This window comes from Eurytemora carolleeae, unplaced genomic scaffold (assembly GCF_000591075.1).
Source record: "Eurytemora carolleeae unplaced genomic scaffold, Eaff_2.0 scaffold190, whole genome shotgun sequence".
Lineage (NCBI taxonomy): Eukaryota > Metazoa > Arthropoda > Copepoda > Calanoida > Temoridae > Eurytemora > Eurytemora carolleeae.
Genome location: NW_019396577.1, coordinates 153,131 through 369,295, shown reverse-complemented (window position 1 = coordinate 369,295; position 216,165 = coordinate 153,131). Strand labels below are relative to the sequence as shown.

Genomic DNA, 216,165 nt, shown 5'->3' with positions numbered 1-216,165 from the left:
AGCACCACCCCTCTTCCCCCCCTCTCGGTTGTTTAACTGGTTCATCGCAGAGAAAATAAAAACTATGCAAATTTTACAGGTAAAAAAGTTATTCAGTTTTTTAAGCCAGGACATTTTCGCCGCTATTGGGTTTAAAAGTAAATGAAACATAATGTTAAATGCCATGCTGCTGCGATTTTTATAACTTGTATAAATTACATTTTTTGTTTATAATGACACAACATCCAAATTCCATGCTTTCGCGGTAATTCTATTCAAAACCAACGAGAATAAACACGGTGAACATTTTCTTTGTATTGATTATATTTGTTATTTTTGTTGATAAATCAGGAAAAAAGATTTTGTTCTCCAGAAAATGTTGCAGGATTGGATGTTATCGAATCGGAAAAGAAAAAATTGCAATTATTAATATAGAAATATAATTGCACAGTTCACATCTTTTTTTTACCTGGAAAAATAGAAAAAATAGAGAAAATGTTGAAAAAACTTTTATCAGCTCGGATATTCATTATTCATTCATTTAAATAAATTAATATATATATATGACGAAATAAAAAAGATCGCTTAAATTCAACAATTTGCAGCAATGTTTAGAGAGATCAAAATTTTGAACTTCGTATCTTGACAGTTCTGAGATCATTTAAAATTATTATAAATATTGTTAGATCTGATATAAAGACATTTAACTGTAGGAAATCTATATATAAATATAATAATACTAGCCTTAGAGGGCGCTTCGCGCCCATCTTCTAAATTAATTGTGAACATGTTCTCTTTGTGTACATCGTAAAACAAAACATAATTATTTCGCGGATTTTCACAAAAAAGTTCGTGGATTTTCAAAATCTATATATAAATTTGGCTTGTCTGTCTGCTTGTCTCTTAGGCGGGGGGTAAGTAACCCCAATAACCCCCTTTATTTACGCCACTGCCGGGTGGTAATATGATTTGGGGTGTAGGGTGCGGGGCGGTATAAGATTAAACAAGTATGCAAAATCTTAGGAAAATTATAGAACAAATAACAGTAGACAAATAGAAATACAAATAAAGATAAAACTATTTGTTTATGAACAGTAGATTCGTAAAACATAAAACCCTCCAAATTTAAACCTTCTGTGTTTCCATCTAATTTTTTATTAGAATATAGACATGTTTAAATTATCGTAACGTTAACTGATTTTTTAGAAGAATACAAATAGATACATTTTAGAATAATAAGAAGAGAAGGAGAAGAAAGGAAGCAGAAAGGAAGAAGATAGATAATAGAAAGGAAGCAGAAACGAGAAGAAAGGAAAAAGAAAGAAAGATGAACGGAAAAAAATAGATGAGGAATGAAAGAAAAAAAAGAAGAAAAAAAAAGAAGAAAATAAGATGGAAGAAGAAAAGAAGAAGAAAAGAAGAAGAAAAGAAGAAGAAAGAATGAAGAAAGGCAGGAGAAAGAATTAAGAAAGGAAGGAGAAAGAATGGAGACAGGAAGGAGAAAGAATGAAGAAAGGAAGGAGAAAGAAAGAAGAAAGAAAGAAGAAAGAAAGAAGAAAGAATGAAGAAAGGAAGGAGAAAGAAAGAAGAATGGAAGAACAAGTAAACATGAAATAAAGTAGAAAGGAAGTTGTGTGGACGTGACATCCTTTATTCATTTTAATTTCCAACTCAAAAATACTTCAACTTTTAAAAACAAGATAATAAAAGAAATTTTATCAGAATGAAGGAGGATTTAGGAATAAGAATAATCACTTAAAAATGCAGACACATCCATCTATCCATCTATATATGCACATCTATGCATCTATCCATCTATCCACCTATCCACCTATCCATCTATCCATCTATCCATCTATCCATTGCGGGGGGGTAAGGATCGTAAATAACCCTTTGATAGTTCACAGATAGGTTTAATTGTAGACTCCCTGTATTTTTATAATTAGATAGATAGACAGATAGATCTTACCCTAATTACAAGTATTCAGGATAGATAGATAGATAGATAGAAAGAAAGATAGATAAAGAAATAAGTTGTTTTTAAACAGGTTTCCCATGGATTGAAAAGAGTCGCAAAAAAAAGAGTAAAATAGATATGGCACAGTTTTTAAACGTTTACATAAAAAATATAGATAGATAGATAATTCGTTAGGTAGATATATTGAAAGAAAGTTGGAAAGATAGAAGATAAAAATAAGATTGGATGTAATTAAAGGAATAAATCTAAACTTGAAGCGTAAACTTTAATTATTGCGAGGTGGATGAATTGATAGATAATTACATAGATATAAAAAGATGGAAGGATAGGTTAGATTATATTTACTGTGCTCCGCAACCCGTTTCCTCCCAGCAACGCAAAATTATAACTTTAATATTTTAGATTTAAATTTGAAAATTTATCATCAGCCACATTTAATTTGAACAACAGGCTTGACTTCGCGATCTCGTGAATCGCTATTCTAATTTTTCTCTGAATTTTAAGAATGATTAAACTATTTTTTGGTTAAAGAGAGTGACCGGCAATGTATGGTAGTTAAACTGAGAACGTAGTATTATTGAGAATTTTTTTAGGATTCATTTGAGACCTATCAGACGTTTTTACGGTGAATATTTCTCGAGCAAGAGCGCAAATGCAATCTTTAAAATCCTCATAGATTGTCCATTTTGGAAGGGATTATTAACAAAGAGAAGCGGGCTGAAATTGTTTGGTTTGGTTTCTCGTCTCCGAGAGGAGCTTTAGGTTGAAGACGACATTACATGGAGGGGGGGGGTCTTAGTGTTAATGGTTAACAATTGTCCATTTTGGAAGGGATTATTTTGAGAATCGTTTTTTTACATTAACCAATGACGACCACGAAAAATGTAATAAGAAATTCTACAGTAAACTAATTAGATGTTCAGAAACAGGTTGAAAAAAATAAAAATTAACTCTTATCATCATTTGAAGAATTTGAAGAAATCTGGGAGCAAAAGAAATAATTGATTCTAACATTGATTTGTTGACTTTCTAATGAGAAATATGTTCTTAAACATCTAATTACACTGTAAACAGAGATGGATTCCTGGTGGATCTTCCTTGCTAAGTCTCGTATCTCCTTTGTATGAAGAAAGTTGTATAAGCTGCAGTTTATGAACAGTATACGTCAAATATATCAGGACTTTTCTAATATACTTCCTACACTATACAGTGGGGGTACTTCTTTGTTTATCTATCTTTCTATCTACTTTACTTTTTACTCTCTGTCTATTTATCTCTTGAACAAGGAAAGTAAGATTGTCCAGGAAGACTAATGAATTCTGTTTGACCAAATTGTAAAAATCTCCCAAGAATTTGTTGTAAAATCTCCCCAAATCTCATTTATACTTAAAGTCATTCCCCTTCCGAATAATATATAAACACTTAATCCTATTTGTTAAATCCTCTAAGCCCCCCCTTCTCTTTGACCCAATTTTAGATTTTTATGACAGAGTTCTATATTCTTGTTCGTGTTCTAAATTCTACATTCTACATTCTACAAATTCTACATTTTATATTCTTTAGGAACTAGACCCAATGTAAATTCCATTTCAGGCTATCAATATCAAGTCTACCTCTGCATTAGAAGCTTAAACTATTAAGTCTGCATTCAATACATTTTAAGTTTCAAATACTGCATCTTAAATTCTTCTTTTCACATTTAAAAATAATTTCTACACTCAAAACATCAACATTTATTTATTTATTATTGCGAACTATATCTATCTATCTATCTATCTATCTATCTATCTATCTATCTTTCTATCTATCTATCTATCTATCTATCTATTTATCTATCTATCTATCTATTTATCTATCTATCTATCTATTTATCTATCTATCTATATATCTTCTATCTATTTATCTATCTATCTAACTATCTATCTATCTGTCTACCTATCTACCTAAATGAGAACGGTTTGTTATAGAAATGATGAATTACTGCCTGCTGCCTACTGCATGAAGATTATAAAAAAGAATGCTTTTTTCCAGAGTAACTCAGATTTTTTTGATCTTTTAAAACTTAAAAAAATGATCGTTAAAATAATTTTGAACTTAAATCGTTTCATCCTAACTGTGTATATAAAGAATATTTGTCCCTGTCTAACTAATTGTCCCTAGGCCTGTGATGTAGGATGGATGAAGGGCTCCTAAAACCCTCCAATCCTTCCAATTAAGAGTGAATATCAAACGGTTAAACATGAGGGAGGGCGGGGGTTGTTGTAAGATCTTTGAAAAAAAGCCAGAAATAATTTAGAATGCTTTTAGTTGATGTCTATATATATCTAGTTTTAAGGATTAGGAAATATAGATAATAGATATATTCTAAATATATAGATAAACAAACAGTTTACAGGCGTGTAAATAGAGAATAAGAAATTAAGAAATAGAATTAATATTACCAAAAATATATATTCATGTCAAGTACCATTTGTTATTTTTTAAATGAGAAAAAATCTATTGTTATGATTATAAAGCAAAAAGTTTTAATTCTTCAAAAATTATTTGGAATTGATTTTTTCAGCAAAAAAAATGTAGATTTAAAAATATATACAACCCTGGATTTGTGTATAAAGAGCAATACAGATTTTTTTTTACGGCATTAAAACAATTAATTTGCAGATACATATACTGTCAGTAAAAAAATTATAAATATCTTCCAGGCAATGCAGATATAAAGGGTCAGATTATGGAGACTTAGTTATAAACATAATTTATGATAAATTTAGATTTGACGTAGTTGCTTATAGTAGTTTAAAACAATGTGTAAACATTTAATGGAATGCACACTTTGACATTCTTTTTGACTATAATTAAGCAAAACACATTTAATGATAATGATTGATGCCAGAATCTACATCATAACAGTTTTCTCACTATTTACCCACTGAGGGAAAATATACATTTTCCATTGTTTCTTGGGTTTTTAGATTATGATCTATGTATGATCCTAGAAGATCATTCTTCCATTCTTGTTAACTCTTGTTTTCCCTGTATAGGGGTTTTAATTTTAAAATTCAGTGATGGTGATGGACCAAACCTCTGTAGAGTAAAAAAGTAGATGTTAGTTCCACATTTATTGAAAATATATTTCGGTCTGGGTTGACCCTCGTCAGTTCTAACGATATAATAACCATCAAAATCGATAAAAAAAAAAAATTTAAAAAATGTAAAAATCACAAGAATATAAACAAACAAAAAGATTATTCAAAATAAAAATTTGGGCTGTCTTTGGGAATTATTTCCTCACTTGGCAGAAAATTGTTCCTTTATTCTCCAGATCCTGAATGTGCAATATCAGGATAATAGTGACCTCATACATCTTATCAGCCGAGGAACATTAGTCTACCAGCTCCATTATCCTTCCTCCTCTGTCTTCCACCGGACCTCTGCCTCTGATCTCCAGCTGTTGACCAGCCGAGCTATGCTGTCTCCCTTCCTGACCTGAACAAAGATATCATTATTATTAAAAATATAAATTTAATGCTCAAACCTGGAGTGACTGAGAACTTGGATATCATTAGATTGCGTTCAATGATTGAATTAAATACTACAGGATATAAAAATCATTGTTTTTTTTCATTTAAACAACAATTGATTGGTATCTATTCTAGCCCATCCTTGGTTGGAGCATTACAGTATTTTTGACTTTGGCAAAAATGAAATTTTTTTCCTTGGTGAAATTGATTTCCCCTTCTTTACCCTTTTATATTGTCATTGTTGTCTTCATTGTCAGTCCTACTCTCTGACCTACTTCTCCCCCTCTCCCCCCTTTCTACTCTATATCCTGATTTACTAATCATTTCGACAATTGTTTATGTTTCTGAGATGTTTGCTTGCAAATGTAGTAATTAGAATAAAGATTACAGCACAAGGGCTACCAACAGCATGAAGGAGATCATTTGGATTACTTTATTTGCATAAAATTATGATATAAAAAATTAAAATGCAAATAGAATGTACATTATATTCTTGAAATAAAACAATACAACTAGAAAGCAAAATTTAATCAAAACGTGCCATTATGAACAAAAGTGAAAATATCAATAGTGACGTTTATAGTACAAATAGCTAACCCACAAAATAAATGACTATGTGGATAGATCTAAAATGCAGTTTTTCAGCCTGTCCTCGGCATTTTTTTAAGAGATTCTGCTCTGGTCCTGCGGGTTGAGGTTCTGCTTTCACTCCTTGGACGTCTGGGAGGTCCTACTCCTATATAGGTCTCGATTTGCCCATGCTTTATTGAGAACTGGTCGTACTGTTTGGGTTTATATAGAACAACATATTTCCCGAGATCATGGTTTCCGTATTCCTGACGGCTGACGGTAAATTGTGCGAGATTTTTTCTTGGGTGTTCTCGGTGCTATTGTCAAGGAAATGGGTCAAATTTGTTTAACCCTATTCCTGCTGAGGGGTTAGGTTAGGTTTTCAACAGCCTCAGACCAATACTTTTTTTTACATAACTCAAAAAGTATTGGTCTGAGGCTGTTGAAATTTTCTGACTTTTCCTACATACCCAAAGTCCTCCCTTTATGCCTAAAACCGGGCTTTAATACTAACTGCCTGAGTCCTCAGGCACACTGCCTGAATGACTGCTTTTTCTGTAACAAACTAAATCTTTGTTTTGACCCACTTCCAACTTGTCAGATTTTGATAAAATTTAGCTTTTTGAAAAGCCTTTGACACAAGGAAACGAATTGCATAAGTTTTGCGAAAAAAATGCAAATATTTGGCAAACAGCCTTTCAAAGGAAATTTGCACATTTTTAGTTTTTCTTGATTAAAAATCAGGTTATTTAAAATTTTGCAAAAATTTTTGCATATTTTAAATGGCATGGTCAAGGGCTTTTTAAAAATGTATAATTTTTAATTTTTGGACAAATTTTTTTTTGCAAACATTTCTACTACATAACTGGATTTTGCGATAAAAAATTCAATTTTGCAAATTTACTAATTTTTTTGCAGATTCTAAAAGTAGAGCACAAGAGCTTTCCAATGATGTATCATTTGTCATATTTGGACATCAAACATGGGATTTAGAGTAGGGGGGGGGGGTCAATTTGACCCCCCCCCAGCATATCCTGGTTTTCAAGTACCCCAGCAGAGATAGGGTAAATGGTTTAGAGATTCTTCTTGACCTTTGTTCTCCTGAACCTAATGAATTCCTGATGCATCTTGTTGTTGACGTTGCTTTAGGTACTGCACTAGGTTCCGTAAATTATAATTCTCCTGTTTTACTTTAAACACGTTTCTTTTCAGGTTCATGGTTTCCGAACTGTGTTCCAGTTCAGCCTCTATTTCCTGTATAGATTTTAATAAACTTTAATAATAATAATAATTTGTATGGAATTTACGAAAGCTTTTTTTGTTAATTCTTTGGTTATCGTAAAAGTCGATTTTTAGATTTTTTTGTTATTATTAAAGTATCTTTTTTGTAAGTCTATGCATCCTATGCAGCCATATATAAACCTGTATATATTTCTTATACAAGTCTATGCATCCTATGCATCCTATGCAGCCGTATATAAACTTGTATATAGTTCTTATACAAGTCTATGCATCCTATGCAGCCGTATATAAACTATGTATTTTCTTATACAAGTCTATGCATCTATGCATCCTATGCTTCATGGTATATATGAATATATGACTTTAACGATATATAAAATGTATATAAACTATATGCATCATGCATCCTATGCATTTAAAAAAGGGTATTATTATTCCTATGGTCTCATATTAGACCTCTAATGTTCCTAATGACCTACTGCAACACTGACCTATACGTACGAAAAATGCCCATCCGACCTACGAAAAGTGCCCATCCGACCTACGAAAAATGCCCATCAGACCTACTAATTTGTGTCCAAGCGACCAAGCTTAAGGAGGTCGGATGCACCAATTAACGTGCCCATCCGACCTAAATGTGCATCGGACCTACCACAGCTGTTAAAACCACGTGCTTGCAGGTCGGATATGGGCAGCAGTAGAGGGGATGCGGCGTAGGTCCAAAAATACACTATCCAATTATCCATATATCTATAATTAAATGAGCCGAATTCTGCTAGAATTAAAAAATAGTTCACGCGTTCAAATAATCTTCCACGCAGATTTTTGTTTGATTAAGCAATTAGTCCGAATGAACGTTAGTCCGAATAAACGTTAGCACGAATGTACGTTAGTCCGATCGAGTGCAATCGATATTTCATCCTTCGTAAATCTTTTATTCAAGACGACATTTTATAAACAACCAATGCGCAATTCTAAAAAATGCCGTAAACTTAGTTTTATCTTTTAAATAAGCCGACTTCGGAATTTACTTTAAATAGCATTATTCATTTTTACATGATTTCCATTATTATTTTACCTATTTCAATGAAATTCTGGATATGCAACCGCTATAAAAAAGTCCTGGTAATTTCCTAGAGAACGATTTTTGGACCCCACTTCCCTATAAGTTATGTTATAGATCTCATGTGTAACACATGGATATAATTGATCATGTGGCCGCAGTGCCCGGCGCCCCCCTAGCCTGTACTAGCGGCGGCGCTCGGCCCCCTAGCCTGTCCTAGCCGCACAGTTTGACCCCCAAGCCTGTCCAGCCGCAGCGCTCGGCCCAGAAATAGTCGTAACCTAACCTAACACTAAAATATTAAAAATTAAATAATAATAATTTTGCTGAAATCATCTACAAAAATGATCCATAAATGGTTCACTAGGACAGACCCAAAAAGTGCTTAGAAACAATTACTAAAGGCAGCGCAAACACTGCTCTAAAGATGTAGGTTTATAGTTTATAGATCATAAAAAGTTTGATAACAAAAAGATAAAGGTTGCTTTGTTTCTATGACAGTTCATTTAAAGCTGTTAGCCATGATTCTATTATTTATTTCAGCTTTCTACCCTTTTCCATCAGGACTTTTCCTGTTGAACTGTCTCAGCCAATGTAAGTCGTTTAAATCCATACATTAGCTATTGTACATGGACATGATATGTAACACATGGATACGATTGGTCATGTGGCCGCAGAGCCCGGCTCCATAGCCTGTCCTAGCTGGGGTGATCGGCCCGTAGTGTGTCCTAGCCGCAACGCCCGGCATTCTGGTCTAGAAATGGTCGTATCCTAACTTGACCCTAAATTAATACAAGAAAGTAATTAAAATTTTGCTAAAAATTAGTTGGTCCTGTTCAAAAATTATAGGGGGGAGGGGTGTTATAAAATCTTATACTAACACGGACACTAATATTTTTATTGGTGTCTGCAGTGCGCTATTAACTGGGGACAGGCCCGTAACCAGATTTTTTCCATGGGGGGTGCAAAGAAGCGCGCCGCAGGAAAATTTTTTATTTTGGTTTTTTTAAAAGCAATGCTTGGTTTGTTTTTACGGTGGTATATGGTTTTCTTTATTACATTGTCAATGTACGCTATAGATTAACCTTTTTAACAAGTGTATTTAAGCTTTTAAGGGTTACATTTTAGTGTCTGAAACTTTTCAGTTTACATATACAATATACATAAAAAATAAACGAATGGTACTTTTGCTTAAGGAAAAAATTCATTATTTAAAGTTAATGCTTCTTGTCCCTTGGCCTCATCATGATATTATGAAGATGAATAAAAAATAAAATTTCTAATATTTTGTTTAAAAGAGTCTATTTATTGACATTGAGACATTGAGACATTCTTAGTGAATTTTTGAGTACTCAAAAAAACCCTTCTACTTTGACTAAAAATGACAAATATCCTCGCTTAAAATAATGTTTTTGAAACTCCCAAAAATGGCTATTATATTCCAAATTAAATGGATGAACTGGACTCAGGATGTCCAGGATGAGTTGACTTGACAGAGTACACACAGAAACACACACACCCACTTTTAATGAGTAACACACAATAAGATTATAATTTGGTTTGGAAAGTGAATCAACTCTTGCTTGAGCTATATTATTGGTAACTAGATTTTAGAAAATTATGAGAAACAATTTCTTTTATATGGGACTGGGGGGGGGGGGGGGGCAAATTCGTCATTGCAGCCCCCTTTCAAAAAGGGGGTGCACCTGCACTCTTGCACACCCCCCCTGGTTACGGGCCTGACTGGGGATGCACTAATGGTAACTTCCTAGAAAATGTTTTTTTGGACCCTCCCCCCCGGTCTTCTACCTAATAACATTAAAATTGACTCTTATTTATGTTTATTAAGGCCGCAGCATCCGACTCCCTATTCTGTTTTAGCCTCACTGGTCGGCCCCAAGCCATGTCCAAGTATAGCGGCAGTGCTTGGCCCATATCTAGCCTGTACTAGCCACAACCCTTGGGTCAGACATCTTTTACTCTAACCTAACCATTTAATTGATTAAAAGATATTAACCTCATAGTGAAATTAGATTAAATCGCATGGAAGTGGGGAGGGTTACAAAAAGCATTCTCGAAAACAGACCCGCAAGAATTAAAATTTATTTTACAGAACCTTAGCAGCCTGCTAGTGTCCAAGAATTAAAATGGGAAAGCGTAAGAAGGACGGATCTAAAGCCGAAGATCAGATTGAAACGGACTCCCCCAGGCGACACAAGAAAACTAAAGAAGTTATTATTAGGGAAACAGATCATTTAACAACTAGATTAAATGTCAGTTTATCCCATGTGGATGTTTCTCTTAAATGTTCGTAATCATAACCATTTCTTACTTATTCTGAAATCTGAAAACTTATATTTAAATGAATAACTTTCCACCCATCAAGTGTTTTAAACAAATCACAAAGTATCCGTTTTGACATCTCTATACAATACATATGTATGTAGAAGGTTTGGTTGTCCGATTGACGTGTGCCATATTTTAATTTGGGAACTGGATAAACCACGGGAATTTTCTTGGTTTAAAAATTTTAAGTTGAGTGGGTTGACTTTTATAGATAAAGATTATTTTCATGGCAAAGCTGGATCACCAGGCTAGTTTGTATTGTATTGGTCATTTTCTCGCGGGTATTCTTTAAAACAAGGCATAGGGTCGTAAAAAATCACTGTCACTATTACCTGACAAAAAAAGTTCCCTTATAATTTTTAATTGATCTATATTAGTGAGGTATCGACCTGTAAGAATGGAAAAATGTTCCTTTAATTTTTAATTGATCTATATTAGTGAGGTATCGACCTGTAAGAATGGAAAAAAGTTTCCCCCGGTTTTCCTCAGCTTTACACACGCTAAATGCAATCCAGAGCAGTTAAATAAATCACAGGTAAAAGTATTTAAAATGATTTCAACATAAAATTTGTAAAATATTAAGACATTTCGGATGAATAAACAGACATTTATAGTGATAAAAATAAGGAGGGGTTAATACGACATACCAGACGGTGGGTATTACTCCCCAGCCAGTCCCCCCATCCCCTTAAAAAAATACCCATACATTTCTCTGATCGTTGAAAAATATACTTATTTTAGCCCTCCGTCGATGTGAAAATGAACGGTTGTATCGAAGGGAAAGTGCAGGTTGGTGAATTATTCCATTAATTAAAAACACTTTTTTAACGAAGTAATATAAATATTATTATTAAGATTGGGATAACCTTGAAGACTAATCATATTGCGTACACGAATACAGGTAATTCTAAACATATTAAAATCCACATCTTAGTTGTTGTCGTTTCCCCCCCCNCCCCTTTAAATTCCTCAAGCCGTAGTTTCATGCCTTTTGTTCGAAATTTTCACGTGAATTACTCAACTTTATTGTGAAAACGAGTAAGATAAATCTAAAATGTTATTTAATGAATTTAAATATATATTTGTATAGATGATGATCAGGACTCACATTATACAACATATCTTGCAATCAGGAATAAGCATTTTTTAAATCGTTGAAGAGAAGTATGTTTCTTTTTCTGAACGCCTAATATCCATCTACCAATCATTAACTTCTTAATTAATCAAAGACATTTTAGAGGAATATTAAGAGACGCCAAAAAATGTCAACTGTTACTTTGAATGACCACCGCCAGTATAATTAATGACATTAAATGTGGCGTTGCTTCATCAAGATTGTTTGCAACCTTTGTTTGACCTAAAATGCCCTGTAGAGACAAATCGACCGGAAAGACAAGGCTGATTGAATCCCTGAATGTTATGATGAGACCAGAGGTAAATTATTCAGGTACCGGTCAGCCCCTTCCGTCTCCCCCTGATACTACAGGTACCGGTCAACCCCCCCCCCCACTCCCGTCTCCCCCTGATCCTCAACGGTTTACAACGTTTTCTTATACACAGGGCCGGGTGCATATTTTAAGAAATAAAAAGAATATAAAATTGGATTTAAAAGCAAATCTTTTTACCCAAAAATTCTTAGAGTTTTCCTTAAAAATCATTTATTTGCCCTAATTCAGCGAATAAACCCCTAAAAATCGCAAGCATATAGAACTTTAGGGGAAAAAAGTATTTTCAAAAGAGAGAGAGAGGGCGTAGAAAAATGATTTTTTCGAGAGAATATACACCCCTGCTTATTCTTCAAGTTGATCAACATGCAAGACAGACCCAAATCAGTAAGCGCTTATTTTTTTAAAAATATTGAACTTAGAATTTTTATTTTTATTCTGAAAATCAGATCTTCGTCAATATAAAATTCAAGGTATTAAATTCGTGATATCACAATGTTAATATGTCATACGAAATGATATAAGTTGCAAAAAGAAAATCTAGGAGATAGGTAGATAGATAGATAAACAATAAAAAACACGAAAATTCATAGGCGAACCACTGCTAAAAAAAAGAATTTTTCAGTTTTTACTGACTTTGTGCATTGTAGTTGTATAGAGAAATCTGCATAATAGAATTCCTTTTGTGTTCTTAGGCAGTAGGATTATACCTTGCTAACTCTGAAGTACATAGTTCATGTACGACGAACATGAACTATGTAAATTTAGTACATACATACACTCATACATACATAACATAAATTTGTTATAGGTTGTTGCTCCGAGGTCGACGAACCCCCTTCTCTTGAAGACCGAGGTCAAAGAGGTTAACTCGGAGGATAGGATAGAGACTAATAAACAACTTATCAAATCATTCGGTCAAAGGTACAGTTTGGACCATCACCATATCTTATCGGATTGCGCTTAGTTATATTAAAGGGACTGTAAGCGTAATTTCAAGTGACCCTCCAGTCTAAGAGGGCAATGCCCGATTTACAACGGTACCCTTTAAATAATTTGACTGATCATCGAGGGTAGAGAGCTCAGTGTATTTATCTCTGGAAATGTTTTTAAATTGCAGTAAACCTGGAGTGTATGCTAGCGGACAGTGGGAACTTAACACTTAGTATTCATAAATCCAGAATATTCTCTTTCTAATGCGGTTTTTAACAATTTGGATAAAATTATTTTGAATATATACCGTGACTCTGATAACGCCATTCCTTAAGGCTGTACCCCTCATAACAGATATGTGGCCGGGCTGGTTCAGGATTGATCTTATCGGTACTGATCGGACGCTACCTGTAGGCGTCCTGGGTTGCCCAAGCTGGGGATTCTTGCAGATCTCATCTCTATTAGATAACAGCTCATAAACCAAGTGTTCAACATTTATGACCGTTTCTGTAGATAAAAAGAGCAAGTCCGATATCATTGACCAGTCAAATGTTTAAACTGTTGTGAAACGGACACGACGCTCTACAAAGAAAGGGCCACTTGAAATTACGCTTACTGTCCTTTAAATAGAGATTATAATGATATTTAAAATAGTTTTTAGCAATAAGTTAATATTTTTTCCCGACAGATATTTATTGTATTTTGTACTCTTTCCAACGAAATCATGTTTTGAAATTATGTAGACTAGAAATTCACATTGGAGGGATTTATTTTGTTAAAAAGTAGTCTTGACTTATCATATATGAATCGGCCTTTTTTTAGACATCAAGATGTTCGATAAAAAACATGCCGTGTTTATTGGTAGTTGCTAAATACGGCTTAACCAAATAATCAATCCTTTTGACCGTGATTTGGAAAAATTATTATGAAGAAATACAAATATAATTTTTAAAATAATGATAAATGGTAAAATTATATAAAAGGGAAAGGTGTAAATATTTAGGAGCTCACTTTCATATTTTAATGCAATATGTAATAATTTTAGACTTGTTGATAATAAATTCTTATCTAGGAAGGGTCAGCGATATTACGAGTTGAAGGAGCTCAACACGGAAAGATTTCATTTCATCACAAAATTATAAAAATCAAACCAAAAAAACCATATTGTAATAATTCCATCGGAAAAATATTTATATCATATTACACTCTCACTTAAACTCAACTCTAATCGTTTCAACAAAAATTTATACAAACAAAGTATACTTGTGTCCTCAATAATTCCATTGCAAAACAATTCAAACCAAAAGCACATTTTCTTCTAACACAATACACATGTAATAGGAAAAAAAATGCCCGATCACATTATTTTCGCGCAAAATTTTTTACAGGAACTAACCGTATGCGGTATTTTAAACGACCCTCACTGCAAAGATGGCATTGTCCGATTCACAACGGTACCCTTGAAACCTTTACTTTATCATTAACATAGAAATAAATGTCGTTTTTCTAGTTTTAACATGATTTAATTTTTATTGTTCCTATACAATTTCCTGCAGTTGAAATGCGCAAGTCACTTCTGTAGAGAAACCTCACTTAGTTAATTTACATATAACTAGCTGAAAGGCCCGGCGTTATCTATGAAAAAAAAATTGAAGAAAAAAGTTTTTAGCCTATGTCACCCCCAGGCTACCTATGAGTGTCCAGAAAAAATTTCAGTCCATTCGGTCCAGCCGTTTGGCCAGAGGGAACATATATATGAATGTCTTGATTTATTATATAGATTGATATTTAATTCACACTTGAAAAGACAAAAATTTTTAGGGTACCGTTGTGAATCGGGCATTACCATATTTGCATGGAGGGTCACTTTAAGTTACGCTTACAGCCCCTTTAAACCCAAAGTATACTCCATACATCAAAATACTAAAAAATATTTGAAATGAATTGAACTGATGAAGGTTGATGCAGAGGATACTGAAGCTAGGGTACTCAAAGCTGCAGGTACTGATCAATTTAATGATTGATTTATTGATTACTTGATTACTTGATTGATTGCTTATAAGATAGAATTTGATTTGATTGATTGATGGATTGATTGATTGCTAAAACAAAAGAATTTGATTGATTGATAATAAGAAAAAAAATCGTCCCAGTTTTAAATTATATGAACCGCATTATAAAGTATGATTGAACTGATAACTGGTTTTATAAGTCAAATGTCAAAAATACTATGTATATTTTGATATTAGGTGTCGTTGATGCTGGTGCTGTTACAACACCTGTTATCGAAGCAAAGACGACATTAAGTCTCGTCCCTCCTAGAGACGAAGATGCTGGCAGAGCAGATATGATTTACAGGTTAAGCAAATTATAATTTACATCTTCAGTACAGGATCGATCTTTAATTTCCATGTTGTTCTATAATCAGTTTAATCTAAAGTAAAGTGTAAAGAAGTGAAGCAAAAAATAGGAAATTTTGATTTCTCAATGAATGTGTTGGAGGAGGGGGAAGACGACCCGCGCCCGTTTAACCTCCGACCCGCAGATGAAGTCACAAAACGGGATTTGCGGCGTGCGCTTACCTTTATGCCGTCCGACCCTCACCCGTTTTGCCCTACGTCAATATTTCTTAATTTGTATATACTAATTATAGACGAATGCAGCATTAATTTAATTTTATAAAGACGTCATGGCATCTATCATATAATAAACTTAATCATCATATTTTTGTTTGTTTGTAACAGTAGCACATACGATAGTTTTAAAATCAAACAACATTTTGTGTAATCACTCGAGGTTGCTTATTTGTAGAAGGAGTGGACGGATCAGATAGACCAATGTATTTGTTTAGGGTTGAACACATACTTACTGAGAGAGAGGTACAGGAGTTGATAACAGCATGTGGTAAAATAGTAGAGAAGTACAGTAGCGATAAGGTAACATAAACACAGTTACACGTTCACGTTATTGTGTACAATATACAGCAAGTCTAAACTTTGTGTACAATGTACATTGTACAATAGTTGCATTTTAATGAAATAACTATTGAATGGAAAGTTTAAAAAAAATATTTCAGGCTTTTGATAAAGGTGTTGAAGAAAAGATTTTTTCTCCCATAGGTGCTATCTTTTTGAAAAAGCTGCTCAAGAATCCTGGTAAATATTTATTTTATATAAAAATATTTCTTACTTCAATTAAAGTTCAAAATTTGAAATTAAGACAATAATAATAATTTGTTTTAGGTGAATTTGATCACACTTCCGCACTTTCGCTTTATCTTGATGCTATAGTCAAGTTCACCAAGATGAAGCCTGCAGATCTTAAAAAGGTTTTTTTTTAAATTTCATTAGTTAAGGTGAAAAACTTTCTGTCATCAGGGTTAAATATTATCCAGCATCAGGGTTGAATATTCTCCATTTTCAGGGTTAGATATTCTCCACTATCAGGGTTAGATTTTTTCCATTATCAGGTTTAAAATTCTCCATCATCAGGGTTAGATATTTCCATTATCAGGGTTATATATTCTCCATTATCAGGGTTAAGTATTCTCCATTAATTGTGAATCAGGATCGAATGAATCAGGATCGAATATTCTCCGTATTTAGGGATTTATATTTGTCATAATTTAGGGCTTAATATTCTTCGTTATCACAGTTAAATGTTCTTTTTAATCAGGGTCTAATAGTCTACATAGTACATAATCTAGGGATAATATGTAAAAAATATCAGATGAGCTTGGGTTTTACTTTCGATAAATGAGTGTTCAAGATGTCTTAGATTTCCAGTGAGGGACTCAATGATAAAAAATGGACTGAGATAAAATAGAATTTAAATTGATTTCTCGTGAGAAAACTAATGTGTAATGAAGAACTGGTGCGTTAAATAATAAAAGAATTGATATTAACAAAAAACCTACAATTAGGGGTTGCACAGTTTACCACCTCATCTTCCTTTGATGATAAAGAAGAAGATATTTGACCAGTTTAGTACTGGACCAGAGAAGAAAAGGTATATTTTAACAAATTAAACCATTAAAAAAAATTTGTTTTGATGATTTTTAATAAGCCAAAATATTTTGGATCCGAATCCTTAGCACTGCTTGTTTGTTAAAAAGATATAACATGTTCTACATATTTAACGTTGATAGAATTCGCAGTACTTAGGCTCCATATCTTTTTGATGCAGAATTGGAATCTGGATCCGGGATGAAAAAATGGATCCGGATGCAGCTTTTAAATATTTATTCAAGTTTTACAACAAAAGAATTATGTTCGAAATGATATTTTTCTCTCTTTGATATTTTTTAATAAACTTTATTTCCGATTGAGATGTCATGGGATGATTACAAATTTTTCATTCAAACAGTTGAGTTATTTTTTAAATACTTTGGTTGATTTTGTCCCTAGGATCGGCTCAGTAACATTAGATATAATTACAAAAGTTATAATTATAAAATATATATTAATAAAACATATAATTACAAAACATATAACTTACAAAATATTTATAAAGTTACAAATGATATAAGTTTCAAAAGATGTAATTACAAAAACTATAAAAGGAGAAAATTACCAACAGTTTGTTCATTTGAAAATTTTAGTTTGACTATTTTTAGGTCCTTTGAACTATTTTTATGTTCATTTTAACAAGAAATTATATTATAACAGGGTTAGGTTAGGTTAGGACAGTTTCTGGGCCGAGCTCTGCTGCTAGGACAGGCTAGGGGGCCGAGCACTGTGGCTAGGAGTTCAAATGAACATAAAAATAGTTCAACTGAACCACAATTGAACTATTTTCTGGTTCATTTGAACTATTTTTGTGTTTAAATACAATGGAATATGAGCTAATTAGATCATTTTGTATAATTTGTAACATTTGCCTTTCTACAGATTGAGTAATTATATCTTTTGTAACTTATATCTTTATGTTACTTATATAATATGTAATTGAATGTTTTGTTATTATATATTTTGTAATTATATCTTATGTTACTGAGCCCTTGGATCCGCATTTCTCCGAATCCATTTTGATACCCTGGATAACCATTTGTTCGTTAGATTTATTAGACCTGAACTGAAGGATAAGACAGTGTACTACAGTATATATGTTTAGATTTATTAGTCCTGAACTGAAGGATAAGGCAGTATACTACAGTATTGATGTTTAGATTTATTAATCCTGAACTGACGGATAAGTCAGTACACTACAGTATAGATGTTTAGGTTTATTAGTCCTGCACTGAAGGATAAGGCAGTATACTACAGTATAGATGTTTAGGTTTATTAGTCCTGAACTGAAGGATAAGGCAGTATACTACAGTATAGATGTTTAGGTTTATTAGTCCTGAACTGAAGGATAAGGTATTATGCTACAGTATAGATGTTTAGGTTTATTAGTCCTGAACTGAAGGATAAGGCAGTATGCTACAGTATAGTAATTGCTCTAATGCTCAATAACTGCAAGATAGAGGTTTCCCACATCACTGAGTCGGTGAGTAAACTGAGCAGGGTACTTTTAAATGAACAGAATGAGTTTAACGATGGGCGGATTATTGGTAACTAATATTTTGGTAACCTAACAATTTGGTAACTTGACAATTTGGTAACCAACAATTTGGTAACCAACAATTTGGTAATTTGACAATTTGGTAATTTGACAATTTGGTAACCTGACAATTTGGTAACCAACAGTTTGGTAACTTGACAATTTGGTAACCTGACAATTTGGTAACTTGACAATTTGTTAACTTGACAATTTGTTAACTAACAATTTGTATAATTGAAACATTGTTTGCATATTTATTTGTTGAATACATTGAGAAAAAAAAACAATATACAGGATTTCTTAAAAGTTTAGTATGACAAATCTGCTAAAACTGTTTGTAAACCTCGCAATCTCTTATCTCAAAATGGCAGGGTACGAGTTTCTGCGAACATCGAGGGGAGGTGTAATTCTGCAGGATTCTCAACAATTTCAGTATTACATGAAAAAAAAAATACACCGGACTATAGTCTTTTCGTTTGTAAGAGATATAAAAAGGAGGACGAAGGAAGTCCTGCTATAGTTCATCACTTAAAGGTTCCTTGTTCCTTTGAACAAACTGGTATTCATAATCATAATAATGTAGCGGACAGCACTAAAACCTGGTGAATCATAAAACTTTTAATAGTCTTGCTTAATTGTGAAGTTACCAAATTGTTGAATACCAAATTATCAAGTTACCAAATAAATTGTTAGGTTACCAAATTGTCAAGTTACCAAATTATTAGTTACCCAATCATTAGTTACCAAATTGTCAAGTTACCAAATTGTCAAGTTACCAAATTGTCAAGTTACCAAATTGTCAAGTTACCAAATTGTTAGTTACAAAATTGTCAAGTTACCAAAATATTAGTTACCAAATTGTTAGTTACCAAAATGTAAGTTACCAAATTATTAGTTACCAATAATCCGCCCATCGAGTTTAACTCGATCTGAATTTTTTGGAAAACCATACTATATCCCCACGAAATTCTAAGATTTTTTTCTAAAATTATTACACATTGAATCCGTTTACTTATGAATAAACATCCGAAAGCGGTTCAGAGTCTGTTAAATTGTGTGGGGGGGGGGGGGTTCTTGAAAAATTATTCCCCCATCCCCATTTTGGAAATCACTTAATTCCCCATAAGCAATGAATGTTCGCAACAAAAAATCGCTGAAGTGAAAAAATAAATCAATTTTTGGGTATCGGAAATGAGATGGAACCTGTATTTTGATGCACCATTTTTCCTTTTTTCCTTAAGTCTTCAAAAATCAGTTTTCTTTATAATATACAGTCTAGACCCCTGAAGTAAAGTTACGATGAATGTTGTATTATAGCTCCGGATAGAGACTAGGAACTTAAAGAAGCTGGTTCTACTGACCGGAGCTAGTCTTGAGCTAGACTCAGATTCTCACCAGCAGAAGATTATTCTTAGGTTACAAACTTTCTATTAATCAAACCCAGTAGGATCAGATCAAGTAATTAAGTTTTTGTGGAAAATTGCTATTTTGGGGAGAAAGTGAGAATTCAAGGGTTAAAAATTATGCAAGTCGAATGTTGATAAAACTTATCTTTTGAAACCTTTCTAAAGGACTTCTCTTAAATATATGGGGGGGGGGGGAATAAAATATGCACGGATTAGAATAAGTTAAATGTAAAAAATTCAAAAAGTATTAAATATGATGGGTTTGTGAATATAATATATTGAACTAAAGAAAATATATGAATGAAAATTGACATAAAACTCCATTTTTATTTTAGGAAAACCTTGACCTCCTTCGATGTGAACTATGTAGCCAAGAAGAGAAAATAATGAGGTTTAATTTATAGAAATTTTTTTATCTCCCTTTTCATTCAGAGGATGTTTCAGACAATATGGAGGACATAGTAGAGGACTGTAGAGGAGCATTTAACCTCGGTATCACAAGGCCGCTGCAATGGAGGTTCTTTTTGTGGGGGTTAAATAAGTTTTGGCAAAAAAAAGGGGGAAATTATTTAGCTCTTTATGGGAATATTGTTGTGTTAGTGAAATTTCAAGTGACCCACCATTAAAACAGGACCAATTCCGATTTACAACGGTACACTTTAAACCTTAATTGCGGAAGATATTGTTTAGAAAAGTGTTTAATTCTCACGATTTCCTCCGCTGTTTCCGTAGATATAAATTCATAAATCACTTTTTTAAAGAAAAAATTAAAAATAACCAAAAGAAATAATTAATATTTCATTCATTCTTGGATCAGACGGAGCTTTTAAGCTTACGCTGTGAATGGGACATGCATCTTTGTAAATTCGGGGTCACTTGAAATTACATCTACAATCTCTTCAACTCTTTTTACCAACTTCTCAAATTTTTTTTCTTTCGAAAAATCGCATATTGCATAAGCTTTTATCTATTTATTTTATCCAGGATGATTCAACTGAAAAATCTGCTGCGAATGTTGGATGAAAAGAGTTCCATCTTTGCTGCTGCTCTAGCCAAGGTATCAAAAATAATATCTAGGAAAATAATTTGAACTTTAATATTTTGACATATTACATATCCTCTTCAATTCTATAGAAAATACAAAAAAATGAGAATGAACCTCATGGAAAATAATTTAAATATAAATAGAATTTCAAGGATTTTTCTTAGAAAAAATTTATTGTCTGCAATAAACGTAATAATGATAATACAGAATTATCGAATCGATTTAAGGAGTAATTTCTGTTTTGTTTTTATGAAGGATCTTCGGAAACCGAATCAAGAAGCACTGTGTCTAGAAGTTGATTATTTGAAGAATGATGTCAGGAATAAATTCAAGATTTATGCAATACTATTTTTTTACATTATGATTTGTAGATATTGGATTTTATCCAGATCTTGAGCTTTTTAAAGTTGTAGAAGATCTTGAATTCTTAATTTCAGAGGGTGTATCAACAATATTGGGGACTGGACACAGGCACGGAATCCAGAATATTTATATATATAATTATATGTAATACATATACTTAATATCTTTCTTAATAAGAAAAAGATGATTTTATAGACATTAGAAAATAACTAAGGAAAAAAAAAATAGAAAAAACGTATCACTTGAAATGTGAAAATCATTTAAAAAGAGGAATGCAGATCAAAAACATGGAAATTAAAAATGTTTTGTAAATTTCTGGATTTATGTCAGGATAACTACGTTGAGAAGAATATTTTGACTCTGTTGGATCAAACATTAGTCCATTATGATCCTCTTGGAGTAGTTCTTATCATGGGAGCTTGGAACTATCCTTTACAGCTCTCCCTAGCTCCACTAGCAGGTAGATACAGCTCTCCCTAGCTCCACTAGTAGGTAGATACAGCTCTCCCTAGCTTCACTAGCAGGTAGATACAGCTCTCCCCAGCTCCACTAGTAGGTAGATACAGCTCTCCCTAGCTCCACTAGTAGGTAGATCAGCTCGCCCTTGCTCCACTAGCAGGTAGATACATCTCTCCCTAGCTCCACTAGTAGGTAGATACAGCTCTTCCTAGCTCCACTAGCAGGTAGATACAGCTCACCCCAGCTCCACTAGCAGGTAGATACAGCTCTTCCTAGCTCCACTAGTAGGTAGACACAGCTCTCCCCAGCTCCACTAGTAGGTAGATACATCTCTCCCTAGCTCCACTAGTAGGTAAATACAGCTCTCCCTAGTTCTACTAGTAGTTAGATACAGCTCTCCCTGGCTCCACTAGTAGGTAGATACAGCTCTCCCTAGCTCTACTAGTAGGTAGATATAGCTCTCCCTAGCTCCACTAGTAGGTAGATACAGCTCTTTCTAGCTCCACTAGCAGGTAGATACAGCTCTCCCTAGCTCCACTAGTAGGTAGATACAGCTCTCCCTATCTCTACTAGTAGGTAGATACAGCTCTCCCTAGCTCCATTAGTAGGTAGATACATCTCTCCCTAGCTCCATTAGTAGGTAGATACAGCTCTCCCTAGCTCCATTAGTAGGTAGATACATCTCTCCCTAGCTCTATTAGTAGGTAGATACAGCTCTCCCTAGCTCTACTAGTAGGTAGATATAGCTCTCCCTAGCTCCTAGTAGGTAGATACAGCTCTCCCTAGCTCTACTAGTAGGTAGATATAGCTCTCCCTAGCTCCATTAGAGGGTCATCCAAGTTTAATTAGCAGTAAAATTTTAAGTAAATGAAATAGAAAAGGACACTAAAAAAAAGCTGATGGTATGATGGAATGTTTCCATACCAACTCACAATTTTTTTGGTTATGGATGGAAAAATCATTTTGAAAACTGTCTAGGTGCGATATCTGCCGGAAACTGTGTCATCATAAAACCATCAGAGGTACAAAAAAATCAAATTTTTACTTTTTATTTCAAACATTTCAAACTTATTTTTTTCCAATATCAGAGTCTTTGAAGCCAGCTCGTGATACACATTTTTTTTAAATTTATTTCTTTTTGCTTATTTACTACTTTATCTGCAATATCCGCCAATTAAGCCCTTATACCCGGCATAAATCGGGTAGGTGTGGAAGTTACCTGAATGCGTAACTAGCACAACTAAATTACTATTACTATTGTATATTTTATTTTAAATGATAAAAACATTGCCGAATGTAAAGTGTATGAAGGGGAGGAAGGCCAACCACTACAATTCCTAGTCCGAGCCACATTCTCCTTATTTTCTCGTCTGAGCCACCTCGAAATTCTCGTCCTTTCAAAAATATTTTTTATAAGTGTCCAATCTTTGAAGATAATAATATTTTTTGAAAATCTGTCCAGTCCACGTTAAGGAATAAATGAAATATTTTCTCTAACAAATTTTAAATTTGTGAAAATATGTATATGCTCCAAAACGATGTTCTACAAATAAGCATCTGTCTGCAGAAGCCCTTTTCCGCGTAGAATCCCGCAAATTATTATTAAATTCAATCAAAACAACTATTTCTATTCTTACACTTAATTTTCGCCCCCATTTCCTTAATGATTTAAATACTGTTTGAATTGTGACGGATAAATTGTAGCAAATGATTTAGATTATTTAAATTAAACATTACTGTCAGAAGTGATCTTGTAAATATATCAGAAATCAATGGTTTTTTTCATATGGGTTGAAATGGAAAGATTAAAGACCATGTTTAAGTTAATACTTTGATATAATTATTGAATTATGAAAGTTAGTCATTTTGGAGGCAGAAGAGGTTTAAGTTTGAACCTAAATAAAGTTTATAGACATCCTTCTCGTGGATTTAAAGATTCTAATATTTTAAAATCATTAAATAACTTTAGTCGAACCATGTTTTATGCCCTAATCTTCCGGGTTAAAACTTAGTTCCTGCTTCAGTACGCACTTTATTGAACTTGGTTCATACATCCTACAGGATCTGTATTATTGATAAATAGACAACAGATTAATGATGTTATTTTTCAAGCTTCCTTTTGTTTTAGTTGGCCCCAGAGACAGCTAAGGCTATTGCAGACTTAATTCCTCAATACCTGGACCCTCATTGTTTCAAGGTCAGATTATTGGCATGAGAGGTCACAGGGCATATTCGTAGAGGGCATGACTTACACAACACACTTAGAGCTTATGTCCTTGTGACATTCTTGGAACTTGTTGACAGTTTTGAAGGTTATGTTCTTGGTTATAATTTTTCTTCAACAACATATTTTGAACATTACATTTGAAGTTATAGTTTTTGACTCTTGTCTTACACGTTTGAATTTTAGTCATATTCTTAGATCTCTTAATCTTGATATTCCTTTTCTTGGTTACAACTTCTTTATTTTTTTATTCTTGAAAATGTTTACTTCAATGAATTATTCTTTGGTCGTAATCTTGAATTGCTTGCTCTTGGCTATATCCTTAAGTCACTTGCTATCAGTATTTTTTTTGTCGCATTTTCCCGAGATTCTAAGATAATTTACTGAAGGTAGTAACTGGAGGAATACCAGAAACAACGGAACTATTGGAGCTAAGATTCGACTACATATTCTTCACTGGCAGTTCGACAGTAGGTAAGTCATTGATAGTAATTTATTTTTTCATTGGATTTCTGGATCCACGGATCCAGATCCTGTGACACTAGTTCAACCTCAATATCAAAAAAAACTTTTTGCTTTCAAACCACACTTTTTAGTGTCACCCTACAGGATATTGTTAAAACCTTCCGGATAATCGAAGTGTAAATCGAGTTTCTGAGCTTAAACAAAGAGATAACAATATTCATGAGCTGGATCAAGATCTATTTTTTACAATATTGATCCAGGATCAGGATTCTTATCAAAATGGAATGAATTTAAACCAATGTATTAAATAATGAAAAAATGTTTCAGGGAAGATTGTCCGTGAAGCGGCAAATAAACATCTAACACCGGTTACTCTAGAACTTGGTAATTATTCCTTTAGTTAATGGAAAGGACAATGCACGGTTAAGAAAAGAGATTAAAAAAATATAAATCGTGTTTTCATACAAATGACAAAAATTGATTATGTTTTTTTTTAATTTCTCGTTTAAATTTCTTGAATTTCTAGATTTTTTATTACAAAATGTGTTAAGGTGGAAAGAGTCCTGTTTATATCTGCGATAGTGCTGATGTGGAGAAAACTGCTAAAAGGAAGGAACCCCGGGATCAACAATAATTGAAAAAAATAAAAACCATTGAAATTCTGACGATCGTCATCATTTTAATTATTTATTTACTCTTACAATTGAACCTCTTGGTCCTGTTAGGTTAGTTTGGGCAAAGTTGATAAATCTCGGGCAAACCTGTATTGCTCCTGATTACGTTCTTTGCTCTAAAGCTATGGAGCAAAAATTTATTTCAAAGGTATACATTTTCTCTTGCTTATCTCCTTAAAGACTTATATTTTCAATTTTTAGTATCTCTTCCTTTGGAGCAAAATTAGAGATTTTAGGCAATTTACTCTAATCTTTTAATTAACATCTAAGAAACGATCGTAGAGATATGCTTGTGACTGGTTTCTATTTTAGAATTGCTAGTTTTAGTCCTTTTTCAATTTGGGCTTTACTTTAGAATTCCACTTTTCAAAGTGACTTTAAGCTAAAGCTGCTGTATGAAGTGTTCAATTTTCATGCAAAAAACAAGAACCGAAAAACCATTACATTTTCTTTATTGATAAAAATCGAAAACAAAGCAGTTCCAGAAATGGAACTGCTTCGGGGAGACCGACTGGTATCGAGATAGTTTCCCAAATTCACCTGGTTAAGTTTCGGCGGCTAGGAGCGCCGACCCTTATTTCACCGAATGCAGGGTTGTCCGTTAATAATAATAATAATAATGTAGATTTTTTTATTGTTCGCGGCACTTTAAAAATGAAGCACCTGTACCTAATAATTAGGTTTTTGCTTTTTTCAAAGGCAGCAGAAATTCCTAACGTTACAAAAATATTTGTTTGCCCAGGCACAGGAACTGGTGAAAGAATGGTATGGTGAGGACCCACAGAAAAGTTCCAACCTTTGCAGAATTGTCAACAGGAGCATAAACATTAACAATATTAAAATCCACCCAAGTTGCCTTTCTTCATTCCATACTTTTAAAATGAATTGTTCTTTTTGTTCCATTCGGTTGAGTCGTTTGACTAGAATCGGTTCTAAAATAATTTCTGTAAATTGTTTTTGTGTGTAGGCGTAATTTTGATCGATTGGCTGATATTCTAAAGAACACCAAGTAGGAATTTTGTATTATTTTAATAAATATCTTTGGTCATCTAGGTCATCTCAAAACTGCTGGCATCTGTCCTGTAAAATTTGTCGGAGCCATGGATAAATGACTATCTGTTCATTCGCCGACGTTCTGGTTCTTCAAGAGGGGGGGGGGTGCTTTCTAATCTTGTCTAGTATACAGTGATAACCAGAAAACAATGGAATAGGAAGACGACATAACAATACTGAAGTGTAATTGAGGGTGTTAGAAAGCAAATAGTTTTACCAAACATTTATAAAAAATTACTTTTTTGTGAAATGGGTCTGTCTACATTGCACAATTGTTGTGTTTCATGGTTAATGAACTTTTAAAACTTGATTCTCAAAGTCGTCATACTATTCCAGAGTTTTCTGGTTGTCACTGTAATTTGTACTGAACCATCTATTATTACAGAGGAACTGTAATAGGAGGAAGGATGGATAAAGATGATTTATTTATTAAACCAACTATTATTACAAGGGAACTGTACTAGGAGGAAGGATAGATAAAGATGATCTACTTTTAAACCATCTATTATTACAGGGGAACTGTAATAGGAGGAAGGATGGATAAAGATGATCTATTTATCGAACCAACCATGATAACAGGGATTGACGCCCAGGTAGAATACGCTGTCTGTCTTATCCTTTCCTTCTATTTCCCATTCTATCCATCATTTGACTCTGTCCAAACACAATATGTATCGTCTTCTTCGCTGTGTTCGTCCTTATCCTGCTCCATTTTCTTCCTTCTCTTTTCATTTTTAACCCGCTCCAACCTCCTTTTTCATGATATCCATTAATACTTCCTCCCTCATTCCTTCCTTTACCGCCTTTCTCATAACCCCTCATCATTTTCTTATCATATGTTCCATTCCATATTGCTCTAACTTGCACTCCTCTCTTTACCACTATTTGTCTTGCTACCTATTCTTTTATACAATGTTCTTAACTTCTCATCGTGTTAAATGATAGTTTTAGCTTTGATTTCAATCACTGAGATAGATAATTTAGTACAGAAACGTGATAGAAAAAGAGGAATTTTCCTGAACAAAAACGCAAGCACTAAACATGTAAAAAAATGTGTTCAGGATTCGACAATGCAAGTTGAACTGTTCGGGCCTATTATGCCTTTCATAACGGTCAAAAACAAGGTAAAGTAGACTTTGATATTAGTTTACGGGTTCATTGATGGATTGTGGAGATCTATTATGAATTAAATTAATTTTTTTCAATATTTTTATTTTGAATTTTGATTATGTTTTAGTTTTACTTTTTTCCATTTGATCAATTAATTAGATAGCTTTTCATTTTTTAGAAAAAGAATTTGATTGATTAATTGATTAATTGATTGATTATGTTCAGGAGGAAGCTGTTGAGTTTATAAATGCTCGGGATAAACCTCTGAGTCTCTACGTGTTCACAAACAACAAGGAACCTAGATTAGCCTTCAAAACTTTTTTATTAAAACTGCAACAAACATTTTTCAATTATGTTTTTTTTCAAATAATGATAAAAATATATAACTTTTTGAAAAACTTCCAAAGTATATTAAGTTTGTTTGAAAAAAATTATATTTTTGACGATCTGTTAAACGGAAACTTTAGATTTTTTATCCATTTTGTGTTTGCGCCCTGCGTGTAGGATTGAAACTTTAAAATAAGAACGCGGCAAAAAAATGAGAATTTGATAAGTTGATTGCTTACTCTGAATCACCAGGATGTATCTGCTCTGTTTAAAGAGAAAACGAGTAGTGGAAGTATGGTGATTAACGATGCCATAGTTCATCTCTCTGTAGATACCCTACCGTTCGGGGGTGTGGGACCTAGGAATGTTCAAGAAAGAGTAAAGAATAAGTTGAATCTTCTTTCATAAGTTGAAATTATACCAATTGATTGACATGGGAAGTGATAGAGTGTCGTTGTTAAAGTTAACACCCCCCCCCCATATTTTCCTTTGAGCTTCTTTCTTTTCAAATAGTTTGTTTTGTTCATCTCTGTACTGTAATAATTTTCTCCTAGATTTTCTGAAGATTGTGTTTAAAAGATAAACCCTAGCCTATGTAGCAAGTTCTGAATATAATCCCTAGTATTTCTTGAATTGGATTGAACTCTAGTGGGATGGGATCCTACCACGGGAAGTTCACTTTCCTCACCTTCTCCCACCAGAAATCAGTTTTAGTCAGAGATTTCAGCGGATTTGGTAATTTTTGATTTTTCGAAATTTTCAAAATTATTTTATTCAATATTCTCTATTAGTTTTCTGTTTTCCAATTTGGTTTCTGATTCGTGTCATTATTTGATCTTTTCTAATTTTCTACTTAACCAAGGTGAGATGCTTGGAGCTAGTAGGTATCCACCATACTCCGACAACAAGATCAAAACCCTCGGGTTTCTTGTCAAGAACAGGTTAGTGCTCATTTATAATCTTGGTGTTATATATAATTAAAGGATTATCGACGAAATGTCGAGTAATCCTAAAAGGAAAAAGGCTAATGTCCATTCAACGGTACCCCTGACTTCCTTTAGTCATATTCAATGCATACGCGCAAGCGCGATGGGGGTGGGGGGGGGGGGTAAGTTGTAGCGACTCAACACCTTGTTCAAATGGAAATGATAAATTTTTTATCAAATTATATATTTAACCTACGCTAAATGTCAATTTTTATTTTAATTGTTTATTTGCAGGAAGATTCCTGGTTTTGTGAAATGGGTTCCCTATCTCTCCTGTTTTCTAGCTGGTGGGGCAGCCGCAGTAATGTACAAGTACATGGCGAACATGTACAATTTGGATATGCCGGATTGGTTCTAGTTCATCGAAATGAACAATGAACATTAGACTAAACATCATTGGACTGTACTTTGTTGTACTGTGCGATGTAATTAATCAAAACTGAATTATGGGTTATAATAGCAACATTAATGTATACGTAAATACCAAATATGTTTAATGTTATATAATAACAATTTTTGCCATTCTTCTGATAATGATTATGCCACATTTTAAATCAAAATCCTACTGACACAGATATATTTTTTACCAAATCATATATATTTTTTAAAGGAAATTTTTTAGATTTCTGCCAAATACTGTCAGCTTTAGTTATTTCTAATCTATATTAACCACTCGTTTTTGCATGTGTTGTACCAAAAATGCAGGTTCTGAGACTGCAGCTTTTGTAATGACTGAACTAATCTTTTCGAATAAAGTTCAACTCTTCAATTTTGACAGTTAATATAATTTGAATCGATCTAGTTTAAACAGTTTCTTCCATTCAACAGTTGCCAGCTGAGGACAAAAACTAGTTGACTCAACTCAATTTGTTGAAATTTGACATTTCTGAAAATCAACAATTTCTCATTAAAGATCTGTTTTTATCCATCTTGAAGATCATGAACATAAACCATGAATTTGTAAAAATTAAATTTTTTTTAAGTGGAAAATTTATTCTAAACACCTGGTAGTAGATCTTCTGTTATTAATTGATTTATAAATCTGTACTTTATATTATTTTACTAAAAGTATCCTGCCTTATATTTTAATCACATTTATACGTTTGACCGAGTTTATAAATTTGTATAATACGAATTGCTAAAAAAATCCTCATTTATATTCTATATATCTGCATATAAATTTTATGAAAGAGTTTTTATATTCAACATTTTTCAGATCTAGATTTATGTAAATTTGAAACATTAAAAAAAAAAATCACTTCTGCCGCAAAAGTTTTGCAAGTTTTCAACTCATTTTATTTTATTTTCTCTAAGCAAAATGATTGAAACAGACAGTAGTAAAAAGAAGAGCTCCTTGTGCAAACACTGGGCGGCAAAAGGTAAGAAATATATATTAAAATTAGAATTATTCCATGTTTTTACCGGGATAAACCTATCTTGCATGAGTAAATTTTTAAGTTTTGACCAACGATAGAAGAAGAACTAGGTAACCTTTTTTTTCATCTGTTGGTCACTTACACATTGATAAATGTTTTAATTTATTGATGAATTGATTGATTGATGGAGGGATTGATTATTGTTGAATTGGATGATTGGTGAATTGTTTGATTGATGAAATGATAAATTGATTGTTTGGTGAGTTGATTGACGAGTAGATTGGTTGGTTGATTAATTGATTGTATGATTTATTTCTGTGTTCAGGTCGATGTGACCGAGGTGATGCTTGTGAGTTTGCCCACGGTAAAGCTAACCTGGCGAACCCTGGGCAATCGAATTCGAAAACTATGATGTGTAGATATGTTCAATCCGGACAGTGTAAGGTAGGTTTAAATCTAAACTAGGAGCCAAGTATTGCTTCAAGGTTAAAATTCACACTCTCCGAAACACCGGTCTTTTGAATAACTAATATTAAAATGTTTTTAGAGTGGTGACGCCTGCAAGTTTGCTCATGATCCCAGTGAGATCAGGAAGAGTGTATTGGTCGGAGACAACTTTAAATCTGATATATACAAGGAAGGATTTCAGTCTAATTATTTTAGAATAAATAAATAATCATGATTTGGACATTACACACAATACACGTAGAGTTGGGCATCGTTTTTTCCCCTTTTTCAAACATTCCAAGATTTTGAGGCTTTCAGAAGACTTCACAAAATTTAGAAGTTTACTATATTTCAAAACTGTATTCTGGTTTACAATAACACTGAACGATTTTTTCGATCTCTTGTTAACGAACGATTGATTTTTACTTGTTTACTTGATGGATTATTCCCAGAGCTCCAGGTAGGAACATGAGGGGAATTTCGGTAGTAGGTTCATGTTGAATCTTGATATCTCTTTCCGAGCCCAAATTTTTGCATAATTTGATGAAAGAGAATGATTACGATTTCACAGTTTACGGGGATATTGATTAAAGAAGATATGTTGTAAAAGGGTAATTAAAGATTCTAATTATATCTGAACCCCCGAACAGATCACTCTGTGCAAAAACTTCGAGGCGAACGGATTCTGTAGTGTTGGGTTCAACTGCCTTTTTGCCCACGGAGAGGGGGAGCTGAGGTAAATAATAATATATAATTGACCTTCCAGTTTTAGACACTTATTATATAATTTTTTATAATCAAATAATTTCTGAATTTTAGAGTGATTTAAATCTCAATGTTTAAACTAAAAATTCCAACTATAAGAGTATTCTATCCTTGTTTATACTTATATACTTTTTAAACTCAAACTGTTCCATAAGATTGTCTGATTAAAGACTATAGCTACGTAATGTTTAAAAAACCAACACGAAGAGTTTAACTGAAACTTAAATATTTTAATTTACGCTAATATCTCTTGGAATTGTTTAGAGATATTTGATTTAAAATAATTCAACATTCTTTTTTTCATTACTCGAAAAACCAGAAACTCTTTGATTATAGACTCTACACTGTCTACAAAGACACGTTTTATTTGAATTTCCCTTTTCAAATTTGTTTTTAGTAAGTAAATGTTTGGTTATTTTTGCTTTAGTTCAGCTCCGAATTGAATTTTGATTTTTAATATTTTTGCGCTTAAGTTCATTAAGTCTTTCATACTTACATCCATCATTTCTATCATTCATTCATTGGTTCTCAGATTTTGTTGATTCATTACTTTATCCATGGATTAATAATTTTGAATTTCTCGACTAGGAGAAGCTTAGTGTCTAAGAAAGATCAGATGTGCAAGAACTGGGAGGATGGAAGCTGCAAGTTTGGAGACAAGTCAGTTTTATTTATTCATACAGGGGTGTATATTTTTCAGAATTACAGCTGCCATNGGGGTGCAAATGTCACTTCAAAAAGCAAGTTTTTTCATTCTTTTTGATAGTATTTACCCTAAAAATCATTTATTTTCCCCAATTGAGCGAAAAACCCCGCGCAGGGGGAAAATTATTTTTTAGGAAAATTTACACTCCTGTATTCATATTTAGTCGTTTAACATTTACAAAAATAAATATTGCTGGATATATTCTGTTCCTACGCCCATCAGCACTTCCCATGCCAATACAAACAACAGACACGATAGTAGCAGTACATTACACTGAACAGGGGTAAATCTGTCCGTCAAAACCAGGTCTCCGGAACTGAACCGGAGTTCTCATCAAGTTAACCATTCTGTCACTCCGTCTGAAAGCCTAAACATCAATTAGTCCGACTGGGGTTTGTTCTATCGATGAAAACGTATATACATTATTAATAACGAATAACCAATCAGAAAATGATTTTGATTAGATGTCTGTTTGCCCATGGAGAAGCAGAACTACAGAAGGTCACTGCGGACCAGGTTTAGATATTTTCCCAATCAACCTTTTCTTAAATGTCAATTCTATATTCAAATAATATTTAAAAATAGCTCTGTCAACTTTTTACCCCACCCCCCCTCCCCCCCTCTAAAAATTACAAATGTTGCGCTCCTGTTTAAAAAGACCTAAGCATATTCCTACATTTTATATTATAAATTTCATATTTCAGCTGAAGGAAACCAATCCATTGTACAAAACCAAACTCTGTGCCAAATTCAAAGGAAATTGATTATTCAGTTAGATAAAAAACAATCCAATTAAATACATTTTCTTAAACATTTTGCAGATACTATTGTTGTATTGTTGAGTTTTTGTTAAATAATCGATTAATTAAACAGAAGACTCAATGTGCGAGCATGGAGACAAGGAAAGCCAGACAAATTTATTTTTATATAATTTCTAAAATGTATTTTTTATATTTTAGATAACGGCACTGACAAATTAGTTTTATTGGATTCGGAAGTTACAGTGTGCCATCAACGATTTATAACAGTAACCTTAAATCCTTAAAATTTCTGTAGAAATCCACGTCTAAATACTGAAAGTGAACGATTGGCGAATTATTGATGGCACTCCTGAAATGGATGTTGAATGTTCATTTTATTTGTTTCCATCTGTGGTCTGATACAGTAATCTTAAACCAAATCTTTTAAATTTCAAATAAGTTGTTCGCCCTCTCCCTCTCCTTTCAGTGTAGGATTGATTAACTGGCTGTTTGACCAGTGTATGTTTGCACATGGAGAAGATGAACTGATCAAGTTGGATGAAAATGCTACAGCTAAATTTAAGGTAGAAGACACCTTTTCAATTTACTTACGCAAAGATTGAGATAAAACGTTTTTGGATCTATTAAAAAATAAGTTTTCAAATCTTTATGTTGTCATCTGCATAATGAGTTGAACGGACATCTCTTTTGACTACAACATGCATTTATTAACTTTGAATCCAAATTATATAATTTTCTAGAAAATGAACTGTAAGAATATGGTGCGTGACGGACACTGCCAATTTGGAGACAATTGCTTCTACAACCACGGTAATAGTGGGTCCAGCAGCAGCAACAACAGCGGTCAGTTGACCGGCACCTTTAACCATGGAAACTATGGATATGGGTATGATGAGAATGGATATGATCCCAGTGGATACAACGCTAGCGGATACAATGCTAGTGGGGCCTATGCAGGAGCAGGACAGGGGTATGGAGGAGCAGGACAGGGGTATGGAGGAGCAGGACAAGGAGGATACGGAGGTTCAGTACAAGGAGGATACGGAGGTGCAGGACAAGGAGGATACGGAGGTTCAGTACAAGGAGGATACGGAGGTGCAGGACAAGGAGGATATGGAGGTTCAGGACAAGGAGGATATGGAGGAGCGGGAGGAACAAATAGTTACCAAGGGTAATATATCTTTTTTTCTCCATTTAAATATTTTCTTTTGTTTATGGACTAAAGGACCAAAACTGTATACCCCTTCTAAGAAAGAACATCTTTCCTTTAAAAAAAAATAATTTAAAATAATTAAGCCTTTTTTATTTCAATTCACTGAATAAAAATATAATTTGATTATTTCTCTTTTTAGTAAATAAGATTTTTTTTTAATGGTTACTATTAAAGGCTATTTTTACAAGACAAATTTTCCACTAAATATTATATTTTTTTTATTATTACAATTGAAAAATATTTAAATATTTTATTTATTTTGTTCAGAGGGAACCAGTGGCAGCCCCCTTTACCATCAGCACCCCGTCCAGAAACTACCAACAGGTATATTTAAAGAATAGGCAACAAATCCAGACTCTTAATTTGTCAAATAAAAATGTCACAGAATGTCGTCTTTTCTAAAATTCAAAAGGATGTTAGGACGCTTATCTTACACCAAACTTGCTCACTTAAACGGCCTGAAGTTCTTTGTTAAAATACAAGAAACTATACTTAATGACGTCTAAAAACTTCTATTTAAAAATATTTTTTTTTCAATCAAATGATTTGCGGCACAAAATCATTATCTTTATCTGTACTTTGCTTGTCTGTCTGTTTGTTGGAACCAATCGGGCTTAATGTTTTGTGGGACTTCACATGTTCCCAGGGAAGGTTTATAGAAGATCAAAATTTCAAAAATTTGCCTCCATCAACATTCGATTTTCATTAAATTTTGAAAAATCCACGAAATTGTTTTTATAATCCGCGAACTTTTCTTTGTTTTTGTTTAACAATGTAATCAAAGAGAAAAAGTTCACAATTGAAATAGAAGATGGTTCGTGTCCTAAAATCCTAGTTTTAGATATATATTATATTTTAGCTTGGGATTCTCTTTTCCTATTTAACAATGAAACAAATTTAGACGTTTTTAAACAGTATTCTTTATTTCCTTTAAATTAGTAAGACTTACCTGAGGAACGAGGAAATCTCTTGTTAAACCAGAATACATCAGGGAATTGAACCTTCAGCCTGTATAGTTTATATCCCTGCATCTCTGAATTAGCTTGGGATGGGATGGGATGGGATGGGATGGGATGGGATGGGATGGGACGGGATGNCGGGACGGGACGGGATCTAATCTATTTTTATCCCTATAGCACTGCGAAGACTCCTTCCAATTACAAGACAATGATCTGTAAAAGTTGGCTTGAAGTGAAGAACTGCAAGGTAAATTATTTTTAATTAATAAACGGAATTTAAGTTGATTCATTGTTTGTTTCATCACTATACGGGTTGATGAATCGTTGTTTTTGTATGTACAAATCGAAAAGGTTTAGTATATTCAATCATAAAAGGTTTTATTTGAATTCTTAACATTTTTAGAATCTCGTACCATCAAGTTTTAAAGAAAACCTAATACCTATATTTTGTGTTATCAATTGTAAATATTGTCAAACTATTTTAATGGGTTTAATTTCATCGATTTTATTTTTATAGTCATAATTTTTTGTTACTTTTTATTGCATTTTGATTTCTTTTTTTTGAGTTTGCATGACACATGAATTTTTCTTATTAGTTATGAACATAATTAATGTTTAGTTTGAGAATAGTTGCTTACATGCTCATGGAGAGATAGAACAGAGACCTTTCCCACAGAAGGAAGCAGGGTTTAAGGTAGGGTTATTTTCAAAAAAAAAAATTCCTAATGAAATTAAATCTTTTTTATTATAAATATTTGTCTAGTTTAAGAAAAAATTTGTTATAACAAAATGAAGTTTAGTTTAAGGCAGGATATCACAGTTTAAGATAAAAAATGACAGCGTTAATGTTAATTTAACATCAGTTATCCAGGGGATATTTGTTCCAAAACTAACACTTGGCCCATTTCTAACACTAAGTGTTAGAAATAGGCCAAATCTTCTAAGTTTTCTCTTTCAAGTGTATATATCCTTAAATCCAAGCCGAGTTAAACAAAATTACACAATATATTTTTTTTAAATGGCTAAAACTATATATTGAAACAATAAATGTCAATTTTAAACTAATAATAAGGTGTGATGATACTTGATTTTATTTTCGAACATATACCTATTTTAAAACAAATACCGCATTTCAGCTCATGTCGCGTTTTCGGAACATATTCTTAATTTGAGACAATTACCTAAATTCATATCAATGTCAATTTTTAAGCATTTATGTATACTTACGTTACGAAACAAAAAAATGATAGGGTAAAATATAAACAAAATAGAAAATAAAAAAAGCTCTTCTATAAGTTGAAAATCATTACAGCTTTGAGAAATCAAAATACTAATATCATTTTGTTCTTTTCATTTAGATTAAACTATAAATGCGGGAAATTGATTGTTTAAAATGCTTGAAAATAAATCATCGGTAATTTCTAATTTAACAGATACAACGTGATGACTTAGATTCTAGAAATAATTTAGAAGTTAATTTAGTCTTCATGAGATAAATTTTGTTTTCAGTGATATATTTTGTAAGTTATGAAAGTGATTTTAGTTTGGAACTGCGGATTATACTCAAAAACGGGAAAGTGGGGTTTGGCTCGAAAACGCGACAATGTTGCAAATTCAGGATATGTTCGAAAATGGAAAAAGCTGACATTTTGGTCTTGAAAACGGTCAAGAGCTTTAATATAAAAAGAATTTGTGTATTTGTTCAGGAGTATCTGTGATGAATTTATTTGTTCAGGAGAATCTGTAATGAATGTATTTGTTCAGGAGAATCTGTAATGAATGTATTTGTTTCAGAGAATCTATGATGAATGTATTTGTTCAAGAGAATCTGTAATGAATGTATTTGTTAAGGAGAATCTGTAATGAATGTATTTGTTCAGGAGAATATGTAATGAATGTATTTGTTAAAGAGAATCTGTGATGAATGTATTTGTTCAAGAGAATCTGTGATGAATGTATTTGTTCAGGAGAATCTGTAATGAATGTATTTGTTCAGGAGAATCTGTAATGAATGTATTTGTTCAGGAGAATATGTAATGAATGTATTTGTTAAAGAGAATCTGTGATGAATGTATTTGTTCAGGAGAATCTGTGATGAATGTATTTGTTCAGGAGAATCTGTGATGAATGTATTTGTTCAGGAGAATCTGTAATGAATGTATTTGTTCAGGAGAATCTGTAATGAATGTTATTGTTCAGGAGAATCTGTGCAAGTATTTCGAGGAGACAGGGCAGTGTAAATGGAACAATGAATGCAAGTTTGCACACGGGGAGAAGGAACTGCAAAAACGTTAGTTTTAAGAATTTTAGATCTAACATGTTTATTATTTTAATGCGCTATGGTCGGAAGTTTTGGTATCTTCGACGCTTGAGCGCGATATCCGCAATGGCAACTCTTGATTTTAAACAGCTTAGTGTGTTTAAGCCATGAAAATGAGTTGACCCGTATTTTCGCAATTTCTTATTGGCTGAGATCAAAATTTTTGCGGCATCTGATTAGTCTTTGTTTTCAGCAATCTCTTATTTCTTGCTCATTTAGGGATATCTAAAAGGAATCAGCCATGGTCTATGAAAACTAAAAATATGCGGATTAGTGCTTTCTTAATTGATTTACTATTCATAGGTTCCGACCTAAAATCTATAGCTTAAATGGACCTAATAAAGATATTTTCTATTTTATAGCACAGCTGCAGCCTGGACACTACCCTGCCATTTGCAAAAGGTAAAAAAAATTAAGAATGAAGATTTCTCTTAATTTCGCAATATCCTTCGTGTTTCTTTTCTTCTTTTTGGAAAAATATGTTGGAAAGATCTCATTCATTTGTTCCAACTAATGTAATTCGCTTGGTGCAAAATAAATTGTAATTTTTGTTCGTTCTTCGTTCTTCGTTCTTCAATTGACTGAAATCCCGAAAAAATCCGGTTTTTGTGGATTTATTTGAACCCTGTTTAATGTTAGGTGGATAAACCGTGAATGTTTGTACGGAATCAACTGTAGTTTCCAGCATGCTATACCGAAACAGAACACAGAATGGAAGATTACCAAGTGTAAATCTATGGGAGGTAAGTGGAGTTACACCAATTATAATTAAACTAAAGGATTGATTGAAAGGTGTGTAAACAAAATGTCCAATAAACCTATCGTTTAATATTTACAAAAATCTCGGAATGTATTGAGGTCAGAAATCTTGTACAGGGTGTCCCACATCATATTAGACCGAGAACGGGTCTAAATTACGATTTTCGGGACTAATTAGAAAATTTTATTAGAATGAATCATTTTGAAAAATAACATAAGGCTTATATAAGAATTTTCTTGTGGAAAATGATGAGTTTTTAGAGTATTAAGGGTTTATTTTGGTGTTAAAGATTGGAGATAATCTAATATGATATGGGACGCTCTGTATCATCTGTTCATGTCTCTACTGAAGAAATCCAGAGTTGCTCTCTAGAAAAGATGCGGCCGATATTAATGATTTTCAGGCGTAAAAAAAATAAGATGCTACAAATTCTGAACAATTTATTAATGTTTAGAAGAAGAGCCCTGTAAATATGGAGACAAGTGTAACTTTGCTCACAGGTATTTTTTAGCATTGTAATGTTTTCTGATACCAAATTCAATAAAAAGCGAGTGTTTGAAAAAGTTTGAACTGGTACACTAGAAAAGGGGTGGTTCTCGCTATTCAAGAAATATGGTCCCGGAGCTTGTTTTTGGTCTCACCATAAAGAATATGCTATTTCTCAAATTAAATCTGTTCGCTTTTTGCTATCTATTTTCTTTAAGTGAGGCCCAGCTCCGTACTAAGGAAGATAATGTCGCCTTCCTCTCCATTTGTCATCAAATTCAAGGTAGAAACAAAACTATGAATAGGTTTACATCCCGGCGCTTTGCACGCATTGAATAATTTGAGCTTTTTGTCAATGATCTTTCTGCAACCCTTGTTTACGGTTTTAAAATTATAACATTCAAACCTTCGCAGATATTCCTGTTTTAATTGGCGGACTTACAAATTTGTCGACAACAAAAAAACCAGTAAATCTCGAAGAAATGTTTGGGACCTGGATCTGGATCCGGAGTGGCATCAAAATGAAATGGATCCTAAGAATTGTTTATGATGGGTGTCTGTCAATAACTAAGATAATAAAAGAAGTATAAATCTGTAGATTTGCAAAAACCCCGGAAATTAATGATTTATTTGATAAATGTTTAAAAGTTTATTTTATATTAGTTTTGTATTTATTTTTATGATGTTTCTTCTTCAGCAATGAGAACGATGGGTATGAGTAGTCTGCTTCAAATGAGCCAGCAGATGGGACAAGGGCTTGTCGGAACCGGTTCTTCTTCCGGATACAACAACACCGGAAGTGGATACAACATGGGAGGAAACGGTTACAATATGAGCGGAAATGGATTCAACATGGCGGGAAATGGTTATAATATGGGAGGCGGCGGCCAAAATATGGGCGGGGGTGGTCAAAGTATGGTCGGAGCAGTTCAAAACAACCTTAATCGGGGTATAAATGGCCCAAATATGGGAAACCAGGGAATGATGGGAGGAGGATTAGCGCAGATGGGAGGAAACGGGCCGAATATGAATAATCAAAATGGAGGTATGAGTGATTGGACTAAAAACTATTTAGGTAAGATGAAAATATACTTATTATTTTAAATTAATATTAAACTTCTTATTATGATAAATTTATTCATTTAAATTTATCATAATGTTAGTCTTAAAATTAATTTTAAAGTATGTGGACATTTTGCCTTCAAGATTTAACTTAAACAATGAACACCCTTTTTTATTAATATTATGCTAAACATTTTATTTTATTTTTCATTTGTTCAAGATTTAACTTAAACAATGAACACCCTTTTTTATTAATATTATGCTAAACATTTTATTTTATTTTTCATTTGTTCAAGATTTAACTTAAACAATGAACACCACACTTTTTTATTAATATTATGGTAAACATTTTATTTTATTTTTCATTTGTTCAAGATTTAACTTCAACAATGAACACCCTTTTTTATGAATATTATGGTAAACATTTTATTTTATTTTGCATTTGTTCAAGATTTAACTTAAACAATGAACACCCTTTTTTATTAATATTATGGTAAACATTTTATTTTATTTTTCATTTGTTCAAGATTTAACTTAAACAATGAACAACACACTTTTTTATTAATATTATGGTAAACATTTTATTTTATTTTAGCCGCTCAACAAACACAGAACAGCTATAACTTTGGAAATAACAGGTAATTATATTTTATAAAGACGGTGCCTAGGATCCGGATCCAAGAGACAAAATATCAACCAAAACCAACTTTGCTCTTGGATCACAATTGTTAATTAATAAGAAATTTCGAAAATTTCCTTAACTCTGAATGGTTTATTAATTTTGAGCCTTAAAATAAGTGAAAAGAAGACAAAGAAATTACAAAAAATTTCCATTTCTAAAAATAAATCAGGGCCTGGATCCGGATTTTTTTTCATGTTAGTTCCAGGATCTGAATCCGCATCGATATGAAATGTTTCCTAAGCACTGCATAAAGTGAATGTTCTAATTTCCCCCCCCCCCCCTCTCTCCTAAATATCTGATACATTTTTGAGAATTGTGCTTGAATTCTACCCTATTTCATGCGAAAACTCAAGGATTTTATTAGTTTACTTCTAAAAGCCCACAACGTTATATTTTCTAGATCTCAAGATGGGTTCAAAACATCTCCTTGCAGTGCCTATGCGAGTACAGGTGATAACTCCTATAAAATTTCTTTAATTTTAGCTCACCCCACCCCCCTCTGCCCCCCTACACGTACCCTCTATTTCACCTACTGAACGTCTATTCAAGAATCTACTGCTACCGCTAGATGGTTTTTAAATTCGAAACCGTAATATTAGTAGAGTTTTTACAATGATAAAAATGATATTTTTGCCCCTTGGATAACATAAAATAGATTTCAGCGTTTACATTTTATACAACATACTTTAATGATGTATAATACTAGCCTGGGAACCCAGCTTTGTCTGATAACTAAACTTTCTCTAAAAATCAACCAGAGTTGTGTTCAGGGGGGGGCTTCCCCCCTGAAACAATTAAATTTTTTGATTTTAGGGGATTTTAAGGACCCAATGTGTTCTGAGCTGAAAGAAAAATTGTAAGCCCCCCTCCCGGGCAAAATCCTGAATACGCCCCTGAAATCACCCCATTCAAGATTATTCCCGTGGTTCTATTGAGTTCCCAAATCAAAATTTGAGACAAATCGGTCTGAAGGGTTAATGATGGGACATACAAACAAACGACCTGGCAAACAAACAGAGAGATAACTACTCTATGTTTATAGATATATTATCTATATTATAAACTTATTAAGGAGTATGTCCTAACGGAATGAATTGTCGGTTTGCACACTCAGCTCAGGAGTTAAGGACTCCTAATGGGGGAGCAGCTAAGGTACTTTATTTAAAAAATTGATAATAGATTAATGTTATTTTTATCAACGATAAAATAGATTACAGAGAGAAAACAATCATTAAAAGTGAAAAAATTGTGAGAAAAATGACTAAATCAATTTTGATGCATTTCGTGTTCTATAATATATATATAATGTGATGAATGAAAATTTACTAATTATGTTTTTCATAAATTCCTGCAAACATATATTTGTTTAAAAGTTCTGTATGTTCTAATAAAAGTCCAGATTCTGGTGAAGAAACTTTTTTTAAGGTTGTTTTTGTGGGTGTGTGGATACGGATGAATTATTTATAAAATATTGTTGTAAAACATCAGTTTAACCAAAATAACCATGTATATTAACTGAAGAGGAGTAATCCGAAACAATTTGTATTCAAAAATATAAAAACTGAGAAGCTGCTCTCATTATTGCTTTATAGTTATATGTTGATGATTTGATTTGATGTATACAATAAAACTTCAAATCATATTTTGTAAACTTTTTTTCTTACATATATAGATATATATAAGATACGCATATATATATATATATATATATATATGCGTATCTTAATACTATTTAAGGCTGTCCTGTGTAAGACCTGGTTAGAAGAAGGATCATGTGCTAGACAAGGCCAAGGATGTCAGTTTGCACATGGACAGAAGGAACTAGGTTCACAAACAGGTGAACACAAGAGATATTTCAAGTGCCTTTCAATCTCAGGGAGACAACGGTTTTAAGGGTACCGATTTAAATCGGACATGCCTTTTTTGAAATGAAAATTGAAAATTACACTCTTTTAAATTTGGTAGTATGTAGGGAACCTATTACATAGCAGATCGATTTGAACCCTAAATTTGTATGTTATTTTTTTCTACTCAAATTAGCTTTTCAACCCTACTGTTTAGATGGTTCCTATATTCTGAAGATGGAACCGTGTAGGAACATGAAGGAGAAAGGAGTATGTCCGTACGGAGACGTTTGTCAGTTTTCACATGACATGAAAAAACGGAGTTTCCAGGTAGTATCCTTAGCTTTTTATATTCAAAGGAGTGTAGAATGTAGATTGACCATGATCATTAAAAAGGTTGGAAATTAGTGACTATCATTGTATTGTTTACGTAACACTCCGTTTAAAGCCTCCATCCCCGATTCAGAAAAGTACTCTTTAAACCTTTATCTCATTTGTAAGTTAGAAGATATCTTCATTTTTGTAGCTTGATAAGTGTTTTATTATGATTTTTTCCTCCATTTTTTTGTAGCAGAAACGTGCAAGTGACTTTTCGAGAAACCGCAACTGAAAAAATTGGATTTTAAAGAGACAAATATAGATATCTTATTCATTTTTGATGTGACAAAGTGTTGAAGGGTTCCTTTGTGTATCGAACATGCCACTCTTGTTTACATGTATTCACTTGAAATTGCTACTTCAGTCCCTTTAATTAAGGAAACTATAAAATCAGAGTTTCACTTTTAGCTGTTTGTATTTTCGAGATAAAGATTTTAATTATTAAATATTTTGTGCTCAGGATATGCAGGGTGACCCGGATAAAGATTTTAATTATTAAATATTTTGTGTTCAGGATATGCAGGCTGACCCGGATAAAGATTTTAATTATTAAATGTTTTGTGTTCAGGATATGCAGGGTGACCCGGATAAAGATTTTAATTACTAAATATTTTGTGTTCAGGATATGCAGGGTGAACCGGATAAAAGATTGGACGGAAAGTTCAAGGTAAGGAAAATATGTATAATGTATATCCCCCTTTCCATCCTTTTTGTCAAATAACGAAAAGAAGAGACGATAAATTAAATCAAAGAATTAATATGACTTTTGAACGTTCTATAATATCTTGCTTTCAGGTTGTTCTGTGCGACAAGCATCCTAGCTGCCCAATGGTAAAATGACATTTAAAAATTTTATAGATTATAGGAAGGGCTTTAGCATTTTTTTATTACAAATACAGTTTTAATTATCAGATGAATTATATATTTGGTTGAATGGATGGACAGACTCAATTAGTTGGTTGGTTGGTTGACGGACTGATAGATTAGTTGCATTCAACTAACTTGCTTGTTGGTTGATCGCCTTGGTTGGTTTATTGACTGTTTGGTTTCATGGTGGGTTGGGTTGGGTTGGGTCATGTTCACAAGAGATGACATTTATTATGGGGTTAAATCACCGAAAATTTAGTATATCAAAACAAGACAGGACTTAAAATATACTAATTTTTGTACCAGAGAAAGTTTAAATAGGGTTAAATCACCAGAAAATTTTTTATATTTTTATACTTGATCTTCATTTTTAATATTACTAGACTTGGTCTTTATTATCATAATTTCCCGATTCAACTATTCTTACTTCTAGACTGGACTTGTTACTCTTCTTACTAGAACATACATTTAATTCACTAGCTAATCAAATAATGTTTAAACTAGTTTCAATGACTTACATTAATTGCAAATTTAATCAAACTAACAAGTTTTAAACAATTTGCTCCTACGTTTTATCTAATTCAAAATATACATTTGAAACAAAATACTCGCTGGGGAGACCTCTGTCATGGAATTTTTGCCCGGTTACAGGGTAAATTTTGTATGACGTTGGTCCAAAAGTGAGGCATGGCTCAAATTTGGTCGTGTGGCAAGGAACTTCGCAATTTACAAACAACTGTTGATGGGATGTTTTAAAAACCAGGACACGGAAAGGACTTGAACCTCCAATCCATTACTGGAGTCCATTGTCATCCCCGCCCCTTGTGATTTGATTTNTGGTTGGGTTGGGTTGGCTGATTTTTTGTTGGATTTCGATATAAATTGTTGATTTGAAATGAATTATTGATTAAAATGAATTGTTTATTTGAAATGAATTGTTGATTTAAAATGAATTGTTGATTTAAAATGAATTGTCGATTCAAAATGAATTGTCGATTTTAAATGAATCGTCGATTTTAAATGAATTGTTGATATAAAATGAATTTTCGATTTGAAATGAATTGTTTATTTGAAATGAATTGTTGATTAGCAATGAATTGTTGATAAAATGAATTGTTGATTTGAAATTAATTGTTGACTAAAAATTAATTGTTGATTTAAAATGAATTGTTGATTAAAATGAATTGTTTATTTGAAATGAATTGTTGATATAAATTGAATTGTAGATTTGAAATGAATTGTCGATTTAAAATGAATTGTTGATTTTAAATGAAATGTTGAATTAAAATGAATTGTTGATTTGAAATAAATTGTTGATTTGAAATGAATTGTTGATTTAAAATGAATTGTTGATTTAAAATGAATTGTCGATTCAAAATGAATTGTCGATTTTAAATGAATCGTCGATTTAAAATGAATTGTTGATTTAAAATGAATTTTCGATTTAAAATGAATTGTCGATTTGTTTATTTGAAATGAATTGTTGATATTAAATGAATTGTAGATTTGAAATAAATTGTATAAATAGGGTGAGATGTGCAACTATGCTCATGGATACGAAGAGCTGTACACATACAGAGCAAAACAGGTGCAGTACATGTTAACATTACGTAATTACATACTCTCCCATCCCTAGCGTAATCCCAATTATAAGAAAAGAACTTAATTTTTTAAATTGGAATAATAACCCCAACCCTATCCTAGGTTCCCAAATATAAATAAACAAATTTTTTCCATCTGATATTATTTAAAAATTTAAAAATATTGTAAAATTTAATTAAAATAATTTATTCAAGTTAAAATAAATAATTAACTATCCCAGACCCTATTTGTATGTTCCCAACTTTAAATAAATAATCCCAACCCTATCCTAGGTTCCCAACTATAAGAAAAGTATTTGAATAATCCCATCCATATCCTAGGTTCCCAACTATAAGAAAAGTATTTGAATAATCCCAACCCTGTCCTAGGTTCCCAACTATAAGAAAAGTATCTGTAAGACCTGGGAGGAAACTGGAAACTGTCAATGGGAGAAAACTTGTATGTTTGCACATGGAGCAGAAGAACTCAGGTATAGTACAGTACATAACATAATATGCACAGTACAGTACATAACAAAATATGCACAGTACAGTACATAACAAAATATGTACAGAACATAACATAATATGCACAGTATGACACTACACTACACTACACTACACTACACTACACTACACTACACTACACTTGTTCAAGATCAGTATGGGTATATCGTTAAAAGACGAAGTTTCAGAGCAGTGTATGGGTTATGGCCGTATGGGTATTACACTACACTACACTATTTAATAATATTTGTTTGTATGTTTATCTCATCCCTGACATTATTTAAAGAAAGAAAAAGCGACAAATCAAATTAGTTTATACTTTTTTATATCTTCGTCTTAATTTACTTCAAGTTTTTAAGCTTTATATCCTTGTCTTGATTGACTTCAAGTTTTTAAGCTTTTTATCCTTGTCTTAATTTACTTCAAGTTTTTAAGCTTTATATCCTTGTCTCCTTGTCTTATTTGACTTCAAGGTTTTAAGCAACACATTGGTATACTTTGTTTAAGACTGTTAATAATATTTTCTATGAAAAGCTATCAATTTTTTCATCGCTAATGTTTTTTATTCAAGATAAATTCCTCCCCCTATTAATATCATCTATTTCAAGTAATATGTTAATTATTATCATATATTATGTTATTAATAATATGTTAATATTAAAGATAAATATAAAATAATGCGGATAAAAGATCTACGAGCAGGTATTTATTTTATGATAAATTTGATTAAAAAATGTAATTAAATTTGTTGTCAGTAAACAATTAAACCTATCCAATTTCTATTGGATAGATTAAAAGAAAATAAGGATTAAACTTTCACTAGTTTTTATTCTGTTTAACTTAGTTTACAAACTAATCAAAAAATGAATAAATTTATGAATTTGATAAAAAAAAAATATAGAAATAATAAAGAAAGTTCTTAATTTTTACATCTCTCATTCTAAAGGCTTTCTCTTGCTTCAGAAGTTTTAGTTCTAAAGTGTCTGATTTCCTATATTATCTATTTACTACTTAATGTACAAGTATAACTCGACAACCGAGCTTAAAATAGCAGGGACTGAATTCAATGAATGAAGGGGTCGTTCAAATGCCAGTATGCATCCGAAAGTCTTAGAACTTTGATATTTCAAACTATAAATTCTGGTATATCAATTAATATAAGAATTATCTAAGGTTCACACCACTAGGTTGCAAAAATATAGCGATCAGAAAATTTGAGTTTGTGGTAAAGACTCAATTCCTTTGAATTGCCGATTTTAATTCTTCCAGAGCCGATAACTTTTGAACTGTGGATATTAAGAGCAATGCTTGATCTCCTCTTTATGTTAATCTGCAGATTAATATAATTTTATTTTTATATCTAGATAAATGTAAAAAAAAAAAATCAAAGAGTGTCAGCCAATCAGAAGCCGGGAAATTTTGTGTACATGAGAGAACTCTTAAGAGGTCGGAACCCAACTTAGTTAAAGCTGAAGGAATTAAGGGTATCAAACACACAAGTTTTCAGCTGTAAATCTTAAAACTTTGAATCGGTGGTTCAAATTTGAACCGGCAGTATGAAGTGCAGCGACGTAGCTTAAATAGATTAGATTTGGTCCCAGAAACTAGGACGTTAGACATTTAGCTGGGCTATCAAAGATACATTAATGTAAAATTTGTTATTTATTTTTATTTTTTCCTTTTCTATTTTGGACATTTAATTTAAGCAATTTTAAATTTGAATATTTCTAACATGAACACGGATTTGCCGGTTTGGCATGATGGGGTTGTAAAGAAAGTGATAAATTTTATACTAATTCATTTACATGCACGCAGGAAATTGAAAAATGGCGTTGTTAATGTCTGAGGGACGATTTAGATATTGTATTTTATGATTTGATTTAGTTTAAAGTTGGTAACGGTGGGGTTTTCTTCTTGCCTGGCTAGAGTTCTGCTTTGGTTGTTTATGTTTTGATCGCATACTGTTGAACTTTTTTTGTACACAGACAGAAATGTAGAAACATGACGCACACAATGCAGCCATTTACCGTTTTCATAAAATATTCTCAATCTACGGTCGAATTTAAAGAATTTGAGCGGCGGTTTAAATTTAAGCCGCGGGTTAAATATGGTTGGTTCCACTTAAAATTGTATCAAATGTTTCAAGATTTAAAACAGCGCTTAATTTAAACCTGGTTTTGGCAGATTTAAACCGCGGCTCAAATTCTTTAAATTCCATCTCAGACTTTATCATAAATATATGATGTTAGCATAAATCATAGCTTAATTAAACCTATAAATTGTTCTGCAGTCTGAGCTGGGAACTTTAATGTTTGATACACATAATCCAATCGCTTGATATCGATATCAACTGTGGACACTTTTAATTTTAGGATCTATAATACACTTTACCTACCATATCTTCATTTTAGTTTACGAATAAAGATTAAATATCTGCAAATTAACAAAATATTGGATCAAGAATTGATCTCGGTCTCCACAATACAAAAGATCCCACCTCCTCGTGGTTGAAATCTCTGGTTATCAATCTTCTAATGATATTCCAAATTACGCTTTTACTAATGTTGAACTGTTTTTGAATATGGAAATGATTTTGCTAAGTTGGTAATTAAAAGCTGAATACTTATATAATCTCCCTAATTATCAATTCACTAATTGATGAAACTAGATGGATGTGATATAATTATAGATTAAATGAGATCCACATATATTTACAGAAATACCTTGTATAGCTAAACTATTTTATATATCACTTCGTATTCTTTTTGCACGTTAGGGATCAGTATTCAGTATGCATGATACATAATGGATGTTACGTATTCATTTCTTTCGATAAGTAAAGGACTTTTTTGTTAAAAAAAAATTGTCGTTAAATATTTTATCACTTCAAACAAAAATTGAAATTATTATTTATTAAATTTAAGATCAAAACGATCTGATTCCATTTTGATGTGCTTTTGAGTCGTTAAACGAAACGCAATCGCTTAGATTTATTTGTACATTTAATTATGTCTACTTTAATGATTATCATATTATGTTAGTATTTTTGGTACTTAGAAGAACTTTCTGAATTTTATTTAAGATTACTAATTTACGGTAGAAACCAAGAAACCATGTTTACTTCTACAAGCTGATCATATTGTGTGAAAATTTTCCATCCACTTTTACTCTTATGTTACTCCCAGCGTTTCGGATCCGGATCCGTATCATTTGGTCGGATCCGGATCCGTATCAGGAAACGTTGATATGGATCCGGGTAGCGCCAAAAATTAACCAAAACCATGGAATAAATAAATCAAAATGATTCGTAAATGTATTATTTACATGACGAAAATTTTTCAAAATTATCTTTAATAATTTAATGTTTACATTTATATAATAGTAATGACGACATTTTTAACTTTAGGATTACTATAGTTTATAAATTATAACCTTGCATAACATTTAATAGGGAAAATCCGATTCACAGAATCAAAAGTTACCTCGGATCCGGATCCGTATCAGAGTCAGGATCCGGATCCATCATCACGGATGCGGATCCGCGGATCCGGATCCGAATCAAAATGATATGGATCCGAAACACTGGCTTACTCCTTTAAAATTCCTTGACTAGAATGTTACTCCCTATATATTTCTTGACTAGAATGTTACTCCTTTTATATTCCTTGACTCTAATGTTACTATCTTTATTATCCTTGACTCAAATGCAATGTTTAGGATCCATTTAATTTTGATGCGGATCCGCACTGGAAAATAATGGATCCGGTTCCTAATCAGGATCAAGGTTATTTCCAAAAATTAACTGAATCTTTGTTAACTAAGCCAAATTTTTGGGTTTCTTTTCGCTTAGTTTTATGCTAAACCATGATGAACAATTCAGAAATCAGGAAATTTTTTATTATTTTACTTTCTTAATCTTCCTTGACTCTTATGTTACTATCTTACTCTTATGTTACTATCTTAATATTCCTGGACTCTAATGTTACTCCCTTAATATCCCTTGACCTAACGTTACTCTTTTGAAATTTCAGACTTGAAAGTCACTCCCTTCTTCCTGCCTTAATGTTATCTCTTAATATTTATGACTTAAAAGTTACTCCCTTAATCTGCTTGACATAAATGTTACTCCCTCGTCTTCTTTAGACTAAGAAGTTACCCCCTTAATCCCTGAAATTACTTTGCATAAATTCAGGAATTCTAATCGCCCGGATATCTTACTTTCCATCAACAACGTGTAACTTCACTTTATTCCTCCCCTGTACACATCCTACTTGCATGCAGGGTGTAACGAAACAAATGACACTTATTGGTTGAAAATTTGGGGGTTTTTCAGTTAAAGGGTTGGGAAATTCCATTGTTTTCGGGAAAAGTCATGCATAGCCCTGAAAAAAAAAACACGTTTCTGAGGAATGACCATTTTGTTTTTCTCCCCCTGTGTCTACATTCCCCCTGTATCTTCCTATCTCACTACCCATCTTTCACTGTGGGCAGCTGAGAAAAAACAAGTTTCAGATTTAATCCTTCTTTACAGAAATCACATGATTTTGTATTTGTTAAATCAGTTCTTTATATTGTGCTTTAGAATGTAGTTTATTTATAAATACTTGATCCCTGGTTAGAGAGATGTTAGTTGTTGAGTTAGATAAACGTTAATTCCAGTTATGCAACAGGGATTTGAAGGAGTAGACTCGTGTGTGATTTTTCTAAAATTTTGTTTTAAAATCAAGAATACTCAAAAGTTGCAACGAGTAAGAAAGCATGTAAAGGACAAGATTGAGTTATTTAAAATTTTCGGATGAAAAATATCTTGCTAGGTAAACTGGGCCATGGGAAACCACCTCAAAATATAAGGACTGCATACAAACAAAATTTCAGTGAAATTTGAACTGCCTACGTCGGTTAAAATTTGAATCACCGATTCAAATCCTTCTTTAATCTTAAACTTTGAATTGGTCGACCAAAAAAAATCGAGCCTTTGCCACAAACTCTGATTTAAAATACCTATATCTATGGAGCCCAATGTAGTAGACTTTAAATATTTAAAGCTATGAAGTTGTCGGTTCTAATTTAAACTAAGTTTGCAATATCGAAGGTTTATACTAATAGTTTGCAAAGATATAGAGATTAGAAAATTTGAGTTTGTTGCACCGGCAATTTAGTCGTCATTATAATAAATGCATGTATTATGTAAATCTGTTAATAATTAAATCTTTATACTCATCAAAGATAGAATGACTTGAACGTATCCATTATTTATTTTTGGCGTGGATATTTATCTAAATATATATATGTACATTCGAAAGTTGATATTTTTTGCATCATATTTGTAAACAGTGCACAGTGTTCTCTTGCACTTTTTCTGATGTGCAGGGAGGCATGTGGTGGAGTGGGGACTGGATATAAATCTCTGTAAACTAGAGTAACTTAAGAGTTTATTTGAGAACAAAATAGTTAATTATAAAGTGACAAAATGTGCCTTGTACGGTGTGTACGTGAAAGTATAGGTTAAACATGTCTAGTATTTATCAGGGCGCGCCAAGCCGGTCACATGCTCATCTCATAGGACTAAAGCTTTCACAGCTTTAGTGAAACATGAAATACAACACTAGAGATTCAACATCGTAGACTTGAATTTAGGATCAGTGTCGATTATTTTTGGAGAATTTGTGACATGCTGAAGTTATACAGGGTTACCCACAAAGGATGAGACTTCATAGGCGGTTGTTCAGTCCGTTATCTTGCCTACAGGGTTCCTTAAGGCCAAATCTTGCTTATTTCTGTGCTTAATCATTTAGTAAACCATCAAAATACTTAATTGAATGCAAAAACCTAAAATCATGCTCTTCTGTCCGATCCAATTATTTTTAGCATTTAATATACCATATTCTTATCAGATTTACTTCATAGACAAATCAGCAATAATTCTTATTATTATTATTCTCACCCAGTTCGTGTAATAATTATGATTATTCCACGAAATGGGTGAGAATAATAAGAATTATTCACCGGGAACTTTATAGATCGATAGATCAGCTATTTAATTCTAGAAACTAAAACAAATGTTTATTCATTTTCACAATCATAGACTAATAAATTACTTATTTAAACCATTTGAACCATTTTAAAATGCTTATTTTTTGTTCTTTCATCAGGGGCGTAGAAAGGGAACGGGGGCTAAAACGTATTCATATAAATATTTCTTGATGTCAATATATCATAATTATTTTAAGACTTTAGGTCTGTCAGAATAATACGCCATGAAAAAGATGCCCAACAAGGATAGATTCAGCAAGCAAAATTAGCCCGATATGGTTCAAAATTAGCCCGATATGGTTCAAAATTAGCCCGATATGGTTCAAAATTAGCCCGATATGGTTCAAAATTTGCCCGATATGGTTCAAAATTAGCCTGATATGGTTCAAAATTACCCCGATATGGTTCAAAATAAGCTCTATATGGTTCAAAATTAGCCCGATATGGTTCAAAATTAGCCCGATATGGTTCAAAATTAGCCCTGTATGGTTCAAAATTAACCCGATATGGTTCAAAATTAGCCCGATATGGTTCAAAAAAGCCAACTGTCAGGGGAACTGTTTGATCTACATCAGACTTCAGTAAATAAATAAGAATAAGCGCCTCAACTCAATTTCAGCAAAAGCAAGTAGAAATTATATATAATATATAATATTTTTATAAAATTACCTACAAACACGGGTTTTCAGGGGCGTCAAAGGGAAAATATCAGATTTTAATTTACAATATCATAGAAATTAGTAAATGTTGGCAATTTAAACCCGACCATCTTGTAGGAAGAGTCTTCAAGGGCTGAAAGATTCAAAATGCACAATTTTCATCAAAAGGAGATCCTAGAGATTCAATATCAGTAAACACCCCCCTCTTTGATTTTATTCTATAACTTAAAGTAATTTTTAAATGAATTAAATTTTGTAAAATGAACCATTTTTCATAGAAAGGAGCGCCTATAAATTCAATATCACTTAACACTGTAAACTCATTTAACAAACGCAAAGAAATAAAAGCTTTCAGTTATTGAAGAAACTCCATAAAGAATGGTATGGTCTGACTAAATTAGACATCTACATTTTCTTTGATTTTAACAAATGAAATATAAGAGGTGTTACGCGAGCTACGCTGCGTTCATAAAGTCTATGTGATACCCCTGTGATTCTCTGAGTTCCCCCTGAGGATCTGTACAGAACGTATTGTAAAGAACTAGTTTTAGAAGCTGTTTACAGTCCGACTACGCATGCGCAAGTTCCCTGCGTAGGAGCGAGCAGTTTCTACTTCAGTATACAGTTGTATTTCATGTAATGTTCGTCGATTATTAAAACCGTGTGAAAATTCTAGGACCACTGCGGTAATTATGATTATATTTATATGAATATTGTTTATGTTCGGTTATGGTTGATATTGTATGATGTAATGTATGGGTTCCTTGCCACAGTTTTTTAATGCCTGAGTGGATTTATTGCTGTATTTGTATGATTTATCACTCAATGCTTTTTCTGTTGGCTTATAAAAAATTATTTAGATTGAAGGCTTAGAGAAATAAACGTTCGGAACCTTATTATCATCCTTTTGTTATGGAGAGCGTTGAGAGAAGGAAGCCTTACAATCCTATCCAGAGAAATACCACTCGGTACTTATAGATTTCATTAGGTCTTTAGGGAATTCGCTAAGTAGCGAAACAAGAGGGAAATGTTCATTGATATTGAAGTCGATAAAAATGCAGCATTTTATTCCTTTATAAACACTCCCTACAGGATGATATGGTGTTACATAGTGAAAAATTATTTTTCTTTGACTTTTCCAAATGAAATCCAAGTGAGGGGTGTTCAGTGATATTAAATTTCTAGGCGACCCTTTTTAATTATAATTCCCTGAGGCATTAAAAATCACGTTCTTAGTTTTAAGGGAAAATTATAGAAGACTAGAGTATTCTATGTGTATTTGTGTATTTTGATATTTAGGGGTCATCACATTTAATATGTAGCCCAACATGTGACATAGCATTTTTATCTACTTTTAAACTGTTGTCTATATCGAAGACAAGAGTATTCTATGTGTATTTGTGTATTTTGATAATTAGGAGTTATCCATTTAATATGGGATCCAACATGTGACATTGCATTTTTATCTACTTTTAAACTGTAGAAGACTAGAGTATTCTATGTGTATTTGTGTATTTTGATAATTAGGAGTTATCCATTTAATATGTGGCCCAACATGTGACATAGCATTTTTATCTACTTTTAAACTGTTGTCTATATTGAAGACTAAAGTATTCTATGTGTATTTGTGTATTTTGATATTTAGGGGTTATCCATTTACTATGTGGCCCAACATGTGACATAGCATTTTTATCTACTTTTAAACTGTCTATATTGAAGGTTGAGAAAGGTTAGATTCTGCGTAGTAAGTTTATATTCTGAGATTGCGTAGAATCTGTGTACAGTGCAAACTTTCTGCAAGCCTGGAATCAGATGTTTTTAACACTTGACAGGTTTATATTGTAAACACAGTTTTCAGAGGTCTTAAATAATTCAGACAATTTTCCAATGTAATTTTTAATGGCTACTTTATATTGTGCAGTACGGTTTGTACTGCAACATTGCTGGGACTAACACTAAAAGCAAGGAATATATATCAGGAACCCCCATAGTTCCTTTGTACTACAAAATCAAAAAAGTTGCGGATTTAAAAAAAAATCTTGGATTTTCAAAATTTAATAGAAATAGAATCTTGTTAGAGGCAAATTATTGACATTTTGATCATTTATAAACCTTCCCTGGGGACATGTGAAGTCGAACAAAAAATTTGGGCCAGATCGGTTCAGACGTTTTGACGTTTATTGGATACCAAATAGAGTCTAGTACAATAGATGGCAACGTAGAATTTGTACACTCTCAGTACAGTTGTATTCTTACGTCACAAGTTTCCGACAATATTATCAATAATAGTGATAATTTTGTAATAAAGTGCTTTTCTTACAGTAAAATAAGTGCAATTTTATGCGTTCTTTAGTTTCTGTTTTTACACTTTTTTATTTAATCTTGGAATAAATGTCAACTAATGTGAGACAATTTCGTTTTTCTTGTTATATTTGACACTTATGACGTGTATAATTAGTTCATTTCTCTGTTGCCACCTATTGTACTTGATAATCTATTAATTGGATACAAACAAACAGACTGACAAGCAAAGTATATATATAGTTCAGGAGTTTCTGCGCTAATCAATAGTATAATAATTTACATAAGTAAAGCTTTCAAGTTCCAAACAAAACAAAATAGCCACGCTGAATGAACTCATCCTTACTCAGATTTTCAAAATTCCGATTATTTTTGTATTATCCCTTCAGGATATTTGTCTGTAAATATGCAGTACACTTATCAAAAAGGGGACATTTGTCCGAAAAATATGACGTCATATTAGTAAAAGGGGACATTTGTCCGAATCTGAGAAACCTGAAAAAAACTTGTATTCAATAATAACTAAACAAAAGAGAAAAATTAAACAGAAAAATATGAAGGAAATAAACATGGGTAACGCTGGACACTCAAGCTAGTAAAACAAACAATAAGAAAAATAAAATGATGATAATCATCCGGACACAAAAACGTAATACAGTATGAAAACCTTTCCTGAACCCCCTTTTCTGTTTTATAACGGAGACCCTGCACGTTGTACTGCCAGGAAACAGGTTTGGTTGTTTGTCTACACAACGGATTCATGTGTACAGTACTGCAGCAGTGTTGTTAATTAGATGTCCTCGAATAGACATATGTTGTTATGGTTAATGGTTATATTTGTTACTCCCTTTTTAGTTTTTAAGTTAGCACGCCTTGCGCTAGAGCGCTCAGACTTACTACTTCTGCATTATAATTAAAGTAAACAAAAATACTTGTTTTCCTGAGCCGCTGCAGATCTAAATTCACATTTTATAAGCTGTTGAAAAATGAATGTGAACACATATCCCATGATAATATTGTGTAATAAGATTGAATTTTTTTCGTGTTTTTTAATTTTAATTTTTCTGAAGTTCTTTTAACCTCATCAGAACCAAAACTTTAAAGGGTTTCGAATTTTCAAAAATAAATGTGCACTGAGAAGTTTCCCTTCTGATATTCATCACACCCTTTATTTCAACTCTACGGACAAAATCATGGAGAGGAGGCTGGGTGGTCGAGAATTCCCCCTCCATCAAATACAAACCTTGCATAGTTAAAAAATGGTTTTTCTGGGACAGGGTTTAAGTTAAAAAGATATAACATAGTTATGATATTTTAGTCGGATATACATAAATTTTAATTAAGGGTTGTAACAGATCGAAATGAAGGAATTCGAGTTTTTTAATTATATACATTTTTATAATTTAGATAAAAATGGAGGCCTGGGTAACCCTTGCCACTAATGACAGTTACAGTGCTGGTGCACTTGCATTAGCTTCTAGCCTACGTAGAGTTGGAACCACAAGGTACATAGATTCTTCTGTAAGGCACTGTTGGAACCACAAGGTAGATAGATCCTTCTGTAAGAAACTGTTGGAACCACAAGGTAGATAGATCCTTCTGTAAGGAACTGTTGGAACCACTAGGTAGATAGATCCTTCTGTAAGGAACTGTTGGAACCACTAGGTAGATAGATCCTTCTGTAAGGAACTGTTGGAACCACAAGGTAAATAGATCCTTCTGTAAGGAACTGTTGGAACCACAAGGTAGATAGATCCTTCTGTAAGGAACTGTTGGAACCACAAGGTAGATAGATCCTTCTGTAAGGAACTGTTGGAACCACAAGGTAGATAGATTCTTCTGTAAGGAACTGTTGGAACCACAAGGTACATAGATTCTTCTGTAAGGAACTGTTGGAACCACAAGGTAGATATTCTGTAAGGAACTGTTGGAACCACTAGGTAGATAGATCCTTCTGTAAGGAACTGTCGACGTAATTTCAAGTTATATCAATAAAAAGAGTAAAATGTCCGATTCACATTGGTACTTTTAAAAATTCTATACTGAAAAGCAACCATGAATATTTATTTTATGTTTCTGATGCATGAATCTGCATCTATGGAAAATTATGATTTTTAGTGGGAAGAACAAGAATATTTCCATCTTTTATGCTTTGGCAAACGTTTCCAGGTTACCGTTGTGAATCGAACATGTATCTTTAAATTGAGGGTCTTTAACAATTAAATTGACAGTCCAATTGCATGTAAGTTTCTTTATTCGTACAAAAAATTAATATTTTTTCGTTTGAAGGCAGCTAGTGTGCATGGTTACTCAGGGAGTTGGTGCTAAAATGTTAACAGCGCTCAAGAAGAAATTTGATCAGGTAGATTGTAGGATAATTGTATTCAGGTTTATTCATGTATCTCTAGGTTGTGTATCCTTTTATCTCTAGGTTGTGTATCCCTGTATATCTAGGTTGTGTTTCCTTGTATCTCTAGTTATCTATCCTTGTATCTTTAAGTTATCTATCCTTATGTCTCTAGGTTGTGTATCCTTGTATATCTAAGTTATGTATCCTGTTATGTATCCTTGTATATCTGAGTTGTGTTTCCTTTTATATCTAGGTTTTGTATCCTTGTATCTCTTAAGTTGTCTATCCTTGTATCTCTAAGTTATCTATCCTTGTGTCTTTAGGTTGTGTATCCTTGTATATCTAGGTTGTGTATCCTTGTATATCTAGGTTGTGTAGCCATGTAATCTTAGTTGAGTATCCTTTTATATCTAGGTTGTGTATCCTTGAATATCTAGGTTGTATACCTGATCTTTAGGTTGTATATTCCTCTATATCTAGATTTTATCCCTNTTTATCCCTTCATCTTAAGGTTGTGTACCCCTGCATCTAATCTCTGTATCTCTAGTCGGCTTTACCACCCAGATTCAATTCACTTTGCATATCTGGGTCCATTGCTCTAACAATTTGCTTTCTATTGTTCGATGTCATCCATCCACATTATTCGATGATGGGTTCTATGGTGGGGTTCTGGTTTGAAATATTTTTAACTCATGAAATAACTCTTTCCATAACAGGTTTGTTAGACAAAGGCTTTTTTAACTTTTCAAACCAATCAAACACTTCCTTTAGATTACCCCAGGATTACCCCCAGGATTACCCCAGGATTACCCCAGGATTACCCCAGGATTACCCCAGGATTACCCCAGGATTACCCCAGGATTACCCCCATATTCCGGACCTTTTTCTACAAAAGCTACTTTTCTATCCAGCTCATACTTGCCCAGTTTTTCATAATTATATCTGCATTTGCTATTCCTGTGCATCCAGGTATTCTTTTGACTTATCTTATACATCTGGAATATTGGCTTCCTGTAGCATCCCTATAGCTCTTGTAATGTGGTCTTGGCTCTCTTGTGTCGCGGTATTTTCCCATGTATCTTAATACAACTGCTTTTCCTCTTGTATTCTGGCCTGTTGCATACCTCTTTGCATTTCTGCTATTTACTGCATCTCTTGCTTTGCTGTTCGCTCCATTCTTTGCAGCAATTGCTGTTCTCCGCCTTGAGGATTCATCATGTTCATTTCTGTTTCTGACTTGTCTTCACTAGGCAGACTAGGGTATAATAATTATACAGTGTCTAGTGTTGCTGTTGTTTCTTCTGATGCAATATCTCCTCGTTTTATTTCTCTTCTTACGTTGTAGAACCAAGGACTTTTATGGCTTATCTTCCTTGGATTAATTGGCATTCACTCAGGGTTCTTCTAACTCTTGCCGTTACTATCATTTATAGAAATGCTGTACTCTTCAAAGTTCGTCCCCCCCAACTGTATCAGTCCAGGCACAACCAGTACGCGATCCCTTTCAATCAGGAAACAACTCAGCTGGTTCTAAATGCCACACAAGGACATACAAACATAGGCTACTTATCCAGCCCTTCTCATAACTCTAAATGCCACAAAAGGACACAAGCATAGCCTACTTATCCAGCCCTGAATCGATCTTTAGCCTATAACAAGGTATGATCTCAATTAGTATGTTTTAACGAAACTGAATTACTCTACACTGTAATCAAAGCGGAGTTCTGATTATAACTATTTTTTAAAATCTCTGTTACATGTAAGTTCCAATACGTATTCACAATATTGCGCAGGTATATAATCTAATCACAATACATGGCTATTAGAATCGTATTACAAGTTTTACGTAGTTTACGTATTACAAAGATTAACGCAGTTAGATTCTAGACATTGAAGAACGCATTTTATATATTTATGTTTGTTCAAACAGCATTTATTACATGTATCCGTGTTTCTATAGGTTGTATCCCTTTCTATCGTTGTAGTAACTCTGGAGTGTATCCCTGTATCTATAGGTTGTATCGCTTTATCTCTAGATTGTATCCCTTTATCTCTAGGTTGTTTCCCTGTATCTATAGGGTTGTATAATTGTATCTCTAGGTTGTGTCTGTGGAAGAGATGGATAGTGGCGATGCTGAGAATTTAAGATTGTTGGATCGACATGATCTTGGAATTACTTTTACTAAGGTAAAATTTTTTAAAAAAGAACAAGTTAAAGGTCAAAACTTTTAGTTTGCGATTCGTGAGATCTAGCAGATCTCCATATCTAGTCAGTCTCCATATCTAGCCATGCGGATCACGATTCTCCGGAAATCTCTTGATTGTACGACCTGAGCTGAAAACTTCAGATTGGGATATCCTTAATCCCGATCGGTTAATTAATCTGGAGATTAAAAATAAGAAGAGAACAAGAATTATTTAATCTCGAGATTAAGAAAAAGAGTGGATCAAGCATTAATCCCGATATCTACCATTCAAAAGTTTCCAGCTCTGGAAGGATTGACTAAAGAATCAAGCACTTATCTTTCAAACTTAAAAGTTTTGACCTCTGGTTCTATTTCTAATAATTTAAGTCCTCAAAAATAAAAATCTTCACTTACAAACATTTTTTACAGATTAGATGTTGGACTCTCACCCAGTACTCTAAAGTAAGCAAAATATTTAGTTTAAAATTCCAAATTGTTTGATATATTTTAAACATTTTTATCAAGATGTTGAAATGCATAATATTCTTGATGGGGGCATGTTTCTCTCTGTAAAAGCTATAAATGTGAAAAAGTCAAATTTCTGCGAATATATCTCGTAATTATAAGAAAAACAACAATGTTTTGGTTGCACATTAGAAATTCAAAACTAGCTCGTTCTTCTTATTAGCTCTTGAAAAATATCGACTAAATATCGACGTGCTCTAGTGTGTGTTTCTGGACGCTGACACAATGCTGATCTCGAATGCTGATGAACTATTTGACCGGGAGGAGTTCTCAGCTGCTCCAGATGCAGGTCAACCTTATGCCTTGACCGTGCCAAGTGGTGGAAAGGGGGGGGGGTTGCAGGATGGACAGACTGATTTCTATCTATAAACTTAACGTATATTTGTTTTCGTCGTTTTTTAATCTTTTCAAAGATGAAAATTGAAAATATTTGGATTTTACATTGAGCCTGGTATTTTTACTTAATCATAATTTCTTGCTTTGATTTCTTAAAAGGAGTGATCGGCAATGTATGGTAGTTGAACTGAGAATGTAGTTATGTGAAGAAATTTTTTAGTATTCATTTGAGACATATAAAACGTTTTATGTATATTATATATGATGTATATTTACCGAGTTTGAGTGTAAAGTCGACGTTCAGAATCATCCATTTAAAATTCAGTGATGGTGATGGACCAAACCTCTGTAGAGTAAAAAAGTAGATGTTAGTTCCACATTTATTGAAAATATATTTCGGTCTGGGTTGACCCTCGTCAGTTCTAACGATATAATAACCATCAAATCGATAAAAAAATAAGAAATGTAAAAATCACAAGAAGATAAACAAACAAAAAGATTATTCAAAATAAAAATTTGGGCTGTCAAATGGACATAAGGGAAATTAACTCGGATTATGAGATGGGAAAAAGATAATTTGCAAATATTCACTTTCTAAAAAAATGTTTAAGACAATTATTATTCCTTGAGATTGTTTCTTCACAAAGATTAAAAACAAACTGTGTAGATGTGTGAATATAGAGTTGGGTGGTTACGCTTTGAGACTCGATTTAAGAAAAAAAAATTAAATAATGACGACAAAAAATGTAAAAAAAATGTACAGTGAACTAATTAGATGTTTAGGAACATGTTTCTCAATTGAAATTTTCTCAATAAATCAATGTTAAAAAGAATTATTTCTTTTTCATCATTATAATTTCTTATTCTTTTAATCTTTATTCATTTGTTCACGGATTTCTTCAAATTCTTCAAATGTCGTCTTTTCAATAAAAATTCCAGGAAATCTTCAGAAATGTTTGAACAATGAGACATTACAGAAACCAATAACTTAATGTTCCTAAACAACTAAAAAGATTACTGTTGAATTTTTACTACTTTTTTCATCGTCTTTATTGAATAATTTGTTGAAAACCGATTCTCAAAATCATCTTTCAAAAAGAAAAATCTACGAGGATTTCATAGAATGAATTTGCACTCCTGATGAACAAATATGCACCGTAAAAACGTCTGATAGGTCTCAAATGATTTCTAAACGATTACTCCAATACTGCATTCTCAGTTTAACTACCATACATTGCCGGTCACTCCCTTATAAAAAATAGTTATTAGGCATATACATATACAATATACATGGTTTAAATCCCAATGATTAAATCTGTGCCCTATTTTTGTAATCCTTTTTATTCTCGCAACTTTTTAGCAGTCCATACACAATAGTGTTACAAGATATACAATTTTATGCATAAAATATCTAACAATTATTCCATATTTATTCTAATTTTCAATATTTAAATTCATTTATTTATTGAGTAGGATGGCCAGACTGTTTCAACAGTGGAGTTTTTGTATTAAAACCAAGTTTAGAAACATACTCCGCCATTCTCAAACATGCGGCAGATACTGGATCATTTGACGGCGGAGATCAGGTATTCTTAAATACGCGGCAGATACTGGATCATTTGACGGCGGAGATCGGGTATTCTCAAACACGGTGAACTTATTAGTTGTTCAGGAACAGGTTTAGAAAATAAAAATTAACTCTTCTCATCGAAATAAGTTATCTTATTTAGTTATAAGTGTCTGTAATGTCTCATTGTTCACAAACATTTGCTTTAGATTTTATTGAATTTTTATTGAAAAGACATTTAAAGAATTTGCAGAAATCTGCGAATTAATTACAGAGATGAAATATAACAATTCTTTTTATTAGGGTTTATTGAACACCTATTTCTCTGACTGGGCAACTAAGGATATATCAAAACATCTTCCTTTTATCTACAATATGGTGGCTAGTGCTTCATACTCCTACCTTCCCGCTTACAAGAAGTAGGTTTAAATCTGATATTTACCAAGATATTGACCTCCCATACATCCCCTGTTGACTTCTCCTTCCCTCTTCCTGTCCATACTATTCTGCTAACATCCCTGACATCCCTGACATCCCGCTCAGGACCTGCAGTTTTCTCTTTCTGACCAACCCCTGACTGTGGACCAACCAACCCCCTGACTGTGGACCAACCAACCCCTGACTGTGGACCAACCAACCCCNNNNCTGTTGACCAACCTACCCTGACTGTTGACCAACCCACCCCTGACTGTTGACCAACCCACCCCTGACTGTTGACCAACCTACCCCTAACTGTCGGCCAACCAACCCCAGACTGTTGACCAACCAACCCCTGACTGTCGGCCAACCAACCACTGACTGTTGACCAACCTACCCCTGACTGTTGACTAACCAATCCCTGACTGTTAACTAACCAATCTCTGACTGTTCAACAACCAAACATCGACTGTTAACCAACCAACCCATGACTGTTAACCAACCAACCCCTGGGGTTGTTGACCATAATGACAAAACAAAGTTTTTGTTAAGGTTTGGACAGAATGTTAAAATTATACATTTTATTGGTGCAACTAAACCGTGGTTGGTTGGATTTGACTCTAGAGGAGAACCTCTTGTTGGTAAGATGTCTTTTTTCTCTCCCACGGCCCACGGGCAGCCGTAGTACATTTGAATTTCCGAGCCGGGTCAACCTCTCCGGTCCCAGTTTGTACTGTATCGCCCAGACATTGGGTAAATAAAGCAGACACTCAATAGGACTAGCCGGTGCAACATGGTTGACGCGGTCAGACTTTAGGTTGAATTTACTTTTACTGAAGGGTCAGAAGTGCGTGCTCAAAAAATGACAAAGGTTTAAAATTTACTCTTTTTTCAGGAAATACCGAATCTCACACCAAAAGTCATCTTCAACTCTGGTGGCAGATATTTTCAACTGAGGTAAATCATTCAAGTTTTTGAGAATTTTTACCGAAATTAATTTTTAATTCTTCTACGATTAGGTTAAGCCACTGCTTGTGGAGCACTGCGAAGGCGGCCAAACGGTGAGCATTTTGTGATTTAAGAATATTTATTTTTAATAATTTTACGTGTTGACTTTTGAAAAAAAATTGTTGCTTAGCAGAGTCAATTTAAAGTAAAACTTCTGGCTATGGCTTAAAATTAAAATGTGGGGGAATTTTTTTTTCCTATTTTGGCCAGGAACTTAATTCCATATATGTGCTTGCCGAACAATTTTACAGAATAAGTAATTACACTAGCCGTATCTAGTTCTGCTACTATCACTAACTTGATTGTCGTCTTATTTCTTTAATCCTTTTCAAAAATATCGTTGATAATCCTATATTTAGTTAAAGAAAGAAATATATTTTAAATTATAAGTTTAAAAATAGAAAATGTATAGAAGATATTTTGGAAAATAACATTACAACTATTTTCTTTTGCTGAAAACAAGCTAATAATTAGATTAGACAACTTTTCAAAACAAAAACCTAAAATTTTCAAACCTGGATAATAGAACTAAAATGCCAAAATGATCATTTCACTCGTTTTTAGTTCATTTTTTTACTTGAACTTCTCTTTCACAATCCCATATCTCTATTTTTCATTTATTGTCAATAAGTGATTTTAAGCGAGCTGAGAACTCTTTGAAACGCGCCAATTTTTTACTTTTTTGTGGAATTTGACAGTTTACAAACTCTTCGGTGGTCGAATGCTAACAGCGCCACGGAGTAACTTTCGTTCGTTTCTTGCACAGCTCCATACTTTAAATTATGTTATTAAAAATCTAATATTTTGAAGGATTATCCCTTCTTGAGAGTTGAGGTTGGATCTAACTACTCCTCAAATCCTCCAGCTCCAGCTGCCCCTCCAGCAGATAGTAGAGGAGATTGGGAGAAGGTGACATTTTCTTTAACATCATAATAAGTTGTAGTTTGTGTTCGGTATAGTTTTTAATTCGTTTTTTAGAAAGGACTTCTAAGAAATATGAGCAGTTATGTATTATATGTTCTAAAAATATGAGTAGTTATATGTGTTCTAGAAATATGAGTAGTTATATATGTTCTAAAAATATGAGTAGTTGTATGTGTTCTTAAAATATGAGTAGTAATGTATGTTCTAAAAATATGAGTGGTTATATATGTTCTAAAAATATGAGTACTTATATGTGTTCTAAAAATATGAGTAGTTATATGTGTTCTAAAAATATGAGTAGTTATGTGTTCTAAAAATATGAGCACTTATATGTGTTCTAAAAATATGAGTAGTTATACATGTTCTAAAAATATGAGTAGTTATATGTGTTCTAAAAATATGAGTAGTTATATGTGTTCTAAAAATATGAGTAGTTATATAGGGTCTTAAAATATAAATAGTTATATATGTTCTAAAAACTTTTGAATTCCTAAAATATAACCTGAAATATGCTTTTCTCATTTGGCGTAGAATCGAAACTTGAAGCTACGAATATACCAGTTATGTTTCATACATGTTTTAATCTAATTAATTAAAAGCAAACTTTTAAAGAACACGAAAGGCCAAATTTGCCAAACCTCGTGAATTTTTTGGAGCCTGCATTAAAGCCAGATAGTTGAATTTTTAGAAATGGATAAAAAATGATGCCTCTAAGGAGTAATTACAACTTAACTAGGTTGTCGTTAATAAAAGTGAGAGTTTTTGTAATTTACCCAACCTGACTCTTTAAAACTTATTCCATCTGTTTTGTAGCAATCAGTTATTTGAACAAGTTTTTCCCGTTAAAGAACCATATTTTGAGTTAATTGCTATTTTTCATTCCTATCAGATGTTTCTGTACTCAACCCAATTAATTATGACTTGTCTTAAATTCTGAGATGAACCCGGGGGAGGTTTACTTGAAGTACGAGAATCTAAATACATTAGAGATTTTATGACTGAACTCAGAGGAATGAACATAAAAAAATAGTTTTTATTTCATTGTGAACTGTAATTTAGTATCTTTTTAAAAAAAGAGTATTGTTTATGTCACTCTTTAAAAGGTTTAAATACCCCACCTTAAACAAGCCGCCCCCCCCCCCTCCCCCTGATTTACGTAAATGTTCGTTAATTAGATCGACCCCCACCCCACTTTATACACATACATCTAAACAGTTTGTTTTAATCTTTGTGACAAAAACAATCTCAAGGAATAATAATTGTCTAAAACATTTTTTTTAAGTGAATATTCGCAAATTATCTTTTTTCCATCTCATAATCTGAGTTCGTTTCCCTTATGTCCATTTGACAGCCAAATTTTTGTTTTTAAATCTTTTTCGTTTGTTTATTTTCTTGTGGTTTTTAACAATTTAAAAAAAAAGTTTGTTATCGATTTTAATGGTTATTTTCGTTAGAACTGACGAGGGTCAACCCAGACCGAAATATATTTTCAATTAATGTGGAATTAACATCTACTTTTTTTTACTCTACAGAGGTTTGGTCCATCACCATCACCGAATTTTGAACCCGGGGTTCTCTCCTGTTTTCTGTAACCGGCGAACATACGACAACTTTTCCACAGAAATTTCCTTCAGGATTTTTTCCCTTTCATTCATTTGAATCTTTTTCTACATTTTTATCTTAATCTTTTCCAGGGGTCTCCCGATTTTACTGGAACTGCCGCTTTCAACAATATTTTGAAGAAAATGGATGAAACCCTGTCCGCGGAAAAATAAACAGAAACCCTGTCTGCATGGATAAATGAACGGAAACCCTGTTTGCTGATAAAAAACGGAAACCCTGTTCTTAGAATCTGAAAGTGAAAGCTCCGGAATCTCTTGTACTCTGGCGCAGTAAATTCCAAATTTGCCATTTTATTTTATAAAACTTTATTTCGTGAAACTTAAAGTTAGCATCTTTTATGTAAATTTTGTTCATAATGTTTTATTGTTAATAAAATATTCATTTGGATTATTTTGGACGAATTCAATATTTTTATCTTATGTTACTTGAAGTGTTATACAATCGGGATAGAGGGAAAGTATTTGAAGATATTATAAATCTGAACTAGCCTAATTTTTATTATCAAAATTCGAATTTTTTTCTTAAATTCTTTTTTGAAAATGATTATAATGTATGGAGTGCTATTGTACGTTAATCCTTTGCTAATGTATAGGGTAGGAACTACATACACAGAGCATACTGCAGCATATATTAAAGGGTAGGTCATAATTTTCGCTCAGTTGTTAAACAGTACATTCCTTCCATATGGGCGGAAATATAGCACCCTGGTTTAAACTCCCTGACTTACATGGTACACAAACTTTAAAATAATGATGGAATTTTGATTGTCATAAATCCACGAAGCCAAGGTTTTAATAAATATTTGAGACTGTCATTCATAACTTTTTATTTTAAAAAATCGGGTAATAAAGAAGTTCTTGTTCTAAAGTCATTTTGCCCTTGCCCTGCAGATATTGTCATTTTTCTATGTTTGAAAGTGTTGATTCTGATATTTCCTGCAAGCCATTTTTGTAGAGAAACCACAGTTTAAAAAAATCAGTTTTCAAAATTATAAACATTTATATCTTCTTTGCTCAGACCCTCCTCTCACATCAGACAAAGCTGTTAAAGGTTTCGGTGTGTATCAGGCATTGCCTTTTTTGCTTAAAGGTTCTCTTAGATAATTTATAATGATGAAATAAGGACATTTTTTTACTCTTAACTTTTTCACTCATATGTTTAACTTATTATTTATTACATATAATTTATAACCGATTTCAATCCTTCCCTGCAAAGTTTTAGGCATAAAAACTCATTTTGTGGTGAACTATTCTAGAGTTAAAAATAAATAAATCAAAGTTAAACATCATTTATTCATATTTTTAGCTGAATTAAATAAAAAACATAACAAATATTTCATAGAAATTACATTAAATTAAGTATCCACATGGATCACAATGGGTCAATGGGGTTTTAACCAAGAAGTGGGGCTTGGGGAGCGCCATAGGAGTCAACATTATCAAAGGAGACAGGGGCACTGTAGGACACCTGAGGGGCGGTATCATATGACACAACCTGGGCAGGGGCGCTATAGGACACCTGAGGGGCGGTATTGTATGACACAACCTGGGCAGGGGAGCTGTAAGTGACCTGAGGAGCGGCATCGTAAGATACAGGGGAGCTGTATGTAATAGGAGAGGAATATACATCAGAGCTAACAACAGAGTAGGGGGGATCAACAACATAAACTCCTGAACAAATTAGAAATTTAAAGATCAAAATTTGTCTGAACCTTTGCCTTTGCGTTCGAGGTTCAGAGGTTTAGAATTAAAACTTCAATAATTATGAGAGCGTGTTAAAAAGATCATGAACCGAAATTTAGCAAAATTATCGGAGTTAGGAAAAATTTAAATTTTGGGAAAGAGGGAAAACTCACCGTCATCAGATCCACCGAATCCAAAACCTGCAGATGCTCCAGCATTTACTAAAATAAAGAACATCAGTGCTTAAGTCAATATTCCTATACCGTTATCCACAAAATGATTTTTGAATGAAGACTGGACAAATCCGTACAATCGGCAGTACAGTCTCATCCTGCACACAGTTTATTCTTTCTGGAAAAACTGGAAAAATCCCTCCCTGTCCCACTTTCAGAATTGGTTTGAAAGGCCAAATTTGCATAAATAGGGGGGGGGGGGGGGGGTTAAAAATTGATTTAAAATTTCAACAAGCAACATATGGTAAAATGAAGAACTCCAGCATTTCACAAATATGTGCTTATTGGAAAGAAGAACCATGCAAGATTGGTCATTAAAAATAAATTCCTTTTTTTTTTGTTTTTCTGTAGATTAGAAAATATATGATTAGTCCTCACCTTCAGGTAGACCGAAGGGAAGGTTGGCACCTACTCCACCAGATACTCCAACATGTACTCCATCATCACGGGTCAGATACTTGTACAGTAGATCTAAACAGATACATGTACAGGAGATCTACGCAGATACAGATTTATGTAAAGTAAACCTAAACATATACAGATACATATGTACAGTAGATCTAAGCATTAGATCTACTCAAGAAAATGTGTAAACAGATTACAGATGCATGTAATTGTACATTGTACATTCGGTTAAAGTGTAGGAATATGCAGAATACAGACACTTGAAGGGTTACCAAAACTATCAAGAAAATTATAATTTCTCTAGAAAACGGCTTGTGAATTTCGAAAGAAAAGATAAGTAACAAAATGGCCGAAATGTATATTCTAACTTATGACTTTTCGGAGACCTGTTTTTAATCCGTTCAATAAATACTATACGTTGTCTGTCCTTTTAAGTATGTATTTTATTATTCTTGCAACAGACAAGAGATAAAACGGCCTAAATTTTTGCTTTTGCATTTTCAGGTAACGATAAAGTTACACACTTTTATGTTTGATGGCGTTATTCATTTGATAATCTTGAAAATCTAAAAATGATCAAATGTAATTTAATTCTTTCTAAATCAAAATGTTGAATCTTTTAAATAAAAATTATGCAATTCTTACATTTTCCCCCGAGTCCTAAAGCGACGGCCTTAGCTCCAACCAGCGCTGTCCCAATCTAGAAAAAAGATATAAAACTCAAATTTTGTCAACAAGGTCGATTGCAAACAATTCGTTTTATTTTTTCATGTACTCAAAGTAGAAAAAAATAGTTATTTTAGGAAGGAAAAGGTGAATATTTTGCTGAGAAAAAAAAAATGAACAAAAATATTTATTTTTACTTATTTGAGGGGTTTATTGACATATCTAAAGCTAAAAAGAAAAATTGCATTTTAAAGTTTTTAAGAATTACCCCTGCAGCTGTACCGAAACCAGACAGGACCGGTGCCACAGCATCTTAAATAGAATATTTTTATATGTCAGATAAATCGATCAGAAACATCCTAACATTGAATTTTGAATTCTTCTTAAAAAGATGTTTTTTAACATCCTCCCCCCCCCCAAAAAAAAACTCCTTGAAACACAAAATCAACATTGTATTTCTGGTTTTAACAAAAGAGTTAGTTAATCGCTATAAACTTTGTAAAGCTCCTGGTAGTGTTATTTTACAATCAACTTCCAGAGATAGCGGCATTATATTGTACCAGCTTGGGAAGCCAGCTTTACATAGAACCTAAACTTTCTCCATCAATGTCAACCTACGATCAATCCTTGAACCAAGCTTAATTAATATTCCCGTGGTTCTACCGAGTTCCCCAATAAAAATTTGAAGCAAATCGGTCCAGGTGTTCCCGAACTATACTCGGACATCCAAACAGACAAATAAACAAACGCCCAAACAGAGATTACTAATTTATACATATAGATATATTCTGAAAAATATTTTTTTTAAACAGTTGTTGTATATGAAGACGACTTTCGATTTTTTATTTATACCAAGCTTTTTGACATCTTGGATCACATAAACATGGAAACAAAGAGAAGCTGCCAATTAACAGCTTCTCTCTGTTTACTTGTAAACTTGTAATTTGAAAAAAGCTTGTTAAAAATCAAAACTTGGAATAAAATGTCGTCTTCAATTACTTGATATGAACACCAACCACTGTATAAACATTACACCTGCAGCAGTTGAAAGAACTCCTAGAGTTCTCTTCTGTCTCTTGAGAGTGTTGATAGTTGCTCCTTGAGCACAGATAGCTCCAACAGCAACCAGGAATACGACCTAGCAACAAACAGAGGGTAAAGAAGGAGAAAGTAAAGTAAAATAACCTATCCCACCCAACCAACAAACTATTAATTCACTATCTCTCACTCATTTTACCCAACCCTTTGTTACATGTAGATTGACCCTCACCACGGAATTTTCTGACTTTAATTAGGCTCTATTTAGCTTTTCATAGAATAAAGGAAAGGAAAGGCCAACCATGTTGAGTTGCAAAGATATAGGAATTAGAAAATCAGAGTTTGTGGCAAAAACGCAATTCTTTTCTGAGTCACAAAACCAAGCAACGTGTTTTAGAATTCATTGACTTTAACCCTAAAAGAAAGGGAAAATATTTTTCAAAAGTTTACTAATATCCTGAACTTTTTTCTAGAGTTTAGGGTTGTTACCTTTGGGTTCATAGTTATTGTTGTAGTGAAGATCTGAATAAAAACATTGCCATGTTTTGTAGTTAAACACAAACAAAAGCTGTATACAAAGTGTAAACAATGAAGAAGTTTTATTATTTGCTAAAATTAGTTCATGGAACTGATAACTCGACTAAAACTTTTAAAATGCACCGCTGTTAGAAATAAATTCTTTTTAAGATTCCATTTCTATTTTAAAACTGTTCGTATATTTACAAAATCAAAACAAAAACAAATTTAAACGGAAAAAGTGCCAATATACCAATAAGAATGTTGGTAACAATTTGGAAAGGAACAAATATTTAGATATATTTTACTGTTGGCTTTAACTTTAAACAAAATAAAAGTTGAAAGTTTAACCCTAGTAGGACAGGGCAATGCCTGAAGATGTTTCCTGACGAAGGGTTAACCTGAGAATGAATTTGAAGCTGCAAATCTGGGTTTCTATACCCTTACTTGACATTGAGAAGGGGGGGGGGGGCACAGCGAGCGTCAGGCCATGGCTTAGAAGGGTTAACGGTAAGCTTGCGCGTGCGCGTTAGGAGAACAAGGCACAGGTTTGGTTAAAAAAAATATTTTTCCACATAAATTGTTGCCAACTCATAGAATTTGCTTGAAAAAATGTTTTAAAATGTTTTAGAAACGCCGGATCCCCCTCCCCCATCCCGCCCATCCTTTACAATCTTTTAAATATATACTTAAAAGTTAAGAGAAAGTTGGGATTTCCAATTTCCAGGTAGGACAGGGTTAAATGAGGGGGGGGGTATCTCCTCTATGCAGTTTATCAGTTTATGTATGTGGGTTACATTGAGATCACTGTGTACAATCTAAAGTTCACGCAGCTTTCAGAAGTGGTTTNGGGGGGGGTATTGGGTTAAAGGGAGGGTCAGTGTAGTTTAGCTGGAAAAGAAATCGAGAGTATCTTATTATAATTATAATTTTATAAGTATATTATTGGTCACCATTTCTTTTTATTTTATTAAATAATTCACTTTAAAATTACGCTTACTGTCCCTTTAAATGGTGAAAGCTTTTGGAAGTTGGACCGGGATTTTTCACTACATTTTTTTTCTTGATCATATGACAATGTCATAATTCCTTTGACATAGAAACGCAAACTTAAAGGGAGTGTTCGCGAAAAATGAAAGGGGGTATAGGGTTAATGCGATAAAAAAGCGCTTTTGATCGCTACTAATCTTACTTCTATCTGTTGCGTCTATAAGGTGAAAATTGTTAAAAACGACTCACACCATACAAATTCGGAAAGATGCAACATTCAACTAGGATCGTAAACAAATCAATTTAATTCCTAACAAATCATTCAGATATTACAAACAGTTGTCATCGATTATTTTTCGATGCATTCGTATATAGTTAATATTTCATAATATTTTTGATTTTTTTTTTTAAAATAATTTTCGCTGGTGTTGGATTTTCGAACATTCCTGGAAAATATGAAAATGTCGTCTTCATTAACAAAACTCCTCGAAACAGAAATAAATGTTTTAATAGTAACTCTCAGATCATGAAAAATACTAAATATTTTGAAATATTTACGAATGCATCAAAAAATAATCGATGACTATTGTTTGTAATATCTGAATGATTTGTTTGGAATTAAATTGATTTGTTTACGATCCGAGTTGCATCTTTCTGAATTACTTTCTAAAATAAAATAAATGCGCGCATAATGCATAATGTTTAAAGAATAAACATGTCTTTAAAAGTATTTTCAAAGTATTTTTAAATCACTATAAAGAAATACAAACATAAAGATTTAAACTTTTTAAACAACTTTCCAAGGGTATGGAGAAATGTCATGTAGCTTGAAAAAAAATTTCGTCCTCCAAGTTATGCTTTTCTGCACTTTTTCTGAGACACCCTGTGCAATTGAAAATTGACCTAAATCATTAGGATAAAAAGCTTATATATATATATATATATATATATATTACATATTTTCCCTTCTTTAATTAAATTAAAAACAAAATTTTTAGATCATACAATAAATAAACGGATTATAACGAGGCCCAACACTACTCTATCAGAAAAAGGTACACAAGGTATCACTGTGAATCAGGCAGGTAGCTCTTAACATGGAGGGTCACATGAAATTACGTCAATAGTCCCTTTATAAGGATTGATTTTATCCTGATTTACAGAATTCTTGCCAAAATAAAGGAAAGTGAAAATTTGTAAATTTATTTGTGATGGGTGGTGGGGGGGGGGGGTTGTCTTTAAATGTCTATTGTATACATTCAAATGAAGGGTAAGGGATTTGTATTGCGTATAGAGGGATTTTGCGGGGGGGTAGATTGGCATGTTCGTACAACCTAATAACATCCTGGAGATTTGAAATTAAAGGTCGGTTACAGATCAGTAGGTCACTAGGCGGCGGACGGGAAAAGTTTAATAATTATCTTAATTTGAAAATAATAATTTTAATAATGATAGAGAAAACATGGCCAATGAAAAAGATTCTAATGTAGGAGATAATGATTAAGTTTGTATTAGTGAAAATATACTTGATAAAGTTTAGAAATATGTACGCCAAAGTTTTGAATCCGCTCTGGTGGGATTCAATATCCATGATGGATTCAGGAACCAGGACTTAAGATTTCTAAGAAATTCCATATTCAATTTCAAGATTGCAATTTCTTAATAATACTAAGCCGTCAATCCTCTCTCCCCCATCCCCCCCTTATCCCCTCAACCTGTCAACCCATCAACCTTCATCCCTTCTACCTGTCAACCCATCAACCTTCAATCTGATATTTGCAGAATAATTTCACTTTTATGTCTAAAATTTTCTTATTTGCGTTTACTCTTCTCTTACTTTTCCAGAATTCCTATCCTTCTCCCTCTTCTTCCTATCATATTTCCGCATTCAACCTTCCCACAATCCTATCATTCTCCCTCTTCTTCCTATCATATTTCCGTATTTTACCCTTACCACAGGCCACAATCCTATCCAACTTTCTTTCCTTCCTATTATGGTATTCCTACATTACTAGTTAATTTTCCCATCCTGAAATGCCTTTCCTGCCTTCCTATTTTACCTTTCATTCATCCTTCTTTCTTTCCTATTATGCTTCTCCTACCTTCTTATTCTCACTTCTATATATCTATTCTCCCTATTTTGTTCAATTTTAAAGAAATATTTAATATCCAGTTTGTCATTTTTATGTAAATGAAAAATATCTATTGAATAAAAAAATTCAATTTTAAAAAATACTTACCAACATTTTCAACTCAATAAAAAGACGACAAAAAAAGAAAAAAAATCCGGTAAGTCTTTGCAGCAAAAAAAAACTATAACTCGCACTGAAGTTTCACTATTATTATCATTATCATTTAAAATTTTTGTTAACATTTTTCGAGGATTAAAACACAACAGGTACATACATGGTATGTATTAAGGTCACAAAATATATAATACATGTAAAATGTAATTGTACAGAATGCAGAAATTTGTTGTGAACTAGTCGTCGGTCATCAATTTTTTTTCTTCCTCAAGAAATAATATTAATATTGTAATGTAGGAGTTTGTCTAATGTGGGGGGGGGGGGCTCAGTCCACGTTGGGGACTAAATCCCCCTAAAAATCATGGTTTTCACTGCAATAGGATTTAGCATCTCTTTGAGCAAGATAATTTGCAAGCTTGAGTTACTCTAGTTCCAAGATTTCCCGGGCAGCCAGTTTCACATGCTCCCTTCGATCCCCCTAAACACATTAAAAATTAAAATTCATTGACTCATATTTTTCAACTCCATTACCTGGACATCCTTTGGCATTTTTCCCTGCACCATTCTCCGTACTTTTTGTCTGATTACCCCCTTTTCCTCCTGTACTTCCGCTTCTATTGTTTACTTGATTTTGTCCAGCACCATTATTCTTTGTATTGCCTCCTCTTCGAGAAGATGAGCTTGTATTTTTCTGAGGCTTTTTTCCTTTTATGGAACTGTTCTGGTTAGATGATCGGCTGTTGACGCCATTTTTAACAGCATTCTGTGATCTTAGAGCAGAATTTCTATTCCCTTTCTTAGAATTTTGATTGATTCGTTGAGCCTGGCTACCTTGTGTTAATTGACCACCACGTGTTGTTTGACCATGACCACCTCCTTGAGTTTGACCAGCACTTGGTGCTTGGACGTCATGTTGAGATGACTCATCGTTATAATCATAATCTGAGCTTGTCCCTTTGTCTTGCGGGCAGGCAGGGCTGCAGTTAAGTCCACTGCTCCCATCCGCGGCATTCTGCGCAACATGAATCTGGTTTTTTGTTTCATCTCCAGCCATATTCCAGGTAAGAGGACTACTGCGGGGTACAGCCTTTACAAATTCAAATAAAAAAGGAAGAACATTAGAAACTCTATCAAATTTATATAGCTAATAGTTTTATCAACTAAAATATTATCTAAAAAATTATTGAATATTTATAAACTTCTACCTGGCTGATGTGGATCTGTGAGTTAACGGGCTTCTTCATCATAACCTCCATAGGACTGTTGGTTGGGATATTTTGGCTGACATGGAGGAAGCTTACTCTTGCATTATCCATAATCACCTAAACATCTACTCTAGTAGAATACAATTATCCATAATCACCTAAACATCAACTATAGTAGAATACAATTATCCATAATCACCTAAACATTTACTCTAGTAGAAACAATTATCCATAATCACCTAAACATCTACTCTAGTAGAATACAATTATCCATAATCACCTAAACATCTACTCTAGTAGAATACAATTATCTATAATCACCTAAACATCTACTATAGTAGAATACAATTATCTCTATAGTCAACTAAACATCTACTCTAGTAGAATACAATTATCCATAATCACCTAAACATCTACTCTAGTAGAATACAATTATCTATAATCACCTAAACATCTACTATAGTAGAATACAATTATCTATAATCACCTAAACATCTACTCTAGTAGAATACAATTATCTATAATCATCTAAACATCGACTCTAGTAGAATACAATTATCCATAATCACCTAAACATCTACTATAGTAGAATACAATTATCTATAATCACCTAAACATCTACTCTAGTAGAATACAATTATCTATAATCATCTAAACATCGACTCTAGTAGAATACAATTATCCATAATCACCTAAACATCGACTCTAGTAGAATACAATTATCCATAATCACCTAAACATCTACTCTAGTAGAATACAATTATCTATAATCACCTAAACATCTACTCTAGTAGAATACAGTTATCCATAATCATCTAAACATCTACAATAGTAGAATACAATTATCTATAATCACCTAAACATTTACAGGGTCACCCACAATGGATGAGACTGTAAAGACGACCTGAAAATCTTAAATTGTTGTTAAATCTTTGCCATGAATTTAGTCTTAATTAATAGTCATAATAAATGATTTGGGGAAAAAAGAAACAATTTAAAAGTTTCCAGGATTCATAAATATAAGGAAACATAGAGTATACATTTCGTACAGTCTTCTCTGAAGTCTCATCCTTTGTGGTTAACCCTGTACTATAGTAGAAATTTTTTAAACAATTCAAAATTGCAGGAACAATTTAATTACTTCTCAACTTTCATCCTAATTTTTTTCTCCTAAAACTTAAAGAAATAAAAGATTAACCTTGACTGGCGTATTTACAGGATTTTGGAAGGAAACATGTACAGTTGTGTTGTACGTTCCATCTATCATAACCTGTGTACAATCGACTCAATTTATGTTTCATACAAAGTTGTACAATTACTGTACATTTTTGTCTGCAGTCGAGAAAATAAAACCAATTTTAGATCATTTTATTTTCTAATCTTGTAACATAAAGAGATTGTAAACATAATTTTAGATTATTTTATTTTCTAATTTTGTAACATAAAGAGATTGTAAACGTAATTTTAGATTATTTTATTTTCTAATTTTGTAACATAAAGAGATTGTAAACGTAATTTTAGATTATTTTATTTTCTAATTTTGTAACATAAAGGGATTGTAAACGTAATTTTAGATTATTTTGTTTTCTAATTTTGTAACTTAAAGAGATTGTAAACGTAATTTTAAATGAAATTTACAACAGTCCCAATTAAAAGCTTTGTATGGTCAAGAATGGGTTCTCTCTAACTTCAATTTTCAAGCTTATGATATGAATATATATACTCCCCAATATTAATCATATAAAGGTTTAAATGGTTCCGGGCATTGCCTTCTTTATATGGAAGGTAACTTGAAATGGGGACGGGAGTCAGATTTAAGATGTACTTTTATAAACAAAAGGAATTGAGTTTTGCCACAAACTGAAATCTTCTAATCCCAATATCTTTGCAACCTGATGGTGCAAACCTTTTATATTTCAAACTCAAATTATTTTATCTATAAGTATTTATAGTTTGAAAAGGTCTACGACATTGGGTTACAAAGATATAGAGATTAGAAAATCATAGTTTGTGGCTAAAACTCAACTCATTTTTTAAAAAAAATCTTAAAATGATCCGTTCCTCGCATTCACTGTTGGTCATCCCGTTGAAGCTGAAAAAATAATAGTTTTAACACATACAAACGATTTAGACAATTGTGTTCAGGTATTAATCACTTTTTTTAAAGGGTTTATCAGCAAAGGATGAGACTTTAAAGGGTTTATCAGCAAAGGATGAGACTTTAAAGGGTTTATCAGCAAAGGATGAGACTTTAAAGGGTTTATCAGCAAAGGATGAGGCTTTAACGACGACCAAAACTCTTTAAAAATGGCGATCCTACTTAGTCTTCTGCCTTTGATAAATAAAGATTATTTACTAAATGATTTTTAAAGGATACAAATTTAGTTTTAATCTATAAATGTAAAAAAATGGACTGAATAAATTCTCTACAATGGTTTCTGAAGTCTCATCTCTTGTGGATAGGAAAAACTGCAGAATTTTAACGAACTTTAAGGAGATTACCCAGTACGGTAAACTGTACAGTTTAAGGTAAACTGTACAGTATACGGCATACTGTACAGTTTACATTATACTGTACAGTGTACATTATACTGTCCAGTGTACATTATACTGTCCAGTGTACATTATACTGTACAGTGTACGGCATACTGTACAGTGTACATTTTACTGTACAGTGTACATTATACTGTCCAGTGTACATTATACTGTACAGTGTACATTAGACCTGAGTCTGAAGGAGGAATATCTCCGGTATTCATTGTTTAAACTTGAAAAATATCACTGAGATGAGATGGCTGTGTTTTTATTTTTACCACAGTTGTTTCTTGAATTTATAGGATAAATTCTCACGTCAGGGTCACCAGTATAGAAGTCTCAATAACTCAGAATGATAACACATTTTCACAAGTTTATTTATTCATATAATACTCGTTTAACATACTAAGAATGACTAGTGTAAAATTATTCTGTCCAGTGTACATTACACTGTACAGTGTATATTATACTGTACAGTGTACATTATACTGTACAGTATACATTATACTGTACAGTGTACATTATACTGTACAGTGTACATTATACTGTACATTGTGCACTGTACTATACAGTGAACATTATACTACCCAGTGTACACTGTACATTCATGGTTAAAAAGTTGTCAGTGTAGATATCGAGATCAAGCCTTGTAGGTCAAGTTTTGACCTCAGTTTAGTTTTTATAAAAAGAAAAATTTACCTGATATGAAGTTGAAGATTAACTGCATCAGTCATCTTTACCTTTACCTACCATTTATTTAGTTTAACCATAGGAATTCTTCTTTTGTTTTTTTATTTCCATCTTTTGTAATACAATTTACAAAAATTATCAAATTAGAGGGTTTAAGGGCAGCAATTTATTTTTAAATATTTTTATTAAATCTCTAAAAACATGTTGTTTAAAATAATCATTAACTCGGTTACCTCGATTGTTTGAAAAATTTACAGTGATAACCAGAAAACTCTGGAATAGGAAGACGACTTTTAGCCTCAATTTTTGAATTTAAATAGTCCAATATGAATGGGATACTGTAACTGTGTAGTGTAAACAGACCCATTTCACTTAATTTGTGATTTAATAAGTGTCTAGTAAAACTATTTGCTTTGAAACAATATCAAATACACTTAAGTAGTGCTATATAGATGTCTTCCTATTTTAGAGTTTTCTGGTTATCACTGTATAAGAATGTTACTACCTTCGAATCTTTGCCTACATTAAGGCTGATGTGAACTGAAGTATTGTATGGTTTGGTTTGGGTTATAGAAATATCACTTCCGTCGGGGTTGTTATGGGCAACATGTATTGAGTTGCTGTTTGGATTGCTCTGAGATATTGACACCTAAAACAATATCTTTATTTTCAGCACCCATTGTGAATCGACCTATAAGTCCTACTACCCGACTTAGTACGGGGTGTGCCATCAAACATGAAGATTAAAGACGACCTTGAGATCATCTTAGATCTTTGATACCTGGATATCAAGTGCGTCTTGAATCAAGTATCAGAAAAAAAGCTTTTTTCTAGTGTATTAAAAAGGCATGGTCAGATTTTTTGTTCTTTCAGAGCCGGAAATGTAAATAATTTTGTTCATATGTTTAACTTGAATTTAAAAAAAACCTCACAAACATTAAATATCTTCGATAAAGGAGAAAGTTTATATTCTGGAATCTTATATGTCGTGCAGCTTGTTTTTTTATATGACATTAATATATTAAAGACGATCTTAAAGTTGTCTCTAAATTGGGATGTTTAGTGGGAAACCCTGTGTATCTGTAATTATTTTATTTATTAGAGAGTCAGAATTCAATTGGACTGAGCAGTCATATACAGGGATACCCACGAAGAATAAGACTCCAAAGACGATTTATTGTACGGAATTCATAATGACTCGGTTCTTATATATATGATTCTCTGCAACTGTAAACTTATTTCTTCTCTTGCCAAATCATTTTTCAGGACAGAAGACTTATTTTAACCCCAGGATTGTCACATTTGAAGGATTTTAGGTCGTCTTTGCATTCTTATATTTTGTGGGTAACCCCGTTCATAAACGCAAGCAGTACAAGTTAATCCATCATTAAAAATATTTCTGCTGAATTGTGTGAGAAATAATTCGATTAACAATTAAATTTGCCAGTTAAAAAAATAAACGTAACTTTAAAAATGTAACAAATTAGAAAATTTGCTTCAAAGAATAAAAGTGCCCTCATAATATATATATAGATATGGAATTCAATCGAGGTGTACGCGAAACTAAAACTTCAGGGTCTAGGCTGCATGGGGCACTGCACCCTTGCCCTCATAACCTCTTCAATATGATAAAACCATACCCCCTACCCCCCCTTCCCCCCACCACTCTCCCTCAATCCACACTTTACTGTGTTAATGCCAAGTTTATTTCTTATCGTTCTTGCACGAGGTTTAGAGGAGTGCCGGCTAAACTTTACAAGCTCTCTATATTACATAAACAGGGTTAACCACTAAGTATCAAATTTTTAGGAAGACGACCTTTTTTCCATTGAGTTCAATGTTTTTGAATATTTTTGTTTTTCTGCTTAATCTCATGTTTGAAAGCTGTACAATCTTATGTTTGAAAGCTGTACAGTCTACAGGTTTAATCCTTTTTAACGCAGAACTAGCTAGAGCAAGTGTTTCCCAGAAAAATGAAGAAAAAAAAATCAGTAACGCTTTGCTCAGTCATAAAATTGGGTAGCAGAGGCGTACACAGGGACACTGTAGTTTCAGTAGAAGTAAATATTTCCCTTTAGTGTCTAGCCGATTTCAGGATTCATCTCTAATTGGATAATGAGCTAGATAGAAAGATAGATGATACTGCAGTGTAATTTCTATTGGTTCAGAATAGACAACGAACACATGACTGAACCCTGATTGGATCAGGCGCTAATGGGAGAGTGAAACTTGTTTTTTTCCAGGGGTTTTAAGGCCCAAACGGGTATTGAACCCCCCCCCCCCGGAAAAAAAATGTAAACCCTTGGCAAAATTCCTGTCCTGTATGTCCCTTTAAAGTTACAATAGCAGTTACCTTTTCCCCCTTTGGTTGATCTTTGCTCATCTCAATATCTTCATAATTTTGAGGCAAACAGTCCGCTAAACCAACTACCAAAACCTTTATATTAAAGATTCTTTTTGTTTAATGTTTCGCTAAATACATCAAGATAACACTTAATTATAAAGAAAAATCAACATCAAAAAGTTTAGAAATGTGCTTTAATTTGTAAAAAAAAATAATTAAGTTTGCAAATAGCAATATCCAATAAATGCAGTCGTCCTTTTATACCAATAAACTAAATGGAGAAATAAGTAAAAAAAAGACAATCTCCTTATGATATTTTCACAACAACTAAAAATGATTTGGTTTAAGCAATCAAACTATTGTAAAGATTGAAATTTTTAATTTTCTAATCATTAAATATAATTTTGCAATTTGATGCTGCAGATTATTTCAAACTACTATAGACATATGCCATATCAAATAGAATAGTTTAAAATATCAAATGGAATAGTTTAAAATATCATATAGAATAGTTTAAAATATCAAATATTTACAACACCAAATTTCAAGATAAGGGTATTAGAAAAATAAAGATTATGTTGAGTGTTCTGCTCCTCTATGATATGAATTTACAAATGTAAAATTATTTTTTTTAAACAAAGGAATTGAGTCTTTGACACAAACTCAAATTTTCTAATCCCTATATCTTTGCAACTTGATGGTGTTCACTTTTGAAATATCAAATTTGGATAATTTGATCTAACAGAATACATATAGTTTGAAATTTCTAAGGTCTACGACATCGGATTGCAAAGAAATAAGGATTAGAAAGGTAGAATTTTTGGCAAAGACATCTCTAATAAAGACAAATTACGCCATAAATGGAATGAGCATTAGAAAAAATCAGTTTTTAAACTTTCCAAAAAGAAAAATGAGACAAACATTGGTTTATCTCAGGAATTTAACATAATCATTTAACATAATCATTTAACATAATCATTTAACATAATCATTTAACATAATCATTTAACATAATCATTTCAGATTTCATTCATTTTTTTATTCTAATGTAAAAATATTCTTGGGTTTATATATGTTTTCTTCAAATAAAATTATTGCACTTTTAAATACAATAATTCTATCTCAATAAAACTTGTAAAATTAAAATTTTACAAACTATTCTACACTACTGTACAGTGTACAACTGTACATACCAAGATTGCTAATTTTATCTGTACTGCTCTCATGGTGGTTTATTAAACACTGCGTAAAACTGTTTGGTTTAAATTTGATTCAAGATGTTCCATGATTGGCTGAATACCAATATATTTAAACTAGTATATATATAGGTGTGTCAACAAAGAGAACAAGGGACTTATCGTGAAATCTAGACCCTATGCTTTCTATTTTTGTTTTAGGGGAGAGGGACGAGGGGAGGCTAGAGTTACAAAATAAAAATTATAATTTGTTTTTCTTTTTAGAAAATACTATGATTACTCCTGACTTTAAATTATAAGAATTCATGAATAGTCCGTTTAATGATTAAATGACATTTTGATCCCATCCATTTCTTAAATTCAGGGCACCCCGGCTCTTTCTAATAATTTACAGCCTTTTGTTACTGATCTTAGACCATAGATATCTATAGTCAGAGTTGATGATATATCTACAAGCCTTTTCTTTATACTTTGTAAGGTGATAATAAAACATTTCGCGGTTTTATTGGTGAATTATTTTAGAATCAAAATATTTTGGAAGCAATTTTCATTTCGACCGGCAATAATAACCATTTCCTAAGGTTAACAACAAATTTGGGCCTGATTGCAGTTTTTCCGTTTTTAACAAGAATTGCGACAAATGATGCATTAATAAGTCTATATAGCAATCATGGAAATTAATTTCTTTAGAATTTTAAGGCTATACTGATTTCTCCTCAATGCATTCAACTTATTGAGTTAAAAAAGCTTTAACACATAGCAAAGAGCTGAGTGAGGGTTGGGTTGGGCGGATACTGCAGATAGAGGAGGTTTAGGAGATTCTCTCCGTCTCAGTTTTCAGAGATTAGTCTCTCCGGTCTTACAGGAGGAAGAACAGTTCTTCTTCTTCTTCTTCTTCTTCTTCCTCTTCTTCTTCTTCTTCTTCTTCTTCTTCTTCTTCTTCTTCTTCTTCTTCTTACACCTAGTTTATATATAATCTACAGAGTACACAGTGCACCTAGTTTATATATAATCTACAGAGTACACAGTGCACGTAGATTATATGTAAGCTACAGAGTACACAGTGCACCTAGATTATATATAAGCTACAGAGTACACAGTGCACATAGTTTATATACAATCTACAGAGTACACAGTGCACCTAGATTAAATATGATATACAGAGTACACAGTACACCTAGATTATACATAATCTACAGAGTAAACAGTGCACCTAGTTTATATATAATCTACAGAGTACACAGTGCAACTAGTTTATATATAATCTACGGAGTACACAGTACACCTAGTTTATATATAATCTACAGAGCACACAGTGCACCTAGATTATATATAATCTACAGAGTACACAGTGCACCTAGATTATATATAATCTACAGAGTACACTGTACACCTAGTTTATATATAATCTACAGAGTACACAGTGCACCTAGATTATATATAATCTACAGAGTACACAGTGCACCTAGTTTATATATAATCTGCAGAGTACACAGTGCACCTAGATTATATGTAATCTACAGAGTACACAGTACAACTAGTTTATATATAATCTACAGAGTACACAGTGCACCTAGTTTATATATAATCTACAGAGTACACAGTATACATAGTTTATATATAATCTACAGAGTACACAGTACAATAGTTCATATATAATCTACAGAGTACCCAGTTTAAAAATAATATACAGAAGAATGCAAATTGTACTTAGATTTTAAAATCTACATAAAGGTCCTAAGTAGAGGTTCTAGAGCATATGGTTTTTATTCTCAATATTTTCAGAAATTACTGAAATGTGAATAATGGATGAATTGGTGAAATAAATAATGATAATGGAGTATACTTCTACTTTTCTTGTTCTAGCTCAGCTGGTCAACTCAGGTTAGTACAAGTATATTCATCTCGTTCATCATCCACAAGTAATTATTTCTCTGATTCACAACGGTACCCTTGAAAGCTTTGTCTGGTACAGAATGTTATTTCTTAGATAAATTTTAGTTGCAGTTTAGTTTCTTTATAAGTGTCACTTACGGACTTCTGCTGCAGAAACCACCATATTCTCTAAATTACTGAAGGTTGAAAATTTACTGTTGTGAATCTGAGGAAGAGATTCACTTGAAACTACAACAATAGATCCTTGTTGAATCTAAAACATGCTTTAAATAATTTTATGTTATTCTATGTTTAATATTGTCTCCTGCCTTTATAAATGTCTTGGCATAGGAAGAAGAAATAAACAACTTTACAGTTTTTTTTGTGTTTAGATATTTTATGGAAGTAAAGACATTTCATATATATCATACCAACCACTCTCAAACTTTACATCTTCATATCTTATCCATCATTCATATTTCATTCTACTCTCTTCATTTTTCATCAACTTTACATTACCTTTTCATTCATTCTTTATCTTTAATATCACATCCTTCATCCCTTCCATTCATCCTTTCCTCTCCTATTCTTGATCTTTTCATACTTTCCCCTCTTATTCTTGATCTTTCCATCCTTTCCCCTCTTACTCTTGATCTATCCATACTTTCCCCTCTTATTCTTGATCTATCCATCCTTTCCCCTCTTATTCTTAATCTTTCAATACTTTCCCCTCTTATTCTTGATCTTTCCATACTTTCCCCTCTTATTCTTGATCTATCCATCCTTTCCCCTCTTATTCTTGATCTATCCATCCTTCCCCCTCTTATTCTTGATCTTTCCATACTTTCCCTCTTATTCTTGATCTATCCATCCTTTCCCCTCTTATTCTTGATCTATCCATCCTTCCCCCTCTTATTCTTGATCTATCCATAATTTCCCCTCTTATTCTTGATCTATCCATACTTTCTCCTCTTATTCTTGATCTTTTCATCCTTTCCCCTCTTATTCTTGATCTTTTCATCCCTCTTATTCTTTATCTATCCATACTTTCTCCTATTATTCTTGATCTTTTCATCCTTTCCCCTCTTATTCTTGATCTTTTCATACTTTCCCCTCCTATTCTTGATCTATCCATACTTTCCCCTCTTATTCTTGATCTATCCATCCTTTCCCCTCTTATTCTTGATCTATCCATACTTTCCCCTCTTATTCTTGATCTATCCATACTTTCTCCTCTTATTCTTGATCTTTTCATCCTTTCCCCTCCTATTCTTGATCTATCCATCCTTTCCCCTCTTATTCCTGATCTATCCATCCTTTCCTTTCCTATTCTTGATCTATCCATCCTTTCCCCTCTTATTCCTGATCTATCCATCCATTCCTCTCCTATTCTTGATCTATCCATCCTTTCCCCTCTTATTCTTGATCTATCCATGCTTTCCCCTCTTATTCTTGATCTATCCATACTTTCCCCTCTTATTCTTGATCTATCCATACTTTCCCCTCTTATTCTTGATCTATCCATCCTTTCCCCTCTTATTCTTGATCTATCCATCCTTCCCCCTCTTATTCTTGATCTATCCATAATTTCCCCTCTTATTCTTGATCTATCCATACTTTCTCCTCTTATTCTTGATCTTTTCATCCTTTCCCCTCTTATTCTTGATCTTTTCATTTTTTCCTCTCCTATTCTTGATCTATCCATCCTTTCCCCTCTTATTCTTGATCTATCCATGCTTTCCCCTCTTATTCTTGATCTATCCATACTTTCCCCTCTTATTCTTGATCTATCCATACTTTCCCCTCTTATTCTTGATCTATCCATCCTTTCCCCTCTTATTCTTGATCTTTTCATACTTTCCCCTCTTATTCTTGATCTATCCATCCTTCTCCTTCTTACTGAATATATTATCCATCTATTTCAAGAATATGTTTAAATTCTATCAAATTCTGAATTTCCGGAAGTCTCTCATAAAATCCTCGTAAAAAAGAACTCAACTACAGAACCACTCTAGTCCGTACATCGTACAATGTGTACATAACTTTTATGTTTTTAAATGCTGTCTGTATGTCTGTTAGCCGAACAATCTTTTCCATACTTCGCTTAAGTAGCCTAAGATTTTGAATAGAAATCAGTGTTCTTCAGGATCTTTTAGGCAAATATGAATGAATGAAGGATTTAATGAACAGAGCAATTTTATTTCACAGAGCAATTTTATTTTTCACAAAGCAATTTTATTCTAACTATGTAAATTGCTACAATATTGTAGCCCATATATCCTTACGAAAATAAAAAAATATTTCGTTTAAAAAAATGAATTAATGAACGAAGTAAAATGTTTATTGTTGATTATGCAAAGTTTTTGAATATTGAAATTTTTGAAGTTTTGAAATATTTTAAATATTAAATCATCCTCCACAGTAAACTGTTAATAATTATTTGATGCTAGAGGTTTAGCGGTCCAACGTTGAGCTCTCATAAAACGACTAGTATAATCTTACATCCAACAGTTATGAAAACTGAGTTGTTTGATTTTAAAATAGAATTCCAGTAATGTACTTGGGAATGGAGAACCCAGCACACAAAGTTTATAATTTTGTATGTTTTATTATGTTATGTTATAATAATAGAGGGAAGGGGATAGAATCAAGATTTACCAAGAAAAGCATTTTTTATTTATACAATGAAAATGACAATATTCTTCAAGAATTTTTTTTAAAAACTTGTTAGGGAGCATAGAGATTTTATTTCCAATGGAATAGAGATCTAGGTCCATGGAAGAAAAATCGTATGAAAACTTTGTAGATACTAATTGTAAACTAATTTTAACTTATAACTTTTTGTTCTATTTGGTTCTTCGCTGAAGCTATGAACCTGCCATAGAAGATAATGATAGCTTTCCATTCATATATTTAAACATATAAATAGAAGTGTTAAATTTGATCATGTGTTTTATATTTAGAATCTCAAGTTTCAGAAAAAGCGGATTTTTGTCACGTGTGTGCAACATGAAATCTGCTAGAACTCGTAGAGCTTTTCTTCTGAAGAGTAGATATAATTTACCTGATTTACTATTTACTGACGGACCCCAAGATAAAATACCATACTCTAGTTTACTTTTAATAATATTAATTTATTAATTTATTATTTATTTTATTAATATCGCACTTCAAATTTCAGCACATATGTGGTCTAATTAAAAAAATTCCATTTTAGAAACAATCTTTAATTTGTATTGTTGATAAAAAAGTCATCTATTTTTAGAAACATTAAGAGTAAGTTTGCTTGAAATTCTCCTAAACATACATATTGCGTTCATACATAAACATACATAAACATACATAAACATACATAAACATACATATTGCGTTCTATTTGTTAAATAATTTCGAAACCGTTCGTTGGTGATACCTATAAAACCATAATGTTCGTGGATCATCCATCATGTTCGTGGATCATCCATCATGTTCATGGATCATCCATCATGTTCGTGGATCATCCATCATGTTCGTGGATCATCCATCATGTTCGTGGATCATCCTTCATGTTCGTGGATCATCCATCATGTTCGGCTAATTTAGAAAAGAAAAGAAAACATTTTTTGAGACGTCATTATTATTGCCGAGTTTTTGCAAATTCGAACCCTACTCCAAATATACACAAATAGTTTAAAGGAATTGATTCTTTGCCGTGCAAACTGAAAAATTCTAATCCCTACATCTTTGCAACCTGATGGGTTAAACCTTTGATATTTCAAAATTAAATCATTTGAACTATCAGAATTCATAGTTTGAAATATCTAAGGTCTACAACATTGGGTAGCAAAGATATTGGGTTTAAAAAACTCACAGTTGGCGACAAAGACTCAATTCTTTTGTTCATTTTTGTGCCTAAAATCAAAACTAGAAGTGATTCGAGATAACAAAGTCAAACAATAATGTTGCATGAATATGACCTTCTCATTCTGTCCTGCTAGCAAAGACTGCATGTCAACCAGAAGATGGTTACATAAAAACAAATTTTGGTCGTCATTTAAGCCTCATCTTTTGTGGGTAACCCAGTAGAGATTCTAGTTTTTATGAAAGGTAGTTTGTGAATTATTGGTCTAAACTGTTCATTATAAAATAAAATTAAGCCTTTATGGAAGCCATTAATTAGTAACTTCAGAAACTAAAGGGTTTACATTATACGGTACTAAATAGGGTGTAGAGAATAGAAAAAATTATAAATATCTATAACAAAACCATCTGGAAATTGTCATACCTTGTTTTCACTTCATGATTAACCCCCTGTCCCCTCTATATATTTAACCCCATGTCCCCTCTATATAACTAACCCCCTGGCTCCTCTATATAATTAACCCTCTGTCCCCTCTATATAATTAACCCCCTGTTTTCTCTATATAATTAACCCCCTGGCTCCTCTATATAATTAACCCTCTGTCCACTCTATATATTTAACCCTCTCTCCACTCTATATAATTAACCCTCTGTTCACTCAATATAATTAACCCTCAGTCCACTCTATATAATTAACCCTCTGTCCACTCTATATAATTAACCCTCTGTCCACTCTATATATTTAACCCTCTGTCCACTCTCATTAATTAACCCCCTGTTCCCTCTATATAATTAACACTCTGTCTTCTCTATAAAATCAACCCCCTGTCCCCTCTATATAATTACTCTCCTGTCCCCTCTATATAATTACCCTCCTGTCCCCTCTATATAATTAACCATCTGTTCCCTCTATATAATAAACTATCTGTCCCCTCTATATGATTACACCTCTGTCCCCTCTATATGATTACCCCTCTGCCCCCTCTATATAATAAACTATCTGTGTTGTTGAAGGGCTTGAGAAATCTTTCATCTAAGAAACTCTATTCTTTATATCCTAACAATAGACCAAATCAAGAATAAGGGTTTCTAAAACATTTTTTAGATTAAAGAAATTTCTGTCAGATTTAACATATGTTGATGTAAACTTTGGGAATTTTAACCCTTGAAACCTGATATCCTTGGCTTTTGATTGTTTAATCTATGAATTTTGCTAGATCAAAGTTGAAAGTATCAAATGTTTACATTATTAGGTTTGAAAACTGTAGGGATTAGAAAATTTGAAGATGAGGCGAGTGATCATTTTTTTAAATATCTTATTTTAGTGAGAGCTTTGAGTTGTGTTCAGTGCAACACAGATGTCTCTGCAGTCTGTTCTTTAAACCCTCCACCTCCCAGGTATAAACTGCGTTTAATAAACTAAAAATTTGTTTTAAAAATTATTATGATAATACGTTTAACAGAAATATTGTAGTGGAAAGTCTTTGTTTTTTTCTATTAAATATTTGTGATTTTTTTTAGTTTAACCTTTTTTTAAAAAATTTGCTCTGAAGTCAGAACTTGTGTGTGCACTTTGGGATCAAGCTCTGATCTGCATCTTATGTAGATCTACAGATTAATTTGACTCATCTTCGATATCCCGTGATGGCTATACCCTGCAGGGATAACTTTAATTATGGAAGCAAGTATTAATCCTCAAAGTGCTCACATGGATATAGAGATCAAACGTTCAAGATAAATGATAATAATATCCGCACTAAAGTCTTGATCTCTGAACATTGTAAGATTACAAGGAATCTGAGTATTTACCTAAAACTAAAATTATCTAAGGCACATCTCTGGATATGTGTAGACCTTTAGTATTTCAAACTAGGAGTTCTGTTAGATCAAATACTTCTAAGTTTAAAATATCAAAGGTTTACATAAGGTTGGAAAGTAAATATGTGGTTGTGGTAAAAACTTGATTCCTTACAACACTCTTAGATAAATATCATGGTTTGAAGAAAAAAGTACGAAGATAACAAATAATTTCCACAGCTATCTCAAAAGGATTAATCAACAGATAAAAAGTTTATTTTAGAGATTGTACCTCCGATTCGAAGTTTTGCCTGACTTTAAAAGAGTTTGATAAAGTAAAAGGTAAATTAAAGTTGTTGTATAGTTGTTGTATAGTTGCTGTATAGTTGTTGTATAGTTGTTATATAGTTGTTGTATAGTCGTTGTATAGTTGTTGTATGGGCTGAAAATTTGGTTTGGCTGTCTCCGACAGGAGATTCAAGTTGAAGACGACATTTTATAGAGGTTTTAAAATTAATGGTTAACAACTATGTCTTAGTCAACATTTTGCAGTGTAATAAAAGCAAACTTTATAACTAGTATTAAACTTCACATATTTTAAAAGAGCCTCATAATTCCGAAACATCTGAAGATGAATTTTAAATTACAGTTTATCCATTTATAATTTTAATAAAAAATGCAACAAAAAAAATACGACTGAAACCTTGAAAAGACGAAGGAAAAACGGCTGATGTACATCATTAAAAATTTTCAGAACCAAAACCCATCAAAACCCTGCCGTTGTCCCTGTTCTTGAAAAGTCTGTAAAATATTTAAAACATAATAAACTAAATCTTTTCACAAACAATACAGTGGAGTGGATCCAAGTGCTCTAAATATACGGAATACAGATATAAAGAGATAATATATTCTCATCTTTTTGACATTTCTATTGAATCAGGCATTTACATTTATCTAGACTAATATCTCTTTAGAAATATATTTTTATTTATATACTTTACCCTTTACCTAGTCTACTTCATTTTTTTTTGCATTCCCTGCCCTGTTTCTCAGTTTTCCCCCAACCTTTTACCCCTCCTTTACTCCTCCTTTTACCCCTAATTCACTCCCCCTTTTACCCCTCCCTCACTCCCGCTTTTACTCCTCCTTTACTCCTCCTTTCACCCCTCCTTTACACCTCCTTTATCCCTAATTCACTCCCCCTTTTACTCCTCCTTCCCTCCCCATTTTACCCCTCCTTCACTCCCCCTTTAACCCCTCCTTCAATCCCCCTTTTACCCCTCCTTCACTCCCCCTTTTATCCCTCTTTTATTCCCCCTTTTACCCCTCCTTCACGCTCTGAGCTAAAGCTAACCTAGAGAAGTTGCTTTAAAGAAAGTGGAGACACCAGATAGAGTTATAATCTCTATCTCATTTAATCCCCGATTGCCTTGTATCTCCTCCATCATACAGAAACATTGGAGAACCATGGTCGAGGATCCTTGGATGAAGGAGGTTTTTCAAAATCCACCTATGGTTACCTATAGGAGACCTCCTAATCTCAGGGATAAACTTATCCGAGCCAGAATTCCAGATCTCCTAGATCTCTCAAAGAGGCTAATACCTGGTATGAAACCTAGTGGTTTAAATTGCCCAACTTGTCCCTTCATAGAGCCTGGAACAGTTATACAATCCTCTAATACCAGCAAGAAGATTAAGATTAATGGAATTTTCAACTGTATAAGACCAGAAATGTAGTTTACTGTATTACATGTGAGCAGTAAAAACTACAATATATAGGACAGACAACAAGATCTTTAGGTGAAAGAGTGAGAGAACATATTGGTTACATTAGAAATCTCCATACAAACCAGCCTACAGGAGAACATTTTAACCTTCCTGGACATGAACTCTACTATCTATGACTGAACTCTAACCTTTCTCCGCTGAACTCAGAGAAATGAACAGTAAAAAATTGTTTTTATTTAATTGTAAACTGTAATTCAGTATTTTTTTAAAAAGAGTATTGTTTATGTCAAATTCTTTAAAAGGTTAAAATACCCCTCCTTAAATAATAATTTGCAACTACTTTGCACGGAAAATAAGGGAATTTTACTTTACCAAGGGTTTCTAAGGCCAATTTTTTCTACAAAACATCCAAAGAGCAGCGAAGGGATGTTTTGCGAGCGAAAATGGTTAATTGAAAATTTCACTTTCAATTTCATAGTCTTTTGAGATGAAAATGCGCAATTTTTTCACACGAAAACTTTGCAGAGCGGGTTGTATTTTACTTAATTGTCCCAAGGGACGTAAAGTAACCTCTGATGGGTGAATCATAGGTCGGTCATGTTGGTAAAAAGTAGGTAAAACATTTTTAAGCAAAACAAGCCTTCAGAGGAAAGATTTGTTATGATATTCAAGAATTATTTGTTCATCCAATACAACTTTAGATGAGCTTGAAAGGAGATTCAGGAATTCAGGTTGAAACTTTTGTATGGTTAATCCCTTTTAGAATGCTCTAATCCGGATCTTTTTCTGATCCGACAGATTAAGTTGATTCCTCGTTGATGTCTCTAAAAGTAGCAGAAGTTACAAGTTAGCTTTTGACTTAAAGGAAGGGATCGGCTAGCTGAAAGTGCAGTATTTTAGAGACAAACTTTAGGATTCATTTAATACCAATGAGACATTATTACGGTGTACAATTTTTAAATAAGAGCGTAAAGTCGTTGATATTTTTTCACCAGCTGTTTCAGTCAGCAGAAGAAACGTTTTTTACAATTACTTAAAAACCCGGACAAAACATATAAAAGAATTATTTTATAGACTGAGTAGCTGTTTCGGAGCATAGAAATTGTCGTTGAAAGCCATGGTAGAACCGCAGAATCGATTATTTCATTATCATCATTTCTAATGCTGTTTCTATAATTTTACTTGCAGTTTTCTTCAAAATGTCGTCTATTACATTAAAATAAGAAAATCTTCAACTAACGACCCTGGCTGAAAGAATTTGCATAAACTTGCGAAATTTTAAAATAACTTTTTTTCAATGATTTAAATTTACTTTTTTTTCTTAACCTGATTATATACGTTAACTAGTCAATCTACATATCTATCTATCTATCTATCTATCTATCTATCTATATATCTATCTATCTATCTATCTATCTATCTATCTATCTATCTATCTATCTATCTATCTATCTATCTATTTATCTATTTCTATCTCTCAATTAATGTAAGTGTTCTTGAGTCAAGAGTTCCCTGAAATACATCTTCTGATTGTTTTCTGATGTTCCATATCTTTACAAATAAATCGTAGATTAAAACAGTAGATAGCAGATGGTAGACATGTGATTATGATATTAGTGGTAGACGATAGGTCGTAGAAAGTGTACAACATAAAGGTGACAGTAGACAGTAATTTACATTTTTAAGTTCTAAATAATAGAAAGCAAACAGCAGATAGTATGAAGTAGACACAAGACTTTTTACTGTAGAACGTAGAGAATAATGTAGAATTTGGACAGGACATTAACATAAGACAGTAGAAAACAGAAAGTAGAAAGAAGACTGTAGAAAGTGGGTAGTATGGACACATTGTCCATTGGACAGGAAACAGGCTAACAGCAGACAATAAAAGTCCTGTGTAGCAAACAGTAGAAAGTAGAAATAAAAATAGTTTGAGACAGTAAAAGTAGACAGTAAGATTCTAATATCAAACCGTTGAAAGTAGAAAGTAAAAAGATAGTATAAGAAAGTATAAAATAGACAGTAAAATTATAGTAGTTGACAGTAGAAAGATGGTATAAAGTAGATAGTTAAAAGCAAGCAGTAAAAGGTAAACTACATGCAGTAGAAAGATAGTATAAAGTAGAAAGTTAAAAGCAAGCAGTAAAAGGTAAACTACATGCAGTAGAAAGAACAGGAGACAGAAAGAAACTAGAAAGCAGAAAATAGAAAGTTGTGAACACAGCAAGAGAAAGTATGAATTCGCGTCCTAATATTTTATTAATGTCCTGGAGACTCTGTAGACAATAAAGATGACAAGCTAGAACTTAATCAATTAATCTGCTAACGTAATATACAAGATATATTTACCATTTATATAAATCTACTAAATAGATTTGTATAAATAAAGAAAAATGATGAAGAATATACAAAAATATTCGTTAATCTTGAGCGCTTAATCTCGATATCTAATGTGTGTACTTTTAAATCTGTGGATCAGTGCTTGATCTCACAGGGCAGGGTCTGACTACCCGAGATATCAAAGTGGAATTAAATTAATCTGCATTTAACATAAAGATCAATTTTTGATCCTGAAATTCGCAACACAATTCTGGCTTTTTTTTTGCATTTCTTGAAATCATTCGTATTGACTTTTCATGAAAACTACATATCTTACAATTTTTCTAAAAATACAAAAATTCTCTTAAACGATTATTCTTTAACAACGACTTGAAAATATGAATTAGTGTTCTAAATTTACTTTATATTGATAAACTAATAAAAGATAGTGTACACTGTTCAATACACACACACACACACCTGTATAAGAATGATTCTTAATTTCGAAACGCTTTTAAGGTTTTTTGGACATGAAATTAATAAGATTCCATCATTTCATAACTTTATTCTGTAAACGCTTATTTACAATTTTTGTTCGTTTTCTGCATCTAAAATTTGGCTTAGTGTAAGGAAATAATTGTAGAATAAACGATTTGGAATTTTGTAAAACTTCTTAGATTTTGTTCAACCTTTAAAAAGTCCAAAAACCTTTTAAAGTTTTTTTAAAAAAGCGAACCAAATCATTGCCCATCACTAATCAGTTATCATGATACCTCAGACAAATTATAATTCATAAAATCGTCTCTAAAGCCTGTTTATTTGTTGGTAAGACTTGACCTAAAATAACGTCAAATTTTTTGTTAAAATGTGTTTTTTTTAGATGAGAGAAAACTTATATTCCTTGCAAGGACCTGTGTTCAGGTGATTTAATAAAATATGCGTTTTAGAGATTTATTTCATTAAATAAACGAAACTTTTTTAGTGACAATGAAAAGGGTCTTATCTTTAATCTTTTTATGTATAATAATAACATTAATGACTGTTCAGTGTAATACAGTGAAACCCTTAATAACGAATACATCGGAAGAATTTATCAAATGTCGTCTTGACAATTTTTTAATGAGTTTTATACTATATTACGTAAATTTTAGTATTTGCGAAAATAAATAAATAGCCATGGATATGCAGGAACAGTTTTAAAGAGTTCCATGTAATCATCTAATTAAAAAACTAAATATCTGCAACATTGCATTATCAGAAAGTGAAGAATACGACATTTGATGAATTCTTTCGATGTATTCGTTATTAAGGGTTTCACTGTACCTTACAATTTCTTAACGATTTCTAAACGAAAAGAGGATATTTTGAAATGTTTTATAGTTGCAAATATAAAGAGAAACATAAAAAATAAAATGTTTTAACGCGTCCCTAAATCCATGAAGTGCATAAACATATAAGACCAAATATGATTTTAAGTAAATCATGATTTTTCATTTTAACTCAAGGAAAATATTGAAGACGACATTATACCACCTCTTAACATAAAGAAAATCCAAAGTGTTATTTGTAACGTATTTTTACTATTTTTACTTTTAATATCCTTATTATTATTATTTTAATCAATTATAATTATTATTATTATTATTATTATTATTATTATTATTATTATTATTATTATTATTATTTGCTAGGATAATTCTGGTGATGTCTGCACTGAGGGAAGGAGAGGAAACAAAACCATAATAATTTGCAGGGATTCATTTAATAACATTTTTCAATTATTAAGGATAATGTGTAGGGTGTACGTAATTTCTAATTAGCTTTCAATTAGTTTTTCTGAGATTCACAACGGTATACCCTTAAAAACTTCGTACAGGGTGTCCCAATAAACATGGGAATTCTGTGACGAATTCAATATCGTCTTGGACATGAATTAGCATTGTAATACCTAATTTTGAAATAATATTATTATGTCTGCTAGAGTTTATACTATTAAAAGGATAAATGGCTTTAAAGATGTGTCTTTAATGTCTCCGCAAGATAAACAGTGAAGACTGACAAGTTTACTTGTTTGTATACTGGAATTTTTTTTGTTTTACTAAGTACCACCGTATGCAGGCAAAACATAAACAAACAAATTGTAAACATATCAGACGAAAATCTTTCTTAGTAGGTATCACTTTACTAAATCAAAGGATTATTTAAAAAGACGATATCGAATTCGTCACTGAATTCCCATGTATGAACAGGAATAAATCGAAATAAATTTATAAATTCCTTAAAGGGAGTGACCGGCAATGTATGGTAATTGAACTGAGAATGTAGTATTGTGGAGAATTTTTTAATGAATCATTTGAAACCTTTTACCGGTGCATATTTGTTCAGCGAGAGCGAAAATTCAATCTTTAAAATCCTCATTGATTGTTTATTTTTGAGGAATCCTTGTGAGAATCGAGTTAAACGAATTATTCAATAACGACGACGAAAAATGGAATAAAAATTTTACAATAAACTAGTTAGATGTTTAGGAACAGGTTAAGAAAATAAAATAGAATCATCGAAAATAAGTAATCTTATTCAGTTATTGGTTTCTGTAATGTCTCATTATTCAAAAACATTTTCTCTAGATTTCCTGGAACTTTTATTGAAAAGACGAAATTTGAAGAATTTAAAGAAATCAGCGAACAAATTCATAAAGAATAAGAATTCAATATAATGATGAAATTGATTCTAACATTTTTTTAAAAATCGATTCTCAAAACGTAACCATCCAAATGAATGATTTTGTACGTCGACTTTGCACCCAAACTCAGTAATTATACATCATTTAACGTTTTATATGTCTTAATGAATCTTTTAAAAAAATTTCCACAATACTACATTCTGCTCTAGTTCAACTACCATATTTTTCCGGTCACTCCCTTTAACTCTAAATTTCATCCTGAAAATCTACTTTGTGAATTTAATGAATTATCCTGATAATAATATTATATGAATTCTATTTGAAGAGAGCACTGTGGCAAGGATTCCTGCAATACGAGTGAAAAATGTAAAATACATTATTTTCTCATCTTTTTTATATCCTTCAAATATTTATTGCATAAATAAAGTGATAAAATAAACAAAATTTTTATAAACTTCATTTTGATGGAAAGAGACAGAGGCTGAACAAATAACCAAGGCTTCTTATCTAATGTTTTTAAGATAAACTCAGCATGGACGTTTCCCGTCATTAAATATTGAAAAATGCAAAAAAGTTGAGTCTTTGTCACAAACTCTGGTTTTTTAATTCCTATATTTTTGCAAACCAATGTCATAGACCTTAGATATTTCAAATTATGAATTCTGTTAAATCATAAAATCTAAGTTTGAAATATCAAAGGTTTACTAAATTCGTGGTTGCAAAGATATAGGGATTCGAAAATTTGAGCTCATGGCAAAGACTCAATTCCTTTTACATCTTTCTGAAATAGATTCTTGTGATGAAAATTTAAAATTAAACAGATCAGTGTGTTTCACACTTGTTTCTTAACGAATACAATAAAGTTGCTTTTTCTAATCTTTTTTATTGTATCAAGAATATATTTTTTCAAAAAAGTCAAAAAATGCATTCTTTCTCATGAACTTGTATTTAAGATTGAAGTTAGTGCACTAAACTAGGCTTAAACTAACTTTATACTTCTAGATAATTCTAAACACTTTGTTGAGTTAATAACTTGGGTGAAAACAATTCTTTTGTATTATTATTTTAAACTCACCGCGCTTACTCTCACCTTTTCTTTAACTATTTAGATTTCATCATTGAAGTACATTTTCACTCCTCTGGTAAAATTTGCATGGTTTCATGAGAAAGGAGCTTGGCTAGTGTACATTTGATTCTTATTGGTTTTAAGTATTGCATTTAGTTGGTATATTTATTGGTCGGGTTTTTTTTGTCTAGATTTTCTTTCAGGTGCAAAATCTTGGCATCGCGTAAAAAAAGAGCAAGACAGAAGATGTTTGTAAAAAAAACGATCTAAAAAGGATGCCTCAACGAACGTGTTGTATCGATCGCTTTTGGATCATTTTTCAGTCTTAAATTTTCAAAATTAAGATATTTAAAGTTTAATAAAATCAAACTTTAACATAATACAGTTTTAATTTGGTCCAAAACGATTAACAACCCTAGTTGCGAGATTGGGCTAAAATTTTACTGGATTCCTTTTGATTGTAAGATTGTGTAAATTATTACAAGGACTTGATTTAATAAATAGCGATAAGTAGTTAAACCCCGTTCCGCAGGTTCAACCAGTTCATTTGTCCACTTGGTCAAGCTGCAGAGAAGAAATAAATCTACGTAGTTCGACATCATTATTACGAGATTCTAATAAGTCGTAGCAGTTCGACATCATTATTACGAGATTCTTATAAGTCCTAGCGGTTCGACATCATTATTACGAGATTCTTATAAGTCGTATCGGTTCGACATCATTATTACAAGATTCTTATAAGTTGTAGCGGTAAGACATCATTATTACGAGATTCTTATAAGTCGTAGCGGTTCGACATCATTATTACAAGATTCTTATAAGTCGTAGCGGTTCGACATCATTATTACAAGATTCTTATAAGTCGTAGCAGTTAGACATCATTATTATGAGATTCTAATAAGTCGTAGCGGTTCGGCATCATTATTACGAGATTCTTATAAGTTGTAGCGGTTCGACATCATTATTACGAGATTCTTTTAAGTCGTATTGGTTCGACATCATTATTACGAGATTCTTATAAGTCGTAGCGGTTAGACATCATTATTACGAGATTCTAATAAGTCGTAGCGGTTCGACATCATTATTACGAGATTCTTATAAGTTGTAGCAGGTTCGACATCATTATTACGAGATTCTTATAAGTCGTAGCGGTTAGACATCATTATTACGAGATTCTAATAAGTCGTAGCGGTTCGACATCATTATTACGAGATTCTTATAAGTTGTAGCAGTTCGACATCATTATTACAAGATTCTTATAAGTCGTAGCGGTTCGACATCATTATTACAAGATTCTTATAAGTTGTAGCGGTTCGACATCATTATTACAAGATTCTTATAAGTCGTAGCGGTTAGACATCATTATTATGAGATTCTAATAAGTCGTAGCGGTTCGGCATCATTATTACGAGATTCTTATAAGTCGTAGCGGCTCGACATCATTATTACAAGATTCTTATAAGTCGTAGCGGTTCGACATCATTATTACGAGATTCTTATAAGTCGTAGCGGCTCGACATCATTATTACGAGATTCTTATAAGTCGTAGCGGTTAGACATCATTATTACGAGATTCTTATAAGTCGTAAGATTGGCTATCTATCTGAATCCCCTTCTACTCTTATGGCTCAAGGACACCATATATATGTAGCTGGACAATACTTGAAATTATTTCATTTTTTATTTCTCCCCCGAGAGCAAACTAATATCTTAGAGGTTTGCAGAAATGATTTTTCACATTGCACACATTTTAGATAATTGAATTCTGTCAAGGGAGCATTTTAATTTACGCTCTAGTATTTATCAAAGAGAAGAAAAAGAAACTGAATACTTGCTACAAACACAGATCTTCTCATATTTAAATCTTTACAATAAAATCGGTATTTGAGATTTCAAACTATGAATTCTGTTATATAATATAGTAATTTAAAGGATGTAAAGATAAAGGAGAATTCTAAATTTAGGGTTTGTTGCAAGTGTTCAATCCCTTTTCAAAAAACGTTATTCGTCTAAGAATAATTTAAATATTTGTTATAAAGTGTTGTAATAAAGCTGTGTAAATTAATTGAAAATCTTACCAAACTTTTATCAAAAGAACTTTAAAATATGATATTTAGATTTTTGAAGAATAACTCAAACTTTTCACAAGATTAAACTTGCCAATTTCTGGTTTAAAAGCAAATATTAATCTATAAAAAATTCTTTTAAAAAAATGGAGTTTGAATCAAGAATAACTTTAAGGCCTAACGATGAAAAAATAAAAAGATTCACAATCTTTCTGGATTTGAGTAAATTGACAGTTATAGTATTTATATACAAGATGTTCATTATAAAATCTAATGTTAAATGTCAAATGTGCAAATAAGTTTTTAATCATACTTTGCTTTAAACACTTTCATCAAGAGCATCTTCTCTTTACATTTTTACATAATTAGCTTTTTTAATGATGGTTTTCTGTCCCGAAGAATGTAGTTGATGTAGACAAGTTTAGATTAAAAAGGGACTGAAAGTGTATATTCAACTCAACTGAAGTCGCGAATAACATAACATTTATTTAAAAAAATAAACGCGGTTTTTAGAAATTCTAATGTGAATATTTATATTCTGCCACTTATAAAAAGTAAATATATATACAAATTTCTTAAATAATTCATTTATTATTCAATAAAAAAAAACAGATAAACATCCTCATGCACAATGTTTCATGGACAAATTGTTATCCCTTCACTATATATAAAACAGCTTGCCAAAAAAGTGTTTAACAATTACAAGGGTTTCCCTTTAGACAAAAAAGGAAGAATCTGTCCTCCTTGATTAGTCAAAAGTGTAAAGGGTACGGTTGTTAATCATGGAATTGTCCCTCTTCAGCTGGAAAAGTTCACTTGAAATTATGCGTACAGTCCCTTTAAGCTTTTAATAAACATTCATTTTTATCTGTAAACTCTGGTATCTGCTCCCGGCTTACTGCATTTTTAAATTAACAAACTTCCCAAGCTTCCATTACAAAAAAAAGTTTGCTATGGAAATTGAACTGGAGGAAACTGGTCCAAATTTTAGAATAATTCTAAAGAAAAATTTCGAGCAGTTTCTAATAATTTAAATCAAATCCCCATTTTAATTAACTATGTGTACACCTTTTCAACTTAATCCCGCCTAATCTAATCTAACCTATTTTAAGTTCTTATAGATGTATTTTGGTGAAAATATTGTTACACTTCGTTCAAAATGTATCAAAATATCTGTATGAAAAAACTTTCATAAATGTTGAATTGATGTATAAAAAACCCTGAGGTTTATTGTAAACAACTACATCTTATTGACTAATCAAGGATAGTAATGTACCTTCACTTGCTTAGTTTTTTAGGTCTTTTTTGCCTTTATTTTCTTTCAAGCTCAAACAATTTTGTATAATGTAAGAAAAGCAAATGTATTCTGAACATGTGTGTTTCAAACCCTGGCAGAAGATAAATGCAAAAAGCGACCAAAAAACGATCCAAACACGATGCAAAAATGAATGTGTTGAAACGATCAATTGGATCGTTTTTGGATCGTTTTCCCATTTTTAAGGATAAAGATATTGGAAATTTTAATGAAGGCAAACTTTAACATGATTATTTAAGAAATCTGATAAGTTTTATTTAATTTTTTTAAACTATCAAAAACAACACTAATCGAGGAAGTATACGTCAGGAAGTTCTGTGCATTTATTTATAATAAATATTGTTCTGCAGTTTTATAGAAATATAAACAAACTGAGAGCTGACTTTTGTCCATATTCCTTTTTTATAAACTGGAGAAAATATGTTTGTAAACAAAGATATGTAGGTTATTGGTTGTGCATCTTTCATTAGGACTAAGGACTGAAATGACTGTTTCTGGTTAAATAGTTTTGTTATGAACAGTGGAAATTACATCATTAAAGTGTAACCTCAAGGGGATGGTATTTAAATTTTAATTCGGAACAAAAAAAATCAAAATAGATTTCTACAAATGAATATTTTATGTCCTGTCTTCGCCATGTTGCCTTTTTTTGGACAACATTCGGATTTGACACCCATCCATTTCCATCTAATCCGGACTTAACACCTCACACTGTTAAACCCGGTTTCATGTATACTCAGATATACATGGAGAATAGAACTAAGGAGAGAGGTTTATGTATACTCAGATATACATTTAGAATAGAACTAAAGAAAGAGGTTTATGTATACTCAGATATACATGGAGAATATAACTAAGGAGAGAGGTTCATGTATACTCAGATATACATGGAGAATAGAACTAAGGAGAGAGGTTCACGTATACTCAGATATACATGGAGAATAGAACTAAGGAGAGAGGTTAATGTATACTCAGATATACATGAAGAATAGAATTAAGGAGAGAGGTTCATGTATACTCAGATATACATGGAGAATAGAACTAAGGAGAGATGTTTATGTATACTCAGATATACATGAATAGAATAGAACTAAGGAGAGAGGTTCACGTATACTCAGATATACATGGAGAATTGAACTAAGGTGAGAGGTTTATGTATACTCAGATATACATAGAGAATAGAACTAAGGAGAGAAGTTTATTTATACTCAGATATACATGGAGAATTGAACTAAGGAGAGAGGTTCATGTATACTCAGATATACATGGAGAATAGAACTAAGGAGAGAGGTTTATTTATACTCAGATATACATGGAGAATTGAACTAAGGAGAGAGGTTCATGTATACTCAGATATACATGGAGAATAGAACTAAGGAGAGAGGTTTATGTATACTCAGATATAAATTGAGAATAGAACTAAGGAGAGAGGTTCATGTATACTAAGATATACATAGAAAATAGAACTAAGAAGGGTGGGATATGGATTGGCTATTAAACAGTTTAGGAATTATTTTATTCTAAATGTTTTTTGTTTGTATTATTATTGTATACTGCAATAACAAAGATTATTGCAGTATATAAGATTTAAACTAGGCAATCCTGAGGCTGTTGGCTTAAGCATTGCAAGATGTTGTTTGTTTACAATAAACTAGTTCCATAGCTGTTCTGATGTTTCACAGAAAATGTAAACAAACCCTCTAAATCTCCCTTCTCCTTAATTCTGTAAATCTTGTAGATACCAGCATAAAACTTTTTGTATCTAGTGCCCCCTTCATCAGGATTTTATCCAAGTGGAGGGAGGGGGGGATAAAGTAAAAAACAAACTGCAACAACGTATTATTTTTTCCAATACGTTTTACATATAACAAAAACATACAAAATAAAGTGTTTCAGGAGAAAATATTTTAAAACCTCTAAAAGTAGAGGTTGTGGGAATATTTCCCCCCAATTCTAAAAAGATATAAAGATATACATAAAAGGAAAAGGAAAGGATAAGGAAAGTTGCATATTTATTGTTTACACCATATTTAAATTAGTGGTGAATTTTAGTATTTTTAGACGATGAACTAACAACTTTTAGAAATAAAAATTATAGATTTATTTGTGATGTTAAGAAAAGTAAAAATAAACTTTATGGAGTGTGAAAACCTTGATTTCTCATAAAAATGACGCTTTCTTGTGACGGTTATAAAACTGCGCAATTCTTCTTAAACTAACTAAATTTCGAAACATTTATCAGAATTTCTAGTTTTTTTCTCTCTCTCATATCGAAATTCCGCCTGTGAGTTGCAATACACTTACATAAGTAGTTTTTACATCACATTCCTTCCTAGGTCGTCTGAAGGTAGCTTGACCAGGGGCACAACTTAACTCAGGGATTCTCAAACAATTCAATTCATCTTTCCTTCTTTATATTAGAACCTTTATCCTTCTCCATCCTAGAACCCTCATCCTTCTTCATATTAGAACCTTCATCCTTCTCCATCCTAGAACCCTCATCCTTATCCATCCTATAGAACCCTCATCCTTCTCCATTCTAAAACCTTATCATTCTCCATCCTAGAACCCTCATCCTTCTTCATATTAGAACCTTCATCCTTCTCCATCCTAGAACCCTCATCCTTATCCATCCTATAGAACCCTCATCCTTCTCCATTCTAGAACCTTATTATTCTCCATCCTAGAACCCTCATCATTCCCATCCTAGAACCCTCATCCTTCTCCATTCTAGAACCCTCATCCTTCTCCATCCTAGAACCGTCATCTTTCTTTATCCTAGAATCATCATTCCTCATCCTTAATCATCCCAAGACGGCCAGGTTGCGAAACTGTTTCTCCAAAATTCACAAAAATTCCTGAATTCAGCATTCTCAGGAGAGCAGAGACCTTAAACAGAAGGAACTGATCAGTTACGAAACATATATAACTTGTACTTTGATGTGAAAGAAAATAGAATTAAAAAGTACAGAAAAAGGAGGATAAAAATATAAGAAAATGTTAGAAAAAAAATTATTTCAATTTAATTTTCAAAGCTCCGGAACAATATTGTGTGCAATAAACCTGTGTTTAAAAAGATCAATCTAAAGAAGTTTACCGTGTCGAAAATTCAAAAAATATTTTAATGGAGTCCAATGTTGTATAGATGAAAATGTTGCAAAATGTTTCTAATGGGTTGTTTTAGCAAGATAAAATTCCAATACTCTCTCTCTCTTTTGGCATTTAGAGTTTGTACTTTTCTAAATATTTTGGTCTGTTAAAGATTACAAGTCTAAGAATGCCATACTTCCAGGTTTAAACGTAAATAAGAAAAACAAGAGACTGAGCGTTTTCTCAAATAAAAAGATCGCAATGCCCGATTTACAACGGCAATCTTTACACTTTTGACTGATCATCGAGGCCAAAGAAATCTGTGTGTTTATCTCTCAAAAAGTGGTTGAATTACCGATAAGCGTACAGTGTGAACTCAACTCTTTACATTAAAAATACCAAATATTCAATGTCCAACGAGGTTTTTAAAAATAAGAATGGAGACATTTATTCTCTGCGACTAAAATCTTAATATTTCTTAAATATAAAACAGGTTGCAAATCAATTACTCAACAATTACAAGCTTCCCTGTAAATTGATAATGATAAGTCTGACATCCTTGATAAGTCATTGGTTTAAATGGTACTTTTTTTCATAAATCTATCTTTATTGGCTGTAAGAACTGTCAACTCGCCTCAAAAAAATTTCTCTAATCTTCTAATTTTGCTATTTGAGCGTAAACCATTGATATCAAAATCGTTAACCATTTGGTCATACAGATTCCATAGTTTAAAATCGTAAAGTCTACGAGATTCGGTTGCAAATATATTAAGATTAGAAAATTAGAGTTTCAGGCGAGTAATCAGATCGTTTACAATTTTTTCGGGTGTTTAAATTTTCTTACTTCATGATGAAGATCTTAAAGTTTTGCAAGTTGTTGTGGTATTGCATATTTTGACCTTGCATGATACAAATCTAAATTACAACTTTTAGATTTTTAACAAAAGTGCTACTTTGGATTTAATCGTATCTTTAAACCAAAACTAAATTTTTCGCATTAAGTTGGAGCAAACAAAAAAATTCGAAAATTTTCTGGGTTTTCGTCCCTGCTATAGAATAAGAAGGTACTCTTAAGCTTTTTAAATTTGGTGTTTACGTGAGATCTAAACCATTGGTCTTGGTTTAAATTGAATATTTAATCTGGTTTACATAGCTAAGACAATAAGTATCACAATAAAGAAAAAAGAGTTAAAAAGTTTGATGAAAATGGATAAAAGTATGGATATGAATGAACTGTATTGTGTTGTATTAGCTGTATAATGGGGAAAGTAAACAGATAAATCTGGTTTTATTTACATTTTCTAAACATTCTAGTTTATCTAGATTACACAGCTGTCTGCTAGAGGGGATTCTTTATATATACTTTATATTAAGCTGCAAAATATGTTTTAATGTATATTTATGTCATTAATTTGTAAATCCTCTAAAGTTTGTATCTTTAGTGTAGGGAGTATACTTCTATATATATAAAGTAGTAATCTCTTTTTGAATTTTTGATCATAACTCAGGAACTCCTCGACCGATTTGCCTTAAATTTAATTGGGGAGATGAGTAGAACCACAGGAATGTTCTTACCCTGGTTTAGTATAGTTTGAGGCAAATCAGTCCAAGGGTTTAAAATCTATGATTGGACATACAGAAAACCAGGGAATAATAATTCATGTACATATGTTGATATATATCCTATTAAATATATCTGCAATGTGAATTATTTTATGTCTGTAGTTTGTGTCTTTTCTACAATACGACTTTGCTTAGGTCTTTTTTATTCATGCAATGTAAATTCTCCTTCTTTTAAAGCGTCTGAACAAGTTTCATTATTATAGACTTGTAGACTCCACACGGCTACCATCCCGTGATACTATCAACGCCACTACCACTGAGCGCGATCTCGTAAACTACCACTGTCTCAACTAGGACACAATCCTCAACCTGTTTATAAGAAACAGGGAACGATTACTCTCTTGGAGTAAACTGTACGAACTCTCAATTCTATATCAACTAAAGGTTATAATGCAAGGAAAGTTATTTCAGAGGTGTGTGCATCTTTTGTACTGCAGTGTACTGTCTCTGGGCGGTAATGTAAACACAAGACGGATGTCGAAGCCTGACATGAGATCTATCGTTCACATAAAAAATCAGTGAAATATTCTGGTCATTAGAATCTATTATGTGAATTATCAAAATTATCAAAATTTAATGCTTTAACCTCCTCGGATACTAAACGAACACTGATAGTGATGCATCTATTCTTGTTTATAAATTCCGCCCAGGGAGAACTGGTTTCAATATGTACGCGGATTATACGCAACTGCAATTAACTTTCCTTTTATTATAACCTTGTATCATTTAATGTATTTTAGGTTTATATGTTAAAAGTTAAAATAAATAGGCGTAATTACAATTCCTACGTCGTTATCTATATCACATGATTAAGGCAATCATGTTACGTACTGACGCACAGTTGAAATAGTCGCAATTAAGAATTACGTCGTTAAATATATCACACGATTAAGCTAATCATGTTACATATTCATTTGAAAGATTAATGGGTTTTACGTAGAAGTTTACAAACGTAGATATAATGTACAACGTACTGCAGGTTTACAGAATATCGTGTTAGCCCGATATGTATTACATGTATAGTATATATGCAGTAAACTGAACTAACAANGGGGGGTACTTCAATTATGTCAACAATCTCTTATACGAAAAAATAAATATTAATCCCAAATACAGGATTTACTAGTATTTATACAATAGTGTACTGAACTTACAACTTTGTGTTTTGAATCTTGGGACGAAGCATTGATCTACACGTTTTGCAGATTTATTCTGATAGTCTAATTCCATTTTAATATCCCGTGGTGCCCACACCCTCTGCATAGGACAACTATATTTTAGAGATAAAGCATTTATATTTAAATTTAGAAGTGTCCTTATTGGATATCGAGACCAAGCGTACAGAGTACTGTAATGTATAATATGTATTATGATTCTAAAGAAGGGCAGAGTAAAGGGTATGAACCAGGAACAATATTATAGGTCACTATTCCATCCGTAACAGATAGATAAAGAGATAGATAGACATTACGCAAGTGAAGATAATATGCAAAAATGTGGTACACCAGTACGTTAGTAAAATATAAAATAGGCAATGTGCACTCAGTGCAGTAGGCATGCATTAAAATTAAAGATAAAACCCAATTTTATGTTCAGTACAAGCAAGAATATTCCAGAATAAAAATTCATATGAAATTGTTTATTTATCATGTCATCCAAATGATCCATTTTTTACAATATGTATTAATAATCTCAAATCTACAGTTATTTTCCTAGTCTGGGCATGAAAAAAACACGTCGAAAACTCGATCAAAGTTTTTGTGGGGATTTTTCTCATATTTTTTGCCAATGAAAATAAGAAAATTTGCGATGTTTAGAATATTTTAGTTTATAAAATGCTCTTTACACATCTGAGTCTGAGTGAAAGAGTCCTTATCTAAAAAGTATTTGTAAACAAGGCCTAAAAAGAAGCCCGGGAAGAACATTATTTTGAGGGAAAATTATCCGGAAGAAAACTATTTCTTGCTTCATATGGATAAGCACTAAAGAGGAAAGAATATCAGGAAAATAAAGAAACGACACCCTGGAAGCCTAATCAGAAGCATAAAATAACAATATAAAAATACTTTTTGATTTAGTTGTTGATAAATGCAGAAAACTGATCAGCATTGTGGAACTCTAAATTGTTTTGTTTTTTTCTAACCAGCTTTGCCTAGAATTTAAAATCAAGCAAAGAACACTCTCCTGGTTCTTACGAGTTCCTCAGTCAAAATTTGATGCAAGTTGGTCCAGGGGTTCCTGAATAATGATCGAACATACAAACCAACACCAAAACAGAGATTACTACTTTTCATATATTGAAGATTTTATAACAATTCATTTATTGTATTTGAGCCGGCTAGTTACAGAGTTGCCATGACAAATAGAATGTATTTAACATGTTCCAACCACATGATATTCAAGAGGAATTTTTTCAATTTCTCGAACGACAAAATATACGGATAACTGTTTAGCCTCTGTATGTTTATATAAATGTTCTATGAAGAGTATGGGGGGAATGAATAAAAACATACCATACTGAGTACTGACTTAGTAATTTCATATTTTATATTTTAAATCTTGATATTTATCTTTTTTCATTATTGTCAAAACTATTCACAAAGTTGTGCTGAGTTTAAACCTGTTAGAAGGAGAAAGAGAACATTTACTTTAGATCAGAAATTAATGCCAAGAATTATGTCAAAAAATATATCTTACTTAAACTAAATAAAACTGAGTCACTTAAACAGAATTCCAAGCTTAGAAAATTTATGTTTTTTTACTTTTTTTTAAAACCAGAGTTGGGAACTTTTAAATAGTTCAACTTAATATTTTGGCATTTCGGAATTAATTGATGAAAGATTTACGGTTTAACAGATTTTTTCCAATTATAAGTTCCTCACTGAGAAATGTTTAGGTTACAAAATCCAATCAAAAAGATTAATAAAATTATTAATTTATATATTTACAAATTTATCTTTGTACAACATTTGTATTTAATAATATTTTACAATATTCAGGGTTTCTTCCAGAATGAATCTCCTTGTAGGTGGGGGAGGTAGGATAGAATGAATTATGAAAAATGGATGATGATTGATAAAGAATCTATTTATCGAATGTTTGGAAGAGCGTATCCCAGTCCACCATATAATCCTCAGGGTTAGCTCCGGCAGGAAGATCCATGGTATCGTAGACGTGTGAATCGTACTGAACAATATGATGGTCGTCGCTGGACATCATGTACAGGTGGTCTCCGTCTTGTACAGGGTCCTCATAGTGTCCGTAGTCGTCTACAAAAAAAATATTTGTTAATGTTTGCAACAATTGTTACAATATTTTCTTTTTGAAAACACAATGAAACACCTGAAATTTTTCCTTTCTTCGGTCAAAAAAAAGGAATTTCTAAAATAAATAAAAAATGATTTCTCACCGATATCAATTTCATTCTTCTCCACAGGTTCACAGATGACCCTAGGGCAGCAAGCTGGGTAGGTCAGACTCATATTCTGTACTGTGTAACAAGGAGGGAAAGCCTAAACAGAAAAAATTAATTTGGAAATATTTAAAAATGATAATTAATCCTGAAAAAGGGTATATTCACTAGTATCATAAAATTTGTTCAGGAAAAAATCTCAAGAACTAAAGAGGATTTCAAAACAATATTTGGGTTAACATCTCTAGTCTACTTTTCAATGAATTTATTGAAAACTACAAACATAGTTTGAAAAGTACCTGAGAATATCCGCAGGATTCGTAAGATATATAGAGAGTGTCTCCTCTAAGAATACAGGTCTGCTGACCGCAAGTATCAGGTATAGGCCAGCTACTGCCCAGTGCATGGGGGTTTCCGGTCACATCATCAATACAAGAACCAGGGTAACCTTCATAAACACAAGTTAGATAGAACGAAAAATTTCAAACTTTAAAGTTTATAATTCTGATATTTTAAGCAACAACATAAACAATAAAGTAATTATAAAGAATACTCACTTGGATGAACGCTGGATAGTCCAATGGCAACTGCGGATTCTGTTGTTTTGATGCAACCAATCAGGAACAAGATCAGGAAATACATGATTGGGTTGGATTGAATTGTGTCTTTGATGATTCTAGTCGATTTCCTTGTATTGTAATAAAGACAACTGCAACAAATATTGCGTATCTAAGATGGATATATGTAAGGTTGGGTCTAGTGTACTCCAGGTCCTGTTATCAACTGACGGAATAGAGTTCTCTCCAGCTGTAATATAGGCTTCGAAGGGACCAGGGGAAACCCAAATATCAGGATGCCGCGGAGCTGCTGTCGGAAGGAGGGGGCTAGAGGGAGAGACAGAGTTGGGGCTTTCTAGGAACTTCACGGGATGCCTTTTATTCAGAGATGAATTTAGAGAAAGAATGTTCTTTTTCGTCACTCCTACTATTTGAAACCAAAACCCTACTAATCCAAAAACCTAAAAATACTAAAGCCTTTACATAGGTATACGTATTTTTAGGTAAATTTAAGTAAACATTCTTATGCTCAACTGTTCGGCAAAGAACTTGCGTATATTTACGTACTTTTACGTAGGTTTTCCAGAAACGTATTTTTTACAAATAATTGCGTATACTTTTTGCCAAGTAATTTTTTAAGGTTTTTATTTCACGAATTTTTACGCATTCTTTTGTTTTTTATTTACTTAAAATTTTAATTTTTTAGAGTTTATAAGTTTGATGCAAACCTAAAAATACGTAAATTTTTGTAAATTTCATACCAAGTAATTTTTAAGTTTTTATTATACAGATTTTTTACGTATTTTTCGGTTTTACTTTACTTAAAAAATTATTTATTATAGAGTTTAAAAGTTTGCTGCAAATCTAACAATACGTATTTTATGTAAATTTCCTATAAAATAATTTTCTAAGTTTCTAGGTTTTTATTTTCACGAATTTTTTCGGTTTTTTCTTTGCATTTTCTTAAGTTTCACGAAACCTCAACTGCACAAAAAATTATTTTAAAGTTAAAATTTAAAAATATTTTATGATCTTTATAAGAGAATTGTTATGTATGTAAGAAATTTAATGCAAACATTTTGGTAATTACAATGTTTAAAAATTTCCATCATTTTGGAGTAAATTGATGTTTTCATTAGAATCAGTGTCATTAAATTTTTGATTTTTTTATATAAAGAAGTTCTTAACATTCTTGTAACAGGTATAATGCATGGTAAGTGCATGAAGTATAACAGATTTATAATACGTAATTGTTGGAAATATAATCAAAATGAATATATAACTGTTCTTGTAACAGGTATAATGCATGGTAAGTGTATGAAGTATAACAGATTTATAATACGTAATTGTTGGAAATATAATCAAAATGAATATATAACTGTTGATTTAGATGGATACAGATGAAGGAATGATGATGGTGTGAATTTGTGTAGACAGAATATTGGATTGGATTGTAAATAATTGATATCTATGAATGGATTCAAGAAATTTGTGGAATTTGTTGTATAGATATGAAGGAACAATGTGCATGCAAAATTATAGTAAAATTCTTAACATTTTGGTTTAAGAAATGAAATATGTCTTAAAAATACATATTTTTACGTATAGGAAATACCTAACAATTGGAATTTTTAGTTTTTTTCATGCGCATTTTTACGTTTGTCATAAAGGTATTTTTACCAAGGAAATGGTTACGAAAATACGTATTTCATACGCATCGCGTTACGTATTCCAAACCTAAAAATACGTATACATACGAATGTCATACGTATTTATAGGTTTTTCGGTTAGTAGGGAAGTTAATTTTACTCATTTTTACTTTCACATTGACAGGATTCCTTTTCAAAATAAACACGGAAACTAAATAGAGGATAATATCATGATATCATAATTAACGTATTTTTTGTTCTTAGTTCATATGCAAATGTACGCACAGATTTTAGAAATTCCAATGCGCACGAGAGGGTGCAGTTTTAACTAGTTCAATATTAAGTGGGTTCAGTTTGAACTAGTTTAGAATATTACAGTTAAATAGATAAATAAAAGGCTACATTTATAATATTTATTTATAGATAGATATAAATATTCTGAACCATTCATAAAAGTATCTCTTTAATTCCTCATCAAGTCCATTCGCAGGATTATAAGGGGGGAGTAAATTTCACCTCCCCCCCCCCCGTACTGGAGTTTGAGGAGGTTACCCCAAAATTAAATCAATTTACAGAGAAAGATTGAAAATCAACCTATTACTTCATTTTAGAGAGCTCTCAGGAGAAAAAAAGGATGAAACATAAACAATAAAACAGATTAAAATAATATTCAATAATTATTTAAAGATGATATTGTGTAATATTTTTACAATTTTATAATATAACTAATTATCAAGAAATAAATGAAAATAAAATAACAAACACCAGAAATGAAAGGAAGAACATTTTTGTTTTTGTCTAAAAACAAAAGTAATACGCAGCTCTTGTTAAATAAATAAAACTTGTAAACTTTAAAACAAAGAATAAATAATTGTTAATACGTGTTGAAAAAACAATATTTTTTTTAATGAAAAAGTTTTTTTATGCCCTGTTCAAGTCGGTATGATGCAAGACTATGACACATTGATGATGACAAGGGAAAAAATATAATTTCTCATAAACTTCATTTTATGTTGAGTTAGATCATAGATTTTACGATAAATACAATTCATAGTAATTTTTTATAAAAAAAGTTAGTTTTCAAAACAATGAGTCAGCTATTTCTTATTATCTATCAGTAAGGACACACGAATGATGCGGGAATTTTTAATGGATTTAAATCGATTCAAAACCCATTCTCTTCTCGTGGGTGATTAAAGGGAGTGATCTGAGAATGTAGTATTGTTAAGAAAATTTTTCTTTAAAACTTTTGAGATGTTTTTACGCTGCATATTTTTTCAGCGAGTGCGCAAATTCAATTTTTTAACCCCTCATAGAGTGTTTATTTTGAAGAGATGGTTTTGAGAATTGGTTTTGTTAAAAATTATTCAATAACGACGACGAAAATTGTAACAAAAAGTCTAATTTGATGTTTAAGAACATATTTCTCAATAAAAATTTGACAGGAATTCAATTTTTTCTTTTACATCATTATATTGAATTTCTTATTCTTTACGAATTTGTTCGCAGATTTCTACAAATTCTTCAAATGTCGTCTTTTCAATAAAAATTCCTGAAAATCTACAGAAAATATTCATGTACAATGATAGATTACAGAAACTAATAACTGAATAGCTTACTTATTTTCGATAATAAGAGTTAATTTTTATTTTCTCAACCTTTTCCTAAACAACTTATTAGTTTACTGTAGAATTTTGTTACATTTTTTGTCGTCGTTATTGAATAATTTTTAAAAAACCGATTATTAAAACGTAACCACCCAAACGGATGATTTTGAACGTCGAATTTGCGATCAAAATAAGTAATTATACATCATTAAATCGTTTTATGTGTCTCAAATTAATCCTAAAAATTTCTCCACAGTACTACAGTCTCAGTTCAACTACCATGCCGGTCGCTCCCATCAACCAAGCTCTGATTGGTTAAAATTTCAGGAAACTTGAGCAATAACAGACTTAAAAGTCTCTAGATTATGGTTTTAAATCAGGCACGCAACTAGGGGGGGGGGGGCCGGCCCAACTAGACTGATTATGGGGGGACAAGAATTCCTTAACATGTGTCCACATAGTTCCAAATAAAACTAATTTTTTCTAGAATTTTAAGAAAAAAATAGGCCCCCACGATATTTTTTCTCCACTCATTTATGTCCCCAACTCTTAAAGCAAACTCAAATTCCCCCCCCCCCCCCTTTAACATTTTTCAATATAAGTGATTTATTTCTTTAGAAAATACCCCCAAATTGGATTTTTTGAGTTATACTCACACATTCTTTTTCAAATTGCCCCACCAGTCTTAAATTTGCCCCCGTTTTTAGAATGCCAACAAATATTTATAATTTGCATCTAAAAATTTATTTCTATCCCCATTTGTTTTATAAATACACCCAATTTTAAGGTAATTATTCCAGAATTAAGAAGTTTTGCGCCCAACAAAAAAATAACTCTTTGATTAAAAAGCTCCTTCATGCACTTTGAAAATTCCCCCCCATATTCATTCTTTTCCTTTACCCACCCCTTTTCTCTTATTTCTTAGACATGCGCGCAACTAGGGGCGGCATAAGCTCAGATTCTTTCTATTTGTCCCCTTTCTTTAAAAAATGCCTTCAAATTTGGATTTTTAAATTACACTTTCACTTTCTTATTCAAATTGCCTCACCAGACGTAAATTTGCCCCTTCATTCAACATTTTTAACCCTTGTCTTTTTTTAGAATGCAACCAAATATTTTTAATTTGCACCTAAATTAAATTTTCTTATCCCCAAATACAACCAACTTTAAAATTTACAGCCCTATCTCAGAAAATGTCCCTTATTCTATTTAGATATTGCTCAAAAAATTAAGAAGTTTTACTCCCACAAAAAAATAACCCTTAGTTTATAAAAATGCCCCTTTTATATTTTTAAATAAAAAAGTTGACCCCAAAATGAAGATATAGGATTTCCTATACACAAATTTGACTAAACTAAAAAAGCCCCCCCAAAAATAAATTTTGCCCCAAAAACAAACAACTAGACAAATTGCCCTCCAAAAAAAATTTGCTCCTGAAATATAGTTTAAAATTTGCCCCAAACTGAAAAGAATGCCCCCCGAAATATAAAAATTTACCCCCAAAGTATCCTGAATTGGTAAGGTAGTTTTTTCATGGTTGAGTTTAATACACATTTTTCTGTCCCCCCTAGAAATGTTTAGGGGGGCCAAAAAAAATTTTCTCGCTACGCGCAAACTATTTGCCCTTAGCCCCCTTGCTAAATGTCTAGTTTTAAATCTCTAATAATTTCGACATCTTTAAAAAACTTGTAAGTAAGGAAGAATGCGAATAAACAGTAAAGAAAGCATTCTTTCAGATTTCTTGCCAAAATATTGCAAGTTACGAATTTGCGGTTTAATTTCGCGTAAAAATTTCTTCTCTGAATCTCTCGTCGAGATATTTTATAATACTTTCTGTTGGTGGGGGGTAAAGTTTATAAGTTGGAGGGTTGGCGAGGGATAAAGTTTATATGCTGGAGGGTTGGCGGGATAAAATGTTTATATGTTGGAGGGTTGGCAGGGGATAAAGTTCATATCCTGGAGGGTTGGCAGGGGATAAAGTTTATATGCTGGAGGGTTGGCGGGATATAAAGTTTATATGCTGGAGGATTGGCGGGATATAAAGTTTATATGTTGTAGGGTTAGCGGGATATAAAGTTTATATGTTGTAGGGTTGGCGAGATATAAAGTTTATATGTTGTAGGGTTGGCGGGGGATAAAGTTTATATGTTGCAGGGTTGGCGGGGGATAAAGTTTATATGTTGTAGGGTTGGCGGGGGATAAAGTTTGATATTGAAGGGTACACAAACTTTCAATTAGGAAAGAAAATATGACAAACATAATTTTTTAATTAACCGATTAAACAAAATTCTATGTTTTTTAAAGAAAATTGTTAAAAGTTCTATGTAGATACATTGTGCAACCATTAAAATCAAATCTAGATGAATTTCACTTGAAAAATATGATTCATAAAAAGAATCATTTCATACAATACAAAGAAGAGAAGATATGATTCATCTCCAGAAAACTATCTAAATGAGTAAAATTTTAAAACGATGAACAGAAGAGAGATTCAAAATCCAGTATTATATTTTTGGGGGATTGTGTTGAAATATATTCACTTTCTTAAACAAAGCTAATTTCTTTATTCTAAATCAATTGTTTTATGATAGTTTTGAACAGTTCGGGCTAAATGCCTAAAACACACGAAATTGAACAGAAAACGAACATTATATAAATCTAGTTAATTTTGTTATATTTTTCGTTTTGTGGCTGAGATGTATCAACCTACAGACTAGGTCAGGATATGACGTTTACGACGAAAATTTATCGGACTAAAACAAATCCTGCGTTTAAAAAGTGGAATATGTCCAGCCCTGGAGTCTTTAACTAGAATATTCCTTGAATAAAATATTTTTCTCTCCACCCTCCTCCTAAATGAATGCATTAAGTTTAACGGACTAAATATAATGGTTTCTTTGGTTTCTATTGAGCTGTAAAACATTGGATTATTTCACCCTCCCCCCCCTTTCCTCCTTCTATCCTCTGTATCCTCCTTCTATCCTCTGTATCCTCCTTCTATCCTCTGTATCCTCCTTCTATCCTCTGTATCCTCCTTCTATAGCTAGAACCCTGCATGTTGCAATTATAAAATGTGTATGCCTATGGCTACAAAAAAAGAATATTTGAGTTGGTTAGGTAGACCCAAAGGTCAAGGGGTTGCGACACTTCAAAGTCGAGGCTGTTTAAAAATTTAAGAACAGAATTCAGAGTTATATAGATATCAGTTATGTATCCTTTCTTAATCCTTATATCTATACCCCTGTATCCTCCTTCTATCCCCTGTATCCTCCTTCTAGCCTCTGTATCCTCCTTCTAGCCTCTGTATCTTCCCTCTATTCCCTGTATCCTCCTTCTATTCTCTGTATCCTCCTTCTAGCCCCTAAATCCTCCGTCTATCCTTTGAATACCCTGTATCTCTGTATTCCCTGTATCTCTTTATTCTCTGCATTCCTTGTATTCCCTCTGTATTCTCTGTATCTCTGTTTCCCCTGTATTCCTCCTGCCCCTAGAATTCTTCTTAGTTTAAACTGAGCCTTAAACCCAACCCCTTAAGATAAGGGCGATGAACGACCTAGGAAAATATTTCAAGAATTTGGAATCGTTTGATAATTTTTATACCCATATGTTCATCTATCTATCTATCCATCTATCGGACGCATGTTGATCAATCTATCTATTCCTTGAACTACGGATCTAGATCTAACTAGTGCCTGGTACTTGGAAGTTCCCGTTCTCCGCAGTATGTATGTATATATATATTGTATATGTGGTATATATAGTATATACAATACAATACATAGAAAAGTTATCGGTTTCTTGTCGCCACACTAGGTCTGTTCAAAGTCTAAACCATGTCAAAATTTCAGAACATATTCTATAATGCTTAGCTTATGCAGGAGAATGAGCAAGATCATATACAGGGTAGGGGTAGTATCCCCCTAGACGTGTGTTAAAATTTTAATCTATTAATTTTAAACTGAAGAATGTAAAAACAAAATTAAAGGAGTTGAGTCTTTGTCACAAATTCAAATTTTCTAATATCTATTCTTTGCTACTTGAATGTGTAACCCTTAGATATTTCAAACTTAGAATTTTAATCTAACGGAATTCATAGTTTGAATCATCTAAGGTCTTCGACAATGGTTTACAAAGATATAGGAATAGAAAATTAGAGTTTGTTGCAAAGTCTCAATTCCTTTCGTTTTTAATTCAATTTTTTACTTTAACTCAAGTTTATCTTCACCGTAATCCTTTAATCTAGGTATATCTTACCTAAACCCTAGAAAATAACTAAATGTTTCTTTCTTTTGGCTGAATCTCTTCCCCTCAGGGTGAACTAGAGGTCCTGGTTAAAAGTTTAGCAAGTTTAGAACCCATTTAATGTAAATTTTTTGTATTATTTTATACTTTTTATTGGCTATGCATTTTAAATATTTTGAGTTTTTTATGCTATATTGACAGATTTTAAATGACACATCAAAATATGAGTGACAGGATGCACTTTGTTCTAGTTAGTTTAGTAATTTTCTGCATTAAACGTTTTTTGTGATTATATTTTTTTTATCGGGAAATATCACGTTCATTCCACTTTGTTTGATGGATTTCGTTCGACATAAGTGGTAACAGAAAACAGTGAAATTATTGTCTTATTCTTTTTTATTTCTATTGTGAAATGTCACAGAGAATTTTGCAGTGACATTAACATTTTTAGAAATATGATATTACAAGCTCAACTTGGAAATTAAACTTTCTGTTAAAAAGTTAGTCCACTAAACTAAACTTTACACCAATCCAAATTTGAGGCAAATCGGTCGAGGGGTTTCTGATCAGACAACATGCAGATAAATGGAGACATTGTAGGGACAGTTCAAAGACAAAAATAAACAAACTGTCTTCTAGTCCGGAAGTTCAGTCTACCAAACCAAATATATTTGTATACATGGGTTTTAAATCTTATATAAATATATTTGGTTTGGTAGACTGAACTTTCAGACTAGAAGACAACATTTGCTGTCCTCCACAGTGGTCCCCCCGGCATCGACGTGATGAACTTGTTGAAGCAGTCGATCTAGAACAATTCTTCGTTGGTTCTGATGAACTAGGAGGGAAGGAGAAAGCTGTGGAGAGAATCTAACTCGCTTCTTTATCTCCTTAACTTTCTGGAGAGGTATAGGAGAGATCGGAGTCAACGGAGATGGAGCTAAAGGAAGTCTTCCATGTCTGGGTGGCTCTTGAGAAGTTACGGACTGATCAGAGAAAATGATTTAAGCCTATCCACAGACACAGAGTCAGACTTGGAACCCATCTTAGTCCTCTGTCCAGGGGAGAAAGCGGAGATTCTCTGATAAAAACATGCGAACAGGAGGATAAACTGGATGGTATCTGATCTGGTTTCAGGGTTGGAACTGCAGAGTGATGAGGGAGAACTGTAAAATTATTCTCAAGAACTGACTGAATCCTTCTGTGGTGCTGTGATGAGGGAAGCTCCGAACCATCTAAACTCTCCGGGTAAAACCAAGGTAGTACCAAAAAGAGCTTCAGAGGCAGAGACAGCAGAATCCTCTCTGGGAACACTCTAAAGCCAAGTAATACCAGAGGTAGATGGTCTATTCCAGACAACCAAGCTCTCAGGGACACCTTGAGACGATGATGAAACCTTTCTACAAGTCCGTTGGATTGAGGACGGAAGGATGTGGTCGGCGAATGCATGATTCCAAGAACCATGCAGAGAGAAGTCCAAATGGAGCTTGTGAATTGTGCTCCATGCTCTGAGGTGATTACTGCTGAAACTCCAAAGGTTGGGATCCAGGAACAGAGTAAAACATTGGCACATTCTTCTGCTGTTGTAGACTGGAGGGAAATTGTTTCTGGCCATCTGCTTGTCCTCTCAATAATGGTAAAAGGAAGGTATACCCGCAGGATTGAGGAGGAGGTCCGACCACATCTACATTAATATGTGAAAATCTTTAACCAGGAACAGGAATTTGTTGCAGAAGATATGGGTTTGAACCTTTCTCCGCTGGCAACTGAGACAGGACTGAGACCATAAGTTGTAATCCATGGGGAGACCTTGACAAAACTTCTTGAAATGTGTCTTCTAGAGGTACTTTTACCAGGATGAGAAATGTTGTGAATTGCCTCAAAAACAGACCTTCTCATCTTCTCTGGAACCAGGAAGTGGAGGACACCTGTGAACGTGTCAAAGAGGAGATTGGAGCCGGAGAAAGGAAGGGAGACTACAGACAAGGCGGATGAATGGCGTAGAAACTCAACCTTGGGGCATGACTGTTACACCTGGAACTGCTAGCAGAGGAGACAGATGGAGTGTAGAAACCAGTGTTGTTGGAGTTGTAGAGGGCGGATGCTGTTGAACAGTGTAGGGTTCTAGACGGGACAGGTTGTCAGCTAGCTATAACATTCTCTGAACCTGGGAGATGGTGGATCTTGCAATTGAACTTGGACAGGAAAGACAACCTTTTCTGCTGCATGGCAGACCAGGGGGGAGATGTTTTAAACAGTGCAAATGTTAGAGGTTTGTGGTCAGTGAACAATACAAACTGTTACCTTCTAACATGAAACGGAAATAGTGGAGTAAACTGCGAAAAACTCACGGTCAAAGGTGGAGTATCTGGTTTCCGGGCAGATAACTTCTTGGAGTAGAACACCAGAGGAGCCCAGGAGCCGTCTACTTCTTGTTGCAAGACTGCTCCAACATGAGAACCAGAGGCATCTACAGACAAAGATATCCGGGCAGAGGCATCATCAGGGTGAACATCAGTGTTGGAACATTTGCCAGGACTGATTTGGCGGCTGCAAAGGATAGGTTCATCTCCAGGTTCCAGATCAGGGTCAAAGGTTTACACCTGAGAGCTTCTGTTAGAGGATGCAGGAGGCCGGATGCACCCTTGATAAACCTCCTGAAGAAATTAAGAACTCCCGGGAAACGCTGTAGTCCTTTCTTGTCTGAAGGGCAGGGAAAGGTGGAGATGATCTCTGTGTGTTTGACAAGTGGAAAACAACCTGATCCTGATACTCTCATACTTCGAGGTAGTCAACTGTAGGAGCTGCAAAAATGCACTTATCAGGGTTGATACTGAGGAGGAGATCAAGGACGCTTCGAACATGTTCAAGATGAGAAACAAGATCAGGGCTGGATATAAGGACATCATCACCATATAAAAAACAGTATGGAAGGCCCTGGAAAATCTGATCCATCTATCCTTAGAAGGTACATCCACAAACCTTAGGCCGAGAAGAGGATGTTGATGGACTGCTGGTTCTAGCAAGACTAGAGGAGGATCTTGTTCTGGGGTTGAGAGACAAAATGAAATATCCTCAAAATCCTGAGAAGGTAGAGATCGATTAAGTCAGGAAATGAGACTGAATGTCCACAGGAAGGCAATCCATGAAAAGTCCTAGGAAGAGGAAACCGGGCTTCTCATCTTCAGGGAGGAGGACTAACATCTTATCCATCAGCTCCAACAGTCTCTGATCTGTTAGAACTGTAATACTCTAGAGTGCTTGGTACCTCTGAAAATTTCTCAGGGTATACATCTGAACAAAGCGGGATCTCAGGGCAATGTTGTTGACCTTTAAAAAAGGTCAGAAAATATACAAATAAAGAAATCAGAAAAACCCAAATATTCTATAACATTTATTTAAGAAAAATAATATTGTTTTGAAATATTTGCACAAATGGCGAAGTTAAAATTGGTTGATTGAAATTGAACAAAGGATTATAAATTGACGAACATCAGTAGCAACTTCATATTGGTAGTGTATAACTTCTTAAGCATCGTCTGTTGGTAGCTATAGGTATCTGCATCATCACTATGAAGGAGCCAGGATTGCTCCCTGAGACGGAGTTGTTATCATCTCCAGTGTTCTTCGCTGACTAAGTACCGGGAGGTGTAGAGAGGCAGGGGAAGCCGGGAAAACGAGGGTGACATGTGGAGTACTGCATGTAGGAAACGGATTCATGGGTTTATAGACAGTACGGCTGCATATATATACAACACAGAATGTCGTCTTCCTTTTATTTCGAATTTGGGTTAACAAATGTATGGTTTAAGGTTCTGCTGGAGGATTACAAACTAGATCTATAAGGCAGATGGCAACATCCTGGGGCAGGGTTGCAACACAGTGATGGATCTTGGTGAGGGAGGTTGTCACTCGTTTAATTGCAAACTGGGACTCGGCCTGTTGGAACCAGGCCTCGGGAGAATACGTCCAGAAGGTGGGTAACTAGATGGAGACAGCTGTCAGAGAAACCTGACAATCAGGGTGATTTGCCTTGTGTGGGTTCAACATTGCTAAAGTTGCTGAAAAAGAACACATGTTTCAGATTGCCGGAAATCCTACTATGGTATATGGGTATGAAGAGAGCAGTGACCCGGTTAAAACCAATTTCAGATACTTCAATGAGAGACTAACTTTTCTTACAATGTAGCAATATTTCAAAGACCAAAACAAGTGAACTGTATATATCGAATCTTATTTACAACATGGGTTTAAAATCTTATGTAAATATATTTGGTTTGGTAGGCTGAACTTCCGGACTGGAATACAAAGTTTGCTGTCCTCCACAATATCTACTTTATATGGGGTACTTTTTTGGTTAAAATACTCAAATACACTGTAAAAATATTTGATTTTTAAAAATATGAAATCATTATCCATCCATATCAACATATCCATATCAAAAAATCGATTACTGAACGAGTTTTGATTCTTTCATTTTTTTCTATAATTATTCCAGTTGCTTCTAATTTGCTACTATATAAACTGCAAAAAGGATTCGACCTTTTCGATGAAATAATTTCTACCTTCCTTTATTAATGTTTAGAGATATAAAAATAATTGTTACATAGATATTTTGTGTACGCATTACGCATATTATGTTGAACATCCCTACTTAAACGACCTAGGAAACTATGCCTGGAATTCAGACGATAGGCGACACAGATACGCGTAGATAGGTAGATAGATACATAAATAGACTTTTATATAAACAAACTCTAAAGATTGACATAGAGATAGAATACATGCGTAATAGGGGCAGGTTATATTAAACCCCTACATCTTCATCTATTCATCTATTAGTTCATAAAAAGGGTACAGGGGTATATTAGACCCCTATACCATCATATATTCATCTATTAATTTATTTATAGGTACAAGGGGGTATGTTAGAGTATATAAGATCCCTACACCTTCAATATTCATCTATTAGTTCATGTACAGGGTACAGGGGGGTACATTAGACCCCTTTACCTTCATAAATTCATCTGTTAGTTCATGCAAAGGAAGAATAGGAAACAGGTGGAATATTAGAGGTGGTGGGTCATTTCCCCAACACTAACTTCTCCAGTCACTAATTTCCCCAACAACAATAAAATAAATAAACATTTTTTACAAACTTTACAGACTTTACAAAATCGCACATAACCGAATTCTCAATATCTGGCCAAGCATTATCTCTCACATTGTTTTGAGTTAAAACAATTTCTGGGCCTAGCGCTGTGGCTAAGATGGGCTGTAGGGCCGAGCACTGCGGTCTCTTAAATTTTGAATAATATGCCGTTGCTCACATTAATTAGAAAGGTTAGGTTAAGACAATTTCTTGGCCGAGCGCTGCGGCTAGAGTGGACTAGGGGGCCGAGCGCTGCGCCTTCTTAAATGTTGAACAATGTGCCGTCTCTCACATTATTAAGGGTTGATGGGGTTAAGACTACTTCTGTGTCTAGAACAGGGTATTACAGTTTCAAAATTTAAAGAAAATTTCAAAATAAGAAGCGTGAAATAATCAGCTAAAATCAACATTTAACATATAAGAGGCCGCAGCGCTCGGCCAGAAATTGTCTTAACCTAATTATTTTTTTTAAAAGTTCCTAATTTTTGATCTTCAAATTGCGCATTTGTTCATTGGAATTATGTTAAAAACGAAAATATTTAATATTTTACTGCATTGGGAAATTGTTGTTGGTGAGATTGCTGTTTTTACTGCATGGGGAATTGTTGTGTAGGACGTTGCTGTTGGAGAAATTAGTGATTGGGTAAATTGCTGTTGGGGAAATAACATAATACCAAATTAAATTTATACATATAGGGATATTTTAGACTAAAACTCGACATACTTTAAATATATAAGTTGTGAACTAAATTGTATTTATCTCATAGATAAATAAATATAAATGATTTATCTTAAATCACAATCCGAAAGTTCACTCTGATGCTCTACGATCCTAAGGGTTTCCAAATAAGTAACCTAAAGGTTTCATTTATCTCTCTCTCACTACCAAGAGTTATTTATCAAATTTTTCTGATTTTAATAAAAGAATATTATTCTATACTGTTACATCATCAATCATAATGTTGACAATATAGACGTAAATAGAAATAAAACCCCAATTTAAAGTTGATGGTTGATGGAGTCCATCTGGTAGTCTGAAGAAGAATAAGGTCCCAGATCTGAACATCCAAACCAAATAAACATCTTCGCCCCAAGACCTCCAACAGTAATGAAAAAAAACAATCAAAGAATCATACTAAGCAAACATTTAACACCTAGTTCAGGAAGATGGCATCAGTGATGCAGAAAATAAAGCAGGCCTAACAACTATTCATACAAAGTATGTTGCTGAAACTATCCTTAACCAACAAAACAACAAGGTCTCAGATAGTCCCCCTCCTAACATCCAGATACAGGGTGTCCCACGAAACATGACAGTATGCAAGAGGCCTTGAATGTCGTCTTGATTTTTGATATAATTTGCTGCGTTTATTTGTCAACCTAATTTTAGAAGTAAATTTCTAGAGATAATAATCACAAAATTCCCCTAGTCCAGCTATTTCCAAAATGTGGTCTGCATTTTTTGTGCTTTCAATATTGCCCGTGATATGAACAATTTCGTTTAGATTTCGACAATTTTGCTTTTATTTAACAAAATTGAAATCTGAACCAAACTCGTAATATTGAAAGCACAAAAAAAGCAGACCACTTTTTGGAAATGCCAGGGCTAGGAGAATTATGTGATAATTGTTTCAAGAATCATACATGTTAAAGTAGATAGAAGACCAAATGTCACAAATAAATTCAAATATCAAAGACGACTTTCAAGTCGTCTTGCTGTTGTCATGTTTCGTGGGACACCCTGTATCAGAATCCTTACCAAAAAAAAAACAGGAGTAATCCTATCTTAACTTCGCAACTACAGCACATACTTGAACTCTAATACGTCAAGATTAGATGAACAAATTCAAAAAGAATGCCCAGATTACAAAGAAAGTCCACATGATACCCAAACCCTCTTTAGAACTGTACAGAAAACTGACAATTTTAACTATCTTTAGCCTTTGGACGCAACCAAGAGAAGCTGCTCTTCATCTTGGTTTAGAAGTGGGAGAAATAACAGAAGAAGAAGTGACCTCACCTAATTTCTGGGCTTCAACAACGACTGTTAAACTCAAGCTCGGACTTAAAAATCAAGAACTGGTAAAACTATTTAGTACTTCACAGCATCAAATACTGAAAAGATTGCTTAAATATCGACCTCCGTTTTATAGGATCACTGTATATTGCACAATGAACAGGCCATGCCTTAACATATTACAGATGTTAATGGAACTTAGTTAATAAATACAAAATTTCATAAGTTAAAAAAAATAAACTTTCATCATGGTTAATATTTACTAAACATCAGTTTATAAATACATAGATTTCATTACAGGGTACAAGAGTACAGAGCATTCATGTAAACTGTACAGTGTATACTGTACATGCATGGATATTTACAATTATATATATTTATGTTTGTATAAAACTAAGAGTAAATTTTGTAACAATTAATCAAATTAAAGTTAAAACAAATACATAGGAACAGTAAAATATTCTTGGTAAGCAATAGCAGATCTTATTTTAAATAGAAAGCCTTATTACAATATCTCAACAAGGCAGCATACAACCAATATATTTTAACGACTGTCATTTCATGTTTTAAATGTTTAATGTCCGAATTTAATGAATTTAAGCCCCAAAAACCGGTCTCAATTGAGCGCCGGCTTAAATCTTAAAAAATTGAATAGAATTTTAAGTGGAACCAACCATATTTGAGCCGCGACTCAAATTCTTTAAATCGGTCTCAGGTTTAAAAACCATATTCAATATCGGGCAGTTTTACAAAAAAATAGGCTGTGAAAAAAATCTGTTTTCATTTTTTACATCATCGAGTATTTTACAGTTGTCAGAGATTCTTGGAATTTACATTAACATGTATCATTAATATTATCATAAAGATCAGATTTAGACTCAAACACCATTACATCTATTTTATCTATTTCTTTGTCTAAACATCTGTTTTTACAATCAAATAACTATATTTATATATATACAGATTAGCATTTTTAGCAAATGTTAGAAATTTTGTGTTATGATTCTCGGGGTCAAGAATTTACTTCTTCTTCGATGTCCCGTGTTGGGTTTACCCTGCAGGTAATTAATTACATAAATATAAATTTTATCCAACTCAATGTACTAAAAGTACAGAATCTATGAGTTTAGTTTCCAAATCTACGAATTTAGTTTCAAAATTTATGTATTGAGATTCCACATATTTAAGATTTGGATTCCAGATCTAAGAATTAAGTTTCCAATCTTTGAATTTTGATATCGTATTTGTGAATTTAGTTTCAAGATGTTCTTTTAACGTATTATCAGATACTTTCATTTTTGGAGTAGGACAACGATAATAATAATAATAGACCGTCAACCATCGTTAATAAAAGCAGGAAACTAATCTCCAGATTATTAAGTTAAATTGTTGATATTCATTGCTGATTTTGCACTTTACTTGCATACTTAAGTAAAAGTCTATTAATGCTATTAAATACTGCAAAGGTTTAATATCATTGTAAAATATTTAAAAGTTTTCGTTAAATTAACTATAAAATCATTCAGATCAATTACAAAAAGAAATCTATGGACAAGTTATTATACAATTTTAGTTAAATCAACTTAGCGTTACAAAACTGATTTCAAATAAATGTTCTTATTTACAACCAAATCAATTTTCCTGAATAAGTTCTGCAATGGAAGCAATGGACATTTGTTCTTCAGGTTTACCGCCATGTTTTCTTTTTATGTGCTCATTCAAATTACACTTGTATGACCCAACATATTCACATTGGGGACATGAGTAAATTTTTGTCGACTTGATGCCTTCGTGCTGGCTTTTTATGTGCGAGCTGAGGTTGCTCTTGTATGAGCTGACATATTGGCACTTGTCACATGGAAATATTTTGTCAGATTTAATGCCTTCATGTCTAGCTTTTACGTGAGCTTTCAAGTTACTTTTGTATGTTGCTACGTAGTTACAAATCTCACAAGGGAAGAGTTTAGTAGATTTGATTCCCTCATGTTGAGTTTTTACATGAGAATTTAAATTGCATTTGTAGGTTCCAACATAGTCACAGTGAGGACAAGGAAACTGTTTGTTTGGTTTTATACCCTCGTGTTTGGTTCGTATGTGTGCGTTCAGGTTACCCAAGTGTGTTCCAACATAATCACACTGATTGCACGGGTATATCTTCTCCTCTCGAGATTCATTCAAATGTACACTTTTCCTGTGAGCTATCAGACTTGTCTTTTGTAGAGTTACAAACTCACAATGTGCACATTTAAATTGTTTTCCTTCATGTGCAGTTTGTTTGTGCTCTTTTATACAGAATGAATATGGTGCTGTAAACTCACATTGATCACATGAGAAGAGCGTGTTGGGTATGAAACCTTCATGCATCTTCATCATGTGTCGCTTTAGATTTCGTTTTCCAAACGTGACAAAAGTGCATAGATTACAGGGATGCTTGATTTTCACATGCTGGGTAAGCCGATGCTCTCTGTTTCAAACCAATTTTAAAATCAACTCGTTAAATATGCAATTGCAAGGGTATTTAAGATATTTAAAAGAAAGTTTATTAAATATTTAAGGGTATGGACTAAATTTTAAGAAAAAATGATTAATTCGGTTTCAATTTATGGTGAACATGAAATTACGGATATAAGATGCGGAAAGGTCTTGTAAATAAGGGTTGAAGGGACATTTCATTTATAGGATCGAACTTCATAAATGGTGAAAAAAGTTTACATTACAGAGACGGAGAGGAAGTTTTTTAGTCATTTATAGAAAACAGTCAAATATATCATAAAAACCATAAGAAATATGAAAAAGTAATGAGCATGGAAAATTAATGGCACAACAAAAAAGTTTAGCAGGCTTGTGAAAAAGTGAAAATTACGTTAATTAAAATACATTTAAAAAATGTTTTATCATTGAAATATACTGTCCATGAGATGTCAGATCTTTGAAGAGCGAAACATTAAGAAATAGTTCTATAAAGTCCCATTTAAAAAATGTATTTAATCCTGCCATACTGATGGCTGTAATAATAATTGTTTGCCTGAGAACGGTAACACTGGAAGCTAGGAAACTGCATTCTTCACACATATGCTTGATCTTCTCATGCACACTAGGGAATAATACATTCAACCAATTTTAGCCTCAAGTGAGGGTGGGTGGTGATTAACTGAAAAGTCAAATTCCGTTTTGCAACGTTTTTATGTGGATATGGGATTTTAAAACCAAAATTCAAAGCCAGATTATATTTCTTAAATGAATGTTTTACCTAAGTCTGTGTTTCTTCAACGCTGAAACTTCTGATGTTGCAAACTCGCATTGTTCACACGGATATTTAGGATTATGCTCAGCTCTCCTGTGCAGATATAGATTTCGTTTCTCAGGAAACATTTGGTCACATTCTCCACACTTGAAGGAAACCTTGCTCCCAACTCTAATCCCTAAAATTAGAAATACTAAATTTGATTATATGAAAGAAAAGTTGGATCAAGAAGATAAAGAACGTAGGTTAGTTTCCAGGAGAATTGAACAGAAAATAATAATAAATGAACCACTTGCATATTTTTGAGGGTTCGAGACTAAACAAAGATTATCAGGATCATAATAATAAATCTAACCTCTCTTGATAGGTTCTCCAGGTAGGTTTGATTCCTGCTTGAGTTCAGTTTCATCCTTGCAAGATGAATCTTCTTTTCCATCCTTCTCATCAGTTGGTTGATTGGATTCATCATTGTGATCTAATTTATACTGGCTTAATTTATCATTGTGATCTAGTTTATACTGGATTAATATATCATTGTGATCTAGTTTATACTGGTTTAATACATCATTGTGGTCTAGTTTATACTGGTTTAATACATCATTGTGGTCTAATTTATACTGGAGGTTTAATACATCATTGTGGTCTAATTTATACTGGATTAATATATCATTGTGATCTAGTTTATACTGGTTTAATACATCATTGTGGTCTAGTTTACACTGGCTTAATTCGTCATTTTGATCTAGTTTTTACTGAATTAATTCATCATCATTATCTATGAATTAAATAAATGATTGATTTCTGATATATATTACCTGGATCAGTTTCTGGTTTAATATAATTAAACTCAGGTTCTATACACATCATCTCCCCTAACCCCTCCTCACTAGACATATCACTATCCTCATCAACAAATTCATCTTCGTACTAAACCCAGGACAAATAGTAGAGTTGGTTTACCAGAGATCGAATCTAATATATTTTAAATCCGTGCATAATGTTCTCAGTTCTCCCAGCTTTAATTCAAAATTTAATGTTCAGTCGATATGACTAAACTCTATCTTTCATAAGTTTAAGCCTCAGGACGGAGATCAAACAGATTATTACCCAAGAATTCAATATTTTCAAAAGATTATCTGAATGGTGAATGTTAGTTAATTATTTTTTTTTGTGGGGGGGTGGGATTTATAATAACTCTCAAGATAAAGTTTATTTTTATTTTTATTAAATATATCTACTATTCTACTATTTATCCCTGTTGTGGCTGCGGCTGTGTTGGAAGTTGCTGTGTAGGTTGTGATGGCTGAGTAGCCTGCTGCAGTTGTGGTTGAGATGCCTGCTGTGGCTGTTGCTGTGGTTCACGTGACTGCTGATGATGTTGATGAATCTGTGCCTGCTGTTGAAGCTGTTGCTGCAGGCTTCGACCAGGTTCAAGTTGAGCCTCGAAACTATCCCGATTATCCCGATTACACCGATTAGCCTCAGCTAGCTCACGGGCATCGTAGTCCAGCAGCTGGTTCTCCGCCTTACAATATACCGGTGGAAGTATTTGTGGTTGTGGCGGAGGGTAAAGAGTTGTTGGTATTCGGTTCACAAGATTAGGATCTCTATACACACTATCATTAAACATAGCAGCATGGGAGGAAGGGATCAACATTCGGGAGAGATCGCCCAGTCCCCGGGATTGATCAATGATCCTCGGATCAAGATTTCTCGGGTCGGTGAAGCCTCGTGTATGATCTATAATTCCACGGTATGGATCCAGACCACGGGAGTGCTCCATCAAACCTCTATATTGATCACTGAGCAGTCTTGAGTGATCAATCACTTGATTATGATCTCCAAGGTGTCTTGAATGCTCGGAGAGGCCCCTAGAATGGTCCCCCATCCCCTGAGGGTAGTTGAGGGACATTTTCTCTGAAACACAAAATTTGCAGGTTACATTTTTAAAAAGAAACAAACACCCAAGCTTGCTTTAATAAAACAATGTGACTGATAAACAGGTTACAAATATTTTATCACATTTCTTAAGTTCAAAATACAATATTTCAATAACTAAAATAAAAACTAAAATAACTAAAATAAAAACTAAAATTGTAGAATGGACATTGTACAGTTTTTATTATTCTCTAAACAAATTATTCAAAAACATTTACCAAGCTTACCAAGCTAAGTAAGGCTTACATAACTTTACCAGGGGAGGGATCACAATTCCAAAAAAATGCCGAACAAATTTATTTAATCATTTTAGGCCATAATTTGCATTTCCTGGTAAAAAAGGTTAGCTTTACCTTAAAATTTGTGTCTATATTTTTTCCAAAAACAAAATTGTAAATAGAAGATTCATAAGTTTAGCTATTAGATAAACATTGAATTAACATTAACAAAATATTTTAACACAACACAGTACAAAAATATAAATATTATAAAGCTAGGTAAATGAAAAATATCAGTTCAAATTATCAAGTCAATAAATTGGTTGCTAGAATTTTCTACTTATTCTTGGAAGTTCTTATTGTTATAGAGAACATGGTTGATTGACAACAATATGTGCAATGAACATGAAGCGTACTCGATTAGGCGTCTATTTTCTATATTCTTTATATTGAGGGGTGGATTTTTCAATTTACCCCTTAGAGAATAGGGGGTCAGTGGCATGTAATCCTTAAGTTCTTTAAATGGTTAGGGGCAGATAAACCACTAGAATTTGGTTCCAAAATCGACTCACCATAATCTTTATGTATCATAGAATTAAAATGAATTGCAAAAGCAAGAATGTGAACAAATAATGACGGCCAATGGGAGGATAATACTGTGAAGGGACAAAAAGTTTTATTGTAAAACTAATTTAAAACCATAGTGTAAGTTTAAGAAACCCGATATCATGCTACCATATTTACAGTTTTTTTTACATCTAGTTTCGAGCAAGATGTCAAAACAGTTTTTCTTATTAAGTCAAAAAAACTAAGTTTAATGTAAATTTTGATTTCCTTTCATTTTAGGTTTTTACCATTCCCAACTTTTTCTTCTGTTTCATCTGATAACCGCCGTAGATCTTCAAAAACAAGGCAAAGAAGACGATCACAACTCCGCTCATCGACGCGGCAGTTATAGCGTGTTGGTAAACAATGCATGAGAGGAGTACAGCAAGAACCTGGCGTACTGTCATGATGATTGTGAAGACGACAGGTCCAAATGTACTGATTGTGTAATAGATGAACAGCTGACCGCAGGCAGAGCACAGCGATAATATTATACAATCACTTACAAACTGGAAAACAAAAATCTTATTATCGTCAGTATATTTAAAGGTCTGGAAAAAATTAAAAATACACTAAACTTGTTTCATGATCAACAATACAATAAACATTTTTGAAAAGAATGTTAAAAAATCTATAAACTAAAAACTTTATCATCTCAGGTAAGAAAGTTTTGAACTTAACTAGATCTTTTGTTATCGCCGTAATTAAGCTTTTTCGGAGAAATAAGAGAGGTTGTAGGGAAAATAATACTTTTTCTAAGAAAAGTAAAAAATTTAATGACTTATTTAGAGTTCTGCAGGGGTGTATATTAATTGTGAGACTCATATTTTTTCCCCCTCCTCCATTTTCAGAATCATATTTTCCCCAAATCCACCGCTTAAAAAACAGGTACATTTTACAGGGGGCAAACAGAAAAATATGCACTTCAGACCTGAGCAGGGCATAAAGAGCAATAAAGTAGGTTTACCTGGGGGAGCTGTGACATAAAGATCAATAAAGTAGGTTTACCTGGGGAACTGCGACATAAAGAGCAATAAAGTAGGTTTACCTGGGGGAACTGGGACATGAAGAGCAATGAGGTAAGGAAGACCCCCTGTTGAAGAAGAGATATGCTGGTCAGAAGACACGAGAATAAATTTATTCCTGAGATACAAGTTCATTAATTCTGCAAACATAAAAAAACTGCCCCCCCCCCCACAGAAAACAGTGATAAAACTTGCAAGTTTTCTTCCGCTTTAGCTAAGTTTTGAAAACCACCCCAGGTCCCCCACCCATCCATCAACAAGCTTCTAATGCTCCTCAGGAATGAGAGAAAAGGAGATATTCAAGTTCAAAGCAAAGTTTACAAAAGTAAATTAAATCACTTTCCTGCCATCATCTGAACGTGGGACATCTTGTATTCCTAAATAAAAAATATCTTTTTATTATTTGAATTTTTTCCAATCAAAATGTTAATAAAATTATAACAATGATATACTGACTTCAAACTCCGTATAACCGTAATTGAATAACTCAACAGAAAGAATAATATGCATAAAAATAAAGATAATAATAACCTTAAAAATAATGACAATGACGAAAATAAGGACAATGACGACGTCAACGTCAACGTCAACGTCAACGTCAACGTCAACGTCAACGTCAACGTCAACGTCAACGTCANTTACCTTAAATACTAATTTGACAATTGAAGCGAACCTTCCAGTCCCACGATCCAAGTATCCAGATTCTCGGACATATCTAAAATTTTAAGTTGTCGGGGTCAGTGTCAGGAACGCCAACGACAATGATAACAAAAAAAAACAATATTGATAGTAATAATAATAATAATAACCATAACTATAATAAAAAGAACATACGAGATTTTTGTGGCAGGTGTAAGACTTTACTTTGTGACAGACTTAATGAACTAAGATACTTAATGTGGCGTAATTGGGCGTAGAAATGGGTGTACAAAATTCAACCAGACTTATCCTAGATGAACCCTTAATGTAGCATAACTTGACAGGTTTTATTTGGACACTGGTCATTTAAATTTGTTAATTAGAAACTGAGAAATACCTTAAAGAGTGAATCCTGCCAGTTTGAAGTAAATGAATCGAAGGACATATATCCAACAAGGATAATTATCCCACTAACAGTAGTCACACTATCAGAGTGTGCTCCAGACTCCTTACCCAGCATGAAGGCAATCATACCGAGGGAGATAAGGACGGCCACCAGGTACTCGTAGAACTCATACTTCTTGTTTGACACGATTTTACCCATCAACATCACGGGGATAACTTTGCTTGCCTTAGCCAGAACCTAGACACATGGATAGGTTTTATATTAGGTTTCAGCATACATGGTGTCCCAGTATTAAAGACATTGAAATAATCTTCGATTTTAAAAATTAAGAACAACTGTTTGTATGAAAATGTGGAAGCAAGATGCGTAAGCTTTCTAAAATGTGGTCTGCCATCTTTGTATCATAAAAAATTAACAGATATTTTAGATTTGGGCTATATTTAATACGATGAAATTGAGTGTGGGACATCTTAATCAATTTTGAAACTAAAACACAGGAAAACTGGAAATCCCAAAATTCAAGAATATTGCTAACATTGTTTTGAGTATGTTTCTAGTATATTCAGATTTGTGATAGTAAGATTCGTGGATCAGAGACGATTATACGTAGTCATCTATCATGTTTATTTTTAATACTAGGTGATTTTAATGCTTAAAACTGTTAAAAATAAAAGAAGTAGGGTTTAGAAAAATTCTAAAATTTAGCCGACTCTGTTTCTTTCATAAAGTGAGTCGTCTTCAGTTACCTTTAAACAGAGGTTTACTAAAAAATCCATGAAGATCCCTTTAACCAACCTGTGTTGGGAAGCTGACGTACTTCAATGCTTCGTACTGGCACCAGCTGGACATTATATTAGAGAAACTACAGAAGGAATACTTGTAAAGGGGAGATTTATGCCTCGGCTGACTGGGAACACGGGCAAACCATTATTAATCAAACTTGACCTTCCATTTATAGAGGGGCATGTCCGTTTCACAATGGTACCATTAAAATCTTGATCTGTTCAATAGTGTTGAAAACAACGTGGTTTTTCTAGCGGAAAAGGTGTTCAATTTTGAAAATTTCTCAAATGTTTCTAAAGCAAGAAATGCGGGAGTCAGTTTTACAGAGCAACCAATAATGAAAACAATCAGTTCTCAAAACAAAATAAAGAAAATCTAATTCATACTTGACCAGACAAGGCGTTAAAGGGTACCATTGTGAATCGGACATGCCACACTATCAGGTCATTCAAAATTCCATATACAATCCCTTTCAGAATATGTTCAGGTTCACCTTTATAAAATTACAGACAATAACCGAATATTCGGAAACAACAGCTAAGCAGATTTCTATTTCCAAATTTTTTCTGTATCATTATGTTGTAAATTGTGTATTTTGATATTGTGTGTATTTCTGAAAAGAAGGAAAACCTCTTTTTAGCAAAATCGTTAAAATTAAATTTTAGCGTATGCTTGATAATAACTCAAATATTGATCTATGAGGGTTAAATTCCGAAATTGTCTGGTCGGAAACTTAAATTAAGTATGACTTTTATGATAAAAGATTGGTTGGACCCATTCCTGCGGAGCATAATGACAACCAGGGCCACAGCGAAGGCAAGGATTCTGTTGACGAAGACGAGGAACTGAGCGTCGGTGAATTTTTGCGTACTTCCTGCTGAGTCCTGGTACTCACGTGTCATTATCTTCTCCTGAGAAGATAAAAAAAAACAATATTATTTCTTTAATGAGAATTTTTCTTGGAAGTGCATACTATGATTGTATGGCGAGACAGTATTGTGTAATGATCATACCGGGTAACCGGATAAAGAAACCAAGGTATAGCAGCTAAAGTTCGTTAGCTACTTGGATTTGGGGTAAAAAGCAACTACCCCCCCCCCTCACCCAAATAAAAAAAACTACGATTAAACTAAATTTTTATTTGTAACAAATACAATGAAACACTGACTAGAAGAATACCCCAGGTGAGCAACTACCCCCCTCCCAAATAAAAAAACTACGATGAAACTAAATTTTTGTTTGTACAAACACAATGAAACACTGACCTGAAGTATACCCCAGGTAAGGTAGGATACTTGAAGCCCTCCAGCACAGAAGGTGAGCTGAAGGGTATCCTGGAGAAGGGTTCGTTCCTTCTTCTCATCTCGCTCAGTCTTAGCTAGTATCTCCTCTTCTACACTATCCTCACGACCCTAGTCAAACATTTTTCTCAAGAAACTAAATATTAAAGGGCCTGTTAAGTTAAAATGAAATGGGGTATAGGGTAAAGCCAAGTCTCGAGAAATTGATATCTATGTGTCCGAGTTATACGAAAAATCATATGTGATGTGGTATTTGAATCAAAGTTTAAACAGATCGTATTAAGCAAATACGGAACAAATCGGAAGATTGTGATAACCCAAAGGTGCCTAGAAATTTTAGACACGCTCCTTAAATAATTTGAATGCTTTAACTTTTCATATTTAGGTTTTCTTTTAATCTGCACGATGTACTTCTGACGACGATTTTTTGCCCGCTATGTGTCTCAGCTCAATATTTCATGGATTTTACTTGTCAGAGACACCTAGCGGCCAAAAAAAACATTATAAGCATTGACAAAGAATATATTCTCTAAAAAATCCATAAAACAAAATGTAGATTTAGGTTTTACGCACATCGCCCCCCCCCCCATGTCTTCAACTATTTTCTTTCAATATTTGGTTTATAAAACAAATAAAGTTTATTTTACCTTAAATACTAATTTGACAATTGAAGCGAACCTTCCAGTCCCACGATCCAAGTATCCAGATTCTCGGACATATCTAAAATTTTAAGTTGTCGGGGTCAGGGTCAGGATCATGGTCAGGGTCAGGGTCAGGTCAAATAGGGATTGGGTCAGTTAGTGTCGAGTCAGGACAAGTAGTAATTAGTTTATTTCAGGTCGGGCCTGATAATGTTATGATTGAGTTAGCTAGGTCAGGTCACTCGATCCTGTTACAGCCGAAGGCAAAACTTTTAATTAAAATTTTTAAACTTCTCCGGTGTCGTGCATCAGTTCTTCCCCTGCAATATCGGCAGAGCCTAGAAATCTTTGGTTTAGACGGATAATCGACTCATAATTTTCACCCTCGGGTATGGTCGGGTCATGTCAGGAAGAGTTGATCTGTTCGAGTTATGCGAGGTCTGATTCAGGTATGGTTGGTTCTTTTATAATGGGATCCGGTCAGGTATAGTGGGATCAGTTCAGGTTGGACATGCGAGAGACATCAAGTAGGTTGGGTGTAATCGAGTCGAGCCAGGGTCAGGTTAGGTCTGATAACCTACCTAAGTCCTAGGTATCCCGGGAGTAGAACAGTCGAGTATCCCAGCAAGTTTAGGAACAGTGTAACAAACCACATACTTTCGTCCTGAGATATAAGAGTTCTTAAAACATACGCGGCCTGTGCGCTTTACAGTGTACAGTGTACAGTACACTGTACATACTATACCGTACAAGGTTTTACAGTTTCTATTAACGACCATTCATCCCAAGGGCCTCCAATCTCCACGCGATCGAGAAAAGTAACAAAATAAATACAAAATAAAATAATCAAACATTAAAAATAATGTAACACGGACTAAAATGTCGGTAAATAATAACATTTTTGGTTTTAAGGAAAACTTTAAAAATAGTAAAATAATTTTCCCATAAATCAGCCAGCTATGTAAATGTTAATCCAAGTATATATATTACTGTAGAAGATACTGAAGCATGATTAATGTTTTTACCTTGCACCTGTAAAAATAAGGCATATATTGCACCTGGCCAAACTATTGAACTGCAGTGATATGGAGGGGGGGGGGGGGGGGGGGGGGGTAATTATACAAACCTGGACCGAGAGTTAAGAAAACTTGACTTCATCAAATGTTTCTGATAACTTAAAACTTTTAAGATAATAAGTGGTCTTCATATGGCGGGGAAAAGATTGTAAGCAAGTAAACTAAAATTTAAAAACTTCTACATGCAAGAAATACAGTTCAGTTTAAACAACTGTATGATAAGAATCATTGAGAATGGAGTGGCTGCTGATTTGAGAAAAACTGAAGCTACATCTGATCTATAGCAGACCACACATGAAGAAATCAAGATATTCTCAACATTCCTATTTGGAAGATGGAGAATTACTTCACAAGTATCAAGTAAGTATCAAGAAGTTTAAAAGCTTTTTGCATCAATCTAATTTTAGAGTTTATACTGGTTCATCAATGAAAAAGACCCCCCTCCCCCTAACCTTCTTCTGATTGAAACTAACCTTTTCGATGAGGTTCTGCGCCACATATGTTGTGATGTATATGGCGGTGCCCCATCCGAAGAGAATGGAGCACAACCTGATCTCTTCTGGCGTCATCTTAGTTTTTCATTATCATCTGCAACATTCATGCATTGTATACATCAGATGAATTATTAATTAATTAATTAGGACAAGGATTAATTACATCAGGAAATAAAATTAAGAAATAGAAGAACATTTTTGGCAATTATTTTTTGCTTTCCGATTTGAATTTAGATAAGATGCGTGTAAAGTGCATACACTATACTAAATATTAACAATATCACAATGACTAGATTAAAAGTTAACATGTAGAAATTTCATCAACATTTTTGTAAATTGAACAAATATGATAGTTCAAGTGTGAAACATAAAATATTTAGAACTTCAGTAGCGTGAGTACTGTGATGACTGATGACTGCATAGCTACCAAAAATATAATCTGACAAACTTATTTTTGCATTTTTGAGTTTTACTGAAGTTAAGCAAACTTAAAACAGCTAATGATTGTTAATGATATGTATTAGGTTGTAAGATTGCTTAAGATTAAATATTAATAATGTCAAAATAATCAGAGAAATAAGCAAATAAAAATTTAATTGACCGACCTCTGAAATTTGAGTGAAAATAGTGTAAATTTTGTTTATATTATAAAACTGAGGTTGTGTTAACAGCATTAATCAATAATCATCTTGTAGGAGTTAGTAAAATATTTTAGTAGTGACCTGGACGTGCCATCAGCCCACGTCTTAACACCTCGTTTTGAATTACAAACTCTTCTTTTCCTCCCTCTTTTGTTAACTTCACTAAAACAGAACCTCTCCAACCCGTTCAGATTAATTAGAGTTGATCTACTGCCTCTGCTCTTTTTACAAGAAATTTTTCAAACTCCTCAGTTGTTGAATCCTCCTGACCTCCAGGTTTACCTGCCCTGGGAGAACCTACAGGTACGCCAGGTACTCCAGTAGCAATTCCTGAGACTCCAGGTAGAACTCCTTCTGCCTCAAACTCCTTCCTCATCTCCTCAAGTTCCTCCAGTTCATTCAGGTCCTCCGTTTTCATCCATTTCTCTATTTCCTGAACATAAATGGCGTTGGAACATTTCATGAAAGAAATATCAAAACTTGACATTTTAAAATAAGAAATGCGATTAAATCTAAAAAACAAAAAACGATCTAAGAGACCTAGAGTCTAGACCGCCTACGGGGTTAAATAACAAAAAGACAATTCATAAAAATACCTGTGTAAGAAATATCAAGAAAGTTCATTTTGGAAAAGGATTTTTTAAAATTTCTTTATTTTTTAATTGTTAGGTTATAACAGGTGCATGTTTTTTATATTCAAAAATATTGTTCTAAATGCTGCAATGTTTTTAATCAGTATTTATCAAGAAATAGGTTTTTAACATATAATATAAAACGAAAGTTTAACTCAAAAAGTGTGACTGATAATAAAGCATGCAATATATACTTGAAAATCATCAGGTCGGCTGACCAGCGCAGCAGCATCTCCACTCACAGGTCGAGGTATTTCACCTCCTGTTGGTGGTATAAGCTCTGGTTTAGTAGGTTCAGGTTCTATTATCTTCGTGTTGGAAGGTTGACTTCTTTTAAATCTTTCAACCCTAGACAATATGTTAAATGTTTAATTGTTTATATCTAGAATTATTGAGTCTTGAGAATTTTGAAAAAGTTTTTGATAAACATTTTTGGATTTAATATGACAGTTAGTTCCTCCCGCCCCAACATAAAATCAAATCAAATCTGATTTTAATAGTTTTTCAAGAAAAGAAAATGAGAAAGCTCTTTTCTATCCTAACCTGATGAAGGCATTGTTGAAGTTGTCGTTTATATCCAACAACCTCTGCACTATCTCCCTCTCCTCCAGGATCTGGAGAAGCTGCAGAACCCGAGCCTGGCGTATCCAAAAATACAAATCATTATTAACATTCTCCCTACACTCTACAGTCAAAGTATCATGTCCTTCACGCTAAGGTTACGTGGAGCTTAACGGGTCTAGGGATAATAAATTAAGAACATTTTAGTTATTTTTTGGTCGAGTTTTTTTCTTTTATTATTTTTATTATATTTATTTTTTATCGTTTGCTTTTTTTTAATTTGGCCTTTCTTTTTTCTTTTTATGTAATTTTTTTTTTGGCTCTTTTTGTCCCAACAATAGAAACTAGAACAGATTATATCTAGATTTAGAAGTGCTTAACGTTGGCGCAGTTTTTATATCACACGGTATGTTTGGTACCTGCATCTCTTTACAGTTGATCTCTAGCTCAAGAAGCATGGATAAATCCTCAGGATCCTCCTTAACAATATTTTTAACTACTGTAAAAATATTAACAAATGATATAATAATAAAAAAATACCATAAAAGGAGAACAGATGACTGAGCTTGTTAAGCAAGAAGAATAATAACATAATTGTAGAAAATACTGTTTCACTTTAAAAGATAAATATTGTACGGGGAAAAAATTACATATTTAAAAAAAATAAATACTGCCCCTCAGAAATTATTTTTTTCTTTATCTCCAATCTATAATTTCCGTTGGCAATAAAAAGTAAAATTCAAGAATATTTGTTAGAATTGGAGGAACAAAGTATTGGATGGTTGAATGAAAGATGAATGAAAGGAAAGGATTAATAAATAAAAAAAGGTTTAAAGGACGTTGATTGAAGGATGATTGATTGAAGGATGAATGTAAGGGATAGATGAATAAATAAAAAGGATGAAAGGATGGTTGATTGAAGGATGAATGCAAGGGATAAATGAATAAATAAGAAGAATGATAAAAGGATGGTTTATTGAAGGATTAATGTTAGGAATGGATGATTAGATAAAAAGAAGGATGATAAAAGGATGGTTTATTGAAGGATTAATGTTAGGAATGGATGAATAGATAAAAAGAAGGATGACAGGATGATTAAATAAAGGATGAATGCAAGGGATAAATGAATAAATCAAAAGGATGAAAGGATGGTTGATTGAATGATGAATGTAAGGAATAAATTAATAATTATAAGGATGAAAGGATGGTTGATTGAAGGATTAATGTTAGGAATGGATGAATAAATAAAAAGAAGGATGACAGGATGATTAAATAAAGGATGAATGCAAATGTAAATGAATAAATAAAGAAAGGATGGTTGATTAAAGGATGAATGCAAGGGATAAATGAATAAATAAAAATGATGAAAGGAGGGTTAAATGAAGGATGAATGTAAGGAATGGATGAATAAAATAAGTATGAAAGTCTGATTGAACACACCTGTCCAGGAATAAGCTCTGTTAATAGTTCACTGAGTATACTAATACTATCCTCGCTTCTCCTGCCAAAATCAACCAAAATAAATCAGAATTCTATTCATGGATGATAACAATCTATTTTGAAGCCAGTTTGTTTGGTAAAAACTAAGAATTCTTTTTTTAAATTTGATAATTGACCAATTGATAATTCAGAATTACTGTGATAACTCTAGACCCTATCCTCATGTGCAGTGTACAGTGTGCAGTGTGCAGTGTTCAGTGTTCAGTGTACAGTGTACAGTGTACAGTGTACAGTGTACAGTGTTCAGTGTACAGTGTACAGTGTACAGTGTACAGTGTACAGTGTACAGTATACAGCGTACAGCGTACAGCGTACAGCGTACAGCGTACAGCGTACAGCGTACAGCGTACAGCGTACAGCGTACAGCGTACAGTGTACAGCGTACAGTAAACAGTTAATCCAGGTTAGGTTTGGTTAAGATAGATAGATAGGAAATTACCCCAAATCGAATTAATTTAGTCATACTCTGCAGGGGGATGGCTTAAGGCATCTTGCAGCATGTATGATAGAAATGATTAGAGTGGTTCATTTGACAATAAGCGATGATTATATAAATTGCAATTTAAAGGCTATTTTGAAAGATTACAACCAACCATTTATTAAGAAAAAATTTCTATATGGCTGATTTGCTTTTGTCTCCAAAACGCGGGGAGGGAAGCCGAGGGTATATTAGATTTATCCTCTTATAGGAAGGGGCGGTATTAAAAACTTCATTTTTGTTGATTTGCTATTATCTTTATCAAATGTGAATGTAAACAAATAGGTTGGTTTTGTTCCCTAAGGTCTTCATTTAGTTTTATCATCTGTCTCTGGGTTAGATTTCCAGACAGGATGCGTCTAGCAGCCTGCAGAAAATAAATGTTAGGTATTATTTTTTGATCTAAAATCCTCATTGTAATTAGGTTTATGAAATAATCGAACCATTATCTCATCAATAATGTGGAAGATATCGTTGTTTCTCTAGATTTAGAAGTTTTAATTTCTGATTATTCCAATACGTTTTTCTGCAGTAGAAATGTGCAAGTCACTTTGTAGAGAAAACCCGAATATAAAAAAAACCAATTTTCAATATTATTACCATTCATATATAATTCATAATTGATCAAGGTTTAAGGGTACCATTGTGAATCGGACATTGCTGTCTTGGAGTGGAGGTTCACCTGAAATTGTGCTTACAGTCCCTTTAATACTTTTCTTTCAATATTTGGTTTATAAAACAAATAAAGTTTATTTTACCTTAAATACTAATTTGACAATTGAAGCGAACCTTCCAGTCCCACGATCCAAGTATCCAGATTCTCGGACATATCTAAAATTTTAAGTTGTCGGGGTCAGTGCCTCCCAGGAAGCCCGGGCCGGATATAGGTCTTGGCAGATGTACTTAAACCCAACTCGTCGGAATTTCAAATAACCCTTCAAAGAGTTGTAAGTCCAATTCAAGCAATATTCTTAAAATCTTTATCTAAGCAGCAATGAGAACGATATCGAAGCATTCCTTATCTTGAAAAGAAATAGGTTTTTGGTCACTTTTACAGAAACTACAATTGATCAGATTGATAAATACAGATATCTACATCATTTTCCTAAGGCATGTCACTTTTTCAATGGAAGGTCTTATATACTAAACAAAAGGGAGAATCTTATTAATAAAAACAAGCCCTTTAAAAAAAGAGATTATAATATTGACCTGCATTCGCCGGGATTGGTCCGCAGATTTAGCTCGAGAAGCTGGTCGAGACCCAACACTCTAAATAGAGGAGCATTAAATATTTAGAGAAAAGGCGGAGAAAATATATAAGAAATAAACAAAAGTGAGAATACCCAACCAGTGCATACAAATCTAATAATCTCTACTAGTGAAATACAAAATTTAATTTAGTTTTCAGTTGACTTTTCCTTTTTTGAAGTATTTTTTTTCTGAAGGGGGGGGATTGTTAAAAGATAACCCCTCGTTAAGTATATAAGATGTCCTACCTGCCTGGCTGGGGATACTGTAACACTACTACTACTTGAACTACTTACAGGAGATGAAAACTCCATCTACACAAAATAATAATAATTTAATACAAGTGTTTCAAAAACAAATTTCAGGCTGATTACTCTGGTAACAGTTTTTCTATGGTAACATGAAGATCGAAATATTTATAGACAACACGATATTATCTTGAAAAACACAACCAACATATAGACGACCACTTTTCTTGCTTAAAATCAAATCAAATCATATTTTACAGAAACTGCTTTAGGCATCCTTCCTTAAAGGAGGGGGCTTAAAGGGACTGTAAAGGTAAAATGAAAGGGGGTATAGGCTGAAAGCTAATCACTTTAGCTCTCGATCGCGACCCATGAAAGTTATATCTAATGTTCCTATCTCGAGAAATTGATATACAACTTGGTCAAATTTATACGAAAATTAATATATATACAATTTTGTATAAAAGTAATGGGTTTAGATAGATAAAATTCAGCAAGTAAGCAACCAATCTGAAAACAATGATATCCCAGAGAAAGCTAATTGTAACTTACGTTTACTGCAATTCTAATTTTATATTTGTTATTTCTATTTTTAATAGATTTAATTCATAATATAATTTTTAAGTCCGTATTACTTGACCAGAAATTCCACCAATGGCAGTGCAGTAAAGTGGTCACGTGATACAGGCGGAGACACGTGACCAGTATACTGCTCTGCCATTGGTGATAGTTTTGGTCACGTGATTTAAGTTTCAGATTTTCAAAATTTTACATATATGAATTTTCGTACAATTTTATCACAGATTTATATCAATTTCTCGAGACAGGAACATTAGATAAAACTTTCATGGGTCGCGATCAAGAGCTAAAGTGATTAACTTTCGGCCTATACCCCCTTTCATTTTTCCTTTACAGTCCCTTTAAGAAATATGAAAATCATGTTTCTATTGGTTCAATCTAATGTTTTTTTCCCCAGAAAAATAATTGTTTGAAGAAAAATAATTAAAAGATGTAAAAAGCTTTTAACTTCTAGTTTCGCCATAACATCGCAAAGTTTGGAAAACCAATATTTTCCTCGCTGAGAAATTAAAAAAGGAACTAATTGATAATCAATGACCCTACAGTGAAGGAGTGAGTGAGCATTTAACAATCGCATAGTTTGATAAAGAAAGAAATGATTTCCCAACTAACCTGATTTTTCTGAACTAGAAGTATATCATCATCTGAAGGAGGAGGAAATTCAACACCTAGGATATAACCAAATTTTTAAAACCAAAACCAAAGGTAATTCGTTACATAAAATTTAAAATATGTGTTTTTTTAGCCCCGTCTTAATCTTTGTCAACATGTCTTTTAAGAATCTTTCTGTATAATATTTTTGAACTTTGTTTCATTAACTCTCAGATCTTCTATTTGTTAAGCATCAAAAGGTACATTAAACTTTTATAGCTGAGTTTTATTGTGAGTATCAGTTAGTGAGAATGCCAGAAACCATATTTAAAGAAATGCTGTAAATAAGAAAATTCGAATTTTCAATACCTAATTATTAGAATTTTCAAGAACTATTTATTCGAATTTTCAATAACTATTTATTCGAATTTTCAATAACTATTACTCTATGACAAGTAATCATTTAGTATTTACCAACCTTTCTTCTTGAGCTCCAGGTATAGTTCAGCTACACCCTGCAGTTCAGGGTCTACGGAGAATGCGTGAGCCCAGGACTGAACCAAGGACAGTATCTTGTCCTGGACCAACTAAACATAGTTTTTAATAACTAATACTAGGGGAACCGAGCTAATGGAACCGAACTTAGAGGTTATCACTTATCGGACCTAATTTTCAACATATCGAGTAATTTAAACCGCCGAATCCTTTAAATCGTCCTGATTCTGACTCCCCATTATTTCTCCGTCCTGCTTTACTAACATGGTTTAGTGTAGCTTAATCTATTGTATTATCTAGTCCAGTATGAAACCATCTTGTCAGAAAGCAGGTAGATACGTTTCCCTCTGCTCTGATGAGCAGGATAAAAGTTTCCAAAAAATCATAATAAATAATAATGTATATAAATGTCTAAAAAATGTTGCAGGTTTACGAGGATCAAGGTCTAGAACTGGCAAAACTTATATTCTCTTTTTCTTCTAAAACATGGGTACAAATCTTAATAATTTCGTGTTTATTTCAGATGCAAAAAATTACCCATTTTCATAAATATTTATAAGCTGAATGTGCCATTGTCTACCTGAGATTCACCGTCAGCACAGAGAGGGATAATCTTGTTAACCAACTCATTAGAAAATTCCTGAAAATCAGACTATTTCAATTCCAACAAAAAAAAATCAGACTAGCTCAGCAAATAATAGGAAATTAATTTCATAAAATAAAAATAAATATCAAAAACGGTTTTCAACATTCTATTAATTATATTTCATACACAAGAGTATGATATTGACAAGCTATAATGATGATGAATTTTTCACATATTTATCTACGAAAATTTTTGTAACATCGTGTCGGAACGGTAAAAATAGTAACAACTGTCAAAAACTTAACGTTCCGACAAAGGACAGATTTCCACTAACTAATTTTTAATAATAATTAGTTTAAACAAGTGTTTTATGAATGCATCACCTGTTAGCAGCTACTTCAAAATTAATTATTATTTATTCCAGGGGTAAACTTGAAATATTTAAAGATGCCGATCCCGCCCTCTTCCTTCATTCAATGAGAACTATGACATTTTTTTCTGATTTGTTTCCACTACCCTCTACCTACTCGAACCAACAAATAAAAACCCCTTACAAAAGGTAAATTCATTATCATCATTCAGCAACCAAATTCCCGATCATTTAAACAGCTTATCAAAACAATGTCTTTTTTTGACCCCCCCCCCCCCCTACAAAAAAAAATAGTATGGTAGTCTTACCCTGCTGCAGATAAGAAGATGAAACCGTTTCCTAAAATAAAACAAGCATGATACAAATCAAATCCACTATCATCAAATCAAATAAAATTGTAAAAATATAAAATCTGAAATAAGCAAAGGGTTTTAAGAACTATTGGCATAAAAAAAAGATTGTAAATAATTGAGATCTATGATTGATAGAGGTAAAGGTGATAAAGTAAGGATATTTTCTTACCCGCAGTTTTTTGCCAGAGTTTCCGTCAGAACTAAAGAATAGAATACACTTCCTTCATCCTTACCAGCTGTATTTTGTATTCTAGAAGATCTATTGTTTATATGTAGATAAACATCAATCAATCAATAAATCAATAAACACTTTCCTTTTTAGTATGAATGTAAATGGATGGGTAAAGAATGAAGATGTATGAACTATGTAAGGATGAATGTAAATATATGGATGGGTGAAGATGTATGTTCTATGTCAGGATGAATGTAAATGAATGGATGGGTGAAGATGTATGAACTATGTAAGGATGAATGTAAATTTATGGATGGGTGAAAATGTATGTTCTATGTCAGGATGAATGTAAATGAATGGATGGGTGAAGATGTATGAACTATGTAAGGGTGAATGTAAATGAATGGATGGGTTAAGATGTATGTTCTATGTAAGGATGAATGTAAATGAATGGATGGGTGAAGAATGAAGATGTATGAACTATGTAAGGATGAATAAGTGAATAGCTAAATAGAAGATATAAGGTTGAAAGGATGGATGGTAGCGTGAAATATATTAGAATGAATGGATTTGGAATTATTGTTGCGTTTAATTTCTGTAGAATTATCAGACATGTGTAGTGCAGAATGGAACGCTCAAAAAGCTCAAAATTGATTTTAAGTCCTAAAATAAAAGTTTATGTGCGCAATAAATAATTTATTTTGTCCAATAATAACCCAAAAATGTTTTGCGTAAACGCTGCGGGGAAAAATTAGTTTATTAATGTTTTTTTTTAATGATATTTTCAGAACTAACCTGCGTCGTATTGCCCGTACAGCCTCCCTCGGACCATCGTCTGTATTATTTACTAAAAATATAAACGTTGTAAGAGGGTTCAACTGTAAGATCTGAGGATCTTTATAAACTAATGTGTGTTCAGGGTGTTCAGCGACAAGACGTTACTCAGTGTGTTCAACCAGGAATTCTCTACAAACAATCGATCAATCACACGGAACTCTACATGGACAATTTTTTACTAATCAATCACGTGTTCAATTCAATAATTAATTGAGATTTTTAATATACAACTATTTAAAGGCCAATTTTTATAATGAATAACCTGATTTTATTTTATAATGCAGAACCTGAGTTTTATGGTTAAAATGTTTTATGATTTAACATATATGTATAATATTTAGCCAAAACCTATATACTGTCTCGCCAAAGCCTAATTAAAATCTAGCCTAAGCCTCAAAAAACTGTAAATAATGAGTTTTATCTTTCAGAACACAATGGGTTAGTTGCCCCCTTTTAACCTGAAATTGTGTCTCTTTCTCCAGGTCTATAAATCATCCGTAATAAATACCAAGGCTAATAAACGTTGAATGCTCTTTACACAACGTTGCAAAATTTTATTCCTACGGATGGTTTATAAAACATATGTAGATAATTGTGATTGTTGTGATTCCTCTAATTAGTTCCGGGCTCGTATCCGTGCTTTAAACCAGGTGAAAAATTTGCAAATGTCTAAAATGAGCTTAAATAATATCCTGACTTCTCACAAATCTCTCAACATAATTCTCATGCTAGGCTGGCACGAGTCCCGTTGATATACAACCTCGACTTGCTCCGCTGACTCGCGGAGAAGTTCTTAACTCCTGAGATGGTTCCTTCTCTTCTACTCTGAGATGGTTCAGTTCTCTTCTACTCCCACCTACTAATCTTGACATCCTGAGTCTAAGGAAGTCTATATAAAGGTGAGGATCAAAGCTCACAACCTTTGAGCTCTGGAACTCGGTCTAATTAGTTCTATTTAGACCTCCGTTGTCAAGACTCCGACATCACCGGAAGCTGAGTCATCCTTGTTCTCTGGATCCTCAGCTTGTGCTCCAGAATATCCTGCTGGTGCTCTAGAGACCCATATACCTCTACGTACCAGGCCTGCACAACTTTGGCTTAGTTGTATCCTTTTCTCCGGTTTCTCCGACGAGAAGAACTTTTGCTCCCCTCCGATACCTCCACGGAAGGGCTCTCATTCTGTATCCCTGGTCTAGCTCCTCCTCTAGATCAAATACAGGTAATAAATCTAAAAATCACGATGCTTGTGATGAATGTGAGAAAGTCACCACTTAAAAAAGGATATTTGAAGTGACACATGAAAACTTCGATCGGACTAAATAAGCTCATTTTTAGTTATCCTGTTCGCGACTGCGGAGCAATTTAATGAACTATAGGCTACAAACCTCTGGACAAATCAACATTGTAAGTTTATTTTCTTATTATATAAATAATTTAATAGTTAACCTGGAGAAAGTTTTATTTTAAAAGGCTAAAATTTTATTATTGTCATGCATATAATTAACCCTGGACTGATTTATTGTGTTTTCAGTTCACGGTTGAGTCCTGTATAAACTGCCTACCTGAAATATATACATAAGATTTAATCAGTGCAAATAGAGGTGAGCGGAAGAGAAAGAGTTCATGCTCGCTCTTATGTTTGTAGTTATTACCTGGTCTCCTATAGGTAAAAATGAGCACATCAACCTATTGTTAATAAACCAATTTTATTTGTCACAAAATGGCCGAGGAAAAGGTGATAGTTAGAAGTTATTATTTGATTGCATACCTTGATCTACAATACTAAGGTTCAAGTTCCAATCAATAGAATTCAGATTCTCGGAGGTTGCAGCTAGAACCTGGACAGGAGAAATATTATCAAAATAATAAATCTATTTCAATACAAGATACGTAATTAAGTATTAATGTGTTTGTCTGTCAAATCATAACTCATGAACCCCTCAACGGCAATTTTTTATTGAGGAACTCCTTAAACCCACGGACATGTATTTAGCTTGGTTTTGATTTGGTCGACTTCCAGGCAAAGCTGGGTTCCCAAGCTAGTACTAGATTAAGTCCGGGTGTTTCCCGTGGTACTTTAAATTATCATCTTTGAGCAAGGCAATGTCATGTGTCATGTGTACCTGACGTCCTATCGGTGTGGCCAATGGGTCTCCCCCAAGTCCTAGAAGCCCCCCAGCACTGTCAAGCAGGGTGTTCAGGCTAAACGCCATCCCTCATTAAATTGCTTCCCTACTCAAGTTTATATCTCTGAAAGTAAAAAATTGTTTAGTCTTTGGTTCTTGAACCCGTTTTCTTATGAGATCATATTTGACCTTCTGACCATACATTGTAAACTGTACAGTTCAAAATCTACATAATTATAATAAGTTAAACCACAGCATTCTTGATATAAATTTAGTTTGCAAATCGAACTTTCAATCCTCTAATAATAGTTTTAAACTTTCTTTGCATTCTTTCTTGAGCATAACTTCGATCTTGTTTTTGCTGACAAATGCTGGCATTAGAAGCATTTCCATGCTGTCAATTAGTTTGAAGAGAACCAATCCGTATTCCAATCCTTGTATCTTCTCCAGGACGGTCGGAGATAAATCCTCGGGTTTAGGACACGGTTCCGATACGAGAGAAGCGAAGACCGTCCTCGAGACTTCTATTTTCCGGTGTGATATAAGATTACCAAGAAGATGAATACTACCAGAGAGAAATTTATATTTAAATCGCATCTTACGTCCCTCTCGACAAAATATTTGCGTACCCAACATTGCACAATCAATACTGGGGTTATTACGAACAAAGTTCTTTAACACATTATTTACAAAATACACATTTCGCGCTTTTTTGCGATCCTCTGACCATGTGAGAAGATTTGTGTTGTCTAGTTCAATACCAAATATACTCTTAAAGTCGTCCAAGTCCTTAAAGTCAGCGTAAAATTTGTTCTTTGTTTTCTGAATACAGATCGGAGAGTTTAAAGGTGTTGGCGCAGGAGTTCTTTGCGCGCGTGGTTGCTTGTTTTCAAAATAGCGGATTTTTCTAAAAATGGCAACAAAGAAGCCTCCGTCGTCGTTATGGTGAGGAAGGAAGCGCATAGTTCGGTCAAGTTTAAGATATCGTGTTCCTGAATGGGGAAACATTTCTTGTCTGATCTGTCCTCTGAATAATGTTTAATAAATAATTTTAAATTTTTGACGTTCATGATTATCCAAACCAAATAGAGTACTAGGTGTTGGTTTAACATTTTTTAGAAGTTTATTTCTGGATCGACCATTTTAAGTTCTTTTAACTTGTTTCAAAACAGATTTTCAAAGATTTTTGGAACACAAAACCATTTATCTTAAAGACAACGTTCGTAAGAAATGAATCTTATTTATTAAATAAATGCCTGAGATTCTCTGGTACAGAATGATAATCTTTATACTCGTTCATATTCTTGTCATGAACCCGCCAGTGATCTAACCCTTAATATAATCAATATAAGATCATGAACTACGTAAGTAGTACAGTGGTCGGCGTTTCTATCAATACAATGAAGACGACTTTTATTTTTCATTACTAACAAGCTTTTTCAAATTAAATTAAACCTTTGTAAAAGAAAATAAACTTCGGAGAAAAAATATGAATAAGTCCTTCACTCTCTTCAAGCAACTAAACCAATTAATTTACGATTCTTAGAACGATCAGAGACTTAATATTACAATCAGTTGCTGTATTGAAATCAGTTATAAATCAGTGTAATAAAGTACAGTACCTGCGCTACCACTGCTTCGTTCTCTATTTGATTCATACTGCAGCTACTGTACGCCATCAGACCCTCCTCCTTGATAAAAAAAATAAATGATCATCAATATTCACAAAATAAAAAAGTACATTTTCAAGATATCAAATATCACTCAAATATCACCCAATCATCCCCCCCCCCCTTATCCATGTTTTTATTAAATTCCTATTCCTACCTTAAGAAGATGAACTCCACGTCGGGCAATATTTAGCTGGAGAGAAAATCTTTCATTCCCTCGCGCTAAAAGAATAGAAGATAATTACGTGCTAATTAAGTTTTACCTGAGCTGTAATTTTTTGAAATTTTAATTGTTAATTGCAAAATTCTCCCCCTAAAGTATCGTGAATTATATATATATAAAATATACGTACTTCTAATTACAAAAAGCACGGTGACGAAAACAATCTTTTCTAATACCCACCTAACGCAAAATAACGTTTTTTTATATCTCTGTTATTTACTTAAGTACCTGGGTTCCAATTGTTCCAGACATTGGGATTTTTCCTGATAGTTCCGTCCCCGGAGCAGGGAACATCACAGATTATTCTAGAAACAAGGAACATTAGATTATTCTAGAAACAAGGAACATTAGAATATTCTTGAAACAATGAACATCACAGATTATTCTAGAAACAAGGAACATTAGAATATTCTTGAAACAATGAACATCACAGATTATTCTAGAAACAAGGAACATTAGAATATTCTTGAAACAATGAACATCACAGATTATTCTAGAAACAAGAACATTAGATTATTCTAAATGAACATCACAGATCATTCTAGAAACAAGGAACATTAGATTATTCTAAATGAACATCACAAATTATTCTAGAAACAATGAACATTCGATTATTCTAAATGAACATCACAGATCATTCTAGAAACAATGAACATCACAGATTATTCTAGAAACAAGGAACATTAGATTATTCTAAATGAACATCACAGATTATTCTAGAAACAAGGAACATTAGATTATTCTAAATGCACATCACAGATTATTCTAGAAACAATGAACATCACAGATTATTCTAGAAATAAGAACATTAGATTATTCTAAATGAACATCACAGATCATTCTAGAAACAAGGAACATTAGATTATTTAAATGAACATAACAGATTATTCTAGAAACAAGGAACATTAGATTATTCTAAATGAACATCACAGATTGTTCTAGAAACAATAAACACTAAAATATTCTGTAAACAAGGAACATTACGAACCATTGAAATATTCTCAATAGTATCCTAAAAAACCTTTATCTGGCCAATATTGTGGAAGATAACATCGTTTTTCTAGCTTGACAAGTATTTGATATTGATAAGTCCTACATTGTTTTCCTGCAGCAGATATGCGCAAGTCACTTTTCTAGAAAATCCACATTTGAAAATAATAAATTTTCGAAAATATAAACACGGTTATCTAATTCATTCTTGATCAGACAATATTTTAAGGTTTCCGTTGTGAATCGGACATGCCACTCTATAAATGAGGGATTACTAGAAGGATTACGCCTGCAAACCTGTGAAAATGAACCGAGCTAACCTGTCGAACAGCAAGGGTTGACCGTCACCCTGTTTCATGTCCGGGATATCCTCACCTGTATAATGAGAGCTAATGTAGCTTTAGAATTTGTTTATATTTCGGAGAAATGAAAAACATACTCCCGTGATATTACTGTCATAACTAAAATTTTTAATTAATTGTAAAATTAAGCTTTACTAATAATTCAGACAACGCTCACCTCTGAAATTTGTGACCATGATACAAGGAGATGAAAAAAGCTTCATATTTCCCGCCAAAACCTTACATCGTTTTAAATCCGGTTCATTAGCGATCAGAAACCCTTTAAACCACAACAGTTCAAACAGAAGAAAAAAAAAGATCAAACTCAAATGGCAACTTTCTAAAAAACAATCTAATTCAATTTGCAGAAAAGAAATCATTAAATAAAATCTATTAACATCCCATTCTTTTGCAACGATTCTTTCATTGCTAAGATAATTTAGAATTTTCATCATGTCGGTAAATTTCTAAAAAGTTTGTGTCCAAACTAATCTAAAAGGAAATATAAATATTTTAAAGGGGGTGGGGGAGGCAAATAGCTTAGAGGTTTAAATAAAATTTTTCATTTATCAATAAATAAGTTTATGAAGATTTTTTTTTTATAAAAATAAATGTCTCGGACAGTTAAAAATCTATTGGATTTCCTGAGGGTATTTCTCCTTGAAATAATCTGATCTGCATTGCCTCTAACACCTTCATAACATAGAATGTTCAAAACACTTAAAGGGACTGTTAACGTAATTTAAAATGATCCGAAATCTCTCTAACACCATTTTTAAAAAAAATTTGTTTTGTTTTGGGAGTTGTACTCCATTGTCTAGCAGTTGCTCTTTCAGAAACCAAACTTGATAAAGTTATAGGGATTCTCTTCCAGGAACCACACTTATAGGGGTTCTCTTCCAGGAACCACACTTATAGGGGTTCTCTTCCAGGAACCACACTTATAGGGGTTCTCTTTCAGGAACCACGCTTATAGGGGTTCTCTTCCAGGAACCACGCTTATAGGGGTTCTCTTCCAGGAACCACGCTTACAGGAGTTCTCTTCCAGGAACCACGCTTATAGGGGTTCTCTTCCAGGAACCACACTTATAGGGGTTCTCTTCCAGGAACCATGCTTATAAGGGTTATCTTCCAGGAACCACACTTATAGGGGTTCTCTTCCAGGAACCACACTTATAGGGGTTCTCTTCAAAGAACCACGCTTATAGGTTCTCTTCCAGGAACCACACTTATAGGGGTTATCTTCCAGGAACCACACTTATAGGGGTTATCTTCCAGGAACCTCACTTATAAGTGGTAATATTATCAAAAAGGTTTAAAGATTATTTTTATTATTTTAGACATGGCATTCTTTTTAAAAGGAGCCTCACTTAAAAATACGTCAAAAGTCCCTTTAAAGGCTTAAAATAGTAACAGGGATATTTGTTCAAAATTAAAACGGAGCTAGTAAGTTAAATTTAAAATCATTCAATGTTTGAATTTTTCTAATTCTAATTAATACTTTGATATGAGAGGAAAGAAGGTTGAAAAAATATGGCGATTATATGGGAATGGCGTGAGACTTCACTGGTACATTTTATGAACTTAGATACAATTCCTGGTAGATTTTATGAACTAAGATTTAATTCTTGGAAATTTTACGGACTAAGATACAATTCCTGGAAGATTTTACGGACTAAAATTCCTGGAAGTTTTTACAGACTAAGATTCAATTCCTGGTAGATTGTATAGACTAAGATATAATTCGTGGTATATTTTATGGACTTATTAACTACCTGTCCTGTTTTTGAACCAGGGGACGCACACATATCTACAGATCATTCATATACGTTTGTAAAATGAATATAAATGAATAAAAATGAATGATAATGATGATTATAAATGAAAATAAATGTTTATATATCAGTTAAATTAATGATTTAAATGGTTAAAAATAAATATAAATGATTATAAGTAAAAATAAAATGAATTTTAATGATAATTTATAAACAGATATAAATTATTATTAATAAAAATAAATGAATATAAATGAATTTAAATGATTGCCTAGAACAGCATGGTTAGGTTGAATGATTTCAAGGGGTTGTAAACGATTACAAATGCTTTCAATGAATATTGATGATAATAAACAATACATATGAATACAAGTTATTGTAAATGAATATAATTGAATAAAAATGAATGATAATGAATTGTTATAAATGAAAAAAAAATGTTAATATATATGTTAAATAAATTATTTAAATGGTTAAAAATAAATATAAATGATTATTTATAAATAGACAAACGATTTTAAATAGTCATAAATAAATATAAATAATTATAAATAAAAATAAAATGAATATAAATGATTATTTATAAAGAGATATCAATGATTATTATAAAAAAATAAATGAATATAAATGATTGCCTAGAACAGCATGGTTAGGTTGAATATCTAGGCAAGCAACAGGGACCATGGAGACCTAGAGTAAAAAATAATTCTAATCAAGTAAAAATATTTTGTAATATATTTTATGCCTGCTTCATCCTATATATTATATAAACCCTCCAATTATAAACCTGTTCCATCCTATCTATATTGCCAGTAAGCCTTCAATTATGAATTTGCTCCATCATATAAAGATATTGCCAGAAAGCCTCCTATTATATACCTGCTACATTCTATAATAATAATAATAATAAGCCTCCTATTATGAATTTGCTCAATCCTATATATATTGCCAGTATACCTCCAATTATATACCTGCTACATCATGGATACATAATGCCAGAATACCTCCAATTATATACCTGCTCCATCCTGGATATATATTGCCAGTATACCTCCAATTATATACCTGCACCATCCTGGATATATATTGCCAGTATACCTCCAATTATATACCTGCTCCATCCTGGATATATATTGCAAGTATACCTCCAATTATATACCTGCCAGTATACCTCCAATTATATACCTGCTCCATCCTGGATATATATTGCCAGTATACCTACGATTATATAACTGCTCCATCCTATATATATATTTGGGTGTCCCATTTTGCACCCAAAAAATTTGTTTGAGCTAGGTTGATGAGAAGTGCTTGCAAGCATCGTGCATTTTCAGATTTTAGGCCCAACTCGTTCGATACGCGCGTAGTTGGATTTTTTTTCTTCACAAAAGTTGAACATATCATTTGCAATAAATCCAATTCTAATGTATTTAGACGTTTAAATTTCTAAAATTGGTTGATAAATGAAGATTCAACATAGATGTTTGATAAAAAAAAACCTGCACTACAAAATCTGGAATATTTCAACCATTTTAAGATCTGAACAAAAAAATCACCAAAATGAGCAATTTCACATCGATCATAATATCATTCATGTTATTTGTAAGGGGGAGGGTATTTACCAAGGGCATATACGGGGGGGAAGGGGGCAGTGCATCCCCCTATACCTGTGAAGGGGGGGGGGGCGTAGCATCTCCATCCTGAGCCAACTGGTTGATATTACATTGGAATTGATATCTTTGTTGTTCCCTGGTATACCTTGGCTATCCGCCCCGATATGCCCATTGACATCTCCAGCAAGTGAACATGTATACCCGTCTTCTCTAAGAGCTGTTATTATTGTTAGTAATATTGCACAAAGCTCTGCTTCCAAACTTGGAAATTATCCCCTCCGACTTCGGGTGCCAAGTACACAACGCATATTGCTACATTGCTATTGTTCTCGTGGATTAGTATCCACTCTCGCTCATTGTCCAGGTAGGGATACATTGGTAATGGCAGTTCATAATGTGAGTGGTTGAGGTCTGATTTTAGTATGGTTAGTATTCCGCCACCTTTCTTTTCCTTTCCTAGCCTCTCTTTAAAGTACCATGGGAATTTATCTAGACTAGAGAGGTCGTCATTTGACACCTGTCTCAGATGCGTTTCACTCAGGCACAGGACATGTAGGCTCTCATCATTCATGACCTCCATGATCATGTCCTGTTTAGTGTCTCTTGTGAGACCGTTGCAGTTCCATATTGCACACTTAATGCTAGTGTACATGGCTACTACTTTAGGCGTTTGTCTGTTCCTTAGAAGCCGTTTTTCACGGTTCCCATTCCAGGGTTTACCTATTGCTGGGTTCGTGTAGGAGTGTCTCTGTTAAGATTAATTCTTTTTTGTAATTTTCCTTTTTAGTAATTCTTTACAACTTCAAAGCGGAAACTTTTTTTGCCCCCCCCCTCCAGGAGCTCCTAAGGGGGGGGGGGGGGGGCAACGTTCGGACTGTAAACTCAGGACATTTGGCTTCTTGGATATATTTTTCCCTCTGAAAACTGACACCAAAAGGAACAATATTAGCTGCATTGGTTTCTGTGGTACAACTGGGTGCCAAATGGGACAAACTAATGTATATTACCATAAAGCTCCAATTTATACCTGCTCCATCCTATATATAATGTCTTTAAGCCTCCATTCAATATACCTGCTCCATCCTGTATATATTGACAGTAAACCTCTGAATAATATATCTCCTTCATCCTGTAAATCTAGCTAATTAAACTCCAATTATATACCTGCTCCATCCTATATATATTGCCAGTAAGTCTCCAATTAATATACCTGCTCCATCCTGAATATATTACCAGTAAGCCTCCAATTACATACCTAATCCATTCTGTATATATTACCAGTAAGCCTCCAATTATATACCTGCTCCATCCTGTATATATTGCCAGTAAGCCTCCAATTATATACCTGCTCTATCCTGTATATATTGCCAGTAAGCCTCCAATTATATACCTGCTCCATCCTGTATATATTGCCAGTAAGCCTCCANGCCCGACCGCCGCCAGGCGGGGGAAGCACCATCCCACACCCATTCCAAATACCGGACCTTTAACCCCCCACTAGTTTTTCCCCAGCTGGGGGAGTCAAGGAGATAATTCCGGTGGTTGGCAAACCAATCAAACCCATTGGTTGGTTGGTATCTGACAAACGTTAAGGGGAAACCAAGAGTTTTACCCCGGGTTTAATAGGGATCCTGCTAACTAAATTTTACTGGGTATTCACAATAAGAAACCATTTAGAAACAAGGATGGGTTTAACATAATATACGCAAAGGATGAAGATTTAGAGACACATAATAAGATTTTATTAAACCTTTTAAATTCTTTTATTATAATATTAATTACATAATCATATCATTATTTGAAGAACGATTTTGTTAAAACAAATCTTTGTTTTTAAAATTGAGTGTTCGCGAAAAATGAAAGGGGGTATTGAGCTATAGAGATTTTAACTTTGAACAGTTAAACTTTTGCTTTAAACCTATGAGATATCAGACATTGTTTACATTATACTTGTGAATTAAGTATTAGCAACAAAGTAATTAAACTAGGTACGAACAGTTAAACTATTTCTCTAGCGTAACCGATAGTTCACAATATAAGTAGTTCTATACAATATACATGACCAGTTCAAGTTTATTAAATCCGACCTCTGACCTACCTTGAGATATTAAACTTCCAAGTATTATTATCTGGATACCAGGTTACAGGTTCAACTCCAGCTGCAGTAAAATATCCAGACCTAGAGCAAACTTACTTTTCATCCCGACCATACACATTACTCATACACGTCCTACTTTCAGCCGGTCTTCTCATATCCTTCCTACTTTCATCCCAATCCTTCTCATACCATTCCTACTGTCGTCACGACCTACTCATACCATTTCTACTTTCATCCTGACCCTATTCATACCATTCCTACTTTCATCCTGACCCTACATATACCATTCCTATTTTCATCCCTAACCTACTCATACCATTCCTACTTTCATCCTGACCCTACTCATACCATTCCTACTTTCATCCCCGCCCTACTCATACCATTCCTTCTTTCATCCCAACCCTATTCATTCCATGCCTACTTTCTTCCCTACCTTACTCATACCATTCCTCCTTTCATCCCAACCCTATTCATTCCATTCCTACTTTCATCCCTATCCCACTCATACCATTCCAACTTCCATCCCGTCCTACTCAAACCATTTCTATTTTAATCCCTATCCTACTCATACCATTCCTACTTTCATACCGTCCTACTTTCATCCCTATCCTACTCATACCATTCCTATTTTTATCCCCGCCCAACTCATACCATTCCTTCTTTCATCCCAACCCTACTCATTCCATTCCTACTTTCATCCCTACCCTACTCAAACCATTCCTACTTTCATCCCGTCCTACTCATTCCATTCCTACTTTCATCCCTACCCTACTCATACCCATCCTACTTTCATCCCTACCCTACTCATACCCCTACTCATACCCATCCTACTTTCATCCCTACCCTACTCATACCCATCCTACTTTCAACCCTACACTACTCATACCATTCCTACTTTCATCCCTACCCTACTCATACCATTCCTACCCCACTCATACCATTCCTACTTTCATCCCTATCCTACTGATACCATTCCTACTTTCATCCCGTCCTACTCAAACCATTTCTACTTTCATCCCTACCCCACTCATACCATTCCTACTTTCATCCCTATCCTACTGATACCATTTCTACTTTCATCCCGTCCTACTCAAACCATTTCTACTTTCATCCCGATCTACTCATTCCATTCCTAATTTCATATTTATATTCATGGGTATAATATTGAAATGTATTCTGCTCTATTTCCTTAGTTTTGTTAGAATTCTCGTAGCTTCAGGTTTGGACAAAATAACACGGAATGCAGCTGGTAGTCCAGATCTAAATATAAATATTTTAAAACTGTATTAAGAGATATAATTAACAAAAAATTAATTTTAGATTATTTCATCGCTTTATATTACATCAGCACGGCGCTTAGATTTAGAATAGGAAAAAATAATTGAACATGAAAATAATATTAAGCCCGTATCTGCAGGTCACGCTTGGTCTAGGTTACTATATTATAAAACGAATTTAATAGTAAAAATTCCCCAAACAAATTTTAATTAATTTGAAATTTGTTAAAAACATTTAACAGCTGGTACCGGATAATTTTGTTAACCAGGGGTATCAATAAAAATATAACAAATGTTAGGCAAAGGTAATAAAATTTATTAAATAAATCATTCCTTCCCTTACTCTTAGATTAGTGTTTTTAAGAGATTTCTTGTCCTGAATTGGGAGAGTTGCCACCCCACCCCCAATCACTCTTCCAAAATTATACCCAGCCCCGGGGCGGGTGGATTGTAAAAATAAGTACCCCTGTAAAACAGGACCCAGCTGACCAACCTGCATACATCAAGGAACGTGTTAAACTCATGATCCTCGCAGATCTTCTGCTTCTTGTAGAACTCTTCAAACAACTTGTTCTGCTTATTCGTCTTCACTAGGATACCCTGAACAAAATATATTTTCATTATATCACACAATTCATTTTATCGAAAATTCAACAAATTATGATCGAACAACTGAAAAAAAAGATAAGAAAATAAATAGAATTTCTAATAAAAAACGAAAAAAGCAAAAAGTTCAACATTTAAAAGAAAATGTACTTTTTAATATAGAAAAGTCGAATAACTAATTTAAAAAATCATATCGTAACCCCAAAAAGATGGATAAACCCAAGTCTGTTTCTAAAACACTAAATCGCTTCTTTTCATCAAGGATTTTTTATTCGTTTCAGTGATGAATATCGAGTCAAACCTGAAAGCTTCCATAAATATCATAACTAATAAACCCCACATATTTGTCTTAAATTTTGATTTTAGAATTACGGGAATGTTCTAAACTTCGCTTAAAAATTGTAAATCGATTGCTTCCAGTTTTTAAGCCAACATGGCTTTCCAAGTTAGTATTACATAATTTTATAGGAGTATACTTTTCTTGGTTTATGCGTTCCAAGATGAATAAGTTGACTTATATATGGAAAACTTTATTTCCAGAAAAAGCTGGGTTCCCAAGCTAGTGTACGTAACATATTGGAATTAAACGCAATAGTCGTATTATTTTTAAAAGCAAGCATCATCTATATAATAAAGCTCTTCGCTTATATATATATATATATTTGTATGTTAGCTATAGCTGGCCAAACAGCTTGACCAAATAATTGGCCGAAATTTTTTAGGAAACCCATGAGTACCCTGAGGGTAACATAGGCTAAAAATTAAATTTTTTTATCTTTAGAATTCAGATTTTTTCAAAATTTTCAATTTTTTTCGGGCAACGTCGGGCAATTTAGCTAGAAATAAAATCAAGTAAAATATTTAGAAAGGTCAACAATAAGTTCAAGTCTAGAATTAAAACAAAAACTCCCCTTGGAATTTCTACAGCTCTGTAATGCAGGAATAGAGTACGCTCGTTTCGGATTTGTGAGAACACGTAGAAATCCTACAATTCCATTTTTTATACTTAAATACATTCTTTCATCTGAAAAAGTTATACCTAATAATATGAACAAATAAGTAAAATAAAGTTATAAATCCATAAGGGTTTAGCTTCTATTTTTCAGCTCTACCAGTATATTCTTACAACTAAAAAAATAAGGATCCATCATATTGAAAACAGGTATAACTAGAGCGTTTTGGACACAAAGTCTGCCACAAAAGTAAGACCAAAACCAGCTTCATCACAATGCAACACGTTCAAAACGCAAAATTAATTGTCCAAAAACATAAACTTCCAAAAATTTAGCAAGTGAGTGTAGAAAATGCGGGAGAAAGATGAGAAGATGTGTACGAAGGGCTGGAAGCTCATTTATCCTTCTTAGCAGAGGCCAGGGAATTATGCATCTTCATTACAGTTGTCTCAATGATATCCTAAAATAATAAGGTTTGAATTAGAGGGATGAAATCGCAAACTTTCTCCAGGGCCAAATTTATCTCCTCCTGGGAAAATATATTTTTTTATCTTCTTGGTTGGCAAATGTTATCTCCTGGTCCAATTAATTTTTTTAACCCTGAACAATGTTTTTGATCTTCCAAACAATGTTCTTTATCTTCCAGGGCCAATATCTTTACATCCCGGGCTATGAATCTTTATCTCCCGGGCTATTATTTTTTAGCTCCCAGGATATTATTCTTTATCTCCCGGGATATTATTCTTTATATCCCGCACCGTTATTCTTTATATCCCGGGCTATTATTCTTTATATCACGGGATATTATTCTTTATCTCCCGGGATATTATTCTTTATCTCCCGGGCTATTATTCTTTATCTCCCGGATATTATTCTTTATCTTCCGGGATATTATTCTTTATCTCCCGGGATATTATTCTTTATCTTCCGGGATATTATTCTTTAACTCCCGATCAAAATTTTTTATCTCCTGGGACAATGTTCTTCATCTCCCTGATCAATGTTCTTTATCTCCCTGGTCAATGTTCTTTATCTCCCGGGCCAATGTTAATTATATACCTGGCAAATAACTCCGTTCTCGTCGATGAAGTCCGCGACGGACCTGCTGAACCCTGTCTCTCTGGATTGTCCGGTCTTACCATCATTTAGCCTGATAAACAACAGAGTTGAAAACAGATTTAAGATTATGTTGCCGTTTGACACTTAAACGCTTAACACTAACAGAGCCAATATGCAATACAAAACTATCTTTTAACATTTTGATTATTTTTGTTATTTTTTGTTTCATCAGTAGTAGTCGAGGTTAAAATTTACCATTTATTCTGGTTCCAACTATTTATTATGGTTGGAAGATAGAAAATTTTTGGCGATTTAGAATAATTATATTGCAAGTACATATATAAACCTACTTGATCGTAACCTCATACATGTCATCAAACTTCTTCATCTTGGACGCAACCTCCCAGGTACTGTCAGGATCCAAACCTACAATTTATTAATTGATTATTTGGTTGATTGATCAATCAGTAATTAGTCACATACACACGTTTAAGGCAAACGCTATTAATGTAAACCATACAGAAACATTATACAAAACATCAAAAACGTTTATTTCCTTAAAGTTACTCACGAAAGAAAAGAATTCAAAGAAGACTGAAGTGTACAGAATTCATTTAAATTTTTTGTTACATACATGGTTCCCTACAATTTCACTTGTCATTTCGCATTAAAATTACTAGGTATAAATAAAAATAATTTATTTTAGGCAGGGAGTGAAATTCAATCTTTAAATACGAGTTTCAGTTTGTCATTAAAGTCTCATGATTTGTGGGTAACCCTGTACTAAAAATCTATTTAAAATTTTGATTAGTATACGGTTAAAATTCTACGTTAAATGCTTTTTATTTTATTAATGTACATAAGTACAGTACATACCTGCTGGATCTCTCTGCATTACGACAACAAAGATTCCCTTCTCCTGTACAGTACATGTTATAAGGGCAAGCATATTCTTTTTAAACCCCCCGGGAAAAAAAGCCCCTCCCCCCCCCCCCCCCCCTCTTTATTTTACAAAACAGTAACCTCCTCTGTGGCTATCTATCAATCTCATATAAATACCGTTCAAAACTGAATTAATTTCAATTCCTATTTTGTGAGTCATTCTATTTTTAAGAGCAAAAAAATCAACATCCCTGACACCTACTCTTGCTCCCGATACCCTACCCCCCCCCCCCTTCCTCTGGTATAATCTGTATTCCTTGAATGTAGTGTATAGGGTGAGTATACCCATCAGAAAGAAGTATCCGCCAACACAGCAGATCAAAATAGGCTTCGACTAAATAACAAACAATTAATCAATCAATCGATCAATCAATAATTATCAATAAATAAAAATTTTATTATTAGATGGATGTTCGGTTAAAGGACTGTTAGCGTATTTTCAAGTGATCCTCCATGAAAAAATGACAATCCCCGGTTAAAGCATTGTCTGGTCAAGTATTTGCACGAAGAGTCACTAAAATTACGGTTACAGTCCCTTTAAACGTTCAATGAAAATGAAACACAGGAATTGTGCAGTGTACACAGCACACACACATTTCATTCAATTAGTTGGTTTTTAATCTACTGGTAAAACTATATTTGCTTTATAACGTCAAATATAAATAAAATAGTTTAAATTTGTCTTAATTTCCCACAATTTTATTGTTCCATTGTTTTATCCAACTACCTTAGGGAAGGGATAGAAGAAGTCCCAGGCGAGGGCAAACATGGCAATTCCTACGGCAAGACCACAGATAACGAGCCGGCCGTCCATCAGCCGATGGTTCTCGGCATATGGCAGCTTTTTTGTCATCACCTATACATTACAATTATGTATATTTAGTCTTTGCAGCTTTTTTTTTACAAAAAATATGTCTATACCTAAATATAGATCGAAAATTAAAATATTATTACTAATAATAATCTGAACAACTTACGTCTCTGATCGCGTCATCAAGAGCGTTCTTAACTGCAACACCATCCCACTTAAACACCTTGACCGGCTCAACAGCTTCCCCGCTCTTTTTCGACATTTTCTCTGTAATTAAATAAGATTATGATTTAACATTTAATGGATTGTTGACGTCATTTCAAGTAACCCTCCAGTTAAAAAGTTCACAATTGCAACCTTCAATTGTCAATTTCAAGGTGATAAAGGGTATCTCCAATATATCTCCATTTTGGTGAGAAATGGCACCGGTAGAGAATCAGACATGTAAAACTCTTTATATTTGACAATATTGAAATTAATCAAGAACAAGTTTATGTATTCCATTTTATATATGTTTTAAATATGTTCTAGTATTCTTGTTCCCTGTACATCTTTTTCTATTATTTTCCCACAGAATTAAAGGAATCAAATATTGAGTATTTTCAAAACCCAAAATCAAGTGTCAAGTCTAACACAACAATGTACAATGTCCTTTCTAGGATTATTTGTATTTGTCCGACTCCATGGCATTCCTAGAATCCCTTACATTTGCCAGAAACTTAGCTCCTAACAATCATTCAAGTTCTGTTTTAAGATGTTTTATCTGAAATTATAAATTTCATTTTATTGATGTCAGAAGTTGTGTTGTTTATATGTAACTTACTACTCTATTTCTATTAAGAATGTTTAATAACTGATACATATTTTTGAATATAAATCACGTATAAAAAAACTTTTAACTTTTGGGATGCTTTATAAATATTCAAGAATTGAATAAATTCCTAAAAGTTTCATGAGAGATTTAGAAACAGCAGGAAGATACTGATTCAAGTACATCATTGGAAGTACTGGTGCAAAGCAAAGCCAAGACTCAGGCAGCTTAATACAAAAAAGTTGATTTCATAAAAAAGAATTAAATAATGTCTTTTTTTACCTTGTTCGCAACCGCTATTAAAGATAACTCAGCACATCTATTTATATTCTTTTTGATCGATTATGCCAATACATCATTCAAAATCTGCAAATTACCTTAAGAAAAAATTTATGACAAAAAAAAAGAATAATTTCCTTTCTGCTGTCATCCTTTTGTCTCCTAAATTAAAATGTTATTTAAATAATAAATAGCTTTTCATACAAAAGAATTAAGCAAAACTTTGAATTTCACTCGCCTGGTTTCATGCTTTCACCAAAACGTTCTCCAAACTTTTCTGTTGCGGCAACCTTGTCATTTTTCAAAATTTTATAATAATATTTTATACAAAAATTTAAGTTTTTTTAATAACAAATTTTATTAACTTTGCAGATTAAAGTTAGGAAAGTAGTTTTAGTGACAAAATTTTATAATAATATTTTATACAAACATGGAAAATTTAAGTTTTTTAATAACAAATTTTATTAACTTTGCAGATTAAAGTTAGGAAAGTAGTTTTTGTGACTAAATATTATAATAATATTTTATACAATCATGGAAAATTTAAGTTTTTTTAATAACAAATTTTATTAACTTTGCAGATTAAAGTTAGGAAAGTAGTTTTAGTGACTAAATATTAGCAAAATGTTTTTTTCGGAAAATAACGAAGAGTAAACAAAACAATATTATTTGTAATGAATAACCTGGAGTAAATTAGAAAATGTGGGGCCAGGACATAGCATGGTAATGTCTATTCCACTTCCAACTTTTTCATTTCTTCAGAAAAAATCTCTTCAATAGTCAACAATATTTGCCAGACTTAAACGCAATTTTCTTTTCAATATTTCTTCTAAATAATTTAATTCATTGAATCAAGATTTTTCCCTTAGGCTTTCAAAGTATCCATGAAGGGCGTGCTTAGAGCCTAATTTTAAAAATCATTGCTTTTGAAAATTTAAAACAAGATATTAAATGTTTATAGCTCCATGTTATTTGGGTTTTCATGTGAAATTATGTCATATTTTACATTTTTGAGGGAAAATTTGGGGTGCAATCTTTGAAAATATAAGACAGTATTTGTACAAGAAGAAAAAGATGTTCCCATCCTGCAATGTATATTCTCCTGTATAGGTTCCGGAAAATGGAACTCCTGATTTTCCAGCAGGACTGGACATTATTCCTATCATACCTAGTAATTGATATTTTTTAGAGTAGCTCCTTACAGAAACTGTAGTCGTAATTACGAGTATATCCATTTTTAGAGTAGCATGCCAGATTTACAACAGTACCATCAAATAAAAGTTCTCATTTTCTCTCTCTTAAAATTGATTTTTCAATTATGGTTTGTCTTTAATCGTGGCTTGCAGATTTTGTTTCAGAAATAATTGGAAGTAATTTAACAGTTAGTTGTACACTTCTAAAGTTAGAAAACGATGATATCATTTTTAATCAGATGAAGATTTGAAGGGTACTGCTATAAATAGTACTACTTGAAATTACAACGGCAGAGCTCATTAATGTCACTTAACGAGCAATATCGATGGATATGATTTGAATAATTTTCATTTCTATTGTAAGACCTTGTTTTGCAGTAAGCATATGAGGAAGAATGACCCTGGTTAGGTTTATTACTGAGAAAACATTTAGATCGAACATGCTTCTGTCAACTTCCAAGTCGATATGCTCCCATCGAGCTCTCTGAGACCTAACACACACAAAATCTTGATATAATCCTAATCAAACCCCTACACTCTCGAGGAAACAATCTAACCTATTTGAGAATGAATTAGGATCCCTTTAGCCTTTACCTCCCTGCATTGTGAATCATTACATCAAGCCGTCCAAACTTATTTAGAACTGTATCAAATGCTTCTTTATGTTTGGAAAACTCGCAGAGATCAAGAGGCAGAACTGCAGAGCAAATCTTTTGTAAAAACTTGCAAAATATTCAGTTTACACATTGTTTTAGAGTTAATGCAATATTGATTTAAAATTTAAAAAAAATATATTTTCTTAAAAATATTCCCACTGGAACTATTTTCTTTTAAGTGGTTTAAAACATTCAAATGATGACTCTCCTAGGATATTTTCTTCAGCTGCACCGGCCGCAATACATTTCGTCCTTACATGGGAAAAATACACTAAAACACGTCAATTTGCTTTAAGCATTGATCTAGATTTGAAAATTTTGTGACGTGACAACAGTTAATTTCTGATTAAAATAAATCAATTCATAGATATATAGGTAAAATGTTTCATATTGTCACTTAGAAAATAGATCATTTAATCTAGTCCAAAACTTGAAAGAACGGTTAAATCTAATTGCAAAAGGCAAAATTAAACAAAAGATTTGGCCGTATTGTGGAACTAACATCTACTTTATTACTCAACAGAGGTTTGGTCCATCACCATCACATAATTTTAAATCTATATTTTTAGAAAGTGAATTATTTACCTAACTTCATTTAACAACGGTTCCTGTCTGGCGGTCAGAACCAATTTTGCACCGTACTGCAAAGTAAGAAGTTAAGAACAAAAATATTAAGGGGTAACATGTTGAGGAACGATTTCACAAGATTTTGAGAAATATCAACAGGCAAACTTTCATTCTTTTCTATACGTGGTATATTCCTAGAGACCGATTTTTGGACCCCCCCCCAGCCCCCCCCCCCTCCTATCAAATTTGTACATGGGTCTGACAGGAAGTGTCTTAACTTAACCTAACCCGTGGCCGCAGCGCTCGGCCCAGAAAGTGTCTTAACCTAACCTAACACTAAATAACAAAGAAATAATTAATAATAAATTTGCTGAAAAAATAAATGGTCATGTACAAAATTGATAGGAGGGGGGGGGCTGGGGGGGGTCCAAAAATCGTTCTCTAGGACAGACCCCTATACGCCTTACATGAAAATTTTTTATATATTCTCAACTTGAAATCATGAAAATTTGATTTGCATAAAATAACCTAAAATTTTAAAAAATCGGTTTAAAGAGAGAAATAAATTCCACCAAATGATAAAATATAAAAATTGCCTTGGCAGCTTGAACAGCCAGTGCAGCCCCTATTCCCGTACTGGAACCTGTCACCCAAACAACCTTTGGGAAAATTGTAGTATGAAGTGTATGTACGAATTTCGTTGCTAAAAAAAATACCTAAAATTAAACAGATCGAAAACTACCTTGTTTGAATAAAATAAATGCAGGTTTGTTCCAGTTTTTTCATAAAACCAAGTTGTAATGTCACAATCTAACTTCAGCATCAATAAGACAAAAACAACAGTAAGTAAACATAACAAGAAAATCATAATTCTGAAAAGTAACGATTTTTCGAGCTCATAACTATCATGTCAGGTCTATAAGAATGATTTTTTGCGCTAAAAATGTGTTAGAACCAGTTGAATTTTAGAAAAACTGAATTTGTTTGGACACGTATATCAGGACAGAGAAGGAAACTTTAACGCTACGCGGCATTATTCCATTATTTCTCTTGAGTAAAAGTCGTCTTTGCTCTGCCGGTTTTCTGAAGATGCCAAACGCTTGGACGAATTGAACGAATTGGACGTATTGGACAAAGGTTCATTGGAACTAAAAACATTATTATCATTAACTTTAAAAGTAAAATAGAAATTTTATGTTCATTTAATGTGGCTCAAGAGTGCAACTTAATGGGGGAGGGGAGGGATAACTGCCCTCAAAGCTTCTCAAAAGGAGTGAAGTGAAGAGGGGGGGGGGGGTTTACGCAATTTTTATAACTATAATTAAGCCGTTTGAACTGTTGACTTTTTGAACTATTAGTAGTTTGAACTATTGCACGCGCGGTACCACGTGTAGTATATAGTTCAAACGACCTATAGTTAAAAAATAACATTCTGTATAAGCATAATTGTACTATTTTTTTGTTCAATTATATTAAAATAAATATATTTCAACTATATAGTTCAATTGAGCCGAAAAATATATGTTTAAATGAGCAAACAAAATAACGTTCAAATGGCAAAAAAAGTTCAGATGAGCAAAATAAAAGTTCAAATGATTAAAAAAACTGTTCAAATCAGCAGAAAATATAGTTCAAATGAGTCAATATAGTTCAAATGAGCAAAAAAAATAATTCAAATGAAAAAAAATTTAGTTTAACATGAGTCAAAAATAGTTCAAATGAGTAAAAAGATATGAGCACAAAATATAGTTCAAATGAACAAAAATATTTAGTTCAAATGATCGCCAAAAATTAGTTGCTTATTTGAATTATCTTTTTGATTTATTGAAAATATTTTTTGCTCATTTGAACAATTTTTTTTGCTCATTTGAACTAGTTTTTGATCATTTGAACTATATTTATTTGCTCATTTGAACTATTCTTTCTTATTTGAAAGCATATGTTTAGGTTAAAATTTGAACTTAATTGTTTTGCTTAATTTGAACATATACTTTTTTTACATTTTAACTGCTTCTTTGAACTACTTTTTTGGTCATTCGAATTATTTTTATGTCCTTGTGAAATAATTTTTTGATCATGTAAACTATATTTGTCTTGATCGTTTGATCTATATTCTATAGTTTCATGAAATATAAAAATTTTTAAACTGCATATTTAAAAGTTCAAATGAGTAAATAATGTATTGTTTGAACTATCAGGAAATGACATCATTATTAGTAGTTAGAATGAACAATTTCAAACGATCAATAGTTCAAATGATCAATAGTTCAAACCGTGCATTATTTCAAATGCACCACCGAGGGGTGCACATGTCTCATGGCATGGTAATACAAAATATGTTCAGGACAAAAATAGAGACTATATATAAGTGAACAGTAAAAAATTATGATTGTCAGTTCTCTCTGAAGATTCAAAATTCTAGATGTCAATATGCAAAAAAATCTCAAATTATCGTTTCATCTCCATGACAAATAATATCCTCTCCTTAATGATTGCGCCCCATATGGGCATTGGGCAATACTGGAAACAAACTAGTCGGTGGTAAAAATAATTGTTTCCTCCCTGGCCTAGCCTCAAGGGGGAGAGAAAATTTTCCTGATTTCTTTTAATTTAAATCCATCTTACAACCCTGTGTGTCAGAGGTGTATTCAAGGGGGGCTAAGGGGGCTAGCCCCCCATCTGGACCAGTGAAATCCATTTCAGGGGGTTTGCAGGCCCCAACGAGTGCTGAGCCCCTATGCATAATTTATTTTAACCATGAATAAAAGTGTAGCAATGGGATGTCTCAGTTTTTTAGTGTCTTAAATCCGAAAACTATATGGGAATAATAGTAAAATAATAGTAAAGTAAAATAGTGAGACACTAAAACATTGAGAAGGTTTATTCATAGTTGAAATATATGTAAACCAGACATAAGCATGGTAATAAACAATTATGACATTTAACCATTGAGACACATGCAGTTATGAACATGCAGATACAAGTGAGACTAAAGTTGAAATAAATTTTACGAAAGATTTGTTGTTTTAACTATTTTTCTTTCCAGAAATTGTTATTTCCCCTGAGGGTATAGGGGAAATCTTATAATTCCCCATGAATTGTTTTGAAGAGCTAATACTACAAAATACTTTATTGATAAAACATGTAATATTCAAAATCTAGACAATATGTTAACATGATAAAAACATATATTAAAAAAATTTACAGAATCCAATTTTAGAACCTTAACCGACTCATTATAAAATTTATTAGAGTATTAAGTTATTAAGTATTAACAGTAGGCATATCTCTGCTTGGTAAACAAGGCAACTACTGGACCTGAATACTGAATAGTGTATATCTGTATACATAGGAGAAGGGGGAATATTTAAAGCAATGCTAAAAGAATTTTAAAGTCTTAATGTAAAGTATACCTTTAAACAGTGTTTAAAAAAATCAAAAACAGTCCATAATTTTTTAATTAATTAGTTAACAGTTTATTTGAAAAGCTCTTAAAAAATTCATGTATTAACATGTGCCTCATGTTAATATTTGTCATAAAAGTAAAAATAAATATTTTTCAGCCTTTTTCGACGTACTTATTAATTTTTAAAAAATAGCACCCTTACTATTAAAGTTATGGGTTTTTGGTTTTTTTAATGAGCTAGCCAATTCAAAAGTTAGACCAAGGACACATATCACACTCCCTTATTTTAACTCTAAGGGCAAAACCATAGCTATATTGGACAATAAAGCCCCAGGGTTAAACGAACAATATCATAACAAAAAAAAAATATTTTGTAATAATTATATAATAGTCCAAAAATTATTTTCCTAAAAACTATTTTATATTTTCAAGATTGAAATCTGCTTCTTATGTTAAAATGAAAAAGTTAATCCTTTGAATTCTCAATTTCTCTTTTAAAGAGTTGTTAAATGAGTTCATTTTTTTAAAGCATTGTCTTCAAGTATCTTACACTCTTTTATTTCAAGAACTTTAACTGAAGAAAAATGGAAGTCACCAGAAATAACAGATTAACAGACATACACACACGGACACAGTCCACCAGACCTTCAAGGAGAAGGTAGTTATAGACTTAAAAAGAATTCAGTAGTAAAAATCCAAGATTGAGTGGAATAACAAAGCATGGTTGTAGACAAACTATGTTTACATTATAATGATACAAATGGTTAGTGTTAGACCAACTAAAGTTCATTTAAATACACATGACAAATATATTTCCATTTGACTCTTCTGATCAGATGCTTTGTGCTATCTGCTGAGTTTTGGGGGATCCCGGGGATAAATTGGCCGATGAAACTGCTTTCTTTGCCAGTTAGATAAAGGCTGTTTCACTCCTTTCTCCAGCATTCATCTTACCCTAGCTGCCCTTTAAACCGCTCTTTTAATGGAACATACTTGATATCTCCGGATGAGAAAGAGTGTTCAATACCATTTGGGACTGCAGATCTGGATTGTTTGGCTTTATTCTTGGATTGCATTTGTTAGGCATTATTTCTCCAGCAATGAAATTATATGATACTATACACACATGGGGAAACCCTTGGCTAGGTTCACAATAGGATTAGGATAAAAAATACCTAGGTAAGGGTTACTAGATTTTTAAAAAATGACGATAAAAGATGTAATCATAATATACATATTTTTCAGATTTTAGAATTGACTAAACTGAAATTATTAAATCATATCACGAAGGAACTAAGTCTTTGCTCCAAAATATGACTTTCTAATCTCTATATCTTTGCAACCCAAATTTGTAAACGTTAGATATTTCAAACGGTGAATTATGTTATTTCTAATAATTTAAGTTAGAACTATTTAAGTTTTACACCATCAGGATATGGGGATTAGACAATTTGAATTTGTGGCAAAGACTCAATGCCTTTGATAAAGTATTGTTTCTTTATCAATAATTTAATTTAATAAAAATTTAGGGAACTGCTGGAATTACCGTGGGCTAGAAGACGATATAGTGAGCATAGAGCTAGAGTTCAATCTGCTGGAGCTAGAATAGATTGTAATACACCCAATACTGCACATATGCCACATATTAGGTGAAAAAATAATTTTAAGTTTGATTTGGGCTGAGAACTTAAAAAGAATAAAAAAGACTTGATGTATTTCTCTTACCATGCTAATTCTAATAACACTGGTATACGTCCTTGAATATTATTCTATTATAATTATTCCAGATCTAAAGTCTAGCACTCTGAGCTTTACAGCACTCTGTAAATATCCTTCATTTTCTTTAGAGCAATGAGATTCATATTTTGTTATATTTTTAAAACATTTTTCAGTGCTTAGCTAAAAACTTACAGGTTTATAAGATCTAGAAGTAGAAGGTATTAAGAAGGAAAATGATCAGATTATTTTAGGATAAAAGGAAAAATGGATCAAAAGGAAAAAGAGCGACAAGAAGAAATCCAGGTAACAGCCGTAGTCGAAACACTTTACAAGTAAACACTGGTCACTGTTCAATTACAGTGTACAGACTACAGTTCAGTTAGTTCAGTGCCCCTTTTTATAGATATGTTATACTAGCTCTTAAATCCATTACAAAAGACGACATTATAAAACGCAATCTTTAATTAGCAAAGTCTTTGATAACTCCTGTTATGGAAGAGCTTTGGAGAAGATCAAAAATGTTTTGAATTTTAAAGGGACCGTTCACTTATTTGAGTAATTTCAGGGAAAACTAAACAGCCTATTCGCTGTTGATTGGTAATAATCTTACTTTTCAAAGACAACCGTGGCCGGAGAAAAAGCCGATTTTTCGTTCAGAATTCGAGCGCAAAGGGACGGTCCCTCTCTATAGACACTAATTGATGCTTTTTTTAGTATGTTGTGAATCAAAATAAATTTCGAATATAAAATTAAACTGTAGTATCTAATCGTTAATTGTAAATGTCATTATTTTGTAATTTTTTTTGTTTTTTAACTTTCTTTTTCTAAAATAACACTATTTTATTGCATTCAAAATTGGTATTGCCTGTGTAAAAAGCTGAATTGAACGCGGCATGACAAATGAAAAGTTGTGCACATACGGGAATAAAATCTACAAAATCTACGAACCAAAATACGAGAAATGATTAATTGATTGTAGTAGAGACGTCGTCTTTGAATACACATTTTACATGTTTACATGTTTTACATGTTTAATACGAAAAACGTAAATTTCTTTCTAACTCAAATATCAAAAGTTTTCATATTTTAGTACATAATAACGAACACAAAATGACATTAAAATATAATAAATTTAAATGTTATTGGGCTGCTGTTACTGAAAAAAACATCAATTAGTGTCTATAGAGAGGGACCGTCCCTTTCTGCTCAAATTCTGAACGAAAAATCGGCTTTTTCTCTGGCCACAGTTGTCTTTGAAAAGTAATGCTATTACCAATCAAGAGCGAATAGGCTGTTTAGTTTACCCTGAAATTACCCAAATAAGTGAACGGTCCCTTTAAAGGTAACCAAATTAATTAGCTTTGCTCATACTTTTGCGTAATATTAAAAGTAAGGGAACTGCGAGGGATTACAAAGTCATACAAGTAATTTCCCAATTGACCTTTCTGTCAAGTGGAGAGTAATGTACATACAGTGTAAAATGTACATTTACATATTCCATTCGCTATTCATTATAAGCTATAGTAACTTTTCATTTGACAGGGAAAGGTTAAAGCCATTGTGTGTTCAACTCATTTGCATAGATCTTGTGATAATTTCCAATTGGATTGATGTCGAAAATTTTTTTTAGAATTATTAAAAAACATAAATAAAAACATAGTTTGATAAAATATGTATTTTAAAGAATATACGCATTTATCGCAAAATCACTTCTACTTCCATCAAAAAAAATTAACATCACCATTTTAGAACTTTATTGATAAAGTAAATTATCTGAATCAACATAAAATAAAAATCATTCTAGTCTGGGAAGTCTGGGAAGAATGTCTCTGAAAAAAGTAGACGTATTTTATAAATGTCTTTTTTTTCTTTTTTTTTAATGAAGAAACCTGTATACAACAGACATTGCATCACGATTCTTCTTTACGTTATCGTACACCTAATTAAATTAATATTAATACTAATAATAGTAATAATAATAATAATAATAATAATAATAATAATAATAATAATAATAATAACAATTAAAAATTTACCCTCAGCTCATCATATTTTTGCATAAATTGTTTAGCAACTGTTAAACATTGACCAAGCCAGTTCAATCCTCTCCACTGAGATATAAACACAATATATGTTCCATTGAGAAACTTTAAAGAAATTGTTATCGGTGTGATATCAGCTATTTAAGTAGGTTTATAAAACAAAGCCAAAGCTTTTTTACAGATTCTGAAAGAAGACTTTGTGTAAAATCCGCAAATGAGATATTTAGAAAACTTGAAATGTTTTTGAGCCTTTCTGTTTAAGTATCATCATCTCAAAATATATTTAACAATGTAGAATCATCAAATCGGAAGAAAATAAACATAAATAGCTGGTGTCAACGGTAAACAAAATTCTTTTATGTAAACAATGCAAAAAAGGATTAATAGTCCATTTAAACTTAAATTTAAGGTTTCATTGGGTGTTCCTTTCCTAGGGGGAACATCTAAATCACCTTGAACCTAACCGAATGCAGTTAAGGCTAGGACGTCTTTTAATTTCTTTCTAAATTACTGCAAGACATGTAATGCAGCTGACAAAGGGAAGTTCTTATTACAACAATGTCAGCAATAAACCTACATAGATGGCCGATATCAAAAACAACTGGAATAAATACAGAAACTCAAGAGCTGATATTGAAATACTACAAATTGCCTGATCAGCTCTCGAAACTGCATATTAACCATCCTGGGGAGGGGGGGGGGGGGTTTGCAGCTAATTGAATGCGCAAAATAGGACAGTCAGGAAACAAGAAGATTGGAAAAATGATTATCTGCATTCTGCATTAAATACATGTATCAAATAAGTTGTTTCATAAAAAAATTAAAAATAAATAAATTGATAAAGTTAAAAAACTTAAATTAAGATACGCTTTTTTGTCTTTCATCTATTGTCCAATGTATCAATTGGTGCTTCTTCAATAAAAAGTCTCTTTAAAAATTCATAATATTTTTTTCTTTGTAAATATAAACTTTACCTGACCGGGAATTTTAGTTTTGGGATTTTTAACTCCAAGTCCTACACCCCATCTAATTATATAAGTAAGTAAGTAAGTAAGTAAATAAATAATTGATCTATAAAGCAAAAACATACAAAATTAAAGGGTTCAAGGAGGAAAATTTTAAAGTTATAGGTTGATTTATATATTTTTCAATTCACATATTTTCATAAAAATTAACAAAAAATTACCTAATATCTCTGGGAGCACACTCAACAAACAGCTGTTTATCTGTTTTCAACATTTCCCTCCTATAGTGTCATCATTTCAGTTAATTTATTGGATTTCCTTTCTATAATGTTATTATTATCGATAATTTATTGAATTTCCTTCCAATAATGTTATTATTTTAGCTAATTTATTGGAATTCCTATCTTAAGTGTGATCATTATAGTAAATTTATTGGATTTCCTTCCTATAATGTTATCATCATAGTTAATATATTGGATTTCCTTCCTATAATGTTTTAATCATAGTTAATATATTTGGATTTCATAGTTAAAATATTGGATATCCTTCCTTTCATGTTATCATCATAGTTAATATATTGGATTTCCTGCCTATAATGTTATCATTATAGTTAATTTATTGGATTTCCTTCCTGTAATGTTATCATCATAGTTAATACATTGGATTTCAGTCCTATAATGTTTTCATCATAGTTAATATATTGGATTTCCTTCCTATAATGTTATCATCATAGTAAATATATTGGATTTCCTTCCTATAATGTTATCATCATAGTAAATATATTGGATTTCCTTCCTATAATGTTATCATCATAGTAAATTTATTGGATTTCCTTCCTATAATGTTATCATCATAGTTAATATATTGGATATCCTTCCTTTCATGTTATCATCATAGTAAAAATATTGAATTTCCTTCCTATAAAGTTATCATCATAGTTAATATATTGGATTTCCTTCCTAGGAAGTTATCATCATAGTTAATATATTGGATTTCCTTCCTATAAAGTTATCATCATAGTAAATATATTGGATTTCCTTCCTATAAAGTTATCATCATAGTAAATAAATTGGATTTCCTTCCTATGAAGTTATCATCATAGTTAATATATTGGATTTCCTTCCTATAAAGTTATCATCATAGGTAATGACTAATGTATTGAATATCCTTAACTCTGAGGCTCTAAATAACAATTGCATGAAAATATTGTTTATATATTTCTCAAATGTTTCCCAAATGAATCAATTCCCATATATATTCCCAATTTGATATGATTTGATATTCCGAAGTGTAAATGTTTATCCTTTTCTTTTCAAAATGTATTTTGAAAATGTCATTTGAGCTTTTTTGGTGATACTCAGATTAAAAATGTACTTTTTGAAATAATTGAAAAAAATTTCAATAAAAAATTATTAATTGCTAATCTGACAAACCTTAGGAATTGATTTTGAGAGAATTTGAGACAGCATCCTCTGCAGACTATATCTCTGCATACATCCTTCCATATACTTTCCTTGAAGTTTCCAACCTTAATACATTGTACGCTGTACAGTTAGTGCTAGAGATTGTCAAAATGTTGTATTTTAAATCTGTTCATACATGCTTAGTCTTTTTGTAGCTCTTCTTATCTCTAAAACCCGAAAATGGGTTCAGTACTCAGTAGTGATTTAAATATTACTGAACTCAGATTCTAGATTAAAACTTTTAATTTCCTTCAACTCAGAACGTTGAAAACCTTAGAAATAAATACCTTTCGACCTAACTTTTTGGCCTTCATAGGATCTTTTTCCTTCATTATTTCATTGAACACCGTAAAATCTTTAAACAGCAGCGCCTAGAAAAAAATGATTTTTCTAGATTTTTCTGAAAACATTTGGAACGAATTATTTTTTTATTTTTACCTTGCTTGCATGCATATATTGCTCGACATTCTCAAACCTAAATCAAACAATAAAAAACTAAATATGTTTAATGTCTATAGAGTTAGGAATAAAAAGTATTAATACTTGGATTTAAGTTTTGAAAAGTACTGAATTGTGCAGTATAGACTATAGATGGCAATCTTGACATGGAAAAGGTCAATTGAAAGTGAAACTAGTTTGGCATCTTTTTGAAAAGTTATTTTTATTTTGGAATTAATATCTCTGACCGAACAGAATTATCAGGTTCTCTGGTGGAATTTATCTCATCTTGAAGTAAATCAATTTCTCAAAACAACTTTTAAAAAAATTTAAGTGATATTCACATATTATTTTTTTACTAACGTGGATTTATTTCAGTTTGAAATTTTAGCATTATTTCACTTTTTAGACTATTGACAAGGAAAAAAGAAGTTTTTAACCCTGATATGCAAAGCAATTACTTTGCTTTTACTCTTTGGGTGCAAAATAAAAACTAGAGGAATTATAAGGTCGAAAAGTCGTACCAATATTTCTGTATAAATTTTACCTTTGTATATATATGTCTAGATTTTAAAATTGTTTGGTTGAAAAATTGATAAATCGATTTATTCATTGATTAATTTTTAATTTACTGATTATCTAATTGATTGATTTACTGATTATCTAATTGATTATTCCTTTGTCAATAAAGAATTGAGGATCCCAGAACTCCGAGGCATAAAAGTTAGAGAACACACCCTAAGCAGTTCATTGTTAACAATATCAACAATTAATAGTTAACAATATAAACAAGTATATAGTTAACAATATAAACAGGTATATAGTTAACAATATAAACAGGTATATAGTTAACAATTTAAACAGTGAATAGTTAACAATATTAACAGGTATATAGTTAACAATATAAACAGGTATATAGTTAACAATATAAACAGGTATATAGTTAAAAATTTAACCACATAAATGATAAATCAAACAAAATATTAGAACATAAAAATATAACAATAAAAGAGATAACACAACGTAAACCTGGTAAAAAGTGTGGAATCCATCGTATTCAATATTCTCATATATATTTTCCATCTCAATATTCTTCTCTACTACCGCCATAGTTTCTAAATCTAATATAGTTTGTTTTTAAATCGTATTTTCAAATAACTCCATTTTTTAGAGTGGCTTGTCTTAATATCCCTACCCTTATGCCTGATAAGAATGCATGAGATATCCATAAACTTTTCTTGGCAAATTTAATTGATAATGCGCATTTGTGCTCCAGAAAAAGTGGAGGAAAATTTCAGAATTTACGCTTTAAAAGATATTGAATACCCTTTATTGGACATAAGATGCAGAAATATAGGTGTATCACTGCGGCTACACTAGTATACTGACTAGTAGTGGGTTAATGTGAAGGTATTTATATACTCCAGTTAACCATGGTGAAACACAGTATAGTAAACCATGTGAAAAACAAAGCATAACATTGTGAAATGAAGGCAAAAGGGGGGGGGTGAGATATAAGGTGAAAAAAATTAGACAAACTATATATATATATATGTATGTATTATATTGCATTGTGCAATTGCATCTTTTGACAGATGTAAATTAATTTATAAAGATAAGAAGTGGATAATATTCATTTGCGTTTGGATTGTTAAATATACGGAGCTAAAAGAACAACATTTTTTCGCAACATCGAATTTTCCTAAATCATTTCGAAATTACTTGGTGCCCAATAAATCTTGATGATTTATAAATGGACAGATCTACATCATTTTTTTTATATTTTTTCAATTTTTAAGCATGCTAAAATCCAATTTTTTTCAAATTTTATCCCAATATTTGTTTTTTACAAGCAGCTTCAAGATTTGCATGTTAAATAATTTATTCAACCAATAACGTATTCACTCTTTTTCCCAGGAACTATATTATAGCATCACCAACAAGAAAATAGACCACGCTGTGAAAGCTTAAAAACGAGTAATAAAAAAGTCAAACGCCAGGCCGGAAGGTTTTCAAAAAGATTACATAACATTTTTAGATTTTTATAAGATAAAAAAATTTAAGATGTCGGAGAAAACGTCTTTAGAAATTGCTAAAACATTTTGTCGAAAAATAGTTTTGAGTTTTTTATTTCCACCTTTTTAATATTAAAATGAAATTAATTAAAAAAAATATTTAGAAGAGAAATCTGATCTTGCTGAAACATCTAGCCGATATTGCTCGCAGGTATAAACAGTAACAAAATATATATTTAATTAAAAGAAACTCGAAATGCACAATGTTTTTTAAAAGTTTTTTATTGCGATGCTTTTCGTACCTTTCCATTTCACGTTTGATCTTAAAATTGAAGTAATAATGAAGTATAAAAAGTTGTACTTTTAGAGTGTATCTAGTTATTTATCATTTATTATTTAATATCTTTTAAGAAAAACTAATTTTACAGAAGCTTTAATAAGACAAGTGCTTTGATAAAAGACAGATATGATTATTCATTTTTTGTTATTTTGAGTATTTTCGTTTTCTAATTTTATTTAATATTCCAAAGCTTTTGCCTGTTTATTCAGAACTCATATTTTTACTAAATGTGCCTGAAAGTGTTAAAAAATTCATAGGATAATAGAAGACATACAAACTACACTGATTATATCATTTGTCAATGGAAAATAATTCCTCCCCCTCACATCTTCAAACATTTTTTGGAAAAATAAATGATGGGAAAGGGACAAAATGATGTTTAAAAATGGTAAATATTGCAGATTAAAACCTTATTTTTCATTCAATAAAAAAATAATTTCTTCATCAACAACATGAAAAAATATTTTTTTTTAAATTTAAATTATAATTTCAGTAAAAGAATTGATGATGGGAATGCAAGGAAAATGAACTTGAAGGATTTCTACCTTCAGATACTTGTAAACCCCAGGTACCTACCTTCAGATACTTGTAAATCCCATGTACCTACCTTCAGATACTTGTAAATCCCATGTACCTAACTTTAGATGCTTGTATACCCTTGGTACCTACTTAACTAACCTTTAGATACTTGTAAACCCCAGGTACCTACCTTACCTTCAGATACTTGTAAACCCCAAGTATTCGCCTTTCCTTCAGAAACTTGTAAACCCTAATTACCTACCTTCAGATACTTGTAAGCCCCAGGTACCTATATTACCTTCAGATATTTGTAAACCCCAGGTACCTACCTTACTTTCAGATATTTGTAAACCCCAGGTACCGTCCTAACCTTCAGATACATGTAAACCTTAGGTACCTACCTACCTAATCTTCTGATACTTGTAAACCCCAGTTACTTACCTTACCTTCAAATACTTGTAAACCCCAGGTACCTACCTTACCTTCAGATATTTGTAAACCCCAGGTACCGTCCTAACCTTCAGATACATGTAAACCCTAGGTACCTACCTACCTAATCTTCTGATACTTGTTAACCCCAGGTACCTACCTTACCTTCAGATAATTGCAAACCCCAGTTATTACCATACCTTTAGATACTTGTAAACCCCTATTACCTACCTTCAGATACTTGTAAACCCCAGGTACCTACCTTCAGAAAAAACTGACAGAAATTCAAATTGCAATAATGTTTTTTTTATTTTTATTTAGGCTCCGTAGAAAAGTTCAAGTTGCACCGATCCAAGGTCATGAAATTTAACTGAAATATGGTTTTTCCCAATATTTGTAATAAGTGACATGGATAAATTTAGATATTGATTTATCAGTTTTCTAACTTATGTAGTACAAGCTGAAGTGCCCCGGCGTTGCCTGTGGAATAAAATTTTTTTTAAATTACTTTTTTTGATTTTTTTAAGCTTATGTAGCGAGTGTCACCCCCTGGCTACCCATGGGTTTACTCAAAAAATGCCAGCCCATTCGGTCCAACCGTCTGGCAGGCTATAGGGAAAAGAAAAACAAATGTCTTGTTTTACTAAATAGATATATATATATATGAGCAATTTGTAAAGGAAAGATTTTCTAAAAATCATTTTTGAATTGTAACAAAGCTCTAATTATTTAATTGTAACTGTAACTTTATTTAACCCTTTTGTAATTGATGACTCAATGACCAATAAAATTACAAATCTTTTTATTTCAAACTTGTTACATGGAATATTGTTCTTAAGCATTTGTCATTTTTAAATTGCATTCAATCAAACTTTAAAAATTCCGATCTCTCCAAATGGTAAAAAAAAACAAGATTTTGATGTTTTGTACTTAAGTAGTTTTTAAGCTTATTTCACCCAACATAAGAAAATAAATATATGAGATAGATTATTAAAGATTATTTTGAACCCATGGAACCCTAGAGCTAGTTATATTGATCCAATTATCCGACCTAATGGAAACCTCGAGCTAGTGATATTGATCTAATTATCCGACCTAATGGAAACCTCGAGCTAGTGATATTGATCTAATTATCCGACCTAAGGGAAACCTTGAGCTAGTGATATTGATCTAATTATCCGACATAATGGAAACCTTGAGCTAGTGATATTGATCTAATTATCCGACCTCGAGCTAGTGATATTGATCTAATTATCCGACCTAAGGGAAACCTTGAGCTAGTGATATTGATCTAATTATCCGACCTAAAGGAAACCTTGAGCTAGTGATATTGATATAATTATCCGACCTAAGGGAAACCTCGAGCTAGTGATATTAATCTAATTATCCGACATAATGGAAACCTTGAGCTAGTGATATTGATCTAATTATCCGACCTAATGGAAACCTCGAGCTAGTGATATTGATCTAATTATCCAACCTAAGGGAAACCTTGAGCTAGTGATATTGATCTAATTATCCGATCTAATGGAAACCTCGAGCTAGTAATATTGATCTAATTATCCGACCTAATGGAAACCTCGAGCTAGTGATATTGATCTAATTATCCGACCGAATAATAAAATAGTTTTTATCCTTAAACCGCGTAGTCTTTTTATAAATAATTCTAATAATAAAAACTTTCAAGATTTTAAAACTGTATTATGTTGAAGTTTGCTTTTATTAAACTTTGCAATATCTTATAAATTGAAAAGCGATCAAATAACAATATTGTAGTTCGTTTTACACCATTTTGTGCATATATCTTGTCAGAGTTTAATTTGACATAATGTAAGAAATGTTTAGAATAATAATGTATAAATCCACTTGCTCTCGTTAGAGCATTGACCCTTGCATTATCTGATCCCACTACCAGAACATTTTAGAACCTTCTCCTTTAGTCTAGTTCAGCCAGGGGCGTATTCAGGAATTTGTCCAGGGGGGGCTTACATTTTTTTCTTTCCAGGAGGGGCTAAACACCCGTTGGGGCATGAAAACCCCCTGAAATCAATAGATTTCACTGGTCCAGGGGGGCTTAGCCCCAATAGCCCCCCCCCTGAATACGCCTCTGAGCTCAGCGTGCCTTAATTCTGTGGCAATAATAATGTCATTTTATTTTTATTTTTAACCTCTAAAATAGTGTAAATAAAATAAGAACCAACATATATTTAAAAATGTAGACAACAAAATTCAATAAGGATTAAAGAGAGCAATATTGCATAACAGTTATAATTATAACATATATTTCCTAAGAATGCAGAATTTAACATAAGGAACAGTTTACAAATGCGTAGAAAATAGGGGGGGGGGAGCAAATGCGGGGGGTGAATAGACTGCTGCCCCCCCTTATCCGAATCGCCAATGAAAATAGGCTTTTGTGGGAAATAATTTATTTTACATTAACAACCTTTTCGTAAAAGAAATTGAATCTTCGCCACAAACTCAAATCTTTGCAACCTGATGGTGTAAATATTTAATATTTAAACTTAAGATTGTTTAATCCAATACAATTAAAAGTTTGACATATCTAAGGTCTACGCCATTGGGTTAAGATTTAGGGAAAACAAAGTTTGTTGTAGAGACTCAATTTTTGTCAACCTTTTTGAATGAGACGCCATGCAAATATTTTTGTCAGCCTTTTTGAATGAGACGCCATGCAAATATTTTTGTCAACCTTTTTGAATGAGACGCCATGCAAATATTGGGGCATACTTCAAAACTTAGAACCAGAATATCATCACATTTATCAACTTGACAAAATACAGATATAAATAAATCAATCCTTACTGGCAGAGAGCATAATATTTGATGTATCAACAAAACATTAATTTTGTATTTGTCCCGTGTGGTTTTTAATGCTAATGTGTCCAAGTGTGTCATACGAACATGGGAATAGAGGGACGACTTTAATATCGTTTTCTATTCACGGTGCATTCATTCATCAACTATGTTTTACTAATTTCATACTTCACTAATAAAATCATTCCAGGAATTCTTTAATTTTCTCAAAAGCTTTGTTACTTATACAACAAATACCAATCATATAAATTATGACGCAGTCATATAATTTCCAGAATATTGGGATCATACTCTAGAAAAGCTGTCTGATCTATGTTAATTTTCTAATCTTTACTCCAAGTCAATTCCGTCAACATCGTACTTGAGAAGTTCTTTGAGTTCTTTGATAATTTTCTTGTCACTTCTTGGCTCAACCTGGATAAAAAGTTCATAATAAAATTCAATAAATAAATAAATATGCATATAATATACTGTATACAAGGCGTGTACTTCAACGTTAAGAGGGGTGGTTTAGGTTTTGTATTAAAAGAGCTGGAGACGTATATGTTTAAACTAACCCCGTTCATGTGCCATGTCCGATTCACAACAAAGACTTCTGGTAGAAGAGACCTTTTGTCGAGTAAAAGTCAACTATTGTTTACTAGCAATATACTTTAGGACCGGGTACATATTTTCATTTCCGGATATGTCTCATCAACATCTAAATTTGACAATTAATAAATAATTAATTATTACTAATACAATTAATCACCTATTTATAAATTGAAGAAATTGTAAGTATTGCGATTTTAGCCGATATATCTATCTATCTATCTATCTATCTATCTATCTATCTATCTATCTATCTATCTATCTATCTATCTATCTATCTATCTATCTATCTATCTATCTATGGAATTTTTAAACATTATAGATCATTTATAAAGCGAAGTAGTCAATAAAGTATTAATAGCCAAGTGTTGGTCTATATTTACCTTGATAATAAACTCTCGAATATCCATACTATGCGCTAGATCCCGTATCTCCTGTGGAAAATAAATGAATTAATGAAGAAGATTCAGTGGAAAGGAAAGACAGTTGCAAAATGAAAAAGTAAACAACGGAAAGGAAAAAGATCTCTATGTAAAGAGGAGATGAAAGAATACAAATAAATGAATAAAGAAAAGGAAAGAAAAAATGACTCAATGAGTAGAGAAAATAAACCTTACAAAAGAAAAAACTTAAATATAATTATTGAGGATAAGAGTGAATGAACGCTCGTTCAGTACCTGGTCCCCGGAGCTAAGTAGGTTCCCTAATGTGATTAGAATCCTCTCCTCCGTCTCAACCTACAGATCAAACATCCAATACCAATCCAATTAAATCCTATCCAATCCAATTCAATCCAATCCAATACTATCAAATTATATCCAATCCAATCCAATCCAATCCAATCCAATCCAATCCAATCAAAACAAATCAAATCAAATTAAATCCAATTAAATCCTATCCAATCCTATCCAATCCAATTTAATCCAATCAAATACAATCAAATTAAATCAAATCCAATCCAATCCAATCAAATTAAATCAAATTAAATCAAATCCATTAACATCACAGATATTCCAAGTCAATTCAAGCAAATATTATAAGATGAGTTGATAAAAGAAAATGAAGATTAATTAAAAATATTAAACTTTTTATTTAATTTTTACCTGAACAATGGTTGGTGTTACACGTGTAAGAACTGAAGAGAGAAGAAGAATTTTTATTTCTAAACTTTTATCATCTTCATCCCTAGACCTGAACAGTGAACACAATTAACTGATGAAACCAATAATTTAAAAAACACGAGAAAAACATCAACATTTATCTAAAGCTTTTTTATTTACTAGTAAAATCTAAATTTAACGTGAAATATAGAGTAAAATGCGAGAAGCATTTCGAAAATAAGTATTTACGTTTTATTACACATACATAGATCTGCATTGTTTTTTTGTTTAAAAGTTTAAAAGAGATTATTTTTATTCAGACTGATCAGAATTTAGTATTTTTGAAATAATTTCAAGTGACCCCAATTAAAAGCGGGAAATACCCCTTTAAAAAAAGTGCCCTTTAAACTTTCTTTGCTTGATCAATAATGTTAGAGATATCGTCGTCGTTCTAGCTTAAACATGCTTAATTTTAAAAATGTCCTCCATTGTTTCCAAACAGCAGAAACTCTGAAGAGAACACAATTGAAAATGTTAGTTTTTTAAAGAAATAAAACATGGATACCTCATTCTTTTTGATTAGACAAAGATTTCAAGAATATTTAGCGTATTGGACTCGGAGTCGGACATGCCATGATGATCTTAACCTGTTATTTGTATGGTGCAAGACAAGGTTGTGGAGGAAGGTGACGATATAGAGCTCCAGCTTCTTGTGCGAGGAGGGGAGGAGAGAAACTAATCTCTCAATCACACTCTCAACCTCAACCTTGCTGTACTTTTATTTATTAGATTAGATTGACAAAAACTTATTTGGGACCGAGTTTCAGATGCGTTTTTCTTAAAAAAACATTTTGTTAAGATATGTATTATTAAATTTTGTTTTGTTTTTCGGAGAAGTTCGGCTAAAAATGCTAAATTAACAAAAACAATATCATTATTAAAAAAATTAATTTAGTAAAAAAATAATGTAATTAGAAATTCCTCATCAATAATTAGAGCTTTAAAGGAAATGACTTAAAACGTTCACAATACTCAAATATGTATGAACTTAAATATCTCTGGATTTGAACTTTTTTGCTTAGGCATCATTCCTTTAAAATATCAACTAGCTACTCTACAAAGAAAAATAAAGTAAGCAAAACCTGACAAAAATTTTCAATTAAAGTTTCGATCTTTAAAAGCCCTCAGCGGTTAAATAGACATAGTTGTCTTCTTAATTCCAAAAATTAGGTTAATTCGGTAGAGGTCAAAAATTAGGTTGATTCGGTAGAGGTAAAAAATTAGGTTAATTCGGTAGAGGTCAAAAATTAGGTTGATTCGGTAGAGGTCAAAAATTAGGTTGATTCGGTAGAGGTCAAAAATTAGGTTAATTCGGTAGAGGTCAAAAATTAGGTTGATTCGGTAGAGGTCAAAAATTAGGTTAATTCGGTAGAGGTCAAAAATTAGGTTAATTCGGTAGAGGTCAAAAATTAGGTTAATTCGGTAGAGGTAAAAAATTAGGTTATATCGGTAGAGGTCAAAAATCCCTTCAAAAACTTGATTGTTAGTGTGAATGTAATGATCGATTACCTCGTATGTTCCGATATGGAGATGATATTAGCAAGCGCAGCTGTTGCAAGCATGGCGTTGGTATCTCCGACCTTTAGATTCTCCAGGAGTATATCCAGCACACTTTCTACCTCAACCTCACATTCATTCAACCTCAGGCACTTCTGCCTAAATATTTACAGATTTAGAATAGTAAAACATAAATAAATCTTTTAAACACTTGTTTACACAATACAAAATTAAAAATTATAAAGAATTCCACTCTCCCATCTGAACTAGAAATATTCGAAGACGAAGAAACATTCATTTCCTTGTCACACTTTCATTATTTTTTTCAGTAATTTCACTTTTTTCAGAATTATTTAAATTTTGATCCCCTTGATGTCCATTCCTCCTGGGGAGAAGTGACGCAGAACAACTTATGTTCTTTAAAAATAAAACATTGTTTGTTTTTTGGAGAATAAAACACTCAAGGATATATATTTTGGGAAATATTTCCCCCCCCCCCAAGAAAACAATTTTTAAGTATTTGGGGGAATTAAAAGTACTTAACATTGACTGGCAAGTTCTCCCACTTTTAATACTTTTGAACCCCAGAAAACTCCCCTTCTTTAAAAGATCATTTATTTCTTCAATTCGGCAAAATATTTAAATAAACTAAAAACATTCATTAAACAAATAGGTGTAAGATACTTTTCAAGAACATGTATACCCCTGTAGTGTAAACACCACGGTATACCTAAGTAGATCTAGAGCAGGAAACCTATGTTCAGGATTCCAGGATAGAACCTTGACAAGAACAGGGTAGCTCTCCTTAGAGATTCTCACTAAACCTTAATATAGAGATATAAAGAGATGTATGGAGATATAGACATATATAGTGATGCATAGAGATATATAGAGATATATAGAGATATACAGAGAACAACCAAAACAAAACCAACTTTTTTCAAAAACATTCTCTGATTATTTCTACTTTTATAACTTTATTACTTTTATTAAACAAATCCTCATATGAACTTGGGAATAAGTCGTCACTTACCTTTAGCAAGTCCAGAGAAAATGTTCATCTCGATCTCAGTTAGTTTGTTCTCTTCCTAAACAATTTACTGTGAATAAGATAGGAAATTAACTTTTATCTGAATTAATCGAACGGATCATTTAAATTGAAATTTTCCCTTTACTTCAATTTTTGCATGTATACTAATTTTAATGTTCTATGATCAGGACAGGAAAATAAATTTCCAGTTAACTTGTATCTCTAGGTATTTACTGAGGCTCCATAGGTACCCCATTATATTGTAAAGATCAAATGGAACTCCTATATACTGAGCGTACCTTTGGAGCCTGGGTATCCTTATTAAACTCTCGAGGTACCCCTTTATACTAAAAGAACCTCTTGGTATCCAGTATACTGACAGTAGTAGGTACCCCAATATACTCTATTTTGTCTATTTAGGTTCTAAGACGTGGCCCTCTATTTATAATGACTTGGCCGATTCACAAAGGTACCCATTAAACCTTTTAACTAGAATGATGGATTACAAAGTTTCATTCTTAGAAACGTTTGTAATTGGTTTTAACTTTGTTTGCAATCTGTTTTTTACAATAAATATGATTTATTTTCATTCAAATTTTAAAACGCCACAAAATGGTCAGGATGTACGATGTAAAGTCAGCTGCGTTGAGTTAAAACTGTAAGCTAGCGTATATTCCAGTTTTTCCAGTAGTTTGTACAGTTTAGCTTGTAAGCCGTAGATGATCAGACAATGGTTTAATCAATCTGATATTCTATAGTTGATGGATTCCTTGACATTCCGTCTACTGTCCCTTTAAAAATATTCAAATTTACCTGTGCATTGAACTCCTTCATCTTCTTCATGATGCCCTCGACGTTGAGTGGGTTGTCTAATAGGACCGGGGTTTTCACCGGGAACACTTTGGTTGTAACCTCGGTATGCAGGGACGATGTTCCATTAGTTTGAGTAAAGGATCGGGTACTTGAGCTCTGCGGAAGGCCTATATTTACAATATTGCAATGATGGAGAATAATAAACTTTAAAGGGAATGTTAATGTAATTTCAAATGACACTATATTTCAAGTGGTACATCCCTATCCATAACAATACTGTTAACAACTTTAACTGTAAATAAACTGTAAAAGGGAAAAATCGTTGTCATCTTAATTCCAGAAGGCAATTTTAATCGTGAAACTTCTTTATTACTTTTCCGAAAAAGGGTGAAAGGCCAGGGTACCGATGTATCTCGGATATGTAACTATAAACTTCGATTGTCGACAATATCGTAAATAAATATGTTAGTCATGATTACACTAATTAAAAATATATTTCTTCTTACCATTCCTTTCGATTGCGTCTCCCATGGTGAATGGTATTGAGTTGCCTCTGGGAGTCATTTGTTGTATCATTGGAGCCAACATCTGCCCCATTGGGGTAGATAAAACTTCATAGGGTAAATCTGAACAGATTATCTTCATTTCTTGTTTGTAGTTGTAATGTATATATTGTTATTTGATCATCTAATCTCAAAAACGTTTTAATGGGGAAAAATTGAGAATCTATACTATAGTTGCATGTTAAGAGGCCTTTTAAAACAAATTTGAAGCTTTTAAAGAAATGAAAATAACATCATTTAAATTACGGATGTATCCTTGAACATGTTCCTACCTAGAATATATTGGGGAATCCCTTTCCCCGTCAGAAATTGTGCAGTCTCGTGAGAGAAATTGTTACAGTTGTGGTGAAATAGGTCATACCTCTCACCCTTAAACCTAATCAATCAATCAATCAATCAATATTTTTCTATCAGCATTTGATCCACACAATTCACTAAGATAAATTTATATAAAATTCAATAAGTCGGTTCCAATTCCTTAATTAATTTTTAGTTAATTTTCCGTGACCCTAAATTCAAAGATGACATTACCCGATTCACAACGGTACCCTTGACATCTTTATCTAATCAACCTGGAAAATTTTGTAATTTTTCTAGTTAGAAGTTTTAAACCCTAATAATTCCTGTATTTTTTTAATAAAAAAGGCACAAATCACTTTTGTATGGTTTCTCACCATAATTGTAAATAATAAGTTTAGTTTTTTAAATCATAAACATTCACATCTAATTTATACTTAACCAGCTTTTAAGGATTCAGTTGTGAATCAGGCATTGCCATCCTTTCATGGAGGGTCACTTGAAATAACGCTTATTATCCCATTTATTTAATCTCTGAATTTGATATTTTAAAAGAGCGATAACTGAACCTGTCTTTTGAATGGGTGAGAAGGTATTCATTAAACACCTCGAATGGAATCTGAGTTTCCCCGAGATCTTCAATCTTTAAAGGTTGACCTGCAACAGAAAAGACATAATTTTTGTTCGTACGTCGAAAAACAAATGTTGCAACTGAAAAAAAATAATGGGATTTGTGTGTGTGTGTTTAGGGGGGCAGCACACTTTCTACCTCAACCTCACATTCATTCAACCTCAGGCACTTCTGCCTAAATATTTACAGATTTAGAATAGTAAAACATAAATAAATCTTGGCAATGAAAATGTACATTAACGTCGACGTTTTAAATCTCAAGCAGAAAAAAAACATTAAACAAAACGACTTGACTATATTCATTTTAAACTACTTTTTGTGATATCAGTGATTATTTTAAACATAAAAGTTATTTTCTTTTGAAACCCGTTTTTAATTGATCTACAAAGACTGTCAATTAATTATAAATAGACACTAGACAGCTCTTTAGGTCAGGATGGAAGAGCGCAAAGAGAACTTATTTAATATTAAATAGTTAACAATCCATTAATGTTTTATGTTACCTAGCATGGTGGTGCCTGGTGGGACAGATTCTATTCCAGCAGAACCAAAATAATATTCACGATCGTAAACCACCACAGCAGTGTGCCATAGAGCTTCCAGGGGTCGTCCTGTACAATACACAATTTTAAATATACATTATGTGGAAAATAAATCGACCATTCTTACATTTAAGGTTTTCAGCGCCAAGGATTTTCATAATTTTGTCAATCGAATTTAAATTGAGTGTTTATTGAAAGTTTTCGAAGAGAGAGAGATAATTTCCTATTGTACGCTTTTTTAACCCTGTTAGANTCTAATAAAAGAAGGGAAAAGGATAAGCTTATCAAAATAATTTAAATTGTTCTGAATGTTACTTGTTGCTGTACGATGGTTCATTAGAGTTATTAATCTAATATAAGAAGGGAAAAGGATAAGCTTATCACTTGGACTTTGTTGCTCATATTTCCGCTTTCAGTTTAAATTTCCGCTGCAATTTATCTGAAGAACAGAAAGAAGTATTTTTGTTAGTTATTTTTTATTGAGAAAAAAATTGTTTAAAAATATGAAACAAAAAGGAGAAACTCGTACTTAGAGATTGACAATTACTAAAAAGATAAAGCTCAATTTGATAAGCCGTTTTTTTGGTAAAGAATTCCAAAAATATTTTAGTATTTCAAATCAAATTAAAGTATTTTAAAGTAAAATGTTCTTTAAGAATAAAACAAAATTCAAAACTAAGTCTTACTTTGAACTCGACTTATAAAAAACTAAAATTTCAATGACAGGCAGTTTTTTGGCTTTCTGCCGAAATGTTTATATAATATAGCAGACGAATGTTCTAGATCTATAACGTAAAGTACGACGGGGCATTCCAGCATCAATATATGTCGTCTTTTATATAATTTCAATAAATATTTTTTGAAAGTGGATTACGTCTGGAACGTCTAGAATTCCTAGAATAAAGCGCGAAATGGGATTCTGAAATAATTATTAAATGACGTTTCTTACATTTTATATTTGTTCCGTATTTACTGATCTGGAAAAAATATGTGCACATAAAATGAGATCATATGGTGGTGTATTTTTCGACCTTCACATATCCGCCATACTCCACTTCTGACCTACGCCAAATCCGCTATACTACACATCCGACCTACTAGCACGTGGTATTACAGCTGCTATATGGACTTGTGGCCGCAGCGCCCGGCCCCCTAGCCTGTCCTAGCCGCGGCGCTCGGCCCCCTAGCCTGTCCTAGCCGCAGCGCTCGGCCCAGAAATTGTCTTAACCTAACCTAACCCTCAAATAATACTAAAATAAACAGCTGGCGTAGGTCCGATATTGCAGTAGGTCGGAAAGTTAGTAGGTCAGAAGTTCAGTAGGGGGGATGTTGCGTATAGACGATGTAACATTACCGATCATATGTATATATGTATATATGTATATATATGTATGTGAGGTCTTGATAAGAACTTTGTGAAGGGTAAAATTACATCGTCTATCCGCAACATCCCCTCTTCTGAACTTCTGACCTACTAACTTTCCGACCTACTGCAATATCGGACCTACACTAGCTGTTTATTTTTGTATTATTTAAGGGTTAGGTTAGGCGAGCGCTGCGGCTAGGACAGGCTAGGGGGCCGAGCGCCGCGGCTAGGGCAGACTAAGGGGCCGGGCGCTGCGGCCACAACGGCCACAAGTCCATACAGAATCTGTAAAACAAAGTGCTAGTTATAGGTCGGATCTGTAGTATGGCGGATTTGGCGGAGGTCAGAGGTGGAGTATAGCGGATTTGCGTAGGTCGAAAAATACACCACCATGGATCGGATTCGTAGGTCGAAAGATACACCATCGCACTCAGGCACTATGCACATGATATGCACTGGCAGTATATGTAAGGTCCAACTGGAGTAGGGACATCAGAAGGGTTCGTGAACCAGACCATGAGGGTATAGATTTCATTTCGCCCCCCCCTCATCCGCATGGTAAATTATGGGAACGTCCATGATGGGAGGTACTCGCTCAATCATCTGACCTAATGTTTTTATAATAATGATAATAATCATAATAATCATAATAATAATAATAAACATTATTAATAATAATACTGACAAAAATAATAATAATAATGATAATAATCATAATAACAACAATTATAATAATAAACATTATTAATAATAATACTAATTAGCTGGATTGCCCGACGGTACCCAAGTTTATATTTTTCATAGTCAAAGTTGCTTCCGCCGTTTACACTGGCTTGGTGTTAAATCATGATTTTAGCTGAAGTGACCAGTGTTGCCAGCGGAATTAAAATAAAAAACTGACCTAAAAAACTCAAAAAGGGTCAAAATTAATGTCTACAGACTACGAAACGAGATTTTTAAATTATCACACATTATAGTTTATTAAGATAGATATTTTGCCTGTTTTGCAATATGTTTTCTTTCCCTTGAGAAGCTTTTTGCAACATAACAGCTGGAGGTATAAGATGTAGAAATTTGAGTTAAACATTTAAATAAATGAACTACTGAATAGTCAATACGTATTTCTAATACAGGGCAAGTATGAATCAAGCATGAAAATCTTCAGTTTTCCCAAAACTAAAAAAAACTCCCCTGCAAGCTTGAGGATGAGTACAAACAGCTTCTCTTATGTAATTTAAATTTGTCTGAATGTTACTTGTTGCTGTACGATGGTTCATTAGAGTTATAAATCTAATAAAAGAAGGGAAAAGGATAAGCTTATCAAAATAATTTAAATTGGTCTGAATGTTACTTGTTGCTGTACGATGGTTCATTAGAGTTATTAATCTAATAAAAGAAGGGAAAAGGATAAGCTTATCAAAATAATTTAAATTTGTCTGAATGTTACTTGTTGCTGTACGATGGTTCATTAGAGTTATTAATCTAATAAAAGAAGGGAAAAGGATAAGCTTATCAAAATAATTTAAATTTGTCTGAATGTTACTTGTTGCTGTACGATGGTTCATTAGAGTTATNTCTATCTATCTATCTATCTATCTATCTATCTATCTATCTATCTATCTATCTATCTATCTATCTATCTATCTATCTATCTATCTATCTATCTATCTATCTATCTATCTATCTATCTATCTATCTATCTATCTATCTATCTATCTATCTATCTATCTATCTATCTATCTATCTATCTATCTATCTATCTATCTATCTATCTATCTATCTATCTATCTATCTATCTATCTATCTATCTATCTATCTATCTATCTATCTATCTATCTATCTATCTATCTATCTATCTATCTATCTATCTATCTATCTATCTATCTATCTATCTATCTATCTATCTATCTATCTATCTATCTATCTATCTATCTATCTATCTATCTATCTATCTATCTATCTATCTATCTATCTATCTATCTATCTATCTATCTATCTATCTATCTATCTATCTATCTATCTATCTATCTATCTATCTATCTATCTATCTATCTATCTATCTATCTATCTATCTATCTATCTATCTATCTATCTATCTATCTATCTATCTATCTATCTATCTATCTATCTATCTATCTATCTATCTATCTATCTATCTATCTATCTATCTATCTATCTATCTATCTATCTATCTATCTATCTATCTATCTATCTATCTATCTATCTATCTATCTATCTATCTATCTATCTATCTATCTATCTATCTATCTATCTATCTATCTATCTATCTATCTATCTATCTATCTATCTATCTATCTATCTATCTATCTATCTATCTATCTATCTATCTATCTATCTATCTATCTATCTATCTATCTATCTATCTATCTATCTATCTATCTATCTATCTATCTATCTATCTATCTATCTATCTATCTATCTATCTATCTATCTATCTATCTATCTAATCTGTATTTGAACACCAAGGTATAATATTCCAAACATTCACACATTCCACTGCTATCAATCCATCCATTTATCTATCATCTATCCTTTATCTATTCATCCAACCATCCTCTTCCATCTATCCATATATCCGGCCATCCATGCATCTATCTAGATCATCCATGCAGCCATGCTTTTATTCTTTTATCCAATGTAAAAACTTTCTGTCTATTTTTCCATCACTGTTTAGTTTTTCCCTCCATTTTCCATTCTTAGAGCTATCCTTTTATTTATCTGTCATTCCATTAATCTATTAAGTCTATCCTGTTAGTCACGTTTTCTTCAACTTACTTGTCTATCAATCTATTTGTCCATCTTTCTATCTGTTTATAATTCTTCATTCTTTCTGTCTATTCTTTCTGTCTATTCTATCTGTCCATCATTATCTCTGTCCATCATTCTCTTTGTCCATCATTCTCTCTGTCCATTATTCTCTCTGTCCATCATTCTCTCTGTCCATCATTCTCTCTGTCCATCATTCTCTTTGTCCATCATTCTCTCTGTCCATCATTCTCTCTGTCCATGTTTCTATCTTTCCATCATTCCATCTGTCCATCATTCTCTCTGTCCATCATTCTATCTGTCCATCATTCTCTCTGTCCATTATTCTATCTTTCCATCATTCCATCTGTCCATCATTCGCTCTGTCCGTCGTTCTTTCTGTCCATTATTCTAACTGTTCATGTGTTGAACACTAAGCTTGTTCATGTATTGAACACTAAGCTTGTTCGTGTGTTGAACTCGTTGAACACTAAGGTATGTAAAGTATGCAGCTAAGCATGTGCCTAGCAGTTGGACGAACTTAAAGAAAAGAATAAAAAAATTAATTAAGGATTTTTAGAAAATTTGCATCCGGCGGAATGACTTGTACATTCTCCTTCTGCTTTGTTTATACAACAAAATTTTAAAACACTTTTTCACTTTATGTATTTCGCTATATATGTTTATATTTTTATGTATGTTTGTAGTAAATACCTTACTCCATAACAGTTTCTCTAACATGTATCTATCCAGGGACAACTCGTCAGCTATCAATGTCAACAGGGACACAAGCTCTTATGCCAAACCAATGGGCACGATCCTCAACTTATAGCACAGTTGAAAAAGGCGCAGTTAAGTTATATATATCACAGGATAAACCTAATCCTGCTACGAATTTATTTGAAACGCAGTTCAAATGAATAATGGGTTTTACGCAAAAGTTTACAAACATAGATAGTTAATAGTGTACAACGTACTGCAGGTTTACAGAATATAGTGTTACCCGATATGTATTACATGTTGTCCGGTACTTATTGTTACTCCCGCGGTTTACCCGCACTTAGACGATTTTACCGGGAAACTAAATTTTTGCTCTAAAAGTCAACCCACTCAACTTAGAATCAGCCGAGTTCCCTAATCAAAATTTGAGGCAAATCGGTCCAGGTGTTACTGAGTTATAATCGGACAAACAAACAGACAGGACGACAGACAAACAGAGATAAGTACTTTATATGTATAGATTCTATTTTTCTTTTCTCTTTAATTTTAAGTTTATATTTCGTAGGTTTTTATATTATATACATTACAAAATATCTAATTTTGTCCAAAATGTTGCTTGTGATATAGAAAGATAATCTTTTTGATGTTTTAGCCTTCTAAAGAGAATACTTCATTACACAAGATGTACTATGACGGAGAGCAGACTTAACGATCTTGCACTTATGGCTCACTACTGAGAAAATCATTGAAATGTTTGTGCAAGCAAATCCCAGAAAATTGAAGTTTAAAAGAGTTGGTGAATATGTAGATGGAGTAAATTCTATCTAAAAATTTCAGAAGAAATTTCGTTTATAAGTGAAAATATGATTTTTTAATGATGCTATGATTATTGATTTACTTAGCTGTGATGGAGTTAAGTGATAAATTTATAAATTTATAGAGTAAAAATAATTTTTTTACTCTATAAGGTTAGTAACAACCAAAAATGTAGTCTTTTTGATGTATTTTATGGTGTTACTTGACTTTTTGAACAAAACAATTCCCGGGGGGGGGGGGCAAAAAGAAATCTTGCCCCCCCTGACTAAAATCCTGTGTACGCGCCTGAATGATACAGATATTAAATTGCCCGAGCACTAAATATCATTCAAATCGTATTTTTTGGTTTCAAGAAAAATTTAGTAAGTAAATTTAAAAAAAAAATAAGAAGAATAAATAACATTTAATGTATTTATAGTTACAGCCCTTAAATGACTATTCTATAAACTTACAGTTTAAAAACTTTACAATCTACGTAGAACTGTATAATACTATAAACTATAAACTGCATATTATAATATGTTTCACAAAAAAGTTTATTTTCTAATGTTTTCGGGAATAAAAATCATGAGATATATAGAGTAAACTAATGCTATGCATTTAACTAAGTTTGTCAGTAAATATTTAAAATTTGACGTTTACGGTTTATAATTTCAGGACTTTCTTGGAATTTGAGACTCATTGAGGTGGAGGCAGAATTTGAATTGTTTTATTTTATTTGATCAGATGGAAATCTTGAATGGGCAAAGCACTCGTTTGTTTTGGCTCAGGAAGATATAAAAATAATACAATTCAACTAAAACCCTTTCAAAATTATGATTTTTGAATTTTCATCTATATAAAAGTACATTCACGTACGTAATTTTAAAGTTTGTTGCTAAATATGTTATACCAAAAATATGCACAAAAGATATATTTATCATTATTTATTTCTAAGAATCGTTTTTCAATAAACCTAATTTTATTTATTTTGTTTGCCACACATGTTCCACTTTTAAAGTGCACAATGTATTTTTCTGTCTGAAAATATTTTTTAATTGATATTTTATTTCATACATTATACAATACATATTAACAACTATTTTTAAGAAGAACCCTCCCCCTTTCCCAGAGTATTTTACCCCTACAACCTTAGGTTCTCAGGACATTGCTACTATAAGACCGTTGCCTGTACGATGGTTCATTAGAGTTATAAATCTAATATAAGAAGGGAAAAGGATAAGCTTATCAAAATAATTTAAATTGTTCTGAATGTTACTTGTTGCTGTACGATGGTTCATTAGAGTTATTAATCTAATAAAAGAAGGGAAAAGGATAAGCTTATCAAAATAATTTAAATTTGTCTGAATGTTACTTGTTGCTGTACGATGGTTCATTAGAGTTATAAATCTAATATAAGAAGGGAAAAGGATAAGCTTATCAAACCCCTATCATTTCACAAGACAGGATAGAAATAAAAATTCCAAATAATTTATTTCAGAAAGCGCTCAATTTTTCTTTAATTTGAAGAAAAAATAATCCTTTACATATAATATTGGTAACAAAAATTAGATTTTATGCAAATCTCCCCCTTTTTCCTTCTTTCTATCATTTTTCGTTTCCTTCTTTGCATTTTTTCTTTTTTTCTCATATATTGTGCCCTCCTTCGGGGGTAAAGGGGAAGGGGGCACGTGCACCTGTGCCCCGCCCCGTAGCTACGGGCCTGTTCCCTCAAAAATAATTCATCCAATTTGGTCCAGCTGTAGACCAACTTTGAGCTTTTATGGAAAAATATTTCGAATTTTGAAAAAAAGTTATTTGGATAACAAAAATAGTAATAATAATGAAAATAATAATGATAATTTTAATGATACCAGTGGCGTACATAGGGGGGGGGGCAGTAGTCCTCGTGCCCCCCCTGGAAAATACAAAATTAAAAGGAAACAAATTTAAGAAGTAACACCTGACAATGACAAAGACTAAGGATTTGTCTAAATTCACTGTTAACACCAAATTTTATGAAACTTTAAACTAAAACTTTTGCAAAAACGAGACCTCGACATATTAGATGCTTATAACATGATGGAAGATGTAATAAAGGTATTCTATTTTCTATTTTTCTATTTTTTCTTACAGTCAATTAATAAAGTAATTGAGTCTTTAGCACAAACTCAAATATATAAACCTTTGGAACCTGATGTTGTAAACCTTTGATATTTCAAATTCAGAATATTTGATGTAACAGAATTCATAGTTTGAAATATCTAAGGTCTACAACATTTGGTTCCAAAGAAAATCAGAGTTTGTGGCAAGGACTCAATTCCTTTATTTCCATAAAGAGATATTAAGCGTAGTTTCAAGTTCCCCTTTATGCAATGATGACAATAACATCGAATGAAGGAAAGAGAAGTCTTAGCCTTCTAAAGAGAATACTTCATTACACAAGATGTACTATGACGGAGAGCAGACTTAATGATCTTGCACTTATGGCTCACTACTGAGAAAATCATTGAAATGTTTGTGCAAGCAAATCCCAGAAAATTGAAGTTTAAAAGAGTTGGTGAATATGTAGATGGAGTAAATTCTATCTAAAAATTTCAGAAGAAATTTCGTTTATAAGTGAAAATATGATTTTTTAATGATGCTATGATTATTGATTTACTTAGCTGTGATGGAGTTAAGTGATAAATTTATAAATTTATAGAGTAAAAATAATTTTTTTACTCTATAAGGTTAGTAACAACCAAAAATGTAGTCTTTTTGATGTATTTTATGGTGTTACTTGACTTTTTGAACAAAACAATTCCCGGGGGGGGGGGGCAAAAAGAAATCTTGCCCCCCCTGACTAAAATCCTGTGTACGCGCCTGAATGATACAGATATTAAATTGCCCGAGCACTAAATATCATTCAAATCGTATTTTTTGGTTTCAAGAAAAATTTAGTAAGTAAATTTAAAAAAAAAATAAGAAGAATAAATAACATTTAATGTATTTATAGTTACAGCCCTTAAATGACTATTCTATAAACTTACAGTTTAAAAACTTTACAATCTACGTAGAACTGTATAATACTATAAACTATAAACTGCATATTATAATATGTTTCACAAAAAAGTTTATTTTCTAATGTTTTCGGGAATAAAAATCATGAGATATATAGAGTAAACTAATGCTATGCATTTAACTAAGTTTGTCAGTAAATATTTAAAATTTGACGTTTACGGTTTATAATTTCAGGACTTTCTTGGAATTTGAGACTCATTGAGGTGGAGGCAGAATTTGAATTGTTTTATTTTATTTGATCAGATGGAAATCTTGAATGGGCAAAGCACTCGTTTGTTTTGGCTCAGGAAGATATAAAAATAATACAATTCAACTAAAACCCTTTCAAAATTATGATTTTTGAATTTTCATCTATATAAAAGTACATTCACGTACGTAATTTTAAAGTTTGTTGCTAAATATGTTATACCAAAAATATGCACAAAAGATATATTTATCATTATTTATTTCTAAGAATCGTTTTTCAATAAACCTAATTTTATTTATTTTGTTTGCCACACATGTTCCACTTTTAAAGTGCACAATGTATTTTTCTGTCTGAAAATATTTTTTAATTGATATTTTATTTCATACATTATACAATACATATTAACAACTATTTTTAAGAAGAACCCTCCCCCTTTCCCAGAGTATTTTACCCCTACAACCTTAGGTTCTCAGGACATTGCTACTATAAGACCGTTGCCTGTACGATGGTTCATTAGAGTTATAAATCTAATATAAGAAGGGAAAAGGATAAGCTTATCAAAATTAACTTGCGCCCCGCATGCGTCTGTGTTAAAACCGGCGCCAGGTAAACCAGATATATGTGTTACACAAAATTTAAATTTTTTAAATATTAATTAAACAGTTTAAATTTTTTCTGGATTTTTTTATTTAAAAAGACTCCCTTGCACCGCCTTTCTAAAACTTTGAAGAGTAGAAAACCCCTGCGAAGGAAGTAACCGTGACGGCCGACTCAATCCCTCCTCAGTTGTTTTCTGTCCCTAGACTAGGATAGTAGTGTTGCGGAGCTCCCGTGACGACCGTGCTAAACGACCCTGAGAGGTTTCAATGTTATGAGGTTTTGTCTCCAGAGGTAAGAAAGATGAAGCCTAGAACCAAACTGATTGCAATTCATCCTGTACATGGATATCCTATTCCTCCCCCGCAGGACGTGAAGGTCTCCAGGAGGAATGCCAGGGAGAGGAACAGGGTCAAGACGGTTAACAGTGGGTTCGATGTTCTCAAGAGTCACATCCCGACCGCAGCGCAGATCAAGAAAATGTCAAAAGTAAACATTCTTAGCCATGCTGTACAGTACATACAGAACCTACAAAGCATGCTAAATGATTCTCCCGATTCTACAAATGTGCAAGATACTATCAAGAAGGAGAAATGGAGTGGGGAACCTCTTGTACATTACGTACAGCATCCCCCGATCTGCAGTACATTTCCAACTGAACCCCCCGTATACCCTCCACCCTTAACCCCTCTCTCCCCCAACACTATGTACTACCCTGGAAACTACAGACAGTACGAGTCAGGATATGAAACCTACTCTGAACCTGACCATTTAACTCCTCAACCTAAACTACCTCTAGTCCTTCCTTCTCCTCAACCTTTACCATCTTCTTCTCATCCTCTAGCTCATGGACTCCAGTCTAACCTCCTGGAGCTCCAGTCTCCAGCTCCCTCCTTGAGAGCCTCCTACCTCCTTCCTCCGAAACATCAGGTTCCAGATCAGGATTCATCAGGAGAGGAAGACGATATTCTTGACGCTATCGCGGAGTGGCAACAAACGGAGCAATGAAGGACTGCAACGAAGTAGTGAAACCTCTGAGAAGAAATCAACAAAGCATCTGCTAGAAATACAACTTAAAAAGACATCAATGGCGAAATTTTCATGAGAATCGTGGCTGCTAATTAAGCATTAAAAAGTATGTGCCCTCATTACCTGAAAACACAAACAAACCTAAACGCTTAAAAAAAGACAGAAACTGGAACAATGGAAACCTGCTCAATTTTGTAAAACAGTTGGCATTATATCCTTGTATAACTACCCGCCACCCACAATTTAAACTTCCCACTCAACCTTTATTCTGTGAACTGCCAACAATATTTACTTTCAAATATTTAAATTAATTAAATCTGTGTATTTTGTAATTTTAAAACCCTGAAAATTATCTCCTCATTATCATAATATAGGATCTCGTGACGTTCTCAGATCTCATTTATATAAATCCGTTCGGAAAACATGTTTTTGAAAAATTGTAATTTAAACCATCTGCTCAGTTAGTTTTCAACCTGTTTTTATGTAAAATTGTACAAAATGTAAATGTAGATTACTATACTATGTACTCAGAACTGTGATTCAACTTTTATCATTGAATATATATAATTTTAGTTGATTATTAATTTTTTTTAAAATAAGGTTTCAGATAGTTAGATAGACGGAAAATAATCAAAATGATAGCGATATAGGGGTCGGAAAATAAAGCATGTAAAAGAGAAAGAAAACCCTTTTTTGAAAATGTATCATAAAGTATATTTTAATAAACATTTATATTGATAAAAGATGTCGATACAAAGCTAGATGTGTAAATAGCAAAATGATTTATATGAAACTAGGATTATAAGAAACCTTTATAATTATTTACATCTTTAAAGAGAATTTTACTTTACCAAGGGTTCACAAGACCAATTTTGCCAACAAAACACCCACCAGGAGCGTATTATATTATGTTAAAAGACATTATTTAAAGGGAATGTTGGTGAAAAATTCAAGGGGCCTATGGTCGCGTTGAAGAAACGTCTTCACAATAGCTTTATTTCGGTACCAATATATATATACAGGGTCATTCACAAAGGATGAGATCTAAAACTATTGAAATATGACGATTCCAAGTTCAAATTAACTTGTCTGCCTTGAATGTGGTCTTTAAATGAAAAATCGATTATTTAATATTTTGACAAAGAAAAAAAGCCTTATAGTTGCAGGGAATCATGAAGATAAGAAAACAGTGCAGTATAAATTCTGTACAGTCGTCTCTGAAGTCTCATCCTTTGTGGGTAACCCACGTACGTTTATCACTAATTTTCCCAGCAAATTGAAAAATTCGGTATGAATTTATATTACACCTAATATTATGCAATTGAAGCGAAACTTATTAAATAGAGTAATAAAAAAGTTAGCGTAAATACTAGTTTTATACTCAGAGATAATAGCACTAAAAAAAGTTATATCTATTTCGTTTAGAAAGTAGTTTTTCCGTACACAAAATGCTGCGAAAATATATCAGAAGAATATATTTTTTATTAGAAAAGGCATTGTTAAATAAAAAATAAGTATATAAGCAAGCAAGTATTACATTTGAGCACACTTGCAATTAAAGCTTTGAAATGGTATAAGAAAACTACTTTAGATTAATCAGATAAGGAACAAATTTATCAAGCAATAAAACTTGAATAAGTCTACTGTGTATTTCATACAATGCTTCTTTTATTGTATATCTATACAAATAAAGTAGTAATCTGTTTGTATGTCCGATCATAACTCAGAAACCCCTTAATCGATTTGCCTCAAATTTTGATTGGGAAATTCGGTAGAACCACGGAAATATATTGTGCTTGGTATTAAAAGGTCTAGGTTCCCAAACTAGTAACTAAATAAAAAATAGACAAATAAAATACTTCATAATTTTGACACGGAACCTTTCTATGTTTCTAGAATCACAATAGAAACTTGCATTACGCAATTTTTAAAATATTGAAAATCCGAAAGAAACCATTGATCATAAATGGCTTTAAAGGTAAAAAATTTCAATTTGCTAAGTCGAAAGTAATTTTTTTAGGGGGGGGGGGGAGGTATCATGTTTGTAAGAAAAGTAAGGGAATGAAGATTAAATGTTTTTTATTTCAATTGGTTTAGCAGGTGTAGGCGTTTACATTTCATACTATATACTGAGGTTAAAGGATTAGTTTTATTAGTTTTTAATGAATTCTCTTTAAAACTTTTAAAAAACCAAATAACGCAAACAAATGCAAAACGTGAATGTTATTAAAATGCTAACCAGGTAGTATAATGACTTACTTGTTAATCATAGATCAGACAAATCTAAGCTTGTTAAATATTCAGATGATGACGAATTCCCCCCTAGCCCTTTATACAGACAGAATCAAAAAAGATATCAGACTTGGATCAAGATATAAGATACGTGCATCCAACACGCGCCATCTAGTTTTCCACAGGGCAAAATCTGGAACATGGTCCGTGTATATAATTTTAATGCCTCTCCCCGCCAATTTTCATATTCTTAACTAGATAATTGCCTTAGACAGCATAGGCAAGTAAATTACTGTTGAGGGTGCAGTCTTATTCTTTATATGAGTAGGATATTATCCTGATAAACCATAATTTCCTAGTACTAGTCCTAGTCATACCGTGGGCTCACTAAAACGAGGGGGGTATATTTAAACTCTTTTTGATTGGAGACTTTCTTCCAAAGTGTTTATTTTACACAACGGACATTAGTTTTAAAGAAAAAACTGTTTCAAACTTAGATTATTTGGTCTCACAGAATTCATAGTTTTAAATATTTAAGGTTTCAAAACTGGGTTGAAAAGATATTGGGATAAGAAAATTAGAGTTTGTGACTCCATACCTTTAAATCTTTTTCATTAAAATCTCACCAACCTTCGATTATAAAACTGTTTCATCAGAGAATCTGATGAATTTATTTTGGACTTGCATTTACTAATTCAAATTGTGCCCATAGGGTGGTTAAAATCTAGCAAGAATGGCGTTCATACCATAATGTATATTGTTTATTGACTAGTCCTGTATTTTTCATATTTAACTATTCAATTTACTGCTCTATTGTGTCAAAAGTTCTTTAGACGGGATTAAAATTTGAACCTTGGGATGATATCTTCCCGCCTTAGTCTGACCCGAGGGGGAGGGTTTGACAACATAAGTTCAAATAGAGACATTTAACCGTGAAAAAGATGAAAATCGTGTCATGTTTTTTCCAACTAACGTCCGGTGAAGTGGCCTTGAAAAATTAATTTTCCTCCACATGCTGCGTTTTAGGGGAATATAGGCTGGATGATGGTGTTTTAACTGAGCATATTTCCACAAACCTATTCAAGTATTTTGAGGATCCAGTTGATTGAAAAAACTGATAAGAAAGAATTGTTTGTGGTGGTAGGAATGCTGTTAAAAATGAGGTTGAAAAATGTAGAATATGAGAAAAACTCGGCTTGTAAACCAACGCCTGAAATCTGCCAGATTATCTAAATAATCCACAAAACTAAAATGTTCGTAAAATTCGGAAACTGATTAATTATCCATAAAATTAACAACTTTCTTAAAAACGCCAATACCAAATCAATGCATTTTATTAGCTGTTAAAAAATTAAAAATTTTAGAAATATATAATTAAATGTTCGAAATATTTTCAAACCATATGTTCGGATTTTGCTTAAGACTTATAGTGCTTTCTTTATACTTCAGGACAATCAGATCCTTTGTGTGCATGGACTTGGAAAGGGGGTTGGGGTGGGAAGGAAACAGTTTTTTTTTGGGGGGGGCGACTGTTGTTGATGTATTGGGGTTGTGGAGGAACATTATGGAATTTCCAGGACTCCTGTCAAGAAAATATTTTGTCTTTTATTCACTTATTATTATTATTATTAAAATACTTTCTTCTTTCTCACCTATGATAGAAGAATATTTGAAAAATCAAATATTCTTGGTGTTCAGGGGCTGCCCAAACATATGGTAATGTAAAACTTGTAAAAATTGAATGATATAAAAGTTAACTTTTTTAATTTTCCTTTTCATAATTCATTATTCGTCATTAATGCAATCATATTAAATCAATGCTCAGTTAGCTGACATTTTTTTCTCTGGGTTAGAATGAACATGAGTTAAAGTATAATCTTAAAAATATTTCAATCCTTTGTAAAATATTTACAATTCAAAATTTTTAAGATGTTTTTTGTATAGTGTAAACTTCTTTACAGTGTTATACATTTTACATAATCCAATTGTAATCTAAATATCTTATGTAAATCTATCTATCTGTCTATCTATCTATCTATCTATCTATCTATCTATCTATCTATCTATCTATCTATCTATCTATCTATCTATCTATCTATCTATCTATCTATCTATCTATATATCTATCTATTAATCTTGTTATGAATCCTAAACCAATAAACAGTTTATAAAATATAAATAAAAATATTATTGTGTCTTCATGTTCTCTCCTGGGAAAATATGTTTTCCACAGGATAATAAAGATATTCTAACATACTTTTATCATGTAATGATGAAAAATTAGAAAAATACATTTAACGGATTTATTCTTAATTCAAAATGACAAGTTTCAAGACATTTTTGAATTTACGTGCATTATAATTTTTTTTGTAATAAGAGGAGATATGAAATAAAGGAAATAAGTTTTTGCCACAAACTGAATTTTTCTAATCCGTATATCTGTGCAACCTGATGAAGTTAGAAATAAGAGTTTGTGGCAAAATAGTGGAACTACGGGACTGTTCTTACATAGCTGATTTGTTCTCTTGTCTTGATTACATAAAAAGAATGCGATCGTGTATATTTCTTTATTTTCTTTTAGAACCAGAATTTAGATTTTTCTACTTAATTTATTCTGTATTTAACATGATATTTACATGATTTAAACTACAGAAAAGAGTTCATATTTAAACCCTTATTTAATATGATACTAAAGAATATATTAACACGCCTACCAGGACCTCACACATCAACACACACACACCCCCTTTCACACAAACACACACACGTGCCTAAGATGTTAAAGAAATCTCGTTGCTTCCTGATATTCAACCCTTTCCGGTCAAATCCTTAAACTCCTTAAAGGTCACACGGTTCACATATGCTCCTTCCATTCTCTCACTCACATCCTTAACCCCATCCAGGCGCGTGTCTACAGCTCATCCGGTCAACCTGTAGGCAGCCCTTAATTGTAATAGGGTCAACCTCTAGCCAGCTCTTGTAATATGGTCAACCTATAGCCAGCCCTGGTTATAGGGTCAACCTGTAGACAAGTCTTGTAAAAGGGTCAACTTCTACCCAGCTCTTGTAATAGGGTCAATCTGTAGAGAAGTCTTTTAATAGGGTTAACCTGTAGAGAAGTCTTTTAATAGGGCCAGCCTGTAGAGAAGTCTTTTAATATGGTCAACCTGTAGAGAAGTCTTTTAATAGGGTCAGTCTATATCTTAAACCCGTTTTGATATAAATAAGCAATATTAAAGACAGGTGAATAATTTGTATTGCTAGTTATTCAAGTTGAAGAATTCAAGAGAAAAAAAGAGAAATATCAATTGAGGGGGGGGGTTGTATGCAACATCCCCTGCACCCCCTTCCTTTACTAGAAGACCAGTGTGTTTATTTTGATAGAAAATATTCATTATTGTTGAATATTTATATAATAAATAAACATATGTTGGACATTGAGGGCAATGAATGGATAATGTCGGACAGCTGAATATCCAGGGTAACCCGGTAGATTGAAGGATGAATAAATAAATTATATAAATGATAAATTGATAAATAAATAAATGGAATATTTAATGCAGAGATTAATAAATAAATGAGACTATTTGTATAAAATTTTTTGAAATCTCTGTCTATCTGTCTCTCAATATTTATACTAAAAAAAATCATAATTAGAAAAATTTTCTTTTTATCAAAGTACATTTAGATCAGTTTCTATGCATTTCAATCAATTTACATCCAATTAAATCCGTTTTTAAGTCCATTTACCCCCTTTTTTTTATAAATATTCATTAACATCCATATCCATTCTATATTAAATTCTATCTATCTTTTTATTTATCTATCTTTCAATCTATTTATCTAACTATCTATCTATCTATCTATCCCGTTTATTTATCTTTTTCTCCTGTTTTATTTACTCTTTGAGACTAAATCTTTAATGTAAATATTATCTATGAATAAGAGAACTGGGAGACCATCACACTTGGAACCAGGCAAAAATATTTCCTCTTGTCAAGATACAAAACTTTGGTTATTATACATACATATATATATATATATATATACATATACATATTCTTTCTAATAGCAAACAAATTTTTTAGCAATTTTTTTTATAAATTTTCTTTCTTCTTTTTTCTTTCATCCTTTCTTCTGTCTAATTCTTTATATCCAATCTCTAGAACCCTTCTATACTTGAGGGTCACATTGATATACAGAGCCTTTAGAAAATTTATTTCTCAGATGATATTATTCTGTCGAAGTAGCTGTTTGTCTGTCTTGTCTGTTAGTTCATGTCTATATTGTGTATGTTTTCATTATCTTTTTGTTAATCTGTCTTTTGTCTTTTCATCGAATATTTTAGTCATTTTTCATCTTGTCAAATCTTTAGTTAGTCTGTTTTTATCTTGTCTATAAGACCATATCAAATTAACAGTTGTTTGATTTCGACACTTTTGTAGTCTTGTAGTCTTTCACGTTTATATCAATATTGAATCCACGTGACAAAGTTGAACTTGCAGCTGACATTGTTTTCTTTTCTTTTTAGAATTTTTTTAATACTAGGCTTTTAGGGCGCTTCACTTCGCGCCCATCTTCTATTTAAATTGTGAACATGTTCTTTTTGTTTACATTTTAAAACAAAGAAGAAAAACATTTTGTGGATGCCACACAAAATTTGGTCCCTATCCGTTCAGCCGTTTTGACGTTTATTGGATACAATTAAACGGACAAGCTAAATTTATATATAGATTTCTGTATTTGTTCTGTATTCTGTAATGAGGTGCCCGAATTAATTTATCTTCACTATCTGGTTTTTTGGGAAATTTATCTTCCTTGGAATGTTTCATAAATTTAAATTGATAAAAAGTTGTTCATACATAATTAATCAATAAATTGGAGGGTTGGATTAGATCGAAATCTTTACTCCTGTTCCAGAAAGGATTGTTATTACTATTGATAAAATACTAATTTTTTATATTTTAGTAATTGATAAGAGAGTTAGAATTAGACAAATCAAATAAATACTTTTATAAACAATTTAAAATAGAAAATATGGCAGAACATCAGCCATTTTATATTTATTATTGTTCCATTTTAAACTTCCCGCATTTTAATGTTTCAATGTTTTCGTGTTACATTCTGATATATCATTATGTTCCTTTTTAACCTTTGTCCCATCATTGATTGCGGGGATATCCTTATTTTTCCAACTGAAAATTGAGTGCATAGAAAATTGAATGTACAGTGTTTACACTTTACACCTTCTGCAAATGACATCACGTAGTTCCCGGAAGCACTACATTTTAAGTTAGAAAAACAAGGATTTATCTGTCATCCTTGATCAGACAAATATCTAAAAAGTACCGTTGTGAATCGGGCATGCTACATCTTTTTTAATGTAGGGTAATACTTTTGCTTGAAGATGTCTGAACTTCTGAAGGAATATTTTTATTTAATTACAAACCGGAACAGATTCGAGAATTTAGTGTTGGAATAGAAACTAAAGTTTTGTTTTTCGGAAGTTTTAAAACAAAATCACATTTTATTCATAAAATTACTTCTTTCTAACGTGGTCACTAGCAGTGATTTAAAACTAAACAATCCCTTTTCCATTAAATACAGAAATATATTTTAAAGTGTTTAAAGGATATGGATGTAAGGATATATGATGGGGNTATATTTTAAACATGTGCGAAATTCAAGTAATTTTAGCCGCAACATCCTCAAACAGGAAATCTAAAATTCTTAAATATTTTAATACTTAAAGTGTAAAATTCAATATCCAGACAGCTTTTATAATATTCATATACATATTGTATATATATTATTCATTTAATTTTTATTCTGAAATACAAATATATGCATATATATATTTTAGTTAATAAACTACAAATTTTATTAAAAAAAATTACTCTGAATATAATGTTTCACGTTTCACGAAGATCCTCAGTAGTCAGAATTCTTAATGCTTCAAAGAGTTTATTTCTCTTATATTGGGTATATTTCTCTTATATTGGGTTTATTTCTCTTATATTGGGTATATTATATATATTTTTTTAAATTTTACAAACATCACTTTGCAATAATTTTCCTTTTAAAAATAAAGTACTAAACTGCAATATACCAATTATCATGATCACATTTTATTAAATCGATGAAAATAGATATGATATTTATATACGTGTGTGACAGTACAATCTTGAATTTATAAAGCTAGGTTTAGGTTAACGACCTTTTGATAAAAGATTCACTATTTTAATTGCTAGTGTCATATGGTTTACAGTAAAAACATGAACAGGGAGGAATAAAAACAAAATTTAATAAGTTAAAGTAAAAATTATCCTGAATTTTTTCTAGATTTCCGTAGAAAAAATAAAAATCGAAAAAAAGAAAATTTTAAAACACTTTTACCCCTGTAGTTTGACCTGATAGCCCTATATTAATGTCATCTGTTAAACCTGAAATTATTGAGCAAATGAGACTTTTTCCCAGGATTTTCTAGGAGCTGTTTCCAATTCCGAAAAGTCTTAAGAACTGTTTCCAGGTGTTATTAGGAGATTTGGGAGCTGTTTCCAGGATATTTCTAGGATCTGATCCCAGGAGTTTCTAGGATCTATTCACAGGAGATTCTAGGATCTTTTCTCAGGAGATTCTAGGATGTTTTCTCAGGAGTTCCTATGATCTATTCAAAGGAGCTTCTAGGATCTATTTTCAGGAGCTTCTAGGATATTTTCAAAGGAGTTTCTAGAATCTGTGATCAGGAGTTCCTAGGATTTATTCTCAGGAGCTTCTTGGATCTATTTTCAGTATCTTCTAGGATCTTTTCTCAGGAGCTTCTGAATTTATTCTCAGGAGCTTCTAGGATTTGGTCTCAGGAGTTCCTAGGATCTATTCAAAGGAGCTTCTAGGCTCTATTTTCAGGAGCTTCTAAGATATTTTCTCAGGAGTTTCTAGGAGCTGTTTCCAATGCCAGTACTGTTTCCAGGAGTTATTAGGAGCTGTTTCCAAGAAATTTGGTAGCTGTTCCCAGGATATTTCTATGATCTGATCCAAGGAGTTTCTAGGATCTATTCTTAGGAGCTTACAGGATCTATTCTTAGGAGCTTACAGGATCTGTTCTCAGGAGCTTCTAGGATCTGTTCTCAGGAGTTCCTAGGATCCATTTACAGGAGCTTCTAGGATCTATTTTCAGGAGCTTCTAGGATATTTTGTCAGGAGTTTCTAGAATATATGCTCAGGAGTTCCTAGGATTTATTCTCAGGAGCTTCTAGGATCTATTTTCAGGAGCTTCTAGGCTCTGTTCTCAGGAGCTTCTAAATTTATTCTCAGGAGCTTCTAGGATCTATTCTCAAGAGCTTCTAGTTTCTATTCCCAGGAGCTTCTAGGATCTACTCTCAGAAGCTTCTAGGATCTATTCTCAAGAGCTTCTAGGATCTATTCTCAAGAGCTTCTAGTTTCTATTCTCAGGAGTTTCTAGGATCTACTCTCAGGAGCTTCAGAATTTATTCTCAGGAGCTTCTAGAATCTGTACTCAAGAGCTTTTAGGATCTGTTCTCAGGTGTTTCTAGCTTCTGCAATTATTCTAAGGAGTTTTTAAGATCTATTCCCAAGGTGTCTGGAACCTGTTCCTTGGAGTTTCTATGATCTGTTCCAAGTATAAAGGTGCTGCTCCTAGAATTTTCCAGGATCTGTTCCAAAGTGTATAGGTGCTGTTCCTAGGAATTTCATGAATCAGTTCCAAAGGTAAATTTAAAAATCTAGAAAACTGCTACTTACTAGGAATGCGTTGGACAATTAGTATTAACACACTGTATTCATATATCATGTCCATTTTCAAATGGATTAAAAATTGCGAAAGTTTTAATCATTTGAATCAATTTTGATCTATTTAACACTTTTTGCCAAGCATTTGGTACTTTTTTGCTCCAGGACATTAGAACTGGAATAAATGAGATAATACCAATCATTTCTCTGCACGAGAATATTCAATTCATATTTAATATTTTTGTTGAAATCAAGGTGCAACATATGTAAAAAACCTATTTCAAAATTCATTTTTGGATCCGTATAATTCACAATCAGTTTGAATCCCGCATGTAAACAAAATTTTATTAAAAATTATTTGTTTAAGTTTTTTTTTTAAATCGGTAATAAAAGATACAATGCAAAACGAAAAAACCGTTTATTTGGTAGATTTTACATAAAATGAAAAAAACTTAAATGTTTGAAAACTAATTCTTATTTTTACTTATCCCCTAATTGTTAGTACACATTAAACAGCATACCCCCCCCCCCTCAAATTTTCCAGACTTTACCAACTTTGAAATCTTAATTTTTAAATTTAACCATGTTATTTGTTGGATGTAAAATGTGGATCGATGCCTCTAAGANGCTTTCATCCTCCCCCCCTCCCTTCAATGATAGTTGTGGACCACCCCCTCTACAAACACAGCTTTGTGTCGGTAGTCCAGTACACCAATATAATTAGGCAACCTTTGCTCTTATAAATCCAGGAAGAAGTAAAAAAAATTAAGTAAAAAAATCTTATGTTTGATGAGTAAAATATCTGTTAAATTTTTGTGTATTTTTATTTTTTTTTGCAATTTTTTCCTGTTTCTGTAAATTCCCAGATGTGTGGAAAGCAGTTAATCTAATAAATCTTGACTTTAGATAATTAGATCAGATAGATAGATAGATAGATAGATAGATAGATAGATAGATAGATAGATAGATAGATAGATAGATAGATAGATAGATAGATAGATATATAGATAGATAAAGGGATTGATAGTTTGAGATATATGAAAGAGACAAAACGTATACTTATAAAAAACTAAATTGTACATGCATGATATCTTTTGCCAGAAAGAGCTTGTGAATTAAACTATTAATTTAAAGAAAAAAAATCAGTTAAAAATTAATTTATAGAACGTATTAATTGATTTTACGTTTTATTTGAATCTTTTCTTTCATAAAGGTGATTTTAATCGTTTGTAATGTTCTCTGTTGCCTATAGGAGTTTACTGGCTCGACATATTAGTTTCCTAACCAATTTTTATTTTTCACTTGAAACTATACTGTTCTTCTTATTTCTTAGAATATCAGTAATATTCTATTTTGTTCTGATGCTTTTTATTCTGTTTTGGTGTTCTCTGTACGGTTTTGCTCTATTCTATTCTATGTTTGTTTGTTTAATTCTGTGTTTTTTTCTAACTTGGCCTGTTTTATTCTCCTCTATTCTGTCCAATCCTGTTCTATTCTGTCCAATCTTGTGTTGTCCTAGTCTCTTCTGTTCTATTCTGCTCTTCTTTGTATTTAGTCTATTCTGTTTTGTTTTTGCCTATCCTGTTCCTATACTATTCTATCCTGTTCCTATACTATTCTATCCTGTTGTTCCTATACTATTCTATCCTGTTCCTATACTATTCTATCCTGTTCCTATACTATTCTATCCTGTTCCTATACTATTCTATCCTGTTCCTATACTATTCTATCCTGTTCCTATACTATTCTATCCTGTTCCTAAACTATTCTATCACGTTCTGTTTTGTGTTTTTATATTCTATTCTCTCCCTGCTCTATTCTGTTCTATCCAGAACTGTGCTGAGTTCTGTCCTATACTGTTCTGTGTTTTATCCTGAACTGTGCTGAGTTCTATCCTATACTGTTCTCTGTTTTATCCTGAACTGTGCTGAGTTCTATCCTATACTGTTCTCTGTTCTATCCTGAACTCTGCTGAGTTCTATCCTATACTGTTCTGTGTTTTATCCTGAACTCTGCTGAGTTCTATCCTATACTATTCTGTGTTTTATCTTGAACTATTCTGGGTTCTATCCTATACTGTTCTGGGTTCTATCCTGAACCGTTCTGGGTTCTATCCTATACTGTTCTGTTTTTTTCCTGAACTGTTCTGGGTTCTATCTAATACTGTTTTGTTCTCTATCCTATACTGTTCTGGGTTCTATCTTATATTGTTCTGTTCTCTATCCTATACTGTTCTGGATTCTATCTTATACTGTTTTGTTCTCTATCCTATACTGTTCTGGGTTCTATCCTGAACTGTTTTGTTCTGTATCCTATAGTGTTCTGGGTTCTATCCTGAACTTTTCTGGGTTCTATCTTATACTGTTTTGTTCTCTATCCTATACTGTTCTGAATTCTATCCTTTTCTGTTTTATTTTAGCTTAGTAATTATCTGATCCCTCTCTGTGTATGCTGTTTTACCATCAATTTAAAATATATTTAGAAGTATCCTTATTTAAACTCTACATGGTGGCATGTGCCTTTTGAAATATTAAACCCTATTTAATCTTTAACCCTCTTTCTGAACGTCCAGAGCAAATCTATGTATACCCCCCCCTTCCCAGGGTAATAACACCTATTCTAATCCACAGCTGTTTAGTTTAACAATTGTAATGTTGGTGCCGGAATAAACGTTATTGAAACCATTACATTTTACAGCTAACCTCATGCTCAGCTACTTAAACCTATTCAAATATAAAACAATATTTTTCAATTCAATGATTTAAATATATGACAGAATATTTATTAAATAAAGAGATAATCCAAATAACAGGGTTTTGACTAAATGAAAATTACATAAACAGAATGAAAGAAAAGATATAGGACTAGAAGATGATTACACTGATTGCCAGTCTACAATTGCATCAAGAACATCCTCCTCGCTTTCATCCTGAGTATCTGCAACCGTCGAGTCGGGAGGAGAAGTTAACTCGAGCCCAGAGCTAGAGCAGAACCCGGAGAAAGGTAAAGAACTAGACCCGGAGACAGGTTGAGATTGAAACCCTAATCTTGAAAAATACCCGGAACTAAACCCTACTTTAGAATTGACTTGAGCGTTGTATCTCCAGTTTTGGTTCCATGAATTCATGTTGCTGTAAACTGGAGAATTCTGCTGAACGGAATGAATAACTCCCTGAGAACAAAAGGAGGAAGGTTGGAAATTTGATGTTGGAGTAATGGTACAGTATAGAGAGGGATATTGGAGAGCTGAAGCTGGAGATGGAATGGTAGGAACTGGAGAAGGTATTTGTGTTCCAAAGGGTTTACTGCTTCCAGGAGATGGTATAGTGGAGACTGGAGAATGCATATATAAGGATTCATATCCGCTCTCTGATCCAGTAGGAGCCCTGTGCTCATGAACCTCATCTACTTCATCTCCTCCAACCTCATCTCGGGGGTATACACAAGATTGGTTAACTGGATTAAGAATATTGTGAAGATATTTAATATATTCTGATGCATGGTTTAATATGTTCACTTTACTCATCTTCTTTACATTAGCAGCGGAAGGGAGATGCAGTTTTAATATTTCAAAACCTCGGTTCACACTTTCCACCCTGTTCCGTTCTCTGGCGTTTCGTTTTATTGTTTTCAGGTCTTCTTGCGGTTTCATTTTATATCCATGAACGGGATGAACAACTAAAAGTTTACCACGAGGAGCCATTATACACCACGCACCCTAGACTTTGCTTGTAAACCCGTCAGATAACGAACAATAAAACACTAAAAAACTTAAAGCAAGAAATTCGCGAAAAAAGTGTGTAAAGGCGGGAGCCGATCTTAATTCAGTAGCTCGTTATTCATGCTATATGATTTAATCAAAGGTCCATCTTGTCGGCCTGCGGGATCCATCAAATAAATATATTCAAAGAAAGTAATTTATTTACAACTTTTGAAGTCTTGCAAGATCTGGCAACATGTGTTCAGGTTGAGGTACAGAATACAACTGCTCTCTGATCCCAGGTTGACCGAAACAGTTAGAGCGCACGCCGGTTGATACCACACAGGTTCACAATAAAAATCACAAAAAAGATAACCTTAACAAAACTAAATTTATCATGTATAACAACAGAGAAATTCTTTTTTTTTAAATAGTAAAACTAGCAAAATAGTTCATAATTTCAATTAATTATTGGCGAATTGAATCAAATCAGACCTTTTTTTAATAAAATGTTAAAGAAATATTCTATTTTGGGAGTTTGTAAATTATGTCATTGAATTGGATTAGTAGGGGGTGGTCTGGAGATACAGTTATATTATATTCAGGCAATAAATAGGAGATATGTAAGGATAGTTTTTGTTTACCATTATAAACTGTATCCTGGATATAATCAAAACCAATTTATATAGGTTATAAATTAGATATACATACTCGTAGCTACAGGGTTACCCACAAAGTATGAGACTTCAGAGGCGATTTTACGGAATTTGTGTAGTCCGTTTTCTTGTATGCAGGGTTCCTTGTAAGTCAAAATTGGTTTATTTCTGTGCTTTATAATTTAGTAAACCATCAAATTACTCAATTGAATGCAGAAACCAAAAATCAAGCTTCAAGTCAACATATTTTTAGAGTTTTGGGTCGTCTTTACAGTCTCATCATTTGTGGGTAATCCAGTACTTACAGATAGAATAGATATGTTAAAAAATAGAAGAATTGAGAGTTGATAGATTAGTCAAGAGAAATAATAAATATTTAAGTATTTAAACAAAATGATTTAAATATGTGAGATATTTCATATATATAGAAAATGCAATTATAAGGTAATAGAAGAGTTAAAACATCAAGAAGGGTTAGAGAGTAGAGACCCATTTTCCAGGGACAACCCTAGCTTGGACGTTTAGATAGCTGGAAAGCCTCAATTTCCAGAGACAAACCTTTGGAAGACTGGAGAGCAAGAAACTTTCCGCAGACAACTCTCTAAAAGGCTGAAGAGCCAACAACTTTACGGAGTCAAACTTGTAGAAGGCAAGAGAACCAGCAACTTTCAGGAGACACCCCTCTAGGAGGCATACTTTCTGGAGACAACAATTTCAGAGGTTAGAGAGCCAAATCAATATTCTTGAGTTTTAAATAGTCCAAGGAAGGGTAGATTTGTATAGGCAAGGATGGAAGAGGAATCCCTAGACATTCAATTATTAGTATATTTGACCCGTGAATTCGCTTTACAATATATCAACCAGAAAATTCACATTATAGATCACTTTTCAGATTTCGGAGTATAGATCAAGGTACGATCTAAATGTATTTGGAATTGGATTCAGGGTTTTTCTAAGTAAAGATTATTCAAATATTCACATTTATAGAAAAGATTATTTTATTGGACCTGGTGATCTTTTGATCCATGATGGGCAAAAAGCGTGTTTATATTTTGGTAATTTTTGAAGTAGAGATCGCATATTATATATCTGATGTTACTTGATGTAAAATCAATCTTAGAATTGCCAATATTTTGTACTAAAATCATCTATCCGATCCTGCAATCATCTATCCGATCCTGCAATCATCTATCCGATCCTGCAATCATCTATCCGATCCTGCAATCATCTATTCGATCCTGCAATCATCTATCCGATCTTGCAATCATCTATCCGATCCTGCAATCATGCAGAGGAATACCCTTTTACGATCTCTAGTATTGTAAGATCTCTTTAAGATCTTATGTTAGATTGTTTTATTCAAAATATATAAAGTATTAACACGCTTTGGGGTTCCAGTAAATCTCAGGAATTTAACTAAAATTCTTTAATTTAAGGAGTGGCATGTCCGATTCACACTGATACCCTTTAATCCTTGATCTGATCAACAATGTGGAGTTATCGTCGTAGTTACTAGCTTGAAACTGCTTAATTCTGACAATTTTACCCGTTGTTTCTGTAGCAGAAATTCGTAAGTCCCTTCTATGGAGAAATCGTCATTTAAAATAATCAATTTTCAAAGATAAAAACATGAAAGTCACTTTTATCTTTGACCATCACAAAGCTTTTCAGGGTACCGTTGTTAATCCTACATGTCACAATCTTTATAAACGTAGATTCCCTTTAAAAGCCGAGTTGAGTCGATATGGCGAAGCACTACTTCAACCAAATGTTTTAGCCCCTGTTTATGGTTAAGATCCTTTTTTTCGACCTGGTAATTTTGGTTGGTTTAGCTTTTAATTCTTTTTTAAAATTATTCTTTATTTCTTAAAACACATTGAATTAGACTTTTACAAAATGTAAAGGAATTTTGGAAAACAAATATATTGTTTAAAGCTGATTTTTTAAAGTTTGTTTTTGTTCTTTATTTTACCCTTACCGGGAATCATTAGGGTTGATATTGGACGATAACTGGATGACAGGGCGAATTCTTGTATAACTAACTTATATGCAGTTCAAATACCTCTTCTTGGCATTTATTGTATCATAGAATTTAGAAGGGGGGGGGGGGGGGCGTTGTTTTTAGCATTGATGATAAAATTCAAGATCAGAAATTAAATATCTAATAAAAAACTAAAGAATGTTTATTTGTATTTGTACTTGTCGGAGTAGTAACATTTGAATGGGATTTTCCTTCAGAACACACAATCCTTTATTTCAGGATTCTTTGAGATTAAAAAAATCAATTTCAACAATCTTATTTTCTAGACACTCTAGATATTCCTGGCCGGATACTTCTTTTCTAAACAATCGTTCCTAGATACTTCGTTTCTAGATACTCATTTCATAGATACTTCTTTTCTAAACACTCTATCCTAGATATTTCTTCTCTAGATACTTTTTTTCTATATACTTCTTATCTAGATACAAAATACTCACTCCTTTTTTGGATAATTCTTTTTTGACACTTCTTTTCTAGATACTTTCTTTCTATATACTTCTTTTCTAGATACTTACTCTCTAGATATTTCTTTTCTAAACACTCTTTCCTAGATACTTCTTTTCTAGATACTTTTTTTCTATAAACTTCTTATCTAGATACAACATACTCCTTTTTAGATAATTCTTTTTTTGATACTGCTTTTCTAGATACTTCTTTTCTAGATACTTCTTTTCTAGATACTTACTCTCTAGATACTTCTTTTCTAGATACTTCTTTTCTAGATACTTCTTTTCTAGATACTTACTCTCTAGATACTTCTTTTCTAGATACTTCTTTAAAGATTTTTTAAAGACATTTCTTTTTAAGTTCCTCCATTTTTGGATAATTTCTTTTCCGGAAACTTCTTTTCTAGATAATTGTTTCTAAATACTTTATTTAGATAATTATTTATTAAATATTTCTTTTGTTGTTGACATTCTCATTTAAGCAATACTTTGATAAACTGTAGATTCTAGTATTCTGTTTATCTTGACATAACAATTGAGATAATAAGATTTCAATTTGATTTGCGACGGTTTAAAGATTGTTTATGTTGGAGGTAAAAACCAACCTCGGCCTCAATTCAGTAATTAAATTCAAAATACTTTAATTGACGTTGGACTCTTGCTGGAGAATTAAGTGGTTTTGTTTATTGGCAGATAAGAGAGAAAGGGGGGG

General features: G+C 32.6%; 20 protein-coding genes and 2 long non-coding RNA genes across 35 annotated transcripts; 8 read left to right on the top strand and 14 right to left on the bottom strand.

The window, feature by feature from the left end:
• Nucleotides 1–8,888: 8,888 nt before the first annotated feature.
• Nucleotides 8,889–20,469, top strand: LOC111705804 (uncharacterized). Of its 3 annotated transcripts, XM_023478476.1 has the most exons (19): nucleotides 8,890–8,944; nucleotides 10,464–10,592; nucleotides 11,135–11,231; nucleotides 11,438–11,485; nucleotides 11,552–11,597; nucleotides 11,787–11,829; nucleotides 12,070–12,130; nucleotides 12,499–12,528; nucleotides 12,953–13,065; nucleotides 14,147–14,186; nucleotides 15,033–15,075; nucleotides 15,324–15,432; nucleotides 15,926–16,010; nucleotides 16,151–16,229; nucleotides 16,317–16,402; nucleotides 16,997–17,082; nucleotides 18,462–18,564; nucleotides 19,936–20,033; nucleotides 20,360–20,469. In XM_023478476.1, the coding sequence occupies exons 2-19, from the start codon at nucleotides 10,498–10,500 to the stop codon at nucleotides 20,409–20,411; spliced, it is 1,314 nt and encodes a 437-aa protein (XP_023334244.1). In that variant the 5' UTR covers nucleotides 8,890–8,944; nucleotides 10,464–10,497; the 3' UTR covers nucleotides 20,412–20,469. The 3 variants fall into 3 exon arrangements, with proteins under 3 accessions (XP_023334246.1, XP_023334245.1, XP_023334244.1); XM_023478478.1 differs by lacking the exons at nucleotides 18,462–18,564; nucleotides 19,936–20,033; nucleotides 20,360–20,469 and adding an exon at nucleotides 18,352–18,443 and having other exon boundaries at nucleotides 8,889–8,944; XM_023478477.1 differs by lacking the exons at nucleotides 18,462–18,564; nucleotides 19,936–20,033; nucleotides 20,360–20,469 and adding an exon at nucleotides 18,187–18,256 and having other exon boundaries at nucleotides 8,889–8,944.
• LOC111705803 (aldehyde dehydrogenase, dimeric NADP-preferring) lies at nucleotides 20,360–29,499 on the top strand. Of its 2 annotated transcripts, none has more exons than XM_023478475.1 (20): nucleotides 20,360–20,415; nucleotides 21,009–21,081; nucleotides 21,325–21,389; nucleotides 21,507–21,540; nucleotides 21,763–21,892; nucleotides 22,870–22,913; nucleotides 24,020–24,088; nucleotides 24,505–24,589; nucleotides 24,908–24,964; nucleotides 25,132–25,189; nucleotides 25,306–25,402; nucleotides 25,997–26,070; nucleotides 26,222–26,263; nucleotides 26,822–26,900; nucleotides 27,369–27,431; nucleotides 27,643–27,711; nucleotides 27,997–28,106; nucleotides 28,394–28,479; nucleotides 28,607–28,685; nucleotides 28,965–29,499. In XM_023478475.1, the coding sequence occupies exons 1-20, from the start codon at nucleotides 20,411–20,413 to the stop codon at nucleotides 29,086–29,088; spliced, it is 1,443 nt and encodes a 480-aa protein (XP_023334243.1). In that variant the 5' UTR covers nucleotides 20,360–20,410; the 3' UTR covers nucleotides 29,089–29,499. The 2 variants fall into 2 exon arrangements, with proteins under 2 accessions (XP_023334243.1, XP_023334241.1); XM_023478473.1 differs by lacking the exon at nucleotides 20,360–20,415 and adding an exon at nucleotides 20,448–20,541.
• Nucleotides 29,500–29,950: 451 nt separating this feature from the next.
• Nucleotides 29,951–45,512, top strand: LOC111705801 (uncharacterized). Of its 4 annotated transcripts, none has more exons than XM_023478470.1 (28): nucleotides 29,951–30,109; nucleotides 30,432–30,550; nucleotides 30,654–30,743; nucleotides 31,204–31,289; nucleotides 31,907–31,978; nucleotides 32,489–32,540; nucleotides 32,729–32,780; nucleotides 32,898–32,926; nucleotides 33,283–33,348; nucleotides 33,526–33,956; nucleotides 34,266–34,322; nucleotides 35,135–35,204; nucleotides 35,577–35,651; nucleotides 37,157–37,247; nucleotides 37,640–37,679; nucleotides 37,917–38,020; nucleotides 38,492–38,537; nucleotides 38,742–38,806; nucleotides 39,221–39,568; nucleotides 40,181–40,223; nucleotides 40,668–40,717; nucleotides 41,340–41,419; nucleotides 42,005–42,104; nucleotides 42,329–42,441; nucleotides 43,112–43,156; nucleotides 43,285–43,320; nucleotides 44,885–44,944; nucleotides 45,327–45,512. In XM_023478470.1, exons 1-28 carry the CDS (start codon nucleotides 30,049–30,051, stop codon nucleotides 45,495–45,497), a joined length of 2,652 nt encoding a protein of 883 aa, XP_023334238.1. In that variant the 5' UTR covers nucleotides 29,951–30,048; the 3' UTR covers nucleotides 45,498–45,512. The 4 variants fall into 4 exon arrangements, with proteins under 4 accessions (XP_023334238.1, XP_023334237.1, XP_023334239.1 ...); XM_023478469.1 differs by having other exon boundaries at nucleotides 39,221–39,598; XM_023478471.1 differs by lacking the exon at nucleotides 45,327–45,512 and adding an exon at nucleotides 45,231–45,269 and having other exon boundaries at nucleotides 39,221–39,598.
• Nucleotides 45,513–50,447: 4,935 nt separating this feature from the next.
• Nucleotides 50,448–53,106, top strand: LOC111705800 (uncharacterized). The gene is made up of 2 exons (XR_002766079.1): nucleotides 50,448–52,821; nucleotides 52,996–53,106. It is a non-coding gene; the product is annotated as an uncharacterized LOC111705800 (long non-coding RNA).
• A 2,718-nt stretch (nucleotides 53,107–55,824) lies between these two features.
• LOC111705798 (glycogenin-1) lies at nucleotides 55,825–65,762 on the top strand. Of its 2 annotated transcripts, none has more exons than XM_023478466.1 (12): nucleotides 55,825–55,941; nucleotides 56,726–56,798; nucleotides 58,887–58,973; nucleotides 59,402–59,434; nucleotides 59,699–59,786; nucleotides 61,307–61,419; nucleotides 61,704–61,819; nucleotides 62,370–62,458; nucleotides 62,713–62,774; nucleotides 62,837–62,878; nucleotides 63,636–63,734; nucleotides 65,444–65,762. In XM_023478466.1, the coding sequence occupies exons 1-12, from the start codon at nucleotides 55,850–55,852 to the stop codon at nucleotides 65,522–65,524; spliced, it is 975 nt and encodes a 324-aa protein (XP_023334234.1). In that variant the 5' UTR covers nucleotides 55,825–55,849; the 3' UTR covers nucleotides 65,525–65,762. The 2 variants fall into 2 exon arrangements, with proteins under 2 accessions (XP_023334234.1, XP_023334235.1); XM_023478467.1 differs by lacking the exon at nucleotides 55,825–55,941 and adding an exon at nucleotides 56,334–56,341.
• An 882-nt stretch (nucleotides 65,763–66,644) lies between these two features.
• Nucleotides 66,645–70,299, bottom strand: LOC111705799 (uncharacterized). Its single transcript, XM_023478468.1, has 8 exons — nucleotides 70,264–70,299; nucleotides 69,886–69,918; nucleotides 69,394–69,496; nucleotides 68,627–68,670; nucleotides 68,338–68,392; nucleotides 67,666–67,758; nucleotides 67,228–67,275; nucleotides 66,645–67,042 (listed from the first exon to the last, which is right to left on the bottom strand). Exons 2-8 carry the CDS (start codon nucleotides 69,895–69,897, stop codon nucleotides 66,765–66,767), a joined length of 633 nt encoding a protein of 210 aa, XP_023334236.1. The 5' UTR covers nucleotides 69,898–69,918; nucleotides 70,264–70,299; the 3' UTR covers nucleotides 66,645–66,764.
• Nucleotides 70,300–73,222: 2,923 nt separating this feature from the next.
• Nucleotides 73,223–81,221, bottom strand: LOC111705797 (translation initiation factor IF-2). Its single transcript, XM_023478465.1, has 9 exons — nucleotides 81,116–81,221; nucleotides 79,932–80,015; nucleotides 78,084–78,227; nucleotides 77,588–77,634; nucleotides 76,415–76,445; nucleotides 75,552–75,623; nucleotides 74,354–74,470; nucleotides 73,680–74,235; nucleotides 73,223–73,626 (listed from the first exon to the last, which is right to left on the bottom strand). The coding sequence occupies exons 1-9, from the start codon at nucleotides 81,146–81,148 to the stop codon at nucleotides 73,532–73,534; spliced, it is 1,179 nt and encodes a 392-aa protein (XP_023334233.1). The 5' UTR covers nucleotides 81,149–81,221; the 3' UTR covers nucleotides 73,223–73,531.
• A 1,686-nt stretch (nucleotides 81,222–82,907) lies between these two features.
• Nucleotides 82,908–95,789, top strand: LOC111705795 (uncharacterized). The gene is made up of 6 exons (XM_023478463.1): nucleotides 82,908–83,002; nucleotides 88,159–88,231; nucleotides 88,914–88,972; nucleotides 93,558–93,598; nucleotides 94,369–94,430; nucleotides 95,686–95,789. Exons 1-6 carry the CDS (start codon nucleotides 82,948–82,950, stop codon nucleotides 95,783–95,785), a joined length of 390 nt encoding a protein of 129 aa, XP_023334231.1. The 5' UTR covers nucleotides 82,908–82,947; the 3' UTR covers nucleotides 95,786–95,789.
• An 11,654-nt stretch (nucleotides 95,790–107,443) lies between these two features.
• On the bottom strand, nucleotides 107,444–108,728 carry LOC111705794 (uncharacterized). Its single transcript, XM_023478461.1, has 4 exons — nucleotides 108,490–108,728; nucleotides 108,232–108,380; nucleotides 107,930–108,032; nucleotides 107,444–107,789 (listed from the first exon to the last, which is right to left on the bottom strand). The coding sequence occupies exons 1-4, from the start codon at nucleotides 108,572–108,574 to the stop codon at nucleotides 107,605–107,607; spliced, it is 522 nt and encodes a 173-aa protein (XP_023334229.1). The 5' UTR covers nucleotides 108,575–108,728; the 3' UTR covers nucleotides 107,444–107,604.
• A 15,058-nt stretch (nucleotides 108,729–123,786) lies between these two features.
• LOC111705814 (transcriptional repressor CTCF) lies at nucleotides 123,787–128,413 on the bottom strand. 2 transcript variants are annotated; one of them, XR_002766081.1, is made up of 7 exons: nucleotides 127,656–128,413; nucleotides 127,216–127,327; nucleotides 126,756–126,875; nucleotides 126,407–126,578; nucleotides 126,182–126,250; nucleotides 124,616–125,620; nucleotides 123,787–124,211 (listed from the first exon to the last, which is right to left on the bottom strand). XR_002766081.1 is itself a non-coding variant. In XM_023478493.1 (6 exons), the coding sequence occupies exons 1-6, from the start codon at nucleotides 128,310–128,312 to the stop codon at nucleotides 124,789–124,791; spliced, it is 1,962 nt and encodes a 653-aa protein (XP_023334261.1). In that variant the 5' UTR covers nucleotides 128,313–128,413; the 3' UTR covers nucleotides 123,787–124,788. The 2 variants fall into 2 exon arrangements, 1 of the variants encoding a protein (XP_023334261.1); XM_023478493.1 differs by having other exon boundaries at nucleotides 123,787–125,620.
• Nucleotides 128,414–128,504: 91 nt separating this feature from the next.
• LOC111705811 (adenosine 3'-phospho 5'-phosphosulfate transporter 1) lies at nucleotides 128,505–135,621 on the bottom strand. Its single transcript, XM_023478490.1, has 10 exons — nucleotides 135,507–135,621; nucleotides 134,539–134,621; nucleotides 133,964–134,036; nucleotides 133,281–133,427; nucleotides 132,796–132,926; nucleotides 132,028–132,139; nucleotides 131,224–131,469; nucleotides 130,531–130,564; nucleotides 130,211–130,305; nucleotides 128,505–129,671 (listed from the first exon to the last, which is right to left on the bottom strand). Exons 1-10 carry the CDS (start codon nucleotides 135,600–135,602, stop codon nucleotides 129,399–129,401), a joined length of 1,290 nt encoding a protein of 429 aa, XP_023334258.1. The 5' UTR covers nucleotides 135,603–135,621; the 3' UTR covers nucleotides 128,505–129,398.
• LOC111705810 (TOM1-like protein 2) lies at nucleotides 135,621–147,054 on the bottom strand. 2 transcript variants are annotated; one of them, XR_002766080.1, is made up of 17 exons: nucleotides 146,942–147,054; nucleotides 146,587–146,656; nucleotides 144,777–144,828; nucleotides 143,979–144,059; nucleotides 143,765–143,795; nucleotides 143,081–143,140; nucleotides 142,484–142,592; nucleotides 142,027–142,082; nucleotides 140,836–140,901; nucleotides 140,549–140,608; nucleotides 139,639–139,706; nucleotides 138,802–138,862; nucleotides 137,781–137,840; nucleotides 137,344–137,438; nucleotides 136,995–137,148; nucleotides 136,250–136,601; nucleotides 135,621–135,950 (listed from the first exon to the last, which is right to left on the bottom strand). XR_002766080.1 is itself a non-coding variant. In XM_023478489.1 (16 exons), exons 1-16 carry the CDS (start codon nucleotides 147,029–147,031, stop codon nucleotides 136,365–136,367), a joined length of 1,350 nt encoding a protein of 449 aa, XP_023334257.1. In that variant the 5' UTR covers nucleotides 147,032–147,054; the 3' UTR covers nucleotides 135,621–136,364. The 2 variants fall into 2 exon arrangements, 1 of the variants encoding a protein (XP_023334257.1); XM_023478489.1 differs by having other exon boundaries at nucleotides 135,621–136,601.
• A 13-nt stretch (nucleotides 147,055–147,067) lies between these two features.
• LOC111705812 (tRNA (cytosine(34)-C(5))-methyltransferase) lies at nucleotides 147,068–148,296 on the bottom strand. Its single transcript, XM_023478492.1, has 2 exons — nucleotides 148,201–148,296; nucleotides 147,068–147,971 (listed from the first exon to the last, which is right to left on the bottom strand). The coding sequence occupies exons 1-2, from the start codon at nucleotides 148,242–148,244 to the stop codon at nucleotides 147,236–147,238; spliced, it is 780 nt and encodes a 259-aa protein (XP_023334260.1). The 5' UTR covers nucleotides 148,245–148,296; the 3' UTR covers nucleotides 147,068–147,235.
• LOC111705817 (tRNA (cytosine(34)-C(5))-methyltransferase) lies at nucleotides 148,252–154,940 on the bottom strand. Its single transcript, XM_023478496.1, has 11 exons — nucleotides 154,857–154,940; nucleotides 152,579–152,633; nucleotides 151,944–151,978; nucleotides 150,813–150,861; nucleotides 150,347–150,448; nucleotides 150,148–150,202; nucleotides 149,066–149,142; nucleotides 148,772–148,836; nucleotides 148,567–148,635; nucleotides 148,420–148,463; nucleotides 148,252–148,276 (listed from the first exon to the last, which is right to left on the bottom strand). The coding sequence occupies exons 1-11, from the start codon at nucleotides 154,863–154,865 to the stop codon at nucleotides 148,252–148,254; spliced, it is 585 nt and encodes a 194-aa protein (XP_023334264.1). The 5' UTR covers nucleotides 154,866–154,940.
• A 690-nt stretch (nucleotides 154,941–155,630) lies between these two features.
• LOC111705807 (tRNA (cytosine(34)-C(5))-methyltransferase) lies at nucleotides 155,631–158,565 on the bottom strand. Of its 2 annotated transcripts, none has more exons than XM_023478485.1 (4): nucleotides 158,449–158,565; nucleotides 157,425–157,531; nucleotides 156,843–156,914; nucleotides 155,631–155,735 (listed from the first exon to the last, which is right to left on the bottom strand). In XM_023478485.1, exons 1-4 carry the CDS (start codon nucleotides 158,551–158,553, stop codon nucleotides 155,651–155,653), a joined length of 369 nt encoding a protein of 122 aa, XP_023334253.1. In that variant the 5' UTR covers nucleotides 158,554–158,565; the 3' UTR covers nucleotides 155,631–155,650. The 2 variants fall into 2 exon arrangements, with proteins under 2 accessions (XP_023334253.1, XP_023334254.1); XM_023478486.1 differs by having other exon boundaries at nucleotides 155,634–155,715.
• LOC111705806 (probable signal peptidase complex subunit 2) lies at nucleotides 158,561–161,652 on the bottom strand. The gene is made up of 7 exons (XM_023478483.1): nucleotides 161,469–161,652; nucleotides 161,219–161,347; nucleotides 160,748–160,825; nucleotides 160,426–160,468; nucleotides 159,900–159,975; nucleotides 159,550–159,640; nucleotides 158,561–158,950 (listed from the first exon to the last, which is right to left on the bottom strand). The coding sequence occupies exons 1-7, from the start codon at nucleotides 161,562–161,564 to the stop codon at nucleotides 158,885–158,887; spliced, it is 579 nt and encodes a 192-aa protein (XP_023334251.1). The 5' UTR covers nucleotides 161,565–161,652; the 3' UTR covers nucleotides 158,561–158,884.
• Nucleotides 161,569–165,762, bottom strand: LOC111705805 (dehydrogenase/reductase SDR family member 7-like). 4 transcript variants are annotated; one of them, XM_023478479.1, is made up of 14 exons: nucleotides 165,551–165,754; nucleotides 165,405–165,467; nucleotides 164,827–164,882; nucleotides 164,450–164,493; nucleotides 164,180–164,282; nucleotides 163,952–164,076; nucleotides 163,495–163,560; nucleotides 163,257–163,296; nucleotides 163,076–163,148; nucleotides 162,631–162,682; nucleotides 162,530–162,554; nucleotides 162,396–162,432; nucleotides 162,244–162,340; nucleotides 161,569–162,028 (listed from the first exon to the last, which is right to left on the bottom strand). In XM_023478479.1, exons 1-14 carry the CDS (start codon nucleotides 165,674–165,676, stop codon nucleotides 161,964–161,966), a joined length of 972 nt encoding a protein of 323 aa, XP_023334247.1. In that variant the 5' UTR covers nucleotides 165,677–165,754; the 3' UTR covers nucleotides 161,569–161,963. The 4 variants fall into 4 exon arrangements, with proteins under 4 accessions (XP_023334247.1, XP_023334249.1, XP_023334248.1 ...); XM_023478480.1 differs by lacking the exon at nucleotides 162,244–162,340 and having other exon boundaries at nucleotides 161,989–162,065; nucleotides 165,551–165,762; XM_023478481.1 differs by lacking the exons at nucleotides 164,180–164,282; nucleotides 164,450–164,493 and having other exon boundaries at nucleotides 165,551–165,762.
• Nucleotides 165,763–171,670: 5,908 nt separating this feature from the next.
• LOC111705816 (uncharacterized) lies at nucleotides 171,671–176,186 on the bottom strand. The gene is made up of 12 exons (XM_023478494.1): nucleotides 176,168–176,186; nucleotides 175,871–175,962; nucleotides 175,519–175,579; nucleotides 175,090–175,129; nucleotides 174,842–174,878; nucleotides 174,691–174,774; nucleotides 174,374–174,468; nucleotides 173,162–173,221; nucleotides 172,950–173,001; nucleotides 171,970–172,044; nucleotides 171,823–171,872; nucleotides 171,671–171,762 (listed from the first exon to the last, which is right to left on the bottom strand). The coding sequence occupies exons 2-12, from the start codon at nucleotides 175,949–175,951 to the stop codon at nucleotides 171,729–171,731; spliced, it is 669 nt and encodes a 222-aa protein (XP_023334262.1). The 5' UTR covers nucleotides 175,952–175,962; nucleotides 176,168–176,186; the 3' UTR covers nucleotides 171,671–171,728.
• Nucleotides 176,187–177,018: 832 nt separating this feature from the next.
• LOC111705815 (uncharacterized) lies at nucleotides 177,019–178,949 on the top strand. The gene is made up of 3 exons (XR_002766082.1): nucleotides 177,019–177,067; nucleotides 177,690–177,764; nucleotides 178,466–178,949. It is a non-coding gene; the product is annotated as an uncharacterized LOC111705815 (long non-coding RNA).
• A 2,209-nt stretch (nucleotides 178,950–181,158) lies between these two features.
• On the bottom strand, nucleotides 181,159–188,191 carry LOC111705809 (uncharacterized; the record flags this gene model as incomplete). Its single annotated transcript, XM_023478488.1, has 13 exons — nucleotides 181,159–181,396; nucleotides 181,957–182,007; nucleotides 182,251–182,310; nucleotides 182,677–182,764; nucleotides 183,321–183,443; nucleotides 184,243–184,389; nucleotides 184,961–185,054; nucleotides 185,264–185,318; nucleotides 186,074–186,240; nucleotides 186,580–186,699; nucleotides 186,909–187,012; nucleotides 187,503–187,590; nucleotides 188,068–188,191. Coding segments are annotated over 13 exons (1,305 nt in total), but the record flags the coding sequence as incomplete, so codon positions are not given.
• A 9,613-nt stretch (nucleotides 188,192–197,804) lies between these two features.
• LOC111705808 (helix-loop-helix protein 3) lies at nucleotides 197,805–199,206 on the top strand. The gene has a single exon (XM_023478487.1). The coding sequence runs from the start codon at nucleotides 197,904–197,906 to the stop codon at nucleotides 198,606–198,608; it is 705 nt and encodes a 234-aa protein (XP_023334255.1). The 5' UTR covers nucleotides 197,805–197,903; the 3' UTR covers nucleotides 198,609–199,206.
• Nucleotides 199,207–211,485: 12,279 nt separating this feature from the next.
• LOC111705796 (uncharacterized) lies at nucleotides 211,486–212,313 on the bottom strand. Its single transcript, XM_023478464.1, has one exon. The coding sequence runs from the start codon at nucleotides 212,311–212,313 to the stop codon at nucleotides 211,486–211,488; it is 828 nt and encodes a 275-aa protein (XP_023334232.1).
• Nucleotides 212,314–216,165: the final 3,852 nt, after the last annotated feature.

Excerpts from the sequence above, each read along its gene's own strand:
- LOC111705804 (XM_023478476.1), top strand. The coding sequence starts at position 10,498 with ATGGGAAAGCGTAAGAAGGACGGATCTAAAGCCGAAGATCAGATTGAA. Across the intron at positions 11,598-11,786 it reads TATTGCGTACACGAATACAG|ATGATGATCAGGACTCACAT; the intron begins GTAATTCTAAAC and ends ATATTTGTATAG. Across the intron at positions 11,830-12,069 it reads ACAACATATCTTGCAATCAG|AGACAAATCGACCGGAAAGA; the intron begins GAATAAGCATTT and ends AATGCCCTGTAG.
- LOC111705803 (XM_023478473.1), top strand. The coding sequence starts at position 20,474 with ATGGAGGACATAGTAGAGGACTGTAGAGGAGCATTTAACCTCGGTATC. Across the intron at positions 24,965-25,131 it reads ACCGGTTACTCTAGAACTTG|GTGGAAAGAGTCCTGTTTAT; the intron begins GTAATTATTCCT and ends AAATGTGTTAAG. Across the intron at positions 28,107-28,393 it reads TTCGGGGGTGTGGGACCTAG|TGGGATGGGATCCTACCACG; the intron begins GAATGTTCAAGA and ends ATTGAACTCTAG.
- LOC111705801 (XM_023478469.1), top strand. The coding sequence starts at position 30,049 with ATGATTGAAACAGACAGTAGTAAAAAGAAGAGCTCCTTGTGCAAACAC. Across the intron at positions 30,551-30,653 it reads TTCAATCCGGACAGTGTAAG|AGTGGTGACGCCTGCAAGTT; the intron begins GTAGGTTTAAAT and ends AAATGTTTTTAG. Across the intron at positions 38,538-38,741 it reads AAGTGTAACTTTGCTCACAG|TGAGGCCCAGCTCCGTACTA; the intron begins GTATTTTTTAGC and ends ATTTTCTTTAAG.
- LOC111705798 (XM_023478466.1), top strand. The coding sequence starts at position 55,850 with ATGGAGGCCTGGGTAACCCTTGCCACTAATGACAGTTACAGTGCTGGT. Across the intron at positions 59,787-61,306 it reads CTCAGCTGCTCCAGATGCAG|GATGGCCAGACTGTTTCAAC; the intron begins GTCAACCTTATG and ends TTTATTGAGTAG. Across the intron at positions 62,775-62,836 it reads GGCAGATATTTTCAACTGAG|GTTAAGCCACTGCTTGTGGA; the intron begins GTAAATCATTCA and ends TTCTACGATTAG.
- LOC111705799 (XM_023478468.1), bottom strand. Across the intron at positions 68,393-68,626 it reads GTTTCGGTACAGCTGCAGGG|ATTGGGACAGCGCTGGTTGG; the intron begins GTAATTCTTAAA and ends TCTTTTTTCTAG. Across the intron at positions 67,043-67,227 it reads ATTCGGTGGATCTGATGACG|GAGTTTATGTTGTTGATCCC; the intron begins GTGAGTTTTCCC and ends TAATTTGTTCAG.
- LOC111705797 (XM_023478465.1), bottom strand. The coding sequence starts at position 81,148 with ATGAGAGCAGTACAGATAAAATTAGCAATCTTG. Across the intron at positions 75,624-76,414 it reads TGACCAACAGTGAATGCGAG|GTTATGATAGATGGAACGTA; the intron begins GAACGGATCATT and ends GATTGTACACAG. Across the intron at positions 73,627-73,679 it reads AAATGCCAAAGGATGTCCAG|GGGGATCGAAGGGAGCATGT; the intron begins GTAATGGAGTTG and ends TAATGTGTTTAG.
- LOC111705795 (XM_023478463.1), top strand. The coding sequence starts at position 82,948 with ATGATAATGGAGTATACTTCTACTTTTCTTGTTCTAGCTCAGCTGGTC. Across the intron at positions 88,973-93,557 it reads AGAGTTTGATAAAGTAAAAG|ATGAGAGAAAACTTATATTC; the intron begins GTAAATTAAAGT and ends TGTTTTTTTTAG. Across the intron at positions 93,599-94,368 it reads TTGCAAGGACCTGTGTTCAG|GATAATTCTGGTGATGTCTG; the intron begins GTGATTTAATAA and ends ATTATTTGCTAG.
- LOC111705794 (XM_023478461.1), bottom strand. The coding sequence starts at position 108,574 with ATGTATTTCCTGATCTTGTTCCTGATTGGTTGCATCAAAACAACAGAA. Across the intron at positions 108,381-108,489 it reads ACTATCCAGCGTTCATCCAA|GTTACCCTGGTTCTTGTATT; the intron begins GTGAGTATTCTT and ends GTGTTTATGAAG. Across the intron at positions 107,790-107,929 it reads GAAGAATGAAATTGATATCG|ACGACTACGGACACTATGAG; the intron begins GTGAGAAATCAT and ends TTTTTTTTGTAG.
- LOC111705814 (XM_023478493.1), bottom strand. The coding sequence starts at position 128,312 with ATGTCCCTCAACTACCCTCAGGGGATGGGGGACCATTCTAGGGGCCTC. Across the intron at positions 127,328-127,655 it reads CACAGCCGCAGCCACAACAG|TACGAAGATGAATTTGTTGA; the intron begins GGATAAATAGTA and ends TCCTGGGTTTAG. Across the intron at positions 126,579-126,755 it reads TGGAGAACCTATCAAGAGAG|GGATTAGAGTTGGGAGCAAG; the intron begins GTTAGATTTATT and ends TTCTAATTTTAG.
- LOC111705811 (XM_023478490.1), bottom strand. The coding sequence starts at position 135,602 with ATGACGCCAGAAGAGATCAGGTTGTGCTCCATTCTCTTCGGATGGGGC. Across the intron at positions 133,428-133,963 it reads TTGTCAAATTAGTATTTAAG|GGTCGTGAGGATAGTGTAGA; the intron begins GTAAAATAAACT and ends ATGTTTGACTAG. Across the intron at positions 132,140-132,795 it reads GTTGTCATTATGCTCCGCAG|TCAGCCGAGGCATAAATCTC; the intron begins GAATGGGTCCAA and ends CCGTGTTCCCAG.
- LOC111705810 (XM_023478489.1), bottom strand. The coding sequence starts at position 147,031 with ATGGCGTTTAGCCTGAACACCCTGCTTGACAGTGCTGGGGGGCTTCTA. Across the intron at positions 143,796-143,978 it reads ACTCTGGCAAAAAACTGCGG|GAAACGGTTTCATCTTCTTA; the intron begins GTAAGAAAATAT and ends GTTTTATTTTAG. Across the intron at positions 137,439-137,780 it reads TCAACTGTAAAGAGATGCAG|GCTCGGGTTCTGCAGCTTCT; the intron begins GTACCAAACATA and ends TGGATACGCCAG.
- LOC111705812 (XM_023478492.1), bottom strand. The coding sequence starts at position 148,244 with ATGAACGAGTATAAAGATTATCATTCTGTACCAGAGAATCTCAG. Across the intron at positions 147,972-148,200 it reads TCTGTACCAGAGAATCTCAG|AGGACAGATCAGACAAGAAA; the intron begins GCATTTATTTAA and ends AACATTATTCAG.
- LOC111705817 (XM_023478496.1), bottom strand. Across the intron at positions 148,837-149,065 it reads CTGGAACAATTGGAACCCAG|CGCGAGGGAATGAAAGATTT; the intron begins GTACTTAAGTAA and ends CTATTCTTTTAG. Across the intron at positions 148,464-148,566 it reads ACGAAGCAGTGGTAGCGCAG|TTGCTTGAAGAGAGTGAAGG; the intron begins GTACTGTACTTT and ends TAATTGGTTTAG.
- LOC111705807 (XM_023478485.1), bottom strand. The coding sequence starts at position 158,553 with ATGTATTTAAGTATAAAAAATGGAATTGTAGGATTTCTACGTGTTCTC. Across the intron at positions 156,915-157,424 it reads ACGTTCCTTGATGTATGCAG|ATCTGGACTACCAGCTGCAT; the intron begins GTTGGTCAGCTG and ends ATTTATATTTAG. Across the intron at positions 155,736-156,842 it reads AGAATTCTAACAAAACTAAG|GTCTGGATATTTTACTGCAG; the intron begins GAAATAGAGCAG and ends AGTTTGCTCTAG.
- LOC111705806 (XM_023478483.1), bottom strand. The coding sequence starts at position 161,564 with ATGTCGAAAAAGAGCGGGGAAGCTGTTGAGCCGGTCAAGGTGTTTAAG. Across the intron at positions 160,826-161,218 it reads TCTTCTATCCCTTCCCTAAG|TCGAAGCCTATTTTGATCTG; the intron begins GTAGTTGGATAA and ends TTTGTTATTTAG. Across the intron at positions 158,951-159,549 it reads AGAACGGAGTTATTTGCCAG|GATATCATTGAGACAACTGT; the intron begins GTATATAATTAA and ends TTATTATTTTAG.
- LOC111705805 (XM_023478479.1), bottom strand. The coding sequence starts at position 165,676 with ATGATTTTCTTGTTATGTTTACTTACTGTTGTTTTTGTCTTATTGATG. Across the intron at positions 163,561-163,951 it reads TATGCTTACTGCAAAACAAG|GTATGATAGGAATAATGTCC; the intron begins GTCTTACAATAG and ends ATCAATTACTAG. Across the intron at positions 163,149-163,256 it reads GGATACTTTGAAAGCCTAAG|AAATGAAAAAGTTGGAAGTG; the intron begins GGAAAAATCTTG and ends TTTTTTCTGAAG.
- LOC111705816 (XM_023478494.1), bottom strand. The coding sequence starts at position 175,951 with ATGGCGGTAGTAGAGAAGAATATTGAGATGGAAAATATATATGAGAAT. Across the intron at positions 175,130-175,518 it reads TCAATTCTTTATTGACAAAG|ATGAGATAAATTCCACCAGA; the intron begins GAATAATCAATT and ends ATTTACTTCAAG. Across the intron at positions 171,763-171,822 it reads GCAATGTCTGTTGTATACAG|AGACATTCTTCCCAGACTTC; the intron begins GTTTCTTCATTA and ends TACTTTTTTCAG.
- LOC111705808 (XM_023478487.1), top strand. The coding sequence starts at position 197,904 with ATGAAGCCTAGAACCAAACTGATTGCAATTCATCCTGTACATGGATAT.
- LOC111705796 (XM_023478464.1), bottom strand. The coding sequence starts at position 212,313 with ATGGCTCCTCGTGGTAAACTTTTAGTTGTTCATCCCGTTCATGGATAT.